Here is a 288,358-nt window from a genome sequence, read left to right on the forward strand (position 1 = left end):
CGGTTACGCCCACGTAGCTCAAGTCACGATAAGCGATAATTAGCGCAAAGCGGTAGATAACGCGACGCGGTAAATAACGCAAGTCTATTTTTGGAAATCTGAAATTTAGTTTAACAGATCCTGCTCCTAATTGGTAACACAGCTGGGCTAAAGAAAATTTCTGCGCAGAAATAGATATAGAAACGAAAGTGTACATGTGTTGAGTGAGTGTGTTTTTATTATTACATAAGTTTATATAACTTAGAGGTTGAACCAAAAGGAAAGTCGGGTACTCGTCAGGAACATACGTGTAAGTGACATATACGGTGGCTAAGGAGGCATCCTTGGTTAAATAAAATATTTGAGCATTAGAGTATAGCGGACCAGTATAGAACAAGACCAGGAGGTCAGACCAGGAGGTCGTACAGAACAAGACCAGGAGGTCATAACAGACCAGGAGGTCATAAGGTACAAGAAGGTCCGCTATAAAGGTACAAGAAGCACAACCCCGGGGGTTGGTGCTAAAACCCATATAGGCCATTGGAAGCTCTGGCTGAAGGAATTCGCAGCCGCAATTTTCGATTCCATTGATCTCTCAGTACATAACAAGTAGTGCTTATGTACTGAACGATTGTTCCGCACGTAATTGTGTGCAGTAGTTAGTAATCTGACCTAATACCATTAGAGTAAAGTGGTCACAAACGCTATTTGTACATTCTGACGTGATTTGTGTAATTTTTTATTTTTAAAGGGAAGTTCGCTGGTCACTCAGGAACTATCTAACAACCCCACCTTTACTGGAAAGAGTAAGTGTCCTTCGGGTAACCCTCGTATGTTCCAGTAAACAGAAGGTTTTTGGTAGGGCCCTGTATCGAGTACGCCAGCACCATATCGGTGTGATCAGGTCGTATTGGTCGAGGTGGGCGAGTGAGTGGGGTACTCGGTAAACCGCCACCGCTGGCCTATTTTGAATAATTTGGTTTGCTGTAAGGGTTCGCTGAAGACCGTGATATAAAGATCAAAGGAGTAGTAAACAACACCTGCAGATTATGGGGGCCAGTTGTTCAGGTAGGGGGCGATCAACCTCGGTTCGGGTTGATTCAGAAGACCGTCCAGTAGGATCGGCCAGGTACATAATGTGTGAGAAACATGGAAGTCACACAGAAGTTTTATGTGATGAATGGGAAAGAATGACTGTACATGATGGGGAGAAGTTCCCAAATATAGACAGCTTTAGCCCAAAAGTGTTACAAAATTTAAGGAGGAGGATATGTCTCATTGAACCAACAAAGAGACGAAGTAAACATTATGATTATTTGCAGTTATGGCAACAGGAAGGTGAATTACAAAGAGAGTCAATTGACTTTTCTGACTCTTATCTTGAGAAGAGAGACATGGCATCAGGGAGGATTGTGGTTGCGGAGAAAAGCACAAGGTTGAACAATAAAAACGCTCTTAGCAACTGTAGTATAGATCATAAGAATAAGTGTAATAAAGGTAACAATGATTATTGTAATACTGTTGAATGTACAACTATTAACCTATGCAAGTTGCACCCCATGTCAAACTTCCCTCAGGAATACAAACAAGAAAGTGAGCCCAGAACAATGTCGGCACCTCTTCCAGAAGCCATCCTACAAGACATCCAGGTGGACACGATCAAATCGGTAAAGGCAATAATCAAACCCCCTAACGGAGGGTCAGGTGAGGTCGTGTCCACAGGTACGTACAATGTTTTATATCACGCACAAACAAATGTACCCCATATTGTAAGACCAAAACAAGGTGATGTAATTGAGTTTAGTCCTGTCAGGGTGATCACAGTCCCCAATGGGAAGACTGACGATCAGGGAACCATTCCCGTCAAGGACAGTGCAATGCGCCATCCCTGGTCCCGGACAGAATTGAGATCAATCATGTCTGATTACCCAGATCCTAGGAAAGATCTAACTGTATGATCAAAGATTCACAGAAGGTATATGAACCCCCTAGACAACGACATAACCATGATATCCAAGGAAGCAGGGAGGTACAGGGAAAGCGGTTGAGGGTGATGAGCATCCAAGCGTTTGAGGAGGCATCAAATCAACCAAAACCCCAGGCCATTGGCACATGGAGGAACTTAAGGATTTGTGATCTGTGCAAAAGAGAAGGGCATTATGCCAGTAACTGCAACAGCCCACATAAAATCAGACCCCCTAGACATGAAAATGAGCAAAAGTTATGACACACCAAATTATAATCAGGGATCATATAGGAAGGATTTTGGGCCACACCCATAATATATAGTCAGGAAAGGTGATCATTAGGACTGATGGTAAGCCTGAGGTAACGGTTAATAAATTGGGAGGTCATTCACTGAAAGACACAGGAATGACCAGGTGAAACGTTGTAAATGTATCTGAAATGTTTTTTTTTTTTCCTCTCTCTCTCTATCCCCATCTCTGACGAGTAGTGGTAAGAATTCACACATTGCATATCCACTTGGTCCTTGCAGAAGTCTACCAAACCCCAGCATGACCTCCGCCACAATGTATTTCTGGCCAGATACAGACAGTGGAGTAATGCAGGTGCTGGTGGGGAGGGACTGCTCAAGGAGACCATTAGACACATAGATATGACAGCCTAATAAGTCTGACAATGTTTTTCTAATGCTAACAATGTTTTCTTAATGTTGACAATGTTTAAAAATGTTTTGTTTCTCTTTTCTTATTGATGGTTATTGTCGAGTTATGTAATGTATATATGCACATGAATTGTTCTCTATCTCTTTTGTTTTTTTTTGTGTTTTCTCTCTCTTCTCACTCATGTTTCCATGGTTTAAAGATGCTATGTCACCCCTCAGTTGGACCAATGGTAATGCCAGATTTTTGCTCCTTACAGAAAGATCGTCGGTTAGGGAGGGAATATTGCATCACCAGAATGTTCGTTTGGAAGACTGAGAGACAGCACCTTTGAGAGGACAGCAGAACAAGAAGAACAACAAGACGAGAGAACTTATTATCGTAACAAGTTCTCTCCCCCTCAAACTGTTTTCTTATACCCCCTTTACAAATTTCTTCTTTTCTCCTCCTGTAAGATGGACTTGCCCCAAGAGACTGTGATATGGATTTTCCCGTTAACCATGATGTTGACCAGAGCAGTCTGTTTCGGTGAGAGTACCAGTGAGGTCGAGAAAGGATCCAGAAAGGTCCTGATGACTGAGACGGAGGTGTAAATTTCCAATAGCAACCCAATCACCAAGCAAAGGCGAGTACCGGGCACGATCTAACAACCATGTTATTTGTAAACAATTGTGAAGGATTGTTAGTTCAAAAAGAAAACTGTATCTGTAGGCTCTGTAACAATAATGCCAATCCAGTTTTAATATCCATATGGACCGGCATCCATTGAGTGACTATCACTCCTTAGTGGATAGTGTGTTAAATAAAACAGATTGTTGGGTATGCTCTCAAGTACCTCAGGGTCATAGTAAATCAGGGCTAGTACCATTTCCTTTAACGGTAGGGGAGGTACTTGAGCTAAATGGTGGGAGACCGGTGGACAGGAGGTTTAATATCTCCAGCCCTCCTAGTTTGAAGCTCCACCAATACCATGTGGATAGGTCCCTCTTATGTTTCAACATCTCCAATCCCCGAAAGCCGGGAAATTGGGAAGTGTCATGGAGCAACTTAACCATGACCTTCTCGCATAGAGCAGATAGAATGCCTACAGATACAGAGCTTGTACGCCACATAGCCAGTAGAGGAAAATCTTTCCGGTATAGATACACCCTAGGAAATAGAATTACTAGAGTTGGAGAAGTATCACCAGGATACTGTGCACATATCGTACAGTCTGATACGTGCATTAAGCAGATGGAAGAATTAGGGTCAGGAGATTTCACCTGGAAGGTTTGTAATATGGTCATGTCCTTCTCCGTCCCATATGTTCTCCCCGATGATGCATATTTCATATGCGGGAGAAAGGCGTACAAGTGGCTTGCCCCAAACTCTGAAGGATTGTGTTATATTGGAAAAGTATTGCCTGAAGTGATGACTGTAACACATGACAAAATGAAAGACATACACCGTGGTGCCCAAGCTCCTTATACTCACACTCATTACGAGCACCGAGTTAAAAGACAACTGTCAGAAAGGTTAGAGCATCCGGCCTCTGACCTAATCCATGAATCCACCGGGATTCAGGTTCTGGTGGCGTTAGATTTCACTCGTACCGCTCGAGGAGTGATGAATTATAGATACATTTCCGCACTCGCCAATTTGTTAGATAATATCACTGAAATGTATGATGACACGTTTAGATACACTGGAAGAGAACTCCAAGCTTATAAAACAGAACTGGTACAGCATAGAATGGTTCTTAATTACCTCACAGCAGTGACAGGCGGATATTGTGTTACATTGGCAACACAGTGCGGCGTGAAGTGTTGCACGTACATCACGAATAGCACCGAGGATCCGGTAGAGGTCATAGACCAAAAGATGGACGATATTCTCCAATTAAAGTGGGAATTTCGCCGAAAACACAATCTCACCCTTGCTGCTGTAGGTAATGAGCTGACTGGTTGAGTGTCATGGTTGAACCCGCGAAATTGGTTCTCCGGTTTGGGAGACTGGGCTCAAGGAGTCATAATGGATGTTGGAAAGTTTCTACTATGTATCTTAGGTGTTGTTATATTTATTGGATTGATATTTAGATGCGGGCAGGCTTTAATGAGGTGCCAACAAAGTACAAGAGTGATGAGCTTGAGGAGCGAGGAAACTGTAATTAACCTGGATTTGATTTATGACCCAATGATAGAAACCAGGATGTGATGAAAATGCGATTATACGGTCCGCTTCTTTCACCTGTTTTTCTGCCTTTCTCCAAGATACAAAGACCCCCTTGGACGAGGAAGCTGACGAGACGATATGTATACAGACAACGGATGGACCAAAGACGAAGTTTTGACCACTTGAGAAATGGACATTTGATGAACTTTGCCATGGATCCCCAGTTTCCCTAGTATTTTTAAACTCACGCTAGCCCAACATTTTTTGTAAATCTAATGGCACTGACAAAGCTTATTGCTCACGCCTAAGGAGCAAAACAGCGCAAAGAAGACGACTTTCAACTGATACCGAACAAAACTTCGACGACAGATGTACATTTACCTGACATAGAATATCATTGCATTTTCCATAAGTGTTCTTCATCTTCATCTCTACAACCCTCAGGTAATAACACACATAGTATAGGGAATACAGGCACAGATATCAGCAATCACATATTCCCCCATTCATGTATCATCAACTAAAATGTGCTCCCCATTTTGTTCAAAAGCCGAAAAGAGCTCGGTAAAGTTTGACAGCCCATCCACAGACCTGTACCACGGGATAAGAAGGAATTCAAATGTATACTTCGCAATACCTCGAAGCTTGATTTACAACACGTACGGCACGATGATACATGACCCCCCAAACATGGACTCATACACACATGCTTCTGCTATCTCACTAGGTCATACCCTCTTCACACCTACTCCTCTCTCCTCCCCTACCCAACCATGGAAATGAATTAACCCCTGACCTATATTTTTCTCCTTTTGAAATGTTTTAAAAGGTGGCAGTTATTATTGACTGCCAAAGGGTAGACTGTCAAAGTCAGAAAAATATCTCTATGCACACTGCCATATTTGCACCTCATTCATGTCCACGCTGCGCATGCGTACGCTCTCCCGTACGTGCACATACTCACAGCCGCGGGCACCCGCAGGCGCACGGTATGCGTATTTACGGTAGAGTTTATGTAATCATAGCGTGCGACTCAATCGTTACATATTTTCATTAATAATGTATTTTATAGATCATGGTCCCTTTGATAGATTCTGAAAGTTTGGTTAATATAGAATGTCCCTGAACGGAGGAATCCCTATTTGTATTGTGCGAAGGGTCTAACAGGAGTCATACAGTGGTGTTTGGTACCCATCGGAAGAGTATTTAAATAGCAATATTCCGGTGTTGGTTTGGAGCGGATTAATCGCTCGTGCGAATAGTTATGGACATAAGAAGTTATGTCCATTTATTATTATTTGTTCTTACTTAGTCATGCACCTGAACAGTTGGAGACAGGTATCAGTGGGTCTCAAATGGCTCTTTGACCTCAGAGATCCCCCAAACAATAGTTTGCATGTTGGGAGGGCCTCATATCTTTACATGCATAAGGTAAGCACCGGAATAGTAATTGAAGATCAATTGTACTCCAAATCAGTATCTTTCCCGCAGACGGAGTACAATAGTCTTTAATTACACTGAGCTTTGAGACTCAATGAGGAGGGCCAACACCTGTGTTTTCGAATGGATTAGGGTTTGTATCCAGGAGAATGAGGGCTGAGATGTCATTGTCTCAACTGAAAGTGGACATCATGAATATAGAACAAAACCCAGACAGGATTCTGTTTTGTATTTGTCAAACAATAGCTCTCCAGAAGACAGGAATGTGTTGGTCATCACCCATTGTGTTGCATAACCAAGGCCACTGATACAAGACAGCCCACCTGTATGACTCAACCTATGACCTTTGTTATAATGCGAAGCCGAATTCCTGCGTCCAATGGACAATGAGATTGTAGGGACCATTGGATTGCATTGTGTGAGTAGCATAAAAGACGGGCCTGTGGCATCCAGCTGGCACTTCTCATCAAACGGTTCTCATTGCTGATAATCGGGAAGCTGACTGTCCAGAAGCGCTTGCGATCGTTACCCTTGTGCGTAAGTTTCTCTCCGTAATCATTGTCTTTCTGTGAGCCATTTCTCTCATCTCTCTCCCTATCTCTCTCTCTCTCTCTCCGTCTCTCTCCGTCTCTCTCTCTCTCTCTCCGTCTCTCTCTCTCTCTCCCTTCTCTTTTCTCCCATATCTCCCCTTGACTAGTATTGTATTGTATTGTATTAGATTGGTATTGTATTGTATTTCTAGTGTAGCTATTTTGGTTAGGAAGTCTCTGTTATATTGTAGTGTATCATTTGTACTGTGATTCCTTTTTGCAAGTATATTAGTTATAATACATATAATAGGCTTTGGACCCTAAACAAGTATCTGTGTATTTCTTATAGTGTTAAGTGTTCACTTGAGCGTCGGTGACTCTCAAGCAGCTTTGTAGTTAATCAGGTTACACCAGGTTGCACTTACACCCTGTCTCAACACTAAGGTATACTGTGTATTTCATTGTTAAAAATATAGATATAAAGGTATAGCGTTGTGAGCGTCTGCGCCGCTGGTGATCTCCTCGTGGTCTCGAGCGTCTGCTACGCCATAGCGAATCATTACGTTAGTCAACAGCCAATAGCGTGCCTGCCTGTGATCTCTGGGCCGTGAGCGAACGTGACGCTTGAGCGTCTCGCCTACGGCTGAGCGATCGTTACGCAACTAGCGTACCCTTACGGTACTTCTTAAGTAAACAGCGTACAGTGTTCTTAGACCTCATAAAGGGTTGTTTATACGATAAAGGAATCCAGCTTTGTCAACGTCAAATCACTGGAATTATACGTCCAAATCACTGGAATTATACGTACAAATCACTGGAATTAAATGGCAAAATCACTGGAATTATACGTCCAAATCACTGGAATTAAATGGCAGTACCACTGGACATATATACGGAAGTGTCAAACAGGATGGCACTTTAAAAAAATAGTCCCCAAACAGCACATAAGAAGAAAAAAAGAGGTGCAAGATTGAATTGTCCTTGGGCCCTCCCACCAACCCTTATGTTGTATAAACAGGACATGCACACTTTAACAAACCAATCATTTCAGCGATTGGGTCTGCCACACGACTGTGGCTGAAACTAGTGATTTTTTTGGGCCCCCACCAAAAAAAGAAGCAATCAATCTCTCCTTGCACAAACTAGCTCTACAGAGGCAAGATATCGACCCCATCCTCATCCTCCGATTCCTCACGCCTTTCACTGTGTACATCCTCCTCCTCCTCAGAGTATTAATTCATCCCCATTGGAATCCACCATCACCGGTCCCTGTGTACTTTCTGGAGGCAAATGCTGGTAAAGGTCTTCCCGGAGGAATTTATAATTTATTTTGATGAACATCATCTTCTCCACATTTTGTGGAAGTAACCTCCTACGCCGATCGCTGGCAAAGTTACCTGCTGCACTAAACACTCTTTCGGAGTACACACTGGAGGTGGGGCAACTTAGGTAAAATAAAACCAGTTTGTGCAAGGGCATCCAAATTGCCTCTTTTCCTGCCAGTATACATACGGACTGTCTGACATGCCTACTTGGATGCTGTCTCTCATATAATCCTCCATCATTCTTTCAATGGTGACAGAATCATATGCAGTGACATTAGACATGTCAGTAATCGTTGGCAGGTCCTTCAGTCCGGGCCAGATGTCAGCACTCACTCCTGACTGCCCTGCATCACCGCCAGCAGGTGGGCTAGGAAATCTTATCCTTTTCTTTGCAGCCCCAGTGGCAGGAGAACTTGAAGGAGGAGCTGTTGACGGGTCACGTTCCGCTTGACTTGACAATTTACTCACCAGCAGGTCTTTGCACCTCTGCAGACTTGTGTCTGCCGGAAAGAGATACAACGTAGGCTTCGAGCACGTTGGCCAAAATGTAGTGCTCTAATTTCAACAGATTGACCACCCTTGAATCCTGGCAAAGCGAATGAAGGGCTCCATCCACAAGTCCCACATACTTTGCGGAATCGCTCCGTATTAGCTCCTCCTTCAATTTCTCCAGCTGCTTCTGCAAAAGTCTGATGAGGGGAATGACCTGACTCAAGCTGGCAGTGTCTGAACTGGCTTCACGTGTGGTAAGTACAAAGGGTTGGAGAACCTTGCACAAAGCAGAAATCATTCTCCACTGTTGAGTCAGGTGCCTATATCGTAGGTGGCTATATAGGCTTTACTGGCCTTTTCCTGCTCCTCCATCCTCTGAAGTATATAGAGGGTTGAATTCCACCTCGTTACCACCTCTTGCTTCAGATGATGGCGGGGCAGGTTCAGGAGTGTTTGCAGGTGCTCCAGTCTTCGTCACGCGGTGGCTGAATGCCGAAAGTGGCCCACAATTCTTCGGGCCACCGACAGCATCTCTTGCACACCCTTGTCGTTTTTTAAATAATTCTGCACCACCAAATTCAATATATGTGCAAAACATGGGACGTGCTGGAATTTGCCCAGATGTAATGCACGCACAATATTGGTTGCGTTGTCCGATATCACAAATCCCCAGGAGAGTCTAATTGGGGGTAAGCCATTCTGCGATGATGTACCTCCGTTTCCGAAAGAGGTTGTCAGCTGTTTGCCTCTTAAGGAAAGTGGTGATACATAGGGTAGCCTGCCTAGGAACGAGTTGGCGTTTGCGAGATGCTGCTACTGTTGCCGCTGCTGTTGTTGCTGCGGGAAGCCATACATCTACCCAGTGGGATGTCACAGTCATATAGTCCTTAGTCTGCCCTGTTGCACTTATCTACATGTCCGTGGTTAAGTGGACACTGGATACAACCGCATTTTGTAGGACACTAGTGACTCTTTTCCTGACAACTTTGTACATTCTCGGTATCGCCTGCCTAGTGAAGTGGAACCTAGATGGGATTTGGTACCGGGGACACAATAGCTCGATCAATTTGTATAAATCCCACTGCACTAATGGCGGATACCGGATGCACGTCTAACACCAACATAAGTATCAAGGCCTCAGTTATCTGCTTTGCAACAGGATGACTGCTGTCATATTTCATATTCCCTACAAAGGACTGTTGGACAGTCAATTGCTTACTGGAAGTAGTACAAGTGGTCTTCCGACTTCCCCTCTGGGATGATGATAGACTCCTAGCAGCAACAACAGCAGGCATACCACTCAAGGATCCTCCAGCGGAATCCCGGTTCGGAGAGGACTCCTCAATCTTGACAGTGACATGGCCTGCAGGTCTACTGACGTTCCTGACTGATGAGGAAGTTGACGTTGAGGGAGTTGGTGGTGTGGCTTGCTGGAGCTTGGGTACAGGAGGAAGAAGGGATTTAGGTGTCAGTGGACTGCTTACGCTCTTACCCAAAGTTTCACAACTTGACAGTGACTACTGATGAATGTGCTGCAGATGACGTATAAGGGAGGATGTTCCTAGATGGTTAACATCCTTACCCCTACTTATTACAGATTGACAGAGGCAACACACGGCTTGACACCTGTTGTCCGTATTTGTGGAGAAATAATTCCACACCGAAGAGGTGGCTTTTTTGGTAGTTTGCCCAGGCATCACAATGGGCTTCTTCATCCCATGGATAACAGGTGTCTCCCCCAGTGCCTGACTTAAACAAACCACATCACCATCAGAATCCTCATCGTCAACTTCCTCCTCAGCGCCAGCAACACCCATATCCTCATCCTGGTGTACTTCAACAGTGACATCTTCAATTTGAATATCAGGAACTGGACTGTGGGTGCTCCTTCCAGCACTTGCAGGGGCCATGCAAATGGTGGGAGAAGCCACCTCTTCCCGTCCAGTGTTGGGAAGGTCAGGCATCGCAACCGCCGACACACTTGGACTCTCCTTGGGGATTTGTGATACTATCTCAGAACGCACAGTTCTTTTCTTTGCTTTTTCCAGCTTAACTCTTATAATTTTTCTAGCGGTAGGATGAGGGCTTCCATCGTCATGTTAAGCTGAACCACTTGTCATGAACATAGGCCAGGGCCTCAGCCGTTCCTTGCCACTACGTGTCGTAAATGGCATATTGGCAAGTTTACATTTCTCCTCAGATCATTTAAATTTCTTTTTTTGGTTCTTTTTACTGAACTTTGGCTTTTTGGATTTTACATTTCCTCTACTATCACATTGGGCATTGGCCTTATCAGACGACGGTGGCATTTCATTGTCTATGTCATGGCTAGTGGCAGCAGCTTCAGCACTAGGAGGAAGTGGTTCTTGATCTTTCCCTATTTTATCCTCCAAATTTTTGTTCTCCATTATGTTTCTGGAGTTATATAACACAATGGTGGTCATTACGAGTTGTTCGCTCGCTGCGATCAAGTGAAAAAACGGCAATTCTGGGCATGCACATGGTACGCAGCGCGCATGCGCTAAGTACTTTCACACAAAGCTCGAGCGACGTTTTTCAGGAAAAATGTCATGCCGTTTCTGAGTAGCTCCATACCTACTCCTATCTTGCCATGAATGCAGTCTGTTTAGTTCCTGGTTTGACGTCACAAACACGCCCTGCGTTCGGCCAGCCACTCCCCCGTTTCTCCAGCCACTCCTGCGTTTTTGCATGGCACGCCTGCGTTTTTTAGCACGCTCCCTGAAAACGCCAAGTTGCCGCCCAGAAACACCCACTTCCTGTCAATCATACTACGATCACTGGAAAACATCGCTCGAGCTTGTGTAAAAATACAAAGTTTTGTGTGAAAGTACTTAGCGCATGCGAACTGCGTACCATACGCATAAATGCCGTTTTTTCACCTTAACGCTGCACTGCGAAAATCGGCAGCGAGCGATCAACTCGGAAAGAACCCCAATATGCGGCACAGGAATGGCTGATGGCTTATGGCCAGGACACTACCACTGGTTTGATGCAGCACAACACAAACACTGTAAGGGACTTGTTGTTGTTAATATTATTATTTTTATTATTATTATTATTATTTGTATTATAATACAGCAGCAGTGGACATATAGCAGCAGCGTATACCACTGTGACTGCCTGGTCACTGGAATGATTGATGGCCAGGACACTACCACTGGTCTGATGCAGCACAACACAGCAACACTGTAAGGGACTTGTTATTATTATTATTATTATTATTATTATTATTATTATTATTATTATAATACGGCAGAAGTGGATATATAGCAGCGTATACCACTGTGACTGCCTGGTCACTGGAATGATGGAATGACTGATGGCCAGTACACTACCACTGGTCTGATGTAGCACAACACAGCAACACTGTAAGGGACTTGTTATTATTATTATTATTATTATTATTATAATACGGCAGAAGTGGATATATAGCAGCGTATACCACTGTGACTGCCTGGTCACTGGAATGACTGATGTCCAGGACACTACAACTGGTCTGATGCAGCCCAACACAGCAACACTGTAAGGGACTTATTATACAGCAGCACTGGACATATGGCAGAAAAGGACACCACCACTGAACTGATGCAGCACAACACAGCACCACTGGACAGCACCGGACATATGGCAGCAGAGGACACAAGCACTGTGACTGGACAGATTCAGCACAAGCCACGGACACTGAGGACACTGAGAGAATGGAGACACGTCCTCTCTCTACACTCTCCAATGCCAGAGTGAAAATGGCAGGGACGTGCGGCTCCTTATATGGAATCCAAATTCCACGAGAATCTGACAGCGGTATGATGACGTTTTGCCTCGTTCGGGTTTCCGAGTCAGGCGGGAAAACTCGAGCCTGGCTCGGAACCGGACTCGAATGGTGAAGTTTGGTAGGGTTGGGTTCTCTGAGAGCCGAACTCGCTCATCTCTAATTGTAAGGAGTTGCTTGTAGTTCTAAGACGTCTGCACTGAACTGCTGAATAATCTGTCAATACACCACCAGCTACTAAGAGGCAGATTTATTAACTTTTTTTTTATAAAATAATGTGAAAAAGGGTGTTTTCTGTTTTCACACCCTTTTCACATTATTTTAGTATCACCTGAATGTATTAAAGGGCTTTTGGTGCAGTGTTCATGTAAAACTGCTCCAAACCCTTTCATTCACTTTTTTTTTGTAACAAGATCTTATTTCCCATACTTATAATGGGAAATGCAATTTGACCAAATTTACTAAAAAAATAAATAAAACAAATACCACAATGAGCCCTGTGATGACAATGTTGTCCGAGCGCACCAATCACTGGGTAAGTATGAGAGGTGGTGGTGGTGGTGGTGGTGGGGGTACCGGGGGAAAGCAGCAACGGGGATGTGTGCCCAGTGGCGGTACCGGTGGTGTTGGCCACACATGCACAACCATTGCTCAGAATATTTTTCGTGAAAAATACCCCAATAACCATGTGGAGTTGTATCGGAGGGACAGAACATGCGATAATTGATGCAAAGCTGCAATATAATCAATTATCACATTGTGGACTGGGGTGATTTTATCACATCACATCTGCATCCTCAGGTGCGGGTGGTGATAAATATACCTCTAAGTCTCTTTACAAATCCTTGCTTATTTGTTATGGACATATAACTCTTTACTAATCAATAGTCAGATTGTTTTGTTTTTTTATGTTTCTGTCCAAATGTTAAATTTCGGTACACATATCCAGATTTTCTGTATTAAGCATATTTGAAGAACTAGATTAATCAAGCATAATAAGAAGTACAGGAATACAAATAGATATGATAGCAAACATAATATTTATGGTATTAAAAGTGGTGAAAACATAAGGCATGCCATCAGAATTTAACGCAAGACATCACAGATACTCTAGAAAGTAAAACAAACAAGACAGAACAGCAGATATGAGAAATACAGCATGATAGGAACCAGGGCCGGCTCCAGGCATGTTCGACTGGAGCGGCCGCGCGGGGCGCCACTCTTTTAGGGCGCCGCACGCTGCGGCCGCCATATTCCTGCCTGGAGCCAGCCTTCAAACTGTGTGTGTGTGCGCGCAGCGCGCTGTGCGGCGCCGGCGTCTGACGTTAGACGCCGGCGCCGCGCAGCGCAGATGGAATCGTTCATCCGTCCAGCCGCCCGCCCGCCTGCCTGCCTGCCTGGGCCCACAGCAGTACTCCCCCTCCCGGCTCCCAGCACCGCAGTCCGCAGTGACAATGCCATGTAAGTTAAAATCTGCACTGTGGGGGCATTATATATCTGGCACTGTGGGGGCATTATGTTTATTCATGTGGGGGCATATCTGCACTGTGGGGGCATTATATATCTGGCACTGTGGGGGCATATCTGCACTGTGGGGGCATTATATATCTGGCACTGTGGGGGCATATCTGCACTGTGGGGGCATTATATATCTGGCACTGTGGGGGCATAGCTGCACTGGGGGGGCATTGATTCTTGCACTGTGGGGGCATATCTGCACTGTGGGGGCATTATATATCTGGCACTGTGGGGGCATATCTGCACTGTGGGGGCATTATATATCTGGCACTGTGGGGGCATAGCTGCACTGTGGGGGCATTGTTTCTTGCACTGTGGGGGCATATCTGCACTGTGGGGGCATTATATATCTGGCACTGTGGGGGCATATCTGCACTGTGGGGGCATTATATATCTGGCACTGTGGGGGCATATCTGCACTGTGGGGGCATTATATATCTGGCACTGTGGGGGCATAGCTGCACTGTGGGGGCATTATGTTTCTTGCACTGTGGGGGCATATCTGCACTGTGGGGGCATTATGTATCTGGCACTGTGGGGGCATATCTGCACTGTGGGGGCATTATATATCTGGCACTGTGGGGGCATAGCTGCACTGTGGGGGCATTATGTTTCTGGCACTGTGGGGGCATATCTGCACTGTGGGGGCATTATGTATCTGGCACTGTGGGGGCATATCTGCACTGTGGGGGCATTATATATCTGGCACTGTGGGGGCATATCTGCACTGTGGGGGCATTATATATCTGGCACTGTGGGGGCATAGCTGCACTGTGGGGGCATTATGTTTCTGGCACTGTGGGGGCATATCTGCACTGTGGGGGCATTATGTATATGGCACTGTGGGGGCATATCTGGCACTGGGGGCATTAATGTATCTGACACTGTGGGGGGCAATAATGCATCTGGCACTGTGTGGGCACTTATGCATCTGGCAATATGTGGGCATTTATGTATCTGGCACTGGGGGGATTTATGTATCTGGCCCTGTGGTGGCATATCTGGCACTGTGCGGGCATTTTTATATATGGCACAGTGGGGACATATCTGGCACTGTGTGGGCATTTTTATATCTGGCACTGTGTGGGCACTTATGTATCTGGCACTGCGGGGGCATCATGTATCTGGCACTGTGGGGGGCATATCTGCACTGTGGAGGCACTTATGTATCTGGCACTTTGGGGGCATTTATGTATCTGAACTGTGGGTGCATATCTGGCACTGTGTGGCCATTTATGTAGCTGGCACTGCTGGGGGGCATGTCACGTGTAGCTGGCACTGCTGGGGGGCATGTCATGTAGTGTTCCCGCTAGGCGTCTGTGGCTAGGCAATGTGTCTCAGTGCTGTGCCTGGCGCAAAGTGTATAGGAGGTTCTACCTGGTGCAGTGTGTATTAGCTGCACTACTGTGTGGTGTAATGCAAATTGCCACTATTATGTGGCCACGTACCTTCCCCACGAAGTAACTCCCATTAATTTTTGCTGCGCGCCTTCGGCGCGCACTGTCCATGCTTTGACATATAGGTGTGGGAACAACAAGCAGTATGTACATCTTAAAAATGTGCCCTCCCTGTGATCAGCACCATGCCCTAAAAAGTGAACACTATCCTGTGTAGCTGGCACTACTGGGGGGCATGTCATGTGTAGCTGGCACTGCTGCGGGGCATGTCATGTGTAGCTGGCACTGCTGCGGGGCATGTCATGTGTAGCTGGCACTGCTGGGAGGCATGTCATGTCTATCTGGCACTGCTGGGAGGCATGTCATGTCTATCTGGCACTGCACATTATGTGTATCTGGCACTATACTGGAGACATTGTGTGTAAGGAACACTACTGTGGCTATGTGTAAGGCTGCTAATTGTGTGAAAATATTTTTACAGTTTGATGATATGAAGTTACGAGTCCACGCCCACTTTTCCAGAGGCCACACCCACTTTTCCGGGAGCGCGCGCGCCTTCGGCGCGCGCATGGGGGGGGGGGGGGGCGCTTTTACATTTTCTCGCTCAGGGTGCTAGTAGGCCTGGAGCCGGCCCTGATAGGAACACAGTAACCCTACTCAAGAGAGTTCACATTCTAGAATAGTGTTTCTCACCTCCACCCTCGGGAAATCCTAATAGTGCATGTTTTCAGGTCCCCTCACAGAATCACAAGTGAAACAATTATCACCACCATGGGAAATTTTCGGTAATGAGTAAAGATGTGCTCCAATATGGAAATATGGAAACATGCACTGCTTGGGTTCCCTGTGCGTAGCAGTTGAGAAACACTGCTCTAGATGTAGAAAAATGAAAGAAAGTAGTAACAGAGGAGGTACGAGGGAACTTGGAGTATAAACAAGAAGAGAAAGTAAAAGAGTATGATGGGTAAATTTACTAAGGTGGGAGGTTTTTTTTAGAACTGTTGAGTTTCTATGTATTATCTTCTAGAAGCAGCTAGATGAATGTTAAGTAGAATCTGATTGGTTGTGTTGAATCTATTTGGGCGTACCCGGCTCAAAAATGAGTTCTTAAGTCTTTCAGAATGTCAATGACGTCTTTGCTGAGCAGGAGAATATGGAAAACACACACACGTGGTCTTCAGGATATATTCTCACTTTTAATGGACCCAGTTGAGCCTTATATAACAGATTTAATTAGCATAGACACAAATAAATCATTACTGCGCAAGCTTGTCATTAACATATTTACTTTAAACACAATGGGGGTCATTCCGAGTTGTTCGCTCGCTAGCAGATTTTAGCAGCATTGCACGCGCTAGGCCGCCGCCCTCTGGGAGTGTATCTTAGCTTAGCAGAATAGCGAATGAAAGATTAGCAGAATTGCGAATAGAAATTATTTAGCAGTTTATGAGTAGCTCCAGACCTACTCACAGATTGCGATCAGCTCAGGCCGTTTCGTTCCTGGTTTGACGTCACAAACACGCCCTGCGTTCGGCCAGCCACTCCCTCATTTCTCCAGACACTCCCGCGTTTTTCCATGACACGCCTGCGTTTTCCGCACACTCCCAAAAAACGGTCAGTTCCCGCCCAGTAACACCCACTTCCTGTCAATCACACTCCGATCACTTCAACGATGAAAATTCTTTGTTCGGACGTGAGTAAATCTACTAAGTTTTGTGCTAAAATACTTAGCGCATGCGCACTGCATACTATGCGCATGCGCATTTTAGCCTTAATCGATCCGTTGCGAAAATCGGCAACGAGCGAACAACTCGGAATGACCCCCATAATACGAGTATATTGTCGCTGGAGGGCAGCATTACTCATAAAATACATAAAAGTATTGAAAAGTATGTGTTTTCAAAGGGATATGGTCCTTGAATGTTTGATAACATAACCAGACATCCTACACTCCCAAGCCGTTCTCACCATCTCTTATTCATTTAACTGAAACATTAGTATTAATCGATGTTCCTTAAAGGGAATGAAAGACAAGCATTAAGAGTTGAGCATGTCTTGTGATGCCACCAGAGATGTAAGGTGGGGAAGCATTGTGGAAGACTATGCAAGTGAGGGTGATTAGCGTAAAATTCATTCTGGAGACCTAGTGAAGGAATGCAGAAAGTAGTGGCCATTGTAAAGAAGCTAGAGATGGAAATTAGGGGATAATTCAGAGTTGATCGCAGTAGCAAATTTGTTAGCAGTTGGGCAAAACCATGGGCACTGCAGGTGGGGCAGATATAACATTTGCAGAGAGAGTTAGATTTGGGCAGTGTCGGACTGGGGTATGAAGGGCCCACCGTGGAATGCAGTGATAGGGGCCCATGTTTAGTGGTGTGGTCAGTCTCCAGAGGGGGTGTGGCCAGCTGCTACATTGGTTTGCCTAACCATTAGTGAGTGCAAGGGCTGGGCCCCTTGACAAATATATAAATACTGCTAGTGCGTGCATGATAATGTACAAGATAAATATTGGCAATAGAGATGAGCGGGTTCGGTTCCTCTGAATCCGAACCCGCCCGAACTTCAGGTTTTTTGTACACGGGTCCGAGCAGGCTCGGATCTTCCCGCCTTGCTCGGCTAACCCGAGCGCGCCCGAACGTCATCATCACGCTGTCGGATTCTCGCGAGGCTCGGATTCTATCGCGAGACTCGGATTCTATATAAGGAGCCGCGCGTCGCCGCCATTTTCACACGTGCATTGAGAGTCATAGGGAGAGGACGTGGCTGGCGTCCTCTCCGTTTAGAGAAGAGAGAGACAGTATTTTGGGGAGCATTATTAGGAGGAGTACTACTATACTGTATACTACTATACTACTTGCTGCTGAAGTGATATTTTATACTAGATTAGATAATAGATAGTGTGACTGTAAGTGTATTATCTGACTTGTGGGGGAGACACTGACAGTGGGGAGCAGTTAGAGTCTGAGAGCAGGACTCAGGAGTACATATAACGTACAGTGCACACTTTTGCTGCCAGAGTCAGTGCCACACTGCCATTGTTGTGACCACACTGACCACCAGTATAATAATATATTTTGTGATTGTCTGCTTAGGCCTCGGAGTACTAGTTGCAAGTTGCAACGTGACCTGAAGTGACCACCAGTTTAATAATCAATCACCACCAGTTTAATATATATATATATATATATATATATATATATAATTGTATATAATATATATATATATATATATATAATATTGTATACCACCTACCCGTGGTTTTTTTTTTTTTCATTCTTCTTTATACATACTACTATAGTAGCTTACTGTAGCAGTCTGCTGTGCTGTGCTGACCTGACAGTGTCCAGCAGGTCCGTCATCAGTCATTACATAATAAATATATATAGTACCTGTCCGGCTGCAGTACTAGTGATATTATATTGATTTCATCTCATTATCAATAATTTATCATCCAGTCTAGACTCTATATTAGCAGCAGACACAGTACGTTAGTCCACGGCTGTAGCTACCTCTGTGTCGGCACTCGGCAGTCCAACCATAATTGTATACCACCTACCCGTGGTTTTTTTTTTCTTTCTTCTTTGTACATACTACTATAGAGTATAGTAGCTTACTGTAGCAGTCTGCGGTGCTGCTGAGCTGACAGTGTCCAGCAGGTCCGTCATCAGTCATCATTACCTAATAAATATATTATCTACCTGTCCGGCTGCAGTACTAGTGATATTATATATACATGCATATATATATATTGATTTCATCTCATTATCAATCATCCAGTCTATATTAGCAGCAGACACAGTACGTTAGTCCACGGCTGTAGCTACCTCTGTGTCGGCACTCGGCAGTCCATCCATAATTGTATACCACCTACCCGTGTTTTTTTTTTTTCTTTCTTCTTTGTACATACTACTATAGAGTATAGTAGCTTACTGTAGCAGTCTGCGGTGCTGCTGAGCTGACAGTGTCCAGCAGGTCCGTCATCAGTCATCATTACCTAATAAATATATTATCTACCTGTCCGGCTGCAGTACTAGTGATATTATATATACATGCATATATATATATTGATTTCATCTCATTATCAATCATCCAGTCTATATTAGCAGCAGACACAGTACGTTAGTCCACGGCTGTAGCTACCTCTGTGTCGGCACTCGGCAGTCCATCCATAATTGTATACCACCTACCCGTGTTTTTTTTTTTCTTTCTTCTTTGTACATACTACTATAGAGTATAGTAGCTTACTGTAGCAGTCTGCGGTGCTGCTGAGCTGACAGTGTCCAGCAGGTCCGTCATCAGTCATCATTACCTAATAAATATATTATCTACCTGTCCGGCTGCAGTACTAGTGATATTATATATACATACATATATATATATTGATTTCATCTCATTATCAATCATCCAGTCTATATTAGCAGCAGACACAGTACGTTAGTCCACGGCTGTAGCTACCTCTGTGTCGGCACTCGGCAGTCCATCCATAATTGTATACCACCTACCCGTGGTTTTTTTTTTTTTTTTCTTCTTTGTACATACTACTATAGTATAGTAGCTTACTGTAGCAGTCTGCGGTGCTGCTGAGCTGACAGTGTCCAGCAGGTCCATCATCAGTCATCATTACCTAATAAATATATTATCTACCTGTCCGGCTGCAGTACTAGTGATATTATAAATACCTACATATATATATATTGATTTCATCTCATTATCAATCATCCAGTCTATATTAGCAGCAGACACAGTACGTTAGTCCATGGCTGTAGCTACCTCTGTGTCGGCACTCGGCAGACCATCCATAATTGTATACCACCTACCCGTGTTTTTTTTTTTTTCTTCTTTGTACATACTACTATAGAATAGTAGCTTACTGTAGCAGTCTGCGGTGCTGCTGAGCTGACAGTGTCCAGCAGGTCCGTCATCAGTCATCATTACCTAATAAATATATTATCTACCTGTCCGGCTGCAGTACTAGTGATATTATATATACATACATATATATATATATTGATTTCATCTCATTATCAATCATCCAGTCTATATTAGCAGCAGACACAGTACGTTAGTCCACGGCTGTAGCTACCTCTGTGTCGGCACTCGGCAGTCCATCCATAATTGTATACCACCTACCCGTGGTTTTTTTTTTTCTTTCTTCTTTGTACATACTACTATAGTATAGTAGCTTACTGTAGCAGTCTGCGGTGCTGCTGAGCTGACAGTGTCCAGCAGGTCCGTCATCAGTCATCATTACCTAATAAATATATTATCTACCTGTCCGGCTGCAGTACTAGTGATATTATATATACATACATATATATATATTGATTTCATCTCATTATCAATCATCCAGTCTATATTAGCAGCAGACACAGTACGTTAGTCCATGGCTGTAGCTACCTCTGTGTCGGCACTCGGCAGTCCATCCATAATTGTATACCACCTACCCGTGTTTTTTTTTTTTCTTTCTTCTTTGTACATACTACTATAGTATAGTAGCTTACTGTAGCAGTCTGCGGTGCTGCTGAGCTGACAGTGTCCAGCAGGTCCGTCATCAGTCATCATTACCTAATAAATATATTATCTACCTGTCCGGCTGCAGTACTAGTGATATTATATATACATACATATATATATATATTGATTTCATCTCATTATCAATCATCCAGTCTATATTAGCAGCAGACACAGTACGTTAGTCCACGGCTGTAGCTACCTCTGTGTCGGCACTCGGCAGTCCATCCATAATTGTATACCACCTACCCGTGGTTTTTTTTTTTCTTCTTTGTACATACTACTATAGTATAGTAGCTTACTGTAGCAGTCTGCGGTGCTGCTGAGCTGACAGTGTCCAGCTGGTCCGTCATCAGTCATCATTACCTAATAAATATATTATCTACCTGTCCGGCTGCAGTACTAGTGATATTATATATACATACATATATATATATTGATTTCATCTCATTATCAATCATCCAGTCTATATTAGCAGCAGACACAGTACGTTAGTCCACGGCTGTAGCTACCTCTGTGTCGGCACTCGGCAGTCCATCCATAATTGTATACCACCTACCCGTGGTTTTTTTTTTTCTTCTTTGTACATACTACTATAGTATAGTAGCTTACTGTAGCAGTCTGCGGTGCTGCTGAGCTGACAGTCTCCAGCAGGTCCGTCATCAGTCATCATTACCTAATAAATATATTATCTACCTGTCCGGCTGCAGTACTAGTGATATTATATATACATACATATATATATATTGATTTCATCTCATTATCATCCAGTCTATATAGCAGCAGACACAGTACTGTAGTCCACGGCTGTAGCTACCTCTGTGTCGGCACTCGACAGTCCATCCATAAGTATACTAGTATCCATCCATCTTCATTGTTTACCTGAGGTGCCTTTTAGTTGTGCCTATTAAAATATGGAGAACAAAAATGTTGAGGTTCCAAAATTAGGGAAAGATCAAGATCCACTTCCACCTCGTGCTGAAGCTGCTGCCACTAGTCATGGCCGAGACGATGAAATGCCAGCAACGTCGTCTGCCAAGGCCGATGCCCAATGTCATAGTACAGAGCATGTCAAATCCAAAACACCAAATATCAGTAAAAAAAGGACTCCAAAACCTAAAATAAAATTGTCGGAGGAGAAGCGTAAACTTGCCAATATGCCATTTACCACACGGAGTGGCAAGGAACTGCTGAGGCCCTGGCCTATGTTCATGGCTAGTGGTTCAGCTTCACATGAGGATGGAAGCACTCAGCCTCTCGCTAGAAAACTGAAAAGACTCAAGCTGGCAAAAGCACCGCAAAGAACTGTGCGTTCTTCGAAATCCCAAATCCACAAGGAGAGTCCAATTGTGTCGGTTGCGATGCCTGACCTTCCCAACACTGGACGTGAAGAGCATGCGCCTTCCACCATTTGCACGCCCCCTGCAAGTGCTGGAAGGAGCACCCGCAGTCCAGTTCCTGATAGTCAGATTGAAGATGTCAGTGTTGAAGTACACCAGGATGAGGAGGATATGGGTGTTGCTGGCGCTGGGGAGGAAATTGACCAGGAGGATTCTGATGGTGAGGTGGTTTGTTTAAGTCAGGCACCCGGGGAGACACCTGTTGTCCGTGGGAGGAATATGGCCGTTGACATGCCTGGTGAAAATACAAAAAAAATCAGCTCTTCAGTGTGGAGGTATTTCAACAGAAAAGCGGACAACAGGTGTCAAGCCGTGTGTTGCCTTTGTCAAGCTGTAATAAGTAGGGGTAAGGACGTTAACCACCTCGGAACATCCTCCCTTATACGTCACCTGCAGCGCATTCATAATAAGTCAGTGACAAGTTCAAAAACTTTGGGCGACAGCGGAAGCAGTCCACTGACCAGTAAATCCCTTCCTCTTGTAACCAAGCTCACGCAAACCACCCCACCAACTCCCTCAGTGTCAATTTCCTCCTTCCCCAGGAATGCCAATAGTCCTGCAGGCCATGTCACTGGCAATTCTGACGAGTCCTCTCCTGCCTGGGATTCCTCCGATGCATCCTTACGTGTAACGCCTACTGCTGCTGGCGCTGCTGTTGTTGCTGCTGGGAGTCGATGGTCATCCCAGAGGGGAAGTCGTAAGCCCACTTGTACTACTTCCAGTAAGCAATTGACTGTCCAACAGTCCTTTGCGAGGAAGATGAAATATCACAGCAGTCATCCTGCTGCAAAGCGGATAACTGAGGCCTTGACAACTATGTTGGTGTTAGACGTGCGTCCGGTATCCGCCGTTAGTTCACAGGGAACTAGACAATTTATTGAGGCAGTGTGCCCCCGTTACCAAATACCATCTAGGTTCCACTTCTCTAGGCAGGCGATACCGAGAATGTACACGGACGTCAGAAAAAGACTCACCAGTGTCCTAAAAAATGCAGTTGTACCCAATGTCCACTTAACCACGGACATGTGGACAAGTGGAGCAGGGCAGGGTCAGGACTATATGACTGTGACAGCCCACTGGGTAGATGTATGGACTCCCGCCGCAAGAACAGCAGCGGCGGCACCAGTAGCAGCATCTTGCAAACGCCAACTCTTTCCTAGGCAGGCTACGCTTTGTATCACCGCTTTCCAGAATACGCACAAAGCTGAAAACCTCTTACGGCAACTGAGGAAGATCATCGCAGAATGGCTTACCCCAATTGGACTCTCCTGTGGATTTGTGGCATCGGACAACGCCAGCAATATTGTGTGTGCATTAAATATGGGCAAATTCCAGCACGTCCCATGTTTTGCACATACCTTGAATTTGGTGGTGCAGAATTTTTTAAAAAACGACAGGGGCGTGCAAGAGATGCTGTCGGTGGCCAGAAGAATTGCGGGACACTTTCGGCGTACAGGCACCACGTACAGAAGACTGGAGCACCACCAAAAACTACTGAACCTGCCCTGCCATCATCTGAAGCAAGAAGTGGTAACGAGGTGGAATTCAACCCTCTATATGCTTCAGAGGTTGGAGGAGCAGCAAAAGGCCATTCAAGCCTATACAATTGAGCACGATATAGGAGGTGGAATGCACCTGTCTCAAGCGCAGTGGAGAATGATTTCAACGTTGTGCAAGGTTCTGATGCCCTTTGAACTTGCCACACGTGAAGTCAGTTCAGACACTGCCAGCCTGAGTCAGGTTATTCCCCTCATCAGGCTTTTGCAGAAGAAGCTGGAGACATTGAAGGAGGAGCTAACACGGAGCGAATCCGCTAGGCATGTGGGACTTGTGGATGGAGCCCTTAATTCGCTTAACAAGGATTCACGGGTGGTCAATCTGTTGAAATCAGAGCACTACATTTTGGCCACCGTGCTCGATCCTAGATTCAAAGGCTACCTTGGATCTCTCTTTCCAGCAGACACAAGTCTGCTGGGGTTTAAAGACCTGCTGGTGAGAAAATTGTCAAGTCAAGCGGAACGCGACCTGTCAACATCTCCTCCTTCACATTCTCCCGCAACTGGGGGTGCGAGGAAAAGGCTCAGAATTCCGAGCCCACCCGCTGGCGGTGATGCAGGGCAGTCTGGAGCGACTGCTGATGCTGACATCTGGTCCGGACTGAAGGACCTGACAACGATTACGGACATGTCGTCTACTGTCACTGCATATGATTCTCTCACCATTGAAAGAATGGTGGAGGATTATATGAGTGACCGCATCCAAGTAGGCACGTCACACAGTCCGTACTTATACTGGCAGGAAAAAGAGGCAATTTGGAGGCCCTTGCACAAACTGGCTTTATTCTACCTAAGTTGCCCTCCCACAAGTGTGTACTCCGAAAGAGTGTTTAGTGCCGCCGCTCACCTTGTCAGCAATCGGCGTACGAGGTTACATCCAGAAAATGTGGAGAAGATGATGTTCATTAAAATGAATTATAATCAATTCCTCCGTGGAGACATTGACCAGCAGCAATTGCCTCCACAAAGTACACAGGGAGCTGAGATGGTGGATTCCAGTGGGGACGAATTGATAATCTGTGAGGAGGGGGATGTACACGGTGATATATCGGAGGATGATGATGAGGTGGACATCTTGCCTCTGTAGAGCCAGTTTGTGCAAGGAGAGATTAATTGCTTCTTTTTTGGTGGGGGTCCAAACCAACCCGTCATTTCAGTCACAGTCGTGTGGCAGACCCTGTCACTGAAATGATGGGTTGGTTAAAGTGTGCATGTCCTGTTTATACAACATAAGGGTGGGTGGGAGGGCCCAAGGACAATTCCATCTTGCACCTCTTTTTTCTTTAATTTTTCTTTGCGTCATGTGCTGTTTGTGGAATGTTTTTTGGAAGGGCCATCCTGCGTGACACTGCAGTGCCACTCCTAGATGGGCCCGGTGTTTGTGTCGGCCACTAGGGTCGCTTATCTTACTCACACAGCTACCTCATTGCGCCTCTTTTTTTCTTTGCGTCATGTGCTGTTTGGGGAGGGTTTTTTGGAAGGGCCATCCTGCGTGACACTGCAGTGCCACTCCTAGATGGGCACGGTGTTTGTGTCGGCCACTAGGGTCGCTTATCTTACTCACACAGCTACCTCATTGCGCCTCTTTTTTTCTTTGCGTCATGTGCTGTTTGGGGAGGGTTTTTTGGAAGGGCCATCCTGCGTGACACTGCAGTGCCACTCCTAGATGGGCACGGTGTTTGTGTCGGCCACTAGGGTCGCTTATCTTACTCACACAGCTACCTCATTGCGCCTCTTTTTTTCTTTGCGTCATGTGCTGTTTGGGGAGGGTTTTTTGGAAGGGCCATCCTGCGTAACACTGCAGTGCCACTCCTAGATGGGCACGGTGTTTGTGTCGGCCACTAGGGTCGCTTATCTTACTCACACAGCTACCTCATTGCGCCTCTTTTTTTCTTTGCGTCATGTGCTGTTTGGGGAGGGTTTTTTGGAAGGGCCATCCTGCGTGACACTGCAGTGCCACTCCTAGATGGGCACGGTGTTTGTGTCGGCCACTAGGGTCGCTTATCTTACTCACACAGCTACCTCATTGCGCCTCTTTTTTTCTTTGCGTCATGTGCTGTTTGGGGAGGGTTTTTTGGAAGGGCCATCCTGCGTGACACTGCAGTGCCACTCCTAGATGGGCACAGTGTTTGTGTCGGCCACTAGGGTCGCTTATCTTACTCACACAGCTACCTCATTGCGCCTCTTTTTTTCTTTGCGTCATGTGCTGTTTGGGGAGGGTTTTTTGGAAGGGCCATCCTGCGTGACACTGCAGTGCCACTCCTAGATGGGCCCGGTGTTTGTGTCGGCCACTAGGGTCGCTTATCTTACTCACACAGCTACCTCATTGCGCCTCTTTTTTTCTTTGCGTCATGTGCTGTTTGGGGAGGGTTTTTTGGAAGGGCCATCCTGCGTGACACTGCAGTGCCACTCCTAGATGGGCACGGTGTTTGTGTCGGCCACTAGGGTCGCTTATCTTACTCACACAGCTACCTCATTGCGCCTCTTTTTTTCTTTGCGTCATGTGCTGTTTGGGGAGGGTTTTTTGGAAGGGCCATCCTGCGTGACACTGCAGTGCCACTCCTAGATGGGCACGGTGTTTGTGTCGCCCACTAGGGTCGCTTATCTTACTCACACAGCTACCTTATTGCGCCTCTTTTTTTCTTTGCGTCATGTGCTGTTTGGGGAGGGTTTTTTGGAAGGGCCATCCTGCGTGACACTGCAGTGCCACTCCTAGATGGGCCCGGTGTTTGTGTCGGCCACTAGGGTCGCTTATCTTACTCACACAGCTACCTCATTGCGCCTCTTTTTTTCTTTGCGTCATGTGCTGTTTGGGGAGTGGTTTTTGGAAGGGCCATCCTGCGTGACACTGCAGTGCCACTCCTAGATGGGCACGGTGTTTGTGTCGGCCACTAGGGTCGCTTAGCTTAGTCATCCAGCGACCTAGGTGCAAATTTTAGGACTAAAAATAATATTGTGAGGTGTGAGGTATTCAGAATAGACTGAAAATGAGTGGAAATTATGGTTTTTGAGGTTAATAATACTTTGGGATCAAAATGACCCCCAAATTCTATGATTTAAGCTGTTTTTTAGTGTTTTTTGAAAAAAACACCCGAATCCAAAACACACCCGAATCCGACAAAAAAAATTCGGTGAGGTTTTGCCAAAACGCGGTCGAACCCAAAACACGGCCGCGGAACCAAACCCAAAACCAAAACACAAAACCCGAAAAATTTCAAGTGCACATCTCTAATTGGCAATGCACTGTAGAGAATACACCATAGTCCTGTGCAGTATAAGGTAACATATGTATAATGTATAATTCAAGAACACAGTTTTGGAACCTGATCACTAGAGGAGGAGGGGCCCCCAGGCAGTGGGGCCCACCGATGGTTTCCCCCCTTACCCCTGTGGGCCAGTCCGACCCTGGATTTGGGTGGGTTATGATGTTTCTGTGCAGGGTAAATTCTGGCTGCTTTATTTTTACACTGCAATTTAGATTTCAGTTTGAACACACCCCACCCAAATCTAACTCTCTCTGCACATGTTATATCTGCCCCCCCTGCAGTGCACATGGTTTTGCCCAACTGCTAACAAATTTGCTGCCGTGATCAACTCCGAATTACCCCCTTGGTCTCTTAACAGTAAGTATGAAGGATTGGAGGGGACCGAGGCAGGAGTGAGGAAGGTCGATGAAGAGTAGGTTACAGTATTTGAGGTTGGAGATGACAGATTAACAAGGGTTTTGGTTCGTCATGGGTGAGGAAGGGGCATATTGTGCAATGCTTCAGAGGAGGAAGTGACAAGACTAGTATTGGATTTGAGGAGAACAGATTAAGAAGGAGGCACTGATGACACCAAGACAGCAAACAGGGGGCACAGAGGAGAGAGTACTATTGTCTACCATGGACGCTGGGAACAAGTCCAGCATAATGAGCTCTGATTTGGACATATTGAGTTTAAGGTGGTGTTACGGCATCGAGGTGGAGAACGCAGAGATGTATTTAGACACGGGCTAAGAAAGAAGGATTGAGGTTGAGAGACAAATGGAAGATTTGAGTTTCATCAGCTTAAAGTTGATTGCAAAGGCCAAAACATTGGGGGTAATTCCAAGTTGATCGCAGCAGGAAATTTTTTAGCAGTTGGGCAAAACCATGTGCACTGCAGGGGAGGCAGATATAACATGTGCAAAGAGAGTTAGATTTGGGTGGGTTATTTTATTTCTGTGCAGGGTAAATACTGGCTGCTTTATTTTTACACTGCAAATTAGATTGCAGATTGAACACACCACACCCAAATCTAACTCTCTCTGCACATGTTATATCTGCCTCCCCTGCAGTGCACATGGTTTTGCCCAATTGCTAACAGAATTCCTGCTGCGATCAACTTGGAATTACCCCCATTGTGTGAGCTAGCCTAGAGCAGTGGACTAGTGAGAGAAGTGTGGAGGGTTGATATTACTTTATTTTTATGTATTAATGAATCTGTCCTTAAAATCCTAATATGTACAATACCTGCAATCAAACATCAGGTAACATGTGAGATTGATAAATGGGTGATAAACGCTGACTTGCATTAGTCCTTCAATGTTAGTTCTTGCCGTGATTGCCTCTGAAAGAGGGTGATTTGTACTGTATGTACTAATGCCAAAAACAATTGTTGAGGAAGGGAATTGTTGCACTCCAATGGTCAATGGGGGTAATTCAAACTGGATGACTGCAGTGATCACAGCCTGAATTACTATGCACAGTGCGATCGCGTGGTGGGTGCACTGCGCATGTGCAGCCAGAGAGATGCTATCAGCATTACACTGGTCCGATCGCCCCTGCCTGATTGACAGGCAGAGGCAGTCATGGGGCAGGAGGAGGCGTGCCAACGGTGTCAGAACGCTGTTGGCGGGGGATCGGTCTGGTCAACGGAGGCGTGTCCGGACCATTGGGGGAGGCGGACTGTGGCAGCTGCGTGACGTCACTGCGACCCGAGATGTGGCCAGTAGCTCCCTGCCAGGGCAGCTCCTGTGCACTATCAGGGAGCTACTTGTCAGGTATAAAAGCATCAGCGCCGTACATGAGCGGGGGGGACAGGGACTGACACTAGACTGTGCTGGGTGTCCCCCCGCATGTCAGAGTAACTGATTGTACAAGTGCTAAATTTAGCACATCTACTATCAACTCTGAATTGCCCCCTGTATTTTAAGCTTCAAATGATAAAAAAAAATAATGATGTATTTTGCGCATGGATTGCTGTTACAGAGCAGTTTAATATGGTTGGCAAACAGACTTTCATAGAAATAAGATAAATTCCCCCAGCAGCTTCTAAATAATACCTCTTCCATTTTACATTTTTTGTTTTTACTATTGCTAAATATTCAACATGCTTGAATCAAAGTTAAGGTGTGTACACACGGTAAGATCTTTTCTTCCGATTCTGACTATATAGTCAGAATCGGAAGAAAAGATAGTGCAGATTGCAAGGTGACAGTCACCTTGCGATCCCGTTCCGATGCCGATGCAAACTAGCAGTGTCGTGTCTCATCCTTGACTGACCAGTTTGTGCAGTGTTAAGGTTATCTCCTTACAATGGCTTGCCTAACTCCCTCAGGCTGGATGTTCTCTAGTTTTTCTAACTGGACTGCATAACTCAGGGTCCTGTCAGTGTGGTGTGGTGAATGACAGGATTTTTACAATACCTCTCCTGACGTTATCCAGCTTCTGTCAGTCCAGTTTTCTCCAACCTCCGGTATCCGGAATAAGAGCTGATGCTGCGGGGATCCTGTGGTATCTCTGTCATACACACTCCGGACAACAGGGAGGGTCTTAACCTCGGCGTCTGCTGGTTCCGCCTCCGCCTCTGCTACTCACTCTGCTTCTCCCCTTCAGGACGCTTGTACTCTCGTCGGGGAAAGAGGCGCTGCTGTCATCTCCCGGAGCTCGGTAAGATTCTTCTCCTCCTGCGCCACTCCGTCCGCGCTCTCTCTTCAACCGCCGGCACAGCTCACCTCTTTTATCTCTTCCTCCGTCAGTGCCCGGATCTTTCCCGCCCGGGCCACGAGAGTTCTGTCGCACGAGAGAGGCAGTTTAGTCCTGGCGCGTGAGATAGTTTCCTCGATCACCCCACGCGCCAACCCAGTTCACACTGTCACCAATGTATAATATATGTGTGTCTGGGGCAATTCCTAAGTCACACTGCCATAAATGTACCCTATAAGGATATTTGGGCAATTTAATACTGGGGCATTACATTCTACCCCGCTTGAACCATACATGTCCCCATGTATCCGATGAGGTTACTTAACAAATGAATAACATCCCCATTTAGACACAAATAACAATACTATAACAGTTTTAATTAATGCATGTTCGCAACAGATTCAGACCATAACATGTACACACTAAGTTTGTGATAGCATCTACAACCTACTATTGATACCTAAGGGGCAATTTCCCTCTTGTACTTCTCTCTGAGCGTCTTAACACTGGGACCTCAAGGTTGTTACTGGTTGGGGAGTATTCCCCAGCAACCCTCAATGTATCTTGAGTTTCGGCATTCTGGATGAAGGCAAGAGTCGGGCAATACAGACTCATCAGGAAATCCATTTGTGATTCCGGGACAGAGGATTCTGGTTGAGGTTCAGCTGTTTTTTCGAGATTTAGGGGTTTGTCTGGGCTATCTGGGCACAGTTTTAGCTGATTCCGATGCACCAGGCTTGATTGACGTCCGTCTTCTCGTACTATGCGGTACACTGAAATCTCAGGATTAGGGATTTCACTAATTATATAAGGAATACGTTCCCAGTAGTAATCTAATTTACTATGTCGCTGGTTCTTCTTCCTAAATACCTTGCATCCAGGACTTAATAGATCAGCTTGGGCTGAAGAATTGTAATTTTCCTCCTGTCTTTACCGTACGATCTCCATGTTTTGGTCTACTATGCGTTGAGCTATTCTCAACCGGCGTTGATGTTCCTCTACCCAGTTTGTCTCGAGGAATGGTTCTGAGCAAACTTCTATATCTAACTCGACGTCCACGGGTAACTGTCCTTTTCTTCCAAATAACAGATAGTAGGGTGTGTATCCTGTCGAACTGTGGACCGTGTTATTGTAGATAAACACTAGTTCGGCAAGTAAGAGGGGCCAGTCTATTCGTTGCTGAGAGGGAAGGGCTCTTAACATGTGGATCAGAGTTCGGTTAGTCCTTTCACACAATCCATTCCCTTGGGGATGGTAGGCCGTAGTTTTAAGTTTCTTACACCCATAGAATTTACAAAGTTCCTGGAATAACTTGGATGTAAAGGCCGGTCCCTGATCTGTCAAGATTTTGGTGGGATACCCGTACGGGCGTACAAAGGCCCGCCAGAAGATTTCCGCAGTGGTTTTAGCCGTCATATCTTTGACGGGTAGAACGACAGCAAATTTAGTGTAATGATCTACGATGGTGATTGCATACTCATAACCCGTTCTGCTTCTTTCCAGCTTCACATGATCTATTGTGACCAGCTCCAACGGTTGACTACTGAGAATGGGATGGAGTGGGGCCTTTTCCGTGATCTGTGAGGGTTTTCTCAAAGTGCATGTAGTACAGCTTTTGCACCAGTCCTCTACATCCTTGCGCAAGCCAATCCAGTACACCCGTTGCCTTAAGTTGGACTCGGTCTTTTGAGTTCCGAAATGACCGGACTGATCATGATAAACTTGCAACAAAGTCTGTACTCTCGACAGGGGAATAATCGTTTGCATTGTAGTCTGATGTGTTTTCGGGTCTATATGTCGTCGAATTATCAGGCCTTGTCGTAGTTCCAGGCGTTCCCGTTGTCGCCACAACTTCACTAATTCCGGTGCACTGGCCTGCCTTTCCTGCTTGGTCAACCCTCTATCTTGCTGTAGCATCGCCTTCAGTTTCCTAAGGACTGGGCATTCTTCTTGCCAGCGTCTCCACTTGTTTACCGGGGCGACCTCCTCTGCTTGATCACTGAGAGCAGCTTTTGACACATTTGTGTTTTGAGTAGCTGGTCTGCCTGTGGGTTGAAAAGGAGGAAGTTCAACTGTCTCCCATTGATCCGAGATCTCCGGTTCTTCCTGGGTTTGTAGTCTCGACAAGGCATCGGCGTTGCTGTTATTTTTTCCGGGTCGATAGCGAATAGTAAATTGATAATTAGCCAAGCGGGATTGCCAACGTTGTTCTAATGCCCCCAGTCTGGCCGTGGCCAGATGGGCAAGTGGATTACAATCGGTATATGCCACGAATGGTGTGACCGCCAGGTAATCTCTGAACTTTTCAGTAACAGCCCACACCAATGCCAGGAATTCTAACTTGAAGGCGCTATAGTTAGCGTCGTTCCTTTCTGTCTTCCGCAGACCTCGACTAGCATAAGCTATTACCTTTTCCTTGCCCTCCTGAATTTGGGCCAGAACCGCTCCCAACCCCTGCTTACTGGCATCAGTATAAAGAATGAAAGGTTGTTGGTAGTTAGGGTACGCCAACAGTGGAGCTTCAATCAGGAATTCTTTTAATTGATCAAAGGCTAGTTGTTGTCGGGTCGTCCAGGTGACTAATTGATTCTTTCCCCGTTCATTCCTGGGTACATCTCGTAACAGCTCATGCAATGGAGATGCGACTTTAGCGAAATCTTTCATAAATCGGCGGTAATATCCCACGAACCCGAGGAATCTTCGAACCTCCTTAACTGTTCGGGGGATGGGCCACTCTTGAACCACTTTAACCTTCTCCGGGTCGGGTGTCACTCCGTCTGCGCTCACTAGATGTCCCAGATACTGAACCTTAGGTTTTAGCAGATGACATTTGGCAGGATTCAACTTGAGGCCATATTTGGTAAGTTGTTGGAACACTTCTTGCAGATGCTGTAAGTGTTCAGCATATGACTGGGAAAAGATGATTATGTCATCAAGGTATAACAGAACCATTTCATAATTTCGATGACCTAGGCAGTGCTCCATCACTATCTGAAAGGTAGCAGGGGCATTACATAATCCGAAAGGCATTCTATTGAATTCATATAAACCCATTGGGGTCGTAAAAGCCGTTTTTTCCTTATCCTCCGGTGCCATCATAATCTGCCAGTAGCCACTGGTCAAGTCCAAGGTGGAAAAATATTTAGCAGATTTAAGAGCGGTGAGTGATTCCTCGATTCTGGGCATTGGGTACGCATCTTTGTGGGTAATTTTGTTTAATTTCCGATAATCAACACAAAAGCGTAGCTGTCCTTTTTTTTTCTTGACCAACACTATTGGTGCCGCCCAGGGACTATGACTTTCTTGGATGACGCCAGCCACTTTCATGTCCTCCAGCATCTTTCGAACTGGTTGATATAAAGCGGGCGCTAATGGTCTATGTCTTTCCTTTATGGGTACAGCGGCACCTGTCACAATGTGATGTTTAACAGTGGTGACAGTGCCAAAGTCAGTGGGATGTTGACTAAACGCATTAGGATTTTCCTGGACCACTTGGAGCACTCCCTGTCTTTGTTCCGGAGGAGTATCACTGTCCCCAACATGAATATCTTCCCACCAACTCTTCCCGCCTTCGCTGGTGGCAATGGAGGTATGTTGGCACACTTCCAATGTTGGACTAATGACATCTTGAAAGGTGGTCCACGAGAGTTTTGCGATGGACTGCCGTCGATACAACTTTATAGAATGGTGGTGGGGGTTCATGATCCTTACGGGGACTCTCCCATCTTCCACCCTGACCAATGTATGGGCTACTACGACGTCATCTCGGCCACTTATACCACACGGTTCGACTATGGCTTCGTAACTCCTACCCCTTGGTCCACATCGTGCTTTACCCCATACAATTATTTCAGAATTCGGTGGTACTTTAACTGGTTTGCTATCGGTGATGTACACTTTCCCAATACATCCCGTACAATTTACAAATTTCTGTTGGCATTGCAACGTTTTAATGGTTTTCTGGGTCAAGCTCTGTTCCAGGAACACCATTTTTGACAGTTCTTTCTTGAGTAAGGAAATTAATTCCTCAGGGCATCGTTGCAGGATATTCATTCCGAGGATGATGGGTGTAGCTTTTTGGTCGTCAGTGTGAGTAATGAGGCATCCTTGTCGAGGAAGGAAGGTGTCTCCAATTTGTATATCCGCTTCCCAATAGCCCACACAGAGGATGTCCAGTCCATTGCTAGCCAGCAATTGTAACCACGTGGGTGGAGGCATCATTAACTGGTCCTTGCCCCAGTGTTGTCGAAATGTTGCAAGTTGTATCGTGGTTATCTGCGATCCTGTATCTAACATGGCAGTCGTCTCTAGCCCATTGATGAAGATCGGGATGTTGGGACATTGACCAACATATTGGGGCCACCACTCGTCAGGTCTTGGGTCTATTCTGCCAATTCCCCCCGAGGCTCGATGTCCAACCTCGGGGCATTGGAGTTTAAAGGCTCTCTTTGGTCGCACTGCCTTTCTATATGTCCCGGTCTTTGACAGTGGCGGCAAATGGGTCTTCCCTGGTTATCGAATTGATCGGTAGGTCTTCTCCCGCGTTGTGATGGTGTCCTCCAATCACTAGAATTTCTTCTTCTTTCTCTTGACCATCGTGACTCCTGGGGAACAGGGACCTGGTGTTTAGCTAAATTTCGCACCTCTTTACACACTTCTGTCATCCCCACCATCAATTCCTCCATTTGACTTCGGAGGGTCTGTATAGGATCCGTTACAGGGGTTTGGATATTCTGGATGGCTGAATCCGAATTCTTATGGAGCTTTTGTAGAGTTGTCACGTGGTGCCCCTCCTGATAGCCAGGTATTTCGGGGAAGCTGACCTCTGGCACTAGATTAGGCCCAACTACTTTTATAGCCGCCTCCTTAAAGTCTAGAAAGGATTGGGCCGGTTGCTGTAGTCTTAACAGTCGCAGTTGCGCCCGTGTTCCCTCTCCACTAGCTCCCTCAATAAGTTGCGTTACTAGGGTTTCATCAACATTTCGAATTTCTTTATCGTCAACTACCTGAATTGCTTTCAAAGCCTCTTGTAAGCTTAGAGCATAGTCGCGTAAAGTCTCGGTTGGTGACTGTTTCCGGCCATAAAATCGCATTTTTAAGTCAGAAATGGTTTTTACCTCGAAGGTGGTGGTTAATCGTTGGAAGATCTGGTCTACCTTCTGCCTTTCTTCCTTGGGCCATGATCTGACTTCCCGGAGGGCTGACTCCTTAAGTTGTCCCAACACAATCTCAACCTGCTGTTGGTCACTAAGCGGGTAAAGACGGAACATAGATCTCATCCTATGTTTAAATTCTGCCAGATTGTTCCCACCCACGTCAAGCACGTCCCCTGAATACGTGGGAAGCCATGGTGCTCCGAAATAGTAGGGCAAGGTAATTGGATTTAACTGTGCCATCCTTGGGGCTTCACTCGTGTCGCGGTTAGATGTATCGGCTAACAGTTCTTGTTCATTAGACATTTTCTTTTTTTTGGACTCTTCCTACTCCAGTCAATGGAATCCTGTTCGTGACGCCACTGAAATGTAATGCCCAGATAGAGTTAACAGGAATGTACCTTTTCTTCACAGGTCCCTCTCCGATTCCAAAGACGGGCTAATAGCTGAGGTCCGAACAGCAGGAACAAGAATACTTCTCCGATATGGACTTTCTCCGTATTTACCAGATATACCAGCAAAGTCCAAAGAATTCGACACTAATGACCATTAAATATATTTTATTATACTGGAAAAGACGGTTGCAGATCTCGTTCTTGTCATATATTGTTCAATTTGCACATATAATATCAATCTTAACTTTCAACAATTATACTCTTCCTATTATAACTATACCTTATAGGATGCAAATCTAGAAGGGAGTTATGGTTCGTACCTTACACAAATTATAGGTTAATACCCTTCTTTCTTTATACTATCTGTAATACTGGTATATAATAAACAGTTTTCTATGGTCCATTTGATTAATTTTTCCAAATGGTTTTGTTTTTACCTTTTCATATATTAAATATTCTCCCCAATATACTGTTTCCCTAAGTTCAACCTCACCCCCAGTTCAGCTGTTAACTTTAATGGTGGTGCACGTTGGGTACCATATTATCCGGTAGGTTTAAGTAACATGCGTTGTGACGGTGTAATCTCAGAGAATTTATCCACTATATCCTGCGAGTCATATGGTGACTTTATTCTCACTGACAGGGATATTACTTTGAGTATGAATCAGTCTATAACTGCTGACTGCCCTCCAGTAGACTATTCTGATGAGGATTTTTACTCAGTCACTCAGGGTAATATGATGCAGGACTCACTTCGGCTTGCACTATCTCTACACTGATTTCCTCTCTAAGTAGCTGGACGATAACGTACTCTTTTGCGCAGCTGTATAAATATATGGGAGCTCTCACACTGATACTGGTGGCAAACTAGCAGTGTCGTGTCTCATCCTTGACTGACCAGTTTGTGCAGTGTTAAGGTTATCTCCTTACAATGGCTTGCCTAACTCCCTCAGGCTGGATGTTCTCTAGTTTTTCTAACTGGACTGCATAACTCAGGATCCTGTCAGTGTGGTGTGGTGAATGACAGGATTTTTACAATACCTCTCCTGACGTTATCCAGCTTCTGTCAGTCCAGTTTTCTCCAACCTCCGGTATCCGGAATAAGAGCTGATGCTGCGGGGATCCTGTGGTATCTCTGTCATACACACTCCGGACAACAGGGAGGGTCTTAACCTCGGCGTCTGCTGGTTCCGCCTCCGCCTCTGCTACTCACTCTGCTTCTCCCCTTCAGGACGCTTGTACTCTCGTCGGGGAAAGAGGCGCTGCTGTCATCTCCCGGAGCTCGGTAAGATTCTTCTCCTCCTGCGCCACTCCGTCCGCGCTCTCTCTTCAACCGCCGGCACAGCTCACCTCTTTTATCTCTTCCTCCGTCAGTGCCCGGATCTTTCCCGCCCGGGCCACGAGAGTTCTCTGTCGCACGAGAGAGGCAGTTTAGTCCTGGCGCGTGAGATAGTTTCCTCGATCACCCCACGAGCCAACCCAGTTCACACTGTCACCAATGTATAATATATGTGTGCCTGGGGCAATTCCTAAGTCACACTGCCATAAATGTACCCTATAAGGATATTTGGGCAATTTAATACTGGGGCATTACACACACATTACGTCAGGTTGAACCCTCTGTATCTCTTAGCCTGCCCCCCCCTCACTCTGTATCTCTCAGCAAACCTCTCCCATCACTCTATGTCTCTCAGCATCCCCCCAGCATCCTATGACTCCCAGCATCCTCCCCACCCCAGCACTCTGTGTCTCTCTACAATCCTTTTTCCCTGTGAGCCACAAATGGTGAGGTCAGGCGCAGCAGTCAGTAATGTCGACGTCAAGTTCCCTGGCTCCTACCTCCCGTAAGCCTGGCAAAGTGGGAGGCAGCGATACAGGTCAGTACAATGTGTGCGGTGGACGCCGCTGTACCTGGCCGCATACTTGCACAACTTGGGTAGGCTGCTCTCCTACCCAACCACCAGCCCAAATGCCGCAGCGCAGCTCCTCATGCTGGCATAGAGCACTGTGGGATGGGAAAGACGATGATGCTGCACCGGAGAGGAGACTGGGTAAACCGGGAGGGAGTGGAGCATGCAGAGGGAAGCTGAACTTCGGCGCTGCCCGCTGTCTTGTTTGTGGTGGTGCGCTCAGCTGAGAAGAAGCCGAGTGCACCAATATATACATGACTGTGGTCAGCGCGACTGCTATTGGCGAGGGTGGTTAGTGGTCCTGCATGTGCTGTCTGGTGGTATGCCCACAGCGTATGTGCACTGTAGGCAATTCACCTCAGGCACACACCTAGGGCCCTGGGTGGGGATCTTGTACCTGACAGGAAGAGCATCGTTATGAGCAGTGCTATTTTTGTAGAAAAATAGGTTCAGGAACTCCTGTGGGTTGGCAGTGGTGCCTGAAGCTGTGGGTAATGTGGGAGGAGCTACAGTTGCCGGAACCATTGCAAGAATAAAGAATTTGCGCTGCAAAACAGGGGTGTAGCCTCACTGTAAGGGGTGTGGCTTCACTGCAAGGGGCATGGCCTTGCAAGAAAATACTTCCTTATACCCCAGTTTTGCAACCCACACTCCCAGACATTGCCAACCACAAGAAAAAAGAAATCCTGATTCATGCCCCTTACATTATTTATCAGTTTTCCTCCTTATAGTAATGCCCATTATACATTATACCACACACCATAATTTCCATTACACAATATGCCACACACCATAATGCCTAGTACACAATATGCCCCACACCATAATGGCCATTACACATTATGCCACACACCATAATGCCTATTACACAATATGCCCCACACCATAATGGCCATTACACATTATGCCACACACAATAATGCCCATTACATAATATGCCACAAACTGTAATGCCTATTACACAATATGCCACACACCATAATGCCTGTTACACATTATGCCACACACCATAATGTCTATTACACATTATGCCACACACTGTAATGTCTATTATATGTTATGCCACAGACAGTAATGTCTATTTTATGTTATGCTACACACCGTAATGCAGGAATTCCCAACCACGGTCCTCAAGGCACACCAACAGTGCAGGTTTTAGTGATATCCAGCCTGCAGCACAGGTGGTTAAATCAAAATAACTGAGCTACTAATTAAGTCACCTGTGCTGCAGCCTGGATATCACTAAAACCTGCACTGTTGGTGTGCCTTGAGGACCGTGGTTGGGAATGCCTGCTGTAATGCCTATAACACATTATGCCACGCACCGTAATGTCCATTACACATTATGCCACACACTGTAATGCCTATTACACTATATGTCACACACTGTAATGCCTGTTACACATTATGCCACACACCGTAATGCCTATTACACATTATGCCAAACAACGTAATGTCTATTGCACGTTATGCCACACACCGTAATGTTTATTACACGTTATGCCCCACACCGTAATGTCTATTACACATTATGCTACAGACTGTAACAACCATTATGCATGATGCCACACACCGTAATGCCAATTACATATTATGCCATACACAGTTATGGCCCTGACACCATTTTATGCCCCACACACAATAATACCCCTTAAGAATTATGCCACACAGTAAGGCTTCTAATTACTTTTAAATTACCTGCCTGTTGTTAGGGGTCTCATGCGCGTTGCCAAAGGTTTCATGCATGTTGTCAGGGGTTTCATGCTCTGGGTTCCATGCTCGTTGCCAGGGGTTTCATGCGCGTTGCCAGGTGTTTCATGCGTGTTGCCAGAGGTCTCCTGCCAGGGTTCTCCTGTGCGTTGCCAGGGGTTCCATGCGTGTTGCCAGGTGTTTCATGTGCATTGTCAGGGGTTTCATGTGCGTTGTCAGGGGTCTCATGCTCGTTGTCAGGGGTAAGGGTGGGTGCGGACTGTGAGTATAGCCCCCGCAGCCCCAGAAAATGTCCTTGCAGCTGCCCCATTAGAGTTTGGTAGGGTGCGTGTGGGCATAAGTATGTATATCGCTAGTCCCCCGCAGCCCCCGCAATAGATTAAGATGCACTGGGGGCTGTGGAAGAACTTCCGTCCATAGCACTGTAAAAAAACTCTTAAAATGCCCGACACCTAGGAGACAGGCGCTAGAAGTCAAATGTGACCTCGAGCGTCTGTCTCCTACTTGGCGGCGGCCATTTTTGGTGGGTTTTTTGACGCTGCTATAGACGGAAGCACTTCCGCAGCCCCCAGCGCATCTCAATCCACTACGGGGGCTGTGGGGGACTAGCGATATACATACTGATGCCCACACCCACCCTGACAAACTTTAATGGGGCAGCGGGCAGGACGTTCTGGAACGCCGTTCCAGGTGACGTCATTTTGAAGAACACCTTCAGGAGCGGCGTTCCTGACGAAAAATAGCCCTGAGCGTGAGTATACAGCAGTGACGTGCGGTGGGGTGAGGCAGGTGAGGCAGAGCCTTTCTTGTCATACTAACATTCATGGCAGAGTTTTGATTGAATAAAGTATATGAAAAATACTAATAATTTGTTTGCAATATCTTCTTTGCATTATTCTAATAATTTAAATAGCCAAAACGCTGGAGTAAAAAGTCTATGGCAGGTGAGGCAGTGCCTCACCTGGCTAACTTTTCCGCACATCTCTGATCAAAACTCACAAATTTCCAGGAGTTTATACTGCTGTACCTGTGTATAATGCCCAGATGTACCCTTTGGTTTATATATTGCATGGAAATCTGGCTCTGGGGTTAGCCTGTGCCTCCTGAGCTATTTATCTCACCGCACGTCCCTGGTATACAGTAGGGAATATTTCTTTATGCCATTCTTTCTGTGCCACCATACTTCATCTATTCTTTCATTCTTCCGCATTTAGTTAGTTCCTGGTTGGTAAATAGTTAGGAACAGATAAAAAATTAAATAAACCTGACCTTTCGTTTTTCCTTATACTGTACATGTCTTTACGTGTCTTTATTTAATTATTGTTGTGTTTAAAAGGTTTTACCTGGTACTGGTGGGTGGTCTTCAGTTTGCCGGCTGTAGGGATCCCGGCGCACAGTATACCGGCGCCGGAATCCCGACAACCGGCATACCGACACCTTTTCTCCCTCTTGGGGGTCCACGATCTCCCTGGAGGGAGAATAAATAGTGTGGCGCGCATAGCGTGCCACCGTGCCCACAGCACAGCGAGTGCAGTGAGCCCGCAAGGGGCTCAGTTGCGCTCGCCCACCTGTCGGTATGCCGACGGTCGGGATTCCGGCGCCGGTATGTTGGCCGCCGGGAGCCCGGCCGCCGGCATACCATACTACACCCAGTACTGGTAAGAGGGAGCATGTATCAGACAATGAGGAGTTTATGGATTCCTTTAGCAGCCATGTCCACACCTTGACATGTTTTCTTAAACGATTCCTGAACACTAAATGGCACTAGTATGGCAAGCAACTAAAGAACACTGCTATATATCATACTGATTATCCATATATTTGTCAGGGGTATTGAGCTTAGCAACACTGCTTGATGCACTCACTGGAGGGCGTTTACCATACATCCCTTTAATCTGGGAAGGTCATGGATTACACAGGTTCTAAAACCAGGGGAAATGCAGGCTTGAAGTCAGCCAGCCACAGAACCTGTGTAGTTCATTAGTGTCCCGGTTTAAGGGGTAAGCCCATACTTGCCTACCTGACCTTCTCCATGAGGGAGAAAATGCTCTATTCCTGGACTTTCCTGGTAATGTATGATTGCCATCACCTGTGGTGAAACACCTTTCTTATCAATTAACTAGCTCACTACAGGTGATGGCAATCATACATTACCAGGAAAGTCCAGGAACAGAGCATTTTCTCCCTCATGGAGAGGGTCAGGTAGGCAAGCATGGGTAAGCCTACTTATGAGTCAAATGCAATTTGCATGAAATGCTGAAGTTCACATAGTTGAGCAATGATTTGCAGCTGCACATATGCTAATATTTCAGGAAACCCATACGAGATATGCGCTACACAATGTTTATGCACAAAGCTGCTCTTGCGTTCAGGACAGACAGCACAGACGGTATCGGAAAGGTAAATAAACCACAAAGAAATAACTGGGCGCAATTTTGCTTATTTCGAATAATACTGAAAACTGTTGTATACTTGCTGCTCCCTAGCAGATCATTCTGACCGATCTAATACGATTAAACTACTGTAACACTAACAATACAGAGGATTAACACAGTCATCAAAGGGGGCGCATATGTATATAAATAATCACATAAGTGATTAGCATTGATCAATATTTATTATAAACCTAATTAAAGATAGCAGGATTAGTAAACAGACACATCCCACATACACTAAAATTACATTATATAAGACCCATATTCTTATGGTCGCCCCTGCAGGTGGCGAATATATAACAACCAGTGTCACTTGTTCAAATGACCATACAGAAATAAAGTTTAAATAATTTGTGGCGGATGTTTATTTTTTGGTCACAGCTTAAATGCTGTGCAGTTTTTATCTCCAGTAAAGCGTTGTCCCAGAATTGCAATTAGATATTGAGTGGAGTTTACCACGGATAAGATCACCTCCTGGATATTTTCAATATGCACTTTAAACATAATTACCTACTCTCCCGCAAGTGCCGTGAGACTCCTGATTTTTTGGGCAGTCTCCTGCACCCACAGAAGAGTGGGCAGATCTCCCGCCTGAGGAGATTTTATGGAAAATTACAGTGCAGGTATGGAGGGGGTGTGGCCTAATGATGCAAATTCGCTTGACATCCTAGCCCCACCCTCTGAAGGTGCAAGCAGCATCTCCTCTCTGAGTGAGGAGATTTTAAAAGTTGGCAAGCATGACTTTTAATTTTAAAATACAGGATTGTACCTGCCAAAGGGTCTCTAAAATTCCTTAGATTTGTAGCCATCTTGTCACTTTGTTTCTTTCTGTGCTTTCTGTCCAATAATTTTTTATTTTTCATGTCATTTTAGGATATACATGACGTTTATGTTTATTAATCTTGCTAACCTTTATTGGGTTTTATAATCAATATTGATTCATTTAAATAATTTATGTGGTTATTTATTTACATATGCGCCACCTTTGATTAATTTATTCATCTTCTGTATTGTTCGTTAGCATCAGAAAGATGGCGGAAAAGTGATGGGCATTCTTGGGCTGTGACTATGAGGTGCTAGCATTGTGCGCAAAAATGGTCCATTCAGTGGGCATGTTTTGGAAGTACTGCAGGCACTAGCGTATCTATAATGGGTACAGTGAGGGCCCACACTGCACCCATTTTTTGAATACTCACCCCTCCGGAGTCCCATGTCGACATCATCAGCGCGGTTAAATCACAGTGAAAATGGCGCAACAGCCATTTTCACAGAGTTCTGCTAATGCGCAGTAGAGAAATCACTGGGAAAATGTCCGTGCATGCAGGAAAAGGATGGAGCTTGTAGCGCCATTTGCATAAATTCGCCAATGGACAGCCGCCAACAGACGCTGCTGCATGTGCTTTTACGTGTGACTCGTGATCAGGTACGTTTACTCTTTGCCATTTATTCCATCATTTTTGGATTGTTTGTTAATTATCTTTAAGTAAACATTGTTTTCTGCAAGAAATAATTGAAGGAAGATAGGAAAATGTAATTTTGGAATTCACTCACTGAGAGTTCAAACAACTATTTATTTCATGTTTTTTTTATTTTGACAAAATAACACAAACTACAAAAAAGAAGATAAAAATGGCAGAAAAAGCTAAAAAAAATCATCTTATCACAAACATGTCTTATGCAGAAATGTGAGATCCAGCAATTTTCCGGGAGTATAAATTGACCATTTTAGTCATCAGTTTTCTTGAGAAAAAACAAACAACATGGGGAAAAGTACCGACACAAAAACAACAGTTTTATTTAGACTTTGAACAAAGTATAATTACTGTATTTTTGTGTCTGAATTTTTTTTTTTTTAGAATTGAGTTCTAATTAAATGACTTGCAATTGTAATTAGAAATCACAGGGAAAGCCGTGGGATTCGGGATGACTGATCCTCTCTCATATGCAAACAGAAAACGTTAGATTAATTTTCATTCGGGGGAAAAAACACAAGCATAAAATCTATCCAAGCAGTTCATAAATTCATTTTTAAAAGCCACATTATATTATATGCTGTATATATTATATTGTATGCCTTATATATTATATTATTTGACATAATGACCACACACAGTGGCGGGAACACTATCCGCAGCAAACTTTTCGCATTCACAGCGAATGGGATTATAGATGAGTCTGGACACATCTGTAAATAACCGTATATTGTTTGCTGTTCCTATGATTTTTTAACAAGGCAGAATAACTAATATAGAACCAATAATTTGTATCAGCAATGATTGAATATATATAGATTGAGATTGTACTCATCATTTAGAACCTTGATGGCTAACCTTGACACTCCAGCTGTTGTTGAACTACACATCCCAGCATGCCCTGCATCAGTTTTAGCATGGCCAAATAACAAAACTGTAGCAGGGCATGCTGGGATATGTAGTTCAACAACAGCTGGAGTGTCAAGGTTAGCCATCACTGATTTAGAACAATGCGGGTCACTGACTGTATGTAGTCAACCAATAGCGCATTAAACTGATCACATGTTACTGTGACATCATGAATGACGCTTCTAGCAGACCTAATATGCAGAATTGTACAGTATACAATTTACCTGTATACAGTACTGTACATACATTTGGAGAGATCAAAATAAAATATATTCCCAAATTACAATTCTGTTGGCGAAAAAGGAATTGTAGAGTTTCTCTGGAAAACATTTTCTAGAATAGGGTTCTCATGACCTCTTATAGAGGAAATGATGATAGGTGTAATTAATATGAATAGGGATGAATTATTAGAATGTAAACCCAACAATTATGAATTTTTGAAACATGAGAACGTCTTATTTATTATAAGATTTAATACTAGTGATGTGCACCGGACATTTTTTGGGTTTTGTGTTTTGGTTTTGGATTCGGTTCCGCGGCCGTGTTTTGGATTCGGACGCGTTTTGGCAAAACATCCCTGAACATTTTTTGTCAGATTCGGGTGTGTTTTGGATTCGGGTGTTTTTTTTACAAAAAACCCTCAAAAACAGCTTAAATCATAGAATTTGGGGGTCATTTTGATCCCATAGTATTATTAACCTCAATAACCATAATTTACACAAATTTTCAGTCTTTTCTGAACACCTCACACCTCACAATATTATTTTTAGTCCTAAAATTTGCACCGAGGTCGCTGGATGGCTAACCTAAGCGACACAAGTGGCCGACACAAACACCTGGCCCATCTAGGAGTGGCACTGCAGTGTCAGGCAGGATGGCACTTCAAAAAAATTGTCCCCAAACAGCCCATGATGCAAAGAAAAAAAGAGGCGCACCAAGGTCGCTGTGTGACTAAGGTCAGCGACCCAAGTGGCCGACACAAACACCTGGTCCATCTAGGAGTGGCACTGCAGTGTCAGGCAGGATGGCACTTCAAAAAAATTGTCCCCAAACAGCACATGATGCAAAGAAAAAAAGAGGCGCACCAAGGTCGCTGTGTGACTAAGCTAAGCGACACAAGTGGCCGACACAAACACCTGGTCCATCTAGGAGTGGCACTGCAGTGTCAGGCAGGATGGCACCTCAAAAAAATAGTCCCCAAACAGCACATGATGCAAAGAAAAATGAAAGAAAAAAAGGGGCAAGATGGAATTATCCTTGGGCCCTCCCACCCACCCTTATGTTGTATAAACAGGACATGCACACTTTAATGAACCCATCATTTCACCGACAGGGTCTGCCACACAACTGTGACTGAAATGACTGGTTGGTCTGGGCCCCCACCAAAAAAAGAAGCAATCAATCTCTCCTTGCACAAACTGGCTCTACAAAGACAAGATGTCCACCTCATCATCATCCTCCGATTCCTCACGCCTTTCACTTTGTACATCCCCCTCCTCACAGATTATTAATTCCTCCCCACTGGAATCCACCATCTCAGGTCCCTGTGTACTTTCTGGAGGCAATTGCTGCTGGTGAATGTCTCCACGGAGGAATTGATTATAATTCACTTTGATGAACATCATCTTCTCCACATTTTCTGGAAGTAACCTCGTACGCCGATTGCTGACAAGGTGAGCGGCTGCACTAAACACTCTTTCGGAGTACACACTGTAGGGAGGGCAACTTAGGTAGAATAAAGCCAGTTTGTGCAAGGGCCTCCAAATTGCCTCTTTTTCCTGCCAGTATACGTACGGACTGTCTGACGTGCCTACTTGGATGCGGTCACTCATATAATCCTCCACCATTCTTTCAATGGTGAGAGAATCATATGCAGTGACAGTAGACGACATGTCAGTATTCGTTGGCAGGTCCTTCAGTCCGGACCAGATGTCAGCACACGCTCCAGACTGCCCTGCATCACCGCCAGCGGGTGGGCTCGGAATTCTTAGCCTTTTCCTCGTACCCCCAGTTGCTGGAGAATGTGAAGGAGGAGATGTTCCGCTTGACTTGACAATTTTCTCACCAGCAGGTCTTTGAACCTCTGCAGACTTGTGTCTGCCGGAAAGAGAGATACAACGTAGGTTTTAAATCTAGGATCGAGCACGGTGGCCAAAATGTAGTGCTCTGATTTCAACAGATTGACCACCCGTGAATCCTGGTTAAGCGAATTAAGGGCTCCATCCACAAGTACCACATGCCTAGCAGAATCGCTCTGTTTTAGCTCCTCCTTCAATGTCTCCAGCTTCTTCTGCAAAAGCCTGATGAGGGGAATGACCTGACTCAGGCTGGCAGTGTCTGAACTGACTTCACGTGTGGCAAGTTCAAAGGGTTGCAGAACCTTGCACAATGTTGAAATCATTCTCCACTGCGCTTGAATCAGGTGCATTCCCCCTCCTTTGCCTATATTGTGGGCAGATGAATAGGCTTGAATTGCCTTTTGCTGCTCCTCCATCCTCTGAAGCATATAGAGGGTTGAATTCCACCTCGTTACCACCTCTTGCTTCAGCTGATGGCAGGGCAGGTTCAGGAATGTTTGGTGGTGCTCCAGTCTTCGGCACGCGGTGGCTGAATGCCGAAAGTGGCCCGCAATTCTTGGGGCCACCGACAGCATCTCTTGCACCCCCCTGTCATTTTTTAAATATTTCTGCACCACCAAATTCAATGTATGTGTAAAACATGGGACGTGCTGGAATTTGCCCAGATGTAATGCACGCACAATATTGGTGGCATTGTCCGATGTCACAAATCCCCAGGAGAGTCCAATTGGGGTAAGCCATTCTGCAATGATGTACCTCAGTTTCCGTAAGAGGTTGTCAGCTGTGTGCCTCTTCTGGAATGCGGTTATACAAAGTGTAGCCTGCCTAGGAAAGAGTTGGCGTTTGCGAGATGCTGCTACTGGTGCCGCCGCTGCTGTTCTTGCGGCGGGAGTCCATACATCTACCCAGTGGGCTGTCACAGTCATATAGTCCTGACCCTGCCCTGCTCCACTTGTCCACATGTCCGTGGTTAAGTGGACATTGGGTACAACTGCATTTTTTAGGACACTGGTGAGTCTTTTTCTGACGTCCGTGTACATTCTCGGTATCGCCTGCCTAGAGAAGTGGAACCTAGATGGTATTTGGTAACGGGGGCACACTGCCTCAATCAATTGTCTAGTTCCCTGTGAACTAACGGCGGATACCGGACGCACGTCTAACACCAACATAGTTGTCAAGGACTCAGTTATCCGCTTTGCAGTAGGATGACTGCTGTGATATTTCATCTTCCTCGCAAAGGACTGTTGAACAGTCAATTGCTTAATGGAAGTAGTACAAGTGGGCTTACGACTTCCCCTCTGGGATGACCATCGACTCCCAGCGGCAACAACAGCAGCGCCAGCAGCAGTAGGCGTTACACGCAAGGATGCATCGGATGAATCCCAGGCAGGAGAGGACTCGTCAGAATTGCCAGTGACATGGCCTGCAGGACTATTGGCATTCCTGGGGAAGGAGGAAATTGACACTGAGGGAGTTGGTGGGGTGGTTTGCGTGAGCTTGGTTACAAGAGGAAGGGATTTACTGGTCAGTGGACTGCTTCCGCTGTCACCCAAAGTTTTTGAACTTGTCACTGACTTATTATGAATGCGCTGCAGGTGACGTATAAGGGAGGATGTTCCGAGGTGGTTAACGTCCTTACCCCTACTTATTACAGCTTGACAAAGGGAACACACGGCTTGACACCTGTTGTCCGCATTTCTGGTGAAATACCTCCACACCGAAGAGCTGATTTTTTTGGTATTTTCACCTGGCATGTCAACGGCCATATTCCTCCCACGGACAACAGGTGTCTCCCCGGGTGCCTGACTTAAACAAACCACCTCACCATCAGAATCCTCCTGGTCAATTTCCTCCCCAGCGCCAGCAACACCCATATCCTCCTCATCCTGGTGTGAAGGAGGAGATGTTGACGGGTCACGTTCCGCTTGACTTGACAATTTTCTCACCAGCAGGTCTTTGAACCTCTGCAGACTTGTGTCTGCCGGAAAGAGAGATACAACGTAGGTTTTAAATCTAGGATCGAGCACGGTGGCCAAAATGTAGTGCTCTGATTTCAACAGATTGACCACCCGTGAATCCTGGTTAAGCGAATTAAGGGCTCCATCCACAAGTACCACATGCCTAGCAGAATCGCTCTGTTTTAGCTCCTCCTTCAATGTCTCCAGCTTCTTCTGCAAAAGCCTGATGAGGGGAATGACCTGACTCAGGCTGGCAGTGTCTGAACTGACTTCACGTGTGGCAAGTTCAAAGGGTTGCAGAACCTTGCACAATGTTGAAATCATTCTCCACTGCGCTTGAATCAGGTGCATTCCCCCTCCTTTGCCTATATTGTGGGCAGATGAATAGGCTTGAATTGCCTTTTGCTGCTCCTCCATCCTCTGAAGCATATAGAGGGTTGAATTCCACCTCGTTACCACCTCTTGCTTCAGCTGATGGCAGGGCAGGTTCAGGAATGTTTGGTGGTGCTCCAGTCTTCGGCACGCGGTGGCTGAATGCCGAAAGTGGCCCGCAATTCTTGGGGCCACCGACAGCATCTCTTGCACCCCCCTGTCATTTTTTAAATATTTCTGCACCACCAAATTCAATGTATGTGTAAAACATGGGACGTGCTGGAATTTGCCCAGATGTAATGCACGCACAATATTGGTGGCATTGTCCGATGTCACAAATCCCCAGGAGAGTCCAATTGGGGTAAGCCATTCTGCAATGATGTACCTCAGTTTCCGTAAGAGGTTGTCAGCTGTGTGCCTCTTCTGGAATGCGGTTATACAAAGTGTAGCCTGCCTAGGAAAGAGTTGGCGTTTGCGAGATGCTGCTACTGGTGCCGCCGCTGCTGTTCTTGCGGCGGGAGTCCATACATCTACCCAGTGGGCTGTCACAGTCATATAGTCCTGACCCTGCCCTGCTCCACTTGTCCACATGTCCGTGGTTAAGTGGACATTGGGTACAACTGCATTTTTTAGGACACTGGTGAGTCTTTTTCTGACGTCCGTGTACATTCTCGGTATCGCCTGCCTAGAGAAGTGGAACCTAGATGGTATTTGGTAACGGGGGCACACTGCCTCAATCAATTGTCTAGTTCCCTGTGAACTAACGGCGGATACCGGACGCACGTCTAACACCAACATAGTTGTCAAGGACTCAGTTATCCGCTTTGCAGTAGGATGACTGCTGTGATATTTCATCTTCCTCGCAAAGGACTGTTGAACAGTCAATTGCTTAATGGAAGTAGTACAAGTGGGCTTACGACTTCCCCTCTGGGATGACCATCGACTCCCAGCGGCAACAACAGCAGCGCCAGCAGCAGTAGGCGTTACACGCAAGGATGCATCGGATGAATCCCAGGCAGGAGAGGACTCGTCAGAATTGCCAGTGACATGGCCTGCAGGACTATTGGCATTCCTGGGGAAGGAGGAAATTGACACTGAGGGAGTTGGTGGGGTGGTTTGCGTGAGCTTGGTTACAAGAGGAAGGGATTTACTGGTCAGTGGACTGCTTCCGCTGTCACCCAAAGTTTTTGAACTTGTCACTGACTTATTATGAATGCGCTGCAGGTGACGTATAAGGGAGGATGTTCCGAGGTGGTTAACGTCCTTACCCCTACTTATTACAGCTTGACAAAGGGAACACACGGCTTGACACCTGTTGTCCGCATTTCTGGTGAAATACCTCCACACCGAAGAGCTGATTTTTTTGGTATTTTCACCTGGCATGTCAACGGCCATATTCCTCCCACGGACAACAGGTGTCTCCCCGGGTGCCTGACTTAAACAAACCACCTCACCATCAGAATCCTCCTGGTCAATTTCCTCCCCAGCGCCAGCAACACCCATATCCTCCTCATCCTGGTGTACTTCAACACTGACATCTTCAATCTGACTATCAGGAACTGGACTGCGGGTGCTCCTTCCAGCACTTGCAGGGGGCGTGCAAATGGTGGAAGGCGCATGCTCTTCACGTCCAGTGTTGGGAAGGTCAGTCATCGCAACCGACACAATTGGACTCTCCTTGTGGATTTGGGATTTCGAAGAATGCACAGTTCTTTGCTGTGCTGCTTTTGCCAGCTTGAGTCTTTTCATTTTTCTAGCGAGAGGCTGAGTGCTTCCATCCTCATGTGAAGCTGAACCACTAGCCATGAACATAGGCCAGGGCCTCAGCCGTTCCTTGCCACTCCGTGTGGTAAATGGCATATTGGCAAGTTTACGCTTCTCCTCCGACAATTTTGTTTTAGGTTTTGGAGTCCTTTTTTTACTGATATTTGGTGTTTTGGATTTGACATGCTCTGTACTATGACATTGGGCATCGGCCTTGGCAGACGACGTTGCTGGCATTTCATCGTCTCGGCCATGACTAGTGGCAGCAGCTTCAGCACGAGGTGGAAGTGGATCTTGATCTTTCCCTAATTTTGGAACCTCAACATTTTTGTTCTCCATATTTTAATAGGCACAACTAAAAGGCACCTCAGGTAAACAATGGAGATGGATGGATTGGATACTAGTATACAATTATGGACGGGCTGCCGAGTGCCGACACAGAGGTAGCCACAGCCGTGAACTACCGCACTGTACTGTGTCTGCTGCTAATATATAGACTGGTTGATAAAGAGATAGTATACTCGTAACTAGTATGTATGTATAAAGAAAGAAAAAAAAAAACACGGTTAGGTGGTATATACAATTATGGACGGGCTGCCGAGTGCCGACACAGAGGTAGCCACAGCCGTGAACTACCGCACTGTACTGTGTCTGCTGCTAATATATAGACTGGTTGATAAAGAGATAGTATACTCGTAACTAGTATGTATGTATAAAGAAAGAAAAAAAAACCACGGTTAGGTGGTATATACAATTATGGACGGGCTGCCGAGTGCCGACACAGAGGTAGCCACAGCCATGAACTACCGCACTGTACTGTGTCTGCTGCTAATATAGACTGGTTGATAAAGAGATAGTATACTCGTAACTAGTATGTATGTATAAAGAAAGAAAAAAAAACCACGGTTAGGTGGTATATACAATTATGGACGGGCTGCCGAGTGCCGACACAGAGGTAGCCACAGCCGTGAACTACCGCACTGTACTGTGTCTGCTGCTAATATATAGACTGGTTGATAAAGAGATAGTATACTCGTAACTAGTATGTATGTATAAAGAAAGAAAAAAAACCCACGGTTAGGTGGTATATACAATTATGGACGGGCTGCCGAGTGCCAACACAGAGGTAGCCACAGCCGTGAACTACCGCACTGTACTGTGCCTGCTGCTAATATATAGACTGGTTGATAAAGAGATAGTATACTCGTAACTAGTATGTATGTATAAAGAAAGAAAAAAAAACCACGGTTAGGTGGTATATACAATTATGGACGGGCTGCCGAGTGCCGACACAGAGGTAGCCACAGCCGTGAACTACCGCACTGTACTGTGTCTGCTGCTAATATATAGACTGGTTGATAAAGAGATAGTATACTCGTAACTAGTATGTATGTATAAAGAAAGAAAAAAAAACCACGGTTAGGTGGTATATACAATTATGGACGGGCTGCCGAGTGCCGACACAGAGGTAGCCACAGCCGTGAACTACCGCACTGTACTGTGTCTGCTGCTAATATAGACTGGTTGATAAAGAGATAGTATACTCGTAACTAGTATGTATGTATAAAGAAAGAAAAAAAAACCACGGTTAGGTGGTATATACAATTATGGACGGGCTGCCGAGTGCCGACACAGAGGTAGCCACAGCCGTGAACTACCGCACTGTACTGTGTCTGCTGCTAATATATAGACTGGTTGATAAAGAGATAGTATACTCGTAACTAGTATGTATGTATAAAGAAAGAAAAAAAAACCACGGTTAGGTGGTATATACAATTATGGACGGGCTGCCGAGTGCCGACACAGAGGTAGCCACAGCCGTGAACTACCGCACTGTACTGTGTCTGCTGCTAATATATAGACTGGTTGATAAAGAGATAGTATACTCGTAACTAGTATGTATGTATAAAGAAAGAAAAAAAAACCACGGTTAGGTGGTATATACAATTATGGACGGGCTGCCGAGTGCCGACACAGAGGTAGCCACAGCCGTGAACTACCGCACTGTACTGTGTCTGCTGCTAATATATAGACTGGTTGATAAAGAGATAGTATACTCGTAACTAGTATGTATGTATAAAGAAAGAAAAAAAAAACACGGTTAGGTGGTATATACAATTATGGACGGGCTGCCGAGTGCCGACACAGAGGTAGCCACAGCCGTGAACTACCGCACTGTACTGTGTCTGCTGCTAATATAGACTGGTTGATAAAGAGATAGTATACTACTAATATTATATATACTGGTGGTCAGGTCACTGGTCACTAGTCACACTGGCAGTGGCACTCCTGCAGCAAAAGTGTGCACTGTTTAATTTTAATATAATATTATGTACTCCTGGCTCCTGCTATAACCTATAACTGGCACTGCAGTAGTGCTCCCCAGTCTCCCCCACAATTATAAGCTGTGTGAGCAGAGCAGTCAGACAGATATATAATATATATAGATGATGCAGCACACTGGCCTGAGCCTGAGCAGTGCACACAGATATGGTATGTGACTGACTGAGTCACTGTGTGTATCGCTTTTTTCAGGCAGAGAACGGATATATTAAATAAACTGCACTGTGTGTCTGGTGGTCACTCACTATATAATATATTATGTACTCCTGGCTCCTGCTATAACCTATAACTGGCACTGCAGTAGTGCTCCCCAGTCTCCCCCACAATTATAAGCTGTGTGAGCTGAGCAGTCAGACAGATATATATAATATTATATATAGATAATAGATGATGCAGCACACTGGCCTGAGCCTGAGCAGTGCACACAGATATGGTATGTGACTGAGTCACTGTGTGCTGTGTATCGCTTTTTTCAGGCAGAGAACGGATTATAAATAAAACTGGTGGTCACTGGTCACTATCAGCAAAACTCTGCACTGTACTGAGTACTCCTAATGCTCCCCAAAATTAGTAAATCAAGTGTCTCTCTAATCTATTCTAAACGGAGAGGACGCCAGCCACGTCCTCTCCCTATCAATCTCAATGCACGTGTGAAAATGGCGGCGACGCGCGGCTCCTTATATAGAATCCGAGTCTCGCGATAGAATCCGAGCCTCGCGAGAATCCGACAGCGTCATGATGACGTTCGGGCGCGCTCGGGTTAACCGAGCAAGGCGGGAAGATCCGAGTCGCTCGGACCCGTGAAAAAAAACATGAAGTTCTGGCGGGTTCGGATTCAGAGAAACCGAACCCGCTCATCTCTAATGTGTATAAGGGGCTCTACTCATAATTGTCTACTTTTAAAAAACATTTCAGGGAGACTGTGAAAGTAACACCTATCAGCGCTGACATATACTTCTACATCTGAGAGGCGTGTCATAAAAATGACTTACATTCAATTGTAAATGAGCTCCAAAGTAAGTAAGAACTAATTGTGGAAGAAAACACACTATTTAACAGGATTTAGTAACATAGTAACATAGTATCTAAGGTTGAAAAAAGACAATTGTCCATCGAGTTCAACCTATTTGTGGTCTACTATGCAGGATTATTTTGTATAAAATTTTGACTGATGTTGATGACTGATGTTACGTTTTACCCCTCTTTTTTATAATAACCATAGTGCGTGACTATGCCCCGTAACCCTGGATGTCCTTATCCATTAGGAATTTATCTAACCCATTCTTAAAGGTGTTGACTGAGTCGGCCATTACAACTCCCTCAGGCAGGGAATTCCAAACATGTATCGTCCTTACCGTACAAAAAGCCTTTACGCCGTATTTTGCGGAATCTCCTCTCCTCTAACCTGAGCGAGTGTCCACGAGTTCTCTGTGTTGATCTAACCAAAAACAGGTCCTGCAAAAGATCTGTATATTGGCCTTTCCTCGTATTCCAGCGTCTCCATAACCTTAATTAGTTTGGTCGCCCGCCTCTGAACCTTTTCTAGCTCCAGGATATCCTTTTTGTAGTATGGTGCCCAGAATTGTACACAGTATTCAAGGTGTGGCCTCACAAGTGATTTATATAACGGGAGTATAATACTCTCGTCCATAGCATCAATTCCCGTTTTATGCATGCTAATATCTTATTAGCATTCTTTGCTGCAGTCCTACTTTGGGTACTACTGCTTAGTTTGCTATCTATGAGGACACCTAAGTCCTTTTCCAGTACAGAATCCCCTAATTTTACCCCATTTAGTAGGTAGGTGTTATTTTTGTTCTTGTTACCACAGTGCATTACCTTACACTTGTCTGTATTGAAGTGCATTATCCATTTCGCTGCCCAAGCTTCTAATTTAACTAAGTCGTTCTGAACCGACTCAGCATCCCCCTTCTCATTTATAACTTTACACAATTTGGTATCATGTGCAAAAATTGACACCATGCTCTCTAGACCTTCTGTTAGGTCGCTAATGGAAATATTGAACAATAGTGGTCCTAATACTGAGCCTTGCGGCACACCACTTAGCACTTCATTTCAATTTGAAAAAGATCCATTAACCATAATGCGCTGCTCCCTATTATCTAACCAGTTTTTGACCCAAGTGCATATTGTGCTTCCTCGCCCTGTTTCTTGTAGCTTGTAGATAAGTCTCATGTGTGGTACAGTGTCGAATGCTTTGGCAAAATCTAAAAAGATTACATCCACCTCTTTACCCTGATCTAGGTTTGCGCTTACTGTTTCATAAAAGCCAAGTAAGTTGGTTTGACAGGAACTGTCCTTCATAAACCCATGTGGATTCCTTTTAATGACCTTATTGACTTCAAGGAACTTCTGAATACTTTCTCTTAGAATACCTTCCAATACTTTCCCCACTATAGATGTAAGACTAACTGGTCTATAATTACCTGGTTCAGCTTTACTTCCCTTTTTGAATATAGGCACTACTTCCGCTATACGCCAGTCTTTGGGAACCATACCTGATATTACTGAATCCTTAAAGATCAAAAATAGCGGTTTTGCAAGTTTAGAGTGAAGCTCCATTAGAACCCTTGGGTGAATACCATCGGGACCTGGTGGCTTATTAATCTTTAAATGTTTTAATCGGTCAAAGACTACTTCCTCGCTTAAATAAGTACCTATCAGTGGGATATTCTCATTATTGAGATTATGTGTTAGTCCCTGAATTGGGTCTTCTCTAGTAAATACTGTTGAAAAAAACTCATTTAGTGTGTCCGCTATGTCATTATCATTTTTGCTTAAGACTCCCAACTTGTCTTTTAAAGGAAATATGGTAAAGATTAACTGCGCCCCAAGATGGCCGCAGAGAGGGCGAACAAGGAGAGGTCACTCTCTCTCCACCCAAGCAATACAACAAAAACAAAAAGTCCGCCTTCTACTGCGCTATCCGTAAGTCTTCACAATGGGAATACTGTCAGTCTTTCAACAAAACCCCAAACCCCAAGTGGGGGGAGAATGGACAGTTCAGATTGTTAAAAAAATGGAAATGGTGGAATGTCACAAATGTAAATGATTAATAGATGTATATCATGAGGGGATGTTAGGAAAGTTCTCAACGGGTACGCACCGTACTCACATGTACAATGTGCGTGTAGTGTTCATAAAGGTATCTTATTCCTTCCGGACTGCAATGAGGTCCAATACTCCTCCTTCCCTTTATTCGCCCATAAAAACACAATTAAATACTCCTATAAAAGTATCTTTAAAAAGCCAAGAAGGTGAGGCGTACCCCAAACTCACGTTCTGTAGGAGTTTTGTAGACACATCAAGGTTTCTTTAAGGTGTCCCAAGAAGATGGCTTCCTGCTTCCTCTTTAAGCAATTCTCATTGGAACCATGAAGTTCATAAAAACCCACAGAAAAAAATAATTTTTATGATATGTCCATTAATTGGGAAAAAAATGTCATAAAAATTTCTTTTTATTATAAAACAATACCCAAACATGGATCACCATGCATAAACCATGGAGGAAAAGATCCCCAATACTGGGAGGTAGTAATGGAAAAACACAGACCTGGGGTGCGGTAACCCCAGGTCTTGACAAAGACTCTTCAGTCGAAACGCGTTGGTGGTAAAGGAGGTTCACCCCGGTACCCAGGAGATCAGTCCCTAGGAGTGTGGGAATCCGGATTTACCGCACCCCAGGTCTGTGTTTTTCCATTACTACCTCCCAGTATTGGGGTTTTTTTCCTCCATGGTTTATGCATGGTGATCCATGTTTGGGTATTGTTTTATAATAAAAAGAAATTTTTATGACATTTTTTTCCCAATAAATGGACATATTATAAAAATTGTTTTTTTCTGTGGGTTTTTATGAACTTCATGGTTCCAATGAGAATTGCTTAAAGAGGAAGCAGGAAGCCATCTTCTTGGGACACCTTAAAGAAACCTTGATGTGTCTACAAAACTCCCACAGAACGTGAGTTTGGGGTACGCCTCACCTTCTTGGCTTTTTAAAGATACTTTTATAGGAGTATTTAATTGTGTTTTTATGGGCGAATAAAGGGAAGGAGGAGTATTGGACCTCATTGCAGTCCGGAAGGAAAAAGATACCTTTATGAACACTTCACGCACATTGTACATGTGAGTACGGTGAGTACCCGTTGAGAACAATCCTAACATCCCCTCATGATATACATCTATTAATCATTTACATTTGTGACATTCCACCATTTCCATTTTTTTAACAATCTGAACTGTCCATTCTCCCCCCACTTGGGGTTTGGGGTTTTGTTGAAAGACTGACAGTATTCCCATTGTGAAGACTTACGGATAGCGCAGTAGAAGGCGGACTTTTTGTTTTTGTTGTCTTTTAAAGGGCCTATACTCTCCTTCTTTAATCTCTTGCTATTAATGTATTTAAAGATTTTTTTGGGATTCGCTTTGCTTTCCTTTGCTACTAGTTTTTCAGTTTCTACTTTAGCCGCTCTTATTTCTTTTTTTAATATTTTGTTACATTCCTTATAGTGCTGAAATGACTCTGCTTCCCCGTCAGATTTGTATTTTTTAAATGCTCGCCTTTTCTTGCCTATAAGTTCCTTTATCTTTTTGTTAAGCCACATCGGTTTATGATTTTTATTCCTTTTTTTGCTGCTCGTAGGAATAAATTTGAGAGTATTTTTAGCTAGCAGGAATTTTAGTACCTCCCATTTCTCCGTAGTATTTTTTCATAAAAACAAACCTTCCCATTCAATATCCCTGAAAAATACCCCCATCTTTTCAAAATTTGCTTTGCTAAAGTTTAGAGTCCTAGTTGAGCCAATATAGGGCTGTTTATGAAAACTGATATTGAATGTGACCATATTGTGGTCGCTGTTTCCTATGGGTTCCCCTACTATAATACCTGATACCAAATCCTCATTGTTTGTTAATACCAGGTCTAAGATTGCATTGTACCTAGTTGGTTCCTCAATAAGTTGAACTAAGTAGTTATCATTAAGTGTTTTTAAAAACGTATTGCCCCTAGCAGTATCACATGAATCGTTTTTCCAGTTTATCTCTGGATAGTTAAAATCTCCCATCACTACTATGTCTCCTACTCCTACTGCTCTTTCAATTAGCTTTAGTAACAATTCCTCATCAGATACGTTAATACCAGGCGGCCTATAGCATACACCCAATACTAACTTTTTTATTCCTTTTTCCCCGCATGCAATTTCTACCCATAATGTCTCAACAGTGTCTACAGTCCCCTCCTGAATATCTTCCCATATATCAGGTTTTAAAAATGGCTTTACGCAAAGACACACCCCTCCACCCTTTTTATTTAGTCTGTCTCTCCTAAACAGTGTATAGCCCTCTAGATTGACTGTCCAATCATGAGATTCATCCCAGCAAGTTTCAGTAATGCCTATAATATCATACTGTTTGCTTGCTGCAAGTATTCTAGTTCGCCCTTTTTACCAGTAATGCTTCTAGTGTTTACATACATACAACTAAGATAAGTATTTTCCCTTACGTTAGGGACATCTTTCACCTTATGTAGCAATGATGACCTGTAATTGTCATTGGTTAGTGCTTTGGTAAAATCTCTTTTATTACCCATGTTAATAACCTTACCGCCTGCTCTTACCCTCCCCCCAACTTCTCCCCCATTTTGTTTACTACCGCCATCCCCACTATTCTCACTGCATGACCCGTAGTTTCTAGCTAAACCCTCCCCCCAGGCTCCTAGTTTAAAATCTCCTCCAACCTTCTAACCATCCTTCCCCCCAGCACCGCTGCCCCCTCCTCAGTCAGGTGCAATCCATCACGACAAAAGAGATGGTGCCTGACTGAGAAGTCCGCCCAGTGTTCCAGGAACACAAACCCCTCTTTCCTGCACCAATCCCTAAGCCACACATTTACCTCCCTAATCTCCCTCTGCCTCCCTGGACTAGCGCGTGGCATGGGTAATATTTCGGAGAATATTACCATAGATGTCCTTGCCTTAAGTTTCTTTCCTAAGTCCCTATAGTCTTTCTTAAGGACATCCCACCTTCCGCTAATTTTGTCATTGGTGCCAACATGCACCAAGACCGCCGGGTCTTTCCCAGCCCCTCCCAACAATCTATCTACCCGGTCCGCAATGTGCCGTACCCGAGCACCTGGGAGACAACAGACTGTACGGTGATCACGGTCCCGGTAGCAGATTGCCCTATCTGCCTTCCTGATGATAGAATCCCCTACCACCACCATCTGACTAGGTACCTCACTATCTTTTATCCCAACTGTGCCAGAGGGACAACTCCTCTGGATGCTAAAGGGAGCAGTCTCCTCCGGCACCATCATTTCTTCACTATCATCCTCCGATTCCTCGTCCAGTCGGGCAAATTTGTTCGGGTTTGATAGTTCGGAGATGTCGAGCCTCCCCCTCTTTTTCTTAATTCTAACTGTGACCCAGCTGGCTACCTGATCATCATCCTCTTCTACCAGTGACCCCTCCCACAACTCCTCCACCGTTCTGTTTAAACTTCGCTCGAGATTGTGAATCTCCCTCAGTTGCGTAACGGTTTGCTCTAGATCAGTTACCTGGGCTTCCAGGGTAACCGTTCGCACAAACCTCATGCAGATATAATCACACTGGGCCGGTAGCTCTAGGTGTGCATACATCTTGCACGACATGCACTGAGTGAGGTCCCCAATCACAGCCCCTCCCATATTGTTTGTAAGGTCTAACTCCCTGTTACTCTCAAAGAAAAAGAAGCAAAAAGAAAAAGTAGAAGACAAACAATCTGGGCAAACACTCACTTATACAATAATTAAGCTGGCTTATACTTATCTATCTTTGTGCGGTTCTTGGTCCTTCGCTTTTATGCAGCCGTAGTACTCCAGTGCCCCCTCTGAGTGGGACCTCTCCTGCGGCACCGATACTCCACTTTGCAGTTGCAGTTGTTCCAGCTCACTGCACCTCCTTTTAACTCGGCTTCCAGCTCCTGTGTATTGTGTTTTACAAGAGGTTCATGTAGCCATAGCAATCATTGTGCCTTATAACCAATGCAGGGAAATGGCACTGATGAGCCCATTTGAATGTATGTATCTCAGATTTCTTCCCCCCCAATAATATAACAGCTACATAATGGGGATTAGATGTGCAATCCTGGAGAATAATGGACTATTCAGGGAGTCAGGGAGACTGCTGCTATTTTAGGGAGTGTAGGAAAATATGGTACTACTATGTGCTGTAATGTGAGTAACAGACACTACTGTGCGGTGTAATGTGAATAAGGATACTACTGTGCTATGTAATGTGAACAATGTTCACTACTGCGTGGTGTAACGGGAATAAGGATACTACTGTGCTGTGTAATATGAATAATGGACACTACTGCGCAGTGTAATGGGAATAAGGATACTACTGTGCTGTGTAATATGAATAATGGACACTACTGTGCTGTGTAATATGAATAATGGACACTACTGTGCTGTGTAATATGAATAATGGACACTACTGTGCTGTGTAATATGAATAATGGACACTACTGTGCTGTGTAATATGAATAATGGACACTACTGTGTGGTGTAATATGAATAAAGGACACTAGCGTGTGGTGTAATGTGAATAACGGACACTACTGTGTGGTGTAATGTGAATAACGGACACTACTGTGTGGTGTACTGTGAATAACAGACACTGTTGTGCCGTGTAACATGACTACATGACACTACTGTGTGGTGTATAATGAATAACGGACACTACTGTATGGTTCAATGTATATTATAATAGAGACTACTGTGTGGATAATATGAATAATGACCACTACTGTATGGTGTACTATGATAAACGGACACTACTGTGTGTTGTAATGTGAATAACGAACACTATTGTGTGGTGTAATATATACAATGAACATTTCTGTGTTGTGTAATGTGAATAATGGACACTACTGTGTGGTGTAATGTGAATAATGGACACTACTGTGTGGTGTAATATGATTAATGGACACTACTGTGTGGTGTAATGTGAATAACAGACATTAGTGTGTGGTGTAATGTGAATAACGGACACTACTGTGCGGTGTAATGTGAATAACGGACACTACTGTGCGGTGTAATGTGATTAACGGATAATACTGAGTGGTGTAATGTGAATAAAAGATAATATTGTGTGGTGTAATGTGAATAACGGATAATACTGTGTGGTGTAATGTGAATAACGGACACTACTGTGCGGTGTAATGTGAATAACGGACACTACTGTGCGGTGTAATGTGAATAACGGATACTACTGTGCGGTGTAATTTGAATAACGGACATTAGTGTGTGGTGTAATGTGAATAACAGACACTGCTGTGCGGTGTAATGTGAATAACGGACACTACTGTGCAGTGTAATGTGAATAATGGACACTACACTTCGCAGTTGATATGAGGAGCTGGCCTGTGCTGGGAGACGCATACTGAGAGTGAGAAGCAGCCTGGGTTACTGGTGGTCAGTGCTGTGTGCCTGTGTCAAATGTGTAATCATTGCAATAAGTTACTCTTCTCTTGTTTTTCTATGTTTTCTAAGAAAACAGAAAATCAATAAAATACACTTGATTTATTTTTTTTAAAGTTACTTTTATCTACTGCACAACTGTGCAAATCACACACCAGTGGCAGTGAGCAGAGGGAAAGTGTATGGGACTGTGGTCTCTGAGGCACTGCAAAAAAAAAAATGCACAGACAGAACACATCACGCATTAGTGGCAGTGACCAGAAGGAGACTGTGTGGGACTGTGGGCTCTGAGGCAGTACAAAAACACACACACAAATAGGACAAGCAATACACCAGTGGCAGTAAGCAGAGGGAGAGTGTGTGGAACTGTGGGCTCTGAGGTAATACAAAACAAACCACACAAGACAGGGTCCCACACCAGTTGTATTGACCAGAGGGAGATTGCGCGGGACTGTGGGCTCTGAGGTACAAAAAAAAAATGTACAGTGTTGTCTATTCAAGCACCATGTAAAATAAAAATAAAACTGTTGTATGTTCCAGCACCATGTAGAAAGTAAAAATAAAGCTTGTGAGTTTAAGGCAAGCACTATGTAAAGACAATAAAATAAAAAAATAAAATGGTTGTGTGAATAAAAATAAAACTGTTTTGTGTTGTTCAGACACTGTGTTAAAAAAAAGCTCATTAGGGTGCCATAGATGATCAGGAACAGCAAACAAGTACTAGTGCTGTGGCTGTTGCCCATCATGATAGTACTACAACATCAACAGTACTAAAGGTGGTCCAGAGGACACAAAGTTTAAGAAAGGGCCCCTGAAATATAAATAATATTTCACAATGTTAAAGACAACATCACCTCTAAAGGAAAATTGACTGCCATAAAAACGTAAAATTGCCAATATGCCATACATCACACTAAGTGGCAAGGAAAGGCTCACCCATGGCCTTTGTTTGCAAATGGTTTTTCTGCTGTTTCATGCACTAGAAGCATGCCAATTGTCGAATCTGGGGCCAAACAGAGTCATGCATCTTTTTCTGTAAAATTATATGATGATGATGATGATGATGATGATGATGATGATGCAACATCTTCTTACGATAGTGGAAGTTTCACCTTTAAACCAAGCAAATCAGTATCCCCCCAATAAAGAACACTAAGGCTGAAGAACAAACTGTGTATTCACAAATCCCTGAGGAGAGTCTAGGGGTGTCCACATTAGTTATCTGTGAGTCTGACATTTCTGACAATGTACTCATTGAGAAGCCTCCTTCTGCCATTTCTGCAAACTCTGCAAATGTGTGAATGAGCAGTACAAGAAAAGATGGTGACAAAGAAATTGAGGATGCTACTGTGGAAATGCAACAGGATGAAGGGGATATTTGTGTATCTGACACTAATGAGGATGTTGATGATGAAGTTGTTGTTTGTGTCAAACACATGATTCAGCCATCAGTGGCATCAGTTCTTGTCCATTATAAAAAGAAGGCTACTGTGAAGTCTGGACATAAGACCAAAAAAAGTCAAATCTTGTGTATGGAATTATTTTTACCCAAATCCTGACATTTGTGAAGGCATCTGTATCATTTTTAAAGCTAAAATTAGTGAAGGTAAGGATGTTAACCATCTAGGCACCTACTCCCTGTTATATCAACTGCAGTGAGTTCATTAAGGGGTACATTTACTAAGCTGTGATAAGAACGGAGAAGTGAGCCAGTGGAGAAATGTCTACATCAACCAATCAGCAGCTCTGTATCATTTTATAATATGCAAATTATAGATGTTAATTCAGTGCTGATTGGTTGCCATGGGCAACTTCTCCAATGGCTCACTTCTCCGCTCTTATCACTGCTTAGTACATGTACCCCTAAGTTATTTATGGAAATCTGAAAAAAATCATGTAAAACAAAGTCATGCAGTCCAGTATCAGCTAATATTAGTTTGGACCAGCACATTCAATCTCCATCACCAACACCCTCATCATCAACCTCCTCATTAATGATTGGGGATAGTCCTTCCAAAAAATTGATTTATGGGGGTCAATTTAACCATGTACTTCAGCAGGGCCGAAACTAGGGGGGGGCTAGGGGGGCAGGCGACCTGGGCGCCGGATTGGAGGGGGCGCCGAGACCCCCTAACACCCTCTCCCTATGCGCCTTTGTACTTTGAGAATTGAAACCCCCTTCTCCGTCCTCCCGAGTGCCCAGCTCGGGGGGGCGGGGTTTCACGGAATGACGCAATTGCGTCGTGACGTCACGACGCAAACGCGTCATTCCACGAAACCCCGCCCCCCCGAGCTGGGCACTCGGGAGGACGGAGAAGGGGGAGCCGCGCAGACGAGGAGGGAGAGGCGGCTGAAGAGCGGCGAGAACCGCTTCAAATGTAAGTCAGCCCCTCTCCCTCCCTCTCTCTCTCCCTCCCTCCCTCCCTCTCCCCACCACCTGCCGGAATGTGTAAAATGGGGACCTGTCTGCCGCAATGTGTAAAATGGTGACACTTTTTCCTGCCGCAATGTGTAAAATGGGGACACTTTTTCCTGCCGCAATGTGTAAAATGGGGACACTTTTTCCTGCCGCAATGTGTAAAATGGGGACACCTGTCTGCCGCAATGTGTAAAATGGGGTCACCTGTCTGCCACAATGTGTAAAATGGGGACACTTGCCTGTCGTACTGTGTAAAATGGGGACACGTGTCTGCCGCAATGTGTAAAATGGGGACACTTGCCAGCGTACTGTGTAAAATGGGGACACGTGCCTGCCGCAATGTGTAAAATGGGGACACTTGCCTGTCGTACTGTGTAAAATGGGGACACGTTTCTGCCACAATGTGTAAAATGGAGACACTTGCCTGTCGTACTGTGTAAAATGGGGACACGTGTCTGCCGCAATGTGTAAAATGGGGACACTTGCCTGTCGTACTGTGTAAAATGGGGACACGTGTCTGCCGCAATGTGTAAAATGGGGACACTTGCCAGCGTACTGTGTAAAATGGGGTCACCTGTCTGCCGCAATGTGTAAAATGGGGACACTTGCCTGTCGTACTGTGTAAAATGGGGACACGTGTCTGCCGCAATGTGTAAAATGGGGACACTTGCCAGCGTACTGTGTAAAATGGGGACACGTGTCTGCCGCAATGTGTAAAATGGGGACACTTGCCAGCGTACTGTGTAAAATGGGGACACGTGTCTGCCGCAATGTGTAAAATGGGGACACTTGCCAGCGTACTGTGTAAAATGGGGACCTGTGCCTGCCGCAATGTGTAAAATGGGGACACTTTTTCCTGCCGCAATGTGTAAAATGGGGACACCTGTCTGCCGCAATGTGTAAAATGGGGTCACCTGTCTGCCGCAATGTGTAAAATGGGGACACTTGCCTGTCGTACTGTGTAAAATGGGGACACTTTTTCCTGGATATGAAATTTATGTTAGAAAAGGCAATTTTTCAGGTAAAAAAGTTCTGAAAGAGATATATATACATATATATATATATATATATATATATATATATATATATTTTTTTTTTATTCATTTATTTATTTTAAAATGTTTATTTTTTTATTTTTTTATTTTTTTATTGTAAAAAAAATAATCTTTTTTTTTTATGGGGGGGGGGGGGGGGGTGTCAAATGACTACCTTGCCCCGGGTGACAAAAATCCCAGTCCCTGAAGTGCTTGGTTTGTTAAACTGTGCATGTCCTTATTAATATCAAACATAAGGGTAGGTGTGGCACCCCAATAAGGGAGTGTTTGGACACACCTGGATCTGCCAGATGAGACTCCTGCCTGCCTGTCAAGGTAGCTCAATTTCTGCAGGGATTAACTTTTACCCTACCTAGTAATGTCAGCAGCAGCTGAGGAGCTCCAGGAGGATACCGGCCGTGCACCCAGAGAGCAAGAAAAATCCACAGACCCAACAGACTGAACTGTGAGCCTATTGAAAGGGAGCACAGGGCTGAGGAGACCGAGCAAGGCATTGCTGCGCTTCATGGGTGACTTTTTCTGAGCAGCAGGAGCCGTGATTGTAACTGCGGCGCATGTGAGGGTCTCTCCCTGACTATTACCGCACCGGTCTGAGACTGCATGACTAGGAGACAGGCAGCAGGAGGTTGAACAGTGGTAGAATGTGAGGGGCTGCTTGGCTTCATAGACCACCCAGGGATAACAGAGAGGAGATTCCCCCACATCAGGACCGAAAGTGTGATCTAGAGCACAATGGGCATCCCTGAGAGCTGCACCACGGCCTGAGGTAGGCCGAATTAAAGGGGAAGATTCAGTAACAGATTGTTAGACATAGAGCTCCCGCTGTCATTAAGTGCAGCCAAATTACGTTTTACTTAACACCCACCAGCAAAACAGGTCGCCCAGTGTGGCTGGGAGAGGCAAGTGCAATAGTGACTGGCACAGAACAGCCGTGAGGAGAACATAGCCTCCACACCTTAGAGAAGGACAGAGACAGTAACCTAGCCTCAAGCAATTATTGTATTAGAGCCAACTCTGGACATAAGGGACCAAGTTACAGTAGAGTCATATTATTCTGTCATGATTGTATTAAAACTGTGAAATCATTATTATCCATTAGGTACCGTATTCCATGATACTAGTTGTTTGTGTATACTGTAATTTAGAGAAATGTCATGTAAGTAAGTGTCATAAGTGAATTGTATTGTGTATGTTCTCTGCACAACTAACCTTTATTACACATAAGGGAGGTGACATCTTGTTCCAGACAAATAAATTCATAGTCACTGTCCTAATGAGTAGTGACTTTGTTAGGGGTCTTTAGGGGTCCTTATCTCCCTGCCTAACTACCAGGGAAGTCCAGACGCAGAAGTTGTCTGGAAATGTCCAGAAAGGCTGAGACAGATGACAGCTGCAAGGGAACAGGTATGATACACCCACTGACATATCACCACTAGAAGGGGAGTTTTACATTAGTGGGAGGTCCATGGACAATTCTATCTTGCAACACTTTTCTTTTTATAATGGGCTGTATTTTGGGGGGTCATTGGGGGCCATCTTTTTTGCATACACAATTGGTTATTGCGCTAATACATTACTAGTTTGCAACACATCTTTAACCAGAAAAGAATACAATGTTAATACACTAGCCAAGGATTCCTGACAACGGAATCCTTGCTGGGAATTTGACCGCATACCCATTTACATATATAGTTTTAAAGTCTGTATAATCTGTGAAAACTATATGCTCTAGATAAAATTTGAAGAGCACTATAAATTAGAGATGAGCGAACCCTACCAGACTTCACATCACGAGCCCGGATCTGAGTCAGGCTCCGGTTTTCCCGCCTGATTGGAAACCAGAACGAGGCAAAACGTCATCATCCCGCTGTCGGATTCTCGCGGGGTTTGTATTCCATATAAGGAGCCGCGCGTCGCCGCCATTTTCACTCCGGCATTGGAGAGTGTAGAGAGAGGACGTGTCTCCGTCCTCAGTGTCCTCAGTGTCCGTGTCTTGTGCTGCATCAGTCCAGTCACAGTGGTGGTGTCCTCTGCTGCCATATGTCCAGTGCTGCTGTATAAATCCAGTCCAGTGGTGCTGCCGTATATGTCCAGTGATACTGCCGTATATGTCCAGTGATACTGCCGTATATGTCCAGTGGTACTGCCGTATATATGTCCAGCGGTACTGCCGTATAAATCCAGTGATCCTGCCATGTAATTCCAGTGGTACTGGCGTATAAGTCCAGTGATCCTGCCGTATAATTCCAGTGGTGCTGGTGTATAAGTCCAGTCCAGTGATACTGCCGTATATGTCTATTGATACTGCCGTATATGTCCAGCATTACTGCCGTATATGTCCAGTGATCCTGCCGTATAAGTTCAGTGATCCTGCCATATAATTAAAGTGGAACACAAGGGAATAAACAGAAAAAGACACCAGTCCTTATCTGATATTCTTCCGGCGCTGATACCAATTAGTAATTAATTACACAAAGTGCATCAATAGCTGCTGAGTAGGACAACTAGCTAGGTTGCCAAATAATTGAAAAACAAGAAAAGGATAATAAACTCTGCGCTATATAACCACTATATCAAATTAAACTATGGTGTGCAGTCTGTCATACAGAATAATTGACTCAGTAGAACTTTGTACGTATAATAATAAATTCTTTATCTAATATTAAAAGGCAATATACATTTTGTACAGAATAAGCAGCATGTGTTAAACAACAATTAATCTATAAGCACAATTAATATAACATATAATGAAATAAAATATTACTAAAAAGTAATGAATGAAAGTACACTGGCGTCCCAGTGATTAGTATAATGTCTCGTAAAGGAATATATATTTATAGCTTTGACTGATGTTAAACTTTTGTATATATTGAGGTATATTTACCCATGTGCAAATTTCTGAGTATGGATAAACCGGATCCGTTATTATAAATGTGCACATCAATGGGTATACAGTTTAATGTAACTGGTTAAAGCTGATTTTAAACAGGCCGTAAATTTTTCTCTCGGCTTTATTCCGGATAGATATAGTTCTTAATAAACTGTATAAAGATCTCCAATAAACCCACCTCCTCAAACCGGGTGTTTAGACCTCACTGCGGAGGTCAGTGGCAGTCACTCGGTACGGGAGAGCGGAAAGCTGCACGTCTGTAGTGATGGTAATCTCCTCAAGCCGGGTGTTAGACCTTAGTGCAGCGGCCAATATCACTCACTCGGTGCAGGTAAGAAGAGAATCTGACGTCTGCAGCACAGCACTTGGACGGATGTCAGCGCACTCGCCGAGAGCCGCTGGCCGGAGCGCCCGGCGTGTATCCAAGCCGTGATGGGATGTAGCTGTGGAGATCGTTGGCTGTGGGACAGTTTGGCAAGATAAGTCAGCAGGTAGTGCCGAACAGCTGAACTTCGGAAAGTGGGCGTCAACGCGTTTCGTCTCCTTGGCAACCGGAGACTTCCTCAGGACGAATACCTCCCCTCTATTCAGTCACATATTTATACTCTTTCTAATGAAATTACATGCATCAGCTGGATCTATTTAGTAGGCTGAAATGTTTAAATTAACGCTGCACATAATGGAAAGTTACTCTTTATAATTAAAAATTGATCATACAACACAATTAATTATCTAATGAACATCTACTGAGTCAATCTAGCAAATTGTATACATTAGTAAGAAATTTTTTTCACATTTTTAACTTAATTACCATGATTCTTGTCTGTCGATCAGACATCACTTTTGGTCCCATATTACTATCTTATATATATTATTGACCAAACGGCTTTCTCTTGTTAATAAACAGGGGTACCCAAATATTATGAGCTCCCAGACAGAATGAAGGGTATTTATGTACAGATATTATACCAAAAGATATATATATATATATACATTTATTAAGGAGTTTCAGACACCTATCTTAAGTTGATAATTTTTACTAGTCTAAAATAGAGAAAACTCCACATTTGATAAATTAAGATAGAGAATAAACAAGCAAACTAACTTTGAATTTCTTTTATTTATTAAATATTGTTTTTCGTTGTTTTTTGTCATTTTTTGTCATTAGCCAGTTTCTATTAGTAAATGGATTTCACACCACATAATTTGAGAATACCAGAAAGTTTATAAGTCTAGATAAATAAAAATAGGCTTATATATATCCAAGAATATGAGAAAATAGAAAAAATATGTAATAAATAATAAAAAAATAATAATAATATAATAATAAAAAAAAAAAAAATTAATAAATAATAAATAATAAAAAAATATATAATAAAAAAATATATATAAGAAAAAATAATAATAAATAAGAAAAAAAAAAATAAGAAAAAATGAAAAGAAATATATATATATAAAAATTGTAGGAATATAAGAGAGGGAAATAAAATAAAATGAAGTCACTCTAAACAAGAATAATCCAAAGCTTCATTAAGGCCATTCGGATGTAAGGTATCTAACTTAAAAATCCAGGAGGATTCTCCCATGCACAGTTTTCTAAACCTATCACCCCCTCTTTTTGTACAAGAAATTTGTTCTAAGCCAACAATACTAAGAAAAGATGGATCACTATTGTGTAACCTGGAAAAGTGACGGGATACACTGTGAGTTTGTAGTTTCTTAATGATATTTAGTCTATGTTCCCTGAATCTAGACTTCAAAGGCCTTATAGTTCTCCCTACATATTGGAGGGAGCAAGGACACTGTAACAGATATACACAATATTCTGTATCACAATTAATAAATTGTTTAATTGAATGAACACTGCCATTAGTTGTAGATTTAACATTTGTAGTTTTATTCAACATATATTTGCATGTCAAACAGACTTGTTTGTTACACCTAAAATTACCTGATGGTCTCTTAGGTAGCCAAGAGGAATTAACATTAAGGTCAAGTGGTTTCAGATAACTGGGAGCCAACATCTCCTTTAGATTTGTATTCCTCCTAAAGATAACCTTCGGTTTATCTGTTAAACATTTATTTAGAATAGAATCTTGTCTAACCAACTCAAAATTGTCAAGAACAATCTTTTTTATATCCTTGGATTTGTTATTGAACTTAGAGATAAACTTCAAAGAGCCTGTTATAGATGTGCTTTTAGTCTTAGTCTTAGATTCTTTTTTTGCTGTAGTATCTATAGAAACTTTATTTGTCGGTTCAACTTCTACCATGTTTCTTATGAGAGAGTTGGCAAACTTCTTAGACTCCTCCATAATATGAGGCGGGTAACCCCTCTCATTAAATTGATGTAAGAGGATTTCGACCTGTGACTGGAAAGCGGAATCCTCCGAACAATTTCGTCTTATTCTAATAATTTGATTCTTTGGAATGTTCCTTATCCATGGTTTGTAGTGACCACTTGAATAGTGAAGATAGTTACCTGCCCCTACTGGTTTAACGTAATTGGTTGAGATAATTTTATTATTACTAATTGATAATGTGATATCTAGAAAGTGAGTAGTGAATAAATCAAAATTGTGAGTGAACTTTAAATTATAATCATTATCATTTAAAAATGTGACAAAATCTTGTGCTAATTGTGATCCCCCATTCCAAATAATAAATAAATCGTCTATGTACCGGCCATAGAGGACCAGGTTCTCTCTAAATGGGCCGCTCCAGATGTAATCTTCTTCGAAGCGGCCCATATAGAGGTTAGCAAAACTAGGTGCAAACCTGGTCCCCATGGCCGTTCCAAGACGCTGTAAGTAATAACAATCTTCAAACAAAAAATAATTATGTGTCAAAATAAATAGAATAGCTTCCAGAACAAAGTCACGTCGGCTTGAATTCATATCGGGGTCCTTATCCAAATAGTATTTGGCAGATTCGATCCCTTTTGTATGTGGTATATTGGTATTGGTATAAAGGGATTGGACGTCTAAGGTTAGAAATCCCCAACCTTCAGTCCAGTTTTTCCCTACCGTTTGTTGTAATATATGGTGAGTATCTTTGATATGGGATTTTAAGGTGGCCACGTGACTCTGTAAATGAAAGTCTACAAAGTGAGATAAATTAGAAGAAAGTGAATCCACTCCCGAAATAATAGGTCTCCCAGGTGGGTGTGACAAATCTTTATGAATTTTGGGTAAATGATAAAAAATTGGAGTGATAGGGTGTGTGGGTAACAAAAAATAATACTCATCTTCTGATATCACAGCTTCCTCTTTAGCCAATTGTAATAAACTTTTTAATTCTGACATAAAGGGTTTGCTGGGATTATTTTTTAAAAGTGTATAGTAGTCTAAATCCAGTCCAGTGGTGCTGCCGTATATGTCCAGTGATACTGCCGTATATGTCCAGTGATACTGCCGTATATGTCCAGTGGTACTGCCGTATATATGTCCAGCGGTACTGCCGTATAAATCCAGTGATCCTGCCATGTAATTCCAGTGGTACTGGCGTATAAGTCCAGTGATCCTGCCGTATAATTCCAGTGGTGCTGGTGTATAAGTCCAGTCCAGTGATACTGCCGTATATGTCTATTGATACTGCCGTATATGTCCAGCATTACTGCCGTATATGTCCAGTGATCCTGCCGTATAAGTTCAGTGATCCTGCCATATAATTAAAGTGGTACTGGCGTATAATTCCAGTGATCCTGCCGTATAATTCCAGTGATCCTGCCGTATAATTACAGTGATCCTGCCGTATAATTACAGTGGTACTGGCGTATAAATCCGATCCAGTGATACTGCCGTATATGTCTGACATTGCAATGCCACTCCTAGATGGGCCAATTGTTTGTGTCGCTTAGCTTAGTCATACAGCTACCTCATAGCACCTGTTTTTCATCTTTGCATGATGTGCTGTTTGCAGGGCCGGCCCAACGCATACGTGGGCTACGCAGCCGAATTGAGCGCCAGGCAGTTGAGGGTGATGCTGCAGACACTGAGTCACAGTGACTCACTCTCTACAGCAGTGATGGCCAGCAAGCGGCTCGATCCGCTCCCGGCCACCGCTGCCCGGCGCGCACTGACGTCTCCCGCGGCAGTATCTATCTTAAATTCGGTGCCGGCCCGTGAGCTAATCAGAGCTCGCAGACCGGCAGCTGAGGCTCCTGATTGGCTACCGGACCGCGAGCTCTGATTGGCTCACGGGCCAGCGGCGAATTGAAGATAGACATCGCCAGTGGAGACGGATGGGTAGGAGAGGTGCACGCTGCGCTCTCCTCCCCTCACAGCAGCAGGTGAGAAGCGGTAAGCAGTACTTTTTTTTCCGGGGGGTGGGGTGGTAGGCACTGTGGTGGCATGTGTATTGGCACTGGGGGCATATCTGGCACTGTGTGAGGCACTTTGGGGGCATGTGTATCAGCACTGGGGGTATATCTGGCACTGTGGGAGGCACTGTGGGGGCATGTGTATCAGCACTGGGGGCATATCTGGCACTGTGGGGGCATGTGTATCAGCACTGGGGGTACATCTGGCACTGTGGGAGGCACTGTGGGGGCATGTGTATCAGCACCGGGGGCATATCTGGCACTGTGGGAGGCACTGTGGGACATGTGTATCAGCACTGGGGGCATATCTGGCACTGTGGGGGCATGTGTATCTGCACTGGGGGCATATCTGGCACTGTGGGGATAGATATATGTATCTGCACTGGGGGCATATCTGGCACTGTGGGGACATGTGTATCTGGACTGGGGGTATATCTGGCACTGTGGGGACATGTGTATCTGCACTGGGGGTATATCTGGCGCGGTGGGGACATATGTATCTGGCACTGGGGACATCAGTCATCCATTATCTCCCTGTCATCCCTGCCTCAGTCACCCACCATCTTCCTGTCACCCCTGCCTCAGTCACCCACCATCTCCCTGTCACCAGTAACCTATTGTCTCCCTGTCACCCACTATCACCCTGTACCACGGGAAGTACAATTGTGTAGCCACACCCCTTTCTTGTAATACCACACCTCTTTTATCAAATCAAGGGGCACCAAAATAGATTTTTGCTTACTAAAAAAAATAAGCTTGGGCCAGCCCTGGCTGTTTGGGGCCTTTTTTTTTATATTTGCTGTCCTGTCTGACACTGCAGTGCCACTCCTAGATGGGCCAGGTGTTTGTGCCGCACACTTGTGTTGCTTAGCTTAGTCATACAGCGACCTCATTGCCCTCTTTTACTTCTTTGCATCATGTGCTGTTTGGGCCTAGTTTTTTTTAAGTGCCATCCTGTCTGTAACTGCAATGCCACTCCGATATGGGCCAGGTGTTTGTGCCACTCACTTCCGTCACTAAGCTTAGTCATACAGCCACCTCGGTGCAACCTTTTGGCCTAAAAACAATATGTGAGGTGTTCAGAATAGACTGATAATGAGTGGAAATGAATGTTATTGAGGTTAATAATACCGTAGGAGCAAAATTACCCCAAATTCTGTGATTTTAGCTGTTTTTTTTTCAAAAATCATCCAGATCCAAAACCAAAACACGAAAGGGTGGTTTTGGCAAAACCAATCCAAAGCCAAAACACGAGCGGGGAATTACAGATGGGTCCTCCGTTATCTTGGCTGGCTGAGGCGTTAGTCGCGATCGGGCATACGCTGCGTACCAGGAAGCAGGTAGGCGCGCCTAGTCGCAGGGAGGCGCACAGAGCGTTTGTCGTTACCTTTAAATGTAATACCTGCGATCATCCACCAGATGTCGCTTTTTACAATCACCTCTGTGCATGCATGTGGTCTCCCGTAAAATACAATACTGAAATACATAGTAAGAGCTACTTTACTAGTGCGTCTCATTACGCTACATTATTTCATACAGTATATAACAGTGGCCCTCATTCCGAGTTGTTCGCTCGGTATTTTTCATCGCATCGCAATGAAAATCCGCTTAGTACGCATGCGCAATGTTCGCACTGCGACTGCGCCAAGTAACTTTGCTATGTAGAAAGTAATTTTACTCACGGCTTTTTCATCGCTCCGGCGATCGTAATGTGATCGACAGGAAATGGGTGTTACTGGGCGGAAACACGGCGTTTCAGGGGCGTGTGGCTGAAAACGCTACCGTTTCCGGAAAAAACGCAGGAGTGGCCGGAGAAACGGTGGGAGTGCCTGGGCGAACGCTGGGTGTGTTTGTGACGTCAACCAGGAACGACAAGCACTGAACTGATCGCACAGGCAGAGTAAGTCTGAAGCTACTCCAAAACTGCTACGAGGTTTGTGATCGCAATTTTGCGATTACTTCGGTCGCACTTTTAAGAAGCTAAGATACACTCCCAGTAGGCGGCGGCTTAGCGTGTGTAACTCTGCTAAATTCGCATTGCGACCGATCAACTCGGAATGAGGGCCAGTATATACAGTACAGACGCAAATAGTACAGCATATGCAGATGCAAACAAATGTGATAAAGCCATAGTATGGTCCATTTACAGTACTTTAGGAATATGTGAGCGTCCAAGTCAGATAAATCAACATAAAACCAGTAGTGTACACAGACGCAAACAGACGTGTTACATGCACATTGTTGCTTATTGATGTTAGGGATATTGTATGTTACCATCCTAATCCCGTAGCCATTACAGCATAATCAAAACCAATGGATTTATTCATCTGTCGGCAGCAAAGTGTCCGAGTGGTGAAGTGTTACGCTTCCTATGCTTAGTGTCCCGGGTTCGATTCCTAAAGTACGAATGCATGTTAGTTTCTTTCAAAAACTTTATTATTTTTTTATTTTTATATCTATCGTACTGTAGTATATAGTACTTTCACATTCAATACAAGTGTGCACACAAGTTTTGCATAAAGCAGGGCAAAGCTGCAAGAGCATTTCTACTGTTAAGATTCTATGCACCGTACGGTACACATACTGTACAGTACAATTCTGTAGCAGGGCAGACTCAATTGAAAGGGCTACCGCCTGTGACTCCTTGCCTCATGGAGGCACTCAGCTACGGAGCAAGTAATAGCACAGGTTTTCAGGCTATGGGCCAATGCTGAGGGAGCGTCACAATACCCTAGCTAAAATACAGTACACAGGGGCGATGGGGATAAGCAAGGTCTATGCACATAACGATACACCGGACTCGATCGCATCGCAAAGTGACAAAATGTCCGAGGCATGTGAACCCCCGCCTTGTGGCAGCACTCGGCTATGGAGCAAGCGACGGAATAGGTTTTGCAGGCTATGGGCCAATGCTGAGGGAGGGTCACAATCCCCTAGCTAAAATACAGTACACAGTACGCTGTGTATTGTATATAGCGGAATGCGTCGCTCCTGCAGATTTACTCTGATTTATGTGAAACCTGTGTGCACCCTTCCATTGAATTACAAAAAAAATAAGAAAAAAAGTGAATGTCACGGGAACACATTTAAAAATAAAAATAAAAAGGTTGGCACTTTGGGACTCGAACCCGGGACTCTCAGCGCGGGAGGTGGGAGCCTTCATCGCTAGCCCACGACACTTCATGGAACATTCACAAGTTCATGTGTAAAAGTACTGCAAAGAGCGATTCCTTCCCATTGGTGTTAAAGTATTTTCCACTGCCTCCCCCTACCCCCATCACCCTTCCTCCCTGGGATCCTGCACAGGTCATGTAGTAGACAGGGAGGGAGTTCAGGTTAGGTACAATACACAAACGCAGACGATCTAAAGTACTGTGTTGCTCCATTACCGCTGTGTATTGTATATAGCGGAATGAGTCGCTCCTGCAAATTTAATCTGATTTATGTCCTGTGTGCACCCTTCCATTGAATGTATAACAAAGAAAAAAAATAATAATAAAGTGAATGTCACGGGAGCACATAACAAAAAAAGAAAAAAGGTTGGCACTTCCTTCGCATTGGTGTTGGTTTATGCCTTAGGGTACTCGGACGCTCATACTTGTATTTCAAAAGCACGATATTTTCCACCGCCTCCCCCTACCGCCATTGCCCTTCCCCCCTGGGAGCCTGCACAGTTCATGCAGTAGACAGGGAGGGAGTTCAGGTCAGGTACCAGGGCCGGCTCCAGGCCTACTGACACCCTGAGTGAGAAAATGTCAAAGTGCCCCCACCCACCTATGCACGAGCCGAAGGCGCGCGCGCTCCCGGGAAAGTGGGTGTGGCCTCTGTAAAAGTGGGCATGGCATCTGTAAAAGAGGGTGTGGCCTCTTGGGAAAGTGGGCGTGGCCTCCTGGAACAGTGGGCATGGCCTCGCAACTTCATATTATCACACTACAAATAAATATATTTTCACACCCCCTCTACGCACACAATTAGCAGCCTTACACATAACATAGTAGTGTTCCTTACACACAATGTCTCCAGTATAGTGCTAGATACACATAATGTCTACAGTTGAGCAGTGCCAGCTACACGACATGCCCCGCAGCAGTGCCAGCTACACATGACATGCCCCGCAGCAGTGCCAGCTACACATGACATGCCCCGCAGCAGTGCCAGCTACACGTGACATGCCCCGCAGCAGTGCCAACTACACATGACATGCCCTGTAGTAGTGCCAGCTACACCTGATATGCCCCCCAGCAGTGCCAGCTACACATGGTATGCCCCGTAGCAGACCCGGTACACATGCCCCACAGTGCCAGATATGCCCCCAGTGCCAGATACACATGCCCCACAGTGCCAGAAACACCTACCCCACAGTGCCAGATATGCCCCCAGTGCCAGATACACCTGCCCCACAGTGCCAGATATGCCCCCAGTGCCAGATACACCTGCCCCACAGTGCGAGATATGCCCCAAGTGCCAGATACACCAGCCCCACAGTGCCAGATATGCCCCACAGTGCTAGATACACCTTCCCCACAGTGCCAGATACACATGCCCCACAGTGTCAGATATGCCCCCAGTGCCAGATACACATGCCCACAGTGCCAGATATGCCCCCAGTGTCAGATACACATGCCCCACAGTGCCAAATACCCATGACCCACAGTGCCAGATATGCCCCCAGTGTCAGATACACATGCCCCACAGTGCCAAATACACATGCCCCACAGTGCCAGATATGCCCCCCAGTGCCAGATACACATGCCCCACAGTGCCAGATATACCCCCAGTGCCAGATACGTATGTCCCACAGTGCCAGATACACATGCACAGTGTCAGATATGCCCCCAATGCCAGATACACCTGCCCCACAGTGCCAGATATGCCCCCCAGTGCCAGATACACATACCCCACATTGCAAGATATGCCCACCTGTGCCAGATGCACCTGCCCCACAGTGCCAGATACACCTGCCCCACAGTGTCAGATACACATGCCTCACAGTGTCAGATATGCCCCCAGTGCCAGATACACCTGCCCCACAGTGCCAGATATGCCCCCAGTGCCAGATACACCTGCCCCACAGTGCCAGATATGCCCCACAGTGCCAGATACACCTGCCCCACAGTGCCAGATACACATGCCTCACAGTGTCAGATATGCAACAAGTGCAAGATACACCTGCCCCACAGTGCCAGATATGCCCCCAGTGCCAGATACACATGCCCCACAGTGCCAGATATGCCCCCAGTGCCAGATACACATGCCCACAGTGCCAGATACCCCTGCCCCACAGTGTCAGATATGCCCCCCAGTGCCAGATACACCTGCCCCACTGTGCCAGATATGCCCCCCAGTGCCAGATACACATGCCCCACAGTGCCAGATATGCCCCCCGTGCCAGATACACCAGCCCCACAGTGCCAGATATGCCCCCCAGTGCCAGATACACCTGCCTCACAGTGCCAGATATCCCTCAGTGTCAGATATGCCCCCCAGTGCCAGATACACATGCCCCACAGTGCCAAATACACATGACCCACAGTGCCAGATATGCCCCCAGTGCCAGATACACATGCTACACAGTGCCAGATATGCCCCCAGTCCCAGAAACACATGTCCCCACACAGTGTCCCCCCCCCCCCCGTGCTGCTCACTGCGCTGCTGCTGCCGATGGTCCTCTTGGGCTCTTGGGTGGGGAGGAGGCGGCTGCGGCTGCTGCTGCTCCTGCTGTGAGGACGGGGAGGAGAGCGCAGCGTGCACCTCTCCTTCCCCTCAGTCTCCGACGGGTGGGTGGCAGGGCACACTAACAAAACAAACTCAGTGCTCGCTATGCGGCGCCAGTGGCGCGCACTGAGTAGTTTTGCATAGTCCTGCCCCCAGCACAGAGTCAGCCACTGACTGCTGGCTGGGAGTGAGACTCGGAGGTGGGCCGGGGACGGACGGATGCTGCTGGAGCCACACACAGACACAGGACCAGGCTCCAATATGGCGGTGCCAGCGTGCGGCGCCCATTAAGGGTGGTGCCTTGCGCGGCCGCTCTATTGGAACATGTCTGGAGCTGGCCCTGTCAGGTACAATACACAAACGCCGACGATCTACAGTACTGTGTTGCTCCATTACCACTGTGTATTGTATGTAGCTGAATGAGTCGCTCCAGCAAATTTACTCTGATCTATGTGAAACCTGTGTACACCCTTCCATTGAATGTTTAACAAAGAAAACAAATAATAATATAGTGAATGTTACAGGAACACATTAAAAAAAAGGTTGGCACTTCCTTCTCATTGGTGTTGGTTTATGCCTTAGGGGACTCGGATGCTCATACTTGTATTTCAAAAGCACACTATTTTCCGCCGCCACCCCCTACCCCCATCGCCCTTCCCCCCTGGGAGCCTGCACAGTTCATGCAGTAGATAGGGAGGGAGTTCAGGTCAGGTACAATACACAAACACAGACGATCTACAGTACTGTGTTGCTCCATTACCGCTGTGTATTGTATATAGCGGAATGAGTCGCTCCTGCAGATTTACTCTGATTTATGTGCAACCTGTGTGCACCCTTCCATTGAATGTATAACAAAGAAAAAAATAATAATAAAGTGAATGTCATGGGAACACATAAAAAAAAAAAAAAGGTTGGCACTTCCTTTCCATTGGTATTGGTTTATGCCTTAGGGGACTTGGACGCTCATACCTGCATTTCAAAAGCATGATATTTTCCACCGGCTCCCCATACCCCCATCACCCTTCCCCCCTGGGAGCCTGCACAGTTCATGCAGTAGAAAGGGAGGGAGTTCAGGTCAGGTACAATACACAAACACAGACGATCTACAGTACTGTGTTGCTCCATTACCGCTGTGTATTGTATATAGTGGAATAAGTCGCTTCTGCAGATTTACTCTGACTTAAGTGAAACCTGTGTACACCCTTCCATTGAATGTATAACAAAGAAAAAATAATAATAAAGTGAATGTCATGGGAACACTTAAAAAAAAAAAAAGGTTGGCACTTCCTTCCCATTGGTGTTGGTTTATGCCTCAGGGGACTCGGACGCTCATACTTGTATTTCAAAAGCCCAATATTTTGCACCGCCTCCCCCTACCCCCATCACCCTTTTCCCCCTGGGACCCTGCACAGTTCATGCAGTAGACAGGGATGGAGTTCAGGTCAGGTACAATACACAAACGCAGATTACAGCTGAGTATTGTATATAGCGAAATGAGTCGCTCATGCATATTTACTCTGATTTATGTGAAACCTGTGTACACCCTTCCATTGAATGTATAAACAAAGAAAAAAAAATAAAGTGAATGTCACAGGAACACATATAAAAAAAAAAAAGGTTTGCACTTCCCATTGGTGTAGGTTTGTGCCTTAGGGGACTCGGACTCTCATAGTTGTATTTCAAAAGCACAATATTTTCCGCCGCATCCCCTACCCCCATCGCCCTTTCCCCCCTGGGAGCCTGCACAGTTCATGCAGTAGATAGGGAGGGAGTTCAGGTCAGGTACAATACACAAACGGCGATGATCTACAGTACTGTGTTGCTCCATTACCGCTGTGTATTGTATATAGCGGAATGAGTCGCTCCTACAGATTTACTCTGATTTATGTGAAACCTGTGTGGACCCTTCCATTGAATGTATAACAAAGAAAAAAAATAATAATAAAGTGAATGTCACGGGAACACATTAAAAAAAAAAGGTTGGCACTTTGGAGATCAAACCCGGGACTCTCAGCATGGGAGGCAGGAGCCTTCATCGCTAGCCCACGACGCTTCATGGACGATTCACAAGTTTATGTGTAAAAGTACTGCAAAGAGCGATTCCTTCCCGTTGGTGTTGGTTTTTGCCTTAGGGGACTCGGATGCTCATACATGTATTTCAAAAGCATGGTATTTAGTAGAGATGAGCGCCTGAAATTTTTCGGGTTTTGTGTTTTGGTTTTGGGTTCGGTTCCGCGGCCGTGTTTTGGGTTCGAACGCGTTTTGGCAAAACCTCACCGAATTTTTTTTTGTCGGATTCGGGTGTGTTTTGGATTCGGGTGTTTTTTTCAAAAAAACACTAAAAAACAGCTTAAATCATAGAATTTGGGGGTCATTTTGATCCCAAAGTATTATTAACCTCAAAAACCATAATTTACACTCATTTTCAGTCTATTCTGAATACCTCACACCTCACAATATTATTTTTAGTCCTAAAATTTGCACCGAGGTCGCTGTGTGAGTAAGATAAGCGACCCTAGTGGCCGACACAAACACCGGGCCCATCTAGGAGTGGCACTGCAGTGTCACGCAGGATGTCCCTTCCAAAAAACCCTCCCCAAACAGCACATGACGCAAAGAAAAAAAGAGGCGCAATGAGGTAGCTGTGTGAGTAAGATTAGCGACCCTAGTGGCCGACACAAACACCGGGCCCATCTAGGAGTGGCACTGCAGTGTCACGCAGGATGGCCCTTCCAAAAAACCCTCCCCAAACAGCACATGACGCAAAGAAAAAAAGAGGCGCAATGAGGTAGCTGTGTGAGTAAGATTAGCGACCCTAGTGGCCGACACAAACACCGGGCCCATCTAGGAGTGGCACTGCAGTGTCACGCAGGATGTCCCTTCCAAAAAACCCTCCCCAAACAGCACATGACGCAAAGAAAAAAAGAGGCGCAATGAGGTAGCTGTGTGAGTAAGATTAGCGACCCTAGTGGCCGACACAAACACCGGGCCCATCTAGGAGTGGCACTGCAGTGTCACGCAGGATGTCCCTTCCAAAAAACCCTCCCCAAACAGCACATGACGCAAAGAAAAAAAGAGGCGCAATGAGGTAGCTGACTGTGTGAGTAAGATTAGCGACCCTAGTGGCCGACACAAACACCGGGCCCATTTAGGAGTGGCACTGCAGTGTCACGCAGGATGTCCCTTCCAAAAAACCCTCCCCAATCAGCACATGATGCAAAGAAAAAGAAAAGAAAAAAGAGGTGCAAGATGGAATTGTCCTTGGGCCCTCCCACCCACCCTTATGTTGTATAAACAAAACAGGACATGCACACTTTAACCAACCCATCATTTCAGTGACAGGGTCTGCCACACGACTGTGACTGATATGACGGGTTGGTTTGGACCCCCCCCAAAAAAGAAGAAATTAATCTCTCCTTGCACAAACTGGCTCTACAGAGGCAAGATGTCCACCTCATCATCACCCTCCGATATATCACCGTGTACATCCCCCTCCTCACAGATTATCAATTCGTCCCCACTGGAATCCACCATCTCAGCTCCCTGTGTACTTTGTGGAGGCAATTGCTGCTGGTCAATGTCTCCGCGGAGGAATTGATTATAATTCATTTTAATGAACATCATCTTCTCCACATTTTCTGGATGTAACCTCGTACGCCGATTGCTGACAAGGTGAGCGGCGGCACTAAACACTCTTTCGGAGTACACACTTGTGGGAGGGCAACTTAGGTAGAATAAAGCCAGTTTGTGCAAGGGCCTCCAAATTGCCTCTTTTTCCTGCCAGTATAAGTACGGACTGTGTGACGTGCCTACTTGGATGCGGTCACTCATATAATCCTCCACCATTCTATCAATGTTGAGAGAATCATATGCAGTGACAGTAGACGACATGTCCGTAATCGTTGTCAGGTCCTTCAGTCCGGACCAGATGTCAGCATCAGCAGTCGCTCCAGACTGCCCTGCATCACCGCCAGCGGGTGGGCTCGGAATTCTGAGCCTTTTCCTCGCACCCCCAGTTGCGGGAGAATGTGAAGGAGGAGATGTTGACAGGTCGCGTTCCGCTTGACTTGACAATTTTGTCACCAGCAGGTCTTTCAACCCCAGCAGACTTGTGTCTGCCGGAAAGAGAGATCCAAGGTAGGCTTTAAATCTAGGATCGAGCACGGTGGCCAAAATGTAGTGCTCTGATTTCAACAGATTGACCACCCGTGAATCCTTGTTAAGCGAATTAAGGGCTCCATCCACAAGTCCCACATGCCTAGCGGAATCGCTCCGTGTTAGCTCCTCCTTCAATGTCTCCAGCTTCTTCTGCAAAAGCCTGATGAGGGGAATGACCTGACTCAGGCTGACAGTGTCTGAACTGACTTCACGTGTGGCAAGTTCAAAGGGCATCAGAACCTTGCACAACGTTGAAATCATTCTCCACTGCGCTTGAGACAGGTGCATTCCACCTACTATATCGTGCTCAATTGTATAGGCTTGAATGGCCTTTTGCTGCTCCTCCAACCTTTGAAGCATATAGAGGGTTGAATTCCACCTCGTTACCACTTCTTGCTTCAGATGATGGCAGGGCAGGTTCAGTAGTTTTTGGTGGTGCTCCAGTCTTCTGTACGTGGTGCCTGTACGCCGAAAGTGTCCCGCAATTCTTCTGGCCACCGACAGCATCTCTTGCACGCCCCTGTCATTTTTTAAAAAATTCTGCACCACCAAATTCAAGGTATGTGCAAAACATGGGACGTGCTGGAATTTGCCCATATTTAATGCACACACAATATTGCTGGCGTTGTCCGATGCCACAAATCCACAGGAGAGTCCAATTGGGGTAAGCCATTCCGCGATGATCTTCCTCAGTTGCCGTAAGAGGTTTTCAGCTGTGTGCGTATTCTGGAAAGCGGTGATACAAAGCGTAGCCTGCCTAGGAAAGAGTTGGCGTTTGCGAGATGCTGCTACTGGTGCCGCCGCTGCTGTTCTTGCGGCGGGAGTCCATACATCTACCCAGTGGGCTGTCACAGTCATATAGTCCTGACCCTGCCCTGCTCCACTTGTCCACATGTCCGTGGTTAAGTGGACATTGGGTACAGCTGCATTTTTTAGGACACTGGTGACTCTTTTTCTGAGGTCTGTGTACATTTTCGGTATCGCCTGCCTAGAGAAATGGAACCTAGATGGTATTTGGTACCGGGGACACAGTACCTCCAACAAGTCTCTAGTTGGCTCTGCAGTAATGATGGACACCGGAACCACGTTTCTCACCACCCAGGATGCCAAGGCCTCAGTTATCCGCTTTGCAGTAGGATGACTGCTGTGATATTTCATCTTCCTCGCAAAGGACTGTTGGACAGTCAATTGCTTGGTGGAAGTAGTAAAAGTGGTCTTACGACTTCCCCTCTGGGATGACCATCGACTCCCAGCAGCAACAACAGCAGCGCCAGCAGCAGTAGGCGTTACACGCAAGGATGCATCGGAGGAATCCCAGGCAGGAGAGGAATCGTCAGAATTGCCAGTGACATGGCCTGCAGGACTATTGGCATTCCTGGGGAAGGAGGAAATTGACACTGAGGGAGTTGGTGGGGTGGTTTGCGTGAGCTTGGTTACAAGAGGAAGGGATTTACTGGTCAGTGGACTGCTTCCGCTGTCACCCAATGTTTTTGAACTTGTCACTGACTTATTATGAATGCGCTGCAGGTGACGTATAAGGGAGGATGTTCCGAGGTGGTTAACGTCCTTACCCCTACTTATTACAGCTTGACAAAGGGAACACACGGCTTGACACCTGTTGTCCGCATTTCTGGTGAAATACCTCCACACCGAAGAGCTGATTTTTTTGGTATTTTCACCTGGCATGTCAACGGCCATATTCCTCCCACGGACAACAGGTGTCTCCCCGGGTGCCTGACTTAAACAAACCACCTCACCATCAGAATCCTCCTGGTCAATTTCCTCCCCAGCGCCAGCAACACCCATATCCTCCTCATCCTGGTGTACTTCAACACTGACATCTTCAATCTGACTATCAGGAACTGGACTGCGGGTGCTCCTTCCAGCACTTGCAGGGGGCGTGCAAATGGTGGAAGGCGCATGCTCTTCACGTCCAGTGTTGGGAAGGTCAGGCATCGCAACCGACACAATTGGACTCTCCTTGTGGATTTGGGATTTCGAAGAATGCACAGTTCTTTGCTGTGCTGCTTTTGCCAGCTTGAGTCTTTTCATTTTTCTAGCGAGAGGCTGAGTGCTTCCATCCTCATGTGAAGCTGAACCACTAGCCATGAACATAGGCCAGGGCCTCAGCCGTTCCTTGCCACTCCGTGTCGTAAATGGCATATTGGCAAGTTTACGCTTCTCCTCCGACAATTTTATTTTAGGTTTTGGAGTCCTTTTTTTTCTGATATTTGGTGTTTTGGATTTGACATGCTCTGTACTATGACATTGGGCATCGGCCTTGGCAGACGACGTTGCTGGCATTTCATCGTCTCGGCCATGACTAGTGGCAGCAGCTTCAGCACGAGGTGGAAGTGGATCTTGATCTTTCCCTAATTTTGGAACCTCAACATTTTTGTTCTCCATATTTTAATAGGCACAACTAAAAGGCACCTCAGGTAAACAATGGAGATGGATACTAGTATACAATTATGGACTGCCTGCCGAGTGCAGACACAGAGGTAGCCACAGCCGTGAACTACTGTACTGTACTGTGTCTGCTGCTAATATAGACTGGTTGATAAAGAGATGTCTATGTAACTATGTATGTATAAAGAAGAAAGAAAAAAAAACCACGGTTAGGTGGTATACAATTATGGACGGACTGCCTGCCGAGTGCAGACACAGAGGTAGCCACAGCCGTGAACTACCATACTGTACTGTGTCTGCTGCTAATAATATAGACTGGTTGATAAAGAGATGTCGTAGTAGTATGTATGTATAAAGAAGAAAGAAAAAAAAACCACGGTTAGGTGGTATACAATTATGGACGGACTGCCTGCCGAGTGCAGACACAGAGGTAGCCACAGCCGTGAACTACCGTACTGTACTGTGTCTGCTGCTAATATAGACTGGTTGATAAAGAGATGTCTATGTAACTATGTATGTATAAAGAAGAAAGAAAAAAAAAACACGGTTAGGTGGTCGTGCCGTGTAGCTCCGGCACGAGGGGCCGGAGCTACACGGGATAGAGGGGCGGGGCTACATGGGACCAGGCAGCTGAGCAGTAGGAGAGTAACCACTGCAGTGACGGCCAGCCAGACTTGGTAAGTGGAGGTTGAGAGAGAAATGTGTGTGTGTGTGTGTGTGTGTGTGTGTGTGTATGGTGGTTATGTATGTGTGTGTATATATGTGTGAAGTGTGTGTGTGTGTGTGTGCGTGCGTGCGCTTTATGGACGCTACTACTGGGGGGGCCATTACATGTAAGGACGCTACTATTACTGGGGGGGGGCATTGCGTATAAGGACGCTACTATTACTGGGGGGGCATTACGTATAAGGACGCTACTATTACTGGGGGGCATTACATATAAAGACGCTACTACTACTGGGGGGGGCATTATGTACAAGGACGCTACTATTACTTGGGGGGGCAATGTGTATAACAATGCTACTACTACTGGGGGGGCATTACGTATAAGGACGGTACTACTACTGGGGGCGGCATTACATATAAAGACGCTACTACTACTGTGGGTGTATTATGTATAAGGACGCTACTACTACTGGGGGGGCATTACGTATAAGGACGCGTCTACTACTGGGGGAGGGGGCTTTATGTATAAGGATGCTACTACTACTGGGGGGCATTATGTATAAGGATGCTACTATTACTGGGAGGCATTATGTATAAGGATGCTACTACTACTGGGGGGGCATTATGTATAAGGACACTACTACTACTGGGGGGCATTACATATGAGGACGCTACTACTACTGGGGGGGCATTACGTATAAGCTAAATAAGATTGTGCTACATTGTGGCGTTATTTTAAATGGGGGTACTATTGTGTTGCCATGCCCCTTACTTGTGAGACCACACCCCTTTTCCCGGTGCGCACCAATGGAATATGGGAGGGCGCAAATTTATAGTTTGCATGGGGGCGCCGAAGACCCTAGCACCGGCCCTGCCTAGGAGCACATTTTACACCATCCCACTGTAGAAATGTCCATACTGCTCTGAAAGTTCAATATATATATATATATATATATATATATATATAATTTCATTCAAAAGTTTTCCAAAAGTAAGGAAATAAATAAATACTTTGCATATGATATTTGCGATCCAAAATCCATAATATCAATGAGAAAAGGAAAACATAAAAATTGTAAATATCATGGGATGACAAGAAAATATGAGACAGAGATATGAGAATCTTATATTGCTACAATCAGATATTAAGACATTGGAAATGTAATAAGACATAAAATATAAACAAAGATAAATAATACCCACAGAAAAGAGATGTGTACAGGTGTGCGCTGGTGATTAGTTAGTCTCAGTCCACAGGTAAAAGCACAACACTGGGCTGTAGCACCGGAGTATGGTGGTCATTCCGAGTTGTTCGCTCGGTAATTTTCTTCGCATCGCAGCGATTTTCCGCTAATTGCGCATGCGCAATGTTCGCACTGCGACTGCGCCAAGTAAATTTGCTATGCAGTTAGGAATTTTACTCATGGCATTACGAGGTTTTTTATTCTTTCTGGTGATCGGAGTGTGATTGACATGAAGTGGGTGTCTGGGCGGAAACTGGCAGTTTTATGGGAGTGTTTGAAAAAACGCTGTCGTTTCTGGAAAAAACGCGGGAGTGGCTGGAGAAATAGGGGAGTGTCTGGGCGAACGCTGGGTGTGTTTGTGACGTCAAACCAGGAACGACAAGCACTGAACTGATCGCACTGGCATAGTAAGTATCGAGCTACTCAGAAACTGCACAGAGAAGTCTTTTCACAATATTGTGAATCTTTCGTTCGCAATTTTGATAAGCTAAGATACACTCCCAGAGGGCGGCGGCTTAGCGTGTGCAATGCTGCTAAAAGCAGCTTGCGAGCGAACAACTCGGAATGAGGGCCTATATTCACAACGCAGCAGTTCTCCTCATATAGCTCTGACTCTCAAGAGCAAAGTATCTGGAAATAGCAAAAGAAGGAGAATGCGCTCATAGTGCAAATCAATTTAATTCATAAACCACATATATGCACAGGGTAGGTCAAATGAATAGCAGTGGACTCGTACCCTGATAGCCCACTCTGTGGGCTGTGTATCACATGAAAAGTAAAACCACAAGGCAAAAGCTGCAGCCCGCTGCACCTGGATCTGGGACCACGCACCGCACCAGCTTCAGCGACCGATCCGTCAGGACACCTGTACCGGGTGAAGTCGGGGATGACAGCTCATGCGGAACAGGAATCGCCTGGTAAGCCCCACCTCAATGCATTTCGTAATCACTTCGTCAGGAGGTTGCTTAATAATAAAAGATAAATAATACACTTGCAAAAATCAAATGTGATGAAAGCAGGGGCGTCTCTAGAGAGGAAGAGAAAAGGTATACAGCGCTAATTGACACAATGTATTTCTAAAAATATAGATATTTAATACAGGTTGAGTATCCCATATCCAAATATTCCGAAATACGGACTTTTTTGAGTGAGAGTGAGATAGTGAAACCTTTGTTTTTTGATGGCTCAATGTACACAAACTTTGTTTAATACACAAAGTTATTAAAAATATTGTATTAAATGACCTTCAGGCTGTGTGTATAAGGTGTATATGAAACATAAATGAATTGTGTGAATGTAGACACACTTTGTTTAATGCACAAAGTTATAAAAAATATTGGCTAAAATGACCTTCAGGCTGTGTGTATAAGGTGTATATGTAACATAAATGCATTCTGTGCTTAGATTTAGGTCCCATCACCATGATATTTCATTATGGTATGCAATTATTCCAAAATACGGAAAAATCCCATATCCAAAATACCTCTGGTCCCAAGCATTTTGGATAAGGGAGACTCAACCTGTAATGAAAATAATTTAAAATTGTTTAAAAATAAAAGATTTGAACAGTTTTAAGAAACTTGCAACCTAAGATATAATATGTCTCAATATTGACTTCAGGTGGACTTAAAAATCTGTTAGTACTGACACCAAGTGTACTGGGCACCCATCAACATATTTACAACCAGCACATATACAGTCATGAGAGTGGACCAGAAGTGAAATGATTCATCCGATTGGATGTGATTACCAAGTCTGTGTTCCGTTTAAAAGAGGCTCCCTTGAAGTGCAAGTCCGTGTGGCAACGGCAACAATTGTTGGAGTCCTGGTTCACAGTTCACTCGGAACTCCGTGTTCCATTAGGTGGGTTCTCCTATGAATGTAGTGGGCAATGGCAATGCCTGTAGGAGTCCTGGTTCACGGAGGCAAGAGAAAGGCAAGGTCCTGACTGTAGGTGGTGGCGTGATGATAGTGCTGGTCAGCAAGTGTCCACACAGGTCTCAACCTAACGCGTTTCGCTGCTCCAGGCAGCTTTGTCTCTAGAGAGGAGGGGGCCCGTGTGCAGACTCCGTGTGTGGGCCCCCTCCTCTCCCAAAGCCGTCGTGCTGCTGCTAGTGCTCCGAGCGATGTATACTCTGGCACCGCCGTGCCATTTTTTCGGAGTCCTGCGCATGCGCTGTAGACTCTGGCACAGTGCCAGAGTCTCTAGTGGTCAGTGCGCTAGCAGCAGCGGCGCGACGGCTACGGGAGAGGAGGGGGCCCACACACAGTCAGCTATGGACTCCGGAAAGATAAATATAGGAGAAATGGGTGCAGTGTGTGCGGTGTGGGCCCCCCCGGGACTCAGGTGCCCATATGCACCGCACACACGGCACTCATTATAGAAACGCCAATGGATGGAAGCACTTACACACCTCTCTATGGGCCCAGTACTCCAGTCCCGGTAATCCGGCCCCCATGGCGGACCTGGTTCCACAAGTAAGCCATGAGATTGGTGCTTCTATATTAATCCAAGACTTTGCTTAATGTGAACATATTATTGACCCCATTCATTGATTTACAAATAATATTGACCCTTAATAATTACTAACTATAATCATTTTTATATATCATATATATTTTTAATCACAAGTACATTATTATGAATTATTTGGGCTGATTATTAAGCGATAATCATTGACATGCTAATACACACAATGGGCTTGATGCATCATCGCTTGGAAAGTGACAAAATGGAGAGAACCAGCCAATCAGCTCCTAACTGCCATGTTACATACTGTGAGGTCTATTTACTAAGCCCTGGATGAAGAAAAAGTGGATAGAGATAAAGTACCGGCCAATCAGCTCCTAACTGTCATTTTTCAAACTCAGCCTGTAACATGGCAGTTGGAGCTGATTGGCTGGCAATTTTTAACTCTCCATTTTGTCACTCACCGAGCAATGATGCATCTAGCCATATATGTTGAATGTGGCTCCTTATAAGATTTTGGCCAGATAATTACAGTAGCAGCAATCTCGCCATGTAGAGACATTTTCTGACACTTGTTTGCTTCTGGTGATTGCAGACAAATCACTGGGACTTTGGCTGAAATCGGCAGCAAGTTTGGAATTTCAAACCAGACACAAATGGCCAGTTTTCTTCAGCGATTCGCAGTTTTAAAATCACTGGTAAAAGTGGAGTTTTACATTAACATTAGCCTAATGGTGTTGGTGCTCCCGGGTCAGACGAACTGCGGCTGCATCTGCTAATGACGCAGCCAATGATTTTCCTCCTGAGACACCTACTGGCCTGAGCGCTAATCTTACCCATTTAGACGCAACATTGGTCTCACCAATGAAAATTGCATCATCTCCAAGGCTGAGCAGATTCTCCATCTGAACATGGCCTCTGATGTGAGTTGTTTTGCATCTTTAGACGCAGTTGCTGTCAGTGACACGACCATGAAGCTCCCGCATTTGTCCAATGAAAATCACTCTCCCTGCATCCATGTTTCTGATAGTTGCGCCTGCATATGACGCCACGCCCCGTTCGCGCCGCACAGCCCTCCATTTGCCGGTGTCCGCCCCCACAACACTCCGTCTCCGCCTAGGAAACAGAGGGTTGTAGCCCAATTCGCCCCCCCCAGCGGCCGCCTCTGCCTGATTGACAGGCAGAGGCAATTGCATTTTCTGTGCCCCCCCCCCCGCAGAAAATGTTTGCGCAAGACGAGCGCTGCACATGCACCCGTATCTTCTTTTTAATTTTTGCCGTTGGAACGCACACTGCCATCCAACCTGAATAATCCCCTATGTTCTTTATGGCAATTTATTTCTTTATTACCAGCTATTTATATAGTGCACATACTGTATATTCCGCAGCGCTTTATATGACCTCAGCGCTGTGAGGCAGCAATGCTAACCATTACACCTTCCGTACTGCCATATGTTTTTTGTAGCTTTAACCACAGCTTAAAACAAGCTGACGATTTGTGTTGGAACAATAGAGAGAAATCAAGATGGCGATTTGCGCAAGCTTATGTTTGAAATTTGTGATTTTTATGGGATAATCTGGCAGGATGCCGACACCAAAATCCCGATAGCTGACAATGCCGACTGCCGGAATCCCTGCTCAACAGGGTTATTCCCACTAGTGGGTGTCCACGATACCCATAGGGTTGGAATAGATCCTGTAGTGAGCGTAGCGAGCACGCAAGGGCAATCTTAGTGCTCGCCCCGCTGCCTGCATTCTGGCGGGTGGGACGCCGCTGTCAGGATATCGACAGCCGGCATCCCATCCGCCGATAAATATTATGTAATCCTATCTGCAGCGGCGTTTCTAGAGAGGAGGGGACCCGTGTGCAGACTCCGTGTGTGGGCCCCCTCTTCTCCTGTAGCCGTCACCGCCGCTGCTAGCGCACTGACCACTAGAGACTCTGGCACAGTGCCAGAGTTTACAGCGCATGTGCAGGACTCAGAAAAATGGCCGCCGCGCCATTCTTCTGGAATCCTGCTCATGCGCTGTAGACTCTGGCACTGTGCCAGAGTCTCTAGTGGTCAGTGCGCTAGCAGCGGCGGTGACGGCTACAGGAGAGGAGGGGCCCACACACAGTCGCGATGGACGCCGGAAAGGTAAGTATAGAAGAAATGGGTGCAGTGTGTGCGGTGTGGGCCCCCCTCTGGACACAGGGGCCCGTGTGCACCACACATACTGCACCCATTATAGTTACGCCAGTGCCTATCTGGCAACTGTGACAAGTTGTTACTTGATATTTTCACCCAGTGTATTTGATTTTTTGCGTTTGCGAGTTTTCTCTGCATACTTCACTGGTGCAGAGACAGATGCGTCAAAGATTCAACGTTCTTTGGGGGTCATTCTGACCCGTTCGCATGCAGCAGTTTATCGATGCGGTGCGAACGGGTCCGGAATCCGCATGCACGGCGGCCGCAATGCGCGTGCGTGACGTTGCCCGGCGACAGGGGTCCTACGAAGGAAGCCGACCGCAAGAAGATTGACAAGAAGAAGGCGTTCCTGGGCGGATCCGTACCGTTGGCTGACGTTTTCGGGGAGTGGTAATGAAAACGCAGGCGTGTCCAGGAGAACGGAGGGCGGATGACTGACGTCAAAGCCGGCTCCAGCATCGCAGAGATCGTCGCACGGGGTAAGTAGGTATAGGGCTGGTCTTGTTCTGCTTGAAAATGTTTTAGCTTAGCAGGGCTGCACGAGCGATCGCAGCCCTGCTAAGCTAAAATACACTCCTCCATAGGCCCTCATTCCGAGTTGATCGCTCATTAGCTGTTTTTAGCAGCAGAGCAAATGCTAAGCCGCCACCCTCTGGGAGTGTATCTTAGCTTAGCAGAAGTGCGAACGAGAGGATCGCAGAACTGCTACTAAAAAAATTGTGCATTTTCTGAGCAGCTCGAAACTTACTCCTAGCCAGCGATCACTTCAGTCTGTTTAGTTCCTGCTTTGACGTCACAAACACGCCCTGCGTTCGGCAAGCTACTCCCCCGTTTCCCCAACCACTTCTGCGTTTTTATTGGGCACACCTGCGTTTTTACACACACTCCCCGAAAACGCTCAGTTACCACCCAGAAACATCCACTTCCTGTCAATCACTCAACGATCAGCAGTGCGACTGAAAAGCGTCGCTAGACCTTGTGTGAAACTGCATAGTTTTTTGTGAAAGTACGACGTGCGTGCGCACTGCGTACCATGCGCATGCGCAGAAGTGCCGCTTTTTCAACTAATCACCGTGCTGCGAACTAAAGCAGCTAGCGATCAACTCGGAATGAGGGCCATAGGCGTGTACTGGTTGATCGCAGCAGCAGTAAAAAGTTGCTGGCTGCGATCAACTCGGAATGACCACCATTGTGCAATACAAATAAACACTAAAAATAAAGCTAACATTTAAATTCCTTTTCTTGACATTTTATCTCCTTTCTTTATGCCATTTGTAATATTGCAGCTACATGAATAATTTGTATTAAAGGACAAGACCATTACACTGCAATGACTGGAGTCCATTAAGAGCGGGGACAAACTATAACAGAACGTCTATATTACTGGTCTAACAAGTGTCCTAAAGGGAATAAAGTATCATATTGTACATTACGATAAGATTTGGAGCAGGAATTACCAGTAGTTTAGGAATGACGGTGATGCAGCAAATGATGAACTACAGTATTTTAAGCAGAAATATAAAAGTTGATGGTGAAAAATTGACTTTTTGTTACAATGACGCAATGAGGTTTTTGCTTAACTGGCCTAGTAGTTATGTACAAAGGTGGTCATTCCGAGTTGTTCGCTCTGTAATTTTCTTCGCATCGCAGTGATTTTCCGCTAATTGCACATGCGCAATGTTCGCACTGCGACTGCGCCAAATAAATTTGCTATGCAGTTAGGTATTTTACTCACGGCATTACGAGGTTTTTTCTTCGTTCTGGTGATCATAATGTGATTGACAGGAAGTGGGTGTTTCTGGGCGGAAACAGGCCGTTTTATGGGAGTGTTTGAAAAAACGCTACCGTTTCTGGAAAAAACGCGGGAGTGGCTGGAGCAACGGAGGAGTGTCTGGGCGAACGCTGGGTGGGTTTGTGACGTCAAACCAGGAACGACAAGCACTGCACTAATCGCACTGGAAGAGTAAGTCTCGAGCTACTCAGAAACTGCACAGAGAAGTCTTTTCGCAATATTGCGAATCTTTCGTTCGCAATTTTGCTAAGCTAAGATTCACTCCCAGTAGGCGGCGGCTTAGCGTGTGCAAAGCTGCTAAAAGCAGCTTGCGAGCGAACAACTCGGAATGAGGGCCAAAGTGTAATAATTTATGAATTCTGCTGCGCTTAGCTTTATTGGTTAGTGTAGGCTTAGGTGGTCTGGTCTTTTGTAGAACTGTATAGGAGGGCGGGTCAATAAATGTCAGTAGGTAACAAGACCTCTCATTGTGTAAGTGTATCCAACTCGTACGTGTACAGTATGTAGAATCAATAGTGCAGCCTTGGTATTGGTTATTATTCCACATAGTCTTCATACTTGTCTAAGTATTTGTTCCAACTGTACACCAAGGCATCTATCCCGGCATAGACAAATATCAGTGTAGCACCTGTGGCCCAGTTGCTCATGAACGACGTTGCACACAGCACCTACTGAGACGTTCAGTTCATCTGCAATATCACATACTCAAATGCGTCCGTCCTCCTGAATCAGACCTTCAGTACGGCACAAATTGTCATGTGTGGTGGACGTGCTTGGCCAGCCAGATCGCTGCTCATCTTGAATGTCTGTCCTGCCGTTATCAAAGGACAAAGGCAAACCTGTTTCCGTGACCTTCTCACCGCACACTTTGCCAAGTTGGAGATGAATGTCAGCTGCTGATGTGCCCTTTATATACAGAAATCTGATCACACCATGGGGGTAATTCCAAGTTGATCGCAGCAGGAAATTTTTTAGCAGTTGGGCAAAACCATGTGCACTGCAGGAGAGGGGCAGATATAACATTTGCAGAGAGAGTTAGATTTGGGTGGGTTATTTTGTTTCTGTGCAGGGTAAATACTGGCTGCTTTATTTTTACACTGCAATTTAGATTGCAGATTAAACACACCACATCCAAATCTAACTCTCTCTGCACATGTTAAATCTGCCTCCCCTGCAGTGCACATGGTTTTGCCCAACTGCTAAAAAAATTCCTGCTGCGATCAACTTGGAATTACCCCCCATGCACCTTAATGTGTGAGCATGTATCCACCAGCCCTGTCATCTTACACCATGTTGGGACAGTATGACTGATATGAGGCGCAGTATAATGGTCATGAGGGGAAGCAGTGGTCTACCTGTTCTGGCCAGGTGGGAAATTAGAATGATATAGAGGATATTACACTTGTGAGAGGGCTTGAAACCCTACTTATTGAACCACCCTTGTATATGTACATATATAAGAAAAGCCAGCACGCAAATAACAGACCACCAATAAGTTTTAATGTGTCACTACAAGTCCTAATTCATTTGTGTCCACTTTAACGACCAGTTCTCATCATATATCTTCACTGGCAGTTTAATAGCACTCAGACCATTACCATTTGGTCGGAGTCTCCCCACTAAGCTACCTGAATCCAATTACCAGGTCATAAATGCTGAAATTAATATAGACACAGGGTGCACTCCATGGTGCATGAATCAGTTGATTTTCATTTTAATAGCAATAACAAGAAAAGCAGGTCCTAAATAATGTACAAATGGTGACAGTTAGACCACTGCAACTTGCAGGAGCCCACATATATCGTGCATGACCCTACGTGTTTTGTTGCACGACAAAGCATAGGGGCATGGCCTAGCATATTGATCATATGATGTGGAGTATCCTGCGGTGATTTGTGAGCAGGCGATCTGTGCTATGAACTATATATGTGAGCTGTTACACCTTGCAGTGGTCTGACTGCCACTGTTGGTACGTTATGACCTATTTTACTAGTGATTGCTATTGAAATTTAAATCAACTGATTCATGCACTATACTGCCCCCTGCTCACCCAAATACCTTCCACTTAACCACTTACATAAACACCCTCCTGTTTCCCTCCAGGCTTGCAGCTGCAAAAAACGTGTAAATGAGAAGTATTTTGCATGCTGCTTGCTGTAAAAATGCAACTTTCACCCCCCAAAAAATGCAAATGCCTTTCACAGTTTCATAAGCCTTGTGTCAAAAATATATAAATCAATTTATAATAGAGATGTGCGGCGGGCACTTTTACGTGTTTTGGTTCTACAGATGGGTCCTCCATTATCTTGACTGTTTCTGCGCCTAGACGGAGGTTTAGTCACGCCCAGGCAATAGCTTAGGTTGCTGAGTTTTAATCACGTACAGGCGCATTGAGACGCGACTACATACTGAGCATGCAATACACATCTCCACCACTGGGTGGCTAATGCTCCACTAATCCAGTACTTTAGATCGAATAGCGGCGGATTGATCTACAGCTCTGGCAAATGGTCAGTGACAACTGTAATGTTAATAGATGGTAACCAATGGTCAGACGGAGAGGGTTAAAAAAATAATTAAATAGTTTATACATACACAAACAAACATGTTAAAACATTTGTGTATGCAGACGCAAGATTGTGTATGCAGACAGACGCAACTAATGTGTGAAAGGAATAATGTAGCTCATTGACTTTAAAGTATGTACAGTGCACTAAATACTAGAGATGAGCGGGTTCGGTTTCTCTGAATCCGAACCCGCCCGAACTTCATGGTTTTTTTCACGGGTCCGAGCAGACTCGGATCCTCCCGCCTTGCTCGGTTAACCCGAGCGCGCCCGAACGTCATCATGACGCTGTCGGATTCTCGCGAGACTCGGATTCTATATAAGGAGCCGCGCGTCGCTGCCATTTTCACACGTGCATTGAGATTGATAGTGAGAGGACGTGGCTGGCGTCCTCTCCATTTAGATTATAAGAGAGAGAGATTTACTGGAGCTTAGGACTAGGAGGAGTACTGTAGAAGTGTAGAGAGTGCAGAGAGTTTACTAGTGAGTGACCACCAGACAGTGCAGTTTATTTAATATATCCGTTCTCTGCCTGAAAAAAGCGATACACACAGTGACTCAGTCACATACCATATCTGTGTGCACTGCTCAGGCTCAGCCCAGTGTGCTGCATCATCTATATATATATTATATATCTGTCTGACTGCTCAGCTCACACAGCTTATAATTGTGGGGGAGACTGGGGAGCACTGCAGTGCCAGTTATAGGTTATAGCAGGAGCCAGGAGTACATAATATTATATAGTGAGTGACCACCAGACAGTGCAGTTTATTTAATATATCCGTTCTCTGCCTGAAAAAAGCGATACACACAGTGACTCAGTCACATACCATATCTGTGTGCACTGCTCAGGCTCAGCCCAGTGTGCTGCATCATCTATATATATTATATATCTGTCTGACTGCTCAGCTCACACAGCTTATAATTGTGGGGGAGACTGGGGAGCACTGCAGTGCCAGTTATAGGTTATAGCAGGAGCCAGGAGTACATAATATTATATTAAAATTAAACAGTGCACACTTTTGCTGCAGGAGTGCCACTGCCAGTGTGACTGACCAGTGACCTGACCACACTGACCACCAGTATAGTTAGTAGTATACTTATATTGTGATTGCCTGAAAAAGTTAAACACTCGTCGTGTGACTTCACTTGTGTGTTGTTGTTTTTTTTATTCTATAAAAATAAAACTCATTCTGCTGACAGACAGTGTCCAGCAGGTCCGTCATTATATAATATATAATATATACCTGTCCGGCTGCAGTAGTGATATATATATATTTTTTATATCATTTATCATCCAGTCGCAGCAGACACAGTACGGTAGTTCACGGCTGTGGCTACCTCTGTGTCTGCACTCGGCAGGCAGTCCGTCCATAATTGTATACCACCTAACCGTGTTTTTTTTTTCTTCTTTATACATACATACTACTACGACATCTCTTTATCAACCAGTCTATATTAGCAGCAGACACAGTACAGTACGGTAGTTCATGGCTGTGGCTACCTCTGTGTCTGCACTCGGTAGGCAGTCCGTCCATAATTGTATACCACCTAACCGTGGTTTTTTTTTCTTTCTTCTTTATACATACATAGTTACATAGACATCTCTTTATCAACCAGTCTATATTAGCAGCAGACACAGTACAGTACGGTAGTTCACGGCTGTGGCTACCTCTGTGTCTGCACTCGGCAGGCAGTCCGTCCATAATTGTATACCACCTAACCGTGGTTTTTTTTTCTTTCTTCTTTATACATACATAGTTACATAGACATCTCTTTATCAACCAGTCTATATTAGCAGCAGACACAGTACAGTACGGTAGTTCACGGCTGTGGCTACCTCTGTGTCTGCACTCGGCAGGCAGTCCGTCCATAATTGTATACCACCTAACCGTGGTTTTTTTTTCTTTCTTCTTTATACATACATAGTTACATAGACATCTCTTTATCAACCAGTCTATATTAGCAGCAGACACAGTACAGTACGGTAGTTCACGGCTGTGGCTACCTCTGTGTCTGCACTCGGCAGGCAGTCCGTCCATAATTGTATACCACCTAACCGTGGTTTTTTTTTCTTTCTTCTTTATACATACATAGTTACATAGACATCTCTTTATCAACCAGTCTATATTAGCAGCAGACACAGTACAGTACGGTAGTTCACGGCTGTGGCTACCTCTGTGTCTGCACTCGGCATAGCTCCACCCCCTTTTCAGGCCCTGCACTGCACACTGCCGCTGTCGCAGGTGATTGGGGAGGGGAGGAGGCTTTTCATGCTGCTGGTGCCGCTGCCTGTCATACAGTGACAGGCACAGCAGCTGGCAGCAGCAGCAGGGGGGACAGGATGGCGCAGCAGCAGGTAGGGGATGCAGAGCAGGGGGAGCACCTCTCCGTCCCAGCACCTCCCTGTATTGCATCCCTTCGCTGAGCGGGTAGCGCCGGGCCTGCTCCTAGGTTTAGGTTCTACCGTACAAGTTGTCTATTCAAGTTGTCCATTGGCTATTCATATACACATGCCACTTAAAGAGAAGCTTAGAATCCCAACTTTCTAAAGTTATGACCTGCATACCATGCTGTAGAAATATCTCTATATATATCATCTGGAGATCATGAGGAAGCTCTTCTCTCTCCTTGGCCACCCTTAAAAATATATTATCTACAGTTTTGAAAATTTTGACAATAAAAATGAGTCGACTCAACACCGGAATGTTGACATACTGTTGACAGGTGAAATGTAAACATTGCCAGAATGTCAACATTAGGGTTAGGCTGCAGGGAGAAAAGGGAGGGTTAGGGTTAGGCACTAGAGAGAGGGTTAGAGTTAGGCAATAGAGCAGGCCTGTCCAACCTGTGGAGCTGTTATGAAACTACAAGTCCCAGCATGCCATGCCCCAGTTTTGCTATTTGGGAATGCTAAAACTGTGGCAGCGCATGCTAGGACTTGTAGTTTCACAACAGCTGTAGAGCCATAAGTTGGCCAGACCTGCGCCAGAGGCAGAGTTAGGGATTAGGGTTAGGGACAGGGCAGCCATCAGGCGGGGACTATGGGGACTGTTGTCCAGGGCCCTTACCGAGAAGGGAGCCCACCCCTAGCTCCTACTGCCAATACCTGTAGAGCTGCACCAGGGCCCCATAATTTCTTATGGCAGCCCAGGTTAGGGACAGCAGGGAAATACAAACTGGAACACTTCAAGTGTTATCATGAAAGGTCAGAAATCATGTTCTAGGTGGGTGTGACTGGTTAGACCCTCTCAAACATTAAACACATTCTTAGGGCGTGTACACACAGTGAGATCCTTGCTATGCCCGATTTTCACTTGCGATTTCCCTTGAACTCCCCGGAGCCCAGCACCACCGATTTTGACTAACTTTTCTTGAGATATGTGTGCTTACGATTTTGGCTTATGTGAGATGTCATTGACATGTGAGATGAACTAGATAGTACACCGATCTAGCAAGGATTGACTTGCCTGCACAGTCTGTATTTTCTTGCGATGCCGACCTGGCGGGACCGCGCATCGGGTTCGAATCAGGATCGCAAGGTGATTTTCACCTTGCGATCTGCACTAACTTTTCTTGCGATTTTGACTATATAGTCTAAATCGAAAGAAAATGTCTCACCGTGTGTACACACCCTTACATATATTTAATTTGTGATAATAACATAAAAAATAAAAATAAAAACTCTCTCTCAGTGAGTCCCTATGGCAGTGGTTTCCAAACTTTTTTGAATCACGGCACCCTAGAATATCAGAATTTTTTTCACGGCACCCCTAGGCCAAAAATTTCTTATTGAGAAATTTAGAAAGAAATATTACATTAAGTAGATCGCGTTTATATGTCATCCTTAGTGTCAGTTGTGTGGTGAGGGACAAGATTTGCTTCTGTTTGGCCACAAATTTTATGACTGGCAGCCACCAGCACTGGTTTTGCCATGAATAATTTGCTTAATCAATAATGGTTTTGCCATTATTGACCATGAATAATTTGAATTGGTCCTGGACCACCAACCCAGGGCACCCCTGCAAGTGTCCCGAGGCACCCCAGGGAGCCACGGCACACAGTTTGGGAACCTCTGCCCTATGGGATTGTTTGAACTCAGTGCTGGATATTCTTTAACATAAATATAGAATTTTGAAACAAAATAGTTAAATCACTATCTGTTCTCTGCATGTGATTTTTTTTTTTTTTTAAACTATATTCAGATTCTGTTGACAATTAGCAATGCAAGCAGGTGAATACAAAAGATAAGGAACGGCATATAATTGCATGCAGATTACCATGCCATTTTCTACATTTTCCATACTTAAAATACAGTATGCTAAAAAAAGATGAAACAAGTCATACACTGAATAAAACAGATAAAATGTGCAGAAATTCCATGCTTCTATTGATTTACTTACTGTGGGGAAAAAGTTAGAAGGGAGGGGTGCTTGTCCTAATTACGTAGCTATAAATTTTAAAAAAATTAAAATAAAGAAATACTGTAATAGTAATTTGGCACACATTTCTCGACTTCATATATCTTAGCTTTCAGGACAGTCCTGATGTTTTACTGGGAATCTTCAGTTCTCAACTACTTAGAACTCAAACTTCTTATATTAAACAGAAAACATTACTCAGACACTAAAGGATATACACTGCTCAAAAAAATAAAGGGAACACTTAAACAACACAATGTAACTCCAAGTCAATCACACTTCTGTGAAATCAAACTGTCCACTTAGGAAGCAACACTGATTGACAATCAATTTCACATGCTGTTGTGCAAATGGAATAGACAACAGGTGGAAATTATAGGCAATTAGCAAGACACCTCCAATAAAAGAGTTGTTCTGCAGGTGGTGACCACAGACCACTTCTCAGCTCCTATGCTTTTTGGCTGATGTTTTGGTCACTTTTGAAAGCTGGCGGTGCTTTCACTCTAGTTCTAGCATGAGACGGAGTCTACAACCCACACAAGTGGCTCAGGTAGTGCAGCTCATCCAGGATGGCACATCAATGCGAGCTGTGGCAAGAAGGTTTGCTGTGTCTGTCAGCGTAGTGTCCAGAGCATGGAGGCGCTACCAGGAGACAGGTTAGTATATCAGGAGACGTGGAGGACGTCGTAGGAGGGCAACAACCCAGCAGCAGGACCGCTACCTCCGCCTTTGTGCAAGGAGGAACAGAAGGAGCACTGCCAGAGCCCGGCAAAATGACCTCCAGCAAGCTACAAATGTGCATATATCTACTCAAATGATCAGAAACAAACTCCATGAGGGTGGTATGAGGGCCCGACGTCCACAGGTGGGGGTTGTGCTTACAGCCCAACACCGTGCTGGACGTTTGGTATTTGCCAGAGAACACCAATAGTGGCAAATTCGCTACTGGCGCATTGTGCTCTTCTCAGATGAAAGCAGGTTCTCACTGAGCACATGTGACAGACGTGACAGAGTCTGGAGACACCAAGGAGAACATTCTGCTGCCTGCAACATCCTCCAGCATGACCGGTTTGGCAGTTGGTCAGTAATGGTGTGGCATTTCTTTGGGGTCCGCACAGCCCTCCATGTGCTCGCCAGAGGTAGCCTGACTGCCATTAGGTACCGAGATGAGATCCTCAGACCCTTGTGAGACCATTTGCTGGTGAGGTTGGCCCTGGATTCCTCCTAATGCAAGACAATGCTAGACCTCATGTGGCTGGAGTGTGTCAGCAGTTCCTGCAAGACGAAGGCATTGATGCTATGGACTGGCCCGCCAGTTCCCCAGACCTGAATCCAATTGAGCACATCTGGGACATCGTGTCTCGCTCCATCCACCAACGCCACGTTGCACCACAGACTGTCCAGGAGTTGGCGGATGCTTTAGTCCAGGTCTGGGTGGAGATCCCTCAGGAGACCATCTGCCACCTCATCAGGAGCATGCCCAGGTGTTGTAGGGAGGTCATACAGGCACGTGGAGGCCACACACACTACTGAGCCTCATTTTGACTTGTTTTAAGGACATTACATCAAAGTTTGATCAGCCTGTAGTGTGTTTTTCCACTTTAATTTTGAGTGTGACTCCAAATCCAGACCTTCATTGGTTAATAAATTTGATTTCCATTGATAATTTTTGTGTGCTTTTGTTGTCAGCACATTCAACTATGAAAAGAACAAAGTATTTAATAAGCTAGGATGTGTTATTTTAGTGTTCCCTTTATTTATTTGAGCAGTGTATATTACTGTGGTACCACCTTCACCCACAGCATCACACAATAGTGGTTTGACCGGCAGTGTCACAGTACTTATGAAAATAAAATAAAAATTGTTTAGTACACTGGGGTACAGCACAAAAAATAATTTTACTATATTTTTAGGATTTTGTTTTTAGCTTTTATTTTAATTTTACACTGGGCTGAGCCCTTGGATGGACAGACAGATCACCCCTTTCAAATACAGCAGACAGAGCATCCCTGGACTGAAACAGCAGACAGAGCACAGAGCAACCCTGGACTGATACACAGAGCCGTCCCTAACCAATATGATGCCCTAGGCAAGATATTGGCTGGTGCCACCTAGCACCACTGCTAGTACCGAATATGACCCTGCACCCCTTTCCCAGCACCATCACCCTCACCCATAGCAGTCCTTATGTTGTTGTTCCTACCCCTATATTTTTAATAGGAACAGGGCGCACTTTCGGCAAACAGCCCAAAAAGGGGTGTGTTTTTGCTGGCAAGAGGCATGGCCACACAATAGTACCCCCAGTTCAAATTACGCCACACAATACTGCAACTTTATTCACATTTTATCATGCGATAGTGTTCCTAATTCACGTTACATCCCACAGTAGTATCACTTTACCTTATAAACGTTACTCCTCACAGTAGTGCCCCTTATTCACATTACATCACACTGAGTTGCTCCTTATTCACATTACACCACACCATATTGCTCTTTATTCACATTAGACCACACAGTAGTGCCCTCTCTATATGTAACGCCACACAGTAGAGCACCTTATACACTTAATGCCTAGTGATGTGCACCGGACATTTTTCGGGTTTTGTGTTTTGGTTTTGAATTCGGTTCCGCTGCCGTGTTTTGGATTCGGATGCGTTTTGGCAAAACCTCACCGAAAATTTTTTGTCGGATTCGGGTGTGTTTTGGATTCGGGTGTTTTTTTCAAAAAAACCTAAAAAACAGCTTAAATCATAGAATTTGGGGGTCATTTTGATCCCATAGTATTATTAACCACAATAACCATAATTTCCACTCATTTCCAGTCTATTCTGAACACCTCACAATATTATTTTTAGTCCTAAAATTTGCACAGAGGTCGCTGGATAGCTAAGCTAAGCAACACAAGAGGCGCACCAAGGTCGCTGTGTGACTAAGCTAAGCGACACAAGTGGCCGACACAAACACCTGGCCCATCTAGGAGTGGCACTGCAGTGTCAGGCAGGATGGCACTTCAAAAAAATAGTCCCCAAACAGCACATGATGCAAAGAAAAAAAGAGGCGCACCAAGGTCGCTGTGTGACTAAGATAAGCGACACAAGTGGCCGACACAAACACCTGGCCCATCTAGGAGTGGCACTGCAGTGTCAGGCAGGATGGCACTTCAAAAAAATTGTCCCCAAACAGCACATGATGCAAAGAAAAAAAGAGACGCACCAAGGTCGCTGTGTGACTAAGCTAAGCAACACAAGTGGCCGACACAAGCACCTGGCCCATCTAGGAGTGGCACTGCAGTGTCAGACAGGATGGCACTTCAAAAAAATAGTCCACAAACAGCACATGATGCAAAGAAAAAAAGAGGCGCACCAAGGTCGCAGTGTGACTAAGCTAAGCGACACAAGTGGCCGACACAGACACCTGGCCCATCTAGGAGTGGCACTGCAGTGTCAGGCAGGATGGCACTTCAAAAAAATTGTCCCCAAACAGCACATGATGCAAAGAAAAAAAGAGACGCACCAAGGTCGCTGTGTGACTAAGCTAAGCGACACAAGTGGCCGACACAAACACCTGGCCCATCTAGGAGTGGCACTGCAGTGTCAGGCAGGATGGCACTTCAAAAAAATTGTCCCCAAACAGCACATGATGCAAAGAAAAAAAGAGACGCACCAAGGTCGCTGTGTGACTAAGCTAAGCAACACAAGTGGCCGACACAAGCACCTGGCCCATCTAGGAGTGGCACTGCAGTGTCAGACAGGATGGCACTTCAAAAAAATAGTCCACAAACAGCACATGATGCAAAGAAAAAAAGAGGCGCACCAAGGTCGCAGTGTGACTAAGCTAAGCGACACAAGTGGCCGACACAGACACCTGGCCCATCTAGGAGTGGCACTGCAGTGTCAGGCAGGATGGCACTTCAAAAAAATTGTCCCCAAACAGCACATGATGCAAAGAAAAAAAGGTCGCTGTGTGACTAAGCTAGTATACTTGACGACACAGAGGTAGGTAGAGCAGTGGCCTACTGTACCGTAATGCTATATATTATATACTGGTGGTCAGCAAACTGTGCAAAACTGAAATGCCCCACAGGTATGGATGGATAGTATACTTGACGACACAGAGTGGCCTTCCGTACCGTACTGCTATATATAGTATACTGGTGGTCACTGTGTCAGCAAACTGCAAAACTAAAATGCACCACAGGTATAGAATGTAGATGGATAGTATACTTAATGACGACACAGAGGTAGGTACAGCAGTGGCCTACCATACCGTACTGCTATATATACTGGTGGTCACTGTGTCAGCAAACTGCAAAACTAAAATGTACCACAGGTATAGAATGTAGATGGATAGTATACTTAATGACGACACAGAGGTAGGTACAGCAGTGGCCTTCCGTACCGTACTGCTATATATAGTATACTGGTGGTCACTGTGTCAGCAAACTGCAAAACTAAAATGCACCACAGGTATAGAATGTAGATGGATAGTATAGTTAATGACGAGACAGAGGTAGGTACAGCAGTGGCCTTCCGTACCGTACTGCTATATATAGTATACTGGTGGTCACTGTGTCAGCAAACTGCAAAACTAAAATGCACCACAGGTATAGAATGTAGATGGATAGTATACTTAATGACGACACAGAGGTAGGTACAGCAGTGGCCTTCCGTACCGTACTGCTATATATACTGGTGGTCACTGTGTCAGCAAACTGCACAACAGAAATGCACCACAGGTATAGAATCTAGATGGATAGTATACTTAATGACAACACAGAGGTAGGTACATCAGTGGCCTACTGTACCATAATGCTATATATTATATACTGGTGGTCACTGGTCAGCAAAACTCTGCACTGTACTCCTCCTATAAAATATTATACTGGTGGTCCCCAGTCCCCACAATAAAGCAGCACACTGAGCACAGATATGGAGTGTTTTTCAGGCAGACAACGTATTACTGGTGGTCACTGTCAGCAAAACTCTGCACTGTACTCCTCCTATATACAGCTGCTCCCCAGTCCCCACAATTAAGTAATAAGCAAGCACAAAATATTTGCAATGCATCAACATAAACGGAGAGGACGCCAGCCACGTACTCTCCCTAACATTTCCAATGCATGAGTGAAAATGGCGGCGACGCTCGGCTGCTTATATAAAATCCAAATCTCGCGAGAATCCGATAGCGGGATGATGACGTTCGGGCGCGCTCGGGTTACCCGAGCCATACGGGAGAATCCGAGTATGGCTCGGACCCGTGTAAAAAGGGTGAAGTTCGGGGGGGGTTCGGTTTCTGAGAAACCGAACCCGCTCATCACTAATAATGCCACACATTAGTAATTCCTTTCTACACATAATACCACACAGTAATGCCCCTTACACATAGGACACACATTATTAATGCCCTTATACACATAATGTTACTTACACATATGCCGCACATTATTAATGCCCTTATACACATGACACACATAATGCCCCTTACACATACACAGCACATTATTAATGCATTTATACACACGACATGCATAATGTCCCTTATGCCGAACACTACTGCACAACCAGCCAACTCTCACACAGCACTCACACGGCCGCTAACACTGTGACCTCTTCCTCTGCTTGGATACAGATGTGTCCTCATTAATCTTGCCTCAATGCGCCATGCATCAGGAGATGCCTGGCGTGAGTCACATGAAAGCACTGCTAAAGTCGGGAGACTTTTTTTTTATGAAAATGCATCTCATTTGCATTGCTATGTGGCTAAGATACACAAGCAGCTTCTGCTGATTAAAATGATATGTGGCATGCCTATATACTGTGTGTGATCGTGGCTGTACCTGCATACAAAATGCTACACACAGAATATAGGCATGCCGCATATCATTTTAAACAGCAGAAGCTACTGGTGCCCCTAGCACACCAAATGCCCTAGGCATTTACCTAGTTTGCCTATGCCTAGGGCCGGCTCTGCTGATACAGCAGACAGAGCAACCCTGGACTGATACAGCAGAAAGAGCACCCGTCCCACGCCACATAACAAAGTACTGAGATGGACATGTCCGTCCAGTACACTCTCCAAAGCCGGAGTGAAAATGGCGCCGATCACCAGGGACCTTTATAGAATCCAAAACCCACGAGAATCCTACAAGTCCCAACATTTTTCCCTTAAAATAGGGATTTCTCTGACTTTGACATGTTTTGGTAAATTTTAATAGGATTTTATTTGCGTGAGTAATTGGATAGCAAAAACCCTGCGGCAGTCCATGTTAACTCGCAAAATTGGGTTAAAGCGGATAATTAGATATGCCCCACAGTGACTTAAAAATATAAGTGCATATACACCCTAATGCTGTGTGGGCAACACGCTTCCCCAAGACCTTCCTAAATATCGAAATTCTCATTTCTTTTTAAATGTTGCTTTTCCATCTCTTTCAGAGATTTAATTTCAATAAAACGTCTACGTTCTTATCAATCTCTAATAATGACCAGCTGAGCACCAAGACTTAATGACTCCAAATGAATTATGCCTGGGAATAGCTTTTTCTTAGTAATTTCCCTGCCATTTCTGAGAAGTATGATATATTGCCTGAGACGTTTTAGAAGAGATGTTTTTAAATATTGCATGAATAAGATGAGAATTCTTAATTACTACATCGTTAACAGTGTGTAACTCAATGATTTAGTACATGCAATGAGAACAATATGTCCTGGATATTATTTATTATTCAGTGCCAGTTTGCTAAGTCGGATAACGCCTATCAGACATTATAAATGTTTAGTCCTTTATTTGTGAACACTTTGATGTTTAAAACATTGAGAGCCTGGTGCAAAATTGTCCACTATTTTTAGTAGAGATGAGCAGGTACGGTTTTACTCGGTAATCAAAACGGCATCTTATTGGCTCACAAATGTCACATGTTTTGGATAGCCAATAGGAAAAATCCAGATAAAACCGAACTGGCATTAATTTTGGCGTTAAATCTGAACCTGGTCATCTCTACTTTTTAGTAACAAATTGTGTTCACTGAAAATACTTATTTTTGTCCATAAGCAAAAAGTAACTATTTTAAGGTGCATGATAGACAGCAATAGTAGCATACAGTATGTGCCTTATCTGTATCCGATCAGGATCCTGGCATTCAGAATCCTGGCAGTACCAACGCTGGAATACCAACACTGCACCCAATTTGGAAAGAAATGCCGTAGCCGGGATCCCGAACATTGGAATTCTGGCCAACTTCTGCGGTGAGTCCACAGTCGTAAGCCACGCGTGCACGGGGGGATGCGGTTAAGTTTAGGCTGCAGTGTTAGGCTGTGATGGAGGAAGTTAGGGTTAGGCTGCGGGGAGGGAGGGTTAGGCTTAGTCACCCCAGGGCTGAGTTAAGGTTAGGCTGCAGGGCAGGGGGGTTAGGTGGATAGGTGTGTTCATAATTGATCACGGCGGTGTTATATGATTTTGTAGGCATATTTTAGAATTCAGATTCTGCTGCTTTCATTCAAATGGAAGGAGCATTATACCTGTTGTATTATAGTTTTTTTTTTTTTTAATCAAATATAATAACAGGTTTTTTGTTGGTTTCAAAATAGGGAATTAGGGTTAGGCTGCGGGGGGGGATTCAGGCTATGGGAAAGGAGGGTTAGGGGTTAATAGAAGATGACTTACCAAATAGGTGTCAGTATGCAGAGTATCGGGATGCCGCTGTCGGTATTCTGACTGTCGGCATACCGAGCGCCAGGATCCTGATACCATCCCAGCTGGTTTATGCCAGACACACATGACAGATACTTACGCCCCACTTGTATATGTTTTTCAGCCATGACCTTTATATCTAACAAATACAATTGCTATTTTACTGTACGTCAATGAAACATGAAAGACCTCAGTAATAACAACCCTTTTGTCTCTCTTGCTAAATCAATATCACTCAAACACAGACACTGCAGCATATTATTTGCCTGAGGAAGAAGAATCACCAATAAGAGTGAACGGAGCTTTGACAAACTCCCAATTGCAAGCGATTTAAATTATACTGTTACATCGGAACCAAATGTGACTACATCTGTTTATACAGTAATCGTACAAGCACATTCTTACTGTACTCTCTTATGGTACTTAGTCAAAAAGTCGACCTTTAGAATGTCAACATCAGAATGGCAAGATAGATGTAATGTCAACACTTAACATGTTAATATTCCCAATGTTGACACTGAACACTGACATTAGAATGTCCACATTGTAAATGTCGTCATCTAGATTGTCGACAGCTGATTGTAGGATTAGAGTTAGATTAGCGTTAGGCTGCAGTTAGGGGTAGTGTTAGATGACAAATCACTGCAAAATCTCATTGTCAACGTGTTAACTTTCTAGCAATGTTGACATTATATCCGTGTTGACATTTTTAATAGAGATGAGCGCCTGAAATTTTTCGGGTTTTGTGTTTTGGTTTTGGGTTCGGTTCCGCGGCCGTGTTTTGGGTTCGAACGCGTTTTGGCAAAACCTCACCGAATTTTTTTTGTCGGATTCGGGTGTGTTTTGGATTCGGGTGTTTTTTTCAAAAAACACTAAAAAACAGCTTAAATCATAGAATTTGGGGGTCATTTTGATCCCAAAGTATTAATAACCTCAAAAACCATAATTTACACTCATTTTCAGTCTATTCTGAATACCTCACACCTCACAATATTATTTTTAGTCCTAAAATTTGCACCGAGGTCGCTGTGTGAGTAAGATAAGCGACCCTAGTGGCCGACACAAACACCGGGCCCATCTAGGAGTGGCACTGCAGTGTCACGCAGGATGTCCCTTCCAAAAAACCCTCCCCAAACAGCACATGACGCAAAGAAAAAAAGAGGCGCAATGAGGTAGCTGTGTGAGTAAGATTAGCGACCCTAGTGGCCGACACAAACACCGGGCCCATCTAGGAGTGGCACTGCAGTGTCACGCAGGATGGTCCTTCCAAAAAACCCTCCCCAAACAGCACATGACGCAAAGAAAAAAAGAGGCGCAATGAGGTAGCTGTGTGAGTAAGATTAGCGACCCTAGTGGCCGACACAAACACCGGGCCCATCTAGGAGTGGCACTGCAGTGTCACGCAGGATGTCCCTTCCAAAAAACCCACCCCAAACAGCACATGACGCAAAGAAAAAAAGAGGCGCAATGAGGTAGCTGTGTGAGTAAGATTAGCGACCCTAGTGGCCGACACAAACACCGGGCCCATCTAGGAGTGGCACTGCAGTGTCACGCAGGATGTCCCTTCCAAAAAACCCTCCCCAAACAGCACATGACGCAAAGAAAAAAAGAGGCGCAATGAGGTAGCTGACTGTGTGAGTAAGATTAGCGACCCTAGTGGCCGACACAAACACCGGGCCCATTTAGGAGTGGCACTGCAGTGTCACGCAGGATGTCCCTTCCAAAAAACCCTCCCCAATCAGCACATGATGCAAAGAAAAAGAAAAGAAAAAAGAGGTGCAAGATGGAATTGTCCTTGGGCCCTCCCACCCACCCTTATGTTGTATAAACAAAACAGGACATGCACACTTTAACCAACCCATCATTTCAGTGACAGGGTCTGCCACACGACTGTGACTGATATGACGGGTTGGTTTGGACCCCCCCCAAAAAAGAAGCAATTAATCTCTCCTTGCACAAACTGGCTCTACAGAGGCAAGATGTCCACCTCATCATCACCCTCCGATATATCACCGTGTACATCCCCCTCCTCACAGATTATCAATTCGTCCCCACTGGAATCCACCATCTCAGCTCCCTGTGTACTTTGTGGAGGCAATTGCTGCTGGTCAATGTCTCCGCGGAGGAATTGATTATAATTCATTTTAATGAACATCATCTTCTCCACATTTTCTGGATGTAACCTCGTACGCCGATTGCTGACAAGGTGAGCGGCGGCACTAAACACTCTTTCGGAGTACACACTTGTGGGAGGGCAACTTAGGTAGAATAAAGCCAGTTTGTGCAAGGGCCTCCAAATTGCCTCTTTTTCCTGCCAGTATAAGTACGGACTGTGTGACGTGCCTACTTGGATGCGGTCACTCATATAATCCTCCACCATTCTATCAATGTTGAGAGAATCATATGCAGTGACAGTAGACGACATGTCCGTAATCGTTGTCAGGTCCTTCAGTCCGGACCAGATGTCAGCATCAGCAGTCGCTCCAGACTGCCCTGCATCACCGCCAGCGGGTGGGCTCGGAATTCTGAGCCTTTTCCTCGCACCCCCAGTTGCGGGAGAATGTGAAGGAGGAGATGTTGACAGGTCGCGTTCCGCTTGACTTGACAATTTTGTCACCAGCAGGTCTTTCAACCCCAGCAGACTTGTGTCTGCCGGAAAGAGAGATCCAAGGTAGGCTTTAAATCTAGGATCGAGCACGGTGGCCAAAATGTAGTGCTCTGATTTCAACAGATTGACCACCCGTGAATCCTTGTTAAGCGAATTAAGGGCTCCATCCACAAGTCCCACATGCCTAGCGGAATCGCTCCGTGTTAGCTCCTCCTTCAATGTCTCCAGCTTCTTCTGCAAAAGCCTGATGAGGGGAATGACCTGACTCAGGCTGGCAGTGTCTGAACTGACTTCACGTGTGGCAAGTTCAAAGGGCATCAGAACCTTGCACAACGTTGAAATCATTCTCCACTGCGCCTGAGACAGGTGCATTCCACCTACTATATCGTGCTCAATTGTATAGGCTTGAATGGCCTTTTGCTGCTCCTCCAACCTCTGAAGCATATAGAGGGTTGAATTCCACCTCGTTACCACTTCTTGCTTCAGATGATGGCAGGGCAGGTTCAGTAGTTTTTGGTGGTGCTCCAGTCTTCTGTACGTGGTGCCTGTACGCCGAAAGTGTCCCTCAATTCTTCTGGCCACCGACAGCATCTCTTGCACGCCCCTGTCGTTTTTTAAAAAATTCTGCACCACCAAATTCAAGGTATGTGCAAAACATGGGACGTGCTGGAATTTGCCCATATTTAATGCACACACAATATTGCTGGCGTTGTCCGATGCCACAAATCCACAGGAGAGTCCAATTGGGGTAAGCCATTCCGCGATGATCTTCCTCTGTTGCCGTAAGAGGTTTTCAGCTGTGTGCGTATTCTGGAAACCGGTGATACAAAGCGTAGCCTGCCTAGGAAAGAGTTGGCGTTTGCGAGATGCTGCTACTGGTGCCGCCGCTGCTGTTCTTGCGGCGGGAGTCCATACATCTACCCAGTGGGCTGTCACAGTCATATAGTCCTGACCCTGCCCTGCTCCACTTGTCCACATGTCCGTGGTTAAGTGGACATTGGGTACAGCTGCATTTTTTAGGACACTGGTGACTCTTTTTCTGAGGTCTGTGTACATTTTCGGTATCGCCTGCCTAGAGAAATGGAACCTAGATGGTATTTGGTACCGGGGACACAGTACCTCCAACAAGTCTCTAGTTGGCTCTGCAGTAATGATGGATACCGGAACCACGTTTCTCACCACCCAGGATGTCAAGGCCTCAGTTATCCGCTTTGCAGTAGGATGACTGCTGTGATATTTCATCTTCCTCGCAAAGGACTGTTGGACAGTCAATTGCTTGGTGGAAGTAGTAAAAGTGGCCTTACGACTTCCCCTCTGGGATGACCATCGACTCCCAGCAGCAACAACAGCAGCGCCAGCAGCAGTAGGCGTTACACGCAAGGATGCATCGGAGGAATCCCAGGCAGGAGAGGACTCGTCAGAATTGCCAGTGACATTGCCTGCAGGACTATTGGCATTCCTGGGGAAGGAGGAAATTGACACTGAGGGAGTTGGTGGGGTGGTTTGCGTGAGCTTGGTTACAAGAGGAAGGGATTTACTGGTCAGTGGACTGCTTCCGCTGTCGGCCCAAGTTTTTGAACTTGTTACTGACTTATTATGAATGCGCTGCAGGTGACGTATAAGGGAGGATGTTCCGAGGTGGTTAACGTCCTTACCCCTACTTATTACAGCTTGACAAAGGGAACACACGGCTTGACACCTGTTGTCCGCATTTCTGGTGAAATACTTCCACACCGAAGAGCTGATTTTTTTGGTATTTTCACCAGGCATGTCAACGGCCATATTCCTACCACGGACAACAGGTGTCTCCCCGGGTGCCTGACTTAAACAAACCACCTCACCATCAGAATCCTCCTGGTCAATTTCCTCCCCAGCGCCAGCAACACCCATATCCTCCTCATCCTGGTGTACTTCAACACTGACATCTTCAATCTGACTATCAGGAACTGGACTGCGGGTGCTCCTTCCATCACTTGCAGGGGGCGTGCAAATGGTGGAAGGCGCATGCTCTTCACGTCCAGTGTTGGGAAGGTCAGGCATCGCAACCGACACAATTGGAGTCGGACTCTCCTTGTGGATTTGGGATTTCGAAGAACGCACAGTTCTTTGCGGTGCTACTGCTTTTGCCAGCTTTAGTCTTTTCATTTTTCTAGCGAGAGGCTGAGTGCTTCCATCCTCATGTGAAGCTGAACCACTAGCCATGAACATAGGCCAGGGCCTCAGCCGTTCCTTGCCACTCCGTGTGGTAAATGGCATATTGGCAAGTTTACGCTTCTCCTCCGACAATTTTATTTTAGGTTTTGGAGTCCTTTTTTTACTGATATTTGGTGTTTTGGATTTGACATGCTCTGTACTATGACATTGGGCATCGGCCTTGGCAGACGACGTTGCTGGCATTTCATCGTCTCGGCCATGACTAGTGGCAGCAGCTTCAGCACGAGGTGGAAGTGGATCTTGATCTTTCCCTAATTTTGGAACCTCAACATTTTTGTTCTCCATATTTTAATAGGCACAACTAAAAGGCACCTCAGGTAAACAATGGAGATGGATGGATTGGATACTAGTATACAATTATGGACGGGCTGCCGAGTGCCGACACAGAGGTAGCCACAGCCGTGAACTACCGCACTGTACTGTGTCTGCTGCTAATATATAGACTGGTTGATAAAGAGATAGTATACTCGTAACTAGTATGTATGTATAAAGAAAGAAAAAAAAACCACGGTTAGGTGGTATATACAATTATGGACGGGCTGCCGAGTGCCGACACAGAGGTAGCCACAGCCGTGAACTACCGCACTGTACTGTGTCTGCTGCTAATATAGACTGGTTGATAAAGAGATAGTATACTCGTAACTAGTATGACTATAAAGAAAGATAAAAAAAAAACACGGTTAGGTGGTATATACAATTATGGACGGGCTGCCGAGTGCCGACACAGAGGTAGCCACAGCCGTGAACTACCGCACTGTACTGTGTCTGCTGCTAATATAGACTGGTTGATAAAGAGATAGTATACTCGTAACTAGTATGACTATAAAGAAAGAAAAAAAACCACGGTTAGGTGGTATATACAATTATGGACGGGCTGCCGAGTGCCGACACAGAGGTAGCCACAGCCGTGAACTACCGCACTGTACTGTGTCTGCTGCTAATATAGACTGGTTGATAAAGAGATAGTATACTCGTAACTAGTATGTATGTATAAAGAAAGAAAAAAAAACCACGGTTAGGTGGTATATACAATTATGGACGGGCTGCCGAGTGCCGACACAGAGGTAGCCACAGCCGTGAACTACCGCACTGTACTGTGTCTGCTGCTAATATATAGACTGGTTGATAAAGAGATAGTATACTCGTAACTAGTATGTATGTATAAAGAAAGAAAAAAAAACCACGGTTAGGTGGTATATACAATTATGGACGGGCTGCCGAGTGCCGACACAGAGGTAGCCACAGCCGTGAACTACCGCACTGTACTGTGTCTGCTGCTAATATATAGACTGGTTGATAAAGAGATAGTATACTCGTAACTAGTATGTATGTATAAAGAAAGAAAAAAAAACCACGGTTAGGTGGTATATACAATTATGGACGGGCTGCCGAGTGCCGACACAGAGGTAGCCACAGCCGTGAACTACCGCACTGTACTGTGTCTGCTGCTAATATATAGACTGGTTGATAAAGAGATAGTATACTCGTAACTAGTATGTATGTATTAAGAAAGAAAAAAAAACCACGGTTAGGTGGTATATACAATTATGGACGGGCTGCCGAGTGCCGACACAGAGGTAGCCACAGCCGTGAACTACCGCACTGTACTGTGTCTGCTGCTAATATAGACTGGTTGATAAAGAGATAGTATACTCGTAACTAGTATGTATGTATAAAGAAAGAAAAAAAAACCACGGTTAGGTGGTATATACAATTATGGACGGGCTGCCGAGTGCCGACACAGAGGTAGCCACAGCTGTGAACTACCGCACTGTACTGTGTCTGCTGCTAATATAGACTGGTTGATAAAGAGATAGTATACTCGTAACTAGTATGACTATAAAGAAAGAAAAAAAAACCACGGTTAGGTGGTATATACAATTATGGACGGGCTGCCGAGTGCCGACACAGAGGTAGCCACAGCCGTGAACTACCGCACTGTACTGTGTCTGCTGCTAATATAGACTGGTTGATAAAGAGATAGTATACTCGTAACTAGTATGACTATAAAGAAAGAAAAAAAAACCACGGTTAGGTGGTATATACAATTATGGACGGGCTGCCGAGTGCCGACACAGAGGTAGCCACAGCCGTGAACTACCGCACTGTACTGTGTCTGCTGCTAATATAGACTGGTTGATAAAGAGATAGTATACTCGTAACTAGTATGTATGTATAAAGAAAGAAAAAAAAACCACGGTTAGGTGGTATATACAATTATGGACGGGCTGCCGAGTGCCGACACAGAGGTAGCCACAGCCGTGAACTACCGCACTGTACTGTGTCTGCTGCTAATATATAGACTGGTTGATAAAGAGATAGTATACTCGTAACTAGTATGTATGTATAAAGAAAGAAAAAAAAACACGGTTAGGTGGTATATACAATTATGGACGGGCTGCCGAGTGCCGACACAGAGGTAGCCACAGCCGTGAACTACCGCACTGTACTGTGTCTGCTGCTAATATATAGACTGGTTGATAAAGAGATAGTATACTCGTAACTAGTATGTATGTATAAAGAAAGAAAAAAAAACCACGGTTAGGTGGTATATACAATTATGGACGGGCTGCCGAGTGCCGACACAGAGGTAGCCACAGCCGTGAACTACCGCACTGTACTGTGTCTGCTGCTAGTATAGACTGGTTGATAAAGAGATAGTATACTACTAATATTATATATACTGGTGGTCAGGTCACTGGTCACTAGTCACACTGGCAGTGGCACTCCTGCAGCAAAAGTGTGCACTGTTTAATTTTAATATAATATTATGTACTCCTGGCTCCTGCTATAACCTATAACTGGCACTGCAGTGCTCCCCAGTCTCCCCCACAATTATAAGCTGTGTGAGCTGAGCACAGTCAGATATATATATACATTGATGCAGCACACTGGGCTGAGCAGTGCACACAGATATGGTATGTGACTGAGTCACTGTGTGTATCGTTTTTTTCAGGCAGAGAACGGATATATTAAATAAAACAAACAACTGCACTGTCTGGTGGTCACTGTGGTCGTCATTCACTAAACTCTGCACTCTCTTCTACAGTATCACAGCCTCAGGTCAATCTCTCTCTCTCTCTCTCAACCCTAATCTAAATGGAGAGGACGCCAGCCACGTCCTCTCCCTATCAATCTCAATGCACGTGTGAAAATGGCGGCGACGCGCGGCTCCTTATATAGAATCCGAGTCTCGCGATAGAATCCGAGCCTCGCGAGAATCCGACAGCGTCATGATGACGTTCGGGCGCGCTCGGGTTAACCGAGCAAGGCGGGAAGATCCGAGTCGCTCGGACCCGTGAAAAAAAACATGAAGTTCGGGCGGGTTCGGATTCAGAGAAACCGAACCCGCTCATCTCTAATTTTTAATGTAAATATTTGACATGTCAGCTTTCTTTCTATGGCAATATTCCAACCACGTCATCACTCTGTTGTGATCTTACATACCATACCCCTCTCTTACTGTTGTGGCTGGGTCATGCAAATAGGCAACAGCGCATACAGTATGCGCTTGCCCACTTGTGGGGAATGCGCAAAACAAATTTACGCAAAGCATAAGAGAGCATTAAAGATAATGGGGGTCATTCCGAGTTGTTCGCTCGCTAGCAGTTTTTAGCAGCCGTGCAAACGCTATGCCGCCTCCCACTGGGAGTGTATTTTAGCTTAGCAGAAGTGCGAACGAAAGGATCGCAGAGTGGCTACAAAATTATTTTGTGCAGTTTCAGAGTAGCTTCAGACCTACTCAGCGCTTGCGATCACTTCAGACTATTCAGTTCCTGTTTTGACATCACGAACACGCCCTGCGTTCGCCCAGCCACGCCTGCGTTTTTCCTGGCATGCCTGCATTTTTTCGAACACTCCCTGGAAACGGTCAGTTCACACCGAGAAACGCTTCTCCCTGTCAATCACTCTGCGGCCAGCAGTGTGACTGAAAAGCTTCGCTAGACCTTTTGTGAAACTACAACGTTCGTTGTAATAGTATGACGCTCGTGCGCATTGCACCTCATACGCATGCGCAGAAGTGCCATTTTTTTGCCTGATCACTGCACAGCGAACAAAAGCGGCTAGCGATTAACTTGGAATGACCCCCAATGTGTACTAGTTTTAAATTTAAACTGTCGTCAGTTTGGTAAATATTTGAATTTTTAAATTTTTTGAATTTTAATAAATTTTAAATGAGAAAGGAAATATTTGAGATACAGTATATGAAAATGCAGTAAGTACAGTTGTTAACATGGATGTTTAAAGGTACATTTTAGTAATAATATTGTACTCTACTGCTTGAGGACAGGAACATATACAAAGGTTACACATATTAGATTGTCAAAATATTTCAATAACAGTGCACATACAATACATTCTGTAAATCTTCAGATTGCTGCTCTACCAAACATTCGAAAAATGGATATCTGAATACTTCTTCGGAAACCTGTAACTAAGAATATCCCCCCCCCCAAAAAAAAGTAAAGAGGAAAATGGGATAAAACTACATGAAGTTGGGTGAAAATTCCACACTCACAAATATGACGGTCATTTACCTGATACCTCATGCATTCACTTAGAGGAGTACTGCTAATTAATGTCATGAGGGTAATGCCAGGGATAGTGTGGGCAATGATTGTGGTCATTTTTGAAATTACTTTTGCAGATTTTAGGCATCATAAATAGAGATGAGCGGGTTCGGTTCACAGAGAACCAAACCCTCCCAAAACATCCCGTTCCAAGCCTGGATCTGAGTCCGGCTCAGGACTTCCCGCCAGACTCGGAAACTGGTGATGAGCGGGTTCGGTTCCTCGGAAACCAAACCCCCCCGAACTTCACCCATTTTACAGGGGTCCGAGGCATACTCGTATGGCTCGGTTAATCCGAGCGCGCCCGAACGTCATCATCCCGTTGTCGGATTCTCGTGAGATTCGGATTCTATATAAGCAGCCACGCGTCGCCGCCATTTTCACTCGTGCATTGGAAATGTTAGGGAGAGGACATGGCTGGCGTCCTTTCCGTTTATTGTTGATGCAAATATTTGTGCTTGCTTATTGCTTAATTGTGGGGACTGGGGAGTAGCTGTATTATATAGGAGGAGTACAGTGCAGAGTTTTGCTGACAGTGACCACCAGTATACGTTGTCTGCCTGAAAAACACTCCATATCTGTGCTCAGTGTGCTGCATATATCTGTGCTCACACTGCTTTATTGTGGGGACTGGGGACCACCAATATATTATATAGGAGGAGTACAGTGCAGAGTTTTGCTGACCAGTGACCACCAGTATACGTTGTCTGCCTGAAAAACACTCCATATCTGTGCTGCATTGTAGTATATAGTAGGAGTACAGTGCATAATTTTGCTGACCACCAGTATATAATATATAGGAGTACGGTACAGAAGGCCACTGCTGTACCTACCTCTGTGACATCAAGTATACTATCCATCCATACCTGTGGTGCATTTAAGTTTTGCACAGTTTGCTGACCACCAGTATATAATATATAGCATTACGGTACAGTAGGCCACTGCTGTACCTACCTCTGTGTCGTCAAGTATACTATCCATCCATACCTGTGGTGCATTTCAGTTGTGCGCAGTATATATAGTAGTAGGCCATTGCTATTGATACTGGCATATAATTCCACACATTAAAAAATGGAGAACATAAATGTGGAGGTTAAAATAGGGAAAGATCAAGATCCACTTCCACCTCTCCTGAAGCTGCTGCCACTAGTCATGGCCGAGACGATGAAATGCCATCAACGTCGTCTGCCAAGGCCGATGCCCAATGTCATAGTAGAAAGCATGTAAAATCCAAAAAACAAAAGTTCAGTAAAATGACCTAAAAAAAACAAAATTGAAAGCGTCTGATGAGAAGCGTAAACTTGCCAATATGCCATTTACGACACGGAGTGGCAAGGAACGGCTGAGGCCCTGGCCTATGTTCATGGCTAGTGGTTCAGATTCACATGAGGATGGAAGCACTCATCCTCTCGCTAGAAAAATTAAAAGACTTAAGCTGGCAAAAGCACAGCAAAGAACTGTGCGTTCTTCTAAATCACAAATCCCCAAGGAGAGTCCAATTGTGTCGGTTGCGATGCCTGACCTTCCCAACACTGGACGGGAAGAGCTTGCCCCTTCCACCATTTGCACGCCCCCTGCAAGTGCTGGAAGGAGCACCCGCAGTCCAGTTCCTGATAGTCAAATTGAAGATGTCACTGTTGAAGTATACCAGGATGAGGATATGGGTGTTGCTGGCGCTGGGGAGGAAATTGACAAGGAGGATTCTGATGGTGAGGTGGTTTGTTTAAGTCAGGCACCCGGGGAGACACCTGTTGTCCGTGGGATGAATATGGCCATTGACATGCCTGGTCAAAATACAAAAAAAAATCAGCTCTTCGGTGTGGAATTATTTCAACACACATGCGGACAACAGGTGTCAAGCCGTGTGTTGCCTTTGTCAAGCTGTAATAAGTAGGGGTAAGGACGTTAACCACCTCGGAACATCCTCCCTAATACGTCACCTGCAGGGCATTCATCATAAGTCAGTGACAAGTTCAAAAACTTTGGATGACAGCGGAAGCAGTCCACTGACCACTAAATCCCTTCCTCTTGTAACCAAGCTCCTGCAAACCACACCACCAACTCCCTCAGTGTCAATTTCCACCTTACACAGGAAAGCCAATAGTCCTGCAGGCCATGTCACTGGCAAGTCTGACGAGTCCTCTCCTGCCTGGGATTCCTCTGATGCATCCTTGAGTGTAACGCCTACTGCTGCTGGCGCTGCTGTTGTTGCTGCTGGGAGTCGATCGTTATCCCAGAGGGGAAGTCGGAAGACCACTTGTACTACTTCCAGTAAGCAATTGACTGTCTAACAGTCCTTTGCGAGGAAGATGAAATATCACAGCAGTCATCCTGCTGCAAAGCGGATAATTCAGGTCTTGTCAGCCTGGGTAATGAGAAACGTGGTTCCGGTATCCACCGTTAATTCAGAGGCAACTAGAGACTTGATTGAGGTACTGTGTCCCCGGTACCAAATACCATCTAGGTTCCATTTCTCTTGGCAGGCGATACCGAAAATGTACACAGACGTCAGAAAAAGAGTCACCAGTGTTCTAAAAAATGCCGTTGTACCCAATGTCCATTTAACCACGGACATGTGGACAAGTGGAGCAGGGCAGACTCAGGACTATATGACTGTGACAGCCCACTGGGTAGATGTATTGCCTCCTGCAGCAAGAACAGCAGCGGCTGCACCAATAGCAGCATATTGCAAACTCCAACTCGTTCCTAGGCAGGCTACGCTTTGTATCACCGCTTTCCATAAGAGGCACACAGCTGACAACCTCTTACGGAAACTGAGGAACATCATCGCACAATGGCTTACCCCAATTGGACTCTCCTGGGGATTTGTGACATCAGACAACGCCAGCAATATTGTGCGTGCATTACATCTGGGCAAATTCCAGCACGTCCCATGTTTTGCACATACATTGAATTTGGTGGTGCAGAATTATTTAAAAAACGACAGGGGCTTGCAAGAGATGCTGTCGGTGGCCCAAAGAATTGAAGGCCACTTTCGGCATTCAGCCACTGCGTGCCGAAGACTGGAGCACCACCAAACAGTCCTGAACCTGCCCTGCCATCCTCTAAAGCAAGAGGTGGTAACGAGGTGCAATTCAACCCTCTATATGCTTCAGAGGATGGAGGAGCAGCAAAAGGCCATTCAAGCCTATACATCTGCCTACGATATAGGCAAAGGAGGGGGAATGCACCTGACTAAAGCGCAGTGGAGAATGATTTCAACGTTGTGCAAGGTTCTGCAACCCTTTGAACTTGCCACACGTGAAGTCAGTTCAGACTCTGCCAGTCTGAGTCAGGTCATTCCCCTCATCAGGCTTTTGCAGAAGAAGCTGGAGACATTGAAGGAGGAGCTAAAACAGAGCGATTCTGCTAGGCATGTGGGACTTGTGGATGGAGCCCTTAATTCACTTAGCCAGGATTCACGGGTGGTCAATCTGTTGAAATCAGAGCACTACATTTTGGCCACCGTGCTCGATCCTAGATTTAAAACCTACATTGTATCTCTCTTTCCGGCAGACACAAGTCTGCAGAGGTTCAAAGACCTGCTGGTGAGAAAATTGTCAAGTCAAGCGGAACGTGACCCGTCAACAGCTCCTCCTTCACATTCTCCCGCAACTGGGGGTGCGAGGAAAAGGCTAAGAATTCCGAGCTCACCTGCTGGCGGTGATGCAGTGCAGTCTGGAGCGAGTGCTGACATCTGGTCTGGACTGAAGGACCTGCCAATGATTACTGACATGTTGTCTACTGTCACGGCATATGATTCTGTCACCATTGAAAGAATGGTGGAGGATTGTATGAGTGACCGCATCCAAGTAGGCACGTCAGACAGTCTGTACGTATACTGGTAGGAAAAAGAGGCAATTTGGAGGCCCTTGGAGAAACTGGCTAAATTTTACCTAACTTGCCCCCCCTCCAGTGTGTACTCCGAAAGAGTGTTTAGTGCAGCCGCTCACCTTGTCAGCAATTGGCGTACGAGGTTACTTCCAGAAAATGTGGAGAAGATGATGTTCATCAAAATTAATTATAATCAATTCTTCCGTGGAGACATTCACCAGCAATTGCCTCCAGAAAGTACACAGGGAACTGAGATGGTGGATTCCAGTGGGGACGAATTAATAATCTGTGAGGAGGGGGATGTACACATTGAAAGGGGTGAGGAATCGGAGGATGAGGAGGAGGTGGACATCTTGCCTCTGTAGAGCCAGTTTGTGCAAGGAGAGATTGATTGCTTCTTTTTTGGTGGGGGCCCAAACCAACCAGTCATTTCAGTCACAGTCGTGTGGCAGACCCTGTCGCTGAAATGATGGGTTGTTAAAGTGTGCATGTCCTGTTCATACAACATAAGGGTGGGTGGGAGGGCCCAAGGACAATTCCATCTTGCACCTCTTTTTTCTTTCATTCATCTTTGCATCATCATGTGCTGTTTGGGGACTATTTTTTGAAGTGCCATCCTGTCTGACACTGCAGTGCCACTCCTAGATGGGCCAGGTGTTTGTGTGTTGCCACTTGGGTCGCTTAGCTTAGTCACACAGCTACCTCATTGCACCTCTTTTTTTCTTTGCATCATGTGCTGTTTGGGGACTATTTTTTTGAAGTGCCATCCTGTCTGACACTGCAGTGCCACTCCTAGATGGGCCAGGTGTTTGTGTCGGCCACTTGGGTCGCTTAGCTTAGTCATCCAGCGACCTCATTGCACCTCTTTTTTCTTTCATTTTTCTTTGCATCATGTGCTGTTTGGGGACTATTTTTTTGAAGTGCCATCCTGTCTGACACTGCAGTGCCACTCCTAGATGGGCCAGGTGTTTGTGTGTTGCCACTTGGGTCGCTTAGCTTAGTCACACAGCTACCTCATTGCACCTCTTTTTTTCTTTGCATCATGTGCTGTTTGGGGACTATTTTTTTGAAGTGCCATCCTGTCTGACACTGCAGTGCCACTCCTAGATGGGCCAGGTGTTTGTGTCGGCCACTTGGGTCGCTTAGCTTAGTCATCCAGCGACCTTGGTGCACCTCTCTATTTCTTTGCATCATGTGCTGTTTGGGGACTATTTTTTAAATCTGCCATCCTGTCTGACACTGCAGTGCCTCTCCTAGGTGGGCCAGGTGTTTGTTTCGGCCAGTTGGGTCGCTTAGCTTAGTCATCCAGCGACCTCGGTGCAAATTTTAGGACTAAAAATAATATTGTGAGGTGTTCAGAATAGACTGGAAATGAGTGGAAATTATGGTTATTGAGGTTAATAATACTATGGGATCAAAATGACCCCCGAATTCTATGATTTAAGCTGTTTTTGAGGGTTTTTTGTAAAAAAACACCCGAATCCAATACACACCCGAATCCGACAATAAATTTTCAGGGGGGTTTTGCCAAAACGCGTCCGAATCCAAAACACGGCCGCGGAACCGAATGCAAAACCAAAACACGAAAAATGTACGGTGCACATCACTAGTATATATATATATATATATATATATATATATATGTATGCATGTTTAATATGCTATGTATATGTGTGTGTATATATATATATATATATATATAATGTGTGTATATACGGTATATATATATATGTGTAGTCATGTGTGTGTATGTATATGATGAAAATGCAATAAACAGCATTGAAACGTTGTCTGCACTAAGGACTTGACTGGCAGTTTGTTACAGCCGCTTGGAGTGCCACACTGCCCGTTGTCTATATATATATATATATATATATATATATATATATATATACACACACAGACACACTAGTTTTGCGGACCCAGCATAAACTGGGTCACCTCAGTCCCCACCCCGTGATTGGCTCCACCCACTTCTGGAACCCCCCCCACCCATGCAAATCCTGCGTTTGCCACTGGAGCTGAGGGTAGGAAGCAGTAAGCTACAGTAGGTGGTGACAAGGTTTAGCAGTGGGCTGGTATGTTTTTATTTACAGGTGGGTTTTCACCACCCATTTGAAGCTACTGTATGCAGGCTGCTGGATAATCTGATAGAATGAGGGATTTATACAACATTTTTCAGTATTGTAGCATAACACATGTGAGTTACTCAGTATAGACAGCAGACACATCTACATTATTAGTATTTATATTTTCCTACATTGGAGGCATCCAAAGCTGGATGGGCTGTGCGTATGGACACTAAGTGGTACTGCCATACAAGTGGTCATTTAAAAAAGAAAAAAAAAAAGAATGCAGTGTTTTTTGCTGCATACTGTGGAGACACCTGCCTCCAAGCATGTGTCAGTACGGAACCTCCAAACTCACTGAAAATCAGAACTAAATTTATTTCATGGGACATTTGACCAAAATCGGTATCTACCATGATACTAATACTAATTTCCCTTATATTTACCCAAGATAACATTGTGGTGCCATTGTAAATGTTAACTTTTTTAAATTCTGCTGCCCAGGAACACTTTTTATACTCTATGTCCCAGGGGGTTGGTATCGATATCCCGGCACTCAGGATCCCGATGGTCAGAACGAAAACAGTGGCATACTGAGATTTAAAATCCTGATGGATTTTGGTAAGTTTAATATTTTAACACTAATACTATCCCAACTCTCCTGCAGCTTATCCATAATGCACCCACCATGCAACCTAACCCTCCCCCTAGTGTCTAAGCCTAACCCATCCCTTCTGCAGCCTAACCCTAACCCTCCCCCTAGTGCCTAACCGTAACCTATCCCTTCTGCAGCCTATCCGTAACCCTCACCCCTAGTGCCTAACCATAACCCATCCCTTCTGCAGCCTAACCCTAACCCTCCCCTAGTGCCTAACCGTAACCTATCCCTTCTGCAGCCTATCCGTAACCCTCCTCCTACTGCCTAACCCTAACCCAACCCTTCTGCAGGCTAACCGTAACCCTCCTCCTAGTGCCTAACCGTAACCCATCTCTTCTGCAGCCTAGCCCTAACCCTCCCCCTAGTGCCTAACCGTAACCCATCCCTTCTGCAGCCTAACCGTAACCCTCACCCCTAGTGCCTAACCATAACCCATCCCTTCTGCAGCCTATCCCTAACCCTCTCCCTAGTGCCTAACCATAAAACTAAGCATAACCCTAACCTCAGTACTTACCACCGAGATTCATCTAGAGTCTGACCGCCGGAATGCCGCTTTCAGCATACTGCCCAACAGGATCCTGAGCGCTAGAGTATTACCTGCATCTCATTCCTGGTGGAGATTTGTGAAACATATTTATCATGTGTCAGGTTGACTTGATTTACCATAATGTCATATTTATGTACCAAGATGTAACATATACTTTATAAACTTCAAAGTGCAGAATGATCCTTAAAAAATAGTAAGTAAATACAGTCAGGGCCGTAACTACGTGTGTGCCAGGTGTGCGCCGCGCTGGGGAGGAGAGCAGCAGCGCCGGAGGCAGCGGATCAGGAGGAGGAGGGAGGTGCACTGTAGCCACAGCAGCGCTATGTAATTGGTAGTAGCGCCGCTGCAGCTGTCCCCTCTCCTTCCGTATTGGCTGCCCGGCGCTGCTGTGAATGCTGGGATGCGCTTTCCGCAGCCAATACGGAAGGAGAGGGGACTGCTGCAGCGGTGCTACTACCAATTACATAGCGCTGCTGTGGCTCCAGTCCCCCTCCCTCCTCCTCCTTCTCCGCTGCCTGCACCAAGGGATCTGCCAGCATGAGGAGCCTGACTGCCAGTGGGGAGAGATGGTATCTCTCTCTCTCTCTCTCTCTCCCTCCCTCTCTCTCTCTCTATTTCTCTATTCTGTCAGCCGCAATGTGTAAAAAGGGGGACTGGCTGCCGTAATGTGTTAAAAGGGGGACGCTGTCTGCAATAATGTGTAAAAAGGGGGATGCTGACTGCCGTAATCTGTAAAAAGGGGGAAACTGTCTGCCGTATTGTGTAAAAAAGGGGACTCTGCCGTAATGTGTAAAAAGGGGGACGCTGTCTGCTGTAATGTATAAAAAAGGGGACGCTGTCTGCCGTAATGTGTAAAAAGGGACGCTGTCTGCCATAATGTGTAAAAAGGGGACTGTCTGCTGTAATGTGTAAAAGGGGCTCTACCTGGTGTATTGGCACTACTGTGTAGCGTAATTAGATTAATGGAGACTACTGTGCACCGTAGTATGAATTGGTATTATTTTGTGGCCACGCCCCTATATATTTTTCGTGTGCCTACGGCGCGCGCTGCCCCTATCTTGCATTGGGGGGGCGCCAATGCCGTTTCTTGCACACAGCGCTAAAATGCCTAGTTACGGCACTGAATACAGTATCTCTTTGATCAGCTTTCATCCTGTCCTGACATTAGGCAACTCATCACCAAATATTTCTTCATATAGTTGCACTTAATATTTATCAGTCAAGTATATACTAAAAAGACAAATTAGTGTGTTGGGGAAAGCTATGTAATGGATTAATGAATTCATTAGGTAAAAAATGCAATTAGTTTCTGAACATTAGTTATAAGGTAATCTTTATGATGCAATTTGTACAGACTGAAGACAAATTCTAATTTCACAGCGTAACTCTTTCCTTCAAAAAATAAAAAATTCCAAACACTTGAAATATTAAACTGAGCTTGTTCATTCACTTTACTTTGTACTAAAAGCTAAAGGAAAATTGGAACATACCCTCATATGACCTGTAATAACAGACTGTGGGGGTCATTCCGAGTTGATCGCTCGCTAGCAGTTTTTAGCAGCCGTGCAAACACATTGTCGCTGCCCACTGGGGAGTGTATTTTCGCTTTGCAGAAGTGCGAACGCTTGTGCAGCAGAGCGCCTGCAAAATGGTTTTGTGCAAAACAAGACCAGCCCTGTAGTTACTCTTCGTGTGCGTTGATTCTAACGACGGAGGGACGGCTTTTGACGTCACACACCCACCCAGGGAACGCCCAGCCAAACCTGCGTTTTTTCTGCCACGCCTGTGTTTTTTCTAAGCACTCCCTGAAGACGTTCAGTTGACACCCAGAAACACCCACTTCATGTCAATCTTCCTGCGTTCTGCCGTGCGACAGGAATGTTCGTTAGACTCTGTGCAATCCCACGATGCTCATTGTACCCGTACAACGAGCCTGCGCATTTCAGTGCATACGCATGCGCATAAATGCCATTTTTTTAGCCTGATCGCTGCTCTGCGAACAACGCCAGCTAGCGATCAACTCGGAATGACCCCCTGTGTCTCATTGGGTCAACCAGAATTAGGTCAACAGTCAATAGGCCAACATGTAAAAGGTAGACTGTACATAAGGTCAACAGGTACAAAAGGTCAACAGATCGACATGGAAATGGTCGACACAAGTTTTTTTATTTCATTTTTATGTTAAACCGCATATAACCCCAATTAGTGTACCTCGTGCCCTCACCACACTCCGGGCAAGATTCCTTGATCTGCTTCTGCTGCGCTCAGCACACATTACTATTCCCAGTCTCAGTCCACGTGAATGGTAAATGATGAAGAGGCTGAAAAAAAATCACAAAAACTTGTGTTGACCATAAGTGTGTCGAACAAATTCATGTCGACCATTTATACCTTTTGATCTTTTGTACTTGTCGACCTTAAGCGCTGCCAATCATTTTACATGTCATTATTTTAACCATGTCAAGTTTTTGTACCTGTCGACGTAATATATGTCGACCATACTGGGTCGACCTTATTGACTATTAACCTAATTACTGTCGACCTATCATCTCAATACCATCTGTATACTTTAAACTCGATTTTTATTTATAAAAAAAAGCTACAGATGTGCATTTATATTGGCGTATCTCCAGGCAATGCAGACTGCGCTGGATTAAATCATACTAACCGGCCCCTCCATGCTTATAGCACTTACAGATGCTACTGAGCTATGTGACATTCTGCTTGTCCAAACTAGTGGTTCTCCTTGTTCATCTGACTGAGGACATATTTAATAATACAGTTCAAAATGTAATGAGACAAACAATGGTAGTTGCTCGGTCATTCCTGGAGATAATTATGTATCAGGTGCTGGAAAGGGGGAGGGGTCACAGACAAACAACAGACAGAGAGGTGGAGGGTGTAAATCTCCACCCCAAAATTTCCCTTCAGCACACTAAAAATTGCCTGTAATCATACCTGAACCTATCTGGTAATAGAAATTCAGAGAATTAGTCACACATGTTTGCAAACGCATGTTTAGCTGCTGAGCCACTTCACGGCTTCTCTGACATCAGCAGTCCTAATTCTCTAAATTTCTATTACCAGATAGGTTCAGGTATGGTTACAGGTCATTTTTAGTGTGCTGAAGGGAAATTTAGGGGTGGAGATCTGCACCCTCCACCTCTCTGTCTGTTGTCAAAATGTAATGATGTGCTGTTACCCATTCAAATAGCATAATGTTTGTATAGACTCAACAAACAAGGAGCGCTTATAAAATAACATATAATCCAATTTATTAAGAATACATATAAAATAGCAATAATTACTGCATAAACATTTGTAACCAAATATAAAAAAACAATAAAAACAATCTAAGATGGCAGTGAATGAAGCATAGCAATTTAGATGTAATATGAAATGAAGCTTAAATGAAATTAGCAGAGTTGAGTTCCATATATTGATGGTATAAAGCTGGTAAATCCAGAATCAATGGGAAGGATTTTTTCCTAAAAGCATGAAGTCCACAGCTGTAAACAGAGTGGAGTGGAGGAGACGTTATGCTCACCCCTGACCAAAGATTAGTTCTCACCCGCTGCAGATATTGGCCCTCATTCCGAGTTGTTCGCTCGCAAGCTGCTTTTAGCAGCTTTACACATGCTAAGCCGCCGCCTACTGGGAGTGAATCTTAGCTTCTTAAAATTGCGAACGAAAGATTCTCAAAATTGCGACCACACACCTCTTAGCAGTTTCTGAGTAGCTCCAGACTTATTCGGCATCTGCGATCAGTTCAGTGCTTGTCGTTCCTGGTTTGACGTCACAAACACACCCAGCGTTCGCCCAGACACTCCTCCGTTTCTTCAGCCACTCCCGCGTTTTTCCCAGAAACGGTAGCGTTTTTTCGCACACACCCATAAAACGGCCTGTTTCCGCCCAGAAACACCCACTTCCTGTCAATCACATTACGATCACCAGAACGAAGAAAAAACCGTGAGTAAAATTCCTAACTGCATAGCAAATTTACTTGGCGCAGTCGCAGTGCGGACATTGCGCATGCGCACTAAGCGGAAAATCGCTGCGATGCGAAAAAATTTACCGAGCGAACAACTCGGAATGACCCCCCATTGACCGTACTTTCCCGTCGATGGCAGTGCAGACGTATGAGCTCCAGACAGCTGATCGGTTCCCCCTCTGTAGGTATGTAGGTATGCAGTGAGGGAGGGGCGGGGGGGAATGGTGAGTCCACGATATCTAGTCTGCTGACAGGGCTTGTTACAAAGCGACAGTCAGTTGTTAAATGTTCCTAACGCAGCGGGCAGCTGGGGGAGGACGTATCCACTTCAAATGATAACTGCTGCTTATTCCCAAAGGCGGACACTCAAACTCTGTGAGACTATTGTTACCCATTCAACCTAACATTCAACCTAACAAAAGAGAAGATCATCATCTGTGCCTATTTTATAAGCAGAACTTTGCGGCAATCTACAGTATAAATAGACAATGAAGACAAAAAACAGAGGGCAGAGGGACCCTGCTTGTCAGAAAATGCATTCTAGAGGAATGATGGGAATACTGAGACCATAGCTGTCTTGAGGATATGCTATCAAGTGGTTGTAGGATAAACCAGGATTTTGGGGTTGAGAAAGTGCTTGCATAATTGAAGATTGTTGAGAGTCTGGACAGGTGGATTAGGGAGTTACAGTACAGAAGAGGGAAGAAACGCAGCAACAAGTGCATTATATGATAATCAGTTAGGAGATGAGGTGATCATACTGTAGGTAGATTGAAAAGGGCATAAGAGAAATACAGTAGATCTATTTATTGGTTTGTAGTGTTGTTACTTAATGAATTCCAGTGGCTGGACTCTACACAAATATAAGGAGCTCTGATCAGATATACAGGGTTGGACTGGCCCACCGGGGAACAGGGGAAACCACTGGTGGGCCCCACGACCTGGCGCCCCACCTCTTATCTAGGGATCAGGTTCCAGGCTGTGCACTTAAATTCTACATTATACATATGTTACCTTATACTGCACAGGACTATGGTGTATTTTCCACACTGCATTTCTGTTATTAATTATCATGCATGCACTAGCGGTATTTACTACAGTACACATATTTACCAAGGGGTCCAGACCATGCACTCTCTAATGGTTAGCCAAGCCTCTGTGGCAACTGGTCACACCCCTAAACATGGGCCCCTAACAATGCATTTCCCCGGTGCCCCAGTCCAACACTGCAGATAGATTACTTCCATCTTCCAGAGGGTAGGTATGCTGTAAAATTAACTACAGTACTGTAATATAAGAAAGAGATGTGCGCGGACCCCTATGTTTTGATTTTGCACAAACCTTCCCTTTGTGTTTTGTTTACATTTTCTGGTTTTTGCAAAACCAGCTTTCACATGTTTTGGTTTTGAATCTGGATTTTTAATACAAAAATTGCTAAAAGCAGCTAAAATAATGTAATGTGGGCATACTTTTTTTCCCCCTACACTGTTATTATCCTCAATAACATTAATTTTAGTGAGGTAGTCAATTTTGACTATTGTACCTCAAAGCTCACAATATTGTTCACCAATATCGTCCAAAGGCTGTCTGACCAAACTAAGCAACTGAGTAGAGCCAGAAACAATAAAAATGTTTGACCATGACAGTTACCAATGATCCCCCCAAATAGAACACATAATGAGAAGAAAAGTAGTGCAAGATGGAATTGTTCTTGGGAGGGACAATGTAACTTAGTCCAGCACAGTAGAGAATACTTTCTATTTTATACTAGAGATGAGGGGGTTCGGTACTCAGAGAACCGAACACCCCCAGAACTTAATGTCACGAGCCTGGATCCGAGTCCGGCTTGGGTTTTCCCCCGACTCGGAAACCAGAACGAGGAAAAACTTCATGATCCCACTGTCAGATTCTCGCGGGGTTTGGATTCCATATAAGGAGCCGCGCGTCACCGCCATTTTCACTCCAGCATTGGAGAGTGTAGAGAGAGGACGTGTCTCCGTCCTCAGTGTCTTCAGTGGTAGTGTCTTGTGCTTCATCAGTCCAGTCACAGTGGTGGTGTCCTCTGCTGCCATATGTCCAGTGCTGTTGTATAAGTCCCTTACAGTGTTGCTGTGTTGTGCTGCATCAGTCCAGTCACAGTGGTGGTGTCCTCTGGTGCCATATGTCCAGTGCTGCTATATAGGTCCATTCCAGTGGTGCTGTGTTGTGCTGCATCAGTCCAGTGGTAGTGTATTGTGCTACATCAGTCCAGTCACAGTGATGGTGTCCTCTGCTGCCATATGTCCAGTGCTGCTGTATAAGTCCAGTCTATTGCAGTGGTGCTGTGTTGTCCTGCATCAGTCCAGTGGTGGTGTCCCTGTGCTGCCGTATATGTCCAGTGATACTGCCGTATATGTCCAGCGGTACGGCAGTATAAATCCAGTGATCCTGCCGTATAATTCCAGTGATCCTGCCGTATAAATCCAGTGATCCTGCCGTATAATTCCAGTGATACTGCCGTATAAATCTAGTCCAGTGATACTGCTGTATATGTCCAGTGATGCTGTTGTATATGTCCATTGATACTACCGTATATTAGAGATGAGCGGGTTCGGTTCCTCGGGATCCGAACCCCCCCCCCCCCCGAACTTCACCCATTTTACACGGTTCCGAGGCAGACTCGAACCTTCCTGCCTTGCTGGGTTAACCCGAGCGCGCCCAAACGTCATCATCCCGCTGTCGGATTCTCGCAAGATTCATATTCTATATAAGGAGCCGCGCGTCGCCGCCATTTTCACTTGTGTATTGGAGATGATAGCGAGAGGACGTGGCTGCGTTCTCTCAGTTTCTGTGTTCAGTGTGCTGCAAATATCTGTTCTCAGTGTGCTGCAAATATCTACGTTCTCTGCCTGAAAAACACTCCATATCTGTGCTGCATTGTAGTATATAGTAGGAGGACAGTGCAGAATATTGCTGACCACCAGTATATATATAGCAGTACGGTACAATAGTCCATTGCTCTACCTCTGTGTCGTCAAGTATACTATCCATCCATACCTGTGCTGCATTTTAGTTCTGCGCAGTATACAGTAGGAGGACAGTGCAGAATTTTGCTGACCACCAGTATACTATATATAAAGCAGTACGGTACAGTAGTCCATTGCTCTACCTCTGAGTCATCAAGTATACTATCCATCCATACCTGTGCTGCATTTTAGTTGTGCGCAGTATATAGTAGGAGGACAGTGCAGAATTTTGCTGACCACCAGTATATATATAGCAGTACGGTACAGTAGTCCATTGCTCTACCTCTGTGTTGTCAAGTATACTATAGAGATGAGCGGGTTCGGTTTCTTTGAATCCGAACCCGCACGAACTTCACTTTTTTTTCCACGGGTCCGAGCGACTCGGATCTTCCCGCCTTGCTCGGTTAACCCGAGCGCGCCCGAACGTCATCATGACGCTGTCGGATTCTCGCGAGGCTCGGATTCTATCGCGAGACTCGGATTCTATATAAGGAGCCGCGCGTCGCCGCCATTTTCACTCGTGCATTGAGATTGATAGGGAGAGGACGTGTCTGGCGTCCTCTCCATTAGAATAGAGATAGATAGATTAGATAGAGAGAGATTGTGCAGAGTCGCAGACAGAGTTAGTTTACCACAGTCAGTGACCAGTGCAGTTGCTAGTTAACTTTTATTTAATATAATATATCCGTTCACTTCTCTCTGCTATATCCGTTCTCTGCCTGAAAAAAAAAACGATACACAGCACAGTCAGTCACACAGTGTGACTCAGTCTGTGTGCACTCAGCTCAGCCCAGTGTGCTGCACAGTCATCAATGTATAAATTAAAAGCTTATAATTAATTGTGGGGGAGACTGGGGAGCACTGCAGGTTGTTAGCAGGAGCCAGGAGTACAATTATATTAATTAACAGTGCACACTTTTGCTGCAGGAGTGGTGACCAGTGCCTGACCACCAGTATAGTATTGTTGTATACTACTAATATCTCTTTAAATATCAACCAGTCTATATTAGCAGCAGACACAGTACAGTGCGGTAGTTCACGGCTGTGGCTACCTCTGTGTCGGCACACGGCAGGCAGTCCGTCCGACCAGAATTGTATTATTTATTATTATATACCTACCACCTAACCGTGGTTTTTTTTTCATTCTTTATACCGTCATAGTGTCATCCTAATTGTTACGAGTATACTACTATCTCTTTATCAACCAGTGTACAGTGCGGTAGTTCACGGCTGTGGCTACCTCTGTGTCGGCACACGGCAGGCAGTCCGTCCGACCAGAATTGTATTATTTATTATTATATACCTACCACCTAACCGTGGTTTTTTTTTCATTCTTTATACCGTCATAGTGTCATCCTAATTGTTACGAGTATACTACTATCTCTTTATCAACCAGTGTACAGTGCGGTAGTTCACGGCTGTGGCTACCTCTGTGTCGGCACACGGCAGGCAGTCCGTCCGACCAGAATTGTATTATTTATTATTATATACCTACCACCTAACCGTGGTTTTTTTTTTCATTCTTTATACCGTCATAGTGTCATCCTAATTGTTACGAGTATACTACTATCTCTTTATCAACCAGTGTACAGTGCGGTAGTTCACGGCTGTGGCTACCTCTGTGTCGGCACACGGCAGGCAGTCCGTCCGACCAGAATTGTATTATTTATTATTATATACCTACCACCTAACCGTGGTTTTTTTTTCATTCTTTATACCGTCATAGTGTCATCCTAATTGTTACGAGTATACTACTATCTCTTTATCAACCAGTGTACAGTGCGGTAGTTCACGGCTGTGGCTACCTCTGTGTCGGCAGTCGGCAGGCAGTCCGTCCATCCATAATTGTATTATTATTATAATATATACCACCTAACCGTGGTTTTTTTTTCATTCTTTATACCGTCATAGTGTCATACTAGTTGTTACGAGTATACTACTATCTCTTTATCAACCAGTGTACAGTGCGGTAGTTCACGGCTGTGGCTACCTCTGTGTCGGCAGTCGGCAGGCAGTCCGTCCATCCATAATTGTATTATTATTATAATATATACCACCTAACCGTGGTTTTTTTTTCATTCTTTATACCGTCGTCATAGTGTCATACTAGTTGTTACGAGTATACTACTATCTCTTTATCAACCAGTGTACAGTGCGGTAGTTCACGGCTGTGGCTACCTCTGTGTCGGCAGTCGGCAGGCAGTCCGTCCATCCATAATTGTATTATTATTATAATATATACCACCTAACCGTGGTTTTTTTTTCATTCTTTATACCGTCGTCATAGTGTCATACTAGTTGTTACGAGTATACTACTATCTCTTTATCAACCAGTGTACAGTGCGGTAGTTCACGGCTGTGGCTACCTCTGTGTCGGCAGTCGGCAGGCAGTCCGTCCATCCATAATTGTATTATTATTATAATATATACCACCTAACCGTGGTTTTTTTTTCATTCTTTATACCGTCGTCATAGTGTCATACTAGTTGTTACGAGTATACTACTATCTCTTTATCAACCAGTGTACAGTGCGGTAGTTCACGGCTGTGGCTACCTCTGTGTCGGCAGTCGGCAGGCAGTCCGTCCATCCATAATTGTATTATTATTATAATATATACCACCTAACCGTGGTTTTTTTTTCATTCTTTATACCGTCGTCATAGTGTCATACTAGTTGTTACGAGTATACTACTATCTCTTTATCAACCAGTGTACAGTGCGGTAGTTCACGGCTGTGGCTACCTCTGTGTCGGCAGTCGGCAGGCAGTCCGTCCATCCATAATTGTATTATTATTATAATATATACCACCTAACCGTGGTTTTTTTTTCATTCTTTATACCGTCGTCATAGTGTCATACTAGTTGTTACGAGTATACTACTATCTCTTTATCAACCAGTGTACAGTGCGGTAGTTCACGGCTGTGGCTACCTCTGTGTCGGCAGTCGGCAGGCAGTCCGTCCATCCATAATTGTATTATTATTATAATATATACCACCTAACCGTGGTTTTTTTATACCACCTAACCGTGGCAGTCCGTCCATAATTGTATACTAGTATCCAATCCATCCATCTCCATTGTTTACCTGAGGTGCCTTTTAGTTCTGCCTATAAAATATGGAGAACAAAAAAGTTGAGGTTCCAAAATTAGGGAAAGATCAAGATCCACTTCCACCTCGTGCTGAAGCTGCTGCCACTAGTCATGGCCGAGACGATGAAATGCCAGCAACGTCGTCTGCCAAGGCCGATGCCCAATGTCATAGTACAGAGCATGTCAAATCCAAAACACCAAATATCAGAAAAAAAAGGACTCCAAAACCTAAAATAAAATTGTCGGAGGAGAAGCGTAAACTTGCCAATATGCCATTTACCACACGGAGTGGCAAGGAACGGCTGAGGCCCTGGCCTATGTTCATGGCTAGTGGTTCAGCTTCACATGAGGATGGAAGCACTCAGCCTCTCGCTAGAAAACTGAAAAGACTCAAGCTGGCAAAAGCACCGCAAAGAACTGTGCGTTCTTTGAAATCCCAAATCCACAAGGAGAGTCCAATTGTGTCGTTTGCGATGCCTGACCTTCCCAACACTGGACGTGAAGAGCATGCGCCTTCCACTATTTGCATGCCCCCTGCAAGTGCTGGAAGGAGCACCCGCAGTCCAGTTCCTGATAGTCAGATTGAAGATGTCAGTGTTGAAGTACACCAGGATGAGGAGGATATGGGTGTTGCTGGCGCTGGGGAGGAAATTGACCAGGAGGATTCTGATGGTGAGGTGGTTTGTTTAAGTCAGGCACCCGGGGAGACACCTGTTGTCCGTGGGAGGAATATGGCCGTTGACATGCCAGGTGAAAATACCAAAAAAATCAGCTCTTCGGTGTGGAGGTATTTCACCAGAAATGCGGACAACAGGTGTCAAGCCGTGTGTTCCCTTTGTCAAGCTGTAATAAGTAGGGGTAAGGACGTTAACCACCTCGGAACATCCTCCCTTATACGTCACCTGCAGCGCATTCATAATAAGTCAGTGACAAGTTCAAAAACTTTGGGTGACAGCGGAAGCAGTCCACTGACCAGTAAATCCCTTCCTCTTGTAACCAAGCTCACGCAAACCACCCCACCAACTCCCTCAGTGTCAATTTCCTCCTTCCCCAGGAATGCCAATAGTCCTGCAGGCCATGTCACTGGCAAGTCTGACGAGTCCTCTCCTGCCTGGGATTCCTCCGATGCATCCTTGCGTGTAACGCCTACTGCTGCTGGCGCTGCTGTTGTTGCCGCTGGGAGTCGATGGTCATCCCAGAGGGGAAGTCGTAAGCCCACTTGTACTACTTCCAGTAAGCAATTGACTGTTCAACAGTCCTTTGCGAGGAAGATGAAATATCACAGCAGTCATCCTACTGCAAAGCGGATAACTGAGTCCTTGACAACTATGTTGGTGTTAGACGTGCGTCCGGTATCCGCCGTTAGTTCACAGGGAACTAGACAATTTATTGAGGCAGTGTGCCCCCGTTACCAAATACCATCTAGGTTCCACTTCTCTAGGCAGGCGATACCGAGAATGTACACGGACGTCAGAAAAAGACTCACCAGTGTCCTAAAAAATGCAGTTGTACCCAATGTCCACTTAACCACGGACATGTGGACAAGTGGAGCAGGGCAGGGTCAGGACTATATGACTGTGACAGCCCACTGGGTAGATGTATGGACTCCCGCCGCAAGAACAGCAGCGGCGGCACCAGTAGCAGCATCTCGCAAACGCCAACTCTTTCCTAGGCAGGCTACGCTTTGTATCACCGCTTTCCAGAATACGCACACAGCTGAAAACCTCTTACGGCAACTGAGGAAGATCATCGCGGAATGGCTTACCCCAATTGGACTCTCCTGTGGATTTGTGGCATCGGACAACGCCAGCAATATTGTGTGTGCATTAAATATGGGCAAATTCCAGCACGTCCCATGTTTTGCACATACCTTGAATTTGGTGGTGCAGAATTTTTTAAAAAACGACAGGGGCGTGCAAGAGATGCTGTCGGTGGCCAGAAAAATTGCGGGACACTTTCGGCGTACAGGCACCACGTACAGAAGACTGGAGCACCACCAAAAACTACTGAACCTGCCCTGCCATCATCTGAAGCAAGAAGTGGTAACGAGGTGGAATTCAACCCTCTATATGCTTCAGAGGTTGGAGGAGCAGCAAAAGGCCATTCAAGCCTATACAATTGAGCACGATATAGGAGATGGAATGCACCTGTCTCAAGTGCAGTGGAGAATGATTTCAACGTTGTGCAAGGTTCTGATGCCCTTTGAACTTGCCACACGTGAAGTCAGTTCAGACACTGCCAGCCTGAGTCAGGTCATTCCCCTCATCAGGCTTTTGCAGAAGAAGCTGGAGGCATTGAAGAAGGAGCTAACACGGAGCGATTCCGCTAGGCATGTGGGACTTGTGGATGCAGCCCTTAATTCGCTTAACAAGGATTCACGGGTGGTCAATCTGTTGAAATCAGAGCACTACATTTTGGCCACCGTGCTCGATCCTAGATTTAAAGCCTACCTTGGATCTCTCTTTCCGGCAGACACAGGTCTGCTGGGGTTGAAAGACCTGCTGGTGACAAAATTGTCAAGTCAAGCGGAACGCGACCTGTCAACATCTCCTCCTTCACATTCTCCCGCAACTGGGGGTGCGAGGAAAAGGCTCAGAATTCCGAGCCCACCCGCTGGCGGTGATGCAGGGCAGTCTGGAGCGACTGCTGATGCTGACATCTGGTCCGGACTGAAGGACCTGACAACGATTACGGACATGTCGTCTACTGTCACTGCATATGATTCTCTCAACATTGATAGAATGGTGGAGGATTATATGAGTGACCGCATCCAAGTAGGCACGTCACACAGTCCGTACTTATACTGGCAGGAAAAAGAGGCAATTTGGAGGCCCTTGCACAAACTGGCTTTATTCTACCTAAGTTGCCCTCCCACAAGTGTGTACTCCGAAAGAGTGTTTAGTGCCGCCGCTCACCTTGTCAGCAATCGGCGTACGAGGTTACATCCAGAAAATGTGGAGAAGATGATGTTCATTAAAATGAATTATAATCAATTCCTCCGCGGAGACATTGACCAGCAGCAATTGCCTCCACAAAGTACACAGGGAGCTGAGATGGTGGATTCCAGTGGGGACGAATTGATAATCTGTGAGGAGGGGGATGTACACGGTGATATATCGGAGGGTGAAGATGAGGTGGACATCTTGCCTCTGTAGAGCCAGTTTGTGCAAGGAGAGATTAATTGCTTCTTTTTTGGGGGGGGTCCAAACCAACCCGTCATATCAGTCACAGTCGTGTGGCAGACCCTGTCACTGAAATGATGGGTTGGTTAAAGTGTGCATGTCCTGTTTTGTTTATACAACATAAGGGTGGGTGGGAGGGCCCAAGGATAATTCCATCTTGCACCTCTTTTTTCTTTTCTTTTTCTTTGCATCATGTGCTGATTGGGGAGGGTTTTTTGGAAGGGACATCCTGCGTGACACTGCAGTGCCACTCCTAGATGGGCCCGGTGTTTGTGTCGGCCACTAGGGTCGCTAATCTTACTCACACAGCTACCTCATTGCGCCTCTTTTTTTCTTTGCGTCATGTGCTGTTTGGGGAGGGTTTTTTGGAAGGGACATCCTGCGTGACACTGCAGTGCCACTCCTAGATGTGCCCGGTGTTTGTGTCGGCCACTAGGGTCGCTAATCTTACTCACACAGTCAGCTACCTCATTGCGCCTCTTTTTTTCTTTGCGTCATGTGCTGTTTGGGGAGGGTTTTTTGGAAGGGCCATCCTGCGTGACACTGCAGTGCCACTCCTAGATGGGCCCGGTGTTTGTGTCGGCCACTAGGGTCGCTTATCTTACTCACACAGCGACCTCGGTGCAAATTTTAGGACTAAAAATAATATTGTGAGGTGTGATGTGTTCAGAATAGGCTGAAAATGAGTGTAAATTATGTTTTTTGAGGTTAATAATACTTTGGGATCAAAATTACCCCCAAATTCTATGATTTAAGCTGTTTTTTAGGGTTTTTTTAAAAAAACACCCGAATCCAAAACACACCCGAATCCGACAAAAAAAATTCGGTGAGGTTTTGCCAAAACGCGGTCGAACCCAAAACACGGCCGCGGAACCGAACCCAAAACCAAAACACAAAACCCGAAAAATTTCCGGCGCTCATCTCTAGTATACTATTCATCCATACCTGTGCTGCATTTTAGTTGTGCGCAGTATATAGTAGGAGGATAGTGCAGAATTTTGCTGACCACCAGTATATATATAGCAGTACGGTACAGTAGTCCATTGCTCTACCTCTGTGTCGTCAAGTATACTATCCATCCATACCTGTGCTGCATTTTAGTTGTGCGCAGTATATAGTAGGAGGACAGTGCAGAATTTTGCTGATCAACAGTATATATAGAGCAGTATGGTACAGTAGTCCATTCCTCTACCTCTGTGTCGTCAAGTATACTATCCATCCATACCTGTGCTGCATTTTAGTTGTGCACAGTATATAGTAGGAGGACAGTGCAGAATTTTGCTGACCACCAGTATATATATAGCAGTACGGTATAGTAGTCCATTGCTCTACGTCTGTGTCGTCAAGTATACTATCCATCCATACCTGTGCTGCATTTTAGTTGTGCGCAGTATATAGTAGGAGGACAGTGCACAATTTTGCTGACCACCAATATATATATAGCAGTACGGTACAGTAGTATATAGCAGTACGGTACAGTAGTCCATTGCTCTACCTCTGTGTCGTCAAGTATACTATCCATCTATAACTGTGCTGCATTTTATTTGTGCATAGTATATAGTAGGAGGACAGTGCAGAATTTTGCTGACCACCAGTTTATATATAGCAGTACGGTACAGTAGTCCATTGCTCTACCTCTGTGTCATCAAGTATACTATCCATCCATACCTGTGCTGCATTTTAGTTGTGCGCAGTATATAGTAGTAGGACAGTGCAGAATTTTGCTGACCACCAGTATATATATAGCAGTACGGTACAGTAGTCCATTGCTATACCTCTGTGTCGTCAAGTATACTATCCATCCATACCTGTGATGCATTTTAGTTGTGCACAGTATATAGTAGGAGGGCAGTGCAGAATTTTGCTGACCACCAGTATATATATAGCAGTTTGGTACAGTAGTCCATTCCTCTACCTCTGTGTCGTCAAGTATACTATCCATCCATACCTGTGCTGCATTTTAGTTGTGCGCAGTATATAGTAGGAGGACAGTGCAGAATTTTGCTGACCACCAGTATATATATAGCAGTACGGTACAGTAGTCCATTGCTCTACCTCTCTGTCGTCAAGTATACTATCCATCCATAACTGTGCTGCATTTTATTTGTGCACAGTATATAGTAGGAGGACAGTGCAGAATTTTGCTGACCACCAGTATATATATAGCAGTACGGTACAGTAGTCCATTGCTCTACCTTTGTGTCGTCAAGTATACTATCCATCCATACCTGTGCTGCATTTTAGTTGTGCGCAGTATATAGTAGGAGGACAGTGCAGAATTTTGCTGACCACCAGTATATATATAGCAGTACGGTACAGTAGTCCATTGCTATACCTCTGTGTCGTCAAGTATACTATCCATCCATACCTGTGCTGCATTTTAGTTGTGCACAGTATATAGTAGGTGGGCAGTGCAGAATTTTGCTGACCACCAGTATATATATAGCAGTTTGGTACAGTAGTCCATTCCTCTACCTCTGTGTCATCAAGTTTACTATCCATCCATACCTGTGCTGCATTTTATTTCTGTGCAATATATAGTAGGAGGACAGTGCAGAATTTTGCTGACCACCAGTATATATATAGCAGTATGGTACAGTAGTCCATTCCTCTACCTCTGTGTCGTCAAGTATACTATCCATCCATACCTGTGCTGCATTTTACTTGTGTGCAGTATATAGTAGGAGGACAGTGCAGAATTTTGCTGACCACCAGTATATATGTAGCAGTATGGTACAGTAGTCCATTCCTCTTACTCTGTGTCATCAAGTATACTATCCATCCATACCTGTGCTGCATTTTAGTTCTGCGCAGTATATAGTAGGAGGACAGTGCAGAATTTTGCTGACCACCAGTATTTATATAGCAGTACAGTACAGTAGTCCATTCCTCTACCTCTGTGTCGTCAAGTATACTATCCATCCATACCTGTGCTGCATTTTAGTTGTGCGCAGTATATAGTAGGAGGACAGTGCAGAATTTTGCTGACCACCAGTATATATATAGCAGTACGGTACAGTAGTCTATTGCTCTACCTCTGTGTCGTCAAGTATACTATCCATCCATACCTGTGCTGCATTTTAGTTGTGCGCAGTATATAGTAGGAGGACAGTGCAGAATTTTGCTGACCACAAGTATATATATAGCAGTACGGTACAGTAGTCCATTCCTCTACCTCTGTGTCGTCAAGTATACTATCCATCCATACCTGTGCTGCATGTTATCTGTTCACAGTATATAGTAGGAGGACAGTGCAGAATTTTGCTGACCACCAGTATATATATAGCAGTACGGTATAGTAGTCCATTGCTCTACGTCTGTGTCATCAAGTATACTATCCATCCATACCTGTGCTGCCTTTTAGTTGTGCGCAGTATATAGTAGGAGGACAGTGCAGAATTTTGCTGACCACCAGTATATATATAGCAGTACAGTACAGTAGTCCATTCCTCTACCTCTGTGTCGTCAAGTATACTATCCATCCATACCTGTGCTGCATTTTATTTGTGCACAGTATATAGTAGGAGGACAGTGCAGAATTTTGCTGACCACCAGTATTTATATAGCAGTACGGTATAGTAGTCCATTGCTCTATGTCTGTGTCATCAAGTATACTATCCATCCATACCTGTGCTGCATTTTAGTTGTGCGCAGTATATAGTAGGAGGACAGTGCAGAATATTGCTGACCACCAGTATATATATAGCAGTACGGTACAGTAGTCCATTGCTCTACCTCTCTGTCGTCAAGTATACTATCCATCCATAACTGTGCTGCATTTTATTTGTGCACAGTATATAGTAGGAGGACAGTGCAGAATTTTGCTGACCACCAGTATATATATAGCAGTACGGTACAGTAGTCCATTGCTCTACCTTTGTGTCGTCAAGTATACTATCCATCCATACCTGTGCTGCATTTTAGTTGTGCGCAGTATATAGTAGGAGGACAGTGCAGAATTTTGCTGACCACCAGTATATATATAGCAGTACGGTACAGTAGTCCATTGCTATACCTCTGTGTCGTCAAGTATACTATCCATCCATACCTGTGCTGCATTTTAGTTGTGCACAGTATATAGTAGGAGGGCAGTGCAGAATTTTGCTGACCACCAGTATATATATAGCAGTTTGGTACAGTAGTCCATTCCTCTACCTCTGTGTCATCAAGTTTACTATCCATCCATACCTGTGCTGCATTTTATTTCTGTGCAATATATAGTAGGAGGACAGTGCAGAATTTTGCTGACCACCAGTATATATATAGCAGTATGGTACAGTAGTCCATTCCTCTACCTCTGTGTCGTCAAGTATACTATCCATCCATACCTGTGCTGCATTTTAGTTGTGTGCAGTATATAGTAGGAGGACAGTGCAGAATTTTGCTGACCACCAGTATATATGTAGCAGTACAGTACAGTAGTCCATTCCTCTACCTCTGTGTCGTCAAGTATACTATCCATCCAAACCTGTGCTGCATTTTAGTTGTGCGCAGTATATAGTAGGAGGACAGTGCAGAATTTTGCTGACCACCAGTATATATATAGCAGTACGGTACAGTAGTCTATTGCTCTACCTCTGTGTCGTCAAGTATACTATCCATCCATACCTGTGCTGCATTTTAGTTGTGCGCAGTATATAGTAGGAGGACAGTGCAGAATTTTGCTGACCACAAGTATATATATAGCAGTACGGTACAGTAGTCCATTCCTCTACCTCTGTGTCGTCAAGTATACTATCCATCCATACCTGTGCTGCATTTTATCTGTGCACAGTATATAGTAGGAGGACAGTGCAGAATTTTGCTGACCACCAGTATATATATAGCAGTACGGTATAGTAGTCCATTGCTCTACGTCTGTGTCATCAAGTATACTATCCATCCATACCTGTGCTGCCTTTTAGTTGTGCGCAGTATATAGTAGGAGGACAGTGCAGAATTTTGCTGACCACCAGTATATACATAGCAGTATGGTACAGTAGTCCATTCCTCTACCTCTGTGTCGTCAATATACTATCCATCCATACCTGTGCTGCATTTTCTTTGTGCACAGTATATAGTAGGAGGACAGTGCAGAATTTTGCTGACCACCAGTATATATATAGCAGCACGGTATAGTAGTCCATAGCTCTACGTCTGTGTCCTCAAGTATACTATCCATCCATACCTGTGCTGCATTTTAGTTGTGCGCAGTACATAGTAGGAGGACAGTGCAGAAATTTGCTGACCACCAGTATATATATATATAGCAGTACGGTACAGTAGTCCATTGCTCTACCTCTGTGTCATCAAGTATACTATCCATCCATACCTGTGCTGCATTTTAGTTGTGCGCAGGATATAGTAGGAGGACAGTGCAGAATTTTGCTGACCACCAGTATATATATAGCAGTATGGTACAGTAGTCCATTCCTCTACCTCTGTGTCGTCAAGTATACTATCCATCCATACCTGTGCTGGATTTTAGTTGTGCACAGTATATAGTAGGAGGACAGTGCAGAATTTTGCTGACCACCAGTATATATATAGCAGTATGGTACAGTAGTCCTTTGCTTTACCTCTGTGTTGTCAAGTATACTGTCCATCCATACCTGTGCTGCATTTTAGTTGTGCGCAGGATGTAGTAGGAGGACAGTGAAGAATTTTGCTGACCACCAGTATATATATAGCAGTACGGTACAGTAGTCCATTCCTCTACCTCTGTGTCATCAAGTATACTATCCATCCATACCTTTGCTGCATTTTATTTGTGCACAGTATATAGTAGGAGGACAGTGCAGCATTTTGCTGACCACCAGTATATATATAGCAGTACGGTATAGTAGTCCATTGCTCTACGTCTGTGTCATCAAGTATACTATCCATCCATAACTGTGCTGCATTTTAGTTGTGCGCAGTATATAGTAGGAGGACAGTGCAGAATTTTGCTGACCACCAGTATATATATAGCAGTACGGTACAGTAGTCCATTGCTATACCTCTGTGTCGTCAAGTATACTATCCATCCATACCTGTGCTGCATTTTAGTTGTGCACAGTATATAGTAGGAGGGCAGTGCAGAATTTTGCTGACCACCAGTATATATATATAGCAGTACGGTACAGTAGTCCATTGCTCTACCTTTGTGTCGTCAAGTATACTATCCATCCATACCTGTGCTGCATTTTAGTTGTGCGCAGTATATAGTAGGAGGACAGTGCAGAATTTTGCTGACCACCAGTATATATATAGCAGTACGGTACAGTAGTCCATTGCTATACCTCTGTGTCGTCAAGTATACTATCCATCCATACCTGTGCTGCATTTTAGTTGTGCACAGTATATAGTAGGAGGGCAGTGCAGAATTTTGCTGACCACCAGTATATATATAGCAGTTTGGTACAGTAGTCCATTCCTCTACCTCTGTGTCATCAAGTTTACTATCCATCCATACCTGTGCTGCATTTTATTTCTGCGCAATATATTAGGAGGACAGTGCAGAATTTTGCTGACCACCAGTATATATATATAGCAGTATGGTACAGTAGTCCATTCCTCTACTTCTGTGTCGTCAAGTATACTATCCATCCATACCTGTGCTGCATTTTAGTTGTGCGCAGTATATAGTAGGAGGACAGTGCAGAATTTTGCTGACCACCAGTATATATGTAGCAGTATGGTACAGTAGTCCATTCCTCTAACTCTGTGTCGTCAAGTATACTATCCATCCATACCTATGCTGCATTTTAGTTCTGTGCAGTATATAGTAGGAGGACAGTGCAGAATTTTGCTGACCACCAGTATTTATATAGCAGTACAGTACAGTAGTCCATTCCTCTACCTCTGTGTCGTCAAGTATACTATCCATCCATACCTGTGCTGCATTTTATTTGTGCACAGTATATAGTAGGAGGACAGTGCAGAATTTTGCTGACCACCAGTATTTATATAGCAGTACGGTATAGTAGTCCATTGCTCTACGTCTGTGTCATCAAGTATACTATCCATCCATACCTGTGCTGCATTTTAGTTGTGCGCAGTATATAGTAGGAGGACAGTGCAGAATATTGCTGACCACCAGTATATATATAGCAGTACGGTACAGTAGTCCATTGCTCTACCTCTCTGTCGTCAAGTATACTATCCATCCATACCTGTGCTGCATTTTAGTTGTGCACAGTATATAGTAGGAGGGCAGTGCAGAATTTTGCTGACCACCAGTATATATATATAGCAGTACGGTACAGTAGTCCATTGCTCTACCTTTGTGTCGTCAAGTATACTATCCGTCCATACCTGTGCTGCATTTTAGTTGTGCGCAGTATATAGTAGGAGGACAGTGCAGAATTTTGCTGACCACCAGTATATATATAGCAGTACGGTACAGTAGTCCATTGCTATACCTCTGTGTCGTCAAGTATACTATCCATCCATACCTGTGCTGCATTTTAGTTGTGCACAGTATATAGTAGGAGGGCAGTGCAGAATTTTGCTGACCACCAGTATATATATAGCAGTTTGGTACAGTAGTCCATTCCTCTACCTCTGTGTCATCAAGTTTACTATCCATCCATACCTGTGCTGCATTTTATTTCTGCGCAATATATTAGGAGGACAGTGCAGAATTTTGCTGACCACCAGTATATATATAGCAGTATGGTACAGTAGTCCATTCCTCTACCTCTGTGTCGTCAAGTATACTATCCATCCATACCTGTGCTGCATTTTAGTTGTGCGCAGTATATAGTAGGAGGACAGTGCAGAATTTTGCTGACCACCAGTATATATGTAGCAGTATGGTACAGCAGTCCATTCCTCTAACTCTGTGTCGTCAAGTATACTATCCATCCATACCTGTGCTGCATTTTAGTTCTGCGCAGTATATAGTAGGAGGACAGTGCAGAATTTTGCTGACCACCAGTATTTATATAGCAGTACAGTACAGTAGTCCATTCCTCTACCTCTGTGTCGTCAAGTATACTATCCATCCATACCTGTGCTGCATTTTATTTGTGCACAGTATATAGTAGGAGGACAGTGCAGAATTTTGCTGACCACCAGTATTTATATAGCAGTACGGTATAGTAGTCCATTGCTCTACGTCTGTGTCATCAAGTATACTATCCATCCATACCTGTGCTGCATTTTAGTTGTGCGCAGTATATAGTAGGAGGACAGTGCAGAATATTGCTGACCACCAGTATATATATAGCAGTACGGTACAGTAGTCCATTGCTCTACCTCTCTGTCGTCAAGTATACTATCCATCCATAACTTTGCTGCATTTTATTTGTGCACAGTATATAGTAGGAGGACAGTGCAGAATTTTGCTGACCACCAGTATATATATAGCAGTACGGTACAGTAGTCCATTGCTCTACCTTTGTGTCGTCAAGTATACTATCCATCCATACCTGTGCTGCATTTTAGTTGTGCGCAGTATATAGTAGGAGGACAGTGCAGAATTTTGCTGACCACCAGTATATATATAGCAGTACGGTACAGTAGTCCATTGCTATACCTCTGTGTCGTCAAGTATACTATCCATCCATACCTGTGCTGCATTTTAGTTGTGCACAGTATATAGTAGGAGGGCAGTGCAGAATTTTGCTGACCACCAGTATATATATAGCAGTTTGGTACAGTAGTCCATTCCTCTACCTCTGTGTCATCAAGTTTACTATCCATCCATACCTGTGCTGCATTTTATTTCTGTGCAATATATAGTAGGAGGACAGTGCAGAATTTTGCTGACCACCAGTATATATATAGCAGTATGGTACAGTAGTCCATTCCTCTACCTCTGTGTCGTCAAGTATACTATCCATCCATACCTGTGCTGCATTTTAGTTGTGTGCAGTATATAGTAGGAGGACAGTGCAGAATTTTGCTGACCACCAGTATATATGTAGCAGTATGGTACAGTAGTCCATTCCTCTAACTCTGTGTCATCAAGTATACTATCCATCCATACCTGTGCTGCATTTTAGTTCTGCGCAGTATATAGTAGGAGGACAGTGCAGAATTTTGCTGACCACCAGTATTTATATAGCAGTACAGTACAGTAGTCCATTCCTCTACCTCTGTGTCGTCAAGTATACTATCCATCCATACCTGTGCTGCATTTTAGTTGTGCGCAGTATATAGTAGGAGGACAGTGCAGAATTTTGCTGACCACCAGTATATATATAGCAGTACGGTACAGTAGTCTATTGCTCTACCTCTGTGTCGTCAAGTATACTATCCATCCATACCTGTGCTGCATTTTAGTTGTGCGCAGTATATAGTAGGAGGACAGTGCAGAATTTTGCTGACCACCAGTATATATATAGCAGTACGGTACAGTAGTCCATTCCTCTACCTCTGTGTCGTCAAGTATACTATCCATCCATACCTGTGCTGCATTTTATCTGTGCACAGTATATAGTAGGAGGACAGTGCAGAATTTTGCTGACCACCAGTATATATATAGCAGTACGGTATAGTAGTCCATTGCTCTACGTCTGTGTCATCAAGTATACTATCCATCCATACCTGTGCTGCCTTTTAGTTGTGCGCAGTATATAGTAGGAGGACAGTGCAGAATTTTGCTGACCACCAGTATATATATAGCAGTACGGTATAGTAGTCCATAGCTCTACGTCTGTTTCCTCAAGTATACTATCCATCCATACCTGTGCTGCATTTTAGTTGTGCGCAGTACATAGTAGGAGGACAGTGCAGAATTTTGCTGACCACCAGTATATTTATATAGCAGTACGGTACAGTAGTCCATTGCTCTACCTCTGTGTCATCAAGTATACTATCCATCCATACCTGTGCTGCATTTTAGTTGTGCGCAGGATATAGTAGGAGGACAGTGCAGAATTTTGCTGACCACCAGTATATATATAGCAGTATGGTACAGTAGTCCATTCCTCTACCTCTGTGTCGTCAAGTATACTATCCATCCATACCTGTGCTGGATTTTAGTTGTGCACAGTATATAGTAGGAGGACAGTGCAGAATTTTGCTGACCACCAGTATATATATAGCAGTACGGTACAGTAGTCCATTGCTCTACCTCTGTGTTGTCAAGTATACTGTCCATCCATACCTGTGCTGCATTTTAGTTGTGCGCAGTATATAGTAGTAGGACAGTGCAGAATTTTGCTGACCACCAGTATATATATAGCAGTACGGTATAGTAGTCCATTGCTCTACCTCTGTGTCATCAAGTATATTATCCATCCATACCTGTGCTGCATTTGTTATGAGCCACGGCTGTGGCTCATTCCTGTTTTGCAGTTTTGTTCTGTATTTCATGTTATACTTCTGTTTATGTTCCCCGTGGGTGTCATGGGGTGCTCGGAGCTCACCCTTAAGGAGGGGATACTGTTATGAACCACAGGTAGTGGTTCATTCCTATTTTATGTTTATTTAGTTGTCTTGCATGCCAGGATTTCCCATTGCTCTGTTTTGGATTACTCTTGTCTGCTGCCGCTGGTGAGTCTGTGCAATTGCAGCTTGTTCCCATGTGTTCAGCCTCATCTGGCTGCTGATTGCATCTTGTCAGCTTAGTCGTGCAGCAGGCCAGCTGCAAGAGATAATTAATTAGGCCTCTCTGATATATGCTGGCTCACTGCAGTTAGCAGATGCTGATGATATTCGTTGGTTTGCAGTCTGCTTTAAGTTTGAGCTGGTTCCTGTCAGTCCCTGTGTGGATTCCTGTGTCAGTCCCTGTGTGGATTCCTGTGTCAGTCCCTGTGTTGATTCCTGTGTCAGTCCCTGTGTCTGATCCCGTGTCCTACCCTGAGTTCCAGTGGATTCTGCCTGTCCTCCAGTTCTGAAAGTCGGTGTCGGCAGCTTCCTGTTTGCCTATGTCAGTTGCAGAAAGTATCCAGTCCTGCTCAGGCCGGTTGTTCCTGTCCTCAGTGGTCCTGTACTCAGAGATTTGTCATCTTTTCCTGGAGTCTGACTGAGCACCTTTAACATCCTGTGGTGTTCGTGAGTCACGGCGCAGCCGTGTGTTGCGGCTTGTCCGCTTACTGTTTATTATTTAGTATATTTGTGTCCTGGAGCTTTTGCGGAGGATTCCGCTCTCCCTGATCCACTCTGGTATCCAGCGGTGCTGGATAGGAGTAACGGATCAGTGGATCTTTGGTTGTCCTTTTCCCTGGCGGCTAGTCCGCACATACCTTTTGATTTAGTTAGTTAGCTTGTAACCCCTGGCCTGGTTGCTTAGTCAGAGGGCCCCTTGTTATCACCCTGTCTCGGATTTCCCTTTGTCTCCCATTAAGACCTGAGGGGGCATCGGGGTTGGGCAGACATAATCCGCCCTTCGAACGCGGCTGCCATGGGCTCAAGCAACCATAGTCTCGCAGGGGATTTCTGATAACACGGGCGAGACAACGGAGTTAGGGCGCCAGGGGTTACTAGGCTTTCCTGCTCCCACAACCAGCATATCTTCCCAGTACTCTGACCTCAGCCATACGATCTCCTCTGGTCTGGAGTACGGGAATCATAACATTATCATCAGCCATACCACAAAAAAGAAATAAAACTTTTTTTTTCTTTTTTGGCCCAGTCCAGTGTCTAGTTTAGAATCCAGTCCGGTGTTTAGAATCGAGTCCGGTGTTTAGAATCCAATCCAGTCCGGTGTTTAGAATCCAATCCAGACCGGTGTTTAGAATCCAATCCAGTCCGGTGTTTAGAATCCAGTCCGGTGTTTAGAATCCAGTCCGGTGTTTAGAATCCAGTCCGGTGTTTAAAAAAAAAAAAAAAAGTCTTGTTTTGTTTAGCAAAATTTAGTCTTGCCTTGTCTTGCCTTGTCTTGTCTTGCCTTGCCTTGTCTTGCCTTGCCTTGTCTTGCCTTGCCTTGTCTTGCCTTGCCTTGCCTTGTCTTGCCTTGTCTTGTCTAGTTTTAAATCCTCCTATGTCTACTATGCAAGCCCTGCAGGCATCTCTCGCAGCCCTGAACTCTGTATTCAGTGCTTTGAGACCAGAACGACTAGAAGTTTTGCAGCAATCCCTAAAGCAACTGCAAAACCTTCTGACTAAAATCTTGCTTATTTTGCCAGAAGTCGTTGAGAGTACATCTATCTCTAAAGAGACTCTTGTTCACAGTATGGTGACAAGAGAATCCTCTGGTTTAATTGAAGAGAAAAAGTTTAAAAGTTTTCTGCGGCCCAGGCTCTCAGAAGAGGAGCGTCTGCGTCGCAGAAACTTAAACTTATGCCTATATTGTGGGGGTTTAGGCCATTATCTGCAGACCTGTGAGTTGCGCAAGCCAAAGTGTGGTGACGAGTCTTGCCCTCTGGCCAAGTTGAGTCATGATACAAGACCTACTCCTGTCTCTACTGTGGCAGAGGTACTTGTCACACAACCCACACAAAAAAGCTCTCTGTCCTATAATTGGGGTCCTTGGGCAAGGGAGCCCCATTATAGATTCAGGAATCAAAAGAGAATGTTTCTCTCCTCTCTTGAGGTTCCTGTGGAAGCTGAGTTGCAAGTCCCTGGAGTGGTGCCCGTAGCCCAGGGTCCTGGAGTGGTGCCCGTAGCCCAGGGTCCTGGAGTGGTGCCCGTAGCCCAGGGTCCTGGAGTGGTGCCCGTAGCCCAGGGTCCTGGAGTGGTGCCCGTAGCCCAGGGTCCTGGAGTGGTGCCCGTAGCCCAGGGTCCTGGAGTGGTGCCCGTAGCCCAGGGTCCTGGAGTGGTGCCCGTAGCCCAGGGTCCTGGAGCGGTGCCCGATGCCCAGAGTGCTGGAGCGGTACCCGATGCCCAGAGTGCTGGAGCGGTACCCGATGCCCAGAGTGCTGGAGCGGTACCCGATGCCCAGAGTGCTGGAGCGGTACCCTATGCCCAAGCTTATAGAGGGACATCAAATATTGTAGCTCAGGTTTCCATACCAGAAGGGGTCTCAGAAGCTGTTACCCCAGGTAGGGACTTGAGGAGCGCAACCTCAGAAAGGGTATCTAAAACCATAGTTCTTGAAGGGAACTCGAGAAGCAAAACCCCAGAAGGGATCTTTGAAGTAATATCCCCAAGTGGGGTCTCGAGAGACGCAGCCCCAAAGAAGGGTCTAGAAGTCGCTTCCCCAGGAAAGAACTTAAGAAGCATAGCATTAGTGGAGGATCTGAACGTTATTGCTTCAGCAAAAGTCCCGGAAGTCATAGTCCCGGGAGAACTTTCGATTATTATCGACTCAGAGAGGGAGGCCGATGGCCCGATCCCAGTCAGGGAGGCCAACGACCCGGTCCCAGTAAAAGAATCCGAGGTGCTGGCCCCAGCGGGGTTCCCGGAGGCCACTGCCCCAGCGGGGTTCCCGGAGGCCACTGCCCCAGCGGGGTTCCCGGAGGCCACTGCCCCAGCGGGGTTCCCGGAGGCCACTGCCCCAGCGGGGTTCCCGGAGGCCACTGCCCCGGGTGGGGTTCAGAAAGTCACTGCCCCGGGTGGGGTTCAGAAAGTCACTGCCCCGGGTGGGGTTCAGAAAGTCACTGCCCCGGGTGGGGTTCAGAAAGTCACTGCCCCGGGTGGGGTTCAGAAAGTCACTGCCCCGGGTGGGGTTCAGAAAGTCACTGCCCCGGGTGGGGTTCAGAAAGTCTCAGCCCCGGGTGGGGTTCAGAGAGTCTCAGCCCCGGGTGGGGTTCAGAGAGTCTCAGCCTCGAGTAAGGTCAATAGTGACCAGGTCCTAGCAAAGCACTCCAGTCAGTCAGATGAGAAGGAAACAGATCCTGACTCTGATATCTCAACATCCATAATCTTTGATGGGGACTTAGCCCAATTTCTGGCGCTTTACAAACACTATTACATTATTATGTTGTCTAGACCATTTCTGGGCATCACTCCAGAGAACCTGTGCTCTATCTTATTTATTCTTTTAGAGGAGAGCCTTTTGAGTGGGCGACCAGCCTAATGAAAGCTGAAGATCCCATTCTTCAGGATCCCCCAGCATTCAGTGATGCAATTATTAAAAGATATGGTTCCAAAGAAATTGGTTCAGGTTCCTCTAAGTCACCCGTCTTGTCTGCTGAGAGTCCACAAAATACTGTAAACTCGGCACAGGAGTCTCAGCCCGTTGTTGTGACTGCAGGATGTGCTTTTCTGACTACTTCTTCTAATAATAGTACTTTACCAGAAAGTTCAGCTCCCAAGGGTAAGAGACCTGTCTCTGATTTGAACGCAGCCTTGCTGGGTGGTACCATCAGTTCAGACAATGTTTGGGGAATTACCTTGGTCAGACCTAAAGAGCTTTGTAAAAAGAAGAAGAAGAAAAAGAAATAATTTTTTGACTCTTGCCTTGATAAAAAAAAAAAAAAAAGATTTTTTTTTCCCTTGTCTTGTGTCCAGTGGCCACCATCAAGGGGAGGGCACTGTTACAAGCTGTGGTTGCAGCTTGTTTCTGTTTTCGTGTCTGTTAGACCAATGTGTCAGGTTTTTTTTTTTGTATCCCTTGTTCTGGATAGTCTGAATTTTGGGGTCTTTTGACCCCTCCTCAAGGGGGGGGTACTGTTATGAGCCACGGCTGTGGCTCATTCCTGTTTTGCAGTTTTGTTCTGTATTTCATGTTATACTTCTGTTTATGTTCCCCGTGGGTGTCATGGGGTGCTCGGAGCTCACCCTTAAGGAGGGGATACTGTTATGAACCACAGGTAGTGGTTCATTCCTATTTTATGTTTATTTAGTTGTCTTGCATGCCAGGATTTCCCATTGCTCTGTTTTGGATTACTCTTGTCTGCTGCCGCTGGTGAGTCTGTGCAATTGCAGCTTGTTCCCATGTGTTCAGCCTCATCTGGCTGCTGATTGCATCTTGTCAGCTTAGTCGTGCAGCAGGCCAGCTGCAAGAGATAATTAATTAGGCCTCTCTGATATATGCTGGCTCACTGCAGTTAGCAGATGCTGATGATATTCCTTGGTTTGCAGTCTGCTTTAAGTTTGAGCTGGTTCCTGTCAGTCCCTGTGTGGATTCCTGTGTCAGTCCCTGTGTGGATTCCTGTGTCAGTCCCTGTGTTGATTCCTGTGTCAGTCCCTGTGTCTGATCCCGTGTCCTACCCTGAGTTCCAGTGGATTCTGCCTGTCCTCCAGTTCTGAAAGTCGGTGTCGGCAGCTTCCTGTTTGCCTATGTCAGTTGCAGAAAGTATCCAGTCCTGCTCAGGCCGGTTGTTCCTGTCCTCAGTGGTCCTGTACTCAGAGATTTGTCATCTTTTCCTGGAGTCTGACTGAGCACCTTTAACATCCTGTGGTGTTCGTGAGTCACGGCGCAGCCGTGTGTTGCGGCTTGTCCGCTTACTGTTTATTATTTAGTATATTTGTGTCCTGGAGCTTTTGCGGAGGATTCCGCTCTCCCTGATCCACTCTGGTATCCAGCGGTGCTGGATAGGAGTAACGGATCAGTGGATCTTTGGTTGTCCTTTTCCCTGGCGGCTAGTCCGCACATACCTTTTGATTTAGTTAGTTAGCTTGTAACCCCTGGCCTGGTTGCTTAGTCAGAGGGCCCCTTGTTATCACCCTGTCTCGGATTTCCCTTTGTCTCCCATTAAGACCTGAGGGGGCATCGGGGTTGGGCAGACATAATCCGCCCTTCGAACGCGGCTGCCATGGGCTCAAGCAACCATAGTCTCGTAGGGGATTTCTGATAACACGGGCGAGACAACGGAGTTAGGGCGCCAGGGGTTACTAGGCTTTCCTGCTCCCACAACCAGCATATCTTCCCAGTACTCTGACCTCAGCCATACGATCTCCTCTGGTCTGGAGTACGGGAATCATAACAGCATTTTAGTTGTGCGCAGGATATAGTAGGAGGACAGTGCAGAATTTTGCTGACCACCAGTATATATATAGCAGTACGGTACAGTAGTCCATTCCTCTACCTCTGTGTCGTCAAGTATACTATCCATCCATACCTGTGCTGCATTTTATTTGTGCACAGTATATAGTAGGAGGACAGTGCAGCATTTTGCTGACCACCAGTATATATATAGCAGTACGGTATAGTAGTCCATTGCTCTACGTCTGTGTCATCAAGTATACTATCCATCCATAACTGTGCTGCATTTTAGTTGTGCGCAGTATATAGTAGGAGGACAGTGCAGAATTTTGCTGACCACCAGTATATATATAGCAGTACGGTACAGTAGTCCATTGCTCTACCTCTCTGTCGTCAAGTATACTATCCATCCATAACTGTGCTGCATTTTATTTGTGCACAGTATATAGTAGGAGGACAGTGCAGAATTTTGCTGACCACCAGTATATATATATAGCAGTACGGTACAGTAGTCCATTGCTCTACCTTTGTGTCGTCAAGTATACAATCCATCCATACATGTGCTGCATTTTAGTTGTGCGCAGTATATAGTAGGAGGACAGTGCAGAATTTTGCTGACCACCAGTATATATATAGCAGTACGGTACAGTAGTCCATTGCTATACCTCTGTGTCGTCAAGTATACTATCCATCCATACCTGTGCTGCATTTTAGTTGTGCACAGTATATAGTAGGAGGGCAGTGCAGAATTTTGCTGACCACCAGTATATATATAGCAGTTTGGTACAGTAGTCCATTCCTCTACCTCTGTGTCATCAAGTTTACTATCCATCCATACCTGTGCTGCATTTTATTTCTGTGCAATATATAGTAGGAGGACAGTGCAGAATTTTGCTGACCACCAGGATATATATAGCAGTATGGTACAGTAGTCCATTCCTCTACCTCTGTGTCGTCAAGTATACTATCCATCCATACCTGTGCTGCATTTTCTTTGTGCACAGTATATAGTAGGAGGACAGTGCAGAATTTTGCTGACCACCAGTATATATATAGCAGCACGGTATAGTAGTCCATAGCTCTACGTCTGTGTCCTCAAGTATACTATCCATCCATACCTGTGCTGCATTTTAGTTGTGCGCAGTACATAGTAGGAGGACAGTGCAGAATTTTGCTGACCACCAGTATATATGTATAGTAGTACGGTACAGTAGTCCATTGCTCTACCTCTGTGTCATCAAGTATACTATCCATCCATACCTGTGCTGCATTTTAGTTTTGCGCTGGATATAGTAGGAGGACAGTGCAGAATTTTGCTGACCACCAGTATATATATAGCAGTATGGTACAGTAGTCCATTCCTCTACCTCTGTGTCGTCAAATATACTATCCATCCATACCTGTGCTGGATTTTAGTTGTGCACAGTATATAGTAGGAGGACAGTGCAGAATTTTGCTGACCACCAGTATATATATAGCAGTACGGTACAGTAGTCCATTGCTCTACCTCTGTGTTGTCAAGTATACTGTCCATCCATACCTGTGCTGCATTTTAGTTGTGCGCAGTATATAGTAGGAGGACAGTGCAGAATTTTGCTGACCACCAGTATATATATAGCAGTACGGTATAGTAGTCCATTGCTCTACGTCTGTGTCATCAAGTATACTATCCATCCATACCTGTGCTGCATTTTAGTTGTGCGCAGTATATAGTAGGAGGACAGTGCAGAATTTTGCTGACCACCAGTATATATATATAGCAGTACGGTACAGTAGTCCATTGCTCTACCTCTGTGTCATCAAGTATACTATCCATCCATACCTGTGCTGCATTTTAGTTCTGCGCAGTATATAGTAGGAGGACAGTGCAGAATTTTGCTGACCACCAGTATTTATATAGCAGTACAGTACAGTAGTCCATTCCTCTACCTCTGTGTCGTCAAGTATACTATCCATCCATACCTGTGCTGCATTTTAGTTGTGCGCAGTATATAGTAGGAGGACAGTGCAGAATTTTGCTGACCACCAGTATATATATAGCAGTACGGTACAGTAGTCTATTGCTCTACCTCTGTGTCGTCAAGTATACTATCCATCCATACCTGTGCTGCATTTTAGTTGTGCGCAGTATATAGTAGGAGGACAGTGCAGAATTTTGCTGACCACCAGTATATATATAGCAGTACGGTACAGTAGTCCATTCCTCTACCTCTGTGTCGTCAAGTATACTATCCATCCATACCTGTGCTGCATTTTATCTGTGCACAGTATATAGTAGGAGGACAGTGCAGAATTTTGCTGACCACCAGTATATATATAGCAGTACGGTATAGTAGTCCATTGCTCTACGTCTGTGTCATCAAGTATACTATCCATCCATACCTGTGCTGCCTTTTAGTTGTGCGCAGTGTATAGTAGGAGGACAGTGCAGAATTTTGCTGACCACCAGTATATATATAGCAGTACGGTACAGTAGTCCATTCCTCTACCTCTGTGTCGTCAAGTATACTATCCATCCATACCTGTGCTGCATTTTATCTGTGCACAGTATATAGTAGGAGGACAGTGCAGAATTTTGCTGACCACCAGTATATATATAGCAGTACGGTATAGTAGTCCATTGCTCTACGTCTGTGTCATCAAGTATACTATCCATCCATACCTGTGCTGCCTTTTAGTTGTGCACAGTATATAGTAGGAGGACAGTGCAGAATTTTGCTGACCACCAGTATATATATAGCAGTACGGTACAGTAGTCCATTCCTCTACCTCTGTGTCGTCAAGTATACTATCCATCCATACCTGTGCTGCATTTTCTTTGTGCACAGTATATAGTAGGAGGACAGTGCAGAATTTTGCTGACCACCAGTATATATATAGCAGCACGGTATAGTAGTCCATAGCTCTACGTCTGTGTCCTCAAGTATACTATCCATCCATACCTGTGCTGCATTTTAGTTGTGCACAGTATATAGTAGGAGGGCAGTGCAGAATTTTGCTGACCACCAGTATATATATAGCAGTTTGGTACAGTAGTCCATTCCTCTACCTCTGTGTCATCAAGTTTACTATCCATCCATACCTGTGCTGCATTTTATTTCTGTGCAATATATAGTAGGAGGACAGTGCAGAATTTTGCTGACCACCAGGATATATATAGCAGTATGGTACAGTAGTCCATTCCTCTACCTCTGTGTCGTCAAGTATACTATCCATCCATACCTGTGCTGCATTTTATTTGTGCACAGTATATAGTAGGAGGACAGTGCAGCATTTTGCTGACCACCAGTATATATATAGCAGTACGGTATAGTAGTCCATTGCTCTACGTCTGTGTCATCAAGTATACTATCCATCCATAACTGTGCTGCATTTTAGTTGTGCGCAGTATATAGTAGGAGGACAGTGCAGAATTTTGCTGACCACCAGTATATATATAGCAGTACGGTACAGTAGCCCATTGCTCTACCTCTCTGTCGTCAAGTATACTATCCATCCATAACTGTGCTGCATTTTATTTGTGCACAGTATATAGTAGGAGGACAGTGCAGAATTTTGCTGACCACCAGTATATATATATAGCAGTACGGTACAGTAGTCCATTGCTCTACCTTTGTGTCGTCAAGTATACAATCCATCCATACATGTGCTGCATTTTAGTTGTGCGCAGTATATAGTAGGAGGACAGTGCAGAATTTTGCTGACCACCAGTATATATATAGCAGTACGGTACAGTAGTCCATTGCTATACCTCTGTGTCGTCAAGTATACTATCCATCCATACATGTGCTGCATTTTAGTTGTGCGCAGTATATAGTAGGAGGACAGTGCAGAATTTTGCTGACCACCAGTATATATATAGCAGTACGGTACAGTAGTCCATTGCTATACCTCTGTGTCGTCAAGTATACTATCCATCCATACCTGTGCTGCATTTTAGTTGTGCACAGTATATAGTAGGAGGGCAGTGCAGAATTTTGCTGACCACCAGTATATATATAGCAGTTTGGTACAGTAGTCCATTCCTCTACCTCTGTGTCATCAAGTTTACTATCCATCCATACCTGTGCTGCATTTTATTTCTGTGCAATATATAGTAGGAGGACAGTGCAGAATTTTGCTGACCACCAGGATATATATAGCAGTATGGTACAGTAGTCCATTCCTCTACCTCTGTGTCGTCAAGTATACTATCCATCCATACCTGTGCTGCATTTTAGTTGTGCGCAGTATATAGTAGGAGGACAGTGCAGAATTTTGCTGACCACCAGTATATATGTAGCAGTATGGTACAGTAGTCCATTCCTCTAACTCTGTGTCGTCAAGTATACTATCCATCCATACCTGTGCTGCATTTTAGTTCTGCGCAGTATATAGTAGGAGGACAGTGCAGAATTTTGCAGACCACCAGTATTTATATAGCAGTACAGTAGTCCATTCCTCTACCTCTGTGTCGTCAAGTATACTATCCATCCATACCTGTGCTGCATTTTAGTTGTGTGCAGTATATAGTAGGAGGACAGTGCAGAATTTTGCTGACCACCAGTATATATATAGCAGTACGGTACAGTAGTCCATTGCTCTACCTCTGTGTCATCAAGTATACTATCCATCCATACCTGTGCTGCATTTTAGTTGTGCGCAGTATATAGTAGGAGGACAGTGCAGAATTTTGCTGACCACCAGTATATATATAGCAGTACGGTACAGTAGTCCATTCCTCTACCTCTGTGTCGTTAAGTATACTATCCATCCATACCTGTGCTGCATTTTATTTGTGCACAGTATATAGTAGGAGGACAGTGCAGAATTTTGCTGACCACCAGTATATATATAGCAGTACGGTATAGTAGTCCATTGCTCTACGTCTGTGTCATCAAGTATACTATCCATCCATACCTGTGCTGCCTTTTAGTTGTGCGCAGTATATAGTAGGAGGACAGTGCAGAATTTTGCTGACCACCAGTATATATATAGCAGTACGGTACAGTAGTCCATTCCTCTACCTCTGTGTCGTCAAGTATACTATCCATCCATACCTGTGCTGCATTTTCTTTGTGCACAGTATATAGTAGGAGGACAGTGCAGAATTTTGCTGACCACCAGTATATATATAGCAGCACGGTATAGTAGTCCATAGCTCTACGTCTGTGTCCTCAAGTATACTATCCATCCATACCTGTGCTGCATTTTAGTTGTGCGCAGTACATAGTAGGAGGACAGTGCAGAATTTTGCTGACCACCAGTATATATGTATAGTAGTACGGTACAGTAGTCCATTGCTCTACCTCTGTGTCATCAAGTATACTATCCATCCATACCTGTGCTGCATTTTAGTTTTGCGCTGGATATAGTAGGAGGACAGTGCAGAATTTTGCTGACCACCAGTATATATATAGCAGTATGGTACAGTAGTCCATTCCTCTACCTCTGTGTCGTCAAATATACTATCCATCCATACCTGTGCTGGATTTTAGTTGTGCACAGTATATAGTAGGAGGACAGTGCAGAATTTTGCTGACCACCAGTATATATATAGCAGTACGGTACAGTAGTCCATTGCTCTACCTCTGTGTTGTCAAGTATACTGTCCATCCATACCTGTGCTGCATTTTAGTTGTGCGCAGTATATAGTAGGAGGACAGTGCAGAATTTTGCTGACCACCAGTATATATATAGCAGTACGGTATAGTAGTCCATTGCTCTACGTCTGTGTCATCAAGTATACTATCCATCCATACCTGTGCTGCATTTTAGTTGTGCGCAGTATATAGTAGGAGGACAGTGCAGAATTTTGCTGACCACCAGTATATATATATAGCAGTACGGTACAGTAGTCCATTGCTCTACCTCTGTGTCATCAAGTATACTATCCATCCATACCTGTGCTGCATTTTAGTTCTGCGCAGTATATAGTAGGAGGACAGTGCAGAATTTTGCTGACCACCAGTATTTATATAGCAGTACAGTACAGTAGTCCATTCCTCTACCTCTGTGTCGTCAAGTATACTATCCATCCATACCTGTGCTGCATTTTAGTTGTGCGCAGTATATAGTAGGAGGACAGTGCAGAATTTTGCTGACCACCAGTATATATATAGCAGTACGGTACAGTAGTCTATTGCTCTACCTCTGTGTCGTCAAGTATACTATCCATCCATACCTGTGCTGCATTTTAGTTGTGCGCAGTATATAGTAGGAGGACAGTGCAGAATTTTGCTGACCACCAGTATATATATAGCAGTACGGTACAGTAGTCCATTCCTCTACCTCTGTGTCGTCAAGTATACTATCCATCCATACCTGTGCTGCATTTTATCTGTGCACAGTATATAGTAGGAGGACAGTGCAGAATTTTGCTGACCACCAGTATATATATAGCAGTACGGTATAGTAGTCCATTGCTCTACGTCTGTGTCATCAAGTATACTATCCATCCATACCTGTGCTGCCTTTTAGTTGTGCGCAGTGTATAGTAGGAGGACAGTGCAGAATTTTGCTGACCACCAGTATATATATAGCAGTACGGTACAGTAGTCCATTCCTCTACCTCTGTGTCGTCAAGTATACTATCCATCCATACCTGTGCTGCATTTTATCTGTGCACAGTATATAGTAGGACAGTGCAGAATTTTGCTGACCACCAGTATATATATAGCAGTACGGTATAGTAGTCCATTGCTCTACGTCTGTGTCATCAAGTATACTATCCATCCATACCTGTGCTGCCTTTTAGTTGTGCACAGTATATAGTAGGAGGACAGTGCAGAATTTTGCTGACCACCAGTATATATATAGCAGTACGGTACAGTAGTCCATTCCTCTACCTCTGTGTCGTCAAGTATACTATCCATCCATACCTGTGCTGCATTTTCTTTGTGCACAGTATATAGTAGGAGGACAGTGCAGAATTTTGCTGACCACCAGTATATATATATAGCAGCACGGTATAGTAGTCCATAGCTCTACGTCTGTGTCCTCAAGTATACTATCCATCCATACCTGTGCTGCATTTTAGTTGTGCGCAGTACATAGTAGGAGGACAGTGCAGAATTTTGCTGACCACCAGTATATATATATAGCAGTACGGTACAGTAGTCCATTGCTCTACCTCTGTGTCATCAAGTATACTATCCATCCATACCTGTGCTGCATTTTAGTTGTGCGCAGGATATAGTAGGAGGACAGTGCAGAATTTTGCTGACCACCAGTATATATATAGCAGTATGGTACAGTAGTCCATTCCTCTACCTCTGTGTCGTCAAGTATACTATCCATCCATACCTGTGCTGGATTTTAGTTGTGCACAGTATATAGTAGGAGGACAGTGCAGAATTTTGCTGACCACCAGTATATATATAGCAGTACGGTACAGTAGTCCATTGCTCTACCTCTGTGTTGTCAAGTATACTGTCCATCCATACCTGTGCTGCATTTTAGTTGTGCGCAGTATATAGTAGGAGGACAGTGCAGAATTTTGCTGACCACCAGTATATATATATAGCAGTACGGTACAGTAGTCCATTGCTCTACCTCTGTGTCATCAAGTATACTATCCATCCATACCTGTGCTGCATTTTAGTTCTGCGCAGTATATAGTAGGAGGACAGTGCAGAATTTTGCTGACCACCAGTATTTATATAGCAGTACAGTACAGTAGTCCATTCCTCTACCTCTGTGTCGTCAAGTATACTATCCATCCATACCTGTGCTGCATTTTAGTTGTGCGCAGTATATAGTAGGAGGACAGTGCAGAATTTTGCTGACCACCAGTATATATATAGCAGTACGGTACAGTAGTCTATTGCTCTACCTCTGTGTCGTCAAGTATACTATCCATCCATACCTGTGCTGCATTTTAGTTGTGCGCAGTATATAGTAGGAGGACAGTGCAGAATTTTGCTGACCACCAGTATATATATAGCAGTACGGTACAGTAGTCCATTCCTCTACCTCTGTGTCGTCAAGTATACTATCCATCCATACCTGTGCTGCATTTTATCTGTGCACAGTATATAGTAGGAGGACAGTGCAGAATTTTGCTGACCACCAGTATATATATAGCAGTACGGTATAGTAGTCCATTGCTCTACGTCTGTGTCATCAAGTATACTATCCATCCATACCTGTGCTGCCTTTTAGTTGTGCGCAGTGTATAGTAGGAGGACAGTGCAGAATTTTGCTGACCACCAGTATATATATAGCAGTACGGTACAGTAGTCCATTCCTCTACCTCTGTGTCGTCAAGTATACTATCCATCCATACCTGTGCTGCATTTTATCTGTGCACAGTATATAGTAGGACAGTGCAGAATTTTGCTGACCACCAGTATATATATAGCAGTACGGTATAGTAGTCCATTGCTCTACGTCTGTGTCATCAAGTATACTATCCATCCATACCTGTGCTGCCTTTTAGTTGTGCACAGTATATAGTAGGAGGACAGTGCAGAATTTTGCTGACCACCAGTATATATATAGCAGTACGGTACAGTAGTCCATTCCTCTACCTCTGTGTCGTCAAGTATACTATCCATCCATACCTGTGCTGCATTTTCTTTGTGCACAGTATATAGTAGGAGGACAGTGCAGAATTTTGCTGACCACCAGTATATATATATAGCAGCACGGTATAGTAGTCCATAGCTCTACGTCTGTGTCCTCAAGTATACTATCCATCCATACCTGTGCTGCATTTTAGTTGTGCGCAGTACATAGTAGGAGGACAGTGCAGAATTTTGCTGACCACCAGTATATATATATAGCAGTACGGTACAGTAGTCCATTGCTCTACCTCTGTGTCATCAAGTATACTATCCATCCATACCTGTGCTGCATTTTAGTTGTGCGCAGGATATAGTAGGAGGACAGTGCAGAATTTTGCTGACCACCAGTATATATATAGCAGTATGGTACAGTAGTCCATTCCTCTACCTCTGTGTCGTCAAGTATACTATCCATCCATACCTGTGCTGGATTTTAGTTGTGCACAGTATATAGTAGGAGGACAGTGCAGAATTTTGCTGACCACCAGTATATATATAGCAGTACGGTACAGTAGTCCATTGCTCTACCTCTGTGTTGTCAAGTATACTGTCCATCCATACCTGTGCTGCATTTTAGTTGTGCGCAGTATATAGTAGGAGGACAGTGCAGAATTTTGCTGACCACCAGTATATATATAGCAGTACGGTATAGTAGTCCATTGCTCTACCTCTGTGTCATCAAGTATACTATCCATCCATACCTGTGCTGCATTTTAGTTGTGCGCAGGATATAGTAGGAGGACAGTGCAGAATTTTGCTGACCACCAGTATATATATAGCAGTACGGTACAGTAGTCCATTCCTTTACCTCTGTGTCGTCAAGTATACTATCCATCCATACCTGTGCTGCATTTTATTTGTGCACAGTATATAGTAGGAGGACAGTGCAGCATTTTGCTGACCACCAGTATATATATAGCAGTACGGTATAGTAGTCCATTGCTCTACGTCTGTGTCATCAAGTATACTATCCATCCATAACTGTGCTGCATTTTAGTTGTGCGCAGTATATAGTAGGAGGACAGTGCAGAATTTTGCTGACCACCAGTATATATATAGCAGTACGGTACAGTAGTCCATTGCTCTACCTCTCTGTCGTCAAGTATACTATCCATCCATAACTGTGCTGCATTTTATTTGTGCACAGTATATAGTAGGAGGACAGTGCAGAATTTTGCTGACCACCAGTATATATATATAGCAGTACGGTACAGTAGTCCATTGCTCTACCTTTGTGTCGTCAAGTATACTATCCATCCATACCTGTGCTGCATTTTAGTTGTGCGCAGTATATAGTAGGAGGACAGTGCAGAATTTTGGTGACCACCAGTATATATATAGCAGTACGGTACAGTAGTCCATTGCTATACCTCTGTGTCGTCAAGTATACTATCCATCCATACCTGTGCTGCATTTTAGTTGTGCACAGTATATAGTAGGAGGGCAGTGCAGAATTTTGCTGACCACCAGTATATATATAGCAGTTTGGTACAGTAGTCCATTCCTCTACCTCTGTGTCATCAAGTTTACTATCCATTCATACCTGTGCTGCATTTTATTTCTGTGCAATATATAGTAGGAGGACAGTGCAGAATTTTGCTGACCACCAGGATATATATAGCAGTATGGTACAGTAGTCCATTCCTCTACCTCTGTGTCGTCAAGTATACTATCCATCCATACCTGTGCTGCATTTTAGTTGTGCGCAGTATATAGTAGGAGGACAGTGCAGAATTTTGCTGACCACCAGTATATATGTAGCAGTATGGTACAGTAGTCCATTCCTCTAACTCTGTGTCGTCAAGTATACTATCCATCCATACCTGTGCTGCATTTTAGTTCTGCGCAGTATATAGTAGGAGGACAGTGCAGAATTTTGCTGACCACCAGTATTTATATAGCAGTACAGTAGTCCATTCCTCTACCTCTGTGTCGTCAAGTATACTATCCATCCATACCTGTGCTGCATTTTAGTTGTGTGCAGTATATAGTAGGAGGACAGTGCAGAATTTTGCTGACCACCAGTATATATATAGCAGTACGGTACAGTAGTCCATTGCTCTACCTCTATGTCGTCAAGTATACTATCCATCCATACCTGTGCTGCATTTTAGTTGTGCGCAGTATATAGTAGGAGGACAGTGCAGAATTTTGCTGACCACCAGTATATATATAGCAGTACGGTACAGTAGTCCATTCCTCTACCTCTGTGTCGTTAAGTATACTATCCATCCATACCTGTGCTGCATTTTATTTGTGCACAGTATATAGTAGGAGGACAGTGCAGAATTTTGCTGACCACCAGTATATATATAGCAGTACGGTATAGTAGTCCATTGCTCTACGTCTGTGTCATCAAGTATACTATCCATCCATACCTGTGCTGCCTTTTAGTTGTGCGCAGTATATAGTAGGAGGACAGTGCAGAATTTTTTGACCACCAGTATATATATAGCAGTACGGTACAGTAGTCCATTCCTCTACCTCTGTGTCGTCAAGTATACTATCCATCCATACCTGTGCTGCATTTTAGTTGTGCGCAGTACATAGTAGGAGGACAGTGCAGAATTTTGCTGACCACCAGTATATATATATAGCAGTACGGTACAGTAGTCCATTGCTCTACCTCTGTGTCATCAAGTATACTATCCATCCATAACTGTGCTGCATTTTATTTGTGCACAGTATATATAGTAGGAGGACAGTGCAGAATTTTGCTGACCACCAGTATATATATATAGCAGTACGGTACAGTAGTCCATTGCTCTACCTTTGTGTCGTCAAGTATACAATCCATCCATACATGTGCTGCATTTTAGTTGTGCGCAGTATATAGTAGGAGGACAGTGCAGAATGTTGCTGACCACCAGTATATATATAGCAGTACGGTACAGTAGTCCATTGCTATACCTCTGGGTCGTCAAGTATACTATCCATCCATACCTATGCTGCATTTTAGTTGTGCACAGTATATAGTAGGAGGGCAGTGCAGAATTTTGCTGACCACCAGTATATATATAGCAGTTTGGTACAGTAGTCCATTCCTCTACCTCTGTGTCATCAAGTTTACTATCCATCCATACCTGTGCTGCATTTTATTTCTGTGCAATATATAGTAGGAGGACAGTGCAGAATTTTGCTGACCACCAGGATATATATAGCAGTATGGTACAGTAGTCCATTCCTCTACCTCTGTGTCGTCAAGTATACTATCCATCCATACCTGTGCTGCATTTTAGTTGTGCGCAGTATATAGTAGGAGGACAGTGCAGAATTTTGCTGACCACCAGTATATATGTAGCAGTATGGTACAGTAGTCCATTCCTCTAACTCTGTGTCGTCAAGTATACTATCCATCCATACCTGTGCTGCATTTTAGTTCTGCGCAGTATATAGTAGGAGGACAGTGCAGAATTTTGCTGACCACCAGTATTTATATAGCAGTACAGTAGTCCATTCCTCTACCTCTGTGTCGTCAAGTATACTATCCATCCATACCTGTGCTGCATTTTAGTTGTGTGCAGTATATAGTAGGAGGACAGTGCAGAATTTTGCTGACCACCAGTATATATATAGCAGTACAGTACAGTAGTCCATTGCTCTACCTCTGTGTCGTCAAGTATACTATCCATCCATACCTGTGCTGCATTTTAGTTGTGCGCAGTATATAGTAGGAGGACAGTGCAGAATTTTGCTGACCACCAGTATATATATAGCAGTACGGTACAGTAGTCCATTCCTCTACCTCTGTGTCGTTAAGTATACTATCCATCCATACCTGTGCTGCATTTTATTTGTGCACAGTATATAGTAGGAGGACAGTGCAGAATTTTGCTGACCACCAGTATATATATAGCAGTACGGTATAGTAGTCCATTGCTCTACGTCTGTGTCATCAAGTATACTATCCATCCATACCTGTGCTGCCTTTTAGTTGTGCGCAGTATATAGTAGGAGGACAGTGCAGAATTTTGCTGACCACCAGTATATATATAGCAGCACGGTATAGTAGTCCATAGCTCTACGTCTGTGTCCTCAAGTATACTATCCATCCATACCTGTGCTGCATTTTAGTTGTGCGCAGTACATAGTAGGAGGACAGTGCAGAATGTTGCTGACCACCAGTATATATGTATAGCAGTACGGTACAGTAGTCCATTGCTCTACCTCTGTGTCATCAAGTATACTATCCATCCATACCTGTGCTGCATTTTAGTTTTGCGCTGGATATAGTAGGAGGACAGTGCAGAATTTTGCTGACCACCAGTATATATATAGCAGTATGGTACAGTAGTCCATTCCTCTACCTCTGTGTCGTCAAATATACTATCCATCCATACCTGTGCTGGATTTTAGTTGTGCACAGTATATAGTAGGAGGACAGTGCAGAATTTTGCTGACCACCAGTATATATATAGCAGTACGGTACAGTAGTCCATTGCTCTACCTCTGTGTTGTCAAGTATACTGTCCATCCATACCTGTGCTGCATTTTAGTTGTGCGCAGTATATAGTAGGAGGACAGTGCAGAATTTTGCTGACCACCAGTATATATATAGCAGTACGGTATAGTAGTCCATTGCTCTACGTCTGTGTCATCAAGTATACTATCCATCCATACCTGTGCTGCATTTTAGTTGTGCGCAGTATATAGTAGGAGGACAGTGCAGAATTTTGCTGACCACCAGTATATATATATAGCAGTACGGTACAGTAGTCCATTGCTCTACCTCTGTGTCATCAAGTATACTATCCATCCATACCTGTGCTGCATTTTAGTTCTGCGCAGTATATAGTAGGAGGACAGTGCAGAATTTTGCTGACCACCAGTATTTATATAGCAGTACAGTACAGTAGTCCATTCCTCTACCTCTGTGTCGTCAAGTATACTATCCATCCATACCTGTGCTGCATTTTAGTTGTGCGCAGTATATAGTAGGAGGACAGTGCAGAATTTTGCTGACCACCAGTATATATATAGCAGTACGGTACAGTAGTCTATTGCTCTACCTCTGTGTCGTCAAGTATACTATCCATCCATACCTGTGCTGCATTTTAGTTGTGCGCAGTATATAGTAGGAGGACAGTGCAGAATTTTGCTGACCACCAGTATATATATAGCAGTACGGTACAGTAGTCCATTCCTCTACCTCTGTGTCGTCAAGTATACTATCCATCCATACCTGTGCTGCATTTTCTTTGTGCACAGTATATAGTAGGAGGACAGTGCAGAATTTTGCTAACCACCAGTATATATATATAGCAGCACGGTATAGTAGTCCATAGCTCTACGTCTGTGTCCTCAAGTATACTATCCATCCATACCTGTGCTGCATTTTAGTTGTGCGCAGTACATAGTAGGAGGACAGTGCAGAATTTTGCTGACCACCAGTATATATATATAGCAGTACGGTACAGTAGTCCATTGCTCTACCTCTGTGTCATCAAGTATACTATCCATCCATACCTGTGCTGCATTTTAGTTGTGCGCAGGATATAGTAGGAGGACAGTGCAGAATTTTGCTGACCACCAGTATATATATAGCAGTATGGTACAGTAGTCCATTCCTCTACCTCTGTGTCGTCAAGTATACTATCCATCCATACCTGTGCTGGATTTTAGTTGTGCACAGATTATAGTAGGAGGACAGTGCAGAATTTTGCTGACCACCAGTATATATATAGCAGTACGGTACAGTAGTCCATTGCTCTACCTCTGTGTTGTCAAGTATACTGTCCATCCATACCTGTGCTGCATTTTAGTTGTGCGCAGTATATAGTAGGAGGACAGTGCAGAATTTTGCTGACCACCAGTATATATATAGCAGTACGGTATAGTAGTCCATTGCTCTACCTCTGTGTCATCAAGTATACTATCCATCCATACCTGTGCTGCATTTTAGTTGTGCGCAGGATATAGTAGGAGGACAGTGCAGAATTTTGCTGACCACCAGTATATATATAGCAGTACGGTACAGTAGTCCATTCCTTTACCTCTGTGTCGTCAAGTATACTATCCATCCATACCTGTGCTGCATTTTATTTGTGCACAGTATATAGTAGGAGGACAGTGCAGCATTTTGCTGACCACCAGTATATATATAGCAGTACGGTATAGTAGTCCATTGCTCTACGTCTGTGTCATCAAGTATACTATCCATCCATAACTGTGCTGCATTTTAGTTGTGCGCAGTATATAGTAGGAGGACAGTGCAGAATTTTGCTGACCACCAGTATATATATAGCAGTACGGTACAGTAGTCCATTGCTCTACCTCTCTGTCGTCAAGTATACTATCCATCCATAACTGTGCTGCATTTTATTTGTGCACAGTATATAGTAGGAGGACAGTGCAGAATTTTGCTGACCACCAGTATATATATATAGCAGTACGGTACAGTAGTCCATTGCTCTACCTTTGTGTCGTCAAGTATACTATCCATCCATACCTGTGCTGCATTTTAGTTGTGCGCAGTATATAGTAGGAGGACAGTGCAGAATTTTGCTGACCACCAGTATATATATAGCAGTACGGTACAGTAGTCCATTGCTATACCTCTGTGTCGTCAAGTATACTATCCATCCATACCTGTGCTGCATTTTAGTTGTGCACAGTATATAGTAGGAGGGCAGTGCAGAATTTTGCTGACCACCAGTATATATATAGCAGTTTGGTACAGTAGTCCATTCCTCTACCTCTGTGTCATCAAGTTTACTATCCATCCATACCTGTGCTGCATTTTATTTCTGTGCAATATATAGTAGGAGGACAGTGCAGAATTTTGCTGACCACCAGGATATATATAGCAGTATGGTACAGTAGTCCATTCCTCTACCTCTGTGTCGTCAAGTATACTATCCATCCATACCTGTGCTGCATTTTAGTTGTGCGCAGTATATAGTAGGAGGACAGTGCAGAATTTTGCTGACCACCAGTATATATGTAGCAGTATGGTACAGTAGTCCATTCCTCTAACTCTGTGTCGTCAAGTATACTATCCATCCATACCTGTGCTGCATTTTAGTTCTGCGCAGTATATAGTAGGAGGACAGTGCAGAATTTTGCTGACCACCAGTATTTATATAGCAGTACAGTAGTCCATTCCTCTACCTCTGTGTCGTCAAGTATACTATCCATCCATACCTGTGCTGCATTTTAGTTGTGTGCAGTATATAGTAGGAGGACAGTGCAGAATTTTGCTGACCACCAGTATATATATAGCAGTACGGTACAGTAGTCCATTGCTCTACCTCTGTGTCGTCAAGTATACTATCCATCCATACCTGTGCTGCATTTTAGTTGTGCGCAGTATATAGTAGGAGGACAGTGCAGAATTTTGCTGACCACCAGTATATAAATAGCAGTACGGTACAGTAGTCCATTCCTCTACCTCTGTGTCGTTAAGTATACTATCCATCCATACCTGTGCTGCATTTTATTTGTGCACAGTATATAGTAGGAGGACAGTGCAGAATTTTGCTGACCACCAGTATATATATAGCAGTACGGTATAGTAGTCCATTGCTCTACGTCTGTGTCATCAAGTATACTATCCATCCATACCTGTGCTGCCTTTTAGTTGTGCGCAGTATATAGTAGGAGGACAGTGCAGAATTTTGCTGACCACCAGTATATATATAGCAGTACGGTACAGTTGTCCATTCCTCTACCTCTGTGTCGTCAAGTATACTATCCATCCATACCTGTGCTGCATTTTAGTTGTGCGCAGTACATAGTAGGAGGACAGTGCAGAATTTTGCTAACCACCAGTATATAAATATAGCAGTACGGTACAGTAGTCCATTGCTCTACCTCTATGTCATCAAGTATACTATCCATCCATACCTGTGCTGCATTTTAGTTTTGCGCTGGATATAGTAGGAGGACAGTGCAGAATTTTGCTGACCACCAGTATATATATAGCAGTATGGTACAGTAGTCCATTCCTCTACCTCTGTGTCGTCAAGTATACTATCCATCCATACCTGTGCTGGATTTTAGTTGTGCACAGTATATAGTAGGAGGACAGTGCAGAATTTTGCTGACCACCAGTATATATATAGCAGTACGGTACAGTAGTCCATTGCTCTACCTCTGTGTTGTCAAGTATACTGTCCATCCATACCTGTGCTGCATTTTAGTTGTGCGCAGTATATAGTAGGAGGACAGTGCAGAATTTTGCTGACCACCAGTATATATATAGCAGTACGGTACAGTAGTCCATTGCTCTACCTCTGTGTTGTCAAGTATACTGTCCATCCATACCTGTGCTGCATTTTAGTTGTGCGCAGTATATAGTAGGAGGACAGTGCAGAATTTTGCTGACCACCAGTATATATATAGCAGTACGGTATAGTAGTCCATTGCTCTACGTCTGTGTCATCAAGTATACTATCCATCCATACCTGTGCTGCATTTTAGTTGTGCGCAGTATATAGTAGGAGAACAGTGCAGAATTTTGCTGACCACCAGTATATATATATAGCAGTACGGTACAGTAGTCCATTGCTCTACCTTTGTGTCATCAAGTATACTATCCATCCATACCTGTGCTGCATTTTAGTTGTGGTAAGGATATAGTAGGAGGACAGTGCAGAATTTTGCTGACCACCAGTATATATATAGCAGTATGGTACAGTAGTCCATTCCTCTACCTCTGTGTCGTCAAGTATACTATCCATCCATACCTGTGCTGCATTTTAGTTGTGCACAGTATATAGTAGGAGGACAGTGCAGAATTTTGCTGACCACCAGTATATATATAGCAGTACGGTACAGTAGTCCATTGCTCTACCTCTGTGTTGTCAAGTATACTGTCCATCCATACCTGTGCTGCATTTTAGTTGTGCGCAGTATATAGTAGGAGGACAGTGCAGAATTTTGCTGACCACCAGTATATATATAGCAGTACGGTACAGTAGTCCATTGCTCTACTTCTCTGTCGTCAAGTATACTATCCATCCATAACTGTGCTGCATTTTATTTGTGCACAGTATATAGTAGGAGGACAGTGCAGAATTTTGCTGACCACCAGTATATATATATAGCAGATTGGTACAGTAGTCCATTGCTCTACCTTTGTGTCGTCAAGTATACTATCCATCCATACCTGTGCTGCATTTTAGTTGTGCGCAGTATATAGTAGGAGGACAGTGCAGAATTTTGCTGACCACCAGTATATATATAGCAGTACGGTACAGTAGTCCATTGCTATACCTCTGTGTCGTCAAGTATACTATCCATCCATACCTGTGCTGCATTTTAGTTGTGCACAGTATATAGTAGGAGGGCAGTGCAGAATTTTGCTTACCACCAGTATATATATAGCAGTTTGGTACAGTAGTCCATTCCTCTACCTCTGTGTCATCAAGTTTACTATCCATCCATACCTGTGCTGCATTTTATTTCTGTGCAATATATAGTAGGAGGACAGTGCAGAATTTTGCTGACCACCAGGATATATATAGCAGTATGGTACAGTAGTCCATTCCTCTACCTCTGTGTCGTCAAGTATACTATCCATCCATACCTGTGCTGCATTTTAGTTGTGCGCAGTATATAGTAGGAGGACAGTGCAGAATTTTGCTGACCACCAGTATATATGTAGCAGTATGGTACAGTAGTCCATTCCTCTAACTCTGTGTCGTCAAGTATACTATCCATCCATACCTGTGCTGCATTTTAGTTCTGCGCAGTATATAGTAGGAGGACAGTGCAGAATTTTGCTGACCACCAGTATTTATATAGCAGTACAGTAGTCCATTCCTCTACATCTGTGTCGTCAAGTATACTATCCATCCATACCTGTGCTGCATTTTAGTTGTGTGCAGTATATAGTAGGAGGACAGTGCAGAATTTTGCTGACCACCAGTATATATATAGCAGTACGGTACAGTAGTCCATTGCTCTACCTCTGTGTCGTCAAGTATACTATCCATCCATACCTGTGCTGCATTTTAGTTGTGCACAGTATATAGTAGGAGGACAGTGCAGAATTTTGCTGACCACCAGTATATATATAGCAGTACGGTACAGTAGTCCATTCCTCTACCTCTGTGTCGTTAAGTATACTATCCATCCATACCTGTGCTACATTTTATTTGTGCACAGTATATAGTAGGAGGACAGTGCAGAATTTTGCTGACCACCAGTATATATATATAGCAGTACGGTATAGTAGTCCATTGCTCTACGTCTGTGTCATCAAGTATACTATCCATCCATACCTGTGCTGCCTTTTAGTTGTGCGCAGTATATAGTAGGAGGACAGTGCAGAATTTTGCTGACCACCAGTATATATATAGCAGTACGGTACAGTAGTCCATTCCTCTACCTCTGTGTCGTCAAGTATACTATCCATCCATACCTGTGCTGCATTTTAGTTGTGCGCAGTACATAGTAGGAGGACAGTGCAGAATTTTGCTGACCACCAGTATATATATATAGCAGTACGGTACAGTAGTCCATTGCTCTACCTCTGTGTCATCAAGTATACTATCCATCCATACCTGTGCTGCATTTTAGTTTTGCGCTGGATATAGTAGGAGGACAGTGCAGAATTTTGCTGACCACCAGTATATATATAGCAGTATGGTACAGTAGTCCATTCCTCTACCTCTGTGTCGTCAAGTATACTATCCATCCATACCTGTGCTGCATTTTAGTTGTGCACAGTATATAGTAGGAGGACAGTGCAGAATTTTGCTGACCACCAGTATATATATAGCAGTACGGTACAGTAGTCCATTGCTCTACCTCTGTGTTGTCAAGTATACTGTCCATCCATACCTGTGCTGCATTTTAGTTGTGCGCAGTATATAGTAGGAGGACAGTGCAGAATTTTGCTGACCACCAGTATATATATAGCAGTACGGTATAGTAGTCCATTGCTCTACGTCTGTGTCATCAAGTATACTATCCATCCATACCTGTGCTGCATTTTAGTTGTGCGGAGTATATAGTAGGAGGACAGTGCAGAATTTTGCTGACCACCAGTATATATATATAGCAGAACGGTACAGTAGTCCATTGCTCTACCTTTGTGTCATCAAGTATACTATCCATCCATACCTGTGCTGCATTTTAGTTGTGGTAAGGATATAGTAGGAGGACAGTGCAGAATTTTGCTGACCACCAGTATATATATAGCAGTATGGTACAGTAGTCCATTCCTCTACCTCTGTGTCGTCAAGTATACTATCCATCCATACCTGTGCTGCATTTTAGTTGTGCACAGTATATAGTAGGAGGACAGTGCAGAATTTTGCTGACCACCAGTATATATATAGCAGTACGGTACAGTAGTCCATTGCTCTACCTCTGTGTCGTCAAGTATACTATCCATCCATACCTGTGCTGCATTTTAGTTGTGCGCAGTATATAGTAGGAGGACAGTGCAGAACTTTGCTGACCACCAGTATATATATAGCAATACGGTACAGTAGTCCATGTCTCTACCTCTGTGTCGTCAAGTATACTATCCATCCATAACTGTGCTGCATTTTATTTGTGCACAGTATATAGTAGGAGGACAGTGCAGAATTTTGCTGACCACCAGTATATATATAGCAGTACGGTACAGTAGTCCATTGCTCTACGTCTGTGTCATCAAGTATACTATCCATCCATACCTGTGCTACATTTTAGTTGTACGCAGTATATAGTAGGAGGACAGTGCAGAATTTTGCTGACCACCAGTATATATATAGCAGTACGGTAGTACAGTAGTCCATTGCTCTACCTCTGTGTCATCAAGTATACTATCCATCCATACCTGTGCAGCATTTTAGTTGTGCACAGTATATAGTAAGAGGACAGTGCAGAATTTTGCTGACCACCAGTATACTATATACAGTATATAGCAGTACGGTACAGTAGTCCATTGCTCTACCTTTGTGTCGTCAAGTATACTATTCATCCATACCTGTGCTGTATTTTAGTTGTGTGCAGTATATAGTAGGAGGATAGTGCAGAATTTTGCTGACCAACAGTATATGTATAGCCGTACGGTACAGTAGTACATTGCTATACCTCTGTGTCGTCAAGTATACTATCCATCCATACCTGTGCTGCATTTTAGTTGTGCACAGTTTATAGTAGGAGGTCAGTGCAGAATTTTGCTGACCACCAGTATATATATAGCAGTATGGTACAGTAGTCCATTCCTCTACCTCTGTGTCGTCAAGTTTACTATCCATCCATACCTGTGCTGCATTTTATTTGTGTGCAGTATATAGTAGGAGGACAGTGCAGAATTTTGCAGACCACCAGTATATATATAGCAGTACGGTATAGTAGTCCATTGCTCTACGTCTGTGTCATCAAGTATACTATCCATCCATACCTGTGCTGCCTTTTAGTTGTGCGCAGTATATAGTAGGAGGACAGTGCAGAATTTTGCTGACCACCAGTATATATATAGCAGTACGGTACAGTAGTCCATTCCTCTACCTCTGTGTCGTCAAGTATACTATCCATCCATACCTGTGCTGCATTTTCTTTGTGCACAGTATATAGTAGGAGGACAGTGCAGAATTTTGCTGACCACCAGTATATATATAGCAGCACGGTATAGTAGTCCATAGCTCTACGTCTGTGTCCTCAAGTATACTATCCATCCATACCTGTGCTGCATTTTAGTTGTGCGCAGTACATAGTAGGAGGACAGTGCAGAATTTTGCTGACCACCAGTATATATATATAGCAGTACGGTACAGTAGTCCATTGCTCTACCTCTGTGTCATCAAGTATACTATCCATCCATACCTGTGCTGCATTTTAGTTTTGCGCTGGATATAGTAGGAGGACAGTGCAGAATTTTGCTGACCACCAGTATATATATAGCAGTATGGTACAGTAGTCCATTCCTCTACCTCTGTGTCGTCAAGTATACTATCCATCCATACCTGTGCTGGATTTTAGTTGTGCACAGTATATAGTAGGAGGACAGTGCAGAATTTTGCTGACCACCAGTATATATATAGCAGTACGGTACAGTAGTCCATTGCTCTACCTCTGTGTTGTCAAGTATACTGTCCATCCATACCTGTGCTGCATTTTAGTTGTGCGCAGTATATAGTAGGAGGACAGTGCAGAATTTTGCTGACCACCAGTATATATATAGCAGTACGGTACAGTAGTCCATTGCTCTACCTCTGTGTTGTCAAGTATACTGTCCATCCATACCTGTGCTGCATTTTAGTTGTGCGCAGTATATAGTAGGAGGACAGTGCAGAATTTTGCTGACCACCAGTATATATATAGCAGTACGGTATAGTAGTCCATTGCTCTACGTCTGTGTCATCAAGTATACTATCCATCCATACCTGTGCTGCATTTTAGTTGTGCGCAGTATATAGTAGGAGAACAGTGCAGAATTTTGCTGACCACCAGTATATATATATAGCAGTACGGTACAGTAGTCCATTGCTCTACCTTTGTGTCATCAAGTATACTATCCATCCATACCTGTGCTGCATTTTAGTTGTGGTAAGGATATAGTAGGAGGACAGTGCAGAATTTTGCTGACCACCAGTATATATATAGCAGTATGGTACAGTAGTCCATTCCTCTACCTCTGTGTCGTCAAGTATACTATCCATCCATACCTGTGCTGCATTTTAGTTGTGCACAGTATATAGTAGGAGGACAGTGCAGAATTTTGCTGACCACCAGTATATATATAGCAGTACGGTACAGTAGTCCATTGCTCTACCTCTGTGTTGTCAAGTATACTGTCCATCCATACCTGTGCTGCATTTTAGTTGTGCGCAGTATATAGTAGGAGGACAGTGCAGAATTTTGCTGACCACCAGTATATATATAGCAGTACGGTACAGTAGTCCATTGCTCTACTTCTCTGTCGTCAAGTATACTATCCATCCATAACTGTGCTGCATTTTATTTGTGCACAGTATATAGTAGGAGGACAGTGCAGAATTTTGCTGACCACCAGTATATATATATAGCAGTATGGTACAGTAGTCCATTGCTCTACCTTTGTGTCGTCAAGTATACTATCCATCCATACCTGTGCTGCATTTTAGTTGTGCGCAGTATATAGTAGGAGGACAGTGCAGAATTTTGCTGACCACCAGTATATATATAGCAGTACGGTACAGTAGTCCATTGCTATACCTCTGTGTCGTCAAGTATACTATCCATCCATACCTGTGCTGCATTTTAGTTGTGCACAGTATATAGTAGGAGGGCAGTGCAGAATTTTGCTTACCACCAGTATATATATAGCAGTTTGGTACAGTAGTCCATTCCTCTACCTCTGTGTCATCAAGTTTACTATCCATCCATACCTGTGCTGCATTTTATTTCTGTGCAATATATAGTAGGAGGACAGTGCAGAATTTTGCTGACCACCAGGATATATATAGCAGTATGGTACAGTAGTCCATTCCTCTACCTCTGTGTCGTCAAGTATACTATCCATCCATACCTGTGCTGCATTTTAGTTGTGCGCAGTATATAGTAGGAGGACAGTGCAGAATTTTGCTGACCACCAGTATATATGTAGCAGTATGGTACAGTAGTCCATTCCTCTAACTCTGTGTCGTCAAGTATACTATCCATCCATACCTGTGCTGCATTTTAGTTCTGCGCAGTATATAGTAGGAGGACAGTGCAGAATTTTGCTGACCACCAGTATTTATATAGCAGTACAGTAGTCCATTCCTCTACATCTGTGTCGTCAAGTATACTATCCATCCATACCTGTGCTGCATTTTAGTTGTGTGCAGTATATAGTAGGAGGACAGTGCAGAATTTTGCTGACCACCAGTATATATATAGCAGTACGGTACAGTAGTCCATTGCTCTACCTCTGTGTCGTCAAGTATACTATCCATCCATACCTGTGCTGCATTTTAGTTGTGCACAGTATATAGTAGGAGGACAGTGCAGAATTTTGCTGACCACCAGTATATATATAGCAGTATGGTACAGTAGTCCATTCCTCTACCTCTGTGTCGTTAAGTATACTATCCATCCATACCTGTGCTACATTTTATTTGTGCACAGTATATAGTAGGAGGACAGTGCAGAATTTTGCTGACCACCAGTATATATATATAGCAGTACGGTATAGTAGTCCATTGCTCTACGTCTGTGTCATCAAGTATACTATCCATCCATACCTGTGCTGCCTTTTTGTTGTGCGCAGTATATAGTAGGAGGACAGTGCAGAATTTTGCTGACCACCAGTATATATATAGCAGTACGGTACAGTAGTCCATTCCTCTACCTCTGTGTCGTCAAGTATACTATCCATCCATACCTGTGCTGCATTTTAGTTGTGCGCAGTACATAGTAGGAGGACAGTGCAGAATTTTGCTGACCACCAGTATATATATATAGCAGTACGGTACAGTAGTCCATTGCTCTACCTCTGTGTCATCAAGTATACTATCCATCCATACCTGTGCTGCATTTTAGTTTTGCGCTGGATATAGTAGGAGGACAGTGCAGAATTTTGCTGACCACCAGTATATATATAGCAGTATGGTACAGTAGTCCATTCCTCTACCTCTGTGTCGTCAAGTATACTATCCATCCATACCTGTGCTGCATTTTAGTTGTGCACAGTATATAGTAGGAGGACAGTGCAGAATTTTGCTGACCACCAGTATATATATAGCAGTACGGTACAGTAGTCCATTGCTCTACCTCTGTGTTGTCAAGTATACTGTCCATCCATACCTGTGCTGCATTTTAGTTGTGCGCAGTATATAGTAGGAGGACAGTGCAGAATTTTGCTGACCACCAGTATATATATAGCAGTACGGTATAGTAGTCCATTGCTCTACGTCTGTGTCATCAAGTATACTATCCATCCATACCTGTGCTGCATTTTAGTTGTGCGGAGTATATAGTAGGAGGACAGTGCAGAATTTTGCTGACCACCAGTATATATATATAGCAGAACGGTACAGTAGTCCATTGCTCTACCTTTGTGTCATCAAGTATACTATCCATCCATACCTGTGCTGCATTTTAGTTGTGGTAAGGATATAGTAGGAGGACAGTGCAGAATTTTGCTGACCACCAGTATATATATAGCAGTATGGTACAGTAGTCCATTCCTCTACCTCTGTGTCGTCAAGTATACTATCCATCCATACCTGTGCTGCATTTTAGTTGTGCACAGTATATAGTAGGAGGACAGTGCAGAATTTTGCTGACCACCAGTATATATATAGCAGTACGGTACAGTAGTCCATTGCTCTACCTCTGTGTCGTCAAGTATACTATCCATCCATACCTGTGCTGCATTTTAGTTGTGCGCAGTATATAGTAGGAGGACAGTGCAGAACTTTGCTGACCACCAGTATATATATAGCAATACGGTACAGTAGTCCATGTCTCTACCTCTGTGTCGTCAAGTATACTATCCATCCATAACTGTGCTGCATTTTATTTGTGCACAGTATATAGTAGGAGGACAGTGCAGAATTTTGCTGACCACCAGTATATATATAGCAGTACGGTACAGTAGTCCATTGCTCTACGTCTGTGTCATCAAGTATACTATCCATCCATACCTGTGCTACATTTTAGTTGTACGCAGTATATAGTAGGAGGACAGTGCAGAATTTTGCTGACCACCAGTATATATATAGCAGTACGGTAGTACAGTAGTCCATTGCTCTACCTCTGTGTCATCAAGTATACTATCCATCCATACCTGTGCAGCATTTTAGTTGTGCACAGTATATAGTAAGAGGACAGTGCAGAATTTTGCTGACCACCAGTATACTATATACAGTATATAGCAGTACGGTACAGTAGTCCATTGCTCTACCTTTGTGTCGTCAAGTATACTATTCATCCATACCTGTGCTGTATTTTAGTTGTGTGCAGTATATAGTAGGAGGATAGTGCAGAATTTTGCTGACCAACAGTATATGTATAGCCGTACGGTACAGTAGTACATTGCTATACCTCTGTGTCGTCAAGTATACTATCCATCCATACCTGTGCTGCATTTTAGTTGTGCACAGTTTATAGTAGGAGGTCAGTGCAGAATTTTGCTGACCACCAGTATATATATAGCAGTATGGTACAGTAGTCCATTCCTCTACCTCTGTGTCGTCAAGTTTACTATCCATCCATACCTGTGCTGCATTTTATTTGTGTGCAGTATATAGTAGGAGGACAGTGCAGAATTTTGCAGACCACCAGTATATATATAGCAGTACGGTATAGTAGTCCATTGCTCTACGTCTGTGTCATCAAGTATACTATCCATCCATACCTGTGCTGCCTTTTAGTTGTGCGCAGTATATAGTAGGAGGACAGTGCAGAATTTTGCTGACCACCAGTATATATATAGCAGTACGGTACAGTAGTCCATTCCTCTACCTCTGTGTCGTCAAGTATACTATCCATCCATACCTGTGCTGCATTTTCTTTGTGCACAGTATATAGTAGGAGGACAGTGCAGAATTTTGCTGACCACCAGTATATATATAGCAGCACGGTATAGTAGTCCATAGCTCTACGTCTGTGTCCTCAAGTATACTATCCATCCATACCTGTGCTGCATTTTAGTTGTGCGCAGTACATAGTAGGAGGACAGTGCAGAATTTTGCTGACCACCAGTATATATATATAGCAGTACGGTACAGTAGTCCATTGCTCTACCTCTGTGTCATCAAGTATACTATCCATCCATACCTGTGCTGCATTTTAGTTTTGCGCTGGATATAGTAGGAGGACAGTGCAGAATTTTGCTGACCACCAGTATATATATAGCAGTATGGTACAGTAGTCCATTCCTCTACCTCTGTGTCGTCAAGTATACTATCCATCCATACCTGTGCTGGATTTTAGTTGTGCACAGTATATAGTAGGAGGACAGTGCAGAATTTTGCTGACCACCAGTATATATATAGCAGTACGGTACAGTAGTCCATTGCTCTACCTCTGTGTTGTCAAGTATACTGTCCATCCATACCTGTGCTGCATTTTAGTTGTGCGCAGTATATAGTAGGAGGACAGTGCAGAATTTTGCTGACCACCAGTATATATATAGCAGTACGGTACAGTAGTCCATTGCTCTACCTCTGTGTTGTCAAGTATACTGTCCATCCATACCTGTGCTGCATTTTAGTTGTGCGCAGTATATAGTAGGAGGACAGTGCAGAATTTTGCTGACCACCAGTATATATATAGCAGTACGGTATAGTAGTCCATTGCTCTACGTCTGTGTCATCAAGTATACTATCCATCCATACCTGTGCTGCATTTTAGTTGTGCGCAGTATATAGTAGGAGAACAGTGCAGAATTTTGCTGACCACCAGTATATATATATAGCAGTACGGTACAGTAGTCCATTGCTCTACCTTTGTGTCATCAAGTATACTATCCATCCATACCTGTGCTGCATTTTAGTTGTGGTAAGGATATAGTAGGAGGACAGTGCAGAATTTTGCTGACCACCAGTATATATATAGCAGTATGGTACAGTAGTCCATTCCTCTACCTCTGTGTCGTCAAGTATACTATCCATCCATACCTGTGCTGCATTTTAGTTGTGCACAGTATATAGTAGGAGGACAGTGCAGAATTTTGCTGACCACCAGTATATATATAGCAGTACGGTACAGTAGTCCATTGCTCTACCTCTGTGTTGTCAAGTATACTGTCCATCCATACCTGTGCTGCATTTTAGTTGTGCGCAGTATATAGTAGGAGGACAGTGCAGAATTTTGCTGACCACCAGTATATATATAGCAGTACGGTACAGTAGTCCATTGCTCTACTTCTCTGTCGTCAAGTATACTATCCATCCATAACTGTGCTGCATTTTATTTGTGCACAGTATATAGTAGGAGGACAGTGCAGAATTTTGCTGACCACCAGTATATATATATAGCAGTATGGTACAGTAGTCCATTGCTCTACCTTTGTGTCGTCAAGTATACTATCCATCCATACCTGTGCTGCATTTTAGTTGTGCGCAGTATATAGTAGGAGGACAGTGCAGAATTTTGCTGACCACCAGTATATATATAGCAGTACGGTACAGTAGTCCATTGCTATACCTCTGTGTCGTCAAGTATACTATCCATCCATACCTGTGCTGCATTTTAGTTGTGCACAGTATATAGTAGGAGGGCAGTGCAGAATTTTGCTTACCACCAGTATATATATAGCAGTTTGGTACAGTAGTCCATTCCTCTACCTCTGTGTCATCAAGTTTACTATCCATCCATACCTGTGCTGCATTTTATTTCTGTGCAATATATAGTAGGAGGACAGTGCAGAATTTTGCTGACCACCAGGATATATATAGCAGTATGGTACAGTAGTCCATTCCTCTACCTCTGTGTCGTCAAGTATACTATCCATCCATACCTGTGCTGCATTTTAGTTGTGCGCAGTATATAGTAGGAGGACAGTGCAGAATTTTGCTGACCACCAGTATATATGTAGCAGTATGGTACAGTAGTCCATTCCTCTAACTCTGTGTCGTCAAGTATACTATCCATCCATACCTGTGCTGCATTTTAGTTCTGCGCAGTATATAGTAGGAGGACAGTGCAGAATTTTGCTGACCACCAGTATTTATATAGCAGTACAGTAGTCCATTCCTCTACATCTGTGTCGTCAAGTATACTATCCATCCATACCTGTGCTGCATTTTAGTTGTGTGCAGTATATAGTAGGAGGACAGTGCAGAATTTTGCTGACCACCAGTATATATATAGCAGTACGGTACAGTAGTCCATTGCTCTACCTCTGTGTCGTCAAGTATACTATCCATCCATACCTGTGCTGCATTTTAGTTTTGCACAGTATATAGTAGGAGGACAGTGCAGAATTTTGCTGACCACCAGTATATATATAGCAGTATGGTACAGTAGTCCATTCCTCTACCTCTGTGTCGTTAAGTATACTATCCATCCATACCTGTGCTACATTTTATTTGTGCACAGTATATAGTAGGAGGACAGTGCAGAATTTTGCTGACCACCAGTATATATATATAGCAGTACGGTATAGTAGTCCATTGCTCTACGTCTGTGTCATCAAGTATACTATCCATCCATACCTGTGCTGCCTTTTTGTTGTGCGCAGTATATAGTAGGAGGACAGTGCAGAATTTTGCTGACCACCAGTATATATATAGCAGTACGGTACAGTAGTCCATTCCTCTACCTCTGTGTCGTCAAGTATACTATCCATCCATACCTGTGCTGCATTTTAGTTGTGCGCAGTACATAGTAGGAGGACAGTGCAGAATTTTGCTGACCACCAGTATATATATATAGCAGTACGGTACAGTAGTCCATTGCTCTACCTCTGTGTCATCAAGTATACTATCCATCCATACCTGTGCTGCATTTTAGTTTTGCGCTGGATATAGTAGGAGGACAGTGCAGAATTTTGCTGACCACCAGTATATATATAGCAGTATGGTACAGTAGTCCATTCCTCTACCTCTGTGTCGTCAAGTATACTATCCATCCATACCTGTGCTGCATTTTAGTTGTGCACAGTATATAGTAGGAGGACAGTGCAGAATTTTGCTGACCACCAGTATATATATAGCAGTACGGTACAGTAGTCCATTGCTCTACCTCTGTGTTGTCAAGTATACTGTCCATCCATACCTGTGCTGCATTTTAGTTGTGCGCAGTATATAGTAGGAGGACAGTGCAGAATTTTGCTGACCACCAGTATATATATAGCAGTACGGTATAGTAGTCCATTGCTCTACGTCTGTGTCATCAAGTATACTATCCATCCATACCTGTGCTGCATTTTAGTTGTGCGGAGTATATAGTAGGAGGACAGTGCAGAATTTTGCTGACCACCAGTATATATATATAGCAGAACGGTACAGTAGTCCATTGCTCTACCTTTGTGTCATCAAGTATACTATCCATCCATACCTGTGCTGCATTTTAGTTGTGGTAAGGATATAGTAGGAGGACAGTGCAGAATTTTGCTGACCACCAGTATATATATAGCAGTATGGTACAGTAGTCCATTCCTCTACCTCTGTGTCGTCAAGTATACTATCCATCCATACCTGTGCTGCATTTTAGTTGTGCACAGTATATAGTAGGAGGACAGTGCAGAATTTTGCTGACCACCAGTATATATATAGCAGTACGGTACAGTAGTCCATTGCTCTACCTCTGTGTCGTCAAGTATACTATCCATCCATACCTGTGCTGCATTTTAGTTGTGCGCAGTATATAGTAGGAGGACAGTGCAGAACTTTGCTGACCACCAGTATATATATAGCAATACGGTACAGTAGTCCATGTCTCTACCTCTGTGTCGTCAAGTATACTATCCATCCATAACTGTGCTGCATTTTATTTGTGCACAGTATATAGTAGGAGGACAGTGCAGAATTTTGCTGACCACCAGTATATATATAGCAGTACGGTACAGTAGTCCATTGCTCTACGTCTGTGTCATCAAGTATACTATCCATCCATACCTGTGCTACATTTTAGTTGTATGCAGTATATAGTAGGAGGACAGTGCAGAATTTTGCTGACCACCAGTATATATATAGCAGTACGGTAGTACAGTAGTCCATTGCTCTACCTCTGTGTCATCAAGTATACTATCCATCCATACCTGTGCAGCATTTTAGTTGTGCACAGTATATAGTAAGAGGACAGTGCAGAATTTTGCTGACCACCAGTATACTATATACAGTATATAGCAGTACGGTACAGTAGTCCATTGCTCTACCTTTGTGTCATCAAGTATACTATTCATCCATACCTGTGCTGTATTTTAGTTGTGTGCAGTATATAGTAGGAGGATAGTGCAGAATTTTGCTGACCAACAGTATATGTATAGCCGTACGGTACAGTAGTACATTGCTATACCTCTGTGTCGTCAAGTATACTATCCATCCATACCTGTGCTGCATTTTAGTTGTGCACAGTTTATAGTAGGAGGTCAGTGCAGAATTTTGCTGACCACCAGTATATATATAGCAGTATGGTACAGTAGTCCATTCCTCTACCTCTGTGTCGTCAAGTTTACTATCCATCCATACCTGTGCTGCATTTTATTTGTGTGCAGTATATAGTAGGAGGACAGTGCAGAATTTTGCAGACCACCAGTATATATATAGCAGTACGGTATAGTAGTCCATTGCTCTACGTCTGTGTCATCAAGTATACTATCCATCCATACCTGTGCTGCCTTTTAGTTGTGCGCAGTATATAGTAGGAGGACAGTGCAGAATTTTGCTGACCACCAGTATATATATAGCAGTACGGTACAGTAGTCCATTCCTCTACCTCTGTGTCGTCAAGTATACTATCCATCCATACCTGTGCTGCATTTTCTTTGTGCACAGTATATAGTAGGAGGACAGTGCAGAATTTTGCTGACCACCAGTATATATATAGCAGCACGGTATAGTAGTCCATAGCTCTACGTCTGTGTCCTCAAGTATACTATCCATCCATACCTGTGCTGCATTTTAGTTGTGCGCAGTACATAGTAGGAGGACAGTGCAGAATTTTGCTGACCACCAGTATATATATATAGCAGTACGGTACAGTAGTCCATTGCTCTACCTCTGTGTCATCAAGTATACTATCCATCCATACCTGTGCTGCATTTTAGTTTTGCGCTGGATATAGTAGGAGGACAGTGCAGAATTTTGCTGACCACCAGTATATATATAGCAGTATGGTACAGTAGTCCATTCCTCTACCTCTGTGTCGTCAAGTATACTATCCATCCATACCTGTGCTGGATTTTAGTTGTGCACAGTATATAGTAGGAGGACAGTGCAGAATTTTGCTGACCACCAGTATTTATATAGCAGTACAGTAGTCCATTCCTCTACCTCTGTGTCGTCAAGTATACTATCCATCCATACCTGTGCTGCATTTTAGTTGTGTGCAGTATATAGTAGGAGGACAGTGCAGAATTTTGCTGACCACCAGTATATATATAGCAGTATGGTACAGTAGTCCATTCCTCTACCTCTGTGTCGTCAAGTATACTATCCATCCATACCTGTGCTGGATTTTAGTTGTGCACAGTATATAGTAGGAGGACAGTGCAGAATTTTGCTGACCACCAGTATTTATATAGCAGTACAGTAGTCCATTCCTCTACCTCTGTGTCATCAAGTATACTATCCATCCATACCTGTGCAGCATTTTAGTTGTGCACAGTATATAGTAAGAGGACAGTGCAGAATTTTGCTGACCACCAGTATACTATATACAGTATATAGCAGTACGGTACAGTAGTCCATTGCTCTACCTTTGTGTCATCAAGTATACTATTCATCCATACCTGTGCTGTATTTTAGTTGTGTGCAGTATATAGTAGGAGGATAGTGCAGAATTTTGCTGACCAACAGTATATGTATAGCCGTACGGTACAGTAGTACATTGCTATACCTCTGTGTCGTCAAGTATACTATCCATCCATACCTGTGCTGCATTTTAGTTGTGCACAGTTTATAGTAGGAGGTCAGTGCAGAATTTTGCTGACCACCAGTATATATATAGCAGTATGGTACAGTAGTCCATTCCTCTACCTCTGTGTCGTCAAGTTTACTATCCATCCATACCTGTGCTGCATTTTATTTGTGTGCAGTATATAGTAGGAGGACAGTGCAGAATTTTGCAGACCACCAGTATATATATAGCAGTACGGTATAGTAGTCCATTGCTCTACGTCTGTGTCATCAAGTATACTATCCATCCATACCTGTGCTGCCTTTTAGTTGTGCGCAGTATATAGTAGGAGGACAGTGCAGAATTTTGCTGACCACCAGTATATATATAGCAGTACGGTACAGTAGTCCATTCCTCTACCTCTGTGTCGTCAAGTATACTATCCATCCATACCTGTGCTGCATTTTCTTTGTGCACAGTACATAGTAGGAGGACAGTGCAGAATTTTGCTGACCACCAGTATATATATATAGCAGTACGGTACAGTAGTCCATTGCTCTACCTCTGTGTCATCAAGTATACTATCCATCCATACCTGTGCTGCATTTTAGTTTTGCGCTGGATATAGTAGGAGGACAGTGCAGAATTTTGCTGACCACCAGTATATATATAGCAGTATGGTACAGTAGTCCATTCCTCTACCTCTGTGTCGTCAAGTATACTATCCATCCATACCTGTGCTGGATTTTAGTTGTGCACAGTATATAGTAGGAGGACAGTGCAGAATTTTGCTGACCACCAGTATTTATATAGCAGTACAGTAGTCCATTCCTCTACCTCTGTGTCGTCAAGTATACTATCCATCCATACCTGTGCTGCATTTTAGTTGTGTGCAGTATATAGTAGGAGGACAGTGCAGAATTTTGCTGACCACCAGTATATATATAGCAGTATGGTACAGTAGTCCATTCCTCTACCTCTGTGTCGTCAAGTATACTATCCATCCATACCTGTGCTGGATTTTAGTTGTGCACAGTATATAGTAGGAGGACAGTGCAGAATTTTGCTGACCACCAGTATTTATATAGCAGTACAGTAGTCCATTCCTCTACCTCTGTGTCGTCAAGTATACTATCCATCCATACCTGTGCTGCATTTTAGTTGTGGTAAGGATATAGTAGGAGGACAGTGCAGAATTTTGCTGACCACCAGTATATATATAGCAGTATGGTACAGTAGTCCATTCCTCTACCTCTGTGTCGTCAAGTATACTATCCATCCATACCTGTGCTGGATTTTAGTTGTGCACAGTATATAGTAGGAGGACAGTGCAGAATTTTGCTGACCACCAGTATATATATAGCAGTACGGTACAGTAGTCCATTGCTCTACCTCTGTGTTGTCAAGTATACTGTCCATCCATACCTGTGCTGCATTTTAGTTGTGCGCAGTATATAGTAGGAGGACAGTGCAGAATTTTGCTGACCACCAGTATATATATAGCAGTACGGTACAGTAGTCCATTGCTCTACCTCTGTGTCGTCAAGTATACTATCCATCCATACCTGTGCTGCATTTTAGTTGTGCGCAGTATATAGTAGGAGGACAGTGCAGAACTTTGCTGACCACCAGTATATATATAGCAATACGGTACAGTAGTCCATTTCTCTACTTCTGTGTCGTCAAGTATACTATCCATCCATAACTGTGCTGCATTTTATTTGTGCACAGTATATAGTAGGAGGACAGTGCAGAATTTTGCTGACCACCAGTATATATATAGCAGTACGGTACAGTAGTCCATTGCTCTACGTCTGTGTCATCAAGTATACTATCCATCCATACCTGTGCTACATTTTAGTTGTACGCAGTATATAGTAGGAGGACAGTGCAGAATTTTGCTGACCACCAGTATATATATAGCAGTACGGTAGTACAGTAGTCCATTGCTCTACCTCTGTGTCATCAAGTATACTATCCATCCATACCTGTGCAGCATTTTAGTTGTGCGCAGTATATAGTAAGAGGACAGTGCAGAATTTTGCTGACCACCAGTATACTATATACAGTATATAGCAGTACGGTACAGTAGTCCATTGCTCTACCTTTGTGTCGTCAAGTATACTATTCATCCATACCTGTGCTGTATTTTAGTTGTGTGCAATATATAGTAGGAGGATAGTGCAGAATTTTGCTGACCAACAGTATATGTATAGCCGTACGGTACAGTAGTACATTGCTATACCTCTGTGTCGTCAAGTATACTATCCATCCATACCAGTGCTGCATTTTAGTTGTGCGCAGTATATAGTAGGAGGGCAGTGCAGAATTCTGCTGACCACCAGTATATATATATAGCAGTTTGGTACAGTAGTCCATTCCTCTACCTCTGTGTCGTCAAGTATACTATCCATCCATACCTGTGCTGCATTTTATTTGTGCCCAATATATAATAGGATGACAGTGCAGAATTTTGCTGACCACCAGTATATATATAGCAGTATGGTACAGTAGTCCATTCCTCTACCTCTGTGTCGTCAAGTATACTATCCATCCATACCTGTGCTGCATTTTAGTTGTGCACAGTTTATAGTAGGAGGTCAGTGCAGAATTTTGCTGACCACCAGTATATATATAGCAGTATGGTACAGTAGTCCATTCCTCTACCTCTGTGTCGTCAAGTATACTATCCATCCATACCTGTGCTGCATTTTATTTGTTTGCAGTATATAGTAGGAGGACAGTGCAGAATTTTGCAGACCACCAGTATATATATAGCAGTACGGTATAGTAGTCCATTGCTCTACGTCTGTGTCATCAAGTATACTATCCATCCATACCTGTGCTGCCTTTTAGTTGTGCGCAGTATATAGTAGTAGGACAGTGCAGAATTTTGCTGACCACCAGTATATATATAGCAGTACGGTACAGTAGTCCATTCCTCTACCTCTGTGTCGTCAAGTATACTATCCATCCATACCTGTGCTGCATTTTCTTTGTGCACAGTATATAGTAGGAGGACAGTGCAGAATTTTGCTGACCACCAGTATATATATAGCAGCACGGTATAGTAGTCCATAGCTCTACGTCTGTGTCCTCAAGTATACTATCCATCCATACCTGTGCTGCATTTTAGTTGTGCGCAGTACATAGTAGGAGGACAGTGCAGAATTTTGCTGACCACCAGTATATATATATAGCAGTACGGTACAGTAGTCCATTGCTCTACCTCTGTGTCATCAAGTATACTATCCATCCATACCTGTGCTGCATTTTAGTTTTGCACTGGATATAGTAGGAGGACAGTGCAGAATTTTGCTGACCACCAGTATATATATAGCAGTATGGTACAGTAGTCCATTCCTCTACCTCTGTGTCGTCAAGTATACTATCCATCCATACCTGTGCTGGATTTTAGTTGTGCACAGTATATAGTAGGAGGACAGTGCAGAATTTTGCTGACCACCAGTATATATATAGCAGTACGTTATAGTAGTCCATTGCTCTACGTCTGTGTCATCAAGTATACTATCCATCCATACCTGTGCTGCATTTTAGTTGTGCGCAGTATACAGTAGGAGGACAGTGCAGAATTTTGCTGACCACCAGTATATATATATAGCAGTACGGTACAGTAGTCCATTGCTCTACCTTTGTGTCATCAAGTATACTATCCATCCATACCTGTGCTGCATTTTAGTTGTGGTAAGGATATAGTAGGAGGACAGTGCAGAATTTTGCTGACCACCAGTATATATATAGCAGTATGGTACAGTAGTCCATTCCTCTACCTCTGTGTCGTCAAGTATACTATCCATCCATACCTGTGCTGGATTTTAGTTGTGCACAGTATATAGTAGGAGGACAGTGCAGAATTTTGCTGACCACCAGTATATATATAGCAGTACGGTATAGTAGTCCATTGCTCTACGTCTGTGTCATCAAGTATACTATCCATCCATACCTGTGCTGCATTTTAGTTGTGCGCAGTATACAGTAGGAGGACAGTGCAGAATTTTGCAGACCACCAGTATATATATATAGCAGTACGGTACAGTAGTCCATTGCTCTACCTTTGTGTCATCAAGTATACTATCCATCCATACCTGTGCTGCATTTTAGTTGTGGTAAGGATATAGTAGGAGGACAGTGCAGAATTTTGCTGACCACCAGTATATATATAGCAGTATGGTACAGTAGTCCATTCCTCTACCTCTGTGTCGTCAAGTATACTATCCATCCATACCTGTGCTGGATTTTAGATGTGCGCAGTATATAGTAGGAGGACAGTGCAGAATTTTGCTGACCACCAGTATATATATAGCAGTACGGTACAGTAGTCCATTGCTCTACCTCTGTGTTGTCAAGTATACTGTCCATCCATACCTGTGCTGCATTTTAGTTGTGCGCAGTATATAGTAGGAGGACAGTGCAGAATTTTGCTGACCACCAGTATATATATAGCAGTACGGTACAGTAGTCCATTGCTCTACCTCTGTGTCGTCAAGTATACTATCCATCCATACCTGTGCTGCATTTTAGTTGTGCGCAGTATATAGTAGGAGGACAGTGCAGAACTTTGCTGACCACCAGTATATATATAGCAATACGGTACAGTAGTCCATTTCTCTACTTCTGTGTCGTCAAGTATACTATCCATCCATAACTGTGCTGCATTTTATTTGTGCACAGTATATAGTAGGAGGACAGTGCAGAATTTTGCTGACCACCAGTATATATATAGCAGTACGGTACAGTAGTCCATTGCTCTACGTCTGTGTCATCAAGTATACTATCCATCCATACCTGTGCTACATTTTAGTTGTACGCAGTATATAGTAGGAGGACAGTGCAGAATTTTGCTGACCACCAGTATATATATAGCAGTACGGTAGTACAGTAGTCCATTGCTCTACCTCTGTGTCATCAAGTATACTATCCATCCATACCTGTGCAGCATTTTAGTTGTGCGCAGTATATAGTAAGAGGACAGTGCAGAATTTTGCTGACCACCAGTATACTATATACAGTATATAGCAGTACGGTACAGTAGTCCATTGCTCTACCTTTGTGTCGTCAAGTATACTATTCATCCATACCTGTGCTGTATTTTAGTTGTGTGCAGTATATAGTAGGAGGATAGTGCAGAATTTTGCTGACCAACAGTATATGTATAGCCGTACGGTACAGTAGTACATTGCTATACCTCTGTGTCGTCAAGTATACTATCCATCCATACCAGTGCTGCATTTTAGTTGTGCGCAGTATATAGTAGGAGGGCAGTGCAGAATTCTGCTGACCACCAGTATATATATATAGCAGTTTGGTACAGTAGTCCATTCCTCTACCTCTGTGTCGTCAAGTATACTATCCATCCATACCTGTGCTGCATTTTATTTGTGCCCAATATATAATAGGATGACAGTGCAGAATTTTGCTGACCACCAGTATATATATAGCAGTATGGTACAGTAGTCCATTCCTCTACCTCTGTGTCGTCAAGTATACTATCCATCCATACCTGTGCTGCATTTTATTTGTGTGCAGTATATAGTAGGAGAACAGTGCAGAATTTTGCAGACCACCAGTATATATATAGCAGTACGGTATAGTAGTCCATTGCTCTACGTCTGTGTCATCAAGTATACTATCCATCCATACCTGTGCTGCCTTTTAGTTGTGCGCAGTATATAGTAGTAGGACAGTGCAGAATTTTGCTGACCACCAGTATATATATAGCAGTACGGTACAGTAGTCCATTCCTCTACCTCTGTGTCGTCAAGTATACTATCCATCCATACCTGTGCTGCATTTTCTTTGTGCACAGTATATAGTAGGAGGACAGTGCAGAATTTTGCTGACCACCAGTATATATATAGCAGCACGGTATAGTAGTCCATAGCTCTACGTCTGTGTCCTCAAGTATACTATCCATCCATACCTGTGCTGCATTTTAGTTGTGCGCAGTATACAGTAGGAGGACAGTGCAGAATTTTGCTGACCACCAGTATATATATATAGCAGTACGGTACAGTAGTCCATTGCTCTACCTCTGTGTCATCAAGTATACTATCCATCCATACCTGTGCTGCATTTTAGTTTTGCACTGGATATAGTAGGAGGACAGTGCAGAATTTTGCTGACCACCAGTATATATATAGCAGTATGGTACAGTAGTCCATTCCTCTACCTCTGTGTCGTCAAGTATACTATCCATCCATACCTGTGCTGGATTTTAGTTGTGCACAGTATATAGTAGGAGGACAGTGCAGAATTTTGCTGACCACCAGTATATATATAGCAGTACGGTATAGTAGTCCATTGCTCTACGTCTGTGTCATCAAGTATACTATCCATCCATACCTGTGCTGCATTTTAGTTGTGCGCAGTATACAGTAGGAGGACAGTGCAGAATTTTGCTGACCACCAGTATATATATATAGCAGTACGGTACAGTAGTCCATTCCTCTACCTCTGTGTCGTCAAGTATACTATCCATCCATACCTGTGCTGCATTTTATTTGTGCCCAATATATAATAGGATGACAGTGCAGAATTTTGCTGACCACCAGTATATATATAGCAGTATGGTACAGTAGTCCATTCCTCTACCTCTGTGTCGTCAAGTATACTATCCATCCATACCTGTGCTGCATTTTAGTTGTGCGCAGTATATAGTAGGAGGACAGTGCAGAATTTTGCTGACCACCAGTATATATATAGCAGTACGGTACAGTAGTCCATTGCTCTACCTCTGTGTCGTCAAGTATACTATCCATCCATACCTGTGCTGCATTTTAGTTGTGCGCAGTATATAGTAGGAGGACAGTGCAGAACTTTGCTGACAACCAGTATATATATAGCAATACGGTACAGTAGTCCATTTCTCTACCTCTGTGTCGTCAAGTATACTATCCATCCATAACTGTGCTGCATTTTATTTGTGCACAGTATATAGTAGGAGGACAGTGCAGAATTTTGCTGACCACCAGTATATATATAGCAGTACGGTACAGTAGTCCATTGCTCTACGTCTGTGTCATCAAGTATACTATCCATCCATACCTGTGCTACATTTTAGTTGTACGCAGTATATAGTAGGAGGACAGTGCAGAATTTTGCTGACCACCAGTATATATATAGCAGTACGGTAGTACAGTAGTCCATTGCTCTACCTCTGTGTCATCAAGTATACTATCCATCCATACCTGTGCAGCATTTTAGTTGTGCGCAGTATATAGTAAGAGGACAGTGCAGAATTTTGCTGACCACCAGTATACTATATACAGTATATAGCAGTACGGTACAGTAGTCCATTGCTCTACCTTTGTGTCGTCAAGTATACTATTCATCCATACCTGTGCTGTATTTTAGTTGTGTGCAGTATATAGTAGGAGGATAGTGCAGAATTTTGCTGACCAACAGTATATGTATAGCCGTACGGTACAGTAGTACATTGCTATACCTCTGTGTCGTCAAGTATACTATCCATCCATACCAGTGCTGCATTTTAGTTGTGCGCAGTATATAGTAGGAGGGCAGTGCAGAATTCTGCTGACCACCAGTATATATATATAGCAGTTTGGTACAGTAGTCCATTCCTCTACCTCTGTGTCGTCAAGTATACTATCCATCCATACCTGTGCTGCATTTTATTTGTGCCCAATATATAATAGGAGGTCAGTGCAGAATTTTGCTGACCACCAGTATATATATAGCAGTATGGTACAGTAGTCCATTCCTCTACCTCTGTGTCGTCAAGTATACTATCCATCCATACCTGTGCTGCATTTTATTTGTGTGCAGTATATAGTAGGAGGACAGTGCAGAATTTTGCAGACCACCAGTATATATATAGCAGTACGGTATAGTAGTCCATTGCTCTACGTCTGTGTCATCAAGTATACTATCCATCCATACCTGTGCTGCCTTTTAGTTGTGCGCAGTATATAGTAGTAGGACAGTGCAGAATTTTGCTGACCACCAGTATATATATAGCAGTACGGTACAGTAGTCCATTCCTCTACCTCTGTGTCGTCAAGTATACTATCCATCCATACCTGTGCTGCATTTTCTTTGTGCACAGTATATAGTAGGAGGACAGTGCAGAATTTTGCTGACCACCAGTATATATATAGCAGCACGGTATAGTAGTCCATAGCTCTACGTCTGTGTCCTCAAGTATACTATCCATCCATACCTGTGCTGCATTTTAGTTGTGCGCAGTACATAGTAGGAGGACAGTGCAGAATTTTGCTGACCACCAGTATATATATATAGCAGTACGGTACAGTAGTCCATTGCTCTACCTCTGTGTCATCAAGTATACTATCCATCCATACCTGTGCTGCATTTTAGTTTTGCGCTGGATATAGTAGGAGGACAGTGCAGAATTTTGCTGACCACCAGTATATATATAGCAGTATGGTACAGTAGTCCATTCCTCTACCTCTGTGTCGTCAAGTATACTATCCATCCATACCTGTGCTGGATTTTAGTTGTGCACAGTATATAGTAGGAGGACAGTGCAGAATTTTGCTGACCACCAGTATATATATAGCAGTACGGTATAGTAGTCCATTGCTCTACGTCTGTGTCATCAAGTATACTATCCATCCATACCTGTGCTGCATTTTAGTTGTGCGCAGTATACAGTAGGAGGACAGTGCAGAATTTTGCTGACCACCAGTATATATATATAGCAGTACGGTACAGTAGTCCATTGCTCTACCTTTGTGTCATCAAGTATACTATCCATCCATACCTGTGCTGCATTTTAATTGTGGTAAGGATATAGTAGGAGGACAGTGCAGAATTTTGCTGACCACCAGTATATATATAGCAGTATGGTACAGTAGTCCATTCCTCTACCTCTGTGTCGTCAAGTATACTATCCATCCATACCTGTGCTGCATTTTAGTTGTGCACAGTATATAGTAGGAGGACAGTGCAGAATTTTGCTGACCACTAGTATATATATAGCAGTACGGTACAGTAGTCCATTGCTCTACCTCTGTGTTGTCAAGTATACTGTCCATCCATACCTGTGCTGCATTTTAGTTGTGCGCAGTATATAGTAGGAGGACAGTGCAGAATTTTGCTGACCACCAGTATATATATAGCAGTACGGTACAGTAGTCCATTGCTCTACCTCTGTGTCGTCAAGTATACTATCCATCCATACCTGTGCTGCATTTTAGTTGTGCGCAGTATATAGTAGGAGGACAGTGCAGAACTTTGCTGACCACCAGTATATATATAGCAATACGGTACAGTAGTCCATTTCTCTACCTCTGTGTCGTCAAGTATACTATCCATCCATAACTGTGCTGCATTTTATTTGTGCACAGTATATAGTAGGAGGACAGTGCAGAATTTTGCTGACCACCAGTATATATATAGCAGTACGGTACAGTAGTCCATTGCTCTACGTCTGTGTCATCAAGTATACTATCCATCCATACCTGTGCTACATTTTAGTTGTACGCAGTATATAGTAGGAGGACAGTGCAGAATTTTGCTGACCACCAGTATATATATAGCAGTACGGTAGTACAGTAGTCCATTGCTCTACCTCTGTGTCATCAAGTATACTATCCATCCATACCTGTGCAGCATTTTAGTTGTGCGCAGTATATAGTAAGAGGACAGTGCAGAATTTTGCTGACCACCAGTATACTATATACAGTATATAGCAGTACGGTACAGTAGTCCATTGCTCTACCTTTGTGTCGTCAAGTATACTATTCATCCATACCTGTGCTGTATTTTAGTTGTGTGCAGTATATAGTAGGAGGATAGTGCAGAATTTTGCTGACCAACAGTATATGTATAGCCGTACGGTACAGTAGTACATTGCTATACCTCTGTGTCGTCAAGTATACTATCCATCCATACCAGTGCTGCATTTTAGTTGTGCGCAGTATATAGTAGGAGGGCAGTGCAGAATTCTGCTGACCACCAGTATATATATATAGCAGTTTGGTACAGTAGTCCATTCCTCTACCTCTGTGTCGTCAAGTATACTATCCATCCATACCTGTGCTGCATTTTATTTGTGCCCAATATATAATAGGAGGTCAGTGCAGAATTTTGCTGACCACCAGTATATATATAGCAGTATGGTACAGTAGTCCATTCCTCTACCTCTGTGTCGTCAAGTATACTATCCATCCATACCTGTGCTGCATTTTATTTGTGCCCAATATATAATAGGAGGTCAGTGCAGAATTTTGCTGACCACCAGTATATATATAGCAGTATGGTACAGTAGTCCATTCCTCTACCTCTGTGTCGTCAAGTATACTATCCATCCATACCTGTGCTGCATTTTATTTGTGTGCAGTATATAGTAGGAGGACAGTGCAGAATTTTGCAGACCACCAGTATATATATAGCAGTACGGTATAGTAGTCCATTGCTCTACGTCTGTGTCATCAAGTATACTATCCATCCATACCTGTGCTGCCTTTTAGTTGTGCGCAGTATATAGTAGTAGGACAGTGCAGAATTTTGCTGACCACCAGTATATATATAGCAGTACGGTACAGTAGTCCATTCCTCTACCTCTGTGTCGTCAAGTATACTATCCATCCATACCTGTGCTGCATTTTCTTTGTGCACAGTATATAGTAGGAGGACAGTGCAGAATTTTGCTGACCACCAGTATATATATAGCAGTACGGTATAGTAGTCCATAGCTCTACGTCTGTGTCCTCAAGTATACTATCCATCCAAACCTGTGCTGCATTTTAGTTGTGCGCAGTACATAGTAGGAGGACAGTGCAGAATTTTGCTGACCACCAGTATATATATATAGCAGTACGGTACAGTAGTCCATTGCTCTACCTCTGTGTCATCAAGTATACTATCCATCCATACCTGTGCTGCATTTTAGTTTTGCGCTGGATATAGTAGGAGGACAGTGCAGAATTTTGCTGACCACCAGTATATATATAGCAGTATGGTACAGTAGTCCATTCCTCTACCTCTGTGTCGTCAAGTATACTATCCATCCATACCTGTGCTGGATTTTAGTTGTGCACAGTATATAGTAGGAGGACAGTGCAGAATTTTGCTGACCACCAGTATATATATAGCAGTACGGTATAGTAGTCCATTGCTCTACGTCTGTGTCATCAAGTATACTATCCATCCATACCTGTGCTGCATTTTAGTTGTGCGCAGTATACAGTAGGAGGACAGTGCAGAATTTTGCTGACCACCAGTATATATATATAGCAGTACGGTACAGTAGTCCATTGCTCTACCTTTGTGTCATCAAGTATACTATCCATCCATACCTGTGCTGCATTTTAGTTGTGGTAAGGATATAGTAGGAGGACAGTGCAGAATTTTGCTGACCACCAGTATATATATAGCAGTATGGTACAGTAGTCCATTCCTCTACCTCTGTGTCGTCAAGTATACTATCCATCCATACCTGTGCTGCATTTTAGTTGTGCACAGTATATAGTAGGAGGACAGTGCAGAATTTTGCTGACCACTAGTATATATATAGCAGTACGGTACAGTAGTCCATTGCTCTACCTCTGTGTTGTCAAGTATACTGTCCATCCATACCTGTGCTGCATTTTAGTTGTGCGCAGTATATAGTAGGAGGACAGTGCAGAATTTTGCTGACCACCAGTATATATATAGCAGTACGGTACAGTAGTCCATTGCTCTACCTCTGTGTCGTCAAGTATACTATCCATCCATACCTGTGCTGCATTTTAGTTGTGCGCAGTATATAGTAGGAGGACAGTGCAGAACTTTGCTGACCACCAGTATATATATAGCAATACGGTACAGTAGTCCATTTCTCTACCTCTGTGTCGTCAAGTATACTATCCATCCATAACTGTGCTGCATTTTATTTGTGCACAGTATATAGTAGGAGGACAGTGCAGAATTTTGCTGACCACCAGTATATATATAGCAGTACGGTACAGTAGTCCATTGCTCTACGTCTGTGTCATCAAGTATACTATCCATCCATACCTGTGCTACATTTTAGTTGTACGCAGTATATAGTAGGAGGACAGTGCAGAATTTTGCTGACCACCAGTATATATATAGCAGTACGGTAGTACAGTAGTCCATTGCTCTACCTCTGTGTCATCAAGTATACTATCCATCCATACCTGTGCAGCATTTTAGTTGTGCGCAGTATATAGTAAGAGGACAGTGCAGAATTTTGCTGACCACCAGTATACTATATACAGTATATAGCAGTACGGTACAGTAGTCCATTGCTCTACCTTTGTGTCGTCAAGTATACTATTCATCCATACCTGTGCTGTATTTTAGTTGTGTGCAGTATATAGTAGGAGGATAGTGCAGAATTTTGCTGACCAACAGTATATGTATAGCCGTACGGTACAGTAGTACATTGCTATACCTCTGTGTCATCAAGTATACTATCCATCCATACCAGTGCTGCATTTTAGTTGTGCGCAGTATATAGTAGGAGGGCAGTGCAGAATTCTGCTGACCACCAGTATATATATATAGCAGTTTGGTACAGTAGTCCATTGCTCTACCTCTGTGTCATCAAGTATACTATCCATCCATACCTGTGCAGCATTTTAGTTGTGCGCAGTATATAGTAAGAGGACAGTGCAGAATTTTGCTGACCACCAGTATACTATATACAGTATATAGCAGTACGGTACAGTAGTCCATTGCTCTACCTTTGTGTCGTCAAGTATACTATTCATCCATACCTGTGCTGTATTTTAGTTGTGTGCAGTATATAGTAGGAGGACAGTGCAGAATTTTGCTGACCACCAGTATATATATAGCAGTACGGTATAGTAGTCCATTGCTCTACGTCTGTGTCATCAAGTATACTATCCATCCATACCTGTGCTGCATTTTAGTTGTGCGCAGTATACAGTAGGAGGACAGTGCAGAATTTTGCTGACCACCAGTATATATGATATAGCAGTACGGTACAGTAGTCCATTGCTCTACCTTTGTGTCATCAAGTATACTATCCATCCATACCTGTGCTGCATTTTAGTTGTGGTAAGGATATAGTAGGAGGACAGTGCAGAATTTTGCTGACCACCAGTATATATATAGCAGTATGGTACAGTAGTCCATTCCTCTACCTCTGTGTCGTCAAGTATACTATCCATCCATACCTGTGCTGCATTTTAGTTGTGCACAGTATATAGTAGGAGGACAGTGCAGAATTTTGCTGACACTAGTATATATATAGCAGTACGGTACAGTAGTCCATTGCTCTACCTCGGTGTTGTCAAGTATACTGTCCATCCATACCTGTGCTGCATTTTAGTTGTGCGCAGTATATAGTAGGAGGACAGTGCAGAATTTTGCTGACCACCAGTATATATATAGCAGTACGGTACAGTAGTCCATTGCTCTACCTCTGTGTCGTCAAGTATACTATCCATCCATACCTGTGCTGCATTTTAGTTGTGCGCAGTATATAGTAGGAGGACAGTGCAGAACTTTGCTGACAACCAGTATATATATAGCAATACGGTACAGTAGTCCATTTCTCTACCTCTGTGTCGTCAAGTATACTATCCATCCATAACTGTGCTGCATTTTATTTGTGCACAGTATATAGTAGGAGGACAGTGCAGAATTTTGCTGACCACCAGTATATATATAGCAGTACGGTACAGTAGTCCATTGCTCTACGTCTGTGTCATCAAGTATACTATCCATCCATACCTGTGCTACATTTTAGTTGTACGCAGTATATAGTAGGAGGACAGTGCAGAATTTTGCTGACCACCAGTATATATATAGCAGTACGGTAGTACAGTAGTCCATTGCTCTACCTCTGTGTCATCAAGTATACTATCCATCCATACCTGTGCAGCATTTTAGTTGTGCGCAGTATATAGTAAGAGGACAGTGCAGAATTTTGCTGACCACCAGTATACTATATACAGTATATAGCAGTACGGTACAGTAGTCCATTGCTCTACCTTTGTGTCGTCAAGTATACTATTCATCCATACCTGTGCTGTATTTTAGTTGTGTGCAGTATATAGTAGGAGGATAGTGCAGAATTTTGCTGACCAACAGTATATGTATAGCCGTACGGTACAGTAGTACATTGCTATACCTCTGTGTCGTCAAGTATACTATCCATCCATACCAGTGCTGCATTTTAGTTGTGCGCAGTATATAGTAGGAGGGCAGTGCAGAATTCTGCTGACCACCAGTATATATATATAGCAGTTTGGTACAGTAGTCCATTCCTCTACCTCTGTGTCGTCAAGTATACTATCCATCCATACCTGTGCTGCATTTTATTTGTGCCCAATATATAATAGGAGGTCAGTGCAGAATTTTGCTGACCACCAGTATATATATAGCAGTATGGTACAGTAGTCCATTCCTCTACCTCTGTGTCGTCAAGTATACTATCCATCCATACCTGTGCTGCATTTTATTTGTGTGCAGTATATAGTAGGAGGACAGTGCAGAATTTTGCAGACCACCAGTATATATATAGCAGTACGGTATAGTAGTCCATTGCTCTACGTCTGTGTCATCAAGTATACTATCCATCCATACCTGTGCTGCCTTTTAGTTGTGCGCAGTATATAGTAGTAGGACAGTGCAGAATTTTGCTGACCACCAGTATATATATAGCAGTACGGTACAGTAGTCCATTCCTCTACCTCTGTGTCGTCAAGTATACTATCCATCCATACCTGTGCTGCATTTTCTTTGTGCACAGTATATAGTAGGAGGACAGTGCAGAATTTTGCTGACCACCAGTATATATATAGCAGCACGGTATAGTAGTCCATAGCTCTACGTCTGTGTCCTCAAGTATACTATCCATCCATACCTGTGCTGCATTTTAGTTGTGCGCAGTACATAGTAGGAGGACAGTGCAGAATTTTGCTGACCACCAGTATATATATATAGCAGTACGGTACAGTAGTCCATTGCTCTACCTCTGTGTCATCAAGTATACTATCCATCCATACCTGTGCTGCATTTTAGTTTTGCGCTGGATATAGTAGGAGGACAGTGCAGAATTTTGCTGACCACCAGTATATATATAGCAGTATGGTACAGTAGTCCATTCCTCTACCTCTGTGTCGTCAAGTATACTATCCATCCATACCTGTGCTGGATTTTAGTTGTGCACAGTATATAGTAGGAGGACAGTGCAGAATTTTGCTGACCACCAGTATATATATAGCAGTACGGTATAGTAGTCCATTGCTCTACGTCTGTGTCATCAAGTATACTATCCATCCATACCTGTGCTGCATTTTAGTTGTGCGCAGTATACAGTAGGAGGACAGTGCAGAATTTTGCTGACCACCAGTATATATATATAGCAGTACGGTACAGTAGTCCATTGCTCTACCTTTGTGTCATCAAGTATACTATCCATCCATACCTGTGCTGCATTTTAATTGTGGTAAGGATATAGTAGGAGGACAGGCTTGCAGAATTTTGCTGACCACCAGTATATATATAGCAGTATGGTACAGTAGTCCATTCCTCTACCTCTGTGTCGTCAAGTATACTATCCATCCATACCTGTGCTGCATTTTAGTTGTGCACAGTATATAGTAGGAGGACAGTGCAGAATTTTGCTGACCACTAGTATATATATAGCAGTACGGTACAGTAGTCCATTGCTCTACCTCTGTGTTGTCAAGTATACTGTCCATCCATACCTGTGCTGCATTTTAGTTGTGCGCAGTATATAGTAGGAGGACAGTGCAGAATTTTGCTGACCACCAGTATATATATAGCAGTACGGTACAGTAGTCCATTGCTCTACCTCTGTGTCGTCAAGTATACTATCCATCCATACCTGTGCTGCATTTTAGTTGTGCGCAGTATATAGTAGGAGGACAGTGCAGAACTTTGCTGACCACCAGTATATATATAGCAATACGGTACAGTAGTCCATTTCTCTACCTCTGTGTCGTCAAGTATACTATCCATCCATAACTGTGCTGCATTTTATTTGTGCACAGTATATAGTAGGAGGACAGTGCAGAATTTTGCTGACCACCAGTATATATATAGCAGTACGGTACAGTAGTCCATTGCTCTACGTCTGTGTCATCAAGTATACTATCCATCCATACCTGTGCTACATTTTAGTTGTACGCAGTATATAGTAGGAGGACAGTGCAGAATTTTGCTGACCACCAGTATATATATAGCAGTACGGTAGTACAGTAGTCCATTGCTCTACCTCTGTGTCATCAAGTATACTATCCATCCATACCTGTGCAGCATTTTAGTTGTGCGCAGTATATAGTAAGAGGACAGTGCAGAATTTTGCTGACCACCAGTATACTATATACAGTATATAGCAGTACGGTACAGTAGTCCATTGCTCTACCTTTGTGTCGTCAAGTATACTATTCATCCATACCTGTGCTGTATTTTAGTTGTGTGCAGTATATAGTAGGAGGATAGTGCAGAATTTTGCTGACCAACAGTATATGTATAGCCGTACGGTACAGTAGTACATTGCTATACCTCTGTGTCGTCAAGTATACTATCCATCCATACCAGTGCTGCATTTTAGTTGTGCGCAGTATATAGTAGGAGGGCAGTGCAGAATTCTGCTGACCACCAGTATATATATATAGCAGTTTGGTACAGTAGTCCATTCCTCTACCTCTGTGTCGTCAAGTATACTATCCATCCATACCTGTGCTGCATTTTATTTGTGCCCAATATATAATAGGAGGTCAGTGCAGAATTTTGCTGACCACCAGTATATATATAGCAGTATGGTACAGTAGTCCATTCCTCTACCTCTGTGTCGTCAAGTATACTATCCATCCATACCTGTGCTGCATTTTATTTGTGTGCAGTATATAGTAGGAGGACAGTGCAGAATTTTGCAGACCACCAGTATATATATAGCAGTACGGTATAGTAGTCCATTGCTCTACGTCTGTGTCATCAAGTATACTATCCATCCATACCTGTGCTGCCTTTTAGTTGTGCGCAGTATATAGTAGTAGGACAGTGCAGAATTTTGCTGACCACCAGTATATATATAGCAGTACGGTACAGTAGTCCATTCCTCTACCTCTGTGTCGTCAAGTATACTATCCATCCATACCTGTGCTGCATTTTCTTTGTGCACAGTATATAGTAGGAGGACAGTGCAGAATTTTGCTGACCACCAGTATATATATAGCAGTACGGTATAGTAGTCCATAGCTCTACGTCTGTGTCCTCAAGTATACTATCCATCCAAACCTGTGCTGCATTTTAGTTGTGCGCAGTACATAGTAGGAGGACAGTGCAGAATTTTGCTGACCACCAGTATATATATATAGCAGTACGGTACAGTAGTCCATTGCTCTACCTCTGTGTCATCAAGTATACTATCCATCCATACCTGTGCTGCATTTTAGTTTTGCGCTGGATATAGTAGGAGGACAGTGCAGAATTTTGCTGACCACCAGTATATATATAGCAGTATGGTACAGTAGTCCATTCCTCTACCTCTGTGTCGTCAAGTATACTATCCATCCATACCTGTGCTGGATTTTAGTTGTGCACAGTATATAGTAGGAGGACAGTGCAGAATTTTGCTGACCACCAGTATATATATAGCAGTACGGTATAGTAGTCCACTGCTCTACGTCTGTGTCATCAAGTATACTATCCATCCATACCTGTGCTGCATTTTAGTTGTGCGCAGTATACAGTAGGAGGACAGTGCAGAATTTTGCTGACCACCAGTATATATATATAGCAGTACGGTACAGTAGTCCATTGCTCTACCTTTGTGTCATCAAGTATACTATCCATCCATACCTGTGCTGCATTTTAGTTGTGGTAAGGATATAGTAGGAGGACAGTGCAGAATTTTGCTGACCACCAGTATATATATAGCAGTATGGTACAGTAGTCCATTCCTCTACCTCTGTGTCGTCAAGTATACTATCCATCCATACCTGTGCTGCATTTTAGTTGTGCACAGTATATAGTAGGAGGACAGTGCAGAATTTTGCTGACCACTAGTATATATATAGCAGTACGGTACAGTAGTCCATTGCTCTACCTCTGTGTTGTCAAGTATACTGTCCATCCATACCTGTGCTGCATTTTAGTTGTGCGCAGTATATAGTAGGAGGACAGTGCAGAATTTTGCTGACCACCAGTATATATATAGCAGTACGGTACAGTAGTCCATTGCTCTACCTCTGTGTCGTCAAGTATACTATCCATCCATACCTGTGCTGCATTTTAGTTGTGCGCAGTATATAGTAGGAGGACAGTGCAGAACTTTGCTGACCACCAGTATATATATAGCAATACGGTACAGTAGTCCATTTCTCTACCTCTGTGTCGTCAAGTATACTATCCATCCATAACTGTGCTGCATTTTATTTGTGCACAGTATATAGTAGGAGGACAGTGCAGAATTTTGCTGACCACCAGTATATATATAGCAGTACGGTACAGTAGTCCATTGCTCTACGTCTGTGTCATCAAGTATACTATCCATCCATACCTGTGCTACATTTTAGTTGTACGCAGTATATAGTAGGAGGACAGTGCAGAATTTTGCTGACCACCAGTATATATATAGCAGTACGGTAGTACAGTAGTCCATTGCTCTACCTCTGTGTCATCAAGTATACTATCCATCCATACCTGTGCAGCATTTTAGTTGTGCGCAGTATATAGTAAGAGGACAGTGCAGAATTTTGCTGACCACCAGTATACTATATACAGTATATAGCAGTACGGTACAGTAGTCCATTGCTCTACCTTTGTGTCGTCAAGTATACTATTCATCCATACCTGTGCTGTATTTTAGTTGTGTGCAGTATATAGTAGGAGGATAGTGCAGAATTTTGCTGACCAACAGTATATGTATAGCCGTACGGTACAGTAGTACATTGCTATACCTCTGTGTCATCAAGTATACTATCCATCCATACCAGTGCTGCATTTTAGTTGTGCGCAGTATATAGTAGGAGGGCAGTGCAGAATTCTGCTGACCACCAGTATATATATATAGCAGTTTGGTACAGTAGTCCATTCCTCTACCTCTGTGTCGTCAAGTATACTATCCATCCATACCTGTGCTGCATTTTATTTGTGCCCAATATATAATAGGATGACAGTGCAGAATTTTGCTGACCACCAGTATATATATAGCAGTATGGTACAGTAGTCCATTCCTCTACCTCTGTGTCGTCAAGTTTACTATCCATCCATACCTGTGCTGCATTTTAGTTGTGCACAGTTTATAGTAGGAGGTCAGTGCAGAATTTTGCTGACCACCAGTATATATATAGCAGTATGGTACAGTAGTCCATTCCTCTACCTCTGTTTCGTCAAGTATACTATCCATCCATACCTGTGCTGCATTTTATTTGTGTGCAGTATATAGTAGGAGGACAGTGCAGAATTTTGCTGACCACCAGTATATATATAGCAGTACGGTACAGTAGTCCATTGCTCTACCTCTGTGTCGTCAAGTAAACTATCCATCCATACCTGTGCTGCATTTTAGTTGTGCGCAGTATATAGTAGGAGGACAGTGCAGAATTTTGCAGACCACCAGTATATATATAGCAGTACGGTACAGTAGTCCATTCCTCTACCTCTGTGTCGTCAAGTATACTATCCATCCATACCTGTGCTGCATTTTAGTTGTGCGCAGTATATAGTAGGAGGACAGTGCAGCATTTTGCTGACCACCAGTATATACATAGCAGTACGGTACAGTAGTCCATTGCTCTACCTCTATGTCATCAGGTATACTATCTATACATACCTGTGCTGCATTTTAGTTGTGCGCAGTATATAGTAGGAGGACAGTGCAGAATTTTGCTGACCACCAGTATATATATAGCAGTACGATACAGTAGTCCATTCCTCTACCTCTGTGTCATCAAGTATACTATCCATCCATACCTGTGCTGCATTTTATTTGTGCACAGTGTATAGTAGGAGGACAGTGCAGAATTTTGCTGACCACCAGTATATATATATATAGCAGTACGGTACAGTAGTCCATTGCTCTACGTCTGTGTCATCAAGTATACTATCCATCCATACTTGTGCTGAATTTTAGTTGTGCGCAGTATATAGTAAGTGGACAGTGCAGAATTGTGCTGACCACCAGTATACTATATATATAGAAGTACGGTACAGTAGTCCATTCCTCTACCTCTGTGTCATCAAGTATACTATCCATCCATACCTGTGCTGAATTTTTGTTGTGTGCAGTATATAGTAGGAGGACAGTGCAGAATTTTGCTGACCACCAGTATATATATAGCAATGTGGTACAGTAGTCCATTGCTCTACCTCTGTGTCGTCAAGTATACTATCCATCCATACCTGTGCTGCATTTTAGTTGTGCGCAGTATATAGTAGGAGGGCAGTGCAGAATTTTGCTGACCACCAGTATATAAATAGCAGTACGGTACAGTAGTCCATTGCTCTACCTCTGTGTCATCAAGTATACTATCCATATGTGTGCATCATGTGCTGTTTGGGGAGTATTTTTTTAATCTGCCGTGCCACTCCTAGATGGGCCAGGTGTTTGTGTCGGCCACTTGGGTCGCTTAGCTTAGCCATCCAGCGACCTTGGTGCACCTCTTTTTTTCTGTGCATCATGTGCTGTTTGGGGATTATTTTTTAAATCTGCCATCCTGTCTGACACTGCAGTGCCACTCCTAGATGGGCCAGGTGTTTGTGTCGGCCACTTGGGTCGCTTAGCTTAGCCATCCAGCGACCTTGGTGCACCTCTTTTTTTCTTTGCATCATGTGCTGTTAGGGGACTATTTTTTAAATCTGCCATCCTGTCTGACACTGCAGTGCCACTCCTAGATGGGCCAGGTGTTTGTGTCGGCCACTTGGGTCGCTTAGCTTAGCTATCCAGCGACCTTGGTGCACCTCTTATTTTCTTTGCATCATGTGCTGTTTGGGGACTATTTTTTAAATCTGCCATCCTGTCTGACACTGCAGTGCCACTCCTAGATGGGCCAGGTGTTTGTGTCGGCCAATTGGGTTGCTTAGCTTAGTCACTTAGCTTAGTCTAGCGAGAGGATGAGTGCTTCCATCCTCATGTGAATCTGAACCACTAGCCATGAACATAGGCCAGGGACTCAGCCGTTCCTAGCCACTCCGTGGCATAAATGGCATATTAACAAGTTTACGCTTCTCATCAGATGCTTTCAATTTTGATATTTTGGTCATTTTACAATACTTTTGAAGTATACTTGACGACACATGGGTAGAGCAGTGGACTTCTGTACCGTACTACTATATATATTCTAGTGGGCACGGCAAAATTCTGCACTGTCCTCCTACTATATACTGCGCACAACTAAATTGCAGCACAGCTATGGATGCATAGTATACTTGACGACACAGAGGTAGAGCAATGGACTACTGTACCGTACTGCTATAGGTGGTCACAGCAAAATTCTGCACTGTCCTCCTACTATATACTGCGCACAACTAAAATGCAGCACAGGTATGGATGCATAGTATACTTGATGACACAGAGGTAGAGCAATGGACTACTGTACCGTATTGCTATATATATACTGGTGGTCACAGCAAAATTCTGCACTGTCCTCCTACTATATACTGCGCACAACTAAAATGCAGCAGAGGTATGGATGCATAGTATACTTGACGACACAGAGGTAGAGCAATGGACTACTGTACCGTACTGCTATATATATACTGGTGGCCAGCAACATTCTGCACTGTCCTCCTACTATATACTGCGCACAACTAAAATGCAGCACAGGTATGGATGCATAGTATACTTGACGACACAGAGGTAGAGCAGTGGACTACTGTACCGTACTGCTATATATATACTGGTGTTCACAGCAAAATTCTGCACTGTCCTCCTACTATATACTGCGCACAACTAAAATGCAGCACAGGTATGGATGCATAGTATACTTGACGACACAGAGGTAGAGCAATGGACTACTGTACCGTACTGCTATATATATACTGGTGGTCAGCAAAATTCTGCACTGTCATCCTACTATATACTGCACACAACTAAAATGCAGCACAGGTATGGATGCATAGTATACTTGACGACACAGAGGTAAAGCATTGGACTACTGTACCGTACTGCTATATATATACTGGTGGTCACAGCAAAATTCTGCACTGTCCTCCTACTATATACTACAATGCAGCACAGATATGGAGCGTTTTTCAGGCAGAGAACGTAGATATTTTCAGCACACTGAGCACAGATATTTGCAGCACACTGAGCACAGATATTTGCAGCACACTGAGCACTGATATTTGCAGCACACTGAACACAGAAACTGAGAGAACGCAGCCACGTCCTCTCGCTATCATCTCCAATGCACGAGTTAAAACGACGACGACGCGCGGCTCCTTATATAGAATACGAATCTCACGAGAATCCGACAGCGGGATGATGACGTTTGGGCGCGCTCGGGTTAACCGAGCAAGGCGGGAAGATTTGAGTCTGCCTCGGAACCGTGTAAAATGGGTGAAGTTCGGGGGGGGTTCGGATCCCGAGGAACCGAACCCGCTCATCACTAATCAAAATTATCCCCAAATTCTGTGATTTTAGCTGTTTTTATTTTTTTTCCAAAAATCATCCAGATCCAAATCCAAAACAAAAAACATGAAAGGGTGGTTTTGGCAAAACCAATCCAAAACCAAAACACGAGCATGGAATTAGAACCAAAACTCAAAACATGAAAAATGCCCGCCGCACATCTCTATTTTATACAAGCTGCTAAAACCACAATTATCTGGCCATGCAGAAGCCTTGTTACCAAGATTATATATCTGTTAATGTACACAAAGACTGATGATGACATTGCCTCCGAATCCATAGTTTCCTTCTAAGAGCATGGACCTATTGAATTCGGAGTCAAGTCATATCTGTCCACAGAAAACTCTGTCATCTATTGCCAGGATTTGGGACTCATTCTCATGCACCTTGACTGGGAAGCCAGACACATGACAGATAGTGAAGTATACAGTACTTGTAGGCAAGATTTTAATAAAAGCTGGCTCTAATGGTATTCCCAATCTTGTTACATGTTCTAATGGTTTTTGAGTTGCTGTGGTTTATGAGAGTATTTTGTGACAAAGTCAAAGATGTTTGAGGGGGAAGAGTTTGTGAGGCCATTATACATGATGAGTAGCTGGAGGTATATTATTGGATAGTGGATCCCAAACTGTGTGCCTAGGGTGCCATGTGGCTCTTTCAGGGGTGCCACAGGTTGGTGGTCCAAGAGCAAATCGTATTACTGTACATATGGTCAAAGTGCTAGTGGCTGCCAATCATAAAATATGGGTATAAACAGAAGCACAACTCTATACACCACTACATAACTGACCGTTTGGATGACAGGCAGGCATAATTTACTTCATTTATTATTTTGTTCAAAATGTATAAATAAAAAAACTTTTATCCTTGGAGTGCCATGAAAAAAATGCTGATACTCTAGGACGCCGTGATTCATGAAAGTTTGGGAATCACTGTCATAGGGGATATAGACAGCCAGGCCAAAAGGTTGCATCACGGTGGCTGTATGACTAATCTAAGCAACACAAGTGTGCGGCACAAACACCTGGCCCATCTAGGAATGGCACTGCAGTTGCAGACAGGATGGCACTTAAAAAAAAAAGTCCTCAAACAGCATATCATGCAAAGAAGTAAAAGAGGTGCAATGAGGTAGCTGTATGACTAAGCTAAGTGACACAAGTGTGTGGCACAAACACCTGGCCCATCTAGGGTTGGCACTGCAGTCCCACTGCACTAATGGCAGATACCGGATGAACATCTAACACCAGCAAAGTTGTTATGGCCTCAGTAATCTGGTTTGCAACACGGTGACAGCTGTCATATTTCATCTTCCTTGCAAAGGACTGTTGGACAGTCAATTGCTTAGTTGAAGTAGTACAAGTGGTGTTCCGACTTCCCCTCTAGAATGACGGTCGACTCCCAGCAGCAACAACTGGATAAATACGGCAATACCACTGGACATATATGGCAGTATCACTGGAATTATATGACAGTACCACTGGACATATATGCCAGTATCACTGGACTGGACATATACGGCAGAACCACTGGACATATACGGCAGCATCACTGGACATATATACGGCAGTATCACTGGACTTATACGGCAGAATCACTGGACTGGATTTATACACCAGTACCACTGGATTTGTACGGCAGTACCACTAGACATATATAGCAGTATCACTGGAATTATATGGCAGTACCAGTGGACATATATGGCAGTATCACTGGACTGCATAAATACGGCAATACCACTGGACATATATGGCAGTATCACTGGTATTATATGGCAGTACCACTGGATATATACGGCAGTATCACTGGACTGGTTTATACGGCAGTACCACTGGACATATACGGCAGTATCACTGGACATATATACGGCAGTATCACTGGATTTATATGCCAGAATCACTGGACTGGAATTATACGCCAGTACCACTGGATTTATACAGCAGTACCACTGGACATATATGGCAGTATCACTGGAATTATATGGCAGTTCCACTGGAGATATACGGCAGTATCACTGGACTGGATTTATACGGCAGTACCACTGGACATATACGGCAGTATCACTGGACTTATACGGCAGTACCACTGGACTGGATTATTACGCCAGTACCACTGGATTTATACAGCAGTACCACTGGACATATACAGTAGTATCACTGTAATTATATGGCAGTACCACTGGACATATACGGCAGTATAACTGGACAGGATTTATACAGCAGTACCACTGGACATATATGGCAGTATCACTGGAATGGGTTTATATGCCTGTACCACTGGATTTATACGGCAGTACCACTGGATTTATACGGCAGTACCACTGGACATATACGGCAGTATCACTGGACATATACCGCAGTATCACTGGAATTATATGGCAGTATTACTGGACATATACGGCAGTATCACTGGAATGGATTTATACGCCAGTACCACTAGATTTATACGGAAGTACAACTAGACATATACGGCAGTATCACTGGATATATACGGCAGTTTCACTGGACTTATATGACAGTACCACTGGACTTATACAGCAGCACAGGGACACCACCACTGGACTGATGCAGGACAATGCAGCACCACTGCAATGGACTGGACTTATACAGCAGCACTGGACATATGGCAGCAGAGGACACCACTACTTTGACTGGACTGATGCAGCACAAGACACTACCACTGTACTGATCCAGGACAACACAGTACCACTGCACTGGACTGATGCAGCATAAGACACTACACTGGTCTGAACAGCACAAGACAGCACTGGAATCGCCACCCCATTTTCCCTCCCATATAGACACTGAGGACGGAGACACATCCTCTCTCTACACTCTCCAATGCCGGAGTGAAAATGGCGGTGACGCACGGCTCCTTATATGGAATCCGACAGCGGGATGATGACGTTTTGTCTCGGATCCGGGCTCATGATGTGAAGTCCGATAGGGTTCGGTTCTCAGGGAACCGAACCCGCTCATCTCTAGACACAGTACAGACAATTTGTGTTTAGAATGGTGGGAAGTGAATCAGGAGATCACAGTGCTTTACAGTGCTTTAAGGCTCAAGGGATGTATGGCGTGCAGGAGATGAGGATGTTTTACTGTATTAAGGCCCTAATTCAGTATGAGACGCATGAGCGATGTGTACGCATACTGAAGCATCCTAAACTTAACCTATCCCTTAGTGCCTAAACCTAATTCCCCACAGCCTAACCCTAACCCACCCCGGCATACTTGTGATTGGGATTCCGGCAGTTAGGAATCTGTTGTCAGCATTGAGAGCGATGTCAGGATTCAAGCACTGATCTTCTGACCAGTGTTGGGATTCTGGTGTCGGCAGGGCCGGCAACAGAAATCTTGGGGTCCGGTACAATAATATCTCTGCGCCCCCCTCGGGCCTTGATCCACCACTAGCCACACCTAGAACATCAGCCGCTACTACCACAATCAGACCTCCTCCCATCCCCCCTCCCCCCGACCGTCGGCTTCCGCTACCACTTATAGAGATTCACTTGTACAACTGCACATAGAGGTACATCAATACACATGTTCTCATACATATAAAAATACACAAATACACAGAGATACACCAGTATATACATATACACATAGAAATACACCAATATACATATACACAGAGATACACCAATATACATATACACATACAGATACACCATTACACATACAGATACACCAATATACATATTAGTGATGTGCACCGGAAATTTTTCGGGTTTTGCGTTTTGGTTTTGGATTCGGTTCCGCGGCCGTGTTTTGGATTTGGACGCGTTTTGGCAAAACCTCCCTGAAAATTTTTTGGCGGATTCGGGTGTGTTTTGGATTCGGGTGTTTTTTTACAAAAAAACCTCAAAAACAGCTTAAATCATAGAATTTGGGGTTCATTTTGATCCCATAGTATTATTAACCTCAATAACCATAATTTCCACTCATTTTCAGTCTATTCTGAACACCTCACAATATTATTTTTAGTCCTAAAATTTGCACCGAGGTCGCTGGATGGCTAAGCTAAGCGACACAAGTGGCCGACACAAACACCTGGCCCATCTAGGAGTGGCACTGCAGTGTCAGGCAGGATGGCACTTCAAAAAAATTGTCCCCAAACAGCACATGATGCAAAGAAAAAAAGAGGCGCAATGAGGTAGCTGTGTGACTAAGCTAAGCGACCCAAGTGGCTGACACAAACACCTGGCCCATCTAGGAGTGGCACTGCAGTGTCAGACAGGATGGCACTTCAAAAAAATAGTCCCCAAACAGCACATGATGCAAAGAAAAAAAGAGGCGCAATGAGGTAGCTGTGTGACTAAGCTAAGCGACCCAAGTGGCCGACACAAACATCTGGCCCATCTAGGAGTGGCACTGCAGTGTCAGACAGGATGGCACTTCAAAAAAATAGTCCCCAAACAGCACATGATGCAAAGAAAAAAAGAGGCGCAATGAGGTAGCTGTGTGACTAAGCTAAGCGACCCACGTGGCCGACACAAACACCTGGCCCATCTAGGAGTGGCACTGCAGTGTCAGACAGGATGGCACTTCAAAAAAATAGTCCCCAAACAGCACATGATGCAAAGAAAAAAAGAGGCGCACCAAGGTCACTGTGTGACTAAGCTAAGTGACCCAAGTGGCCGACACAAACACCTGGCCCATCTAGGAGTGGCACCGCAGTTTCAGACAGGATGGCACTTCAAAAAAATAGTTCCCAAACAGCACATGATGCAAAGAAAAAAAGAGGCGCACCAAGGTCGCTGTGTGACTAAGCTAAGCGACACAAGTGGCCGACACAAACACCTGGCCCAACTAGGAGTGGCACTGCAGTGTCAGACAGGATGGCACTTCAAAAAAAATAGTCCCCAAACAGCACATGATGCAAAGAAAAAAAGAGGCGCAATGAGGTAGCTGTGTGACTAAGCTAAGCGACCCAAGTGGCCGACACAAACATCTGGCCCATCTAGGAGTGGCACTGCAGTGTCAGACAGGATGGCACTTCAAAAAAATAGGCCCCAAACAGCACATGATGCAAAGAAAAAAAGAGGCGCACCAAGGTCGCTGTGTGACTAAGCTAAGCGACACAAGTGGCCGACATAAACACCTGGCCCATCTAGGAGTGGCACTGCAGTGTCAGACAGGATGGCACTTCAAAAAAATAGTCCCCAAACAGCACATGATGCAAAGAATAAAAGAGGCGCACCAAGGTCACTGTGTGACTAAGCTAAGTGACCCAAGTGGCCGACACAAACACCTGGCCCATCTAGGAGTGGCACCGCAGTGTCAGACAGGATGGCACTTCAAAAAAATAGTCCCCAAACAGCACATGATGCAAAGAAAAAAAGAGGCGCAATGAGGTAGCTGTGTGACTAAGCTAAGCGACCCAAGTGGCCGACACAAACACTTGGCCCATCTAGGAGTGGCACTGCAGTGTCAGACAGGATGGCACTTTAAGAAAATAGTCCCCAAACAGCACATGATGCAAAGAAAAAAAGAGGCGCACCAAGGTCGCTGTGTGACTAAGCTAAGCGACCCAAGTGGCCGACACAAACACCTGGCCCAACTAGGAGTGGCACTGCAGTGTCAGACAGGCTGGCACTTCAAAAAAAATAGTCCCCAAACAGCACATGGTGCAAAGAAAAAAAAGAGGCGCACCAAGGTCGCTGTGTGACTAAGCTAAGCGACACAAGTGGCCGACACAAACACCTGGCCCATCTAGGAGTGGCACTGCAGTGTCAGACAGGATGGCACTTCAAAAACGTTGTCCCCAAACAGCACATGATGCAAAGAAAAAAAGAGGAGCAATGAGGCAGCTGTGTGACTAAGCTAAGCGACCCAAGTGGCCGACACAAACACCTGGCCCATCTAGGAGTGGCACTGCAGTGTCAGGCAGGATGGCACTTCAAAAAAATAGTCCCCAAACAGCACATGATGCAAAGAAAACAAGAGGTGCAACAAGATCGCTGTGTGACTAAGCTAAGCGATACAAGTGGCCGACACAAACACCTGGCCGATCTAGGAGTGGCACTGCAGTGTCAGGCAGGATGGCACTTCAAAAAAATAGTCCCCAAACAGCACATGATGCAAAGAAAACAAGAGGTGCAACAAGATCGCTGTGTGACTAAGCAAAGCGATACAAGTGGCCGACACAAACACCTGGCCCATCTAGGAGTGGCACTGCAGTGTCAGGCAGGATGGCACTTCAAAAAAATAGTCCCCAAACAGCACATGATGCAAAGAAAAAAAGAGGCGCACCAAGGTCGCTGTGTGACTAAGCTAAGCGACACAAGTGGCCGACACAAACACCTGGCCCATCTAGGAGTGGCACTGCAGTTTTCTAGCGAGAGGATGAGTGCTTCCATCCTCATGTGAATCTGAACCACTAGCCATGAACATAGGCCAGGGCCTCAGCCGTTCCTTGCCACTCCGTGCCGTAAATGGCATATTGTCAAGTTTACGCTTCTCATCAGACGCTTTCAATTTTGATTTTTGGGTCATTTTACTGAACTTTTGTTTTTTGGATTTTACATGCTCTCTACTATGACATTGGGCACCGGCCTTGGCAGACGACGTTGATGGCATTTCATCGTCTCGGCCATGACTAGTGGCAGCAGCTTCAGCACAAGGTGGAAGTGGATCTTGATCTTTCCCTATTTTAACCTCCACATTTTTGTTCTCCATTTTTTAGTGTGTGGAATTATATGCCAGTATCAATAGCAATGGCCTACTACTATATATACTGCGCACAACTGAAATGCACCACAGGTATGGATGGATAGTATACTTGACGACACAAAGGTAGGTAGAGCAGTGGCCTACCGTACCGTACTGCTATATATACTGGTGGTCACTGTCAGCAAACTGCAAAACTAAAATGCACCACAGGTATAGAATCTAGATGGATAGTATACTTGACGACACAGAGGTAGGTAGAGCAGTGGCCTTCCGTACCGTACTGCTATATATACTGGTGGTCACTGTCAGCAAACTGCAAAACTAAAATGTACCACAGGTATAGAATCTAGATGGATAGTATACTTGACGACACAGAGGTAGGTAGAGCAGTGGCCTTCCGTACCGTACTGCTATATATACTGGTGGTCACTGTCAGCAAACTGCAAAACTAAAATGCACCACAGGTATAGAATCTAGATGGATAGTATACTTGGCAACACAGAGGTAGGTAGAGCAGTGGCCTTCCGTACCGTACTGCTATATATACTGGTGGTTACTGTCAGCAAAATTCTGCACTGTACTCCTCCTATATAATACTGCTGGTCCCCAGTCCCCACAATAAAGCAGTGTGAGCACAGATATATGCAGCACACTGAGCACAGATATGGAGTGTTTTTCAAGCAGACAACGTATACTGGTGGTCACTGTCAGCAAAAACTCTGCACTGTACTCCTCCTATTTAATATACTGGTGGTCCCCAGTCCCCACAATAAAGCAGTGTGAGCACAGATATATGCAGCACACTGAGCACAGATATGGAGTGTTTTTCAGGCAGACAACGTATACTGGTGGTCACTGTCAGCAAAACTCTGCACTGTACTCCTCCTATATAATACAGCTGCTCCCTAGTCCCCACAATTAAGCAGTGTGAGCACAGATATATGCAGCAGTGCCGTAACTAGGCATTTTAGCGCTGTGTGCAAGAACGACATTGGCGCCCCCCATGTAAGATAGGGGCAGTGCGCGCCGTAGCCGCGCGAAAAATATATAGGGGCGTGGCCTCATGGGGAAGGGGCGTGGCCACAAAATAATAGCAATTCATACTACGGTGCACAGTAGTCTACATAATTCAAATTACGCTGCACAGTAGCGCCACTACACCAGGTAGAGCCCCTTTTATACATTACAGCAGACAGCGTCCCCCTTTTTACACATTACAGCAGACAGTCTCCCTTTTAACACATTGCGGCAGCCAGTCCCCATTTTTACATATTGCGGCAGACAGCGTCCCCTTTTTTAAGATTACGGCAGACAGCGTCCCCTTTTTACACATTACAGCAGACAGCGTCCCCGTTTTTACACATTACGGCAGCCAGTCCCCCTTTTGATACATTGCGGCAGCCAGTCCCCCTTTTTACACATTGCGGCAGCCAGTCCCCATTTTTACACATTGCGGCAGCCAGTCCCCCTTTTTACACATTGCGGCAGCAAGTCCCCCTTTTTACACATTGCGGCAGCCATTCCCCCTTTTTACACATTACGGCAGCCAGTCCCCCTTTTTACACATTACGGCAGCCAGTCCCCCTTTTGATACATTGCGGCAGCCAGTCCCCCTTTTTACACATTGCGGCAGCCAGTCCCCATTTTTACACATTGCGGCAGCTAGTCCCCCTTTTTACACATTGCGGCAGCCAGTCCCCCTTTTTACACATTGCGGCAGCCAGTCCCCCTTTTTACACATTGCGGCAGCCAGTCCCCCTTTTTACACATTGCGGCAGCCAGTCACCCTTTTTACACATTATGGCAGACGGTGTCCCCCTGAGGGAGAGAGAGAGAGAGAGAGAGAGAGAGAGAGAGAGAGAGAGAGAGAAGTGAGATACATACTTACCATCTCCCCGCTGACAGGCTCCTTATGCAGCTCCCTCGGTGCAGGCAGGTGAGAAGGAGGAGGAGGGAGGGGGACTGGAGCCGCAGCAGCGCTATTTCATTGGTAGTAAGCGCCGCTGCAGCATCCCCCTCTCCTTCCATATTGGCTGCCCGGCGCTGCTGTGGATGCTGGGATGGAGGAACCGCATCCCAGCATCCACAGCAGCGCCGGGCAGCCAATACGGAAGGAGAGGGGATGCTGCAGCGGCGCTTACTACCAATGAAATAGCGCTGCTGCGGCTCCAGTCCCCCTCCCTCCTCCTCCTTCTCACCTGCCCGGCGCTGTAGCTCTCCTCCACAGCGCGGCGGCGGCGCACGGCGCAGACTTCAGAGGCATGTAATGAGTCAATTTGACTCATTACATGCCGCTGGCCGTGCGCCCTCAGGGCAACTGCGCTGTGTGCCAAGCCCACTTGGCACACACGTAGTTACGGCCCTGATATGCAGCACATTGAGCACAGATATGGAGTGTTTTTCAGGCAGACAACGTATACTGGTGGTCACTGTCAGCAAAACTCTGCACTGTATTCCTCCTATATAATACAGCTGCTCCCCAGTCCCCACAATTAAGCAATAAGCACAAATATTTGCATCAGCATTAATAAACGGAGAGGACGCCAGCCACGTCCTCTCCCTAACATTTCCAATGCACGAGTGAAAATGGCTGCGACGCGAGGCTGCTTATATAGAATCCGAATCTCGCGAGAATCCGACAGCGGGATGATGATGTTCGGGCGCGCTCGGGTTAACCGAGCCATACGGGAGAATCCGAGTATGCCTCGGACCCGTGTAAAATGGGTGAAGTTTGGGGGGGTTCGGTTTCCGAGGAACCGAACCCGCTCATCACTAATACATATACACATAGAGATACACCAATATACATATACACATACAGATACACCATTACACATAGAGATACACCAATATACATATACACATAGAGATACACCAATATACATATACTCATACAGATACACCATTACACATACAGATACACCAATATACATATACACATAGAGATACACCAATATACATATACACATACAGATACACCATTACACATACAGATTCACCAATATACATATACACATACTGTACAGATACACCAATATACATATACACATACAGATACACCATTACACATACAGATACACCAATATACATATACACATACTGTACAGATACACCAATATACATATACACATACAGATACACCATTACACATACAGATACACCACTATACATATACACATACTGTACAGATACACCAATATACATATACACATACAGATAGTCAGATACACCATTACACATACAGATACACCAATATACATATACACATAGAGATACACCAATATACATATACACATACAGATACACCTTTACACATACAGATTCACCAATATACATATACACATACTGTACAGATACACCAATATACATATACACATACAGATACACCATTACACATACAGATACACCAATATACATATACACATAGAGATACACCAATATACATATACACATACAGATACACCATTACACATACAGATTCACCAATATACATATACACATACTGTACAGATACACCAATATACATATACACATACAGATACACCATTACACATACAGATACACCAATATACATATACACATAGAGATACACCAATATACATATACACATACAGATACACCATTACACATACAGATTCACCAATATACATATACACATACTGTACAGATACACCAATATACATATACACATACAGATACACCATTACACATACAGATACACCACTATACATATACACATAGAGATACACCAATATACATATACACATACAGATACACCATTACACATACAGATACACCACTATACATATACACAGAGATACACCAATATACATATACACATACAGATACACCATTACACATACAGATACACCAATATACATATACACATACAGATACACCATTACACATAGAGATACACCAATATACATATACACATACTGTACAGATACACCAATATACATATACACATACAGATACACCATTACACATAGAGATACACCAATATACATATACACATACTGTACAGATACACCAATATACATATACACATACAGATACACCATTACACATAGAGATACACCAATATACATATACACATACAGATACACCATTACACATACAGATACACCAATATACATATACACATACAGATACACCATTACACATAGAGATACACCAATATACATATACACATACTGTACAGATACACCAATATACATATACACATACAGATACACCATTACACATAGAGATACACCAATATACATATACACATACAGATACACCATTACACATACAGATACACCAATATACATATACACATACAGATACACCATTACACATAGAGATACACCAATATACATATACACATACTGTACAGATACACCAATATACATATACACATACAGATACACCATTACACATAGAGATACACCAATATACATATACACATACAGATACACCATTACACATACAGATACACCAATATACATATACACATACTGTACAGATACACCAATATACATATACACATACAGATACACCATTACACATAGAGATACACCAATATACATATACACATACAGATACACCATTACACATACAGATACACCAATATACATATACACATACAGATACACCATTACACATAGAGATACACCAATATACATATACACATAGAGATACACCATTACACATACAGATACACCACTATACATATATCTAGATATACATACAAATTCACATGTACAAGTGTAGTGTTTGATATGTCTTCATGTGTATCCCTCTGGGACAAATCACATATTGTTAATTTTGCATACTGCACTAGCTTTGTATTGAAATAGGGGTTACTGGCAAGAACAGGCTACTGTACTTCAATAGTCAGGGAGCAGGACAGTCGGGAGAGATGCTGGAAGCTGTATTGGGCCTTCTGCTGCTGCTACCACCGTCCAGAACCTCAGCTGCTGCAACAACAACCTCCCCCACCTCCCCTCCACAGGAGCAGCTCACCTTCTATTCCTCAGGTCACTGGCTGCAGCCCACGGCACTCCTTCATCATTCTAGTCGGCTCCTCTCTCTGAGGCTGAGCGTGTGGTCGTGACACGTCACACGCAGGCACAGGCAGCGCTGCACAAAACAGAGCGGAGAGCAAGAGGAGGAGACAGACAGAGTGGCACCCGGCTGCTGTCCGGAATCCAATCGCTGACAGTCTGCCGGGGCCAGGAAGTAAAAATGTATTAATCAAGGAGCCGCAGCGGAGGTAAATCCACTATCAGCCGCACTGCAACAGTCCGCAGCCATTCTTACTGCCCAGATCCTTGGGGCCCCTCACAATGCTGGTGCCCCATATGGGTTTCCCCTTAGACCCCCCCATGTTGCCGGGCCTGGGTGTCGGGATTTTGGCTACCGGCATCCCGAGCCCATGCATACGCATGCGCAGTACTTCGAGAATCGCCCGCTGTGCGAAAACACACAGCAGCGGTCAGGTCTGAATCGGGCCCAGGGCCGCAGCTTAGGCTTTGTACTTGCGCTGAGAAGTCATAAGTATGGCCTTTCACTTTATAAGTAACATAGGATTGGTCGTGGTGTTTTATCCTGTGCATAAAGCATTTCTTTTTACCACGTACTTGAATGCCCAGGAATATATTTTGTGATTCGGGTGAATAGAGCCTCCACACAAAAAGCAGAATCGGAGGTGAAATTAGACTCACATCCCAAATCATTATTTGTGAAAGTGCTTTTCAACTAATACCTGACTCTTGTGTATTGATTCATTAGTGGGTGGCACAAGATCTCTCCTGTCTGCCATCAATTCAGTTTAATAAAAACATTAAACCTCCAACCTGACAGTGTAAATGCAATACCAAGATAAGAACGCTCCCTGACTCATTCTGCTCCCTGTATTGTGCTAGTCTGCAGGACTGATAAAGGAATAGTTCTGCAGCACAATGCAGACACATCTTAAATAATAAACTTGGTAAATGGACAAGTTTCCAGCGTAGAAAGCTGTCTTCTGTAGGCACTGTTCTAAAGCCTATTAATCCAGCCATTAAAGATACAGTATCATTAACAAACATAGGGGGCAGATTTAACAGTGAGTGATGTTCTTGTTGAGATGGGCAGCTGGGTGCTCCAAAGATCAAAATCCACCGGAATTTTGTGGCTTCGAACTGAACCAAAGCCTGAAAAATGACAGTTAGGAGCTGATTGGCTGAAACACCATTCAACATTCATTAATTTATAAATTTATTAACCATTTCTTATATAGCGCAGCATATTCCATTGCCCTTTACAATTAGAACAGTAATAGAACAAAACTGAGCAAAAACAGCCAGACATAGAGGTAGGAAGGCCCTGCTCGCAAGCTTACAATCTATAGGTATTGATACACAAGGATAGAAGCTACCTATTGCATAATGGTCCACCAGATTGCTATGTTATTAATGGGTTGTACGATATGATCACCCAGCAATGTTGACCAAGGCGCTGGAGGGTGTAAGAGTAAAGAAAGATAAAATATGTGAGGTTATGTGTACAGTACAGAGAGGATGTAATTGGATAGGGAAGCATTGAAGGTTATGTGGGTGGGTCTGGAATTTGATAGGTTTGTCTGAATAGGTGAGTTTTCAGGGAACGGTTAAAGGTTTGGAGACTAGAGGTGAGTCTTATTGTGCGTGGGAATTCATTCCACAGAGAGGGTGAAGCCCGGATACAGTCCTGTAATTTTGAGTGGGAACAAGTAATACGTGTGGATGAGAGACGTAGATCTTGTGCAGAGCGGAGAGGTCAGGTAGGGAGATATTCTGTGATGAGTGAAGAGATGTATGTTGGTGCACAGTGCTTAAAGTGGTCCTAGAGAGGTGGTGGAACTCACCCCCCTCCCCACGGCACCCATGTAATAAAGGTATTGCGTGCGCCGTAGGCGCGCGCGGCAAAAAGGGGGTGTGGTCTCAAAAAGAAAGGTGTGTGGTCACGCAATAGTAATAATGCCCACAGGAGCAGCACCCAAGTGTAAATTTTGAAGTGGGGGTATGGAAAAGTGAAGGTTGTAATTATGTGCGCGCCGATGGCGTGCGCGCTCCTGAAAAGGGGGCATGGCCACGCAAAAGGGGTGTGCCCTTCAGTGTAGTTTACCACACCATATACCCCTTAAACACCACAATAACAGGACCCCTTTCACATTATAGCACACAGTATGAGCCGAAATTCACATTATACCACACAGTATGAGCCAAGATTCATATTACACCACACAGTATGAGCCAAATTCACATTACACCACACAGTATAAGCCAAAATTCACATTATAGCACATGGTATGAGCCGAAATTCACATTACAGCACACGGTATGAGCCGAAATTCACATTATAGCACACAGTATGAGCCAAAATTCACATTATAGCTCACGGTATGAGCCGAAATTCACATTACAGCCTACGGTATGAGCCGAAATTCACATTATAGCACACGGTATGCGCCAAAATTCACATTGTAGCACACGGTATGCGCCAAAATTCACATTATAGCACATGGTATGAGCCGCCATTCACATTATAGCATACAGAATGAGCCGAAATTCACATTATAGAGTGACAGAGTGACAGGGAGAGTGACAGCAGGGACATGGAAAATGACAGCAGGGACATGCAAAGTGACAGCAGGGACATGGAAAGTGACAGCAGGGGCATACAGTAGGCACTAGAGAGAGAGAAAGGCAGCATGGTAAGATTAGCAGCGGCGGTGGTTTGCGGTGCTGTGGATGAGTAGGCTGTGGTAGGCGTGGAGTGGAGAAGGCTGTGGGCCTCGGAGATAGTGCGGAGGAGGAGGCTGTGGGCATGCAGAGGTCCGAGGGCGGGGTGGCAGAGGAGGCTGAGGGCGGCTGCAGTGGATCGGGAACCAGGCTGGCTTTATTATCCCTGCTGCCGCATCGAGCTCCTGTGACCACGGTGCTAAAATTTCAAAACTGCTGCGGACCGGCAGCCAATCAGTGACAGATTTTAACTAGTAGCGCCGCGGTCACAGGAGCTCGATGCGGCGGCAGGGATTATAAAGCCAGCCTGGTCCCAGATCCGCTGCAGCTGGGAGTCTGGAACCTGGGCTCCCAGTGCGGCGGCGATGGTAGGGGCGGACCAGGAGCTCAGCTTCTTTGTCAGCCCATACAGTAATGCCCACAGCAGTAGCACCCCTTATACTATGCCCACAGCAGTAGCACCCCTTATACTATGCCCACAGTAGTAGTGCCCCTTATGCAATACCCGGAATAGTAGTGCCCCTTATGCAATACCCGCAATAGTAGTGCCCCTTATGTCCCCAAGAGTGGTGCCCCTTATGAAGTGTCCCCTTTACAATGCCCTCATTAGCAGTGCACCCTATCAGTAATGCCCTTAATGGTAATGCCCCTGTGTAGTATTGCCCCCAGTAGTAATGTTGCCTGTAGTAATGCCCCCAGTCGTTTAGCCCCCTGTAGTTTAGCCCCAGTAGTCATGCCCCCACTGGTAATGCCCCTGCAGTTATGACCCCAGTAATTTACTCCCCCCGCTTTAGTTTAGCCTCCCAGTTGTAATGCCCCCAGTAGTTTTGCCCCATGTAGTTTAGCCCCGTTAGTAATGCCCCAGTAGTTTGCCCCAGCCCCCCTGTAGTAATGCCCCCAGTAGTAAAGCCCCCCAGTAGTTTGCCCCTTTGTAGTTTGTCCCCAGTATTAAAGCCCCCAGTAGTTTGCCCCTCTGTAGTTTGCCCCAGTAGTAAAGCCCACAGTAGTTTGCCTCTGTAGTATAGCCCCCCAGTTGTTTGCCCCTCTGTAGTATAGCCCCCCAGTCGTTTGCCCCTCTGTAGTATAGCCCCCCAGTAGTTTGCCCCTCTGTAGTATAGCCCCCCAGTAGTTTGCCTCTGTAGTATAGCCCCCCCAGTAGTTTGCCCCTCTGTAGTATAGCCCCCCAGTAGTTTGTCCCCTCTGTAGTATAGCCCCCCAGTAGTTTGCCTCTGTAGTAAAGCCCCCCAGTAGTTTGCTTCTGTAGTATAGCCCCATAGTAGTTTGCCCCTCTGTAGTATAGCCCCCCAGTCGTTTGCCCCTCTGTAGTATAGCCCCCAAGTAGTTTGCCTCTGTAGTATAGCCCCCCAGTAGTTTGCCCCTCTGTAGTATAGCCCCCCAGTAGTTTTCCCCTCTGTAGTATAGCCCCCCAGTAGTTTGGCCCCTCTGTAGTATAGCCCCCCAGTAGTTTGCCCCTCTGTAGTATAGCCCCCCAGTAGTTTGGCCCCTCTGTAGTATAGCCCCCCAGTAGTTTGTCCCCTCTGTAGTATAGCCCCCCAGTAGTTTGCCTCTGTAGTAAAGCCCCCAGTCATTTGCCCCTCTGTAGTATAGCCCCCCAGTCGTTTACCCCTCTGTAGTATAGCCCCCCAGTAGTTTGCCCCTCTGTAGTATAGCCCCCCAGTAGTTTGTCCCCTCTGTAGTATAGCCCCCCAGTAGTTTGCCTCTGTAGTATAGCCCCCAGTAGTTTGCCCCTCTGTAGTAAAGCCCCCAGTAGTTTGCCTCTGTAGTATAGCCCCCCAGTAGTTTCCCCCTCTGTAGTATAGCCCCCCAGTAGTTTGCCCCTCTGTAGTATAGCCCCCCAGTAGTTTGCCCCTCTGTAGTATAGCCCCCCAGTAGTTTGCCCCTCTGTAGTATAGCCCCCCAGTAGTTTGCCTCAGTAGTAAAGCCCCCAGTAGTTTGCCTCTGTAGTATAGCCCCCCAGTAGTTTGCCCCTCTGTAGTATAGCCCCCCAGTAGTTTGCCCCTCTGTAGTATAGCCCCCCCAGTAGTTTTCTCCTCTGTAGTATAGCCCCCCAGTAGTATGCCCCAGTAGTAAAGCCCCCAGTAGTTTGCCCCTCTGTAGTATAGCCCCCCAGTAGTTTGCCCCAGTAGTAAAGCCCCCAGTAGTTTGCCCCTCTGTAGTATAGCCCCCCAGTAGTTTTCCCCTCTGTAGTATAGCCCCCCAGTAGTTTGCCCCTCTGTAGTATAGCCCCCCAGTAGTTTGCCCCTCTGTAGTAAAGCCCCCCATTAGTTTGCCCCAGTAGTAAAGCCCCCAGTAGTTTGCCCCTCTGTAGTATAGCCCCCCAGTAGTTTGCCCCTCTGTAGTTAAGCCCCCAGTAGTTTGCCCCTCTGTAGTATAGCCCCCCAGTAGTTTGCCCCTCTGTAGTATAGCCCCCCAGTAGTTTGCCCCCAGTAGTATAGACCCCCCAATAACAGCGCCGCTAGTAGTGCACATATGGGAGGGGGAGAGAGAAAGGCACCATACTTACCAAGCCCCGCTCCCGCCGCAGTCCTCTCTTGGCGCCCGCTCCTCGGCACTTTGGGAGAGGCGTCATGACGTCTCTCCCATAGCGCGTACTGACAGAGCCGGAGGCAGGAGCTCAGTACTGAGCTCCTGCCTCCAGCTGCCGCTGTGCGGGGAGAGCCGGGCGCCGCTGATAACAGCGGCCGCCCGGCATCTCCCTGCAGCGCCGGGACATCGGGTTAGGTGACCCGGGGGAGGCAGAACTGCGTTCCGTCTCCAAGTGGAACTGACGGAACGCAGTTCCGCCCCGTTCCGGCTCACTTTAACCCCTGTTGGTGCAGTTTGGTTAATAGCCTTGTATGTAAGTAAAAGTATTTTATATTCATAGAGGTAACAAGAGTATCACTTCATTGCTAAATCTGTCCCATATATATATATTTTTTCCTAACAACAGGCCCAAAATCTAGTAAGGGGTGATACATTCAGGGGAAAATGTATATATTTAGCTGCTGGGACAATCATCACTGCTCAAACCACGCAACAGCTTAATGTATGTCGTTTTTTTACCTGCAATTATTTACAGGAACAGTTGTTTTTAATTAAAAGAAAAATAAGTATCTACAGTATACTGAGGACGCACAAACACACACACGCACACACACACACACACACACTTCACAAAATACCATCAAATTCTCCCTTATAGATTCAACCAGTGGTGAAAATACAGCGGTCCGGGCCGGTACGGTGTTCCATTAAGAAATCAGTAGCCGGAAACCCCATACTGCCTTACCAAAGGAAGGACTCAGTCCGTTCCGTTTTCATATCTGACATGAAATCGGAAGAAACTGCAGGGCCCAGGAAGAGAGAGGAGGCAGGGCCCAGACAGCCACACAAAGGTTATTTTGCTAGACGCAGTGTGCGTGATGTCATGAAGCCGCTCCAGACACTGCAGAGAAGGTGAGCTGCCCGAAAAGATGGAGCAGCATTCTCATACAGCATTAGGTAAGTGTGGCTAGACTGCGCTGGGAAGACACAGGTCAGGTTTGGGGGGACTGGAGGCAGGAAGATGGGCAATGATATCAAAAGACACAGAAGCTTAGAAGTAGAGATGTGCACCGGAAATGTTTCTGGTTTTGTGTTTTGGTTTTGGATTCGGTTCCGTGGCCGTGTTTTGGATTCGGACGCGTTTTGGCAAAACCTCCCTGAAAATTTTTTGTCGGATTCGGATGTGTTTTGGATTTGGGTGTTTTTTTTTTAAACCCCTCAAAAACAGCTTAAATCATAGAATTTGGGGGTCATTTTGATCCTATACTATTATTAACCTCAATAACTACTATTTCCACTCATTTCCAGTCTATTCTGAACACCTCACACCTCATAATATTATTTTTAGTCCTAAAATTTGCACCGAGGTCGCTGGATGGCTAAGCTAAGCGACCCAAGTGGCCGACACAAACACCTGGCCCATCTAGGAGTGGCACTGCAGTGTCAGACAGAATGGCACTTCAAACAATTGGCCCCAAACAGCACATGATGCAAACAAAAGAGAAAAAGAGGTGCACTGTGGTCACTGGACGACTAAGCTAAGTGACACAAACACCTCAATATCACTGGAATTATTTGTTCTAATCAATGGTATTATTGGTCCAAATCACTGGAAGAAAATGACAAAATCACTGGAATTATTCGTTCTCATCAATGGTATTATTGGTCCAAATCACTGGAAGAAAATGACAAAATCACTGGAATTATTTGTTCTAATCAGTGGTATTATTGGCCCAAATCACTGGAAGAAAATGACAAAATCACTGGAATTATTTGTTCTAATCAATAGTATTATTGGTCCAAATCACTGGAAGAAAATGACAAAATCACTGGAATTATTCGTAAATATTTGTAGAAAGTCGCTGCTTTCTGATTAAAGAAATGCTCAGATATTCCTGTGAATCCACAATCCCTTCCAAGATTACAGGATGTATAAAATCACCAGGTGTATAACACACGTTGCACCGTTCTATTTCCCTTACAAAGGAACAAACCACTTTCCAAGAAGACTGATGTTTTTGGGATTATGGAGACATAATGTTTTGGAATATAAATCCTAAAGCAGGTGGTGTATTAGAGCAAAAGAGTGCAAGAGACCAGCCATGCAGTTTCTGAAATATTATGACAAAATGTTACTGTATTTCATAAGCACTCATTCCTAACTCTGGTAAGTACTGTTTGGTATACTGTATCCGGCTTCCATGAGGTAGTTGTCCATTATTCCAGCTTCCATTGACCTTTTTGAAAGCGGTAGAAGTTATTGATTTTTTTTCTTCCCCCTATTTTTAATTTTCTCCTGCATAGCCCAGTAAAATGTTGCAATGTTAAGTATTGACTTGTGGGGGTCCACTTCTTCACCAAACCCAGCCAATTCTCATCCTAACCCTCTGTTCCACGTTCTCTATGTACCCCATCTGTGTCACCCATGTCTGTCTACCCCTCCCCTTTAGATTGTAAGCTCTCACGAGCAGGCCCTCTTCCCTCATGTGCTTATCCTTTGTCTTACTTTAATAATCTTCAACTGTACCACATTCAGCAGTCTTCTGCCACCTGATACTTATTCCAATGTCATCTGCTGATGTAACTATGTTTATTTACCCTGTACTTGTCCTATACTGTCATCAAATGTAAGTTGCTGTTTTCCTGTTTGATTATTTATGTACTCTGTAATTGGGTGCTGCGGAACCCTTGTGGCGCCATATAAATAAAGAAGAATAATAATAATAATATAGGGTGTATAATCCCCAGGTGTATCTCACACATCACACAGTACAGTATATAGGGTGTATAATCCCCAGGTTTATCTCACACATCGCTCAGTACAGATTACAGGATGTATAATCACCAGGTGTATAACACACATCGCACAGTATAGTATATAGGGTGTATAATCCCCAGGTGTATCTCACACATCGCTCAGTACAGTATATAGGGTGTACAATCCCCAGATGTATCTCACACATCACACAGTACAGTATATAGGGTGTACATTCCCCAGGTGTATCTCACACATCACACAGTACAGTATATAGGGTGTATAGTCCCCAGGTGTATCTCACACATCGCTCAGTACAGATTACAGGATGTATAAAATCACCAGGTGTATAACACACGTCGCACAGTACAGTATACATACTGGTCACAACAATGCAGCAGATATTGAGCACTGATCAGGATACTAGAAGTGATACAGAGCTGCAAGATACAGCAATGGCCTACTGTACTGTACTATATGTATACTGCTGGTCACCAAAATACTGCACTGTCCTACTATATACTGCTCACAATAATGCAGCACAGAGATAGTATACTTGACACAGAGCTGCAAGATACAGCAATGGCCTACTGTACTGTACTACTATAATTATATACTGGTGGTCCCCAGTCCCAACAATGCAGCACACTGAGCACAGGTATTTGCAGCACACTGAGCACAGATATGGAGCGTTTTCATGGAAGAGAACGTAGATATTTTCAGCAAACTGAGCACAGATATTTGCAGCACACTGAGCACAGATTACGGAGCTTTTCAGGGAGAGAACGCAGCTACATCCTCTCCATTCAATCTCCAATGCACGAGTGAAAATGGCGGCGACGCGCGGCTCTTTATATAGAATATGAATCTCGCGAGAATCCGACAGTGGGATGATGACGTTCGGGCGCGTTTGGGTTAACCGAGCAAGGCGGGAAGATCCGAGGTTGCCGCGGACCCGTGTATAATAGGTGAAGTTCAAGGGGGTTCGGATCTCGGAGAACCGAACCCGCTCATCTCTACTTAGAAGGAGGATGATAAGACACTGTGGAGGCAGGTGTGGCTGTGAAACACAGAGGGGAGGCTGTGAAACACAGAGGGCAGGCTGTGAGACACAGAGGGGAGGCTGTGAGACACAGAAGAAGAGAGCAAGCCTAAGAGACACAGGGGAGAGGGTGGGGCTGTTAGAGACAGAGGGGTGGCTATGAGAGACAGAGGGAGGTTGTGAGAGACAATGGGGCAGAGACGGTCTCCTAACTGCACCCCCTACCCCCCCACCCCCACATTGCAAGACACTGTGACCCACTGGTGGGACAGCAAGATAGTCCAAGAAAAACAGGACTGTCCTGTAAAAATCGGTACAGTTCGGCGGGATGACCAAAGTGAGATGTTAAAATTGTCAAGGCACAGCATATCCTGCCATGTCTGAAGAAAGCTAGGGGGCATGGACTTGCTAAGGGGCAAAGCAGGATTTATGGAGGTGGTATATATAAATACATACACACAATCACACACACACACACACACACACACACACACACACACACACATTTATCTTGTTGTATATTAAAGCATTAAGATGAATGAAACTGCTACGGTGAGTGCAGGGTTCTCTGTATATGTATATTTGAGTTCAGTGGTCACAGCCCACCGCACTCCAACCTAGGGGTGGGGAGTATGAGAGTGCACCCCTCTCCTGGGAATGGCAAGTGCAGTGGATTCCTGTATGTGTATATATATTAGAGATGTGCGGCGAGCACTTTTCTTGTTTTGTGTTTTGGTTTTGGTTCTAATTCCACTTTCATGTTTTGGTTTTGCCAAAACTACCCTTTCGTGTTTTGGTTTTGAATCTGGATGATTTTTGGAAAAAAAAAGTAAAAACAGCTAAAATCACAGAATTTTGGGGTAATTTTGCTCCTACGGTATTATTAACCTCAATAACATTCATTTCCACTCATTTCCAGTCTATTCTGAACACCTCACAATATTGTTTTAGGCCTAAAAGTTGCACCAAGGTGGCTGTATGACTAAGCTAAGCGACACAAGTGCGCGGCACAAACACCTGGTCCATCTAGGAGTGGCACTGCAGTTGCAGACAAGATGGCACTATTCAAAAACTAGTCCCCAAACAGCACATGATGCAAAGAAGAAAAGAGGTGCAACGAGGTAGCTGGATGGCAAAGCTAAGCGACACAAGTGTGCGGCACAAACACCTCACCCATCTAGGAGTGGCACTGCAGTTGCAGACAGAATGGCACTTAAAAACTAGGCCCCAAACAGCACATCATGCAAAGAAGTAAAAGACGTGCAATGAGGTAGCTGTATGACTAAGGTAAGTGACACAAGTGTGCGGCACAAACATCTGGCCAATCTAGGAGTGGCACTGCAGTTGCAGACAAGATGGCACTTAAAAAAACTAGGCCCCAAACAGCACATCATGCAAAGAAGAAAAAGAGGTGCAATGAGGTAGCTGTATGACTAAGCTAAGCGACACAAGTGTGCGGCACAAACAACATGGGACGTGCTGGAATTTGCCCAGATGTAATACACGCACAATATTGGTGGCACAGGATAGCGTACCCCTAATCCAAACACACACACACGGCAAAGCCTGTAAAATTAATTTGGATAATAACCCTTTTATTTGGAGCTATTATAATAATACTAGGTGATTCATCCCACCCTACGGGCACTCTTCACACTGTCGTAAGCAGCAGCGTATACCACTGTGGCTGCCTCGTCACTGGAATGACTGATGGCCAGGACACTACCACTGGTCTGATGCAGCACAACAGAACAACACTGTAAGGGACTTGTGGTGGTTGTTGTTGTTGTTGTTGTTGTTGTTGTTGTTATTATTATTATTATTATTATAATACTGTAGCAGTGGACATATAGTAGCAGCATATATTGTCACTGGAATGACTAATGTATAGGACACTACCACTAGTCTGGTGCAGCACAACACAACAACACTGTAAGGGACTTGTGGTTGTTATAATTATTATATGGCAGCAGTGGACATATAGCAGCAGCGTATATCATCACTGGAATGACTGATGAGACAGGACACTACCAGTGGTCTGATGCAGCACAACACAACACCACTTTATACAGCTACACTGGAAATATGGCAACAGAGGACACCAACACTGTGACTGGCTGGACTGATGCAGCACAATACACTGAATACACTGGACTGGACTAAGCAGCACAACACAGCACAAGACTCGCCACCCCACTTTCCCGCCCCCCACACAGACACTGAACACTGTGGACACGTCCTCTCAATGCACTCTCCGAGACTGGAGTGAAAATTAGAGATGAGCGGGTTCGGTTTCTTTGAATCCGAACCCGCACGAACTTCACTTTTTTTTTCACGGGTCCGAGCGACTCGGATCTTCCCGCCTTGCTCGGTTAACCCGAGCGCGCCCGAACGTCATCATGACGCTGTCGGATTCTCGCGAGACTCGGATTCTATATAAGGAGCCGCGCGTCGCCGCCATTTTCACACGTGCATTGATATTGATAGGGAGAGGACGTGGCTGGCGTCCTCTCCATTAGAATAGATTAGAAGAGAGAGAGAGAGAGAGAGAGAGATTGTGCAGACAGAGTTTACCACAGTGACCAGTGCAGTTGTTGTTAAGTTAACTTTTATTTAATATATCCGTTCTCTGCTATATCCGTTCTCTGCCTGAAAAAAACGATACACAGCAGTCACACAGTGTGACTCAGTCTGTGTGCACTCAGCTCAGCCCAGTGTGCTGCACATCAATGTATAAAAGCTTATAATAATTGTGGGGGAGACTGGGGAGCACTGCAGGTTGTTATAGCAGGAGCCAGGAGTACATAATATTATATTAATTTAAAATTAAACAGTGCACACTTTTGCTGCAGGAGTGCCACTGCCAGTGTGACTAGTGGTGACCAGTGCCTGACCACCAGTATAGTAGTATATTGTTGTATACTATCTCTTTATCAACCAGTCTATATTAGCAGCAGACACAGTACAGTGCGGTAGTTCACGGCTGTGGCTACCTCTGTGTCGGCAGTCGGTACTCGGCAGGCAGTCCGTCCATCCATAATTGTATAATTATATACCACCTAACCGTGGTATTTTTTTTTCTTTCTTTATACCGTCGTCATAGTCATACTAGTTGTTACGAGTATACTACTATCTCTTTATCAACCAGTGTACAGTGCGGTAGTTCACGGCTGTGGCTACCTCTGTGTCGGCAGTCGGCAGGCAGTCCGTCCATCCATAATTGTATTATTATAATATATACCACCTAACCGTGGTTTTTTTTTCATTCTTTATACCGTCATAGTGTCATACTAGTTGTTACGAGTATACTACTATCTCTTTATCAACCAGTGTACAGTGCGGTAGTTCACGGCTGTGGCTACCTCTGTGTCGGCAGTCGGCAGGCAGTCCGTCCATCCATAATTGTATTATAATATATACCACCTAACCGTGGTTTTTTTTTCATTCTTTATACCGTCATAGTGTCATACTAGTTGTTACGAGTATACTACTATCTCTTTATCAACCAGTGTACAGTGCGGTAGTTCACGGCTGTGGCTACCTCTGTGTCGGCAGTCGGCAGGCAGTCCGTCCATCCATAATTGTATTATAATATATACCACCTAACCGTGGTTTTTTTTTCATTCTTTATACCGTCATAGTCAGTCATACTAGTTGTTACGAGTATACTACTATCTCTTTATCAACCAGTGTACAGTGCGGTAGTTCACGGCTGTGGCTACCTCTGTGTCGGCACTCGGCAGGCAGTCCGTCCATCCATAATTGTATTATAATATATACCACCTAACCGTGGTTTTTTTTTCATTCTTTATACCGTCATAGTGTCATACTAGTTGTTACGAGTATACTACTATATCTTTATCAACCAGTGTACAGTGCGGTAGTTCACGGCTGTGGCTACCTCTGTGTCGGCAGTCGGCAGGCAGTCCGTCCATCCATAATTGTATTATAATATATACCACCTAACCGTGGTTTTTTTTTCATTCTTTATACCGTCATAGTCAGTCATACTAGTTGTTACGAGTATACTACTATCTCTTTATCAACCAGTGTACAGTGCGGTAGTTCACGGCTGTGGCTACCTCTGTGTCGGAACTCGGCAGGCAGTCCGTCCATCCATAATTGTATTACAATATATACCACCTAACCGTGGTTTTTTTTTCATTCTTTATACCGTCATAGTCAGTCATACTAGTTGTTACGAGTATACTACTATCTCTTTATCAACCAGTGTACAGTGCGGTAGTTCACGGCTGTGGCTACCTCTGTGTCGGAACTCGGCAGGCAGTCCGTCCATCCATAATTGTATTATTATAATATATACCACCTAACCGTGGTTTTTTTTTCATTCTTTATACCGTCATAGTGTCATACTAGTTGTTACGAGTATACTACTATCTCTTTATCAACCAGTGTACAGTGCGGTAGTTCACGGCTGTGGCTACCTCTGTGTCGGCAGTCGGCAGGCAGTCCGTCCATCCATAATTGTATTACAATATATACCACCTAACCGTGGTTTTTTTATACCACCTAACCGTGGCAGTCCGTCCATAATTGTATACTAGTATCCAATCCATCCATCTCCATTGTTTACCTGAGGTGCCTTTTAGTTCTGCCTATAAAATATGGAGAACAAAAAAGTTGAGGTTCCAAAATTAGGGAAAGATCAAGATCCACTTCCACCTCGTGCTGAAGCTGCTGCCACTAGTCATGGCCGAGACGATGAAATGCCAGCAACGTCGTCTGCCAAGGCCGATGCCCAATGTCATAGTACAGAGCATGTCAAATCCAAAACACCAAATATCAGAAAAAAAAGGACTCCAAAACCTAAAATAAAATTGTCGGAGGAGAAGCGTAAACTTGCCAATATGCCATTTACCACACGGAGTGGCAAGGAACGGCTGAGGCCCTGGCCTATGTTCATGGCTAGTGGTTCAGCTTCACATGAGGATGGAAGCACTCAGCCTCTCGCTAGAAAACTGAAAAGACTCAAGCTGGCAAAAGCACCGCAAAGAACTGTGCGTTCTTTGAAATCCCAAATCCACAAGGAGAGTCCAATTGTGTCGTTTGCGATGCCTGACCTTCCCAACACTGGACGTGAAGAGCATGCGCCTTCCACTATTTGCATGCCCCCTGCAAGTGCTGGAAGGAGCACCCGCAGTCCAGTTCCTGATAGTCAGATTGAAGATGTCAGTGTTGAAGTACACCAGGATGAGGAGGATATGGGTGTTGCTGGCGCTGGGGAGGAAATTGACCAGAAGGATTCTGATGGTGAGGTGGTTTGTTTAAGTCAGGCACCCGGGGAGACACCTGTTATCCGTGGGAGGAATATGGCCGTTGACATGCCAGGTGAAAATACCAAAAAAATCAGCTCTTCGGTGTGGAGGTATTTCACCAGAAATGCGGACAACAGGTGTCAAGCCGTGTGTTCCCTTTGTCAAGCTGTAATAAGTAGGGGTAAGGACGTTAACCACCTCGGAACATCCTCCCTTATACGTCACCTGCAGCGCATTCATAATAAGTCAATGACAAGTTCAAAAACTTTGGGTGACAGCGGAAGCAGTCCACTGACCAGTAAATCCCTTCCTCTTGTAACCAAGCTCACGCAAACCACCCCACCAACTCCCTCAGTGTCAATTTCCTCCTTCCCCAGGAATGCCAATAGTCCTGCAGGCCATGTCACTGGCAAGTCTGACGAGTCCTCTCCTGCCTGGGATTCCTCCGATGCATCCTTGCGTGTAACGCCTACTGCTGCTGGCGCTGCTGTTGTTGCCGCTGGGAGTCGATGGTCATCCCAGAGGGGAAGTCGTAAGCCCACTTGTACTACTTCCAGTAAGCAATTGACTGTTCAACAGTCCTTTGCGAGGAAGATGAAATATCACAGCAGTCATCCTACTGCAAAGCGGATAACTGAGTCCTTGACAACTATGTTGGTGTTAGACGTGCGTCCGGTATCCGCCGTTAGTTCACAGGGAACTAGACAATTTATTGAGGCAGTGTGCCCCCGTTACCAAATACCATCTAGGTTCCACTTCTCTAGGCAGGCGATACCGAGAATGTACACGGACGTCAGAAAAAGACTCACCAGTGTCCTAAAAAATGCAGTTGTACCCAATGTCCACTTAACCACGGACATGTGGACAAGTGGAGCAGGGCAGGGTCAGGACTATATGACTGTGACAGCCCACTGGGTAGATGTATGGACTCCCGCCGCAAGAACAGCAGCGGCGGCACCAGTAGCAGCATCTCGCAAACGCCAACTCTTTCCTAGGCAGGCTACGCTTTGTATCACCGCTTTCCAGAATACGCACACAGCTGAAAACCTCTTACGGCAACTGAGGAAGATCATCGCGGAATGGCTTACCCCAATTGGACTCTCCTGTGGATTTGTGGCATCGGACAACGCCAGCAATATTGTGTGTGCATTAAATATGGGCAAATTCCAGCACGTCCCATGTTTTGCACATACCTTGAATTTGGTGGTGCAGAATTTTTTAAAAAACGACAGGGGCGTGCAAGAGATGCTGTCGGTGGCCAGAAAAATTGCGGGACACTTTCGGCGTACAGGCACCACGTACAGAAGACTGGAGCACCACCAAAAACTACTGAACCTGCCCTGCCATCATCTGAAGCAAGAAGTGGTAACGAGGTGGAATTCAACCCTCTATATGCTTCAGAGGTTGGAGGAGCAGCAAAAGGCCATTCAAGCCTATACAATTGAGCACGATATAGGAGATGGAATGCACCTGTCTCAAGTGCAGTGGAGAATGATTTCAACGTTGTGCAAGGTTCTGATGCCCTTTGAACTTGCCACACGTGAAGTCAGTTCAGACACTGCCAGCCTGAGTCAGGTCATTCCCCTCATCAGGCTTTTGCAGAAGAAGCTGGAGGCATTGAAGAAGGAGCTAACACGGAGCGATTCCGCTAGGCATGTGGGACTTGTGGATGCAGCCCTTAATTCGCTTAACAAGGATTCACGGGTGGTCAATCTGTTGAAATCAGAGCACTACATTTTGGCCACCGTGCTCGATCCTAGATTTAAAGCCTACCTTGGATCTCTCTTTCCGGCAGACACAGGTCTGCTGGGGTTGAAAGACCTGCTGGTGACAAAATTGTCAAGTCAAGCGGAACGCGACCTGTCAACATCTCCTCCTTCACATTCTCCCGCAACTGGGGGTGCGAGGAAAAGGCTCAGAATTCCGAGCCCACCCGCTGGCGGTGATGCAGGGCAGTCTGGAGCGACTGCTGATGCTGACATCTGGTCCGGACTGAAGGACCTGACAACGATTACGGACATGTCGTCTACTGTCACTGCATATGATTCTCTCAACATTGATAGAATGGTGGAGGATTATATGAGTGACCGCATCCAAGTAGGCACGTCACACAGTCCGTACTTATACTGGCAGGAAAAAGAGGCAATTTGGAGGCCCTTGCACAAACTGGCTTTATTCTACCTAAGTTGCCCTCCCACAAGTGTGTACTCCGAAAGAGTGTTTAGTGCCGCCGCTCACCTTGTCAGCAATCGGCGTACGAGGTTACATCCAGAAAATGTGGAGAAGATGATGTTCATTAAAATGAATTATAATCAATTCCTCCGCGGAGACATTGACCAGCAGCAATTGCCTCCACAAAGTACACAGGGAGCTGAGATGGTGGATTCCAGTGGGGACGAATTGATAATCTGTGAGGAGGGGGATGTACACGGTGATATATCGGAGGGTGAAGATGAGGTGGACATCTTGCCTCTGTAGAGCCAGTTTGTGCAAGGAGAGATTAATTGCTTCTTTTTTGGGGGGGGTCCAAACCAACCCGTCATATCAGTCACAGTCGTGTGGCAGACCCTGTCACTGAAATGATGGGTTGGTTAAAGTGTGCATGTCCTGTTTTGTTTATACAACATAAGGGTGGGTGGGAGGGCCCAAGGATAATTCCATCTTGCACCTCTTTTTTCTTTTCTTTTTCTTTGCATCATGTGCTGATTGGGGAGGGTTTTTTGGAAGGGACATCCTGCGTGACACTGCAGTGCCACTCCTAGATGGGCCCGGTGTTTGTGTCGGCCACTGGGGTCGCTAATCTTACTCACACAGCTACCTCATTGCGCCTCTTTTTTTCTTTGCGTCATGTGCTGTTTGGGGAGGGTTTTTTGGAAGGGACATCCTGCGTGACACTGCAGTGCCACTCCTAGATGTGCCCGGTGTTTGTGTCGGCCACTAGGGTCGCTAATCTTACTCACACAGTCAGCTACCTCATTGCGCCTCTTTTTTTCTTTGCGTCATGTGCTGTTTGGGGAGGGTTTTTTGGATGGGCCATCCTGCGTGACACTGCAGTGCCACTCCTAGATGGGCCCGGTGTTTGTGTCGGCCACTAGGGTCGCTAATCTTACTCACACAGCTACCTCATTGCGCCTCTTTTTTTCTTTGCGTCATGTGCTGTTTGGGGAGGGTTTTTTGGAAGGGACATCCTGCGTGACACTGCAGTGCCACTCCTAGATGGGCCCGGTGTTTGTGTCGGCCACTAGGGTCGCTTATCTTACTCACACAGCGACCTCGGTGCAAATTTTAGGACTAAAAATAATATTGTGAGGTGTGAGGTATTCAGAATAGACTGAAAATGAGTGTAAATTATGGTTTTTGAGGTTAATAATACTTTGGGATCAAAATGACCCCCAAATTCTATGATTTAAGCTGTTTTTTAGTGTTTTTGGAAAAAAACACCCGAATCCAAAACACACCCGAATCCGACAAAAATAATTCGGTGAGGTTTTGCCAAAACGCGTTCGAACCCAAAACACGGCCGCGGAACCGAACCCAAAACCAAAACACAAAACCCGAAAAATTTCAGGCGCTCATCTCTAGTGAAAATGGGCGCAACGCACGGCTCCTTATATGGAATCCAAATCCCACGAGAATCCGACAGAGGTATGATGATGTTTTGCCGTGTTCTGGTTTCTGAGTAAGGCGGGAAAACCCGAGCCTGGCTCGGAACCGAACTCGGAAGGCAAAGTCCGGTAGGGATCTGTTTTCTGAGAACCGAACCCGCTCATCTCTAATATACAGTATATATACACTGCTCAAAAAAATAAAGGGAACACTAAAATAACACATCCTAGATCTGAATGAATGAAATATTCTTATTAAATACTTTGTTCTTTACATATTTGAATTAGTGATGAGCGGGTTCGGTTTCTCAGAATCCGAACCCCCCCGAACTTCACCCTTTTTACACGGGTCCGAGGCATACTCGGATTCTCCCGTATGGCTCGGTTAACCCGAGCGCGCCCGAATGTCATCATCCCGCTGTCGGATTCTCGCGAGATTCGGATTCTATATAAGGAGCCGCGCGTCGCCGCCATTTTTCACTCGTGCATTGGAAATGATAGTGAGAGGACGTGGCTGGCGTCCTCTCACTTTGTTTCAGGGGGCTACAGTGCAAATATCTTTATTCTGGGGACCAGCAGTATTATAGGAGTACAGTGCAGAGTTTTGCTGACCAGTGACCACCAGTATTATACGTTGTCTGCCTGAAAAACGCTCCATATCTGTGCTCAGTGTGCTGCATATATCTGTGCTCACACTGCTTTATTGTGGGGACTGGGGACCAGCAGTATTATATAGGAGGAGTACAGTGCAGAGTTTTGCTGACCAGTGACCACCAGTATACGTAGTCTGCCTGAAAAACGCTCCATATCTGTGCTCAGTGTGCTGCATATATCTGTGCTCACACTGCTTTAATGTGGGGACTGGGGACCAGCAGTATTATATAGGAGGAGTACAGTGCAGAGTTTTGCTGTCCAATGACCACCAGTATACGTTGTCTGCCTGAAAAACGCTCCATATCTGTGCTCAGTGTGCTGCATATATCTGTGCTCGCACTGCTTTATTGTGGGGACTGGGGACCAGCAGTATTATATAGGAGGAGTACAGTGCAGAGTTTTGCTGACCAGTGACCACCAGTATTATACGTTCTCTGCCTGAAAAACGCTCCATATCTGTGCTCAGTGTGCTGCATATATCTGTGCTCACACTGCTTTATTGTGGGTACTGGGGACCAGCAGTATTACATAGGAGGAGTACAGTGCAGAGTTTTGCTGACCAGTGTCCACCAGTATTATACGTTCTCTGCCTGCAAAACGCTCCATGTCTGTGCTCAGTGTGCTGCATATATCTGTGCTCACACTGCTTTATTGTGGGGACTGGGGACCAGCAGTATTATATAGGAGGAGTATAGTGCAGAGCTTTGCTGACCAGTGACCACCAATATTATACGTTCTCTGCATGAAAAACGCTCCATATCTGTGCTCAGTGTGCTGCATATATCTGTGCTCACACTGCTTTATTGTGGGGACTGGGGACCAGCAGTATTATATAGGAGGTGTACAGTGCAGAGTTTTGCTGACCAGTGACCACCAGTATTATACGTTCTCTGCCTGAAAAACGCTCCATATCTGTGCTGCATTGTAGTATATAGTAGGAGTACAGTGCATAATTTTGCTGACCACCAGTATATAATATATAGGAGTAGGTACAGAAGGCCACTGCTCTACCTACCTCTGTGTCGTCAAGTATACTATCCATCCATACCTGTGGTGCATTTCAGTTTTGCACAGTTTGCTGACCACCAGTATATAATTTATAGCAGTACGGTAAAGTAGGCCACTGCTCTACCTACCTCTGTGTCGTCAAGATTACTATCCATCCATACCTGTGGGGCATTTCAGTTTTGCACAGTTTGCTGACCACCAGTGTATAATATATAGCAGTACGGTACAGTAGGCCACTGCTCTACCTACCTCTGTGCCGTCAAGTATACTATCCATCCATACCTGTGGTGCATTTCAGTTTTGCACAGTTTGCTGACCACCAGTATATAATATATAGCAGTATGGTACAGTAGGCCACTGCTCTACCTACCTCTGTGTCGTCAAGTATACTATCCATCCATACCTGTGGGGCATTTCAGTTTTGCACAGTTTGCTGACCACCAGTATATAATATATAGCAGTATGGTACAGTAGGCCACTGCTCTACCTACCTCTGTGTCGTCAAGTATACTATCCATCCATACCTGTGGTGCATTTCAGTTTTGCAGTTTGCTGACCACCAGTATATAATATATAGCAGTACGGTACAGTAGGCCACTGCTCTACCTACCTCTGCCATTGCTATTGATACTGGCATATAATTCCACACATTAAAAAATGGAGAACAAAAATGTGGAGGGTAAAATAGGGAAAGATCAAGATCCACTTCCACCTCGTGCTGAAGCTGCTGCCACTAGTCATGGCCGAGATGATGAAATGCCATCAACGTCGTCTGCCAAGGCCGATGCCCAATGTCATAGTAGAGAGCATGTAAAATCCAAAAAACAAAAGTTCAGTAAAATGACCCAAAAATCAAAATTAAAAGCGTCTGAGGAGAAGCGTAAACTTGCCAATATGCCATTTACGACACGGAGTGGTAAAGAACGGCTGAGGCCCTGGCCTATGTTCATGGCTAGTGGTTCAGCTTCACATGAGGATGGAAGCACTCATCCTCTCGCTAGAAAAATTAAAAGACTTAAGCTGGCAAAAGCACAGCAAAGAACTGTGCGTTCTTCTAAATCACAAATCCCCAAGGAGAGTCCAATTGTGTCGGCTGCGATGCCTGACCTTCCCAACACTGGACGGTAAGAGGTGGCGCCTTCCACCATTTGCACGCCCCCTGCAAGTGCTGGAAGGAGCACCCGCAGTCCAGTTTCTGATAGTCAAATTGAAGATGTCACTGTTGAAGTACACCAGGATGAGGATATGGGTGTTGCTGGCACTGAGGAGGAAATTGACAAGGAGGATTCTGATGGTGAGGTGGTTTGTTTAAGTCAGGCACCCAGGGAGACACCTGTTGTCCATGGGACGAATATGGCCATTGACATGCCTGGTCAAATTACAAAAAAAAATCATCTCTTCGGTGTGGAATTATTTTAACACAAATGCCGACAACAGGTGTCAAGCCGTGTGTTGCCTTTGTCAAGCTGTAATAAGTAGGGGTAAGGATGTTAACCACCTCGTAACATCCTGCCTTATAGAGTCACCTGCAGCGCATTCATCATAAGTCAGTGACAAGTTCAAAAACTTTGGATGACAGCGGAAGCAGTCCACTGACCACTAAATCCCTTCCTCTTGTAACCAAGGTCCTGCAAACCACACCACCAACTCCCTCTGTGTCAATTTCCTCCTTACACAGGAAAGCCAATTGTCCTGCAGGCCATGTCACTGGCAAGTCTGACGAGTCCTCTCCTGCCTGGGATTCCTCCGATGCATCCTTGAGTGTAACGCCTACTGCTGCTGGCGCTGCTGTTGTTGCTGCTGGAAGTCGATCGTCATCCCAGAGGGGAAGTCGGAAGACCACTTGTACTACTTCCAGTAAGCAATTGACTGTCCAACAGTCCTTTGCGAGGAAGATGAAATATCACAGCAGTCATCCTGCTGCAAAGCGGATAACTTAGGCCTTGGCAGCCTGGGCGGCGAGAAACGTGTCCACCGTTAATTCACAGGCAACTACAGACTTGATTGAGGTACTGTGTCCCCGGTACCAAATACCATCTAGGTTCCATTTCTCTAGGCAGGCGATACCGAAAATGTACACAGACCTCAGAAAAAGAGTCACCAGTGTCCTAAAAAATGCAGTTGTACCCAATGTCCACTTAACCACGGACATGTGGACAAGTGGAGCAGGGCAGACTCAGGACTATATGACTGTGACAGCCCACTGGGTAGATGTATTGCCTCCCGCAGCAAGAACAGCAGCGGCGGCACCAGTAGCAGCATCTCGCAAACGCCAACTCGTTCCTAGGCAGGCTACGCTTTGTATCACCGCTTTCCAGAAGAGGCACACAGCTGACAACCTCTTACGGAAACTGAGGAACATCATCGCAGAATGGCTTACCCCAAATGGACTCTCCTGGGGATTTGTGACATCGGACAACGCCAGCAATATTGTGCGTGCATTACATCTGGGCAAATTCCAGCACGTCCCATGTTTTGCACATACTTTGAATTTGGTGGTGCAGAATTATTTAAAAAACGACAGGGGCGTGCAAGAGATGCTGTCGGTGGCCCGAAGAATTGCGGGCCACTTTCGGCATTCAGCCACCGCCTGCCGAAGACTGGAGCACCAGCAAACAGTCCTGAACCTGCCCTGCCATCATTTGAAGCAAGAGGTGGTAACGAGGTGGAATTCAACCCTCTATATGCTTCAGAGGATGGAGGAGCAGCAAATGGCCATTCAAGCCTATACATCTGCCTACGATATAGGCAAAGGAGGGGGAATGCACCTGACTCAAGCGCAGTGGAGAATGATTTCAACGTTGTGCAAGGTTCTGCAACCCTTTGAACTTGCCACACGTGAAGTCAGTTCAGACACTGCCAGCCTGAGTCAGGTCATTCCCCTCATCAGGCTTTTGCAGAAGAAGCTGGAGACATTGAAGGAAGAGCTAAAACAGAGCGATTCCGCTAGGCATGTGGGACTTGCGGATGGAGCCCTTAATTCGCTTAACCAGGATTCATGGGTGGCCAATCTGTTGAAATCAGAGCACTACATTTTGCCCACCGTGCTCGATCCTAGATTTAAAACCTACGTTGTATCTCTCTTTCCGGCAGACACAAGTCTGCAGAGGTTCAAAGACCTGCTGGTGAGAAAATTGTCAAGTCATGCAGAACGTGACCCGTCAACAGCTGCTCCTTCACATTCTCCCGCAACTGGGGTTGCGAGGAAAAGGCTAAGAATTCCGAGCCCACCCGCTGGTGGTGATGCAGGGCAGTCTGGAGCGAGTGCTGACATCTGGTCCGGACTGAAGGACCTGCCAACGATTACTGACATGTCATATACTGTCACTGCATATGATTCTCTCACCATTGAAAGAATGGTGGAGGATTATATGTGTGACCGCATCCAAGTAGGCACGTCAGACAGTCCGTACGTATACTGGCAGGAAAAAGAGGCAATTTGGAGGCCCTTGCAGAAACTGGCTTTACTTTACCTAAGTTGCCCCCCCTCTAGTGTGTACTCCGAAAGAGTGTTTAGTGCAGCCGCTCACCTTGTCAACAATCGGCGTGCAAGGTTACTTCCAGAAAATGTGGAGAAGATGATGTTCATCAAAATGAATTATAATCAATTCCTCCGTGGAGACATTCACCAGCAATTGCCTCCAGAAAGTACACAGGGACCTGAGATGGTGGATTCCAGTGGGGACGAATTAATAATCTGTGAGGAGGGGGATGTACACAGTGAATGGGGTGAGGAAACGGACGATGAGGAGGAGGTGGACATCTTGCCTCTGTAGAGCCAGTTTGTGCAAGGAGAGATTGATTGCTTCTTTTTTGGTGGGGGCCCAAACCAACCAGTCATTTCAGTCACAGTTGTGTGGCATACCCTGTCGCTGAAATGATGGGTTTGTTAAAGTGTGCATGTCCTGTTTATACAACAAAATGGTGGGTGGGAGGGCCCAAATACAATTCCATCTTGCACCTCTTTTTTCTTTCATTTTTCTTTGCATCATGTGCTGTTTGGGGACTATTTTTTTGAAGTGCCATCCTGCCTGACACTGCAGTGCCACTCCTAGATGGGCCAGGTATTTGTGTCTGCCACTTGTGTCGCTTAGCTTAGCCATACAGCGACCACAGTGCACCTCTTTTTTTCTTTGCATCATGTGCTGTTTGGGGACTATTTTTTAAATCGACCATCCTGTCTGACACTGCAGTGCCACTCCTAGATGGGCCAGGTGTTTGTGTCGGCCACTTGGGTCGCTTAGCTTAATCATCCAATGACCTTGGTGCAGATTTTAGGACTAAAAATAATATTGTGAGGTGTGAGGTGTTCAGAATAGACTGGAAATGAGTGGAAATTATGGTTATTGAGATTAATAATACTATGGGATCAAAATGACCCCCAAATTCTATGATTTATGCTGTTTTTGAGGTTTTTTTGTAAAAAACACCCGAATCCAAAACACACCCGAATCCAACAAAACATTTTCAGGGAGGTTTTGCCAAAACGCGTCCGAATCCAAAACACGGCTGCGGAACCGAATCCAAAACCAAAACACAAAACCCGAAAAATGTCCGGTGCACATCACTAATTTGAATGGGGATGCAGTCAGTTTACCTCCAATCAAAATCCCAATGTTCAAAATCCCGACACCAATTGACCGATGGTCAAAAACCCGACAAGGTCAAAATCCCGACATGGACAAAATACCGACATTTAAAATACAGACAAGGTCAAAATACAGACATGTAAAATGCCGACAGGTCAAAATACTGACATGAGTTTTTCATGATTTTTTTAATTGAAACCGACTTGTTCATACTTTACCATCCCAGTGGACCTTGAGGGGGAATATAATAGTGTGCCGAGCGCAGCGAGCCATGCGAGGGGACGCAGTACACTTTATATGGTGTCTATGTTGACTTATGTCGACATACACACAAAAAACAACAAGAAAACGTGTGTCGGTATTTTGACCTGTCAGCATTTTACATGTCGGAATTTTGACCTTGTCGGTATTTTAAATGTCGGCATTTTGTCCATGTCGATTTTCTGACCTTCTCGGGATTTTGTCCATCGGTCAATTGGTGTCAGGATTTTGAACGTCGGGATTTTGATTGGAGGTATTTCATACCGATCCCTTTGAATGTGCTGACAACAAAATCACACAAAAATTATCAATGGAAATCAAATTTATTAACCCATGGAGGTCTGTATTTGGAGTCACACTCAAAATTAAAGTGGAAAAACACACTACAGGCTGATCCAACTTTGATGAAATGTCCTTAAAACAAGTCAAAATGAGGATCAGTAGTGTGTGTTGCCTCCGCGTGCCTGTATGACCTCCCTACAATGCCTGGGCACGCTCCTGATGAGGTGGCGGACGGTTTCATGAGGGATCTCCTCCCAGACCTGGACTAAAGCATCGGCCAACTCCTGGACAGTCTATGGTGCAACGTGGCGTTGGTGGATGGAGCGAGACATGATGTCCCAGATGTGCTCAATTGGATTCAGGTCTGGGGATGTTGCAGGCAGCAGAACGTTCTCTTTGGCGTCTCCAGACTCTGGCACGTCTGTCACATGTGCTCAGTGAGAACCTGCTTTCATCTGTGAAGAGCACAGGGCGCCAGTGTCGAATTTGCCAATCTTGGTGTTCTCTGGCAAATGCCAAACGTCCTGCACGGTGTTGGGCTGTAAGCACAACCCCCACCTGTGGACGTCGGGCGCTCATACCACCCTCATGGAGTCTGTTTCTGATCGTTTGAGTAGACACATGCACATTTGTGGCTTTCTAGAGGTCATTTTGCAGGGCTCTGGCAGTGCTCCTCCTGTTCCTCCTTGCACAAAGGCGGAGGTAGCGGTCCTGCTGTTGGGTTGTTGCCCTCCTATGGCCTCCTCCACGTCTCCTAATGTACTGTCTGTCTCCTGGTAGCGCCTCCATGCTCTGGACACTACACTAACAGACACAGCAAACCTTCCTGCCACAGCTCGCATTGATGTGCCATCCTGGATGAGCTGCACTACCTGACCACTTGTGTGGGTTGTAGACTCCGTTTCATGCTACCACTAGAGTGAAAGCACCGCCAGCTTTCAAAAGTGACCAAAACATCAGCCAGAAAGCATAGGAGCTGAGAAGTGGTCTGTGGTCACCACCTGCAGAACAACTCCTTTATTGGGGGTGTCTTGCTAATTGCCTATAATTTCCACCTGTTGTCTATTCCATTTGCACAATAGCATGTGAAGTTGATTGTCAATCAGTGTTGCTTCCTAAGTGGACAGTTTGATTTCACAGAAGTGTGATTGACTTGGAGTTACATTGTGTTGTTTAAGAGTTCCCTTTAATTTTTTGAGCAATGTATATATATATATATATATATATATATATACACCAGGTATCAGAGACCAAAGAGATCTCAAAAAAGGGCACTCACCAGTCCAATTGACTAAAAGGCTTTTATTGTTTCATCACAGTCATCAGTAAAGAGTCGACGTTTCGACCTATTAGGTCTTTCTCAAGACAGTCACCAAAGACATCCAGTCAGCATGCCAGCTAACAGCATACTGACTATGCCTGCCGGGTCCTCTTATATAGCAACACAACCAAATTTAATTAAGCAATCATCAACAATCATTGGACACACATTGCAACGCTGACGCCCCAACAATGTATATAACATATCACAAGATAGAGCTGACCAAGATACTTATACTCAATACATATCGGCTGGTTAAATTGCATACATCTGCTCAAGATGAGCATCAGCCGGGGACGCACAGTGCACACCCGGAAGTGCCGGTAGTGCATCATATGCATTCCACCGGCTGTATACAAACGTAGCTACATCGCTGTGGAGCGCAAAACCCGGACATCCCGGGAATGTATCAAATGCGCACCCTCAACACCCTCGGACGCGCTCCACAGTACATATACCACATTCTTGTAATTATACAACACAGGTCACACAAAAGAACCGAGGACGCATTGCGCACACCTGGAAGTACCCGGAAGTGCATCCTATGCATTCCACCGGCTGTTGAAACCCACCTATAGCATCGCCGTGGAACGCAAACCCGGAAGCGCCAAAAGTTCTACAAATGCGCTCCAACAGATAATTTACACTTATTTTATTTTATTTTACAGGGGTCCCCCTGGGGTATATTGTCCCCTTACATATGGGAAAAAAGATAAAGCCCATAGAATAACATGGGCTGCACTTTTGCTGACCTGTCATCTCAGGCAGGGAGAGATTGGCGCCACTTTTGATAGTCTACCCCCTCTAGATTGGCAACCAGTTTGCCCAGGAAAAGGCCCCCCCCTGCTGATTGGGTCTCCAGGGTTGCAGGGCAGAAGAACCCTGGGGCGGGCTGTTGCCGGGGCCTAGGAACCAGTGACCACTGAGTACGGGGGGTGGTCTTAGATGGACCGCAGCGTAGGAGCGGAGAGCCTGTGAGGGAAGGAAAATGAATTCCTGAAAAGACAGGACAGGAGCCGTGTATGTCAGGAGAAAGAACTGGATCACTCTCCTGGGCCACTGGGACACTTTAGCGGAGTGGTGTACCTGAAGAGCAGAGACAGGGATACTCACAGGTACGGAGCGCGAGAGGACTTCGGGTTGAAGCTAGCTGCCCGTGTCACTGCCGGACCTAGGGGAAAAGATGGAGATCGCCGACCGGGTAGGAGCATGGAGTCAGCCATCCAGCCGGAGCTCAGAGGATGAAGAGAAGACCTGTGAGGACCCCTGGTGGCTGTTCGGAGTTGGCACGGTTTGTGGCCGGGGAATGGGAGAACAGGCACTGCGCAGGACGACCCCAAGGTGAGGACCACTGTGAGGGACCCCGGTCTGGCTGGAGGAAGATAGCGTGGACTGGAGGACCCCGATTGGAGAGCGGAAGACAGCGCCATCTGGAAGGAGGACCCCGGGACCACAGTCTTCTGGTAAAAAGAGTGCATCCCCAGTGCAGTGCTCTGCATTGGGGGATAATAGAAAAGGGGGTAGGCTCCCCTCACTTATGTTTTATGCCCCACAGCACTAGAGATGAGCGATCCGAACCCCCCCGAACATCACTTATTTTACACGGGTCGAGGCAGCTTCGGATCTTCCTGCCTCGCTCGGTTAACCCGAACGCTGCCGAACGTCATCATCCCGCTGTCGGATTCTCGCGAGATTCGTATTCTATATAAAGAGCTGCACATCGCCTCCATTTTCACTCGTGCATTGGAGATTGAACAGAGAGGACGTGGCTACGTTCTCTCCCTGAAAAGCTCCATTTCTATGCTCAGTGTGCTGCAAGTATCTGTGCTCAGTGTGCTGCAAATATCTGTGCTCAGTGTGCTGCAAATATCTGTGCTCAGTGTGCTGCAAATATCTGTGCTCAGTGTGCTGCAAATATCTGTGCTCAGTGTGCTGCAAATATCTACGTTCTCTGCCTGAAAAGCTCCATATCTGTGTTCAGTGTGCTGCAAATATCTGTGCTCAGTGTGCTGCATTTTGGTGACCAACAGTATATAGTTTTACAGTACTGTAGGCCATTGCTGTATCTTGCAGCTCCGTGTCACTGCAAGTATCCATTCCATATCTATGCTGCATTTTTGTGAGCAGTATATATAGTAGTACAGTGCAGCAGTTTGGTGACCAACAGTATATAGTTGTACAGTACAGTAGGCCATTGCTGTATCTTGCAGCTCTCTGTCACTGCAAGTATCCATCCCATATCTGTGCTGCATTTTTGTGAGCAGTATATATAGTAGTACAGTGCAGCATTTTGGTGACCAACAGTATATAGTTGTACAGTACAGAAGACCATTGCTGTATCTTGAAACTCTGTAGCTCTGTGTCACTGCAAGTATCCATTCCATATCTGTGCTGCATTTTTGTGAGCAGTATATATAGTAGTACAGTGCAGCATTTTGGTGACCAACAGTATATAGTTGTACAGTACAATAGACCATTGCTGTATCTTGCAGCTCTGTGTCACTGCAAGTATCCATTCCATTTCTGTGTTGCATTTTTGTGAGCAGTATATATAGTAGTACAGTGCAGCATTTTGGTGACCAACAGTATATAGTTGTACAGTACAGTAGGCCATTGCTATTGATATAATAATATTACTGGCATATAATTCCACACATTAAAACTTGGAGAACAAAAATGTGGAGGGTGAAATAGGGAAAGATGATATCCACTTCTACCTAGTGCTGAAGCTGCTGCCACTAGTCATGGCAGAGACGATTCAATGCCATCAACGTCATCTGCCAAGGCCGATGCCCAATGTCATAGTAGAGAGCATGTAAAATCCAAAAAACTAAAGTTCAGTAAAATGACCCAAAAATCTAAATTAAAATCGTCTGAGGAGAAGCGTAAACTTGCCAATATGCCATTTACGACACGGAGTGGCAAGGAACGGCGGAGGCCCTGGCCTATGTTCATGGCTAGTGGTTCAGCTTCACATGAGGATGGAAGTACTCATCCTCCCGCTAGAAAACTGAAAAGAGTTATGATGGCAAAAGCACACCAAAGAACTGTGCGTTCTTCTAAATCACAAATCCCCAAGGAGAGTCCAATTGTGTCGGTTGCGATGACTGACCTTCCCAACACTGGACGGGAAGAGGTGGCTCCTTCCACCATTTGCACGCCCCTGTAAGTACAGGAAGGAGCACCCCCAGTCCAGTTCCTGATAGTCAAATTGAAGTTGTCACTGTTGAAGTACACCAGGATGAGGATATGGGTGTTGCTGGCGCTGAGGAGGAAATTGACAAGGAGGATTCTGATGGTGAGGTGGTTTGTTTAAGTCAGGCACCCGGGGAGACACCTGTTGTCCGTGGGATGAATATGGCCATTGACATGCCTGGTCAAATTACAAAAAAAAAAAACTCTTCGGTGTGGAATTATTTTAACAAAAATGCGGACAACAGGTGTCAAGCCGTGTGTTGCTTTTGTCAAGCTGTAATAAGTAGGGGTAAGGACGTTAACCACCTAGGAACATCCTCCCTTATACGTCACCTGGAGCACATTCATCAGAAGTAATTTACAAGTTAAAAAACTTTGTGTGACAGCGGAAGCATTCCACTGACCACTAAATCCCTTCCTCTTGTACCCAAGCTCCCACAAACCACACCAAGAACTCCCTCTGTGTCAATTTCCTCCTCCTTAGAAAGGAAAGCCAATAGTCCTGCAGGCCATGTCACTGGCAAGTCTGACGAGTCCTCTTCTGACTGGGATTCCTCCCATGGATCCTTGAGTGTAACGCCTACTGCTGCTGGCGCTTCTGTTGTTGCTGGTGGGAGTCGATCATCATCCCAGAGGGGAAGTCGGAAAACCACTTGTACTACTTCCAGTAAGCAATTGACTGTCCAACAGTCCTTTGCGAGGAAGATGAAATATCACAGCAGTCACCCTGTTGCAAAGCGGATAACTCAGGCCTTGGCAGCTGTGTTGGTGTTAGAAGTGCGTCCGGTATCCGCCGTTAGTACACAGGGACTTGAGTTAGTGTGTACCCGGTACCAAATACCATCTAGGTTCCACTTCTCTAGGCAGGCGGGCGATACCGAGAATGTACACAGACGTCAGAAAAAGACTCACCAGTGTCCTAAAAAATGCAGTTGTACCCAATGTCCACTTAACCACGGACATGTGGACAAGTGGAGCAGGGCAGACTCAGGACTATATGACTGTGACAGCCCACTGGGTAGATGTATTGCCTTCCGCAGCAAGAACAGCAGCGGCGGCACCAGTTGCAGCATCTCACAAACGCTAACTCGTTCCTAGGCAGGCTACGCTTTGTATCACCGCTTTCCATAAGAGGCACACAGCTGACAACCTCTTACGGAAACTGAGGAACATCATTGCAGAATGGCTTACCCCAATTGGACTCTCCTGGGGATTTGTGACATCGGACAACGCCAGCAATATTGTGCGTGCATTACATCTGGGCAAATTCCAGCACGTCCCAGGTTTTGCACATACATTGAATTTGGTGGTGCAGAATTTTTTTAAAAAAGACAGGGGCGTGCAAAAGATGCTGTCGGTGGTCCGAAGAATTGCGGGCCACTTTCGGCATTCAGCCACCGTGTGCCGAAGACTGGAGCACCAGCAAACACTCCTGAACCTGCCCCGCCATCATCTGAAGCAAGAGGTGGTAACGAGGTGGAATTCAACCCTCTATATGCTTCAGAGGATGGAGAAGCAGCAAAAGGCCATTCAAGCATATACATCTGCCTATGATATAGGTAAAGGAGGAGGAATGCACCTGAGTCAAGCGCAGTGGAGAATGATTTCAACGTTGTGCAATGTTCTGCAACCCTTTGAACTTGCCACACGTGAAGTCAGTTCAGACACTGCAAGCCTGAGTCAGGCCATTCCCCTCATCAGGCTTTTGCAGAAGCAGCTGGAGAGATTGAAGGAGGAGCTAAAATGGACCAATTCCGCTAGGCATGTGGGACTTGTGGATGGAGCCCTTCATTTGCTTAACCAGGATTCACGGGTGACCAATCTGTTGAAATCAGAGCACTACATTTTGGCCACCGTGCTCGATCCTAGGTTTAAAGCCTACATTGTATCTCTCTTTCCGGCAGACACAAGTCTGCAGAGGTTCAAAGACCTGCTGGTGAGACACTTGTCAACTCAAGCGAAACGTGACCCGTCAACAGCTCCTCCTTCACATTGTCCCACAACTGGGGCTGCGAGGAAAAGTCAAAGAATACCGAGCCCACCCGCTGGCGGTGATGCATGGCAGTCTGGAGCGAGTGCTGACATCTGTTCTGGACTGAAGGACCTGCCAACAATTACTGACATGTCGTCTACTGTCAATGCATATGATTCTGTCACCATTGAAAGAATGGTGGAGGATTATATGAGTGACAGCATCCAAGTAGGCACGTCAGACAGTCCGTATGTATACTGGCAGAAAAAGAGGCAATTTGGAGGCCCTTGTACAAGCTGGCTTTGTTTTACCTTACTTGCCCCCCCTCCAGTGTGTACTCCGAAAGAGTGTTTAGTGCAGCCGCTCACCTTGTCAGCAATTGGCGTACGAGGTTACTTCCAGAAAATGTGGAGAAGATGATGTTAATCAAAATGAATTATAATCAATTCCTCCGTGGAGACATTCACCAGCAATTGCCTCCAGAAAGTACACAGGGACCTGAGATGGTGAATTCCAGTGGGGATGAATTAATACTCTGTGAGGAGGGGGATGCACACAGTGAAAGGGGTGAGAAATTGGAGGATGATGATGAGGTCGACATCTTGCCTCTGTAGAGCCAGTTTGAGCAAGGAGAGATTGATTGCTTCTTTTTTTGGTGGGTGCCCAAACCAACCAGTCATTTCAGCCACAGTCGTGTGGCAGACCCTGTGGCTGAAATGATGGGTTTGTTAAAGTGTGCATGTCCTGTTTATACAACATAAGGGTGGGTGGTAGGGCCCAAGGACAATTCCATCTTGCACCTCTTTTTTTTATTATTTATCTTTGCATCATGTGATGTTTGGGGCCACATTTTTTAAGTGCCATCCTGTCTGACACTGCAGTGCCACTCCTAGATGGGCCAGGTGTTTGTGCCGCCCACTTGTGTCTCTTAGCTTAGACATCCAGCGACCACAGTGCACCTCTTTTTTATCTTTTCTTTGCATCATGTGCTGTTTGGGGACTATTTTCTTAAGTGCCATCCTGTCTGACACTGCAGTGCCACTCCTAGATGGGCCAGGTGTTTGTGCTGCCCACTTGGGTTGCTTAGCTTAGTCATCCAGCGACCTCGTGCACATATTAGGACTAAAAATAATATTGTGAGGTGTGAGTTGTTCAGAATAGGCTGGAAATGTGTGGGAATTATGGTTATTGAGGTTAATAATACTATAGGATCAAAATGACCCCCAAATTCTATGATTTAAGCTGTTTTTAAGGGGTTTTTGAAAAAACACACCCAAATCCAAAACACACCCGAATCCGACAAAAAAATTTCAGGGAGGTTTTGCCAAAACGCGTCCGAATCCAAAACACTGCCGCGGAACCGAATCCAAAACCAAAACACAAAACCCGAAAAATGTCCGGTGCACATCACTAAATATATATATATATGCATGTTTAATATGCTATGTGTATATGTAAATAAATATATACATAGGTGTATATATGGTATATATGTGTAGATATGTGTATATATATATATATATATATATATATATATATTACACAGACACACTAGTTTTACGGACCCAGCATATACTGGGTCACCTCAATCCCCACGCCTGTGCTTGGCTCCACCCAGTTCTAGAAACCCCCCCATGCAAATCCTGCGTTTGCCACTGGGGTACTATATGCATTACAAGGATACAAAGTAATAACAGGAGTTTAAATGCCATCTCTCCTTTTTTCACAGGTGAAACCATCTTCACCTTTATACAGATTCACGCTCATCGCACCTGTGACTATTCACAGGTGCAACTTCCTTGCTGCAAATAGTGTGCCGGCCGGCGGGTATGTACAAAGAGTCGCTCCTGTGACTCATAGGAATAACAGTGTGTGACTATTCACACCCGGGTGCACTAAATCACTGCTGGCTGCTGCGATGTGTGTGCACATGCGTGTGCATTGTGGCAACGATGAGGGAGACTACTGTACATCTGTATATCTAATACCGCTTTTCCACTAGCTCAAAAAACATGGGTAAATGCATGGGGGCGCACATTTACCCGTGTTTTTTTGCGAGTGGAAACGGCTCCCACTGCAAAAACCCGGATCAAGTGATCCGGGAATTCTACCCGGGTAACTTACCGGGTTGAACACAAGTTCAACCAAGTAAGCTGTGCAGTGTAAACAGAAGCTGTGCCGATGCGACACGGCTCCCGTTCACAGTGTATGGAAGGGCGGCGCTGGGAGATCATGTGACCTCCCAGCGCCGCCCCTGCCGCGTCACCAGCAGCGTCACCAACCCGGCAATATGCCGGGTCGGGGAGTGCAGTGGGAAAGGGAGCTCTGATGCGGGTCTCAGCCGAGTAGCACCCGTGTCAGGCTCCCGGCTGCGACCCGCATCACTAGTAGAAAAGGGGTATAAGTGTTTCAGTTCTCTCTGTCAACACTTTTCACAGCATAAGAAAGTTTGTGGGTGGAATTCAAATGTTTGAAAAGTCGGTTGGGTGTCTGTTTTTTCCTGTCTATTAGATAGACTCCCAACTGACTTTTCAAACATTTGAATCTCCCCCAGTATATCTACATTAATGTGTCAAAAGCACATTTGCTTTCTATTAAGCATCATTTAGGTTCCTAAAATAGTTTCATTGACTGTAATATTTATACTTCCTTCACATTATTTAAATTGTAATGATCATATAAGACTACGAGCGGGAACAGAGCAGTATGGCAATATCAAAGGCAATAGCTACAAAAATATCACTTTTTTCTGCTGTATTTTAAATGTAACTAATTTTGCTTTCAGTGCAATAATGTATGGACAGATGGGAGATATAGCCCACCAAAACAGATTGTTAGTAATTGCTCCGAAGTGGTTTTCAAAATCCAATTATCATGTACATGTTTATGTGCAGGATACACAAACTGTCTTTTGGCAAAAAGTAATAAAAACTGTTTTATAGCTTTTTCAAAGAAATAATGTGCATTTATCTCCATTTTCCTCTTAAAGCTTGTGTTATCTGTTATACTTCATTAATGGAGTTATATAGTCAAGACAGGGCAGAGAGAATATTCTGTGCTTGGCTACCAATTTAATGCAGACACATGGGTATAGGGGCATACAGTATTCATAAATTATCTGGACTTGGTTCCGAAAAAGAGGGGAACACACCTAGAGATGTGTGCTGAGTGATCGATCACAGACCGCTCAGCACACACCGCTCACCCCACTCAGCACATCGCTATCGCTGTGGGGCATACACATGGAGAGATCCATACTTAATATCTAATTGATCTACTGTAGTCAGATTTCTTAGAAATTAAGCACGGATCTCTCCGTCAGTAGCAGGATTTTTGCCCAGGGCGCTGCCTTCCGGAGGGCAAGATCCGCTACCGGTGCCAGTGCTGTGCAGTGCACGATGAAGTCATCGCACGCCCCCACTGCATTGTGGGAGCGGCACATAGACGCTAGAGGTCATAATTGACTTTTAGTGTCTATGCGGTGCTATGGGAGAGGCGTTATGATGTCTCTACCATAGATCCGAGGAGCGGTGCCGGCGGCCAGAGACGGAGGGCAGCAGCGGTTGGGAAGCAGGAGCGGGGATTGTAAGTATTATTATTATTTTTTTTGTAAGAGGCGCAACTAGGGGGCACAACTCTACAGGGGGCACAGTACTGGGGGCAATACTACTGGTGGCACAACTCTACAGGGGGCACAACTGTACAGGGGGCACACTACTGGGGGCAATACTACTGGGGGCACAACTCTACAGGGGGCACAACTGTACAGAGGGCACACTACTGGGGGCAATACTACTGGGGGCACAACTCTACAGGGGGCACAGTACTAAGGGGAATATTACTGTGGGCACAGTACTGGGGGCACAACTAGTGATGGCACAGCTACATGGGGCATAACTGACCAACTTCTCCATGAAGCCACGCCCCTATTTTTCCACCCAAGGTGCCATGAGGTCTAGATCCGGCCCTGCTCTCCATGTGTACCCCCTTAAGAATAATTTCTTATCACAGCTTATCATGACAATAAGAGATACAGGGGACATTTATTAAGCAGTGATAAGAGCAGAGAAGTGAGCCAGGGGAGAAGTTGCCCCATCAACCAATCAGCAGCTCTGTGTCATTTTATATTATGAAAATTATAGATGTTACTTCAGTGCTGATTGGTTGCCATGGGCAACTTCTCCACTGACTCACTTTTCTACTCTTATCACTGCTTAGTAAATGTCCCCCTAAGGGGAGATTTATCAAAGCTTGGAGGAATGAGAAATTAAAGAGAGACGTGAGGACAAAAGAGAGAGAGGTAAGGACAAGAGAGAGGTGAGCACAGAGAGAGAGAGAGAGGTCAGGACCTGAGAGAGAGAAAGAAAGAGAGGTGAGGGAAAGAGTGAGAGATGTAAGGATGAGAGAGAGAGAGAGAGAGAGAGAGAGAGAGCGACAGAAGTTATTACAACAGAGAGAGATAGAGAGGTGAGTATAGAGAGGTGAGGATGGAGAGAGAGAGGTGAGGATAAGAGAGAGAGAGAGACAGTCAGTATACTGTACAGTATACACTAGAGATGTGTGGCGAGAACTTTTCGTGTTTTGGTTTTGGATCTGGATCCCCGCTCGTGTTTTGGATCTGTATTGGTTTTGCAAAAACCACCCTTTTGGGTTTTGGTTCTGGATCTGGATAATTTTTGGGGAAAAAAACGCAAAAACATATAAAATCACGGAATTTGGGGGTAATTTTGATCCTATGGTATTATTAACCTCAATAACATTAATTTCCACTCATTTTCAGTCTATTCTGAACACCTCACACCTCACAATATTGTTTTTAGGCCAAAAGGTTGCACCAAGGTCGCTGGATGACTAAGCTAAGCGACCCAAGTGGGCGGCACAAACACCTGGTCCATCTAGAAGTGGCACTGCAGTGGCAGACAGGATGGCACTTTTAAAAACTAGGCCCCAAAGAGCACATAATGCAAAGAAGAAAAAGAGGTGCAATGAGGTCACTGGATGACTAAGCTAAGTGACCCAAGTGGGCGGCACAAACACCTGGCCCATCTAGGAGTGGCACTGCAGTGGCAGACACGATGGCAGTTTTAAAAACTAGGCCCCAAACAGCACATAATGCAAAGAAAAAAAAGAGGTGCAAGGTGGAATTGTCCTTGGGCCCTTCCATCCACCCTTATGTTGTATAATCAGGACATGCACATGTTAACAAACCAATCATTTTAGCGACATGGTCGGCCACATGACTGTGGCTGAAATTACTGGTTTGTTTGGGCCCCCACAAAAAAAGAGCAGTTAATCCCCCCACCAAAAAAGAAGCAATTTATCTCTCCTTGCACAAACTGGCTCTACAGAGGCAAGATGTCCACCTCCTCCTCCGATTCCTCACCCCTTTCACTGTGTACATCCTCCTCACAGAGTATTAATTTGTCCCCACTGGAATCCACCATCACAGGTCCCTGTATACTTTCTGGAGGCAGTTGCTGGTAAAGGTCTTCCTGGAGGAATTTATAATTCATTTTGATGAACATCATCTTCTCCACATTTTCTGGAAGTGACCTCCTACGCCGATTGCTGACAAGGTTACCGGCTGCACTAAACACTCTTTCGGAGTACACACTGGAGGGTGGGCAACTTAGGTAAAATAAAGCCAGTTTGTGCAAGGGCCTCCAAATTGACACTTTTCCTGCCAGTATACATACGGACTGTCTGACATGCCTACTTGGATGCTGTCATTCTTTCAATGGTGACAGCATCATATGCAGTGACAGTAGACATGTCAGTAATCATTGGCAGCTCCTTCAGTCCGGAACAGATGTCAGCACTTGCTCCTGTCTCCCCTTCATCAACGCCAGTGGGTGGGCTCGGAAATTTTATCCTTTTCCTTGCAGCCCCAGTTATGGGAGAAAAGGAAGGAGGAGCTGTTGACGGGTCACGTTCCATTTGAGTTGACAATTGTGTGAACCGCAGGTCTTTGAACCTCAACAGATTTGTGTATGCTGGAAAGAGAGATACAACGTAGGCCTTAAACCTAGGATTGAGCACGGTGGCCAAAATGTAGTGCTCTGATTTCAACAGAATGACCACCCTTTAATCCTGGCAAAATGAATGAAGGGCTCCATCAACAAGTCCTACATACTTAGCGTTCCGTCTTGGCCCCTCCTTCAATTTATCCAGCTGCTTCTGCAAAAGCCTGAAGAGGGGAATGACCTGACTCAAGATGGCAGTGTCTGAACTGACTTCATGTCTGGCAAGTTCGAAGGGTTGGAGAACCTTGCACAAGACTGAAATCATTCTCCACTGTGCTGGAGTCTGGTATATTCCTCCTCATGTGCCTATATCGTAGGTGAATGTATAGGTTTGAATAGCCTTTTGCTGCTCCTCCAACCTCCTCCAACCTTTGAAGCATATAGAGTGTTGAATTCCACCTTGTTACCACCTCTTTCTTCAGGAGATGGCAGGGCAGGTTCAGGAGTGTTTGCTGGTGCTCCTGTTTTCGGCATGCGGTGGCTGAATGACGAAAGTGGCCCACAATTTTTTGGGCCACCGATAGCATCTCCTGTATGCCCCTGTAATTTTTCAAAAAATTCTGCACCACCAAATTCAATGTATGTGCAAAACATGGGACATGCAGGAATTTGCCCAGATATAATGCACGCACAATATTGGTGGCATTGTCCGATATCACAAATCCCCAGTCTAAATGTTGTAAGCCATTGTGCGATGATGTACCTCAGTTTCCGTAAGAGGTTGTCAGCGGTTTGCCTCTTATGGAAACCGGTGATACACAGCATAACCTGCCTAGGAAAAAAACTGGCGTTAGTGAGATGCTGCTACTGGTGCCGCTGCTGTTGTTGCTGCGGGAGGCAATACATCTACCCAGTGGGCTGTCACAGTCATGGAGTCCTTAGTTTGCCCTTCTCCACCTGTCCACTTGTTTGTGGTTATGTGTACACTGCTAAAACTGCATTTTTCAGGACACTGAGGACACTTTTCTTAATGTCTTTGTTCAGTCCGAGAATCACTTTCCTAGTGAAGTGGAATCTAGATCGTATTTGTTACCGGGGACACACTACCTCCACCATTTGTCTATATCCCACTGCACTAATTGTGGATACCGGACACACATCTAACACCAACACAGCTGTCAAGGCCTCAGTTATCCACTTTGCAAGACGATGACTGCTGTCATATTTCATCTTCCTCGCAAAGGACTGTTGGACAGTCAATTGCTTAGTTGAAGTAGTACAAGTGGTCTTCCGACTTCCCCTCTGGGATGACGATCGACTCCCAGCAGCAACAACAGCAGCAGCAGTAGGCGTTACACTCAAGGATTCTCCGGAGGAATCCCGGTTAGGAGAGGACTCCTCAGTCATGCCAGTGACATGGCCTGCAGGATTACTGACGTTCCTCACAGAGGAGGAAATTGACATTGAGGGAGTTGGTGGTGTGGATTGCAGGAGCTTGGGTACAAGAGGAAGAAGGGATTTGGTGTCAGTGGACTACTTACGCTCTTACCCAAAGTTTCTGAACTTGACACTGACTTCTGATGAATGCACTGCAGGTGATGTATAAGGGAGGAAGTTCCTAGGTGGTTAACATCCTTACCCTACTTATTACGGACTGACAAAGGAAACACACAGCTTGATACCTATTGTCCGGATTTGTGGAGAAATAATTCCATACAGAAGAGGTGTCTTTTTTGGTATTTTGCCCAGGCATGACAATGGGCTTATTCATATCAAAGACAACAACTGTCTCCCCCGGTGCCTGATTTAAACAAACCACATCAGAATCCTCCTTGTCAACTTCCTCCTCAGCAGCAGCAACACCCATATCCTCATTCTGGTGTACTTCAATAGTGACATCTTCAATTTAAATATCAGAAACTGGACTGTGGGTGCTTCTTCCAGCACTTACAGGGGGCGTTCAAATGGTGGAAGGCCCCGTCCAGTGTTGGGAAGGTCAGGCATCGCAATCGCTGGCACACTTGGACTCTCCTTGGGGATTTGTGATCCATCTTAGAACGCACAGTTCTTTGCTGTGATTTTGCCAGCTTAACTCTTATTATTTTTCTAGCGGGAGGATGAGTGCTTCCATCCTCATGTGAAGCTAAACCACTAGTCATGGACATAGGCCAGGGACTTAGCCATTCCTTTCTACTCTGTGTCGTAAATAGCATATTGGCAAGTTTACGTTTCTCCTCAGACCATTTTCATTAAATGTTTTGGGTCATTTTACTGAACTTTGGCTTTTTGGATTTTACATGCCCTCTACTATGACATTGGGCATCGGCCTTGGTTGACGTTGATGGCATTTCATCATCTATGTCATGACTAGTGGCAGCAACTTCAGCACTAGGAGGAAGTGGTTCTTGATCTTTCCTTTTTTATCCTCCAAATTTTTCTGTAGTTATATAACACAATGGGGGTCATTCCAAGTTGATCGCAGCAGGAAATTTTTTAGCAGTTGGGCAAAACCATGTGCACTGCAGGGGAGGCAGATATAACATGTGCAGAGAGAGATAGATTTGGGTGTGGTGAGTTCAATCTGCACTCTAAATTGCAGTGTAAAAATAAAGCAGCCAGTATTTACCCTGCACAGAAACAAAATAACCCACCCAAATCTAACTCTCTCTGCACATGTTATATCTGCCCCCCCTGTAGTGCACATGGTTTTGCCCAACTGCTAAAAAATTTCCTGCTGCGATCAACTTGGAATTACTCCCTATATGCGGCACGAGGAGAGTGTACCTCTACACCACACAGAGTAAACCCTGGAAAAACTATTTGTATTAAATATTAATAACCCCTTATTTGGAGTAAATAATATACAGCACAGGACAGCACCACTGGACTTATACGGCATTACCACTGGACTTATACAGCAGTACCCCTCGACTTATATGTATTCCACTGGACTTACGTCACATGGACTTATACGGTTGTACCCCTGGACTTATACGGCATTACCCCTGGACTTATACTGCAGTACCACTGGACTTATACAGCAGTCACTGACTTATACGGCAGTACCCCTGGACTTATATGGCAGTACCACTTGACTTATATGGAAGTACCAATGGACTTATACAGCAGTACCACTGGACTTATACAGCAGTACCACTGGATGTATATGGCAGTTCCACTGGACTTATACGGAAGTACCCCTGGATTTATACGACAGTACCACTGGACTTATATGGCAGTACCACTGGACTTATACGGCAGTACCCCTGGACTTATACGGCAGTCCACTGGACTTATACAGCTGTACCTCTGGACTTATACGGCAGTACCACTGAACTTATATGGCAGTACCACTGGACTTATACTGCAGTACCATTGGACTTATATGGCAGTACCACTAGACGTATACGGCAGTTCCACTGGACTTATACGGCAGTACTCCATGACTTATACGGCAGTACCACTGGACTTATACGGCAGTACCACTGGACTTATACGGCATTACCACTGGACTTATACGGCATTACCACTGGACTTATACGGCAGTTCCACTGGACTTATACGGAAGTACCACTGGACTTATACGGCAGTACCCCTGAACTTATACTGCTGCAACACTGTACTGGACATACACGGCAGTCACACTGGATTTATGCGGCAGTTACACTGGACTTATAAGGCATTACCACTGAACTTATAAGGCAGTTCCGTTGGACTTATACAGCATTACTACTGGACTTATAAGGCAGTTCGACTGGACTTATACGGCAGTACCCCAGGACTTATACTGCAGTACCACTGGACTTATGCTCCAGTTCCACTGGACCTATACAGCAGTACCACTAAACTTATATGGCAGTTCCACTGGACTTATACGGCAGTACCCCTGGACTTAGATGGTAGTACCCATGGACTTAAACGACAGTACCACTGGACTTATACGGCAGTATCCCTGAACTTATACGGCTGCACCACTGGACTGGACTTATACGGCAGTAGCCATTGACTTATACGGCAGTTCCCCTTGACTTATATGGCAGTACCCCAGGACTTTTATGGCTGCACCACTGGACTGTACTTATACGTCAGAACCCCTAGACTTATATGGCAGTACCATTTGACTTATACGGCAGTACCCCTGGACTTATATGGCAGTACCCCTAGACTTAAACGGCAGTGCTCCTGAACTTATATGGCTGCACCATTGGACTGGACTTATACGGCAGTTCCCCTGGACTTATAAGGCAGTACCCCTGGACTAATACAGCAGCACCACTGGATTTATGGCAGCATAGGACACCACCACTGGACTTATGGCAGCACAGGACTCAACCACTGGACTTATGGCAGCACAGGACACCACCACTGGACTGATGCAGCACAACACAGAACCACTGCACTGGACTTACACAGCAGCAGCACCGGACTTATGGCAGCTCAGTACACCACCACTGGAATGATGCAGCACAATACAGCACTGGAATGACACATAAGAGCAGGTCGCCACCCTATGCGCCACACCACTTTCCCGCACAGACACTGAGGAGACACGTCCTCTCGCTACACTCTCCAGGACTGGAGTGAAAATGGCGGCAATGCACGGCTCCTTATATGGAATCCAAAACTCGCGAGAATCCGACAGCGGGATGATGATGTTTTGCCTCGTTCTAGTTTCCGAGTCTGGTGGGAAAACCCGAGCCGGACTCGGATCCGTGCTCAGGACGTAATGTTTGGTAGGGTTCGGTTGTCAGGGAACTGAACCCGCTCATCCCTAGTATACACCTGTACTCTCCCTGGCCGGGGGGTGGGGGGGTGGGGGTGGGGCTGCACTCTCCCTGCAGTGCTGTTGCTACAGCTGGCCCTGTGATGTGGTGCTGCTCGGACCAGGATCTATAAAGTTGCATTGGATCATTATGTTGCAAATTCCAAGTTGATCATCATTATATTCTACTCCTTCCCAATCATAATTCAGATTTTAAGTCCCAGCAGGATAGCTAGTGCTGTTGAGGCATTGAAACATAACTGTGACACCGGGTTGAGTGAAGTATCATTAAGACAGGTGAGGACGAGAGAGAGAGAGAGAGAGAGTGTGAGGACAAGAAAAGAGAGAGAGATAGAGAGAAGGGGTGAGGACAGAGGGACAGAGACAGTGGGGGTAAGTACAGGGTGAGATAATCGGCCAGGGCATGTATACAGCCGCACTCACCCTGGCCGGGTGGGTGCAGCACTTTCCCTGCTGTTGCTGGCCAAGTGCTGTGTTGCTGCTGGTGCCGGGATCCCAGACTGCACGGGTTGCAGTACACCACGCGCCATCGCTGGGGCTGCTGCTATTCCTCGATGTTCCCTGCTCATAGGTCTTCTCCCACGGTTATGGCTAAAACCAAGTTGGGTAAAGGACCTCTGACATCACCAGGAGGAGGAGCAAGACTCAACCAGGGTACCCGAAATGTACCCTTGCGGGCTTACTTTCCTCGCCACGCTTTGGGTTACCAAAGGTAGTAGTTGATGGCTAATGACAGTACTATCCTGACGGCCTAGCTCCTCCCCCTGACGTCAGAGGTCCTTTAGACCACTTGGTTCTAGCATCTACCCTTTTCCCACCACTGCGTCGCCTCCCAGAATGCCATGCGCGATGACTTTGCACCAGCACTGGCATTCTGGGAAGGTGGGGGGGGGGAGAGCACAGTGGCTGGAGAGAGACGGTGGGAGTATCAAATGTTGACAGGGAGGTGGGGTTGCTTGGGCAGGCAAGCGGACAGCTAGATCGGCCCATCTAGCCATTGGCCCTTCAGGCATTTGCCAGAATTGCCAAGTGGCCAGTCCGGCCCTTTTCATGACCATCCCCATCCAACTTGTTTGAACTGAGCACTGCAAATAAAGACAAACTTGCAGCGTTGAGATGTGCAGAGCTGATAGAAAATAACCCCAATAGACACAGCTGTAGATATTTACAGCAAGTGGTTTTTTCTAAATACTATTAAGATGGAGAAGTATGTAATCAGGTTTTGCCTTTTTATTTGTCATTAAATATGAATAACTAAGAAAATATAGGATCTGATTCTGAATCAGACTCACTGCTAATGTTCTGAGTTTGGAGTTCTGGGATTTTTTGCTACTATGCATGCATCTACAAAGTTGCATTGGAGCATTATGTTGCGACTGCTACGTTTATCATCATTACATTCTCCTCCTTCCCCAATCCCCATCATAATTCAGTTTTTTAGTCCCAGTGGGATAGCTAGTGGTGTTGAGGCCTTGAAACATAACTGTAACACCGGGTTGAGTGAAGTATCATTATGCTGCCTGGATAAGTAATCTCCTGCATTATGGGGTTTAGGGTTAATAAGATCCTTTTCAGAAATCATTATAAGTAAGGATCCCAAAAATGCACAGAAAAGAAAATCCAAGGCACAAATGGACATCAATGGATCTCTCATCGATGGTCTTCATCCAGGGCGATACTGGCCCACAGGGCAACCCCCTCCTCTAGGGATCAGGTTCCTTACTTTACTTTAATTATACATTATAAATATCTTATCTTAAGGTGGGTACACACTGATAGATATATCTGCAGATCAATTGATCTGCAGATATATCTATGGACAGACCGGGCAGTGTGCTGTGCATCCATCGATGACTGATGGGGACAGACGTCGGGAACTGACATCATAAACAGATAGGGCGTATACACACGCCTGCCCAGTTCAGCTGTCAATCACCGCCAGCTGCCGCAGCATGTGTTCGGGCAGTCGGCTGATCGCCTGTACGCACACAGCGATGCACCAATATATCGGTAGATATATTGGCCATCGGCTGTGCTGCAGGGCCGATGCAATATGTCTGTGAACGACAGAGTTCTCAGAAATATCACCCATACACACTGGCTGACGGACCCGCAATATATCGGCCATTCAATATAACGGCCGATATATCGGCCAGTGTGTACGGGCCGTTACACTACACAGGACTATGATGTATTCTCTACAGTGCATTGCCAATATTTATCTGGAAATTTATCATGCATGCACTAGAAGTATTTATATATTTATCAAGGGGCACAGCCCATGCACTCGCTAATGGGTAGGCTAACCCAGTGGTTCTCAACCTCGGTCCTCAAGTACCCCCAACAGTTTATGTTTTCCAGGTCTCCTCACAGGACTGCAAGTGAAATAATTAGCTCCAACTGTGGGTATTTTATAATGTGTCAGTGAGTAATGAATACACCTGTTCAACTGCTAGGTGAACTGGAAAACATGAACTGTTGGGGGTACTTGAGGACCGAGGTTGAGAACCACTGGGATAACCAATGTAGCGGCTGGCCACACCCCTTCTGGAGACTGGGAACACCCTTAAACATGGGCCCGTACCAAGGCATGCTGCTGTGGGCCCTTCATGCCCTAGTCCGAAACTGTCTCCATCTATTGTGCCAATGGTTGTTTTCATCAATTACTGCAAACAATAGACGGACCATGAGTGGCAAACCATCAATGGTTATAAAATATTGATGTCAATGGCCATCCCAAATTCCAGGTTAAGAATGCCAAAGATTTCAGGTAAAGGGTATGGGAGATTCATTTTCAACAAGCATTTGGGTCAGATGTACTAACCCTTAAAGAGTGAAAAAGTGGTGAGATAAAGCACCAACCAATCAGCTCTGAACTGTCATTTTTCAACCACAGCCTGTAACATGGCAGTTAGGAGCTGATTGGCTGCTATTTTATCTCTCTCCATCGTATTACTCTCCAAGCTTTGTACAGATCATCTCCAACTTTATTTTTAAAAGTGAAACTGGCATTTAACTCGTTATCACATCACCAAATCTCCAAAACACATTAAGTACATTTTAGATCATTGATATTACCAAAGGATTTTTACTTAAAACCTCTGCAGACAAATGAATTATTTCATTTTCCTGTGTACAGTGTAAGGCTTTGTACTGTAAGCACAATGGCTAATTTCAAATGTTGTAAAATCTTTCAATCGTTAATTGCACTCCTGGGGGAAAAAGAAAAAAAAACCTGGAGGAAACAGTGCGTTGTTACTTAATTAACCATTTATTGTTAAAACTCACTGACTAATTATGTTAAATCAGTTGGTTAACTGGTGAAATCTACATATAGGCATTGTGGGAATTAAAGAGAGAAAAAAATACAATTGTTTAATTAAGTTAATTTTTCTAAGGAGCGCAGCAATTCTTCTTTGGCTCGAGAACAGTTGTATTGAACACTATTCATTTAAGTTCTGCATAGCCTTCGACTGTTCTGTTAAACCATACAATGAAGGGAATAAAAGGCAGAGCACTGTCTGATATATTATCAGATGAATGCACTTGACCATTGGATAATTAGGAATTCAGCTGGGTTTTGAAATGTTATCCTAAAATAGAAAAAAAATCAAGACCGCCATTCAAAACGAGTCTTCTGTTCAAAGGTTCCTACATCTGCTGATAATTCTTCTAAATGCTGCCATTTGTATCCAGATAGAAATTGAAACATTATTTTTCAACACTTGTCCAATTTTAAACTTCAACTTATATTCGTTAATGTTGCATTTTAAATCCCTAGACAGAAATTTAAAAAAAAACTGTTGCTGGCATTATGCAGCGACATAGCAATATTAAAATCTCACAAGAAATGATTATACCGTGCTTCCCACCTAGTATATTGCCATGCACAGGGGTTAAAGTTGGGGGGGGGGAAGGGGTGGAACCGAGTTCCTCCACCTTTATTGGTAAGGTGGAACTAGTTCCACCTCCTCCATGGCCATAGGCGTGCGCAGGGGGGGTTCCTGGTGCGCACAGGCACCCCCTAATGTCTGTAAACCCCCTCACACACACCTGCTGCTGCTGCAGAATCGGCGATCGCCGAGTGTGCTCATTTCTGTCCTCTGACCATTGTGCCCGCCACCCCCTCCGCTCAGTCTGGCTGTCAATCATTTTTATGGTGCAGCATCACTGACGTAATCCTACTCCCAGTTCCTCTAACTTGTGGGATGTGTCGTGATGATGTCATGCCACGTGCATGCCCGCTCATGCTCCTACCCATGCTCCCTCTCTCCTCATCATGTGCCAATGCCAGAGAATACAGCGTTCCTCTTGGAGGAGGACAAGTTCAAATTCAATATCAATATATATTTCGAGAGATTAGGATATAATCTATGGTAATAAAATATACAAATTGAACATATATTAAACAGATTTTATCTATCTATCTATCTATCTATCTATCTATCTATCTATCTATCTATCTATCTATCTATATATCTGTGCATCAATTCTCTATATTATTTCGTTTGCATTGAGTGCCAATATGTGGTGGTAGACACGCCTGATAGGTGGTGCTAGACACGCCCATTAGTTGGTGTTAGACATGCCCAATAGGTGGTGCTAAACACGCCCTTCTAATCGTGCACCCCCTAATAAAATGTCCTGCGCATGCCTATGTCCATGGCCCTGCACAGTAAATTCCAACGGAAAAGCCCGCCCTACCACCCACGTCAATAGAAGATGCAGGTGGCACTACTGTGGGCATTATGTGCATAAGGACACTACTACTGTGGGCACTGTGTATAAGGGCCACTACTGTGTGGCATAACGTGTATAAGGGGTACCACTGTGTAGTGTAATGAGAATAAGAGGCACAACTGAGTGAGGTAATGTGAATAAGGGGACCTACTGTGTGGTGTAATATGAATCAGGGGTGCTATGTGTGAATAAGATTGTGCTACTGTGTGACCTAATTTGAATTGGCGGTACAATTGTGTGGCCATGTCCCTTCCTTGTGAGACACTGTCCCTTTATAAAGTATGTGAAAGTAGGGCACACATTTAAAGCTTGAAGGGGGCGCCAAAAACCCTAGCTCTGGACCTGGCTCCACCTAGGTGGCAGGGGAAAAGAGTAGAGATGAGCGGGTTCGGTTTCTCTGAATCCGAACCCGCCCGAACTTCATGTTTTTTTACACGGGTCCGAGCGACTCGGATCTTCCCGCCTTGCTCGGTTAACCCGAGCGCGCCCGAACGTCATCATCACGCTGTCGGATTCTCGCGAGGCTCGGATTCTATCGCGAGACTCGGATTCTATATAAGGAGCCGCGCGTCGCGGCCATTTTCACACGTGCATTGAGATTGATAGGGAGAGGACGTGGCTGGCGTCCTCTCCGTTTAGAAATTAAAATAGATAGGAGAGTGAGAGTGAGACACTTCATTTACTTACTGGAGCTTAGGAGGAGTTATACTAGTGACTGATGACCAGTGACCTGACCACCAGTGCAGTTTTATAATTTATTATTATTTAATAATCCGTTCTGTTCTTGTTCTCTGCCTGAAAAAAACGATACACAGTGACTCAGTCACACTCACATACCATATCTGTGCTCAGCCCAGTGTGCTGCATCATCTATGTATAATATCTGACTGTGCTCACACAGCTTAATTGTGGGGGAGACTGGGGAGCAGTTATAGGTTATAACAGGAGCCAGGAGTACATATTAAACAGTGCACACTTTTGCTGCCAGAGTGCCACTGCCAGTGTGACTGACCACTGACCACTGTGACCAGTGACCTGACCACACTGACCACCAGTATAGTATATTGTGATTGAATGTCTGCCTGAAAAAGTACACTCGTCGTGTGACTTGTGTGGTGTTTTTTTATTCTATAAAAATTAAAAAACTCATTCTGCTGACAGACAGTGTCCACTCCAGCAGGTCCGTCATTATATAATATATACCTGTCCGGCTGCAGTAGTGATATATATATATATTTTTTATATCATTATTTATCATCCAGTCTACTAGCAGCAGACACAGTACGGTAGTTCACGGCTGTAGCTACCTCTGTGTCGGCACTCGGCAGTCCATCCATAATTGTATACCACCTACCCGTGGTTTTTTTTTTCTTTCTTCTTTATACATACTACATCTCATTATCATCCAGTCTATATTAGCAGCAGACACAGTACAGTATGGTAGTCCACGGCTGTAGCTACCTCTGTGTCGGCACTCGGCAGTCCATCCATAATTGTATACCACCTACCCGTGTTTTTTTTTCTTTCTTCTTTATACATACTACATCTCATTATCAACCAGTCTATATTAGCAGCAGACACAGTACGGTAGTTCACGGCTGTAGCTACCTCTGTGTCGGCACTCGGCAGTCCATCCATAATTGTATACCACCTACCCGTGTTTTTTTTTTCTTTCTTCTTTATACATACATACTACATCTCATTATCATCCAGTCTATATTAGCAGCAGACACAGTACAGTACGGTAGTCCACGGCTGTAGCTACCTCTGTGTCGGCACTCGGCAGTCCATCCATAATTGTATACCACCTACCCGTGGTTTTTTTTTTCTTTCTTCTTTATACATACTACATCTCATTATCATCCAGTCTATATTAGCAGCAGACACAGTACAGTACGGTAGTCCATGGCTGTAGCTACCTCTGTGTCGGCACTCGGCACTCGGCAGTCCATCCATAATTGTATACCACCTACCCGTGGTTTTTTTTTTCTTTCTTCTTTATACATACTACATCTCATTATCAACCAGTCTATATTAGCAGCAGACACAGTACAGTACGGTAGTCCACGGCTGTAGCTACCTCTGTGTCGGCACTCGGCAGTCCATCCATAATTGTATACCACCTACCCGTGGTTTTTTTTTTCTTTCTTCTTTATACATACTACATCTCATTATCATCCAGTCTATATTAGCAGCAGACACAGTACAGTACGGTAGTCCACGGCTGTAGCTACCTCTGTGTCGGCACTCGGCAGTCCATCCATAATTGTATACCACCTACCCGTGGTTTTTTTTTTCTTTCTTCTTTATACATACTACATCTCATTATCATCCAGTCTATATTAGCAGCAGACACAGTACAGTACGGTAGTCCACGGCTGTAGCTACCTCTGTGTCGGCACTCGGCAGTCCATCCATAATTGTATACCACCTACCCGTGTTTTTTTTTTTTTTCTTCTTTATACATACTACATCTCATTATCATCCAGTCTATATTAGCAGCAGACACAGTACAGTACGGTAGTCCACGGCTGTAGCTACCTCTGTGTCGGCACTCGGCAGTCCATCCATAATTGTATACCACCTACCCGTGGTTTTTCTTTTCTTTCTTCTTTATACATACTACATCTCATTATCATCCAGTCTATATTAGCAGCAGACACAGTACAGTACGGTAGTCCACGGCTGTAGCTACCTCTGTGTCGGCACTCGGCAGTCCATCCATAATTGTATACCACCTACCCGTGGTTTTTTTTTCTTTCTTCTTTATACATACTACATCTCATTATCATCCAGTCTATATTAGCAGCAGACACAGTACAGTACGGTAGTCCACGGCTGTAGCTACCTCTATGTCGGCACTCGGCAGTCCATCCATAATTGTATACCACCTACCCGTGTTTTTTTTTCTTTCTTCTTTATACATACTACATCTCATTATCAACCAGTCTATATTAGCAGCAGACACAGTACGGTAGTTCACGGCTGTAGCTACCTCTGTGTCGGCACTCGGCAGTCCATCCATAATTGTATACCACCTACCCGTGGTTTTTTCTTTCTTTCTTCTTTATACATACATACTACATCTCATTATCATCCAGTCTATATTAGCAGCAGACACAGTACAGTACGGTAGTCCACGGCTGTAGCTACCTCTGTGTCGGCACTCGGCAGTCCATCCATAATTGTATACCACCTACCCGTGGTTTTTTTTTCTTTCTTCTTTATACATACTACATCTCATTATCATCCAGTCTATATTAGCAGCAGACACAGTACAGTACGGTAGTCCACGGCTGTAGCTACCTCTGTGTCGGCACTCGGCAGTCCATCCATAAGTATACTAGTATCCATCCATCTCCATTGTTTACCTGAGGTGCCTTTTAGTTGTGCCTATTAAAATATGGAGAACAAAAATGTTGAGGTTCCAAAATTAGGGAAAGATCAAGATCCACTTCCACCTCGTGCTGAAGCTGCTGCCACTAGTCATGGCCGAGATGATGAAATGCCAGCAACGTCGTCTGCCAAGGCCGATGCCCAATGTCATAGTACAGAGCATGTCAAATCCAAAACACCAAATATCAGTAAAAAAAGGACTCCAAAACCTAAAATAAAATTGTCGGAGGAGAAGCGTAAACTTGCCAATATGCCATTTACCACACGGAGTGGCAAGGAACGGCTGAGGCCAGGATGAGGAGGATATGGGTGTTGCTGGCGCTGGGGAGGAAATTGACCAGGAGGATTCTGATGGTGAGGTGGTTTGTTTAAGTCAGGCACCCGGGGAGACACCTGTTGTCCGTGGGAGGAATATGGCCGTTGACATGCCTGGTGAAAATACCAAAAAAATCAGCTCTTCAGTGTGGAGGTATTTCAACAGAAAAGCGGACAACAGGTGTCAAGCCGTGTGTTGCCTTTGTCAAGCTGTAATAAGTAGGGGTAAGGACGTTAACCACCTCGGAACATCCTCCCTTATACGTCACCTGCAGCGCATTCATAATAAGTCAGTGACAAGTTCAAAAACTTTGGGCGACAGCAGAAGCAGTCCACTGACCAGTAAATCCCTTCCTCTTGTAACCAAGCTCACGCAAACCACCCCACCAACTCCCTCAGTGTCAATTTCCTCCTTCCCCAGGAATGCCAATAGTCCTGCAGGCCATGTCACTGGCAATTCTGACGAGTCCTCTCCTGCCTGGGATTCCTCCGATGCATCCTTGCGTGTAATGCCTACTGCTGCTGGCGCTGCTGTTGTTGCTGCTGGGAGTCGATGGTCATCCCAGAGGGGAAGTCGTAAGCCCACTTGTACTACTTCCAGTAAGCAATTGACTGTCCAACAGTCCTTTGCGAGGAAGATGAAATATCACAGCAGTCATCCTGCTGCAAAGCGGATAACTGAGGCCTTGACAATTATGTTGGTGTTAGACGTGCGTCCGGTATCCGCCGTTAGTTCACAGGGAACTAGACAATTTATTGAGGCAGTGTGCCCCCGTTACCAAATACCATCTAGGTTCCACTTCTCTAGGCAGGCGATACCGAGAATGTACACGGACGTCAGAAAAAGACTCACCAGTGTCCTAAAAAATGCAGTTGTACACAATGTCCACTTAACCACGGACATGTGGACAAGTGGAGCAGGGCAGGGTCAGGACTATATGACAGTGACAGCCCACTGGGTAGATGTATGGACTCCCGCCGCAAGAACAGCAGCGGCGGCACCAGTAGCAGCATCTCGCAAACGCCAACTCTTTCCTAGGCAGGCTACGCTTTGTATCACCGCTTTCCAGAATACGCACACAGCTAAAAACCTCTTACGGCAACTGAGGAAGATCATCGCAGAATGGCTTACCCCAATTGGACTCTCCTGTGGATTTGTGGCATCGGACAACGCCAGCAATATTGTGTGTGCATTAAATATGGGCAAATTCCAGCACGTCCCATGTTTTGCACATACCTTGAATTTGGTGGTGCAGAATTTTTTTAAAAACGACATGGGCGTGCAAGAGATGCTGTCGGTGGCCAGAAGAATTGCGGGACACTTTCGGCGTACAGGCACCACGTACAGAAGACTGGAGCACCACCAAAAACTACTGAACCTGCCCTGCCATCATCTGAAGCAAGAAGTTGTAACGAGGTGGAATTCAACCCTCTATATGCTTCAGAGGTTGGAGGAGCAGCAAAAGGCCATTCAAGCCTATACAATTGAGCACGATATAGGAGGTGGAATGCACCTGTCTCAAGTGCAGTGGAGAATGATTTCAACGTTGTGCAAGGTTCTGATGCCCTTTGAACTTGCCACACGTGAAGTCAGTTCAGACACTGCCAGCCTGAGTCAGGTCATTCCCCTCATCAGGCTTTTGCAGAAGAAGCTGGAGACATTGAAGGAGGAGCTAACACGGAGCGATTCCGCTAGGCATGTGGGACTTGTGGATGGAGCCCTTAATTCGCTTAACAAGGATTCACGGGTGGTCAATCTGTTGAAATCAGAGCACTACATTTTGGCCACCGTGCTCGATCCTAGATTTAAAGCCTACCTTGGATCTCTCTTTCCGGCAGACACAAGTCTGCTGGGGTTGAAAGACCAGCTGGTGAGAAAATTGTCAAGTCAAGCGGAACGCGACCTGTCAACATCTCCTCCTTCACATTCTCCCGCAACTGGGGGTGCGAGGAAAAGGCTCAGAATTCCGAGCCCACCCGCTGGCGGTGATGCAGGGCAGTCTGGAGCGACTGCTGATGCTGACATCTGGTCCGGACTGAAGGACCTGACAACGATTACGGACATGTCGTCTACTGTCACTGCATATGATTCTCTCACCATTGAAAGAATGGTGGAGGATTATATGAGTGACCGCATCCAAGTAGGCACGTCACACAGTCCGTACTTATACTGGCAGGAAAAAGAGGCAATTTGGAGGCCCTTGCAAAAACTGGCTTTATTCTACCTAAGTTGCCCTCCCACAAGTGTGTACTCCGAAAGAGTGTTTAGTGCCGCCGCTCACCTTGTCAGCAATCGGCGTACGAGGTTACATCCAGAAAATGTGGAGAAGATGATGTTCATTAAAATGAATTATAATCAATTCCTCCGTGGAGACATTGACCAGCAGCAATTGCCTCCACAAAGTACACAGGGAGCTGAGATGGTGGATTCCAGTGGGGACGAATTGATAATCTGTGAGGAGGGGGATGTACACGGTGATATATCGGAGGATGATGATGAGGTGGACATCTTGCCTCTGTAGAGCCAGTTTGTGCAAGGAGAGATTAATTGCTTCTTTTTTGGTGGGGGTCCAAACCAACCCGTCATTTCAGTCACAGTCGTGTGGCAGACCCTGTCACTGAAATGATGGGTTGGGTAAAGTGTGCATGTCCTGTTTATACAACATAAGGGTGGGTGGGAGGGCCCAAGGACAATTCCATCTTGCACCTCTTTTTTCTTTAATTTTTCTTTGCGTCATGTGCTGTTTGGGGAGGGTTTTTTGGAAGGGACATCCTGCGTGACACTGCAGTGCCACTCCTAGATGGGCCCGGTGTTTGTGTCGGCCACTAGGGTCGCTTATCTTACTCACACAGCTACCTCATTGCGCCTCTTTTTTTCTTTGCGTCATGTGCTGTTTGGGGAGGGTTTTTTGGAAGGGACATCCTGCGTGACACTGCAGTGCCACTCCTAGATGGGCCCGGTGTTTGTGTCGGCCACTAGGGTCGCTTATCTTACTCACACAGCTACCTCATTGCGCCTCTTTTTTTCTTTGCGTCATGTGCTGTTTGGGGAGGGTTTTTTGGAAGGGACATCCTGCGTGACACTGCAGTGACACTCCTAGATGGGCCCGGTGTTTGTGTCGGCCACTAGGGTCGCTTATCTTACTCACACAGCTACCTCATTGCGCCTCTTTTTTTCTTTGCGTCATGTGCTGTTTGGGGAGGGTTTTTTGGAAGGGACATCCTGCGTGACACTGCAGTGCCACTCCTAGATGGGCCCGGTGTTTGTGTCGGCCACTAGGGTCGCTTATCTTACTCACACAGTCAGCTACCTCATTGCGCCTCTTTTTTTCTTTGCGTCATGTGCTGTTTGGGGAGGGTTTTTTGGAAGGGACATCCTGCGTGACACTGCAGTGCCACTCCTAGATGGGCCCGGTGTTTGTGTCGGCCACTAGGGTCGCTTATCTTACTCACACAGCTACCTCATTGCGCCTCTTTTTTTCTTTGCGTCATGTGCTGTTTGGGGGGGGGGGTTTGGAAGGGACATCCTGCGTGACACTGCAGTGACACTCCTAGATGGGCCCGGTGTTTGTGTCGGCCACTAGGGTCGCTTATCTTACTCACACAGCTACCTCATTGCGCCTCTTTTTTTCTTTGCGTCATGTGCTGTTTGGGGAGGGTTTTTTTGGAAGGGACATCCTGCGTGACACTGCAGTGCCACTCCTAGATGGGCCCGGTGTTTGTGTCGGCCACTAGGGTCGCTTAGCTTAGTCATCCAGCGACCTAGGTGCAAATTTTAGGACTAAAAATAATATTGTGAGGTGTGAGGCATTCAGAATAGACTGAAAATGAGTGTAAATTATGGTTTTTGAGGTTAATAATACTTTGGGATCAAAATGACCCCCAAATTCTATGATTTAAGCTGTTTTTTAGTGTTTTTTTAAAAAAACACCCGAATCCAAAACACACCCGAATCCGACAAAAAAAATTCGGTGAGGTTTTGTCAAAACGCGGTCGAACCCAAAACACGGCCGCGGAACCGAACCCAAAACCAAAACACAAAACCCGAAAAATTTCCGGCGCTCATCTCTAGAAAAGAGTTCCACCACCTCTGCAGGACCACTTTAAGCCATGGCCATGCATAATGGCCAAAGTGTATTAATAATATGAATGCAAGCACAAACAACTCTGGAAAATTATTGTAGCCAATTGTTTTGCTGGATTGTTCCACTTGTTTCTTTTTTGTGTGTGTGGGGAATATTTATATGGAAGTTTTCGTTATTTCAATTTAAGGTAAAAAACCTAATAAAATTTTCTCCTAATCTATGTAAGTAGAGTGAAGGGTTGTTGTGTAGAAGATCTAGAGTATTTAGATAGACAATCATTGGATCAACCCCATATGGTTGAGATGCATTAGGTTGGCAGGGTCAAAAGTTTCAAAGGGTCAAAAAATTTACATGAAAAAGTAGACAGTAGAAAAGGTTGACAGGTATAAAAGTTTGACAGGGTCAAAAGGCTGACATGGAAATAGTTGACAGAAAAGGTCGACACATGTTTTTTGGGTGCCATTTTCTATGTTTCATCACGTGTGACCCCAGTAATTACAAACTTATACCCTAGCAGGCTCGCTTCACTCGCCACGCTTCGGGTAGGTTACTATACCCAATTGTTGCCCACGTGGATGGAAAATGAAGCAAAAGTTAAAAAAAAAGAAGAAAACAAAACAAAATTGTGTCTTTCTAGCATATATGTGTCGACCAATTTGACATGTCAACATTTTGTACCTGTCAACCTTTTGACCCTGTTGATCTAATGCATGTCTATCTAGACACTGTCTATACATTGGCATTCATAGTGAAGAGGCGAATTTGCAAAATAGGAGAAAGTTGCAGTTTCAGACGCAACTTCTACTTGTTTAGAGCAGCGCAATGGGCGAGGGAAGGGGCATGCAATCTTAGCCAATTACATTTACGCTGGGTACACAATACACATCAGGACGATGCATGTCCCAACCAACCCGAAAACCGATGGCATGACATACTACTGCATGATCCCATGTACGACCGCGTAATATCTTGTTACATGCCGCATTCACCCGTATAATATAGCCAGCAGCATATCAGATGGGCCAATTCCCCTGACAACAACTGGAGGCATGCAATAGCAGATACACACTATGCAATAGGGACGATATATATCATCCAATATATCGCCTGATGTATATCCGGCCTAAGGGAGTATCAACATCCAGAGGCAGAAGTAGATTTGGCCATCAGGTGATTATCTGTTGCGATGCTCTGATGTGAGATACAGTATGTGTTACTGATTATTATCAGCATTGGACATAAAATAAGAATTGTTCCTGTGACACTACTGGTTCCAGCAAGCCATGGCAACTAACCAAAAAAAAAAAAAAAAGTAAAACACCCATGACAGAATATATTCAGTATATAAATATATAAAAGACACAATTACTGTACGTCCTGTTTTACCCACTTTCAGTATTTCTCACCTAAATCTGGATGAGGTTCCTATTATTCCTTTCAACTTTAAATCATGTGGAAAAAAATATTACACTAAGGGTACAATTCTAGGTTGATTGCAAAACAACATTTTCCTCTAATGGGCCAAACCATGTGCACTCCAGGGGGGGGGGGGGGGGGGGGGCGATATAACATGTGCAGAGAGAGTTAGATTTGGGTGAAGTGTATTCAAAGTGAAATCTAAATTGCAGTGTAAAAATAAAGCAGCCAGTATTTACCCTGCACAGAAACAATATAACCCACCCAGATCTAACTCTCTCTGCACATATTATATCTGCCCCCCCCCCTGCAGTGCACATGGTTTTGCCCATTAGAGGAAAATGTTGTTTTGCAATCAACCTTGAATTAGGCCCTATATCCTATTATCAATGAGAACTTGCTACTTGCATAGCGGCAAAGCTACAGGCAGACCAGTCAGCAAAGTGGCTCTGTATTGGTAAGAAGTACTTACACCCCACGGGGGGCACAGCATGATTGCGTTTTATTAAAACAAATGTATCAATGTATTTATTTTTTAAAACAGTTCATATTAAAATGTCAGTCATCAACTTCAAGTTAATGATGATGATTGTCATATTGCTACCGCAGTATACACTTAAAGCTAACGATTTCTATAAGGATTTCTATAAGCAAGTAATTAGTTTGTCACTGTCATTGATGTGCGTTGTCTCTCACATACAGTAGTATGGACTCTTTTAAGTAAACTTTTTAATCCTTATTTATTACATATGTGTTTTTACTTTTAACTAAGGTGTATACAACTGTTTTTTTTAAGGAACTGGAACACAGGAAATCACTAGGCAGGGGGATGTTGCCACATTGGGTGTGGTATGTTAGGTAGATTAAATTTAGGCCGTCAGTGTCTCGGTCGACCACTATTGGTCGACAGTAAGTAGGTCGACTTGGTTTCTAGGTCAACAGTAACTCTAGGTCGACATGTACTAGGTCAACATGAGAAAAGGTCGACATGAGTTTTTTTTTACTTTTTTTGGTGTCGTTTTCTCCATACAGTGACCGAGAACGCCAATTAGTGCACTGTGTCTCCTCGCATGGCTTGCTTCGCTCGCCATGCTTCGGGCAAGGTTACCGTTCCCAATTGTAGTCCACGTGTGATGCCCCACTCCAAGTGAGAGTATTTGCTGTTTATTTGTAAATACTGCCATTATATACATTTAATGGAGCCTGTGCATCGTTGGTGACAGTGGGGCTAGAACTACAGAGCTAGCGCATGGTGAATGGGGACTCTCACCCGCGTGCTGGCTACACAAATGTCACATGATGCTTCAGTGAGGGGCTGGCTCATGCTGGCTACTGTGACTGTTGGAGGTCACATGCAACTCCAGGGAGAGGCTGGCTCATGCTGGCTACTGTGACTGTTGGAGGTCACATGCAACTCCAGGGAGAGGCTGGCTCATGCTGGCTACTGTGACTGTTGGAGGTCACATGCAACTCCAGGGAGAGGCTGGCTCATGCTGGCTACTGTGACTGTTGGAGGTCACATGCAACTCCAGGGAGAGGCTGGCTCAGGCTGGCTGGTGTGAACTTTGGTGGTAGTTGGAGCAGCCATCTTAAGAGAGAGTTGCCTGGCAGCTTAGAGGGAAGCAAGCCGGGTGCATCTCCGGTTCCCGGTGTCTGGTCTGAAGAAGCAGCAGACCGGATATCACAGCCGTCTCCTGTGAATCTTCCCAGCTTCTGATGGCTTTTTGAGGCGGTGCAGGATAAGGTTCCCTGTGTCTGCAGCCAGAGAGGTAGTTCTTGAGGCAGCCCCAGCTTGGAGCGGCAGCCAAGAAGGAGTGAGTTAGCTGCAGCACTGACCAGGTTGTGACAAGGAGGGTGAGGTCTGTAAATCCCCAATTATTGCACCGCTCACATCATCACCAGGAGACTAGGAATAGAAATGCCCCAAAAGTCAGTTTATTACACTCCAGCAGCTTTACCATGCCGTTATTTAAGTAACTCGATTACCAGACGTAGAGTCATGGGAGTACAGCAACTTTGGAGATAGAGACTCTAGCTCTCTGCGTAGTACTCTTAAGTAGAGACTTCATCCAGAGTCATGTAACTCCCTCATCATATCGTACAATATAGTCACAATTCTTAGGCCACTGGTGCGAGAGCTGGCAGGATTAAGTAAAACAGCTATGAAAGGCTATTACCTAGGAAAGCAAAACAGATGTCAGCATTAACTTTATTAAAGGGAACAGAGCTTTAAACAACCAGTATAACTTTAAATAGGCTATTGCCAGTAACTATGCTAAGTTGGAGACTAATCAGGGATTAGCCAGAAAGACATACATTCAGCGAAGATTAATGTTGCCGCACAGCAAAGGAAGGATTGTTACATTATGGCCCTCATTCCAAGTTGTTCGCTCGGTATTTTTCATCGCATCGCAGTGAAAATCCGCTTAGTACGCATGCGCAATGTTCGCACTGCGACTGCGCCAAGTAACTTTACTATGAAGATAGTATTTTTACTCACGGCTTTTTCTTCGCTCCGGCGATCATAATGTGATTGACAGGAAATGGGTGTTACTGGGCGGAAACACGGCGTTTCAGGGGCGTGTGGCTGAAAACGCTACAGTTTCCGGAAAAAACGCAGGAGTGGCCGGGGAAACGGTGGGAGTGCCTGGGCGAATGCTGGGTGTGTTTGTGACGTCAACCAGGAACGACAAGCACTGAACTGATCGCACAGGCAGAGTAAGTCTGGAGCTACTCTGAAACTGCTAAGTAGTTAGTAATCGCAATATTGCGAATACATCGGTCGCAATTTTAAGAAGCTAAGATTCACTCCCAGTAGGCGGCGGCTTAGCGTGTGTAACTCTGCTAAATTCGCCTTGCGACCGATCAACTCGGAATGAGGGCCAATATACGTATCGCTTACAGAAGGGATAGAACCGCAAATTACCCGAATAGATACAACCAACTGTATTTGATATTCTTTAACCCCTCATTTACTCCATTCACTTCAGACTTCATATTGTCTCAGGAAATAACCCTTTAAGGACAAGTGCACGCAAAACTAACTATACCTAGCTACAAAGGACAGTGGTTTTATGGGGCCCCATTTGCAGGAATATTGGGGGTCATTCCGAGTTGATCGCTAGCTGAAAAACCGGCACTTCTGCGCATGCGTATGCGGCGCAGTGCGCGCGCGCGATGTACTTTCACAACGGCCGATGTATTTTTACACAAGGTCTAGCGAAGCTTTTCAGTCGCACTGCTGGCCGCAGAGTGATTGACATGAAGTGGGCGTTTCTGGGTGTCAACTGACCGTTTTCAGGGAGTGTTCGAAAAAAAGCAGGCGTGGCTGGCCGAACGCAGGGCGTGTTTGTGACGTCAAATCCGGGACTGAATGGTCTGAAGTGATCGCAAGCGCTGAGTAGGTCGAAGCTACTCAGAAACTGCACAATAATTTTTTTTTTAGCCGCTCTGCGATGCAATCGTTCGCACTTCTGCTAAGCTAAAATACACTCCCAGTGGGCGGCACTTAGCGTTTGCACGGCTGCTTAAAACAGCTAGCGAGCGATCAACTCGAAATGACCCCCATTGTACCACAATTGTTTCTGTACATGTAATTTGAATGTAATAAGAATGTCCAAAGTTGTTATATATTCTTGTGCTTGTGATTTATACATATATTTAATCTAAGTTGTAATCGAATGTGATAAACTTTTTAAAGTTATTTACAGCAGAAGAAACCTTCACCAAAGTGTTCCAGTTAAATAAATTCCTGCAACGAAAATGTAAAGTCAATGTTTGCGAGTAATCTACCTTGAAGTACATTGTGTTGTGAACTGACATTGATATTTATGTCCTGTAAGACTTCCGTGATACTTACCTTGGTGGGTGTCACACACACGTGGATCATAAAGTAAGAAAAAGTTACAAAAATGAGGAAAAAATGTGAAAAAGTCATGTCGACCTTTTGTCATGTTGACCTAGAAGACCAAGAGTCCCTGTCGACCTAGAAACCATTTCGACCTACTTACTGCCGACCAATAGTGGTCAACTTAGACAGTGTCGACATACTTACTGTCGACATAAAGACTGGATCCCTGCCACACTGACCACCACATTCCTGGCTTTCACGCACACCAGCAGTCTGATTCTGTGAGCAGCTGTACATCTTTTAACAGAGCCGCGTTTAGTGTCAAGCACTCTCCCCTCTTTACACCTTAGGGATTCCCAATAAGATTATCAGACCTATGCATCCTATTCTGTGCTGCATAGGGACAAGTGCGCCGTGCGACTCATACACTTGCTCAGACTAAAAACATTGTGAGCTTGCATGTGACATTGACATCCCACCTACCTCTGATTCAGGCCTCGGGTGGCAGTACGGATGGTGTAATGGTAAACATTACGGCCCTAACTATGTGGAATTTGTATATTCTCCCCGTACTTGTGTGGATTTCCTCCGGGCATTCTGGTTTCCTCCCACAATCCAAAAATATACTGGTAGGTTACTTGGCTACCGACAAAAAAATTCACCCTTGTGTGTAGTCTGTGTCAGACTTGCGGCCCACCAGGAGAATGCGGTAGTAGGGACCCATACTTTTAAGCGTGGTCAGCCGACATAGTAGAAAGTGCATGGTCTGTGCCTTCTCAAATAATATATATAGTCAGTGTCGGACTGGGGTATGAAGGGCCAACCGGGGTGAATACAGTTATAGGGGCCCATATTTAGGAGTGTGACCAGAATACAAAGGGGGTGTGGCCAGCCTCCACAGAGTCTTGTGCAGTGTAATGCAACATATCTACCATGTATAATACTAGTGCACAGTCTGGAACCTGATCCCTAGAGGAAGGAGTGGGCCCTCAGGCAGTGGGGCCCACCGGTGGTTTCCTCTGTACCCCTGTGGGCCAGTGGGCCAGTCTGACCCTGTATATAGTACTGTAAATATTGCTAGTGCATGCCTGGTAATGTGACGGAACAGCAATGCACTATATAAAATACACAGTTCTGTTCAGTATAATGTAACATATGTATATTTCAAATGCAGAGTTTGGAACCTGATCCCTAGAGGAGTTGGTGGGTCCTCACGCTGTACCCCTGTGGTCCAGTCCGACCCTGCCTATGGGCCAAGTGGTTCATATCTGGTGCCACATTCTGGGTCGGATGTAATGGCTTGCGAGAGGGCCGGAGCTCCAAGACTGTTGTAAACGTAAACGCCTTGTAAATGTTTGCTGCTTTAAAAAAAACGTACAAGTTCAGCCAGAGTCCCGGAGCTCCGGCCGTCTCGCAAGCCATTACATCCGGCCCTTTGTTTCTATGTGTTTCCTGTTCGTCTGTTTTAGGGTCATCTGATGCAATGGCCAAGTGATGAGCCTGTATTAAATATTGTGTCTGCATCTTACTTTTTTCTGTAAAGATATGCTTAAGAGAAGCTAACTACAGTACATGTCCACTGGTGTTACTAATACAGCAGGAAGACTAAATGACATTTTTCCCAGTCTCAAAGCTCCTGAGACTGTTACAGTATATATACTGTATATGTTTTTGCAAATGCCCTCAGTAGCTCCTCTACAGACTTATGTTTTAGGTTTAGTGATCAGTCAATAAGAGGGCACCATAGCCAGTCAGTTTTGATTTGTTAAAGTTTGCAACTGCAACAACATAAACAGTTTGTTACTTTTTTCATCCTATGTTGATTTATTTAATACACCCTGAAGCGCTTCTGCTTACCTTTTTGATTTTGTAACAGAAATGCGACTTGTTTGTTACACTAAATGTGCCTACGGTAGTGCTGCGGGGCATGTTTGCTCCCTGAAATCCAGGCCAGCAAGAAAAGTATCTTGTCTGGAGTTTCAAGACGTGGCTGCTGTTATCAGTGAGTGGACAGAAGAGGAGGAATTCAACGCAATCCGACACATTTTAGCAAAGAATATTTGTATTTATTTTTTGTTAAATAGAGCGAATCTTATTTCTGGGATTATGTCCAATTTAAGGGATTTTCTGGCAAAGAGTTTTACAATCTTACCTTTAGTGTCAGAATACTCAGCTTAACAAAATATTTCATGGAGTGTACTAATCTATTTAAAGGGATATGCACGGCAAACTAATGGTTTGTGCGGATGTATTTGATCTACAATATTTTTAGGACTATTTGAACAGGTGTGTAGCAACATATAGCAAGGGGTGTGGTATTGAAGGTCGACAGTAACTAGGTCGACAATGTCTAGGTCGACCACTATTGGTCGACAGTAACTAGGTCGACAGGGTGTCTAGGTCGACAGGGTCTTTAGGTCGACATGTTCTAGGTCGACAGGTCAAAGGGTTGACATGAGTTTTTTATGTTATTTTGGTGTTGTTTTCTTCGTAGAGTGACTGGGAACCCCAATTAGTGCACCGCGTCCCCTCGCATGGCTCGCTTCGCTCGCCATACTTCGGGCATGGTGCCTTCGCTCCGCTACCGCTTCGCTCGGCACAGATTACCATTCCAATCGTAGTCCACGTGGATCGTTAAGTATGAAAAGGTTCAAAAAAAGAAATAAATTGTGAAAAACTCATGTCGACCTTTTGACCTGTCGACCTAGAACATGTCAACCTAAATACCCTGTCGACCTAGACACCCTGTCGACCTAGTTACTGTCGACCAATAGTGGTCGACCTAGACATTGTCGACCTAGTTACTGTCGACTTAGAGACCAGATCCCATAGCAAGACCAGGCTCGGACTGGCCCACAGGGGTACAGGGGAAACCACCGGTGGGCCCTACTGCCTGGGGGCCCACCTCCTGCTCTAAGGATCAGGTTCCAGACTGTGCACTTGAATTATACATTATACATATGTTACCTTATACTGGACTATGGTGTATTTTCTACAGTGCATTGCTGTTATTAATCTGTTATTAATCTGGTACATTAACATGCATGCAGCAGCTGAATTTACTATATATATTTATGAAGGGGCCCAGACGCTGCACTCTCTAATGGTTAGTCAAACCAATGAGGTGGCAGGATACCCCCCCCTCTGCAGACTGGCCACACCCCTTACATGGGCCCCTACTACTGCATTCCCCCGGTGGGCCCTATATGCCCCAGTCCAACACTGAGCAAAACTCTAGATCAGAGGTTCTCAAACTGTGTGCCGTGGCACCGTGGGGTGCCTCAGGACACTTGCAGGGGTGCCTTGGATTGGTGGTCCAGGACCAATTCAACTTACAGTATTTATGGTCACTGCTATAGGCAAAACCAGTGCCAGTGGCTGCCAATTATAAAATATGTGGACAAACAGAAGCAAATCTTGTCCCTCAACACACAACTGACCCTAAGTATGACATACAGTATACAAAATTTACTTCATTTAATATTTCTTTCTAAATTTCTCAGTAGGAGACTTTTGGCCTAGGGGTTCCGTGAAAAAAAAATCTGATACTCTAGGGCATCGTGACTCAAAAAAGTTTGAGAACCACTGCTCTAGGTCAAAGATAGCCCATGTTGCAGGGTTACAAGTCTCAAAATAATCTTTCAGTCACAGTCTCTGGGCCTAATTCAGACCTGATCGCAGCAGCAAAATTGTTCTCTAATGGACAAAACCATGTGCACTGCAGGGGGGCAGATATAACATGTGCAGAGAGAGAGTTAGATTTGGGTGGGTTATTTTGTTTCTGTGCTGGGTAAATACTGGCTGCTTTTTTTTTTTACACTGCAATTTAGATTTCAGTTTGTACATGCCCCACCCAATTCTAACTCTCTCTGCACATGATATATCTGCCCCACCTGCACTGCATGTGGTTCTGCCCATTAGAGAACAATTTTGCTGCTGCGATCAGGTCTGAATTTGGCCCTCTCTCTAGTGACTTGCAATTTCACAACAGTTGGAGAGTATCAGGAACCCAGACATATTGAGAAGGAGACAACGACAAGTAGACTGTCAAAGACAGAAGTCTTCAGAATAAGAGCACATTGTCTGATGAGCAACACAGAGCAGGGGCAGGAAAAAGGATGTTGGAAACAATGGTTGATTGCAGAGCCACGCAGACAGGAACGCTGGAGATGTTCGCACAGTTTTTGTGTAACTTCAATTAAACAGGAACATGTGGCCAACATAAACAAGAGCGTTGTTAGCTTGAGTCAGATATAGACGTCGAAATGCAAACAGAGGACTTTAGAAAGCAGTGTAGTCAAATGTGAAATTGGGTGAATGGACAGGTGGCCGGGATTTTAAGAGATAGGTGGAATGGTCAGACAGAAGCCAAAGATCAGCGTAGGCAGCAGGGGAATCAGGTCGGGAAGAGAAACCTGGATCAGGAAGCACAAAAAGCAGCATATATGGCCTAATTCAAGGTTGATTGCAAAATAAAATTTTCCTCTAATGGGCAAAACCATGTGCAGTGCAGGTGGGGAGATAGAACTTGCGCAGAAAGAGTTAGATTTGGGTGGGTTATATTGTTTATGTGCAGGGTGAATACCGGCTGCTTTATTTTTACACTGCAATTTACATTTCAGTTTGAACACACCCCACCCAAATCTAACTCTCTCTGCCCCCCTGCAGTGCACATTGTTTTGTCCATTAGAGGAAAATATTGTTTTGCAATCAACCTTGAATTAGGCCAATAGTCCAAATTCAATACTGAGTAGATGCATGAGAAATTAGGGTGAAAGAATCAGGCAGTCGGCTTAGGGGTCATGATAAGAGACTTAATTGAAAAAAGACAGGCACAATACTATCCACACAAATTCTTAACAAGCCCCAGAGCTAGACAACCCGGGAGACCACAACATAGAGAAATCCAGTCCTACAGATTGCACAGCAGGCTTTTTTGCCCCTGTAGAGATTGGCCAAAAAATAGCAAGTTCCTCCTCCAAGATTCTGCCAGCTCTACATCTAAAAGTGAAAGCTATTTTTCCGACAACCCTTGTGTTGTAATAATGAACAAGATTAGGATGCCTGAAGGTGCAGCTGTACCACCACTGTTGGCACACTACAATGCATCTGGATCCATATGAGCCTTACCCACTATACCAGAGATTTTCAACCTTTTACAACTCGCGGCACACTGAAAAAGATTTAAATATTGCCAAGGCACACTCAAATATAATGGTGATGCATGGTGCAGTTGCGTGTCCTAGGATATCATGTTGCAGCTTCTCCATAGGTTACGCCTGAGCCACATCTGAGAAAGCCAGAACAGCCCAACACTGCCCGGGCCCATAAATAGAACTGGCTCTGCAACCACTAAACCCACCAGTATTGATCGTTCCAGGGCCTCAGTAGCGGCAAAACACTGACGGGCCTGGCTGTGCTTCTATGGCGGCACACCTGGAGACTGCTCAGGGCACACTAGTGTGCCACGGCACAGTGGTTGAAAAACACTGCACTATACAATAAAATAACAATACAGAAACAACTTTGAAACTTTGCGGCAGATGTATTAAGTCTGGAATAAGGATAAAGAAGTGATAAAGCGGTTATAAGTGCAAGGTGGTAATGCACCAGCCAATCAGCTCCTAACTGTCATTTCTCAAATCCGTAATGATTGTCTGGTGTGTTATCACCTTGCACTTATTACTGCTTTATCACTTCTTCAGGTTAATACATCTGCCCCTTAATTTAAATAAATATCTCTAGGCACCACATGCCCTCCTTCCCCGCCTTAACTTATGCAATTTAGAAGCATGTACATGGAAAATACTCCCATACACAGGTATGCTCGGAGTTCAAAAGTTAATGTGCTGGTTGCAAAGAAAAGTATCACAATAAAGTATAACATATTTGTCTTTTCTAGTAAGTCCTAAAGAACCTTTATCACAGTATTTTAAAATTGAAAATTCCCATTTACAGATACTTGGTCTGAAATCTAATATTCCAAAATTACTGCAAATGGTTTCAGATCCCTGATAAATATTACTCAACGTCTTTTTTTCCTCTCCTTCCACTCCACAACTTCTACCATGGAGTAATATCTTCCCTAAAGTATGTCTGAATCTATTTGATAAGGGCACTTGAAAAGTTGAAAGCTATAATCTTTTTAAAAAGGGTCAAAGGAAGCAATCTCAGTAACATTTCAATGGCTGGCTTCTTGCTACTGAAGAGAGCATTAAATGCCACTCTACAGCTAAATTCCCCACTTGATCTGGAGGTACGGATAACTAGTCTGACTGTTCTGCTTAGAGCTGTGCTAGACTACAGCCTTATTTAATTGAATAGTTAGAGATATAAATGCCTTGGTTTAGTTTCTTTCTCCCCTTCTACGCACTGTAAAATGCAGTAGTATACTGTACGTATAATGTTACAAAATTATTAAATATACTCTAATGACCTACTGTATATTAGTGTAGGCTAATTTTAATGCTCTCTACATTATAAATGCTTTGAATAACTTAAAGGTTGGTATTCAAATGATATATCATGCCCAATCGCCTTTCTAAAGTGATCCCCGTTATCTTGCATATTGCGCACATAGTAATCAGGTTTAGCTGCGTAAAGGGTTGGGCGCCCTCACTACCTCAGGGGTAGCGAGCTGAAATGATGATACCACAACCATCAGCAGAAACAGAATGGGTGTGAAAGGGGGTGAAAAGAATTGAATACCGCCCAAAGTGTCTTATTGGTTTAATATGCAAACGGTTGTGTTTCATACTAATTACTCCATAACATTTAGCCTTTTACTATATAATAGAAGGGGGGTGGAACAAAAATGTTGACATTCAGAATGTCACCATGTGCATTTTATTGACATGTTTTGGATTGTATATAAGGCCCTCTCACAGTGATTTGGGCAGCATTTTACACAGGACCTCCAGAGACAGGGCATACGGGACTGCCAGGGGGTGTGGTATAGCTCATAGACAGTTAAAAGATAGACAGTCATTAGTTAGACACTATATGGTCGACAGTCAAAAGTCAGACAAGGTCAAAATTCAGACAGGGTCAAAAGTCAGACAGTACAAAAGTCAGACAGGGTCAAAAGTCAGACAGTCAAGTCAGACACTGTCATAAGTGTTTTTAAACATTTTTAACCCAAATTTGGAGAAATTCGTCCCCTTGCGGGCTCGCTATGCTCGCCACGCTTTGGGCTCGCTCGCCACAACTATACTAAAAGGTAATAGTTTGTGACATGGATAGTAAATGAGGCAAAAGTTGTAAAATAAACACAGAAAAAAAAATTGTGTCTGACTTTTGACCCTGTCTGACTTTTGACCCTGTCTGACTTTTGACTGTCTGACTTTTGTCCCTGTCTGACTTTTGACCCTGTCTGGCTTTTGACTGTCGACCATATAGTGTCTAACGAATGACTGTCTATCTTTTAACTGTCTGTATAGACAGGAACCCCTGCCAGGGCAACATTACTTTCTTTACTGGTGCAGAAATCCTTAAAATACTCCTAATATGCAGGGAAGAATTTTGTGCCATTAACCCTGTACATTAGGCATTAACCCTTTAAAGGTGCACAGTCACACTGGTGCAGTAACTACCCGCAGTGCAGCCAGAGCTTTTAATACAGGGGCAGCATTAACCCTTGGTGCGCACTGGTGTTGTAATTGTAGCTGCCCACAGTGCAGTGCAGAGCTCTTAATACAGGACACTATTAACCCTTTACTGGTGCTGTAACTGCCCACAGTGCTGCCCAGAACTCCTAATAGTAATACAGGGCAGCATTAACCCTTTATTGGTACACGCTGGTGCTGTACCTGCCCACAAAAGTTTTTGGTGTGTGACAATTTTCAAAGGTGTGCCACCATTACTATAAGAGCATTGAGTCGCAGCAACATGTAAAAACAATAAATACAGATACAGTATGCCCACATTCATCTTACCCATAAACAGGTCAGGAATTAGTCGCAATTGTGATGATTCACTGCAAGCTTCAGCCCGTTCATGGGAGAGTACGGACCACACACATTCGCGGGCATGCTAAACGTGTCAAACCAGTCTTGTTTGTCATGATTAGACTATGAGACCAGCAAGACACATCTGTATAAAAAAAACACAGGCAAATAAATAACTAAATAAAAAAACTTGTGTGTGTTCAGGGTCAGGCAGTGCCAATGTGTTAAAATAATGCTCAGTAGGTGCTGTACCATGGCATTAATATTATAAGCGCTGTGTGAGTCGCAGTGTGAAGTTGTTGTCCGTTGTTAAAAAATTATTATAATAAGAAATTATTTATTTTTTTAACTTGTGTGTGTTCAGGGCTAGGCAGTAGGTGTCATGCCACCAGGTCAATAATATAAGCGCTGTGAATCAATATGAATCACGATCAACCGATAGAAGAGCAAGAGCAGCAACAAAGTACTAGTTCTGTGGCCGCTGCCAGTGTGGATGATTGTAATATTAGTACTGTACTTCAAAGCCGGTACTCAGGGGCAAGTGGGCAGCAAAAACACCTGGTCTATCTAGGAGTGACACTGCAGTGGCAGACAGGATAGAATGTTTAAAAACTAGGCCCCAAAGAGCACGTAATGCAAAGAAAAAAAAGTGGTGCACCGAGGTTGCTGGGTGACTAAGCTAAGCAACACAAGTGGGCGGCACATACACCTGACCCATCTAGGAGTGGCACTGCAGTGGCAGACAGGATGGCACTTTTAAAAACTAGGCCCCAAAGAGCACATAATGCAAAGAAAAAAAGAGGTGCAATGAGGTTGCTGGGTGACTAAGCTAAGCGACACAAGTGTGCGGCACATACACCTGACCCATCTAGGTGTGTCACTGCAGTGTCAGACAGGATGGCACTTAAAAAAACTAGTCCCCGAACAGCACATGATGCAAAGAAGTAAAAGAGGTGCAATGAGGTCACTGGATGACTAAGCTAAGTGACCCAAGTGGGCGGCACAAACACCTGGCCCATCTAGGAGTGGCACTGCAGTGGCAGACACAATGGCAGTTTTAAAAACTAGGCTCCAAACAGCACATGATGCAAAAAAAAAATAAGAGGCGCAAGATAGAAATGTCCTTCGGCCCTCCCAAACACCCTTATGTTGTATAAACAGGACATGCACACTTTAACAAACCAATCATTTCAGCGACAGGGTCTTCCACACGACTGTGGCTGAAATGATTGGTTTGTTTGGGCCCCCACAAAAAAATAAGCAATTAATTCCCCCACCAAAAAAGAAGCAATTAATCTCTCCTTGCGCAAACTGGCTCTACAGAGGCAAGATGTCGTCCTCATCCTCCGATTCCTCACCCCTTTCAGCGTGTACAGTACATCCTCCTCCTCCTCACAGATTATTAATTCATCCCCACTGGAATCCAACATCACAGGTCCCTGTGTACTTTCTGGAGGCAATTGCTGGTAAATGTCTTCCTGAACGAATTTATAATTCATTTTTATGATCATCTCCACATTTTCTTGAAGTAACCTCCTACGCCGATCGCTGACAAGGTGAACGGCTGCACTAAACACTTTTTCAGAGTACACACTGGAAGGGGACAATTTAAGTAAAATAAAGCCAGTTTGTGCACGGGCCTCCAAATTGCCTCTTTTTCCTGCCAGTATACATACGGACTGTCTGACATGCCTACTTGGATGCTGTCACCCGTATAATCCTTCACCATTCTTTCAATGGTGACAGCATCATATGCAGTGACAGTAGACATGTCAGTAATCGCAGATGTCAGACTGCCCTGCATCACCACCAGCGGGTGGGCTCGGAAATTTTTACCCTTTTCCTTGTAGCCCCGATTGCGGGAGAAATTGAAGGAAGAGATGTTGACGGGTCACATTCCGCTTGAGGTGACAATTTTCTCACCAGCAGGCCTTTGAACCTCTGAAGACTTGTGTCTGCCGGAAAGAGAGATACAATGTTGATTTTAAACCTAGGATCGAGCACGGTGGCCAAAATGTAGTGCTCTGATTTCAACAGATTGACCACCCTTGAATCCTGGCAAAGCGAATGAAGGGCTCTATTCACAAGTCCCACATACTTAGCATAATCGCTTCGTCTTATCTCCTCCTTCAATTTCTTCAGCTGTTTCTGCAAAAGCCTGAAGAGGGGAATGACCTGACTGAAACTGGCAGTGTCTGAACTGACTTCATGTGTGGCAAGTTCGAAGGGTTGGAGAACCTTGCACAAGATGGAAATCGTT

Source organism: Pseudophryne corroboree, chromosome 5, assembly GCF_028390025.1.
Source record: "Pseudophryne corroboree isolate aPseCor3 chromosome 5, aPseCor3.hap2, whole genome shotgun sequence".
Lineage (NCBI taxonomy): Eukaryota > Metazoa > Chordata > Amphibia > Anura > Myobatrachidae > Pseudophryne > Pseudophryne corroboree.